General features: G+C 51.1%; 1 protein-coding gene across 2 annotated transcripts; it reads right to left on the reverse strand.

Annotated features, from left to right (window-relative positions):
* Positions 1 to 40,269: 40,269 nt before the first annotated feature.
* RBM19 (RNA binding motif protein 19) lies at positions 40,270 to 163,932 on the reverse strand. Of its 2 annotated transcripts, XM_029222045.1 has the most exons (25): positions 163,810 to 163,932; positions 161,440 to 161,622; positions 160,936 to 161,061; positions 160,715 to 160,753; positions 160,241 to 160,433; positions 158,831 to 159,039; positions 157,121 to 157,201; positions 152,703 to 152,781; positions 151,696 to 151,767; positions 150,473 to 150,676; positions 148,967 to 149,097; positions 148,034 to 148,155; positions 147,500 to 147,596; positions 145,826 to 145,936; positions 143,414 to 143,614; positions 142,064 to 142,193; positions 134,023 to 134,177; positions 131,302 to 131,362; positions 127,524 to 127,603; positions 124,777 to 124,832; positions 121,665 to 121,781; positions 76,035 to 76,140; positions 62,737 to 62,857; positions 43,542 to 43,652; positions 40,270 to 42,794 (listed from the first exon to the last, which is right to left on the reverse strand). In XM_029222045.1, the coding sequence occupies exons 1-24, from the start codon at positions 163,843 to 163,845 to the stop codon at positions 43,555 to 43,557; spliced, it is 2,808 nt and encodes a 935-aa protein (XP_029077878.1). In that variant the 5' UTR covers positions 163,846 to 163,932; the 3' UTR covers positions 40,270 to 42,794; positions 43,542 to 43,554. The 2 variants fall into 2 exon arrangements, 1 of the variants encoding a protein (XP_029077878.1); XR_003793353.1 differs by lacking the exons at positions 40,270 to 42,794; positions 43,542 to 43,652; positions 131,302 to 131,362 and having other exon boundaries at positions 62,839 to 62,857.
* Between the last annotated feature and the right edge of the window lie 123,559 nt (positions 163,933 to 287,491).

A 287,491-nucleotide genomic window follows, 5' to 3' on the forward strand; every position in this document is an offset into this window, starting at 1 on the left:
ACGTCTTCTAATGTTAAAGGCACCCACATTTTCTTAGGGGAGCCTCAGCTTGCTTGCTCTCAGGCCAGGTGGCCTTTATAGGGCTGACCCTACCCCCAGGTCCTGGGATAGGCAGGTGACCCCAGGCAGGCCAGTGAGAGTACCCCATCCCCTTTCCCCATAGTGATTGGTTCAGGCAGAGGCACATGACCCAAGATGAGCCAATCAGAGCTAAGGAACAGGGATACCTGATGTTTGCTGGCACTCTTGGGTAAAAGTCGCTCTCATTTTTGCTGTGCATGATGCCTGGAGCAGCTGGGGGCCATCTTTGCCAAGCTGTGAGGAGAGGCTGCCTGAGGATGAAGCCAACTCAGAGGAAAACACAACTTTCAAAATGAAAAAGAGACAAATTCTTGATGACATTGTTTCAGGACCTAGATCCAGCTGTACCTGAAGTCGTAGATATAACTATAAACTTTTCAGTCAATGAGAAAAACAAATTGTTTTTGCTTAAGCCACTTTAAACTGGGTGTCTATCTGGGACTTCCCTGGCGGTCCAGTGGTTAAGACTCCGTGCTTCCACCGCAGGGGGCACGGGTACGATCCCTGGTTGGGGGACTAAGATCCCGCATGCCATGTGGCACGGCTGAAAACCAGACAAACAGAAAATAATAGTAATAAACTGGGTGTCTATCACCCCCCAGCTCAATCAATGCAATAACTAACATTTATCGAGCACTGTCTGAGTTTGGGCTCCCCTGAAAGCAGCATGGGGATTTGATACAGCAGTCACAGGAAACGAATACAAACCATAACTTAAATGTCCAGGCTACACTGTGTATAGTTCAGCGGGTTCCCGTGGCATCAGACAAGACCTGGGACTGGAGGAAAGACACACAAAGATACTTTTTTTTTTTTTTTTTGCGGTGTGTGGGCCTCTCACTGTTGTGGCCTCTCCCGTTGCGGAGCACAGGCTCCGGACGCGCAGACTCAATGGCCATGGCTCACGGACCCAGCCGCTCTGCAGCATGTGGGATCTTCCTGGACCGGGGCACGAACCCGTGTCCCCTGCATTGGCAGGCGGACTCTCAACCACTGCGCCACCAGGGAAGCCCACACAAAGATACTCTTAAGATAGGATGCTATCAACAAAGATGTGAATCTCAGCTTGCTTGCACAGACCTGCACTTAATTAGAGGTGGGCCGAGGGGATGTGGCAGGAGGAACCAGAGGCAGATGCCACAAACAGTCCCCATGGGCCAGCCACTGTGCTAAGTGTGCCACATGCAATATCTTGATTATGCCTCTATTCAAGTCAAAAGGATATGCAAATCCCCTGGGCCCCCAAGGACCTCTCATCTAATGGGGGTTCCAGTTCAAGGATCCCCTCTTGGTGTGCAGCTCACTGGCACGGCAATGTTGAACGACCCACCTACTCTCAGAAATGATCAAATGACCTCTCCCTGCCTCACAGGTTGTCAGCTCTGCCTGCCTCTTGGCTTTTCCAGGAGTCACCCTTCAGGTGCCCACGTCTAATCACAGTCTAACCTCCCAGTAGTAAAAATATCCAGGAATAGTAAGATACGGAAACAGAAACAGAAGTGGATTATTCTTTCCTCTGGACCTGGAAATGAGTAAAATGCAGCTGGGTATAAGACAAAAAAGGGAGTGGTGAGGACTGTGGCAAACTGGAGACTGAAAATGGTGACTGCTACTCATCTCCAGTAAGTGGCTGCCATGCAGAAGTGCAGGCCCAGCTTGGATAGACTTTCCTGTTTTTTTTTAAGACCCCAGAAATCCAAATATTTATATGAGGTCTCCCAATTTTTAAATGTCGGCAACAAATGCAACTAAAAATCAGAACTGAATGAGGCGGACAAAACTCATTGTCTACATGCTGATCTGACTCACACATCTCATTTTATAGATGAGGAAACTGAGGGTCAGAGTGGAGAAGTGATTTGCCTAAGATTTCATGAGAAGGGTCACCCTGACCCATTTTCCTGAGACCAGAAAGCAGGCAGTGCCTCTTCTCTGGGTCACTAACCCCAGCCCAGGAATTCCAGGCCCAGGAAATTTCCCTGTGGGTGGGGGAAACCAGAGTGGGAGGTGGAGGCGGGGCTTTTTCTAAGTGCAGGGCTCATCTGGGGCTCCAACATTCCTGATGCATTTTATAGAGGCTGGAGAGTGATTCCCAGTGCATGGATCCAGCAATCCTCTTTTTCACTTTGGTCTCTTGTCTCTCTGCCTCTGTGTCTCAGTGTTTCTTTCCGTCTCTGTCTCTGTCTCTTTTAGCAACAAATGCTCTGGCTTTGACCCCTTCTGTCTCTCTCTGCATCTCTTTTTCTCTATTTCTTGGTCTTTCTGTCTCTCTTTGTTTCTCCCCAGTCTCTTTCATCTCCCTCTGTCCCTTCTTTCCATGTCTCTCAGCCTATTTCTTGGTCTGTATTCTTTCTGTCTCTCATAATCTCTGCCCCTTTACATGTCTGTGTGTCTGTCTGTCTCTCTCTGTCTCTTCCTGTTTCTCTCCCCATCCGTCTCCCTCTGCTCTTTCATGATCTCTGTCTCTCTCCATCTCTGCCACTCTCACTTACTCCCCTCCCACAGCCCCCCGTCCCCCCAGGCCTCTCCTCTCCTGCCCTCCAAGTCCCTCTGGCCACCATGGAAAGGTTACTGTAAACGGGAATGAAGCCGAGGGCAAAAGTAATCAACCCCCTGACTGACCTCCGATCCCGCTCTCCACACCCAGGCTGGCGGAGCCGAAGCCCCGCGGTCTTTGGCTGCGCCCCCTCCCCCGCCACCACTCCTGCCCCCCTCCCTCTCCACCCCCAGGTCCCCTTGCTGACAAAAGGCCTATCTTCTCTCTGCCTAAATGATTTAAATTCTAATCAAACATCATTTATAGTACATCTCGGAGCCGTCTCCTGGGAGCTGCTCCCACATGAGACGTTGCCATGGCAACCGGGGGGTCTTGTTTCAGAAATGTCAGATTGTATTATTGTCTTCACACTTCTCTGATAACCTAGTGTCTCTCTCTCCCAGCTCCCTCACTCACACCACCATCCCTGGGATTTTATTCCTCCTCTCTCTCTCCCTCTCCCTACCCTCTATTCAACCCCCCACCCCCAGGCTCTTCCCAGGACCCCAGCCTTCCTCTGGCCCCAGGAGAAAATGGCCTGATCGATTTCATCCCCAGCCTCTCACCAGGCCCGACACCCCCTCCCGTGTTTCTGGCGCCGGGGCCTCCCCCCTTTGGGAAAGGAAAGGTGTCTCCCCCACCCCTCATCTTTGGCAGACATGCTCCCCCCTCTAGGGGTTTGCTGGAGTGTTCTGGTGTCATTTTATTTTGCTAGATATGAAAATGAGACATAGATTTTTCCCGGCGATGTGTGTGTGAAGTTCTAATCTGGCTTTTCAGATTTTTTTTTTTTCTTTTGGGGGAGGGGGTAGCAGTGGAAGGAACCAAGCTCCTAACAGGATGCAAACAGAGCGGTAGAGTATGGGGCCAAAGGTGTGGTGTGTGGGTGCACGCGCTGTGTGCATGCGTGTCCGTGTGCATGCCTGCGTGTGTCTGTGATGTAGAAGGCGCCCTTCACAGCCCGGCTTTGGCACCTAACACCTGTGAGAGTCTGGGCACTGCTTGTTTTCACATGGTCCTTCTAGAACGTAAATGGGCTCATTTTACCAAGTTTCTCATATTCAGGTCAAGTTCATCATTACCCTGTCTGCTGTCAAGATGCAGTAACCCTGCAAACGGCCCAGAGAGATTTTCTACACCCAACAATCCCCATTGCACAGATGGGTACAATGAGGCCCCAGAAGGAGCAGTGGCGTGATTAAGGACTGAGGTCCCAGTAGGGCCAGAGGTGGCACTGCAGCCTGAGCCTTGCCCTGTTGGGACCCTGGGAGACGGGCAAAGTGTAGGTGGGAACTGGAGCCCCACTGTCCTTCGGAACCATGGCTCTCAGGAGGGGGCCAGGCCAGCAGCTTGGGCAGCAGCCCCACCAGGCCCTGCAGTGATGCTCCCTGGGTGCCAGGCTCTACCAAGCCCTCTACAAGAATCATGTCCTTTAATCCTTGTAACAACTAATAGGAGGTACTATTATTATTCCCCATTTTGCAGATGGGGAAGCTGAGGCTCAGAGAGGTGATGTGAGACAGCCCGAGTTGGCAGAGGTGGGATTCGAACCTAGGACTCTGTGGCCCCAAAGCGCACCTTTTCCATTCACCCTGCTGTTTCCTGTGGGGGGGGGGGGAAGAGAAAGCCCTGCCCCTTTGAGCACTGAATACATGATGATGGAGCACCCTGGCTTTGTCCCGAACATCCAGAAGGTCATGTCATGGGGCAGAACCAGAGCTGGAGGGACAGGCAGGGCTTAGAAGAGGTGGGGGGAAGGACAGTGATTTCTGGACACAGCTGAGTGTGTCTGCCGACTGCAGTGACCAGGAGCTGTAGCATGGAGAGTAGGACCCGGGCTACAGCAACCAAAAATCAGATGCAAAATGACCCCAAGAATCTTCCTCCTCCACTTCCCAGATGGGGAAACTGAGGCAGGAGTGGTCAGGAACTTGCGTGAGGTCCCCAGGGCTTATAAAGGGCAGTGGTGGCCCTCAGCCTGGCCTTAGTGACTCTGGTGATTTCTATCGTGTGGTTAGGAGTCAGAGGACAAGGGTCTAATCCCAGCTCTGCCCCTCACTGGCTCTGTGACACTGGGCTCCTTACCTAACCTTCCCAAGCCTCCGTTTCCCCATCTGTAAAGTGGGAATAACTTATAGGGTAGAAGTGAGAATTCCATGAGTCAGTCCTTGGACAGCACCGGGGTGGTGCCAGGCCCGTGGAAAGCCTGGTTAAGGTTTGCTGTGTGACGATGATTCTGCAGCCATGAGCACCCTCCTGGGATCCAGACACCTTCCTCACCCGATGTTTCGTTTCTTTTTAATGGCTGCGTTTGGCCAGGGACCGTCCCCCCCAGGAGTTCCAGAACCTGAGATCTCCTATCCCTGAGCTTTTGGGGATCGAACCCTTAAGAGATGCCAGTTTTCCCCTTCTCCTCTTCTTCTGGCCAATCTCCCAGTGAACTGGGGACTGGGAACAGCAGTGAGTGGGGTCGGCGTGGGCCTTTCCTACCCACCCCCCCGTGCCTGGCACCTCTGCCACCCTGGACCCAGCACACACTTCGATCCTGGCAGAGACCAGGGTGCGCCCCCGGTGCAGTCAGGCAGGGCCGTCTTGAAAGTCTTGATTTTTGACGTTTTCATTTTTCACTGGGCTCCACAAAGTATGTATTGACACGTGGTCCTGACTGACACACAGGTGGACACAGAGAAAAACAATGCATTGTCTCTCCGGGTCCTCACTGTGTCTGTGGGTCTCTATGTCTCACTGCTTCTCTGGGTCTCTCATTGTATCTCTGTCTCTGGGTCTCTCTCTGCCTCTCTGGATCTCTCACTGTCTCCCTGGGTCTCTCTCTGTTTCTCTGAGTCTCTCTGGGTCTCTCTCTGTCTCTCTGGATCTCTCACTGTCTCTTTCTGTCTCTCTGAGTCTCTGTGGATCACTGTCTCTTTGGGTCTCTCTCTGAGTCTCTCATTGTCTCTCTGGGTCTCTTACTGTCTCTCGGATTTCTCTGTCTCTGTGGGTCTCTCCCTGTCTCTCTGGGTCCCTCACTGTCTCTCACTGCCCCTGGTCTCTGTCTCCGGGCAGAGACAGCGTGTGGGAGTGCGGGAGACCGAGAGGAGCGGGGCAGCGGGCGGAGCGGGCAGGAGCGGGTGTTTGTCCAAGGAAGCGCATTGATCCCGTGGCCGCGCGGCCATCGGAGAAATCCCGGCCTCGGTAATGAACCTCGCCACACGCCGCTCGCAAAGCACACACCAGCCCTGGCCCCAGCGGTTAATATTTAACTGAATAAGGGCCATAAATATGGAAAATGGGACTTTTAATTAAATAAGCAGCTTTTAAAAGGGCCCTTGGGCGGGAGAGGCTTTTGTTTAAATATGATTGATTTGACATGTCCTTCCGCTCTCACACTCTCCCGGCTCCCTTCCGACGTTAACTCTTGGCCTCGGCCCGGGGAGCAAGTTGGCGACGCCGGACTCTGTCCTGCTGGAGGAGGGGGGTGCGATGGACAGGAGGTGCCCACGGAGGCTGGGATTAAACCTCTGGCCGTGTGGCCTCCCACATTTGGGTTAAACCTCATCTGAGGCTGCCAGCATTGCAGGGAATGTGTATTTCAGCTTCTAGAAGGAGTGAGCTAGTGGGAGTGAGATACCTCCAGATTCCACGGGTGCAGGTTCCCAAAGACCTGGGTTTAAGCCACCACCTAGCTGTGTGCCCTTTGGTGGCCTACCTGGTGGTCCTTCCCTGTGTGCCTCAGTTCCCTCATCTGTAACATGGGATAACAATATTACCTACTTCACAAGGCTGTGTTCAAATTAAGTGTGTTCCAGTCCATGCTGGGGCCTGTAGAATGTTCCTTTCCGAGTGTTTGCCGGGATTACGGCTGGAGGCTGGGTGACCGCTGAGAGGCCCAAAGAAGCAGCTTGGAGGGCACATTTCTCTGCCCAGCGTCCACATTATGGGTTTGTATCCTGTAATTGCACAGAGCCCGGCGCTTAGAAGGGCCCCAAGCTTGGTTTCATGCTCTGTTGTCCCCATTTTGAAATTCTTCATAATTTTTTAACAAGGGACCCCACGTTTTCATTTTGCACTGGGCCCTGCAAAATACCCGGTCCTGCCTATACCGATCAATAGGCCAACAATCTTGGTGGCTTGAGGGGTAGTAACTCATCTGAGGAGCTTGGGACTCTCAAATTCCAGGGCTGGAAGGAGTGCCTCCTCGCTGGTGGCCTTTCACTTTCAAAACTTTCCCCTCAATAGAAAACATATCCTATTTATTCTCAAATTAATGTTTATGAGGCACTTTCTACATGCCTGATTCTGTGCATGTCTGACCTCAGAATCCTATTGGTCTCCCCAATTCCTGGGTGAGGGACTCGGTGCTCAGAGAGGCCAAGTCATCATCCTGGGGTTGCCCAGCTAAGGAGCAAGCAGAGCCGGGATACGAACCCAGGCTTCTTTGCCTCCAGTGCCCATATCTTAAGTCCCATGTAGTTTTAGCCTGATGCAGGCCCATATCTTGAGACTCATGTCTGGTTTGGTCCTGACTCCTCTGAGCTGACAGAGAAGTCACTTCCCTGGATAATTCTGCCATCTTCCATTGCCTAAGGCGGGGGGCGGCAAGGGGAACGGGGTGATGGTCACTTGGTTTCCTGATTTATCAAGATGTCCCTCCCCCACTGCTTCTTCCTCTTCCTAAGTCAGATAAGTTCTTGCTTATTCCCACTCATGGTCCACCTCTTCCAGGAAGCCTTCCCAGATATGCTCTGCTTGTGATGGTGCATCCCCTTCCTAAATCTTCCAGTATTGGCGGCACACGGTATTTAACCATACTCCTTTGTATTGTTTTTGCAACCGTTCATTCATTCACATAGGCAGTTACCATTTATTGATGATCTGTTCCTTTATTTCTCCAATTTTAAGATCTTTTTCTTTTTAACATGTTGAAATTGAGCTATGTTACATATATAAAACCCACATCTATTTTTGGGAAACACTGTAATTAAATGAATGGTGCCTCTTACAATTGATGGAATTTTCAGACTCTGAAAATAAGAGTTTGTGCCCTGTGCTGGGTGTTGGGAGGATTGGAATAAATCAGAAAGACCTGCTTGCTACCTCCTGGAAGCTTACACTCTAGTGCAGATAATATTTTATTTTATTTTTTTCAGATAATATTTTAAAACCATCCTTCTTTTTAATTCTAAGTACATCCAGTTCTGACTTGTTCACGCTTTTACAATTTTATTTAACCCTCTGCATCTTCGTGGCTCTGTGGCCAGAAATGTGCTCCTCTCCTCCCGAGAATAAATGATTTCAGAGAAGGAAAGCGTGATGAGAATTGAACACACTTACTGTGCCAGGCACTGTCCAGTATCATCTCACTTAATCTTCACTGAAATCCAATAAAGTGAGTGCTGGAGTGATCACTCCCTGATTTTGCTGATGAGGCCCAGAGATGTGGAGTTACCGGCCCAAGGTCACACAGCTAGTGAGTAACAGAGCCAGAGTCAAACCCACGCAATCTGGCTCCAGAGGCCACACCCTTAATCTTAACTCTTTTGACCCTTCTTTCATCCTCTTCCACCCCCGTGTGCACCAGGCCCGTCACAGAGAGGAGTTTCAGCTGAAGGTCAGTCAATCCAGGGCTTGGGGCATCAGCTCCCATCAACACAGGAGGGGAGAGCTGCCAGGAGAAAATGGAAGCAGGCTGTCTTCCAGAAGGGACCATAATCAAAGGCATCATAGAAAGATCTGGAAGGACCCAGAGCCTTCTTTTGGGTTTTTTTTTTTGGGTTTTTTTTTTTTTTTTTTTTTTTTTTTTTGCCGCACCGTGCAGCACACAGGATCTTAGTTACTCAACCAGGGATCGAACCCACACCCCCTGCAGTGGAAGTGTGGAGTCTTAACCACTGGACCACCAGGGAAGCCCTGGAAGGACCCAGAGAGCTCCATCATCAGGCTGGCCCGGTGCTCTTCGTCTACTCACATCCATGGGCAAACCTCTCCTTTGATGGGACGTCCAGAGCCAAGTTCCCCAGTGCCAGCTCCAAGGAGAGTTGATGGTTCATGCCTTCTGACTACAGGGCAGCCAGTGGGCTGGGTATGGGTCAGTAAAATTCCCCATCTTGCCGTGCTGACACGCCTGTTGCCATGGCAACTCCTCCCGGGCATCACCAGGTTCTGGGTCTGTTTCATGGGCTCCGTGTTGGGGGTAGGCAGGGCTGAGGCTAGTGCTGGTTTTGGGTGGAGACAGCAGGGTAGAGACACAAGGCCATTTCTAATGCTCAGTAATTTCTAACTACCAAATTCTAGTCACTCATGGCAGGCACAAGGGCAGTGGGTGAGGTGCCTGGACTCCTTCCTTGTGACGAAAAAAACCTGTGTGGGGGACTTCCCTTGTGGTCCAGTGGGCAAGACGTTGTGCTTCCAACGCAGGGGGCCCAGGTTCGATCCCTGGTCAGGGAACTAGATCCCACATGCATGTCGCAACTAAGAAGTCCGCATGCCGCAACAAAGATCCTGTGTCCCAAAACAAAGACCTGGTGCAGCCAAAATAAATAAATAAATATTAAAAAGACCCCAAACCTGTGTGTGTACACTTGGGAAGGGACCTTCCTCCTAGACCATCCCTCCCAATACCCCTCAGTGAGCCCTGAGATTCCACCTTCCCAGTTTCTGTCCTATCCATGCTTTATTTCCCACTAGCACCCAAATTCAGCCATCAGCATCTCCCTCCTGGATGACGGCAAAGATCTCCTAACTGGCTCCTTGGCTGGCAATCTGCCCCCCCCCCCCCCCATATCCACGTTCTACCCAGAAGCCAGCTGAGCTTTCTTGAGTTGAAGGTTCTCCCTTCTTCTAGCAGGAAACGCTGACTCTTGCAGCCCTCCCTTCACTTGGTCCAGGCCACGTCTGTGCTATGGGCAGTGCGACTCCCGTCAGGCCCTGGGAACGCCAGGAATCCGGGAGCTGGGGAGCAAAGGTCACGGCGAGGCCAGCTCCTTTTGACGTCAAAGAAGATTACGAGTCCTGCTCTCAGAGCTGAGGGCTGGGGCCGAACTCAGCCTGTGATCCCAATGAGCTGAGTTCAGAGGTCACCAGCTGGCTCCTTTGTGTGTCAATATTAACACGAGAGTCACCTAATTGGGGTGGGTCAGCCAGTGGACACAGCCAGGATGCACATCTGGAGAAAAGAAAGGGACCGATGGTCCCCCAGGCACTGTGTAGGGTGCTTGACATTATATTAATATTCCTACTAATAATCCTAATACAGAGGTAGCAGAAAATAGCAGTGGCCACATACATTGGAGGCCTGTTAAATTCAGGCTTGGCTCCTGGCACTTAATTAAATTGTCTCATTTTTCCAACCTCCTTGTAAGTTAGGTTTTTTTGCTACAGCCAAGGAAACTGAGGCACAAAATGGATACGTCAGGGGTCCAGGGTCGCACAGCTTGAGTGGAGGACAGGGAGTTGGATCCAGTCAGTTTGCCTCCTCCCAATACTGGGAGGCAGGGATGACCATCTCCCTTTTATTGATGGGGAAAGTGAGGATCAGAGAGGGTTAACAGTTGTCCGAATCCGCACAGCTAGCTGGTCAGTGGCAGAGCTGAGTTACGAATCCTCCAGAAGTATGACTCCTCCGGAGTCTGCAATAGCATGGTGTCTCCTTATTATTATTATCATTATTTTATTTATTTATTTATTTATTTATTGCGGTACGCGGGCCTCTCACTGTTGTGGCCTCTTCCGTTGCAGAGCACAGGCTCCGGACGCGCAGGCTCAGTGGCCATGGCTCATGGGCCCAGCTGCTCCGCGGCATGTGGGATCTTCCCGGACCGAGGCACGAACCTGTGTCCCCTGCATCGGCAGGCGGACTCTCAACCACAGCGCCACCAGGGAAGCCCGGTGTCTCCTTATTTTTAAGCTCATCCCTTCCATAGATTTTTTGAAGGCCACTTTTGTGGCCACTGTTCCTGCCTTCCTGGTCCTAAAGGCGTAGTGAAATTTAATTGACTAATGGATGCAGATCTGCCATCTACATGGCTCAGACTGACCACGTATAGACCCCACCACCCATCTCCCTTGGTTTCAGGATAGACGTACCCACGTAGACACTTGCCGAAATCATGGCATCCTGGTACCTGTCCGACACTCACTTTACGTAGGCTGAGTGATCAGAAACACTCCTTGCCTCAAATGATTGGAAACTGGGATCAACAGCGGTTAATACAACTAACATTTCTCGAGGGTCGGCTGTGTGCTGGGCACTGGGCACTGGGCACATAGCGGTGACCAGAATCCAACACTTCCCTGCCTACCTACAACTTACATTCGAGTGGAGGAGCGGACATTAATCAAATAACCATGCCTGTAATGACACACTGAAACTGTGACAAGAGCTACCAAGCGTAGGACAATTTCATGGACCAACTGGCCTTGGCCAGCAGGATTAGGGGAGGTAAGCCTTGAGCTGAGAATCTGAAAGATGAGTAGAGGGTAAGTCCACAAGGAGGGAAAGGAAGGGCATTCTGGGTAGAAAGAATAGCTCATGTAAAAGTTTAACATACGTTTTCCCATCAAATCTATACTGTGATGGGAATATTAATAGCCCCATCTTATAGAGGAACAACTGAGGCTTAGGACGATGGGAGTCTTGCCTAAGTGCAGGGCTCTGATCTTAATCCAGGTGTGTCTGATGCCAAATTTGATGCTCTCTCTGCTGTTCCACACTGTTGCTTAGAAATGACATCATGTGATGGTGGGAGGAAAGCTTTCCCTGGGAAAAAATAATGCAAACAGCTTTTTGGGTTTCTATGGTTAAAACCCAACTCAAACTGACTTAAGACAAAAATTTTTGTCTTATGTAGCAAAAATCCAGGAATAGATGGCTTCAGGCTCAGCTGGATCCAGACGCTCAAACAATCATCAGGGCTTGATGTGTGTGTCTCTCTTCTTCCCTCTTTCTGCTTCCTGGGTGTTGGCTTCATTCTCAGGCTCCACATGATAGCTACTAGTAGTCCCCTGCTCAGTCTTCCTCACTGTTTGCAGTTCTGGAATAAGGAGAGACTCCTCTTTCTCAGCCACTCCAGAAAAACAGACATTCCTGGACTAGCTCCAATTGGACCAACTTGCTTATGTGCCCATCCCTGAACCAATCAGTGTAGCTAGGGGACTGAAATGTTCTGATTGGTCAAATCTGGGTCACATGCTCATCCCAGACCAATGAATGAGGCCAGGAGGGATGAAATATTTTGACCAGTCCTGAGTCATGTGATCACCCCTAGATCTGAAGGTGGGTCAGAAAGTGGTGATGCATTTACGGAAGAAGAGGGAATGCCTGAAGGGCAAAAAATCCATGGCTGGATCCCCAAAGGAAGCAAAACAGAAAAGACCTTCATCACCCCTTAAAATCAAGCTGGGTTTCACTTTACACAGGGAACACTCAAAAAGATGATTTAATATGCCCCTTCATGATGGCTCATCAGGTAGCATCACAGACCTTCACAGCATCCTATCATCTCCCAGGCTTTTGTGGTTTAGTCTCCCATTCTTTCCTGCACCCTGCTTCATGCCAGCTTCTGTTGGAATTTAAGATGCCCACCACCTTCGGAAGCTGCCAATCTCCCCCTGGATAGTTTATCCATCTCGTCTGGAAACTGGAGATCATTATAATACCACCGTTACAAACTTTAGAGGTCATGTAAATAAATTAATTTAGCCCAGTGCATGGGTCCATAGTTAACGCTCTGTCACTGTTAGCTAACAGTATGAGCTTTATGATGCCTGTTTTGCAGACACATAAACTGAGGCAGAGAAAGGAAACACAGCTTGCTTTAGGCCACACAGTGAGTAATGGAACCAGACACGGCCAGATATGGTTCTTCAAAGCCCATGCTTTGTCATCTTGCCTCTGGAGGGGTGCTTCTGTGTCATTTGCTGTGGTCTTCCTTTTAGCTGCTGGGGTCAATTCATGGAATGAGGTGCACTTATGCATACCTCATTTTATCATAATTATGATTGAAAGATTCCTTAGACATCGATCCAGCTGCCCATTGGTAAGCAGAGGGAATGTATGCAACATTAAAAATTAATAATTTAGCCTAAGATGCAGTACATGAGAATCAGAATTGAGAAGTCCAAGAGCAATCTGGGAGGGAACCACAGGGCAGATGTGGGAAGGAGACATCCCACCTCTGACACCTTCACAAAGTTGCTCTAAGTGCTCTCAAAGGCAGCCCGTGATCACACTCTCACTGTGATCAATGGCTACTCGTTCTTGAGCGCCCATTATGTGCAAAGTCCATTAACATAATCTCATCAAACCATCCAACAGCCCTGTGAAAGAGGTATTATCATGTACATTTTAGGGATGAAGAAAAAGAGGCTCAGAGAGGCCAGGTGACTTGCCCAAGGTCACAGTTACAATGTAGCACAACCAGGATTTGAACTCAGGTCTATCTACATCTGACTCAAGGATCAATTTCATAACCATGATCTTCTGCCCTCTTTCAGGATGTCCCGTGATTTACATAGCTGGTTCTTGATCCATCAATGCATAATTGGTTTCCAATTTTTTAGCAGCACTAGGCATTTGCATGACTCTAAGAGTGAGTGCTTGCTTAAATTTTACACCCTTGGCACCTCACTTGCCTCACCCTAATCCTGGTCCTGTGTTTTTAGAATAACAGACAATACTTTGATTCCACAAGTCTTTACTGAACACCTATGATCTTAAGTGACTCCCTTGCTAGGCAGAGCCTGGGACGGGGATTCACAGGAAGTGTTTTACTGAAGGAGCATTTGCAGGAGAAATCTGTGAGGGGTGAGGGAAGCAGGACGGAGCAGGGGAAGGAGCTGGGTGAAGATGTCGTTTTAGCTAGAGTCCCATGGGGAGCTCGGGAGGGTGAATGGTACCACAGCGTTGCCCCAGCTCCTGAAGCAAGTGGTGGACCTTTTGTATTCCTGTATCAACCAGGCATTGGCTGTGGGCTGCGCTGGGGGACGGGGTGAAAAAACCCGCTACTCAACGGCAGCTCCCATTGGCAGAGGGCGTGTCTCTGGAAATGGAAGGAGCCGCAAGCCTTTAGCAGCCACCTCAAGAGTTGGGGATGGGTGCTGGGGAAAGGTGATGTGGGTGGGCTACCAGCGGCATTTGCTACACCTACGATGTGTCGGGCACTATTTACCCTCACGGTACTTACCCACTTCTTGGAGAGCGGCTGTCATGTGACTAACATTCGGGACCCATGATTGAATCTAATTCTCCCTACAGCCCTAGGAGGCAGAAACAGCCCACTTAACAGATGAAGAAGATGAGGCTCTGTTGGTAACCCAGAGCTGAGCAGATTGCAGAGCCCACCTCGTGTCCCACACTCCAGTCCCCAGACCTGGCTACCCTCCTGCCGTGCTGTCCACAGCCTTCAAGAAGGTCACCGGCCAGGTGGAGACCCAGCCAGCGGCAGGCCGGAGCTCCAGCAGAGGCGACTTTAATGGCCCTGGCATTGTCTGACATTTGGGTTTCACTCTCTGTGTGAAGTGCACTAATTACTCCTGTTCATTCAGGAGTCCAACTTAACTACCACTTGGATTTTATGGAGTTCTTTGGGGCCGCCATTTCTGCGTGACTTCCGGAGACCACGGTGGTAGGAGGCAGATGTGCCTTTTCCCCCAATCTCCGGCCGGTGACTCCCGGGGACTCTGGCCAGATCGCAGCCACGTGCTGGGGGCGCCTCCCTGGCCCGCTCTCTCTGTGCCAGGCACACACACAAGCTCTGCCATCCCCCAAGCACCCCAGGAGGCAGGCACAGTGACTCATGCCCATTTTGCAGATGAGAAAACAGAGGTCCCGAGAGCGTTGGTAGCCTAGCTCCCCATGTACAAGCTGTGTGGCTCTGGCCACCTCTCTGAGCCTCAGTTTCCTCATCTGCAAGATGGGGGTAAAAACAGTACCTGCCTCATAGGTCAGTTGGAGGATGAAATCTAAATGCTTAGGACAGCATACGACGAATGGAAAGCCCTGGGGACAAGCTGGTGATTATCATAAAGGTGACTCCAGGGTCACTTTGGGACACTAGTGAAGGTCCTCACTGCCCCAGGCTCTGCTTTCTCCTCCCCACTTGCATCCCTGGAGCTTTTCTCCTCTCTCCCAAGTAGCAACTGCTCTTAATTGCTCCCACCTTGGCTGGCGTCCTGAGTCCTCATGACTGGGGACCAGCAAGACTTCTGCCTTTGGGGGGAATATTAGGCACTAGATTAGGGAATCACTTTCAGGGAAAAGGAGGGGTCCTGAGTCCCCCCAGACCATTGCATGTTAGAGCAAGAAGGAACTGTCTTGTCCAATGACCCTCCCTCCGTTCCCATGCTCCATTTTATAGACAGGGAAATGGCATCAACCAATATCTGTTGATGAATGAATGAATGAATGAATAAGTCACATGTGAAAAGCTGAGGCATCGCGAGTCAAGCCCTGGGCTAGGGGCTGGGGCTGGGTGATGAGCAGAGCTGCCTGGTAAGGTCACTTAGCCCGTGCTTTGCACACATCCAGGGGGTGCTGGTCACAAGCCATAAGGTGATAGGTGGCCTTGAAGGAGTAGGGCGGTGGCCGTATGTCTAAGACACAGTCTTTGCTCCTAAGGAGCCCATGGATAGGTAGGGGAGACAAAAGATAACCATTCGTCATGTTAAGTGTGATCCTAACAGTGGGAGGAAGCCTCTGCACAGCACTTTCTGAGCACCTACTACTTGCAAGGCACTGTTCTAGGTGTTTCGTTGAATCTTCTCACTAACCCTGGAAGATGGATATTGCCACACCCATTGTACAGATGAGAAAATGGAGGCTCAGAGAGGTTAAGCAATTTGCCTCAAGACCACACAGGAAACGGCTGACGCAGAATCCAAACCTAAGCTCATCTGGTCCAGAACTGTGTGTCCAGGACAGGGGAGTGTCCACTTCTTTAGGAGAGGAGGGGATGTGAGGCCGGAAGCTTCCCCTCTGGAATGTGGCGTCTGGGATAGGCAGTGGCCACAGCAAAGTCCACCCAAGTCAGAAGATTCTTAGCCAAATCCCTCCTCCTCCTCTGAGCCTCCTCCTGGGATGGGATTGAAAGTGAGCTTAGCCCCTTTGTGTGTGTCTGGAAAGCGGACGTTCTGCCCCGGTGGGGGCTCTGGCTTCCGCTCCACCCCCTGCCTGTCCCCAAATTCCAGTGGCTTTCAGCGTCCCACCAGGCCCTCCAGACAGCTGACATTTTACACCGCCCCTGTGGTCAGCTCTGGGCAGCGATAACAGGATTAGCCCCATGGAGGCAGATCACTTAATTAAACTTGGGGAGGAAGAACGCTGTCGCCTCTCCTCTTCGCAGTCCTGGGGAAGGGGAGCTGGGGCTCCTAATTGTGCAGGCTGAGGGATTTTACCACCATACCGCACCCCCATCGTTAATTCTGACCCAGCCAAAGGCCAAGAGCATCCATCCGTCATCCCTCCACCTGTCTGTCCATCCTACAAATATTGGCTGAGATCCTCACCTATGCCTGGCACTGTGCTTTTGCAGGGATAGAGAAATGGTGGACCAAACTGGCTTCCACGCTTGGTTTGACCAAGAGATTATTGCAGAAGTTACACTACACCAGCTCCAAGCCTAGACCTCAAGAGACCTTGCAGCTTCAGCTCTCTCTCGTAGCCCTGCCTCCACCTGGAGAGTGAGCCTAGGCTAACCTGCTCCTGGAGTGACTATATGGGGGAGAGCCAAGTCCTCCCAGCAGAAGCCATTCTAGCTCAGCTGAGCCTCAAACATGTATGAGAGGCCGGCCTCTGTCAGCACCCACCACAGACCACAGAGGCATGAGAGAGCCCAGAAAAAGCCAGAACGGTGACCCATAGACTCTTGAAGCAATACTTAATGCTTACTGTTTCAAGCCACTGAATGTTGGGGTGATTTGTTTGGCAGTATTATTATAGCAGTAGCTGACTGATACAACTTCTCCTTGCCTTTTGTATTAACTCCAACCTCCCCCTGCACCTCATCTCTTCCTGCTCTTTCCTTCCCTCCCTCTCTTCAATCCAGCCATGTTTGCCTTCTTGCACTTATTTCCTTGTGAGAATCTAGCTTTTTCCTGCTTCCTGGTCCTCCCAACCCTTTCAATCTGGCATATGGTAGGTTCTCAATCAATATCTACAGTATGAATGAATCAACAAATGAACATGGGGCTTACCACCCAGCGGAGGAGGTGATGATACTAAATCACAAACTCTACATGCTACGAGGGAGAGTATCAGGGCAGGAGACGCAGGCTGTCCAGAAAAGTTTTCTGACACCTGAGCTGAGGTCTGAAGGATGAGGAGGCATTGATTAGGGTGAAGAGGGCATGGAAGAGCATTTCAGGGAGGGGGGAGCAGCAGATGCCAAAACCCTGAGACAGGAGGAACATGATAACCTTGAAGATTTGAAGAGAAGTCAGAGTAGGGGGGCTTTGATTTTTTTAAAAGAGGAGGAGGGAGGTGAGGAAATGAAGTGAAATGATGGACAGCCAGCACTTTTGTAGACTTGTGGTCGGGATTATACTAGGCACATCCCACTGAGTATTTCTTTCTTTTTTTTTTTTTTTGCGGTACGCGGGCCTCTCACTGTTGTGGCCTCTCCCGTTGCGGAGCACAGGCTCCAGATGTGCAGGCTCAGTGGCCATGGCTCACGGGCCCAGCCGCTCCGTGGCATGTGGGATCTTCCCGGACCGGGGCACGAACCCGTGTCCCCTGCATCGGCAGGCGGACTCTCAACCACTGCGCCACCAGGGAAGCCCCCCACTGAGTATTTCTAATCTTCCCAGTGACCCTGAGAGGTATCACAACTTGCTCTTTGCAGATGGGGCAACTGAGGCCCATGGAAGTAAAGTGACTTGCCCAGGGCCACACGGTGGGTGGTAGAGCTAAAACTAAAAGCAGTCCGTCTGACTGTAGATTCTGTATTTCTCTTTAAAAGCTTCGGAGACATTTTTTTTTAAACGCATGAGAAATCGAGACCCATTACCCCTTGTTAATGTGGGCGACTGTTTGTGGTTCCCTTGTAATTTTCTATCGTTTCTGTTGTTATTATGATTGAGAGATTACAATATGCCAGACACATTATATATAAGTCTCACTTCATCCTCTCAATAACTGTATGAGATGGCTCGTGTTCTTATCCCCAGTTGACAGATGAGGCAACTGAGGCTCAGACAGGAGTGCGATTTGCCCAAGCCCTCCTTGGGACGGTGCTGGGATTTGAACCCCCTCCCTCGCACCCCCACCCTGCAAGCTTCATCTGTCTTTGGTGAACATCAATGTTGTTACCTCCCATATCTTGTGTCTTTATGGTCCAGATTCTCCAGAATGTTCCCATCTGTTATCTCCGGTGTGGGTGAGGGGTGCAGGTGGTGAGTGGAGGAGGGAGTTCTTATCCCTCTCTTCTCGATGGGGAAACTGAGGCCTGAGAAGGGGAAGGGGGGGCCCGTTCAGCTTGGACAGCAAGGCTACCCTCCCTCCCACCCTCTGCAGCCTTCCCCCTCTTCCCGACCCCTTGCTCAGAGCCCAAAGCCCCCGTCCCTCCCTTGCACCGCCCGCCCCGGCTCACCCCTGAGGGAGCCCTGAGGTAGACAGTGATAGATTTGGACCAGCCTTCATTTTCATCCTCCGGCCTCGCATCCCGGCTGGTTCCCCCACCCTCCACTTCTTCTCCTGCAGACGGATGACAAGTGAGAATGCCTGTGACCCAGAGAAATTATCTTCCCTTCTCTTTCACTGCATAATTTTCTGCCCTCTCGTCTGGACAAGCCTGGGTGATTTTTAGCTACAAAAAAAGGGGGGGAAATTATCATTCAGGAAAAAAAAAATAGAAGGAGGCTCCTAGCTAACCGACAGACAGGCTGTCTCCTGGGTGAACATGAGAATTTCCTGCCTTGTGAACTCTGGGGGACTTGGGGGGGCGTTCACACTTGCAGGGTGACTGGGGGCACCCCGGAGGGCGAGGCCCATGGCTCCAGCAAGTTCCCGTGGCTCGAGGCAGGTGCATGTTTTTCTGGGGGCACCCCAGTGCCCACCCCCCATGTGGGTGCCGACCTTGAGGAAGTCAGGGGGACATAGGATGGCCCTTGGTCACCTGTGAGCACCACGGCATCACCTAGCAATCCAGTGTCATGGTGCCGGGAACCCGGGCAGCTTTCCCCCCAGCTTGTGGCTTTCTGGAAGTTTCTCCCCCCGCCTCAACACACACACACATGCATAGGCACACACAAGGTCACATACTCAGGGCCTGCTCATGGGTCAGCAAGAAAAGTATTATTGACTTTGTTTTTCAAAATCTCTATTTGTTTTTTGATTGAAAATTTCAAGCACTACAAGTAAAGGTCCATCTGTTTTCTCAGTCCTGTAAGTAACCACTGCCTATGGTTTAGTGCCCATTTTTCCAGACTTTTCCATTCAAACATCACGATTATAAGAATGTACACAAACACAGACACACACAGACACACGGACACACAGATACATGCACACACACATGCAGAGAACTCCCTGAGTTCTTCACCTAGCGCTGCCACTTACTGTGTGGCCTTAAGTAAGTTACCTAACCTCTCTGAATTTGTTTGCTCATCTGTAAAATGGGCACAGTTATGGATCGCACGTGGCAGGGAAAATTTAATGAATCAATAAATGTCATGTGCTTAGAACAGTGCCATGCATTTAGGATGTGTTCCATAAACATTATTTATTATTTCAGTTTTCAAATTATGTACATGGAGCTCTGGGACTCTATGGGGGTATTACTATTACTCTTCTTATGGAGAGAATCTTACTCGATTTATGAAGCACAAATACACACACAGCACATAGAAACAGACCTACAGTGTATCTGTGGTATTACAGTCTTGTGGGGGAGGAGGGGAAGTGATTAGGGGGAAAAATGTCTAATAAGTCTCCTGAGAAGGATGATAAAAAACAAAGGCTGAGAAACCTTGCTGTAGCTGACAGACAGAAGTGTGGGTCAGGAGCTCTGGCCTCTGGCAGAGGGAGACAGTCATGGTGACCCCACAGCAGGGGGGCTGGCGAATCTGTACCCCAATCTCTTTCTCCTTCTGCCTCTCATCTTCTTCCAGGGCCTCCTGCTGGCCACACACACCTGGGAGCCTGAAAGGGGGTCCATTGATGCCAGCCTCCCACGCACACAGCAGGTGGAGAACAGAGGAGAGTAGATCTGGGCAAACGGATGGTGTCCGGCATCTGATCCTGAGTTAATTTCTACCACTTACAAGCTGAGCGATTTTGGGTCAGATCTATTTGACACCATTTTCAGCCTGACTTCCCAGCTCCCTGTTGGAAACTTTATCCCTCTCTCCCTGTCTGTCCAAGAAATTGGGTCAGAAAGTGTGTGGTTCAAAAGTGGATATGTCAGTCGTGGTATTTGGGGAGCTTATGGTTTAAGAAGGAGTTAGGCTTGCAAAATGGACAGTCACCCTGCAGGGAGGTGAGTCGAGGGAGGTACAGAGGTCATGTGAGGGGAGGAGAAGGCAGAGGAGAGTCTGGGGAGAGGATTCCCAGCTGGTTGAGGCCCTGAGAGTTGGGTAGTGCTCTTCACACTGAGGCTGGTCTGCCTCTGTGCCTCCGTTCATGCCATTCCACCCTGGAATGCTTATCCTTCCACTCTCCATCTGCTTTTTTTTTTTTTTTTTTTTGGCGGTACGCGGGCCTCTCACTGTTGTGGCCTGTCCCGTTGCGGAGCACAGGCTCCGGACGCGCAGGCTCAGTGGCCATGGCTCACAGGCCCAGCTGCTCCACGGCATGTGGGATCTTCCCGGACCGGGGCACGAACCCGTGTCCCCTGCATCGGCAGGTGGACTCTCAACCACTGCGCCACCAGGGAAGCCCTCCATCTGCTTTTGTTTGACTCATCTAACTTGAGACCCATCTTTTCCACAAAGCCTGTTCTTCCATGAGGTCTGTGCCAACCTCTTGCTTGAGAGTTTTTGGAACTAGAGACAATCCCAACTTTCAATCATTTCTGATACCTTAGCTCTTGGAACAGATGGAAAACATCTGGACGGAGGGAGGCTAGGGCTGTTCTTGAGACGGAAGTCCCAGGGCCAGGTTGGAAGCTCCATGTGTGGCTGTGGATTGGCTCACCAGAGCAGCAGTTCTCAACCCTGGTTTCTCATCAAAATTACCTGGGGAGCTTTGAAACATCACCAGTGCCCCAGATGAGTTATTTCAGAATCCCTGGGGGGTGGGGTCAAGGCATGTGCTTTTAAGAAACTCCCCAGGGAATCCTAATATGTAGGCAGGTGCAGGATGAATCACATAACGGGCTTTATAATTGGATGACACACACGTGAATCTATAGTCTTCCTTTTCTAAAAAAAATAAAAATGCACATTTCCATGAATTTTTACCTAGGCAAACACCCATGTGACCACCACCCAGATCAAGATATAGAACATCTCCAGCCCATGGCAGCCTCCCTCGAGTCCCTCCATCACTCGCCCGCTCCCCAGGGGAGCCACTGTTCTGATTTCTATCAGTAGCCGTTAGTCTGGTCGCTCCTTGAACTCTGGACCGATGGAGTAACAGCCGTTTCGTGTCTGGCCTGTTTCACTCAGTGAAACACTATCCATGCTGTTGGGTACCTCATTTGTTTCTTCTTCACTGCTGACAAGTATTCAGTTGTGTGAACAGGCCACAGTTTATTTACCCATTGTGCTGTTGATCGACATTTGGGTTGTTTCCAGCCTTTAGCTGCTGCAATCAAAGCAGCTCTGAGCATTCTTATACAGATGTTTTGGTGTCTATGCCCTCATTTAAATGGTATTTTATTCCTTTCTTCCTTCACCTTACACCCCCAAATCTAATTTTTGATGGTAAATGTTCGTAAACCAACAGTTCATGTGTGCTCAGAAAAGGAAGTTAGAATACTATGTGGCCACATCCCTGCAACAGGAGAAAGGACAGAGCTGCAGCAGTGCAGGGCAGAAAACAGAACTGAGTCCAAGGTACGTGGGGTTGCTGCACGTCTCCTAGCCTCTTCCCTGAAATCTTTGTATTTTCAACGACACCAAGGCCCTGGGATACTTCCTCCAAACTGCTGGATCTTAAAATGATTTTCAGCATTCATGCCACTTCAGGCGTAGATCACATCCTGGTTGAGAGGCAGCTAAAAGTACACTTCCTAGCAGAGAAGGTGGCCGTTACAGCGTTCTTGATTCTCAGTTCTGGCAGCTACCTTGACATCCACCTTTTATGTTCATAATCCTTTGCACCCAGATAATTTCAGCACCCAAGACAGTATGGACATAGTAGGTCTTCAATACATTGTTTGTTGATTGAATGTCAACCTGCCCCAAGCTTAGGCAGAGCTGTGAGTTCAGCATCTGAGCTGCAGCATTGGCTCCTCCCCCTGAGGCACGATGGCTCCTCCCCCTGAGGCACGATGGCTCCTCCCCCTGAGGCACGACGGCTTCTCTTGGTCCAGTTGGCCCTTGACCTCAGCTGGGACCTGATTAAGGGAGTAGAATCAGGATGGCCCTGATGCCAGATTCTAGGAACCAGGGCTCCACATTCATCCCACCTGTGTCATCTGTGTTTTCAACCATTGCATTTCTGAGGCCTCAACTCTAGGAAATCTGAAGTCTGTGGCTACTGTATGATTTCTATTTCAATGCATACCTTCGCTTAACAAGGATTTATGTGGGCCTCTTGAGAGAACACAAAACACTGAATAAATGTTGTTTTTGCTTCTTCTTCTAACATTGTGTAAAGAATCTGCACATTCTCATAATTTTTCTTTCTTGTTCCACACAACATTTATTGTCACAATGTACCTCAAACCCAGAAACCCAGGGAATAGCACGAGGGCCTCTTCAGGGCTTGTGCAGAAAAATCCTCTTCCTCTCGCTCTTTATCACCTTTGGCTCTTTCTCCATCAAAGTTCAAACATGGCTCTTCCACACCGGGTGCTCCATGTTAGAATCTCAAGGCTGCTGCTTTTGAACTCAGACTCACCCGTATTGTTATTCCCGTCTCTTCAGCCCCAATTCCTTACTCCATGTGCCAGCCCAGGGATGCTTTTGACAACACATAACAGAAAATCCAACTAACTATATCTTAAATGAATGGGGGCGATTCTTCTCATCTAATGAAAAAATCTAGAGGGAAGTGTGGATTAAACGGCTTGCCTGTCTTTGTGATTCTCTTGGCCTTTCCCTCAAGGTTGCAAAATGGCTGCTGCAGTGCCAAGCATCACATCCAAGTTAAAGGCAAAAAGACAGGTGCTGCAGTTTCACTCTTTATCCGGAAAACAAAAGCTTTCCTGCAAAGCTTCTAGCAGATTTCTGCTTAAGTCTGATTGCTTAGAACTGTCTCTTAGACGCCTCTAGCTGCCAGGGGGAGTTGGGAAAGCAAGTGGCGGGAAGCACAGGTGAAGGAGATTGGAAACAACCATTTATCCCACTGCATCTGCTGCATCCTGTTTCTACCCCACCTCCCACGCTTCACTGTTGGAACATTTATGTCTTTCCTGTTTGAATGAGTGGCGAGTCCTCGACGGTTGCCTCTAAATATCTCTCGAGTCCATTCTTGACATCATCCACTATGTTCCAGGAATGCTGGCCAACTTTCTGTCCTCAAAGAAAGGTGCCCCTGCTTCTTGGACTCACTTGTCTCTCTGCCCGACATACTGCTCATCCCACCTCCATTTCCGTCATGCATGGGTGGTTTCTTTTCAATCTCCAAGCCTTGGCTTAAATGTCACTTCCTTGGAGTGGCCTTCCCAGACCAAAGTCGGCTCTTACACTAGCCCTTATCCCTACGTGAAATTACACATGTATTTGTATAATTTGCCTTTATCATCTGTTTCCCCATGAGACTTAGAGACATCGGAACTTTCTGTCCTAGCAGTATGTCACTGTGCAAACCACAGTGCCAGGCTCCCAAGAAATATTTGTTGAATGAATAAGGGAAAAGGAGGGAAAAAAAGTCGATAGTCTCAGAACAGTTGGCAGATACCGTCAAGTGGAGACTATGGTTCAAATAAAACCAGACCTTTGAATAACAGCAATTCTGTTAGGAGTAAAATGTGTGTACGCAAACGCATCCACGTCCACACACAGACTCCAAAATCAAACAAAACAAGAAGAAAAAAGTAGAGGAATTTTGAGGCATAATAAAGACACCCTCAAACTTCCCATCAGCCTTTTTGCTTCATTCCCGTCTTGGGGACCACAAAGGGGGAGACGGGCCACATCAGTGGGCGATTAACAGAATTAATCTCTACAGTGCTCTCTTCTTTTATTATTATTATTTTCTTCTCTCTTATTTTTAAGCCCCAATGCATTTCTTTTTATGTGGTCCCAGTGTTGCTAGTTTGTGCTAATCGAACCACGGCATGGAGGCACCGGGCTGTGTTTCACACAAAATGCAAGTGGGCACCTTTGTTTGAAAAAGACTTGCCTGAAAATTGCCAAGCCCCCCTTAGAGGGGTCTCAAGGCACGTGTGGTTCCTCGCCCGTGAAGGCCACTGTAGCTGCCCTGCCTTCACCGTGGCGACCTCCCACCTTGATGCTCCCCTTCTAAGAGATAATCTGCATGCAAAGGTCTTTCCCACTAAACTTTAGCCCGTCGATGCCAAGACCACGTCTCTCATCTTTGCCACCCTGGTGCCTGGCGCCGAGTGGGTGCTTATTAAATGCTGGTCATGTTCTTATTGGAACCCCAGCTTCTTCCAATCTTTTGGAAGACTCTGCCCCTCCAGTAACCCCGCATCCTATTCGAAGCTCTTTTTTTGCACAGGATCTGTGGCTCTGCCCCTCGGCATCCAGCCTACAGGAGCTCTGTAGACACAGACCTGCGGGGGCAGCTTTCAGAACGCTGGGTGCAAAGTCCCCGCTCCCGTGTACGCAGAGCAAAGGGAGCTGATGCTTTTTGGAAAAGGAGGTTAGAAACAAGCTTGGGGATGTCTCCCTCAGCCCCGCTTTGGCCTTTGGAATGTTCTGGATTTGAGAACATGAGTTACAGGTGAAGGGAGATGTGAGAGAAGCCAGCGAGCGGAGAGAAGAGCAGGGGTCAGTGTCTTCAGTGCGGTGTCACATCCCATCCAGAGCCCTCTGGGGAGGATTCCCAGACCTCCTTTTTCATCTCCTTCCTTCCTGGACGACCTCCGCTGGCCGTGACATCCCCGTCCCCGTGCACAATGCCCAGCCCCTTCTCCGGTTGCTGGGTCCCCTCCGTCCAGCCAAGTTTGCTTCTTTGGAACCTGTTGCCACCCGGATTCTGCTCTGGCCCCAACTTTCGAGGGTGTTCAGGGAAGGGGAGCTGAAGCCCTGAGCAGCCACAGCCAGGGCAGGGCTGACCGCTCTGCGTATCTGGGTGGCCCCAGGGGATGTCCAGGGAAGGTGGCAGCAAACGGGTGGGACTTGGGCAATACCTCCCCTTTCAAGGACGGGAGGGTGACCGCCTGGGCCTTGTCCGGAGCCCATGGTGGAGGCTTAGGGCCTTTTTTCTCCAGCGACGGCCGTTCTCAGAACCAGAAGAGGGAATCTGAATAAAGAGGAGCTGCAGGGAGAGAGTTGCCTCCCCGCCCCAACTGCGGTTTCCAGGCGACACGCGGGCTGTCGCGGTCGCTGTCATACAAACCCTCTTCCCGTAAGACGGCAGGTCCCATGGGGAGAAGGGGTGAAGTGGAATATTTTATCAGCCGTGTACACATGTAACCAGAAATGGGGCTGAAAAGCGAAACCTCGTTTCCCTGAATAGGGGGAAGGAGAGCGGGTGGGTGGCTGGAGGGGACTTATCTCCACGAGGTCAACAGCCAGAACACAGATGCGACCGCGGTCTTCACCCTCCGTGTTGTCAACTCGGAAAACCTAACACCGAGGGCTGTTCTGGGGATGAAGTTTAAAAGGCCTCTTGTTTTTGTATTAAAAATAAGAATCTGATATGCAGAGAAAAGGTGAAGAAAAAACAAAGAATAAGAAATATTTAAAAACTGAGTAGGAACGGGAGGGCGACTCTCCGAGAGAGAATGGAGCTGGATTTCCCATTCATGGGCCATTTCTCACTCGTGGTTTGAGGACAGTTTTGCTCCTGTGGGGAGCAAGCCCTAAGTGCTGGCATCCTGGGGGTTGAAGTTCCAAGTTCATTCTGCAGCACGGGCAGGTCAGTGTGGTGCTTGGATGGAGAAAGTAGGGCTTCCCCTCGGGGTTGGGGGAGGCAGGAGGGTGTCCAGGTACCCAGAGTGAAAGGTACAATCTCTCCTCTGCTCCGAAAAGGCAGCATCTCTACCCTGCCTCAGTGAGTGCCATCCTCCGAGGATCTAAAGAACGAGGGGAAAAAATAAAATAATGTGCTGAAATACTTGCTTTGCCCAAGGATTTAGCATGAAAGTAACCAACCCTGCAAACAGTCACCAACCCTTTTGCCCGGGGAAAGTAACCACTCGCGCGGCGTGTCATAAAGGAGGCTGGTTTATTCGTGCAGCTTAGTCTTTTGTGCTAGTTGGGGAAATTGAGGGGGAGAAGGCAGAGACGCACAGGCTGGCCGGGAGGCAAGGATGAAATGTTCTGATGATCAGTCTTATGCCCATTTCCAAAGAACAGAGCACAGACATGATCAGATGGGGAGACAGCACATCCTCCAACAGCTCTGCCCAGACTCAGGCTGGGGGCTTGCTACAAGCTCATTCAGAAGTTTGTGAGATTATTAAAGTTAAGCAAAGAGGGATGGAGTGTGAGCACGAGAGAGAGAAGAGGAAAGACCAAGAGAGAGAGAGAAAGAGAGAGAGAGAGAGAGAGAGAGGTGAGAAACGCAAGAACCCATCTGGGCAATGCATCACATTGAAATTGCCCCGCATTAAAAATTCACCAGCCAGTGAATTTTCAAGGGATTTGTAGTAATTAGATGACAAAATGCCGGCAAATCTCAGGCTTGCCAAAGATGTTACTCAGGGGTCAAAGACTCGACACTTTCGGCTGGGTAATTTGTAAGTGTCAATCACCCGCTGCCATCAGAGAGGAGGGAGCGATCTAACGGCTGCATTCTAACTAAGTCGAGGCGCGAGCCTTCAGCCGCCGTCTGCCAGCAAACCCCCAGGCCCCGCGGCGCTCCGGCTTGGTGCGGACGGCAGCTGCAGCCCCGCCCGGGGCTCAGAGCCACATCGGCCGACCCAACTTTCCAACTTCTTGACTGGTTTGATTCCCCTTTGTCACTTTCAGAAAGCAGCGGCAGCTTGCCAAGAGTTGGACATCCCTCCTTCATGCAGGGGAAAGCATCCTGTGGCTGGCCACCCCTGAAGGTTGAAACGGCGACTCTCTGCACCTGGACAGGCCCCGGGGCCTAGTCTTCTCATCTGTGAAGTGGGGCTGAGACTCGCCTGGCAGGGCCGTCCTTACTGAAGGAGGAAGAACCCACTCTGTACCTGCCAAAGCGATTCCTTCGCTCGGTATCTGCCCGCCTTTGTCCCAGGAGCTGTGCTGGGCTCTGAGGACTGGACAGTGACCAAGAGGACACACCTGCCCTCAGGGAACATTCTAGTTGATGGGAAGGGCGGAACGGATAATAAACAAATCAACAGAAAGCACATCAGAGGCTGTTAAGTGCTAGGAAGAAAATGAAACAGGGTCAGGAGGATTAGAGCGTGTCGGGGGACCCTACTTTATACGGTGATGGAAGGAAAGGCCTCTTGGAGGAAACGAGGGCACGGAATGCTCACCAGAGGGCCTGCAAGGCCAAGCCCCGAGCCCCGAGCTGGACGATTCTGTTCTGAGAATTATCACGAGGCTGGAGACTGGGACGAAGGTAGGCAGGGATACGGCGGGGCTGGGCCCCCGAAGCCTTGGATGCTTTGAGGCCCCACGAAGTCGGGCTCAGTGCAGCCCAGCCTGGACAGTCCCTGCTCAAATCTGATTTGGGTTCTAAGGGGAGGGAAAGCACCTGGAGATGCCCATATGTGGTGTCCGGCCTGCCTGTGGGCCTGGGCCGACACTTGCCGGGGGATCTCATTTCAGCGGCTCACGCTGATTGAAAGCAAGCTACAAAGGGGAACAGTGAGCTGGAAGGTAAAATGATGCTATCAGGATGGCGGCTGGCCTGGAACTGCCTGGACCCCAGACCAGCCTGAAAAGGAGACCCTTTACGAGATGATGGGTGCAGAGCGACCCCTGTCTCCCTCACTGCCCCTGCCCAACAGGGTATTTTTTGGAAAAAGCGCTGGCTGTGGAACCAGACAGATCCTGGGCCCTGACTCTGCTGTTTCTGAGCTGTATAACCCTGGAGAAGGTACCCCATCTCTCTGGACCTCTGTTTCCGCATCTGGACAATGGGCACGTAAGCCCCACTCACACAGTACAGACAGGCGTTATTCGTAAGAATCTGGCTCAGGGGAGGTTCTCAACAGAAGCACTTCCAACTCCAACACAGCCCTGATAAATGAAAGATGGTCAGACTCTGGCTGGCCGCTTAAAGAGTATCTCAATTAGCAAAAGAATTCTGCGGCTGAACCACACTTTAGGGGTATAAGCCAGGGGGCAAACCTCTGCTTTAAAAGAGCTGAAACAGGGTGTCTTTGTATAGCCTGCAGCCTGGTTTGCAAAATAAATGTCCAAAGTGGAATCTATATGCTGGGGATATTTATGTATTTGGCTAATATTGGGTCCAGGGAGGGGCCCGGGCTGGGATCCGTAAATCACTTTCTCCCTTGAGCTCTTCCTGGTTATTTCTCATTTGTTGTTGGCAGGGGCAGGGCACCACGCAGGGTGTATTTATTCCCCTCACCCACCTCCTTTCCTGGGCCTGGGTCTCCATCCCAGCGAGCCTTTGCTGCAGGTTTAACTGGGCTGTGAAACTGCTCAAGGGGAAAATGAGAAACTACCCAGTGTTTCATGGGAGGCAGTGGGCTGGGCTTCCCGAGCTCCGATGGCCAACCCTCACCACTCCACGGAGCAGGGGTAACTGGGAGCCCCTGGACCAGGAGGCAGGTGCCTGCGGCACCCACCAAATCCACGCCAGGCTCCCCTGCAGCTCGGAGGCCCGGAGGCCCACTTGAGACGCAGATGAAAATTAGCTGCAGCAGCAAGTTGGCTCAACTATTCCCCACGGCCCCTCGTTAATATCATCCATCTTTGTAGTTTCTACTGGGGAGTTTGGAGCTGACCCGCCATCTGCTTAAGAATCAGTGGGACGGAGAATCGTAAGGCAAACAACGCTGATCACCCCCACGGAGCTGCCGTTTATTGAGCACTTACTGCATGCCAGGCGCTAAGCTGAGGCCCCTGGTGAGCTTCGGCTCAGCTGATCCTCACGAGGACCCAGGGATGGTAGATGACTGTCCCCTCATCAGTGGGACCGTCCCTGAGCCCATGTGAAGGTGTCCCCCCGCCCCCACTTCCAGTGCCATCTCCGTGCTCTGATCTCCAGCCCTTCTCTCTGCCTGACATTATATTACAGGCACTTCGAGGACGGACCCAGGCTTTGTTTGTGATGAAGGTGACCGACCTCTTTGCCTCCCTGGGTCACAGAGGCTGGCCCAGGGAAGGTGCCGGTCAACGTTCTGATGAATGAATAAACGCACGCACTCTCTCTCAAGGGCCTCGGCTGGCGGTCTGGGGCTTGGGGATGAACGGCAGGGAGACCCAGCAGGAACACCCCAGCCTCTCCGGAGCTGGGAGACTCTGGGGATGTCCCCGGAATAGCCTCGAGCCTCAGTTTCCCCAACTGAAAAATGGGGGGAAGAGCAGTGCCGGTGGGTTGCAGGGCTGTGGTAAGTATTCAGTCATGGATCATTGGACTTCATTTTATCATGGAATCCCCAGGGCCAGAACTTCGCTCTCAGAGAAAGATGGCTGAGTCATTAGGACTCAGACGCCAGCCCTGAGACTCTGTCTCAGGTGTGCCCGGAGGGCTCAGGGTCTTCTAATGTGGGCCCCCAATTACTCAAGTCCTCTGGGTTGACCTCCATCCCTGACAGAAGATGGAGACACAGCACGGGTCTTCGCTGGGCGTCTGAACACTGATGCCGCTCCCACACCCACGGGGAGGACGGGGTGGGAGGGTGGACGCCGCTTCTCGGAACGGGTTTCCTCCTAATAATTAGGGACTGTGGCACCAAGGTGGCACCACACCAGGAAAGTCAAGGATGCAGTAGGATGTAATCTCTGCAGACGCCCCACGAGCTCTGGTTAAGAGTCCAAATACTCTTCCAGGTGCGAGAGGAAAAGGGACAGGCTCTGCCTGCCAGCAGCCTGGCTGGAGGGAAGCTTCCAGCTCACAGGAACGGGCAGAAAGGGTGGTTCAGAGCCTTGCCAGCCTTTCTCAAATGGGTGGGGCTGTGTTTCCAGGCAGAGGCAGACACGGAGGGTCAGGACGGGGTGGGGAGTAGTGGGGACGCAGCCTGGAGGTGAAGAGCACAGCCCGGAGTTGGCCGCTTGCTTCCCACCCTGGCTGATCCTGGAGCTGTGTGGTCTTGGGCAAAGCACCTAACCTCTCTGGGTTTCTGCTTCCTCAGTGGAGATGAGGATGGTGATAATGGTGCCCATCTCGCGGGGAGGTGAAGGATTAAGTAAGTTAGTCCGTGTTTAGAGCAGTGGTGATTATGGTCACTTAGGATGGTGGATGAACCAAGCCCACAATGGGGGAGGCCAAGAGAAGGGAGGAAGGACCCTCCCCCAAGCCCACAGTGTGCCAGGGGCTTTATGTCTCTTTCAGCCTATGGATGGGGCCCTGGCTCCGAGAGGTGCAGTGTCTAGCCTGAGTCACACAGCAGGGTGATCACCCGCCCAGGCCCGCTCACTGAATCCTCCGAGGTGGGCGTTCCTGTCATCCCCATTTTACAGAAGAGGAGACCGAGGCACAGAAAGCCAGGCCACTTTGTTCTGAGGTCACAGAGCTTGTCGTAAGCAGCGGAGCCGGGATTTCGACCCAGCAGTCTGGCTTTTCCCACCCAGCCGTGCATGATTCAGATTCCCTGACCTCAGACTGCGGGGAGGGTTAGTGAGCTTGTCACCCACGGGAAGTGCTTGCAACTCCCAGGCCAGGAACAGCTCTTCCTCACTTGGTGACGAGGGGGTTGGTCCTCCTGGGATGGTCTGCCCCAGGCAACCGGTCTCTTCTGGGGTCTCTGGCTGGACCCTGTAACTGTGGTCAGGAGATCCCTGAGGGAGAGGTTAACCTCCTCTCCCTCAGAGGGGCCGGGCTTGGGGTCCCAAGCCCTCAATGCCAGCCAGACGCCAGGGTGGGTGCCAGCATCCCTGAGAGGCTGCGTCCCCTCTCCCAGCCCCTTCCATGTGCTCTGTGTCCCGGGCCCAGAGCCTGCCTCCAGCTCCCCCGAGGGCGCTGGCTGCTGTGAGGGGACCCCTGCTCCCCAAGCTGTCTGGCAGCCCCTTGTGGGAGCAAGTGGCCATGGGCCACCTTGCCATCTGTAGCCCTGCCTTCAGGTTTCCCAATTCCGGTCACATCATGCCCACACCTGCCTGCTGCCGCACGCCATTGCCACTCTCCTTCCCCGGCCCTGGTTTGGGGTGAAAGCCTTGCTTATTAGTCAATCTGGAGCCCACTTACTGTGAATTACCAGGCCTGATTGATATTCATGAGTGGATACATCTGAAACCTCAGTCAGCTGCCATGTGACTCTGCCTTGGGGAGGTGGCTGCTCTGAGGACGCGGGGACCTGAGTGGCCCCGGCACACAGCGGCGGTCCCCGGCTGACGGCCGTCCATGCCCAGCAGTGGCCAGGACCGGGAGGTGCCAGCTGGGTTTTCCAGTCTGGATGGTGGCAGGGAGGAGGGGCCGGGGGCTGGGGTGGAGGGAGGCCGGCAGCCAGCCGCCCCAGTTCTCACTGCTCCACCTTTGCACGGCCGTTCCTCCCACCCGGACCTCCTCTTCCTCTCTGCCTAGCTACCCGCTCCCCCCGCAGCTGGGACATCACTTCTGAGAGGTGCCTCCCCAGCACCCCCATCTGAGTCAGGGCCCCCAGCATTATTCTCCTGGTGCGCCGCACTATGCCCGCGCGCACACACACCGCAGGGGCATCCCGGTCTGTGATCTCGTTTCCGGTGTTTGGGGTTGAGTTCCATGGGGACCTAGTCTTGTACCCCTGGCTCACCATCTGGTGCCTGGCACAGGGTAGCGTTCAGTAAAACTTGGTGGGATGCATGGTAAAGTGCTTCCCCCGGACTAGGCCCTGGGCTGTGGCTCAGCTCACATCTCCCCTGGGCTTGAAACCCCCTGGGAGGGACAGTGTATTCTCTGTTCGCAGAGGGAGCAGAGGCAGAGATTCAGGAACCTGGGAAGCAGAACCTAGGCTGGTGTGATTCTCAAGCCTGTGCTTCAGGGTTAAAGGGAGGAACTTAACCTCTCACCCCCAAGGGCTTGGGTTTCTGGCAAGTACCGTGTCTTGGGGGTCTGGGGGCTTTTGCTGCAGGCAAGATGCTGTGAAAGTAAATATTGACGATCAGCTCAGAGAACATGCAAACCCCTCTCCATTCTGAAAAACTGCTTTGCTGAGTGGTGGCTGAAAGCATAGATCTGTCTATATGCTTCTTCGCAGATCAGATACCCAGCTGAACAGAAGAGAGATGCGGAAACTGGGACTGCTTTCCAGACGCTTGGAAGTTCAAGGCTGGCCTCTCCAAGCAGGAACAAGGAAGGGCTGCTTCACAAGCCCAGCCCTGCAAAACGAGATGGGCGGTGCGCCCAGCCCTGATTCCCAGCTTCGAAAGCCAGGGCAGGGAGGCCTAGGGATTGGAGAGGGGTCAGTATGCAGAGAAATGAGGCTAAATCCAAACTCTGATTTCAAAATTCAAACGTTTCCCAAAGAAAATAAGGTTGGAACGGACTGAGTCTTGGGAACCAGAAGGAACGGGTTTTGTTTTGTTTTTTGTTTTGAAACCCGAGGGCTTATTTAAAAAGGGGGGTGGGGCGGGGATGGGAACCATGTCCCACGTATTGGGCGCTCAGGGCACTGTGGGGAGGGGCCGGCTCCCCTTCCTCGAGGAGGATTGGGGTTGAGGCTGCCCGGCTGGAGGGAATCTGTCAGTGACCCCTGGGCAGCTCTGGGGCCCACGTGGCTGTGACGATCAGAGGGCAAAGAGCACAGAAACTTACAGCAGGAGGATATTAACTCGCTGGCCCAGTGACACCCAGGGGCTTGATGAGCACCATCTGGGTCCCTTGGCAGCGCGAACACTCCGGAAGAGAGAGGATTCATCTCGGAGGCTGGGCTCACCTGCCTGGCTAGGACTTTCCTGGGTTTGGCAGTAAAGAGTCTCTGGATGGCCTGCTTCTCCAGAGGTCGGACTAGGGGCGACCTGGGTTCCAGCAAACGCTTAGTGGGCGTCCCTCCCCCCGCACTTGTGGACAAGCCCTCGAAGGCTTCCTTTGGGGACAGAGCACACACACTCTGTACCATGAGGAAGCACCGTGGCAGTGACAACTCTGAGAAGCTCTGAGGGTTGGGTGGCCGGGGGGGGGGACAGCTCAGAACCAGTGGTGTCGAGACACGAAGGATGAGCAGGTGGGAAACCGTGGGGGAAAGTGGGAGACGAGGTGTCCCAGTCATCCGGGCCACAGATGGGCGCTGGCACTAAGATGGTCCCCAAGGGAAGGGATGGGTGCGGGGTATGCTAAGTCGTGTGTGGGATCCTGACTGCACTCACGGGCCGATTTTCACCCCCTCCACCACCACGTCCATGCATTTTGCTAGTCCCCTCCCTTGCTGACTTTGAGCTCCGCCATGTGACTTGCTTTGGCCAACGGGGCAGTAAGCAAACCTGTCTTCACGCGTAAGCTGTGTGTAAGTAACAAGAGCCTCACGCTTTTCTGGGGTTTTTCATTGACACCTAGCGCTTGGGCCCTAAACCCGTTATCCAAATTCTTGCGTTAAGAATCCATGGAAAGATGTGGTATGTGTGTGCAATGGAACATTACTGAGCCACAAAAGGGAATGAAATTGGGTCGTTTGTAGAGACGTGGATGGACCTAGAGACTGTCATACAGAGTGAAATAAGTCAGAAAAACAAACGTATATTAACGCATATATGTGGAATCTGAAAAAATTGGTGTAGACGATCTTATTTACAAAGCAGAAATAGAGACACAGACGTAGAGAACAAACGTATGGATACCAAGGGGGAAAGGGGGAGGGTGGGATGAATTGGGAGATTGGGATTGACATACATATACTATTGATACTATGTATAAAATAGATAACTAGGGCTTCCTCGGTGGCGCAGTGGTTAAGAATCCGCCTGCCAATGCAGGGGACACAAATTCGAGCCCTGGTCCGGGAAGATCCCACATGCCGCAGAGCAACTAAGCCTGTGTGCCACAACTACTGAGCCTGCGCTCTAGAGCCCGTAAGCCACAACTACTGAGCCCACATGCCACAACTACTGAAGCCAGTGTGCCTAGAGCCTGTGCTCCGCAACAAGAGAAGCCACCGCAATGAGAAGCCCGCGCACTGCAACAAAGAGTAGCCCCTGCTCGCCGCAACTAGAGAAAGCCTGCACGCAGCAGCGAAGACCCAACACAGCCAAAAACAAATAAATAAAATAAATTAAAAAAAAAAGATAACTAATGAGAACCTACTGTATAGCACAGGGAACTCTACTCAATGCTGTGACCTAAATGGGAGGGGAATCCAAAAAAGAATGCATATATGTATACGTATAGCTGATTCACTTTGCTGTATAGTAGAAACACACACAAGGTAAAGCAACTAGACCCCAATAAAAATTTAAAAAAGAATCCATGGAAGCATCATATTTTTGGATCTGTGAATGGCGCTCATGTGGGGTTGAGTTCTAAAGTCAGCTCAAAAGGTGAAAATCAGGGACAGTGAAATTGATCTTGACAATGACCCGTGAAGACGCCGGGCAGCACACTCCCTCTCCTGCTTCCTGCAGCACCAGGACCTCCATGTCTTAATGGGCCGACGGCCACCAGGAGAAAGACTGTTTCCCAGTGTTCCTTGAAGGCAGGTTTGACCATGTGACTCTGTCCTGGCCAAAGAGATGCAGGCAGAAGTGACATGAGGCGGCCCAGGCTGTGTCCTCCTGCTGGCCGGGTCCTGCACCGAGAGAGCCCTCCTGGCCGTGTGATTCGGAGGCAGCCAGGTCCCTGCCACTATGCAGTGCCCTGTCAGAGCGAGCGTGCTCACCTTCCCAAAGTCACGTGAGAGAAGTCCGCCTCCATCTTCTTGAAACCACTGAATTTTGGGCCTGTCACAGCAGGGGAAACACACTCTAATACACCGTCTGTCTGCAAGGCCACCACAGTTGGCTGCATCTCTAGCTGGCTGCTGTTCTTTGGTTGAGCACCAGGTGAAGCAGCTGGCTAGCATTTCAGAGTCTACAAAAGATCTCCCAGCTCAGAACTGTTGCGGTGAGATGCTTATTCTATGAGGGCTGGGCAACTGAACCCAAGACTAGAAATACTGGAGGGGGAGGGGCTTAAGGGCTCTGGACCCACATCCCAGCTCCTCTGGGAAATACAGTTTGAGAATCATTAAAGGAACCAGTGTTTTAGGCTATGTCTTATGTGGCCCACCACTCCTCAAGCGTCCTTCCTTCTCCCAAGCAGCCAAAACTTTGACTGTGGGTGGTGGCCAGTGAAGATGCCTGGAGGCAAGGGGGCCTGCCTTATTCCAGCATCTTCCTGGAGTATTAGCCGTGCGCGGCTCACTGCAGTCCTCAAGCCTCAGTTTCCTTACCTGGGCAATGAGAGCGACAGCCTCTACCTTGTTGCAGCCGAGATTCAAGCCTGTGAGAGCACCTTGTAAACCGCGGGGCGACACACAGACATGCAAGATGGCGGTGATATTATCTCCTGGAATGTTTTTTGGGGGTCCAGGAGAAGGGAGGGCTCCAGACAGTTCCTAGAGAAGGCAGAAGCAGCTGCCATCCAGAAATCTGCACGACTACAGAGAAATGTTTGCTGTTGGCCTGAGCCCAAGGATGGGGCACTGCAGCCCCAGTGGATCGTTTTCATGAGAGCTGCAATTAAGGGGAAGTGGGGTCTATTAAAGAAGCTGGAGGGGACGCAGCCCTGGCTTCTGGCGATGCTCTAATTAGATTGCAGGGCCCCTCTTATTTTGCTGCTGAGCCAGAAGGCCCTGGGCTCAGGGTTTGTGCTGCGTGGTGGGTGATGGCGAGAGCCTGCCGGGGCCCGGGGGGCACGCCTTATGCTGGGGAATGGGGTAACTACAGTGAACGCTTGTACAGTGCTTGCTGCATGGCAGGGACCATACTGTACTCCCTTGATCCTCACAACTCCAGGAGTCGTATGGCCGTTGTTCTCAGTTCACAGATGTGGACACCGAGGCAGAGAGAGGTCGAGGAGCAAGGTCAAGGTCACGCTGCAGGCAAGTGGCAGAGCTGGGATTCTGGCCCAGGGAGCCTGGCTGGGTCTGGGCAGAGGTGGCAGGATGGGAAGGGCACAGAATGGGGAGCAGTGCCATGGGTGACCTTGGGGAAGCCACCCGCCATCTCTGGCTCTGGCTTTCTGAGCTGCAAGATTAGAGGGGCTTGCTTTAGATCAGGGATTGGCAAACTTGATGTTAAGGGCCAGGCGGTAAATATTTTGGGCTCTGCAGGCCATACAGTCTCTGTTTTAACTACTCAGCTCTGCTGCGGCAGAAGGGCAACCTAGACCATCTGTAAACCAGTGGGCATGGCTGTGTGCCAATAAAACTTTATTTTTACAAACAGGCAGCAGCTGGACCTCGTCCACAGGCCCGCAGACTACCAACCCCCAGTTTAGATCACTCATGTCCCTTCTTTACCACTTTTTTTTTTTTGGCCAAGCTGTGTGGCTTGCAGGATCTTAGCTCCCTGACCAGGGATTGAACTCAGGCTCTTGGCAGTGAAAGCATGGGGTCCTAACCACTGGACAGCCAGGGAATTCCCTTTACCACTTCTCTCTCTCTCTTTTTTTTTCCGTACGCGGGCCTCTCACTGCTGTGGCCTCTCCCGCCGCGGAGCACAGGCTCCGGACGCACAGGCCCAGCGGCCATGGCTCACAGGCCCAGCCGCTCTGCAGCATGTGGGATCTTCCCGGACCGGGGCACGAACCCGCGTCCCCTGCATCGGCAGGCGGACTCTCAACCACTGCGCCACCAGGGAAGCCCCCTTTACCACTTCTTTTTATCACATTCATGTTCTTAATAATTTTCTTTATACAAATTCACTATTTTTTTACCTCCTCCTTAGGGCTTGGCAAAACCATTGGCTTGATGAGCTAGCTGTATATTTCCAATTGTAACATACATGTGAAAATAAACCCATAAGTTAAAAATTAAAAAAAAATAAAGTTTATGGGCTGCCTAAAATCACCTCGTGCACCACGGAAGCCTGCACTCCATGCTTCATGAGACATGTTTACATCAGTGGTTTTCCAACCAACTCCTGACAGGGAGGATGAACACATGGGGGCCCTTACACCCTGACTTTGAATAGAGCGGTTTTACTTTCTCTGTTTTCTACATTGGGGTTCTTGGTTTTTCTAAGACTTTTGCTTGGAAAAAGGGGTCCTGTGGTCAAGAGAGTTTGGAACCACCTAAAAGTGGCTTCAAAATGAACTGGGAACTGGTGAGCTTTGAGCGAGGACATCCCAGCTCTGCCTGCACGGGGCTGTGAGCCTCCACGCTGCTTCTTAGATTTCCTAAAGAAAAACAGATCATTTCCTGTTACACCTTTGGTCCAGCCCTCTCTCCTGAACTGGAGACACGCATCCTCCGGGAAGCTCTCCATCTCCACCCGACGGCTCTCTCCAACTGAACGCGTTAAGAACCCAACTCCTGGTTTCTCCTCTGGGCCAGCTCCTGCACGTGGCCTGTCTCAGCACATGCTGACTTCTGTCTTCCCGGGGCTAAGGGCCCAAGCCATGGCGCCGCACAGCCCACAGCCAGACCTCTAGTCTGTCCCCTGAGCACCACCTTCAAAACATCTGGGACCCGGCCGCCTGTCACCTCCTCCGCTGGTTGAAGCCGCCACGCCTCCCCTGGATTACTGCAGGGGCCCTGGGCTCGGCAGCCCAGCTGAGCCTGCGCAGTGGTCTTCCCAGTCCCACTGCCCCTCCGTCCCTTCCTTCCCGCTCTGCTCTCACGCCACCTCCTTGGGGAGTCCTCCCTCGGTCCCTCCGGACACCCCGTACAGAAAGCAGCCTCAGTAGCTCCAGAAGAGGAAACATCTGCTTGCTGTCTGTCTCCCCACATTCCACTGTCAGCTCCTGGGGACCCGGGAGTGTCTCTCCCAGCACCCAGGGCTGGGCCTGGTGCACAGCAGCCTGAGCAAACATCATGGGATGCACGCGCCCAGGTGTTTCAGGTTCAGACCTCTCCTTGGGCTCTGCAGCAACAGGAGCCCCCGGGGATGAGACCACGGGCTCTGCCTTAAGGAGGTGACCATCCTCCGGGGGTCTCGGGGGTACCCCATCACCCCCACGCTCTACCCTGGTGCTCTCCACAGCCCTCTGAGCCCTAACATGCGCCCGTGTACTGGGGATTGATGGCATTCGATGGTATTAAAAACAAAATCAAACAGCATGTTAGGAATTCATGGTGAGTACGTGCTGAGCAGGAAGAGACCCGTCAGGGGAAAAATGACTGGATGCCTTTCATTCAAGCCGCCCTGAGGTTAGATTTTTGAGTTCCGGCACATGCCAGCCTTCCTTCCTGAGCCTCAAGCACATCTGTAAAATGGGACAGCAGCGCAGCCCGCGGCGCAGGGGTGACGAGAGGAGGGTGTGCATTAAGGCCCCGAGTGGGGCCAGGCTCTCCTGCGAGCACGTGCCTCCCCGCCGCCCTGGGCAGGAGAGCTCGAGGCAGGTTGGAACTCGGGCTTCCCGCTACCTGGAGCTGGGCGTGAGTCCCGGGGCCAGCCCATTGTGCCGTGTCACCTGGGAATGTCGCCTCCCCCTTGAAGGCTCCACTTCTGTACAATCTCGTAAACTTACCTCCCACAGCTGCTGGGAGGACAACGTTGGCGTTCGTTCCTTCATCACATATTTACCAAACACTTCCTGCCCGAGAGGCACAGAAGATGCGGTGCACAGGGAACAGGCATGGACCCTGCCCTCCTGGGGCTGACAACCCCAGGAGGGAGGACAGACACGAAACCACGACACAGACAACCATTTACAGCTGTGACAGGGGCCAGGGAGGCGCTTAGGTGTTACGAGGGCATCCAACAGGGGGGGCCGGCTTGTCTGGCGTAGGGTTTGGAAAAGTCAGCTAGCGGAAGGTGCCTATTTCAGTGGCTGGGGCAAGATGGGAGAACAAATTTATTATTTAGCCAGGATTCTATTAATCTGTTATTATTAATACTGCTGAAAAAAATGATCACATGTTATTAGCGAAGCTCAGCAAAGAGAACCAGAGAGGCTTTTTCGTGGGAGGGGAGCGCGTTTCATTTCTGCAAGGCGTACCAAAGTGTTAAAGTCATTTTCATTAAAATGCAAACTTCAGCAGGCGCTCACTCTCCCTTCGCCGTCCTTTGAACGTTTGACTGGCAACCATTTCATATTTCAATCTCGGCAGAACAAATTGAATTAGATGTTGAAACCAAACTCGGCTCTGTTCACCAAAGCCTCCATGCTCGGCTTGCACTAATCCTTTCCTAGATGCTGCAGAGCACAGACAGGCGCTGGGAGGGACGGGCCCCGCCACAAAAGACAAAAGAGCCCAAGGAGGCGGTAAAAGGAAAGGAGGAAAAACACGGGGGCAAAGGCCGCTGGAAATTGTCTTCTGCCTGATTCTCGGGTCTTCAAGCCCAGGAGACAAACTCCCGTGTGGATCCAGCGTTTCTGTCCCTGTATTCCTGGCACCCAGCACAGTGCCAAGTGCAGAGGGATGCCTAGTGTTCGATGGACGAATGAATGAATGATTGGGGGTGAGGATTAGCCGTTGGCTTTGAGGACTTAACTCCGCCACCCTCTCTCTGCCTCTGGCCTGTGCTGTGCCCCCCCTTTCCTTTCTGAGACACTGCAAGATGCCTGGCACCCTCCCAGGGTCAAGGTGCTTCCGCTGGGACCTGGGCTCACTCCAGTCCTGTGATCTTCCACACCAGCCCCTGCAGAGCGTGCAAACCAGCTGGAGGATGCCAGCTCGCGTTTCCCGGGGAGGAAGGGGGCAGACCTCACACCCTGGGATCACCCCATGGCTGAGGGTCTGTGGAATGGCCTACAAGCGCTGACACAAGGGCCCGAGCCTGACTTCCAGTCTACTGTGGCAATGGCATTGGTGCCCACGGGTAACCCCAGGATGGAAAGGGTTAGGAATAAGCACAGCAACACCGGTCGTTTCTGGGGGAGGGGCTCACTTATTTCCCAACTGCACCACGGCAACCGTGGGCCCATCCTGAGTCTGGCTTTGGCTTCATATGAGGAGCAACTGGGTAAACCACGTCTCTGCTTGGCCTGCTCGGGGGCTGCTGGGCAGAGGTCACTCCCTCCAGGCTGCCTTCCTGGATACACGGGCTCCTTTCCACCACGACCCACCTCAGAATGCTCCTGCTTCCTCAGGTGCGACCTTCGTGCTTTATTTCTGGAGTTTCTCTCCTACGTCTTCTGGTGGTTTGGGACCTCTGACGTCCCATCATCATTTGAACTCACCTGAAGCCCCTCCCCGAAAGCTCCCCCCGTGCCCCACTGCTCTGGTGACAACAGTGACCGCCAATCTCCGCAGGGCCTTGGCTCCAAGGCCCGGAGTCTCCCCAGTTCACCCGGCACACACTGGGTGGAGGCTTTTCTTCTGAAATGCTTTCCCACAGTCCCTCTTCCTCAAAGGGGGAAAGGCGGGCCCTCCTCTGGGCCAGGCTAAAGACCTGGCTTTATTTTATTATTACCTAGCTATACTTCTTATTCCAGAATACCAATAATAATGACGATGGTGATTATCATAATAAAAATGACGAGAGCTTTAGTAGTTCCTATTTAAAGAGTTACTTTCAAAGGGGTGGGGGACAGGGCTCAGGGTTACTGAGACACTTGTTCAGCCTCCAGGCGCCAGGTGCTGTGACTGAAACGAACAGGGACAGGATCGGCTGAGGACGACATGGGGGCAGGGGCTGGGCATGGAGAGGAACAGAACGTGGCTACTTTCCATTAGGTGGTCGGGGCTGTCTCTCTGAGGAAGGGAGGGAAGCTTAAACGAAGATCTCAGAGTGGCTGGTGGAGGTGGGGGAAGGAAACAGGAAGAAAGCGGGGGAAGGGTTTCCCAGGCAGAGCAAAGAGCAAGTGCAAAGGCCCTGGGGTGGGACTGGGCTGTAAAGGCCGGAGAGCAGTAAGTGAGGGGCAGGGTCAGGGGAGGCAGGGCCTTCTTGCTCGTCGTGGTGAAGAGTGTGGTTGTACTCCAAGTGTGCACATGGGGGCAGGGCCGAAGGGTTTTAAACTACATTCCCCATGATCCAGCTCATGGCTGCATGTGGAGAATGCAGTGCTCCTGGGGCAGCGTGGAGTCTGCTATGGGCGTTGGTGAGGGCCAGGTGTGGCACGAAGGTGGGGTGACGGGGTACCCCCCCCCGGGATCTCTAGGGGAGTTGAAGTGACTGCTTCTATTTGCTTACCGGGGTGCCCTTCCCCCCCCAGACAGTAAGCCCCCAGGGTTGGGGGTACAGACACCAGGCTGGGACGGGCAGGCAGGAGGGAAGGGGCCACAGTCTCCCTGCGTGCAGCTGGCTGAGTGGCTGGTGGTTTTCCCGCCTGCTGCTCCCTCAGGCCATCGGCTTCACGACCCCCTCGCTCCTCTGCTGGTCCTGAGCTTTCTCTGGGCTTGGGCCGGGGCTTGCTTGCTTTTTCTTTTGGACACAGGGAAGACAGTAAAGCATGAAGGTCAAGAAAGACCCGAGGCCCTGGGGTCAGATTCACCTCCTGCAGGTGCCTGAAGCTCTCTGGGCCTCACAATACCCCCGGTATATGGAGGTGCTGTTAGCACCATCCCATTTTAAAGATGAGAAGACTGAGGAATCGAAGGTTAAGTCACTGGCCCACGCTCACAAGGCTGGCGAGTGGTGGATGTTACCAGGAACCCAGAATGGTCTGAATGCAGAGCCCGAGCTGGCATGGCAACACCAGTAGGTGGTGAATTCCAATCTGGGGACATTCTAGTACCTTCAGTGAAGTCGGTGCCAATGTCGCCTCTTCCCGTGCCAGGCCCACGGGTCTGCAATCTTCTTTAACCAGAAGAATCCACATGGCCCTTAACGGGACAAGCAGTGGGGAGGGAGGGGGTGGACCCCAGCCCTGTCATCCCTGGGATCCACGGAAACTTGGGAGCCTGGTCACCCGAGGGACCCCACAGAGGCTCTATGGTCTGATGTCGGAGAGACACCTCACTATAAAAGCTGGGAATGAGCCACTCCGGGTCTGTGTCTTTTGCTTCCATTATGTCCCAGGGATAACCTAGGACGGATTAGGAAGCACCTGCCCCCCAGGGAACTGGGGACACGCCCAGCCTTGCAGGACTGTCAGCGCTGTGTGGTCTTGCTTGGATTCCAGGCCACTCCGAAAACTGCTTGGTGTGGACTGAAACATCCTCCCAGAAAAATACACAGACCAAAGTTTACACAGCAAGTCAGAAGATCCCTGGGCTCTCACTCGGGGCCCCCAGCTGCCCAAATGAAGAAGGAAACAAAAACGCTGACGAGTGCTTGCTCTGGGCTTTACTTGGATTGGCTGATGTAGTCCGAGCACCGTCTCTGAGGTAGGTACAAGATCACCCCCATTTTATAGAAAGAGAAGCTGAGGGTCAGAGGGGACCTCGCCGGTCCAAAGTTACACAGCTGGGGTTCAGACCCAGGGCAGACGGGTTATAGCTCTTTCCTCTCTACCATCTGCCTCCTGGTGTGTGCTGGGTGTGAATCTCCAGGCGGGAGTAGATGTGGGCACCCCAGGTCTGGGATGAGCCTTGGGACACTGCTTGCCAGGGCTAGGGACCTGTTTGCATTTCACAGGGTCCCCAGCCTGTGAGTAGAGGGCGTCTGCCGTTAGCGACACAGCCGGGCTCAACCAATGAGCCAGTGTCTGGGTTTGGGGCTTGGTGCTTCGTGAGTGGCCCCGTGGTCAGCGCGGATGGAAGACGCTCTGGTGACTGAACCAGGGCCCATGGTCCCAAGTGGCGAGGAGGGGGCAGGACAGAGGCCACATCCCAGGCTGTGAGCAGTCCCTTGGAGAGATGGAGGCAGGAACTCCAGCTTAGCAGCCCTGGAGGGGGAGCGAGAACAGAAGCTTCTGGAGCCCGCCTTACACGCTCAGCACTGTTCCTGGCGTTCTTCACGATTATTACATTTCTTTCTCGCTAAAGCCCTCTGAGGTGGGAACCAGTTAGTGAGGAGGCTGGGCCCTGGGAGGTGAGCTGACTTGGCAGGGTCCCCAGTCTGTGCTGGGTGGAGTGGGGCTTCATGCCCAAAGCGCCCAACTCCAGAGAGCTGCCTTCAGCCTGGTGAGTGTTCCGGGCTCGTGGGCAGTGGGGCCCGAGGGTCCTTGCGCCCATGTAGCTGCGCACCCCGGTGCAAGCCCTGAAGTCCCTCTGCAACCCGGCCTTCGCGCCAGCATGGTGGGGCCCTGTCTGCATCTCAGGGTTGCTGGGAGGAGAAGCAAGAGGGGAACTTGTGCGGGGACCACCAATGGCTGGGCTGGACGCAGGGCTCGGTGGTTTCTGCCACTTCCAGATCCTCGTGCTGCCACGAGGGGCTGCCCGGCGCGGTGGCATCCTGCGCCTGTTCTCTGGCCCTGCAGTGCCGGGCAGAGAGCAGGCGCAGTCAGTGCCTGGGGCCTGGGATGCCCGGGCAGTGGGCTGAGGCCATCGTCCCCTCCGACCTTGGACCAGTGGAGGGCGGGGCTGCCTGCTGCTGCTGCCCCACCGGGTGGTGCGGCCCGCCTGGCCCCCGTGGTAGGGGGTGCAGAGCCGGAGCGGCTGTGCCCGGTCCCCAGGGCTCTGGAGCCACGTACCCTCGGCGCCAGCTCACGGCTGAAGGGTCTGCTCGTCACCGCCGTCCTCACTGTCTTCCAGCTGCTCCAGGATCTCGTCCAACACCACAGACCGCTTTTTCTTCGGGGGTTCTGCGGGAGCCCAGATGGCAAGAGAGGAGAAAAGAACAGCCGAGAGGGTTGGGAGTCAGGAAGAGAGAGGCGACAGAGAGGGAGAGGGAAGGGGAGAGCAAGCAGGGAGCGGGGGAAGGGGATTCAGGAAGGCACAGAGGGAAGGGGTGGGAGGTAGGAGAGCAGGTACAGACCCGGGGTGGGGGGGGGAGATGAGACAGAAGAAATAAGCAAAGACAAGAAAGGGGGGAAGGAGCATCAAAGGAGATATGAGAAAGGGGAAGAGAGCACAGAGCGGGAGACAGAGAAACACGGAGGCTTAGTCTCTACTTCACCAGGGGGCAGCCTCTCTCCCAGCCCTGTCGGCCACCCCTGCCCATCTTCCACCCACAGAGGAAAGAAGGGAGGAAGGCCTTTCCTGGCAGGTCAGAGGCTAGCGAATCTCTGCCTGATGTAGGGGGAGCCAGAACCTCCAGAGAGGCCAAGTCAAGCGAGGGCAGGGGCTGGGAAACAAGTCCCTGTTCTCTCAGAGTCGCAGACTCTTAACGGTATAGTAAGTGGCTGGCATACAGTAGGTGTTTAGTAAATGCTGGGTGACTAGATGCTCAAGGACTCCAGATGAGGCATGGAGGGAAAAACAATTAGAGATGGCTTTAGAGAAGAGGGGCTATTTGACCTGGGCTTTGAAGAATGCAGAGGAGTTCTCTGTGAGGAGACGGGGAAGGGGAGGTACATGCACAGTGTGAAAGGGCATGGTGGGCTCGGCAAAATATATGTCCCCAGGGTGCCAAACACTATTGATTATCTGCTCTGTGCTATGGCTCTTATCTTCTCAACAATACCATGGGGAGGTATTATTATTACCTCTCACAGCTGAGAGCACTGAAGCAAAGACAGGTAAGTCTAAGGTCACTCAGCTAGGAAGTGGTGAAACCAGGACCCAAGACACACCAAAGCCCACCGTCTTTCCTCTTTTCATAAAAGTCTCAGGTGCTGCCCAGAGACTGCCAGGGAGACAAAGGGTGGAGGGGGGAGGTGTGCTGGTCCTCTCAGCCCTCCAGGAAGGGCGTGGGGTGGGGGGGGGGGAGGGGAAGGCTCTGGGCTTAGATTGACTCTGTCAGTCCCTCTGCTGTCTAACCAGTCATTCATGGCCAGCCTCACCCCCACGTAACGCTGGGCTTGTTTTGAGGCAGCTGTTGGATGCTGTCCCAATAGCCTCTCCTTCCCTGGTTCAAACAACACCTCCTCTGTGAAGTCCTCCGGGTGGGACAAATTGTCACTGCGATCCTTAGCTGCCATCTCCCCACTGGGTCTGGGGCTCCTGCAGGCAGCGGGTCTCCCCAGAGCCCAGCCCAACGCTCGCCCTCGAGATGCAGCATCTTGGGTCTCTTCCAGGTGGTCTTGGACAAGTGACTTGACCTCTTTGAGGCTATTTCTTCATCTCATTCCTAAGAACCTGACCCGGACGCTGACCCTTCTCCTCTTCTCCGCGGCTAACTGCCTGACCTGAGCCCTCGCACCTTCTCAGCGGACTCTGCTTCCGCCCTCACCCTCAGGGCCACCTATTTCCCCCCCCCAACAGTAGCCCGAGGGATCCTTCCAGGACAGGCTCTCCTGCTCCGCTCCGGGAGCTCTCCGTGGTCATCTCGAGGCACTGCCTGGGCCGGGCCCTCCCAGGCCCGCGAAGTGCGCTCCCACCCGGAGACCCCTGCTCCCACGTCCCCTCCTCAGAGAGGACTCCCCTGGCCGCTGTCTACAGGTCCCCGCTCTCCAACCCCACCTCGCTCCATAGCACTTCTCACCACCCGGCGGGCGCTTCTTCGTTTGGGGACAGAGCTATCCTGTTCACGGCCGTGTCCCCTGCCTTAGTGCACTGCGTGGCACCTAGTGGGTGCCTGTGAGCAGCTGTTGAACGAGGGGATGAGCGAATGGGGCAGAAAGGGGGGACGCGGAGGGGATGGCCCCTCGGGGAGGGTGAGGAAGGGGTGGGAGGCCCGCCCGGCCGGAGCCTCAGGCCATCATCACCATGTTGTTAGTCATGAGGAGGGAGGGGGACAGGAGGGGCTGGGGCGGACAGCTGCTTCCTTCGCCCCCGCCGCCCCCTCTGGGTTTCCAAATAATTGCCGGAAGTGCGCAACGGTCTCTGGAACTTGGACCTTTGGGCAGGTAGTAGGAGCCAGGAAACAGAAGGGCGGCAAAATAGGACTTGCAGGCCTGTGACTGACGCCCCCCCCCCCCCCAGAGGCTAACGATGGGGATAGGTTTGAGCTCCTGGGACGGCTGGTCCCTGCTCTCCTGGGCTGGCCTGGGGCCCGAGGGGGCGGCCAGTGGAGCAGTAGCCACGATGGTGGCAGCTACCGCTTTCACTTTGGCAGAATTTTTGTTCTTTCCCACGGCTTGAGCATGACTCTGAGACTGGCAAGGGGGCAGGTGCCAGGCACACGGGTGGCTCTTACCCAGCTGGCCCAGGAGCACCGCGCAGGCGGTGACTGGGATGTGAACTCCAGGTGCCCCCAGTGGCCAGCACAGGGCACCCCTTGGGCACCAGCCCACCTCGGGGACCTTTCAGAGAAGCACGGCCCAGGGTCACCAGGGGCCTGGCCAGCTCCGAGGGCCTCTCTGTCACCGGAACATCCCGAGTGCTGCACTGGCCTGGCTCCACCACACTGTGAGCCAGACTGCGAGAGACCGTCCCAGGGCTCAGCACACAGTAGGTGCTCTGTCATCATTTGTTGAACATAAAAATGATGAATGAATGATTGAGTGAATGAATAAAAAGGGGCACCAATGTGGGTAACTTTTAAAAAGTAAAACTGCAGTTGTCGGGGCAGCAAACAAACAAATGGAGTGGCGGGAAGAGAGGCACCACGACTGGGGAAACTGAGGCCCAGAGGGAGGGGCGACATAGCTGGAAGAGGAAACACACAGGACAGGCACTTAACAAGTGGTGTCTCACCTTAGTTTCATAAACCCTCCGGAGGCTGGTGTCATCACCCCCATTTCATGGGTGGGAAAACGGAGGTGCAGAGAAGCATACACACCGGAGGCGCCCCCCCGCCCCCAGCTAACACGTGGCAGGCCCTGGATTCCACCTCAGACGGTCTAGTTTGCAACCCATGCATGCTCTGTGTTGTGCTCTGTGGCATCTCCCGAGGGGCCCTGCCTGGGGGCAGGGCCAAGATCATGCAGGACACTGTGGTGACAGGGCGTGTGGCCACTGCGTCTGGCTTTGACCATTCCCGAGCTGGGTGACCCTGGGCAGGGCATGTGCCCCGTCCGAGATTCAACCCCTCATGTATAACGTGGGGGGACGGGGCTGTTCCGCCACCCCTCCCTTCTCTGTGGCTGCCTTCTGCTGCCGTCCTGACTCCCCGGGAGGTGAGGGCTCCTTCTTCCTGCAAAAGCCCTTCAGAGCCCCCTGACTTGTCCCCAGCACCTACTGTAACTGTGCTCAGGAACAGTGGGCACTGACCCCACAGCCCAGGCATGGACTGGCTGTGAGGCTGTGAGCAGCAGACTTAGCCCTTCTGGGCCTCAGTTTCCTCATCTGTAATATGGGGCCACTAGGAATGCCTACCTCCTGGGGCTGTGGTGAGCACTGAGGAGAGAAAAGAGCAATGCCAGCCCCTGGTCAGGCTCCATGACGGTGCTGAGGCCACCATCTTTGTTACTACTGCTCATGTCAGAGGCGTTGATTTAATGTGTCCCTCTGCCATTAGGCTGGGGAGTGCCAGCAGGGCAGGGGCTGTCACAGGAAGGTTGGTACACAGTAGGTGAGCAATAAATAGTTGTCCAGTAAGTGAATGAAGTGATTTGGCTGGTCAAGGCCAAAGCTGGTACGGTTCCCCCTCCTTCAGCTGGAAACCAGAGGCACAGGGGTCTCCACTGACGGCTGTGGGGTGAGTGGCAGGCAAGTCGTTAGCGACCAGCGGACTCCATGACCCCCGGAAGTCAGACAGTCTGAGGTCCCAGCTCTGCCACTTAACGCTCGGTGACCTTGGGCAGGTCACTTGTACTCTTGGGGTCTCGGCTGCCTGTCTGTACATTGGGGGTGGGGACGCGGCCTCCCGGGGCGGCGGCAAGGATCAGTGAGTTCACTCACGGAGCCTGGCGCCCCAAGGGCTTGGTACCCTGGGGCCTGGTGTATCTGGCTCAGGCGGGGGCCCCCAGCACCGCCCCGCCCCACAGAGGACACGTCGGGCCCCGAGTCCCCACCAGACAACACCCAGCAACCACCACCCCCACAGGCCCCATCCTCACGCGGAGCGCCCTGCTTGCCGGGAACAGCTGCTGAAATCCCATCTCCCCGACATCAAAAGCCTCAGTGGGTTTTCACCGAACAAACATAATGCAGAACCGGAGAAAGGTGTAAAATAAATAAACGAAACAAGCTGTGCGTTCTCTTTCAGTATCACAGCTGCACCCGGAGATAAACAACAAGTGAATGTCACCAAACATCAACACCCAAGAAATTAACTTGACAAAAAGCTCAGCCGTCCCCCAGCAACCCCCCAGTCCTGCCCCCGTCCCCCTCCCCACTCTGCAGCCACCATTTTGCATTTCTGGAGTTCCCATCTAATGATTTTATTTTTCAATTAATTCCTTGACAGAACGCCAGCCCGCATCTCTCTCCCGTCCCTGGCTGGCGCTGGCGCCCTGTGCACAAGGCACGGGCAGGCAGGCGGGCGGGGGGCTGTCGGGAGGACAGGGCAAAGCTTCAGGGCTGGTCGGGGATCCTGAAAGGAACCCTGAGAGGAAGCAGCTGTGACCGGCCGGGGCGGCCGGGCTCGGAGTTGATGGCGTTGCCGGCTGTAGCCAGGCTGCCCGGACCGGAGGCAAGCCTGCCGCCCCCCGGCTGAGCCACCTGGGGCCGAGGCCTCCCCTCTCTGTGCTCAGTCTCGGCAGTTACTGAAGAGCACCCAGCTCCTGGGGTCCCAAAGGGCGTTAGAAGGGCACAGATGAAGGCCTTTACAACAGCCCGGCACGCAGGAGCCGCGGGGGAAAGGTGACGCCCTTACTGTCCTTAATGGGTACTGTTACTGAGAGCGCGTGGGCAGGTCACTTCCCTCCTCCATAAAATGGGGATGGCAGTACCGGCCCTTGACAGATGCGGCGGCCGCGGTGGGTGCCCCCCTCCTGACAGTCACGTACGGCGTTAGCGGGCAACTCTGGGGCGTATTCATAGCTCCCCGCCTGGAGGGCCAGGAGCTTTCTCTGGCCACAGTGGCACACGTGGCCCTGGCACAGGGTAGGCTGGAAGTGTTAGAGATTTAAGCCCCCTGGAGAAATGTCCCAACTCCCTCCACTCCAGGGGACAGTTCTGGGGCAGGTGCCACACGGCTCTCAGGGGTCCCTGTGGCCTGTATGGTGGGGCTGCTCACTGCATCCCCCAAACTGGCTCCCCTCCTAGCTGGTCAGGGGCTGCTTCCAGGGAACCCAAACTAAGACACCATTGTCTATAGGTGACCAATTGGAATGAAGCAGGGCCTCATCCGGCAGGCCCACTGAAGGGCATCTGGATTTGCTGACATCACGAACGTTAAAAAAAACCCTTAGTTACTAATATGTAAACACAAGAGAGGCTACACAAGAATCTCCATTTCTAGTTTCTCTTGAAACTGGCTGATCTGGCCACACTGGGCCCATGTCCCCACCTAAGGATAATCGATGGGGTGTGTGCCAGTTGCCCCTGGAGATGGGAGGTCTCGTTTATTTGGGTGTTTTCTGCCTGTTCCTGGAGGTCCCGAGCTTGCTACTCCCCGAGACAAAGGGCAGGCGAGGCCTTGGCAAACTGTAAAGTGCAGGCCCGTGTAGCAGGTTTCCCCTGTTAAAACCGTACCTGAGGCGACTCCAACAGGCTGGGGGGGACGGGGGAGGGGGAGCAGGTGTGCCCCTCTCTCCGGTCTGTCCCTCGAGGGGAGGAGAGGAAGGAGGTTAGGGTTGAGAGTGGAGGGCGGGATTCCAGGTTGGGACAAGGCACCACAGCCTTCGGACTCAGTGGCCTGCTGCCCCAGGCCATTGGGGGGCACAAGCAACCTGCAGTCCCCACCCTTGGGGACACTACGGTGCTGGAGACACAGGATGTGGGTCTTGCGAGGGGCCGGCACCCTGAGGGCTGGCCTGGCGTGTGAGGCTGCCTGCTCCTGGGTCCCCCTGCCTCCCAGGCTCCAGGCTGGCAGCCCCCACGGGCAAAACCCTCAGATACCCCGATGGGTCTGCCTCCCAGGGCTCTGTTTACAGCAGGCACACACTAGATGATCACAGAATAAAGGGCACTCTTTAGAGAGGATCAACCTGGCTCCTAAGACCAAACGAGTGGCCCTTTCTCGGTACCAGGAGGCTGTTTCATGGATGTGCCTTTGCAGAACATAGCTGGTCCCCCAAGAACCAGGCGTGATCCGAAAGCCCCTGCTCGGGGCTGGCAGACGGGAGACTGGGCCCCAGGCCCACCTCTGCCACCTCAAGGATTTAAGGGAGCCTCTTAACTCCATTCCTCGGTGTTCCTGTTTGTTAACTGGGGACAGTGCCTGCTCTCCTGATCTCAGGCCTTGAGGGTTCCAGCCCTCAGTCATTCACAGCAAACAGTCGTTGAATATATACTACGTGCCAGGCCTGGTGCCAGGGATACTGCCGCCAAAGGAGAAACTGAGCCAGCAGCCACGGAGGCCATGCTGGGGTCCCAGGGCGGGCAGAGCTGGGCTCTGAGCTCTGTCACTCACTGGTCCCAGGCCATCTGATCGAGTTGCTCTCTGTAGAAAGGGCGTGGCAGTAGTGCCCGCCACAAGAAGAGTCAACAGATAAGGCTTGGATGCACACAGAGGTGTTGAGTCATGTTAAAAGTAACAACGCAGGTGTCGTCCAAGGACACCCAGAGAGCGGGCGGTACTCAGGAAACTGGGAGCCTAGCAGGCTGAGCCGGGGCCGACCGTACATGAAGGCAGAGAACCCAGCATTCTCAGGCTTTGAGCCCAGCCTCTTTGGGCTCCAGGCATGGGCTGGGTGTGGACTCACAGGTCTCCCACAAGCCAGATGATATTACTGCCCCATCTTCCAGATGTATAAGCAGCTGTTCTAGGGCTTGGGGAAGACTCCGCTGAATGGGGCCTTGAGCAGAGATCAGGTGGTCCCAGGGTCTTCCCGTCACCCCACGGCGATGCCTGTGGTCCCGTGGCTCAGCTGCCCGCCCTGCAGGGGGGACGCCAGCCCAGACTCCTCAGAAGGAACTTCTCAACAGGGAAGGCCTGAAACAGACTCAGGCCGCGTGGCAGCGGCCCAGTGCCTGCATCAGCCATTTTTTCAAGAAGCTATTGGTTCCCAACCCACGGCCTGATAGAATCGTCTGGGAAACCTCAGATACCTGGACCCTACCCCCAGAGGTTCTGAGGCAAATGGCCTGGGGTGGACATTGGCTACTGAGACAGCTGTGACTACAGCCGTTATGAATCACAGTGCTAAGGACTCTGGCTCCTGGGAAGCAGGAAGCCCCGGTGCAGCCCGGCGGGTTCATCTTGCTCTGTGCTCTGGGCATCCAGGGCACATAGGAGTTCCAGGCGGCCGGGCTGGCGGCTCTCCATCCACCAGGGCTGCTGAAGGTGCCCGGCCTGGATTATTGTGGGTTCAGCCCCGGTAGGGCCGTGGGGCCACTAAGCCTGGGTGCTCTGGGGCTTGGTGCTGCATGCGCCTGCATTAGTTACAGATGCTGGAGCGGCCTGTGCGGGCCGGGGAGGCAGGAGAGTGTCCAGGAGAAGGTGACTCATTGCAGAGGACAAAAGAAAAAGAAACCAGGAGAGGCTGGAAGGCGCCTCCCACCGCTCCCCGCTCCACTCTCCTGTCTTGGGCCTGGAGGGATCTCCCCATTTCTAGGGGCTTGGTCGACATTAACTACCTGTCCCTTTCCTCTTGGCAAAGGCCCTGGGTTGGGAGTAGAGGCTAAGAAGAAAGAATCAGTAACATCGTCTCGAGGGGCCAAGGTGGGATGCTGTCTGCACTAAGATCTGTAAGTGCGAATGTGATGGAGTTAAATGGTCTGGGTGGGTGACTATAGGGAGGGCTGCGGACTGCGGCAAAAGAAGAAGAAGAAGAAAAAAAAGCCCATGTAACTCGACCCCAGCTACTCTATGTGAATGTAGGACCTAGGGTGGTCAGACCTGATTTTTCAAGAGAGGCCAGAATCTTGACTTTCAGGTCAAATCCTCTGATAGCAAAATAGGAACAATTAATTAAAACAAAAACAAAACACTTTTTCTCCCCCTTACGTTCTAGGCAAAATAAAGATCTGTGATCTCAGCCGACAACTCACCAGTGCGGCCTCTGGTTTACTTTCTCTCTACTCTCTGTCTATAGAACCCCACTAGTTTCACTTGTGGTCATGAAGCAGTAATAACAACCTCCTCGTCTGTGTGTTTTCCTTGGGTTTCTCAGGCCTGGGCCAGCCTACAGTTCAGAAACAAACCCGGCCACCCTCTGTCACCAGCCACAACCCTGGAGGCAAGTCCACCCTCCTCCTGACCCTATTTCCAGCACTCTGGTCCCCAGGTCCCCAAACCCTCATCCAATCCGGGCCCAGCCCCTTCCCCTCCCAAGTTGCTCTGAAATTCTCCTTCTGTCAGTTTAATTCCATGATCAATGAGGAAGAGCAGGAGAAATGGCCCGGCACGGCTGGTTTCCCCGTTAGCCCTAGCAGGGATTCCTGGCCTCACTGGCGACAGCCGAGTGAAATGTTTGCAGAACACAGAGAACACAAGTCAATAACAATTTAGCAGGATTGGGAGCAAGTACCTTCCCCGCACGGACAGCCGCTCCCGGGGGAAGGGGGAGAGAGTGTGCAGGATATTGCCGAAGCGCTTGGAAGTATTTCCAAAACACCACTCAAAGAGGCTCGGGGAGTGGGGGGTGGAAGGAGGGAGGAGTGGGAGGGGGTGACCTGGAGGACAAGGACACCTGCTCCACCTTGCTCCAGGCCCCCCCAGCCTCCCTAGCACCTCTGCAGGGAGAAGCATCTGGCTCTCTGAACCTGGCTCCCTGGCCACAGCTCAGCCATTTGCACCATTGCTAGCAGTTGCCACCGAGGAGCCACCTTGACTCCGGCTTCTTGATTTTTCTTCTCTCGATTCTGCCTGCATCAGCTGGGGTGGCCTGGGGCATGTGACAAAGAGTGGGTCTCCCGGCCAGTTTCAACCTCTCTCCTGCTGCTGCCCACCGACAGGGCTAGGAGCAGAAGGAAGAACAGATTCAGCACCCTGGACAGGGGCGGGCACCCGCTTCCAAGGGGGCAGGGGTGCAACACCTCCTGGGTGGCCCCGGGTGCCCACAGTGACCTTTCCTCTGTCAGGACCCTTTGTGGCAATCTGTGACAGCCCTCCCTCACCTGTCTTCTGCTGGAGCCTCTGACAGCTCTGGAGGAAGGGCTGCCACAGCAAAGCCTTACGGAGGGAATGTGAGGCACCCAAATGGAGGAATAAAAACGAGGCGAGGGGAGCCTATAGGAACCTTCTGTCTCCAGGTTGCTGGAAAGATCCATGGCAGAGGGATATTTTGAATAATAATCTCTGTGACTTCATATACTCGCTTGAACTTTCCTGAGTGTGATTTTTAAAGCCCGATGATTATGTTTTCAGGGCCATGATCAGTGAGGCATATTTGCAAGGGCTGGCATGGGGATCATGGGCTCTCCTGGTCCCCAGTCTTTTGAAAGTGTGCCGTCCTGTGAATGATTAAGTTATGGGCGGGGGTGGGGGTGGCTGGTGAACTGTTGCAGTTATCATCTGTATGCTGTATCTGTATGCTGGTGACTTCCAAATTTATATCTCAGCCCAGACTTCACTCCTGAGCTCCCAACTCAGATCTATCTGCTTGACATCCCATGGGGAGTCCTAATAGGTGTCTCAAACCCCATGCGGCTGGATCACTCCCACCCCCACCCACTCTTCCCAGCTTCCAGAGCCTCATCATCACGCAGCACCACCATCCTGTGAGTGGCTCGCTCTGAGCAAAAGTCTCTGTACTGGCCTTAATTTCCCTCCTGCCTCTCAGAAGTCTGGCCAGCTCTACTTTTACCACATATGCTCAATCCACTGGCTTCTTTCCACCCTTCCTGTCTCTGTCCCTGCTCAGACTACCGCCGTGGCTTGCTGGGACGACCATAGTGGGACTCCTATTCCATATTCTTACTCCTCTACAATGCATGCCCCATGCAGCAGCGAGGATGAGGGATGGAGTGTAAACCAGGCCATGGCACTCCTCTTTCTAAATCTTCGAGGGATTTCCCACTGTATCTTGAATAAACGCCAGGCTCCCTGCCCCACCCCACAAGACCCCACCAGGGAGCCCTTCTGGCCTCTGCAGCTTTGTTTCCAACCACTCTCCACCCTGGACTCATTCTCTAGTCACAATGGCCTGCGATGAGCATGCTTCTGCCCCAGGGCCTTTGCACCTGCGGCTCCCGCTGCTTGGAATGATTTCCTCCCAGATCCTGGGCTGGCTGGCTTCTTTGAATCACACAAAAACACTAACTCCTCGGAAAGGCTTTTTCCAACCACCACATTTGGAATCTCTCCTCCCTCTTCACACCCCTGAGTGTATGATATTATCTTTTTGCATTTCCTCCACAGGGCTTGCGATCATCATAACTTTCTCATTATTACCGTTTTTTTTTTTTTTTAAATCATTCATCTCTCCCGCTCAAATACTAGCTCCATGAAGGCAGGCACATTCTCTTTTGCTTGCTGCTTTGTCCTCAGTACTGAGTAAGGCTGGATAATTAGATGATCAATGGAGAATTGAGTGAGTGAATGAATGAAGTGGGAAGCAAGGCACTGCGGTTTCTGTTCCAGGAAGAGCTGGGGATTCTTTTTTTTAAATAAATGTATTTATTTATTTTTGGCTGCATTGGGTCTTCGTCGCTGCACATGGGTTTTCTCTAGTTGCGGCGAGCGGGGGCTACTCTTTGTTGCGGTGCATGGGCTTCTCGTTGTGGTGGCTTCTCTTGCTGTGGAGCACGGGCTCTAGGCGCGTGGGCTCCAGTAGTTGTGGCACGCGGGCTCAGTAGTTGTGGCTCGCGGGCTCTAGAGCGCAGGCTCAGTAGTTGTGGCACAAGGGCCTACTTGCTCCGCGGCATGTGGGATCGTCCCGGACCAGGGCTTGAACCCGTGTCCCCTGCATTGGCAGGCGGATTCTTAACCACTGCGCCACCAGGGAAGCCCGAGCTGGGGATTTTTAAGCAGAGGACTCTAGCTGGGAGGATGCGGGTGGGGTTATGATGCCTCTAGAATTGTACGTTCTCTGAGAAAGGGGGGTTATGTGGGAGGAATTAGTCACCCGTGGCTTTAGACAAAAGAAGGGCAGCCATCTCACAAGCCCTAGGGGCTGTAAACTTTTTCTGTAAAAGGGGAGATAGTAAATATTTTAGGGCTTTGCAGGCCACACTGTCTCTGTCACAACTACTCAACTCTGTCCTCACAGTGCGAAGACACAGCTAGAGACGCTACGTGAAAAACGGGCATGGCCGTGTTCCCCTCAAAAGCTTTATTTACAAAAGTAGGCTGCAGGCTGAATCTGGCTGTGGGGCTGTAGTTTGTAACCACGGCCCTACCTGGACTGTGGAGCCCAGATCCAATAAAAGGGGGGATAATTTGAAATTTAGGAACTGCTGGGGATCTAGGGAGTGGCTAAATACGGTGAGCTGTTCCATAGTGTGCAAAGCTGTGTGCCCTCAGGCAAGTTACTAGACCCCTCTGGGGCTCAGTTTGCACCTCAGAAAAATGGGAACAGCACCTCTTCTAAGGAGCTGCAAGGCTAAAATGAGAGTGCATGAAACCACCTGGCAATGTCCCCTGCACGCAGTATGTCCTCGACCGAGCTCTCTCCTGTTTTCTTTTTCTCCTGACTTCACCTTTAAAAAGGCGCCACACAACTGCCTCTTCCAGACTAGTGGTGTTTCGAGGGTCAAGGTTAGCGCCACCTGGCTGCACACCATGCAGGGCCCCTCTTGCAGTGCCCAGTACATATCTGACTCACTATTAGAACGGGCTCTTCTGACGATCAGGACTTTTATCTCTGTTCGTTTATTCACCCCACCGATTGTTACTGAGCACCTACTCTGTGCTAGATGCAGGGCCAAGGCAGTGGACATGGAGAGGGCCTTGTCCCCTGGAGGATAAAGCCTCTCGGGGAGTAGGGAGGTGAAACCCCCACACACGTGAACACAAAGTTCAAGGGAGACGAGGTACGCGGTGCCACAAGGGAACTTTCTGGGAAAAGTAGAATCTCTGACACTTTGGCTGAGATCTGAATCACGGGGGGCTGGGGGCCAGGCCGATGGGGCAAGGGCCCCAGGAGTCGGGCTCCCTCCTTCCTGGCTAGGAGGGCCACCGTGCTGGAGGCCAGTGACCGATGGGACAGGCGCCCATCATCTAGGCCTGAAGATGGCAGATCTCGCATCCCAGCCTGGCCTGGTTTGGCCGAGGGTGGGGGCGGGCGGGCAGGCGGGCGACGGCGGCGCTGCCAGCCACTTGCCATGCCGGTCATGTCTGCGCTCCCAGCTCCGGAGGTGAAAGGTGCAGCCGCTAACCACAGCCCATCAGTCCTCCCAGCTGGAATAAGACAATGCCGGGAAGCAGAGCCACGCTCCCGGCCCAATAAAAGCCTGTTTGCCCAGGCCTCCCTGGCTGTGCCCGCTGGAAAACAGAGGGCTGTGCAGGCGGATTGCTTCCGTACCATTATATTCTGTCAGCGGCGCTCGCAGGTACTGCGGCCTGCCGGGGCCCTGAAAGCTTCTCGATGCCGCGATGCCGCGACCCTGCTGGTTTGTAACACGCTCGGGAAGAAAAGGACACAGCCAGTGGCCGACTTTCCTCTTTCTTCCCTCTGCGCTCTCTCTTTTCACCCGCCCGCACCGAGGCACTGAAGTACAGCACTTCACCTGCCGGGGCTGCCGAGGTGCAGCTGAGACGGCTGATTCCGGGGGCTGGGAAGGAAGGCAGAGGGAGGACAGGGGAGAGGGGAGGGCGGTTCTGTGGAAGAGGGCCGTCTTGCCCTTCCCTCTGCCCAAGCACCGCTGTCTGGGGTCAAGGGCTTTGCCTATCCAGGGCAGCTTTTTGAACAACTTTCAAAGAGCTGCCCTCGGCTCTTTCATTTGATGGGTATTTCGTAAGCAGCAACTTGCAAGGGAATATCTAAGGACCGCCATGATACAGGGACAGTGGGTGAAATGAAGACCCTCCTGCTTGGGGAGTGGGTGCCGGGAGGGGGGCTTTGAAAAGTGTTTTGGCTGTGGATAGGGAGCCTAGATAAGTGGCGACCTCCAGACTGGGTGCTGAGTGTGTTTAGTTCCCACAACTGCATCGGAAAGCAAGACATCACGCACTTTTACCAGCGAGGAATCCCCTTCCTCCCCCTTGCTGTTACTGTGTACTAATTAAGAGCCTACCACGTGCCAGGCATGGGGACAGGTGGCATCTACAGATGCAAACGTACCGTCCTGAGCACTGCCCAGGTGACGGGCTATTCATTCTCATTCATTCTCCCTCCTTCCCTCTCTCTCTCACACGTTCCTTATTGTCCGGGCTTCTAAAAACTGCGGTTCTTCTTTATGTCTCATTCCTCCACCCAGAGAGCATCCTCCCTCGGCCTGGCTCCACCGGAATGCAAGGAAAACAGGGAGTGTTCTTGGTGGCCCAGAGAAGGAAGAAGCATTAGCGCCTTGCAGGGGAGGGGCGGATAAGTAATACTTGCTGCTTTCTCACTGTGCACCGAGAGCTTTAGAGACATCATCTCCTGTAAGCCCCCCAATTCCCCTATGAGGTAGGCACCCTAGTCCTGCTGTACAGATGACAAAGCTGAGGCCGAGTGACTTACCTGAGGTAACAGAACGGACATGAGGACACACACTAGGGTGGAATGTTAAGGGGTAGCGGTGCATAGCTGCTCATATGAAGCCAGCAGGATGGCTAAAAGCCCAGGTCTGACTCCTGACTCGGCCACTAGCAGCTGGGCGCCCCTGGGGAAATCATCTGCCCTCTCTGTGCCTCAATTTTCTCATCTGCATAATGACGGTATTTACCTCCCAGGATTCCGCAGGAGTAATACCTGTGAAAGCCCCACAGATGGGACCTGGCGTGGAGTGAGGCTTAACAGATGAAAGTTGTCATGGTAATAATAATAGTAATTAGTATTACGTGGCCTGAACTGCACATGGAGCTGTGTGGCTTGACCTAGGCTTGTCAGGAACCAATGCAGGAGAGAAGGGCTGGTCACAGGGCCTGGGCAGCTCTCGGCCCACCAGCACCCCATCCCCACAGCCTCCCCCAGGGGAGCTGGAGCTCAGAGGCAGAGGTGAACTCTGATTGTACCGGCCACAGTAGGGCCAAAGCTCTTCTCTATTTCTCTGGCCACCCCCCCTCTGTCCCCGAGGGCAGCTCAGAGGCCACCGTGTCCCCAGCAAGCTTCCTGCTGGGTCCCGCCCAATGGTTAAGACGCCTGCCGTAGGCCCACCTTCCCCAGGGAGCCCTTTGTCGTGGCCTCGGTGCTCAGGCTGGGCAAATGGGGCTCGGGGCCTCCACCTGAGTTCTGAGTGCCTTCCTGGCACAGATCAGGGCTGGGGGAGGGAACTGGGCATGGATCCCACCTGCCCTCGGAGTCTGCCAGGGCCCTGGATGCTCTGAACAATGAGGATTTCAACACAAACAAGCTGGGTATTTTTCACCACAGGGAAGGGGCAGAGCGGGGAAAAGGGTCCAGTCAGGAGGGCAGGAGGCCAGCAGCCCTATTCTGAGTATCGAGGGCTGCCGTGGGTACCCCGTTTCCAAAGACATCAAGCAGACAATGGGGTGGGTGGGTAAGAGCGCTGACATTTGCAGAGCACCTGTTCTCGGCCGACTCGTCTACCCTGTTTCCCCCCGCGGTGTCCTGCTTACTTGGGAAGGATGTAGGGCGCAGTCATCCCAAGGATGGAACGCTGTAGCCAGACTGTCCAAGTTCAATCCCTGCTTCTACCACTTACTGCCTGTGTGATCCTGGGTAAGCTACTTCATCTCTGCGTGCCTCAGTCCCTTCATCTGTAAAATGGGGTGATTAAGGGCATCTACCTCCTAGGGGTGTTGTGTGGGTAAAAAAAAAAAAAAAAGGCAGCTCGTGCTGCTCGTTATTGCCCTGACCATCTTCACCAGTACCCCATAAGGCAGTACCCTTGTATCCCCATTTGTAAAATGGGAAACGGAAGCCCCAGGGGCACAGTGACTTGTCCTGGGACACTCAGCTGGGAGGCTACAGAATCCAGGACTTGATGATTCCAAAGTTGATGCTCTTCTTCCTAAAACTAACTTTTTGGGGACCATGACCCGATAGAAAATCTGATGACAACAAAGATCCTCTTGCCAGAGAGGTAAACACACACGTACATACACGTACCAGATGATAACATTTCTGGGTGTTCACAGCCCCTCTGAGGCCAGCCCTAGACTAGGGCCCATGAAGACAAGGTTTCACGGATTCTGGGTTAAAAATCCCTGTCTCATATCTTGCTGTGCTCTGGATAGCGTCCTTTTGTTTTCTAAGGATTATATATTGGTTTGGGAAGACTGCTGTATAAGTATGATAGGTAATTGTTTCAGACTCTTCGGGCCCCGAACTTTCAGGCTACCTCTCTGCTGCCTTTTCAAGCCCCACACAGGTGAGGCCAGCTAGAGGTCTGACACTTGGCCACGTTTGCCAGTGACCCTTCTGGACGGAACACATCCCCGCCAAGCCAGGCACTGCTGGTCCCGTCCCCCAGAAAACACCCCCCGACCTCCGCCCTATGCCCTGACCTTCGTGGGTCACCACAGACGCTGGATATTCTGTTTGGAGCTGCCAATCCCTCCCCTGTCCTACTCCATCCCCTGGAAGGAGCCGTCACTGGGGAGCCTGGCCCTCTGGCTGACGGATGGGCCAACGCGAGACCTGGGAGGAGAGCAGAGCAGAGAGGGGGGCGAGGCGGATGCAGGCACATCTTGCCTGGCTCCCTCCCTGCTTTGGTTCAGGGCCCTGGCACTGGCTACATCCCTCCAAACCTGGGGACCAGCTGGCCATCCCCAAGGTCCCTGCTCTCCCTGGAGCCCAGGGGCATCACTTCCTCCTGCTGCCCCTTCACCTCTGTCCCCTGCCCCCACCTCTGCATGGCAGGCCTGGGGTAAGTTCTGTTCCCTGCTGGGACCCTGACATCCACCCGCGGTGCCGGGGAGGGTCTCTCAGGGCTCCCTTTCTGCGCACTTGGTTAGCTCAGAGCCGGGGGCCCCTTCCAGAACCTGGGGGAGGGGGGGAATGTCCCCTCAAGGGGACTCAAAAGAAGTGCAGGGGCTTCCCTGGTGGCACAGTGGTTGGGAGTCCGCCTGCCGATGCAGGGGACACGGGTTCGCGCCCCGGTCCGGGAAGATCCCACATGCCGCGGAGCGGCTGGGCCCGTGAGCCATGGCAGGCTCACCGTTGAGCCTGTGCGTCCGGAGTCTGTGCTCCGCAACGGGAGAGGCCACAACAGTGAGAAGCCTGCGTACCGCAAAAAAAAAAAAAAGTGCAAACACATGGCTGGGCTCTGACACCCAGCGCTGGCCTTGGTGGGGCCTTTTCTCACCTCTGCACCTCTGTTTTCTCATCTGTAAATGGGGACAAGGTAACACACACATCGCAGGGTGTCAATTCTAAAGCGCCACCTATGTTTCTCACTACGATTTGGTATTCATCTCCTCCATTTCTGGAAGGGACCCTGTACATTCTGGGCTCAGGGTCTGGATGATTCAGGAGGAAGGAAGCCGTGCGGTAAACACACACACCCTAGATCTAACGGAGGCCCAAGGCTTTTACAAGTGGCATCTGCTACTATAATGCCATGCGTGGGGTTGTGGCACGGCAGGGCGGAGGGCTCTAGAGCTGGCCTAGAGTTCAAATGTCAGCTGTGCACTTTCCAGGCTTTCTCATGTCTTGGGCACACGGCTGAACCTCTTTCTCTGTCTGTTAAATGTAGACAGCAGTGCCCATGGCTGGAAGGGTTGCCGTGAGGATGAAAGAGACAACGCGTGTCACATACAGAGGACGGCCCGGCACAGAGGAAGCCTTTAATAAACAGTAGCTTTCACGAGTCCCTTTAATGCTCGGCTGGTCTCAGTTCTGTCATCCGCAAAACGGGGCTAGTCAGGCCCACCTCACGGGGCTGTTGGGGCATTAATGGGAAGATGTATGCAAACAACCTGCTGCCTTTCCGGATATTATTATTGTATCGGCCCCTGTCTGGGCCTCGGCCTGCAGCTGATAGAGGGAGATAGCCAATCCCAGGCTTTCTGCTGGGGTAAGGCAGTAAATGCCGTCTCTGGAGCTCAGTTTATTGAAGGGGCTACTCTCCAATGCAGGGCAGGACTGCTGAGTCCCACTCCCCCGCGGGGTGGGTGGGTGGGGGGCAGGGGGACGGGAGAGTCCCTTACACAAACATTTGCCGATGGGTGCATTTAGGCCCGTCAATGGCTGTCGATAAGGATAGGCTCTCCTCCTGCACGGCAGGATTTGGGGACTTATTGAGTTGTGTGCTTGCGACTGTGTACTTAGCCCTGATGGCTCTGCTTTCTCGTTTGCCTTTGCTTATGTATTCCTCAGCCTCGGACTGGCCCAGGCTGGCATGGGGGCCTGGAGATGAACCAATCAGTGACAGAGGTGACGTGACGGCACACGACGGCACGCTCTCCACCCTGGGGGAGGCGCCAGTCCAGCAAGAAGAATCGTTAAGAAATACAGGACGGGGACTTCCCTGGTGGAGCAGTGGTTCAGACTCCACGCTCCCAATACAGGGGGCCCAGGTTCGATCTCTGGTCAGGGAACTAGATCCCACGTGCATGCCGCAACTAAGGAGCCCGGCTGCCACAACTAAGACCTGGTGCAACCAAATAAATAAATAAAATTAAAAAAAAAAAAAGAAATACATGATGATGTGGCAAGGAGGTTTAGGAACACAGGTGGGAGAGCAGAGGACGGAGCCATTACTGATACCTGGGGGTGGAGGGTGGGGAAAGGGAAGGCTTCTTGGAGGAGGTGTCATTTGAGCTGGGCCTTAAAGGCTGGATAGGCACTTGCCAGGTTGGAAAAAAAGAGAAAAACAAAACTGAGAGGCAAGGCATTCTGAGCACAGGGAACGGCATATGCAAAGACACAGAGTCCTGCCTGGCGTTTGGAGACAGTGAGCTCCACGGGAGGTGTGGTGGGGAAGGATTAGGCAGCAAAGGCCACTGCGGGGGGGGCACAGGGGTGTGTTCTGAAGGGTTTGGCAGGTGGAGCTAGAGTCAAAGGGCTTCCATGCTGTTTCTAGACAATGTGCTAGAGAAGGCGAGGCCCGTGTGAGGCCTCTGGCTGCCCTCTCCAGCCACAATGGCCACCCCGTTTCTCGATGTGTCACGCTCATGCCAACCCTGGGCAACCCTCCTGTGGGCACAAACGTCACCTCTGCGGGGAGGCCTTTCTGGACCTAGCCCCTTCCACCTGGACCCAAAGCCCCCCGAGGTCACTGCTGCACTCCTCACACTGGGACATGGCAGGGGCTAAGTATTTTCTGGGGATGGATTGCGTTACTGGCGAGGCTGTGTGATGCCACCAAGGTGTATAAGAGGTGGAGCTGGGTCCTGTGACCATTGGGGCCTGGGCAGGAAGCGGAAGGCACTCAAGCTGGATAACTGAGGAGGGTCCAGTAAACAGGTAGCAGGCACAGGGAAATCGGGGCAGGTGGTCCCTGGGTCAGCCACTGGACCCTGGATGGAGAGTGCTGGGTGCAGAGAGCCACTGGATGTGAGCTGTGGCCTCTGGGGGCAATGACAGCCAGCCGGCAGCAACCAAGCAGGAAGTGAGGGGGGCGGGGGGGGGTAACCACCCCTCACCCAGGCTGTTCCTCTCCCCGATATCCTGCCAGGCCTCCCAATGACCTGACTTGACTGGGAAACCAAAAGGGCGTGTAGGCCACCAATGCCACCCACTCGGGTTAGCACCTCCCACTGGCACAGAGAAGCGTATGGATGGCGAAGGGTAGATGTGAAAGAGACGGAGGGAGGTCCAGGAACCTGGCCCCCGCAGCCCAGCCGGCGGACGGCAGTTCTCTTACCGTGGAAGTGCTCGGCCGTCTTCCGCCGCAGGGTCTGCAGGCTCACCTCGGAGTCGGCCCACTCCAGCACCAGCCTCCGGCCGTACAAGTGGGTGCTGTGACACAGGGCGTTGAAGGCCCTCTGGAACGAAACACAGCGTGTGAGCAAAGACCCACCGGCAGACGCTACAGCCTGGTCTCCTACCCGCCAGCACCGCAAACCTAAAGGCCAGCTCTGGCCCCGCGACACCTGCTTCCTGGGGCGGGTGTAGGGAGCTAATGGGCACTTCTATTCCATTAGTGGGTTACGTGCCCAGGGACAGTGCTGCAAGTGGCCGTGCGCTCAATACATCCACTCTCTGGGCTGTGACTGGTGCCTGGGCCAGGCAGCCGGCTTCCCTCCCATGTTCCATCCCATCTGGGGACGGCGACCCCGTTAGGCGGCTGGCCTCCCACCTGGCTGCCAGAGGCAGTGCCTCTGAGGAAGCCGAGCCCATCCAGCCCCTCGATGACAACCACAGGGGCCCTTCACTGTCACTGGGCGGCACCGTCCTCCACGGGTCCTGGGGATTCTGGCCCCCATCTCTCTCTGCTGGCCTCCGCTGAGGCTCCCTTGGCCACCGCACTGCCGTGGTCCCCCAGCCACTGGCTTCCGCCCCGGGCTCAGCGGCCTGGGACCTGCGCATGCTCTTGCCTCCCGCTCTTCGCTCTGCCTGACCTCTCCCCGCACTCTGCCTACTTCCCTCTTTTTGACTTTTGTTTTCTAACAGCTTTATTGGGATATAACTCACCATACATACAAGTCACTATCATAGAAGTCACCCGTCTACAATTCAATGGCTTTTAGTCTATTCATAGAGTGGTGTGACCACCACCATACCTATTTTAGAACATTTTCATCGTCATCACTGCAAAAGAAACCCTCTACCCATTTGCAGCCACTCCCTATTCCCCCTGCCCCCCCCGCAGGCGCTAGTCTACTGTCTCTGTGGATTTGCCTATTCTGGACACTTCCTACAAATGGATTCATATGGCACCAGTGAGTTCCCTCTTAAACATCACCAGGTCTAGAGCTAAATTGGCTCTGTGCTGGGGCTCTTCCCAAAACACCCCTGAGGTACACAGAGGCCACTGCACTTGGTAGCCAGGAGCTTGGGCTCTGAGGCCACCCTGCCTGGGCAGGGCAGGTCCTGCACTTCCTAGCTTCAAGGCTTTGGGCAAGTTAAATGAATCTCCCTGGCCTCAGTTTCCTCATCTGTAAAATGGGAATATTAACGGCACTATCCTCTAGGGTTCTACAGAAGAAGGCAAAGAGTTAACATGCAAAGTGCCCAGAACACTCTGGGGGCGCACAGTAAGTGCTCAATAGATGCTACTTCTCGTGAAGATGGTGTTGCCACCACAGACATTTGCAATTTCTCTCGGCACAGAGGCCTTGGGTTAGTGCTAGGTTGAAGGCGCGGGCTCCCAGGCGCTGTCAGCACCAGGGAGCAGCAGTGGCCAGTGGTGGCGTCTTGGTCTCTGCTTCTGGGTTGCAGGCAGCGCCACCTGCTATGAAAAGAGGCGCAATGGGGTTTGTCCCTCTTGCTTCTTTGATGCTGTGAAGAGGCAGTGCATAACCAGGGGTCTGGATTGGAACCAGTCCCTCTCTGGCCTCATCTGCACTGTGACTCTTAGAGGTTGGACTGGGTCCCCCAAAAGAAGAGATGTGGAAATCCTAACCTGGCACCCCAGGTTGCGACCTTATCTGCAAACAGGGTCTTCGCAGATGCAGTTAAATTAAGACGAGGACATCCTGGAGTACGATGGGCCCCTGATCTAGTGTGACTGGTGTCCTTACAAGAGATGGCCATGTGAAGACACAGGGTGAATGCACGTGACAAAGGAGGCTGGGGTGATATCCACAGCAGGGAATGCAGGCTGTCACCGGAAGCTAGGGGAGAGGCATGGAATAGATTTTCCCTGAGAAGAACCAATACTGCTGACAAGCTGATCTTGGACTTTCGGCCTCTAGAACTGTGAGAGAAGACATTTCTGTTGTTTTAAGCCACCCAGTCTCTTACAGCAGCCTAGGAAGGCAACAGTGGCCTTGGGTAAGCCAACTGCCCCCAGATGAGCTTCAGTTTCCTCACCTGTAAAATGGGGCTAACTGTGAGACCATCAGCCCCGAGCGTGGCAGAGAGTAGGTATCTGATAGACGGCTGCATCTGAAAAGCACCGGTGCGAGGTGGGTGGGACATGCGTCTTTTAAAAATTAGACATGGGCCCAAATTAAAGAAATGCTTTTGTTCTCCTTCGTGCTTTTCTGAGAAGGGCCAGGTGCAGGAAACTTTTTCTTTTCTTTTTTTTTTAAACGTTAATTTAAAAAACTCTTTCTGACTGCCAGCAGAGCCTCTGCATTTTTTTTTTCCATGCGATATAAAAATGCATCTGGACTCCAAGCCAGAATGGCCCATTCAGAGCTTTAAAACGCACGCATTCTCAGCTGGTGAGGCAGAGAAACAGCCTGACTGGGGGAGCTGGGGTTTTAAGAGCGGGGAGTGAAACTGGTCGGGAGTCTGGCATGGCGGGTACTCCATCCTGGTGCCAGGGTCCCTGAGGAGCTGCGGTTCCGGGGACACGGTCCGATGGGGGCGGCCAAGAGGTGGCATCTGGTAGGAACTAAGTCAGAGTCAGAACAAGGGGGTACTGGAGCCTGGCAGGTGAGTCCAGGCGAGATGCCCCAACTCCAGCCGTCATATCTGTGTTTCTTTCTTACCCTTGGAAACCCTCTCTCCGTTCCTGTGGCACACAAAGCCTGGAGCGGTCTCTGTTCATTATAGGAGTTGCTAAAAATTCCCTCTCCCAGCCTCTCTCTGACATCACCCCTTGCAAATTCTCATCTCCTCTTTGGAAGGGCTTTTCACTCTAAGAGGTGAGGGGGCACGGCAACTAAGACTGGGGGCTCTGGACCTGGGCTACTATGGTTCAAATCCCTGCTTCATCCCTTACAAGCTGTGTGATCTCGGGCAAGCTGCTTAACCTCTCTGAGCTTGAGATTCCCCACGTGTAAAATGAGAGGCAGCAGCAAAGAATGGATGCGCAGATTCAATGAACTATTAAGTCTGACGCCACACTGCCTGGCACGTGGTAATTCTCACCTAAATGTTGGCTGTTATTATTATGATGTATGCCCTCCACTTCCCATTATCACGCTAAAGGGCAGGGAGAATGGTAAGTAGGGTACAAAAGCTCTTTTGTATTTGAGGTTAGAGCACAAAATAGCAGAATTACCCTTCCCGGTTCTAGTCCCCTCAGGTTAATAGGAAATCAGGTTGTGTTTCCAGCCCTAGTGGTTGGAATGTGGTGGCCCCAAACTATCGCAGGCAGGAAGCCAGTGATTCCTGGCTAAAATTGGCCTTGGATAATTCCGAGTAGTGGTGCTTCATGCAAAGCGCCTGTTATATGTGAGACCCGGGGAGGGTGACGGGGAGACACAGCCCCAGGGATTTGGGGCTTTTGGGCCAGTGCAGGGGAAGGTTCCAGGCACAGCCCCGGCCTCTCTGGCCTGCCCTCCTCTAGCAGCTTCCTCCCAGGTCTCTGTGTCTACACTAGACTCCACCGAAACCCACACCACCTTCTCCCCAGACAGAGACTTCCCGAACCTCAGCTCTAGGGCTGCGGTCGTCTCGGGGTGCCCGGGGTTCCGCGGAGTGCCAGGCGCTGCAATGGAGGAAGTGGAAATTTAGCTGTTCCCAGCCCTTTGCTTCTCTCCGAATCCTGCTTCTGTTGCCTGTGTTCCTCCCTTGCCATCCAAGGGCCTTCATACCACGGATTAGAGATGTCCTGGGTTCCAGAGAACTCTAAGCACTTGACCTCAACCTACTCATGAGAACAGACATCATTCTCCCATTTCAAGGATAGGAAAACTGAGGCCAAGGTTGGTACGCAGGTCAAGTTCCTCCTTACTTTTCCTTTCAGCCTCTATGTGTTCCATCCCTGGGCCTTCGTAACATCCCTCTCAGCCTCGGAAAGGTTCCCTTCGTACAGACTGCAGCCAGGTGCCCTCTGTGTGCCCTGTGCCCCCAGCCTCCTTAAGAACACCTGCCCCGTTAATGCCTGCTTGTGTGCCGGGCTCCCTGGCTCGACCTTGAACCTCGGAGGGAGGCCTCTATCCTGGCTACCCTTGGCACAGAGCTCAGGACACAGCGTGCCCGGTAAATTTCTGCAGGGCGAACCATGGAGCGAGACCTTCACCGAGGGTCGTGAAAGCACGTCTCCAGACTGGGAGGGACGCTGAGGTTGGTCCCGGCTGGAGATGGACGGCTGGTTTAGATGTACTGCCCTGGCTCCTCCAACCCCCGAGATTCAGCCCACGAGGGCAGCAGGGAAAGGAGCACGTCTCGCCCACGACTGTCCTGTCCTGTACAAGTGGGAGGCTCTGCCTTTGGTTAGGACAAGAGCTGACACATACACAGTCCTGGGTGAGGCACAGAGACGGACAGGAGGCCCCGCTCCCAACATGCGTGACTTTGGGACCTTGGGATGGGAAGAGTCACCTGTGCCACTAACACCCGATCGCCCAGCTGGGTCACTGCCGAAGCCTGAAGGTCTAGAACGGAACTCTAAGGGTGCACTGGTTTGGCAAAGAGGAGGATGCTGTAGAAGATGAGGTCCCCCCCGCCCCCCGGCCACTTCGGGGCCACTTCCTTCATCACCCGATGGGCCCGTGCTGGTTATTCCTGATCTTCCCCTGCACCCCCTCTCCGGGCTTTCAGAGCTGACTCCCCTGGAGGGCATAACCAGGGCTCGCTGGCCTTGGGTACCATTTAGGATGAGCAAATGGAAGGCGCCGGTGAGAGGCTGGAGGGAGGGGCAGAGAGGCCGGGGGACTTTCTCCCTGGACCCCTCCCTCCAGGACCACAGCTCCTGCCGGTGGCCCCTCCTTGACAGCTCAGGCTCTCACCTGTCCCTTCAAGGTCCCTTAGCCTAAGGTGGCGACAGCTCCCACTGCCACTGGCCCTGGTAGGGGTGGGTCACATCCCTGGCGAGCCCCACCGAGCCCTTCTTACCCCTCCATGAATCTCTCTTCACTTGAACCATCTGGGGTTAGGTTCTGTTTGCTGACACAGATGGTCGCCTGGAGTCCCTCTGCCTTGACCCGGGGCAGATGGACTGCCTCCTTCAGAGAGCAGGTCTTAGACAACGTGAGGCCCGACAAGGGCTGCTCTGAGCAGGTCTAGCCGGAGTTTGGAGCTGCCCCATCACCCGGTTCTCTGCCTCAGCTGTCTTGGAAACACACCTCTTTCATCTCCTCTGACCTAAGCCACCAACTGTGGGCACCAAGAGCCCTGGCCTCCAGTGCCGGCTAGACTGTGACCAGGCCTGGCAGCCACCTTTCCAGAACAGGGAAGGCACCGGAAGGCTGCCAGCTCAGTGCCGGGCCTGACCTTTCTGCGGCTCTCCCTGGAAGACGGGCTTCTGCCTCCTGACAACAAAAGCCCATTTGATGCCCTTGGCAGGACTCCCGTCCCAAGGGCCATGGCTCCCGGGCCGGGCTGAGGCCAGGCCTCCTGTCCTGAGACGTCCAGGTCATCTCTCAGCCCCTCTGCTGTCTCTCGCCGAGCGGGAGGGCTGCATCTCTCGGCAGATGCCAAATCCACCTGAACATGGACGACGCCAACCTGCCCTAAACCATCTGTGCCCCTGAATCCTGGAGGAAGCGTGGCCAAGAACGACCACGTGGCTCAGAGCACAGCAGCCAAGCCCAGGGAAAGGGAGCAGCGGCCCAGCTGGGCCTGCTGGGGGCTCAGCTCCTTCTCTGCCGAGGGGGTTGAAAAACAAGGGCCTATGATTTCTGGGAGGACAGTCTGCTGTCCTGGGACGCTCTGTATCGTCTCCTTGTGGACAGCATGCTGTGCTCTAAAGGGGAGATCACTTTTGTCCCTGTACCAATGCTCCCGGACTCCTGTAAGTGAGCTCCCAGCAAATCTTCCAGCTACCTCTGGCCTCCACTGGGGAAGAGCTGGCCCCCAGAAAAAGTGGGGCTCTTTGCACAATACTGGTAACTTCAACTGTGGGCCTCCACTCAGCACCCTGGGCCCCTCCGACTTACGATGCCGTGGAGCTGAGGGCAAGTTTCTAAGAGAAACACCCAGGGACTCGTTTTCCGGGCTGTGGTGTCTAAAATCTTTCAGATGAATAGATGTCTCTTCCTTGCACCCATCCATCCACTCAGCTCAGTTCAATTCAACTCAACATCCCTGGAGGACCTACTATGGGCCAAAATGAGGGAACTAAACTAGGGGACAGGAAGGTGACATACCACCTCTGACCTCGGGGAGAGAGAAAAGAGCTACTAGGAAAAGAGGGCCAACCCAGGAAGCCAAGGGCCAGAAGTGACAAGGCAATGAGGCCGTGGGGCCCGGTAATGGCCTTGGGCTCCACAGGGGGTCGCAAAGCATGGTCTTGTGCTTTCTGGCTTTGATCTGGCGAGAAACTTTTGAGTATTCACTTTCTCAACTACAAAGTGGAGGTGCTTCAACCTTCTTGGTGCTGAGAATACATCAGATAATGACTATTCATTTAACCCAGTGCCCGGCACGCAGGCAGGGCCTGATTCCCGGGACCTGTGATGTTGCCCCTGGTAGTTTAGTTTATGTATTTATTTTTTTGGCCGCACTGCACGTCTTGTGGGATCTTCGTTCCCTGACCAGGGATTGAACCCGGGCCCTTGGCAGTGAAAGCGTGGAGATCTAACCACTGGACCGCCAGGGAATTCCCAGTAGTTAAGTTTTAAAATGATGATTACTTAGTGCTGCTGGGAGGGAGGAAGTCTGTCCAGCTCAGCTGGGCTGGTTACCTTTCCTGGGGAACTGGTCCTGACCGCTGAATAAATCTGAAATGAGGACATCTGAACCTGAGGCCTTCTCAGAGCAGTGGAGCTCCGTGGCCTCCCACTCTGACCCCACAGGGGCTGGCAGGCCTCAGGGCACACGGAGGGACAGAGGGATGCGGCCAGCAGATGGGCACATGGCGGGGCTGCTCGTACCCCAGAGATGAGGGAGGCACATCTGCTAGCCGGAGGAGGGCGGCTTGTCCTGATCCCGGGTTCTCAGCCCACAAATGTGTTGGCTGAGTCCAAATCCATGCCTTGAAATGCAAGGCTCAGGATTCAAACACGTTTTCCTTTACCCCTGGGCCCTGATGATAGGAACTAGGGAAAACCTGCACTTAAAACACAAGCCTGGGCTTCCCTGGTGGCGCAGTGGTTGAGAGTCCGCCTGCCGATGCAGGGGACGTGGGTTCGTGCCCCGGTCCGGGAAGATCCCACGTGCCGCGGAGCGGCTGGGCCCGTGAGCCATGGCCGCTGAGCCTGCGCGTCCGGAGCCTGTGCTCCGCAACGGGAGAGGCCACAGCAGTGAGAGGCCCGCGTACCTCAAAGAAAAAACCAAAAAAAACCCACAAAAAAACACAAGCACGAGTGCACACACCTAACACAGACAAGTGGGGATAGCACCCCAATTCCTGGATTTGTGGCCAGTTAACATTTCAGGAGACAAAAAGCAACTGATACCTCGGCTTCAAAGCACAGCGCCTCTGCCCCACGGGGCCCGGGACACCCCGCTGCCTCTGCTCCTTTGGTGCCCTGCGCCGTGGCCCGTGGTGCGTGCTTGGCATGCAGCTTTCCACTTAATCTTCATGGCTGCCTCAAGGCGCAGATCATTTCCGGTTGTGGACATGAACAGCCTGGGGTGTGGGGACATGAAGCCCCTTGCCCACGTTCACGGAGATGGAAGGAGGCAGCTCTGACTCCACGGGCCACGCTGCTAACCACTGTGCCACCCTGCCTTTCTAGAACATGGGCTGTCTAGGGAGGACACAGCCCACGGAGTCTTCATTTCCATGGGGCCATGTCCCCTTCAGACCCTGGCTGCACACCCTCGGGGCCCTCGGGGAGGCTGTACTCTATGCGCTCCTTGCACTCAGATAAGCAAAGGTGTGTGTGTGTCTGTGTGTGGAGTGCACACCATCCACCGCTAGTCTGACGGCGATCGCCGTTTATGGCACCTGCACCGCGGCTGGGCACCCAGCGAGGAGGTGGCTGTCCCTGCCTTAAGAAGCTCTGTCTTGCTCACCGTCACCTCTTCCCACCACTGGTCTTGTTTCAGCGGAATCTGCAAGGCGAAGGCCATGGGTGCGGAGAGGCCTGATGGGACCCCCCTACGAAACTCAATCAGCATTACCCCAACTGGGGTGGGCCTGGGGCTGTGTCCACGCCCCCCTCTCCCCCGGCACCATACAAAAGTGAGAAGTGAGAACAGAGACGTTAACTGGCACGATTCCCCAATTAAAGCTGCGGTTGTTTACCAGTGAGAAGAGAAGAGCGCTGCCTGCCAACGCCAACCGCCATCCCATCTCCCTACTGCCGGCTCCCCCCAAGTGTTTATTTAAGCCAACACATTGCTCTGCTAATTGGATAACATTCCATGTGAAAACAGACCTTTTAAAACAACAGCAGCGGCGGCAAATAAAAACAGCTGCAACTGCAAAAGTACAAAGGCTCGGTGGGCTCCGGGAAGGGAGAAATTAAAGGCGCATGCATGGGGGAAAAAAAAGAATGTTCTGGTTTCCGGCCTGCAAGTCTGCTCTTTGCTTTCTTTCCCTTCTTCCTCCGTGACCAGCCAGTCCAAGTAAAGGCAGAGGAGGTGGTGGCTTCTAAACGGAATCCCAATGACTATTGGTGGCCTCTTGGCCAATGGGCACGGGCACAGCTGGTTGGGAATCCCAGGTCACCTGTCCAGGTAGAAAGCTGCTGCCTCCAAGGCTTGGGAGGGTTGGCAGGAGACAGTGTGTGGCTCTGGAGGCCCCTAAAGGAATGCCCACTCCTCCTCTGGGGGCCCCGGAGGAGCTGATTTCATCCTGGGCTTGTTCCCAAGAGATGTTTTAAGGGCCAACCTCTTGGCCTTCCTCCAAATGTCTAATTGGTGAGTTGCTGGGGATGGGTGAGAGGTGAGGGGTGTGGTGTAGAGAGGAGGGGGCTGGCGCACGGTTTGCCCGCAGCTGGCACTCAATTTAAGTGAATACGTGAATGAAGGGCGGAAGTGCTAATCCGTGGACTTTGGAATCAGATCGACACGCGGGGTTTCCCAGCTCTGGCAAGTGGCGCCATCCCTTCGAACCTCAGTTTACCCATCTGTCAAATGGCTTCCTACCACTGATGCGTAAAATGCCCACTGCCGTCCCTGCCAAAGACGGGCTTTTAGAAGTTGATGGTTTTTTACTGATGCCAAGAGGCTGCCCTTCCAGAAACATCATCAGGACCCAGAGAAACACGTGGCACCTGAGACACTACAAACATCCCTACACACAAGCGCAGACCCAGGCCATCGGGGAAGACCACCTTATTTGGGACTTCCTGTCTGCTCTCATCGACCTTTGTCCCTGCTTCCCTCCAGCACGTGGGAGAAGGTTCTTTGAGAAATGTGGGCTCATCACACTTGGAAGTTTAGATAATAATAACAGCAGCGCTTTCAGAGGGACTGACATTCATGCCTGGGACATCGGGGGCTGATGAAATGCCCTAGGTTGGGCGAACATGCCAGCTCACGGAGCCTGTGACAGGGGCTGACGGCCAGGTCCCACCCCTGGTTTAGCATCTCAGCAACAGAGTCAGGTCCTGGCTTCCCATTGGTTCCCAGGACCCTGCACACACGGAGCTTAACAAGCGCCTGGAGAAACCGGGGAGGGAGTTATGCAAATCTCCAGCTGAGTCCGGGGCTGCTGCAGGTTGGGACGAGACAATGCGTGTACGGTGTACATGTCACACACAAAGCCAGCTCGGCCGGTCGCGGGCGCCTCTGGCTATCGTCATCAGTTGCCTGGTTACCCTGAGCTCTTCATGGAGCCTTGCGCTAGGATTCTCTTTCCTGTTTGGGGCGTGTGCTTGACCCAGAGGGGCCTGACGGATGACGGAGTTCCCGAGGATGTGCGGGGTGGAACTCGGGGTCATGGAGCAAGGTTGGAAGACTCAGGGTCCCTGGGGGCGGGGAGGACTCAGATGACCCGTGCTTGGGGCCCCAAAAGAGATGGGGGTGCTGAGTGGATGCCTCCAGGGACCAACCAGGGTGCCTAATTCTCTCCTCAGCCAGCTGGCAAAGTGGACTGGTTGGTGCCCAGGAAAAGAGTACTGTGCTGTGAGTCACATCCCCGGGTTCACAGCCCAGCCTGGAAACTGCTAGTTTCTCCACTGCTTTCCAGACCCAAGGTTCTACAATCGGCCTCTACTCCCTCCCTGCCTCCTCCCCCTAACGTGTCCGCTCCCCTCATCTTTTCCTCCCTGTCTCCTCTTTTCCCCGCCTGGCGCCCCGGGACACAGGAGGCTTACACCTCCAGGTTCCAGTGCTGCTGACGTCACAAGAGTTACTGACCACTATCTTCCTGGGGGACGCCCCACAGCAGGAAACGAGGGTGAAGCCCTCGGTGAGGGAGCCGAGTGGTCAGGGTTCAGTCAAGCCCCGGGAAGGATTTCTAAAGCAGGTCTCCTTCCCTGAAGCGCTTCAAAGGGAGAACCACTAGGGGTGGTGGTGGGGTGGTGGGCGGCGCTTGTCCTGAGAAACTGGGGGTCCTGGAAGTTCCCCTACCAGCCCTGGGATTCCCACGAGTTCCTTCTTTCGAAATGAAAAAAGGGTCTCTGGGGGTTTCTAACTCAGTGTCTCCTTCCAGCATTGCTTTCCCTCTTCAAACTCACGCCTGCCCTCGAGCTAGCCAGATATTTACAATATTCAGAATTCTATTCACCAACATGCAGCGCGCATGGCTCTATGGCTCAGTGGAGAGCGCTAAATGTTCCACTCGGGGGACAATAAAGTTCTTCAGACAGTCAGGGAGAAGGAGAAGGAAAAGTCACAGCAGCTTCTCCGGGAAGCAAAAAGAGCAAAGGGATCTTTGCGGGAGAGGTGCGCTCCTGGTGGGCTCAGACTTCATGGGAGACCAGCTCGCTCAGCGGCGGCACAGAGGGCCCGGGCCCGTCCTGGTGCGGTGAGAGGTGGGAATGGCGGGGCCGGGACAGCTCCGGAGCCAGGCTGCCGCCTGTCGGAGGTAAGGGGCCGCAAGAGCCAGTCCTGGAGGGAGTGTGGGTTGAGCCCTTACCGTTCTCGGCTGCCCTTTCTCTTCCTGGAGCCCAGGATGGAAGGGACAGAGGGGGAGGAGCCACCTCCATAAGTCAGCAGAAGGCTGTGCTAGGCTCTGCAAAGAACATTTGCAGCCTGGCCTCCGGCGCCAGGCGCTAGCCAAGCGGGCACTGGCACTGCCCGGCTACCTGAGCATCTCCCCCCCACCCCCCGTCCCCATGACCCCAGGGAACAAAGCTATATCGACTGCATCCTGGCGATGGGAGCGTGGAAATTCAAGGCTGGCAGTCCATGCCTGGTCTAGCCCTCTGGGTGCCGAGAGCCACGTTAATTCTGACTTCAAGCTCTGGAGGGAGGCCGCCGCGTGGAAGAAGCTTCTAGTTGGAGGGCGTGGACAACTTTTCTCTCTGCTCCTTCCCTTCTTCTTAGATCACCACCATCACCATCCGCCTCATCCCAGCCTCGCAACGACTCGGTGAGGGAAATTCTATTACCGTTTTATAAGGGGGGAAACTGAGGCACGTAGAAAGTAAGTCACCTGCCCAAGGTCACACAGCAGGTGAGTGCTAGGATTCTGGCAGCAGGGTCTGTGCTCTAACAGCTAGCCCTCGCACTGGCCCTTAATAAGAGATTTTTCTTGGGGCAGGGAGTGAATCCCCCTTCATCTCTCCCGTAATCGCAGTCTCACACAGGAACCCTGACATAAAACAGATGACAATGGTCCTACACACTCACAGAAGCTCAGGGCTAGACGGACGCAGTGGAGAAAGCACTGCCTGCACCCCTCTCTTCCCTGTCCACAGATGGAGGGCTGGTGGCTCTGAAGGGACCTGGGCTGGTGGGAACGAGGAGGAAACAGCTCACTCATCTCGAGCACCGTGTGCCAGGACCCGTGTCACCATCTGCCTTCACCCTGTGGGCGTGGGACCTGTCATCATTCCCATTTTACAGATGAGGAGACTGAGGCACAGGGCAGGGCTGGGGAAGCCAAGCAGCCAGCAGTAAGTGCAGTGCTCTGGACGGCTGTTCCCTGGCTTCTCTCTGAGCCAGTGGCGGGGGGACCCCGCAGGTGCCTGCCTTGCTGGTGAGCGTCAAGGCCATGGACCGGCTGCACGCAGGGGTTGCGGTCCCTCCTGTCACGACAGGAGGCGAGAGGAAGACTGCCAGCCGAGAAGAAAGAGGCGCAGATGTCTGGACAAACATGGCCACGTGTCAACAAAGCGTGCACTTGAGTTCAAGACGCTGAGACAAAGGTGGCTGGCAGGCCTGCTGAAGTCCTGGGGCACCCTCTCTGCCTGTGCGTGTTCCCAGGGCCCACAAAGGCCGCAGCTGTGTCCCTGAGATGACACCTTCAGCTCCACCCACAGGGCCTCTGGCAGCGCCAATTTGCTGCTGGCCAAGAGTGTGAGTCCAACAAATACTCTGCTTTTCTGAAGATGCCTCCTCAGAGGCGGAGGGGATCCCAGCCATTAGTGACACGTGCCCCTTGCTTTACTGCACCCTCAAGGGAAGACAGGCCAGGGCGGGGGAAGGCTGCCTGTGGCACAGGCTCTCGGAGGGAGCCCACGAAGACAGCGCCATGGCCCCCTCCCCCCAGGATCCTGACCTGGGACTGTGAGAGCAGCAACCATGGTCGCAGCCAGAACCCTGGTCACACGGCCTCTGCCCCTGCTCTGCTGCCGCGGAGGACGAGGACCCAGGACCTACTGCACCAAGCCCACACCCAGAGAGGCTGCCTTGCTTCAAAAATAAAAGGTGGTTCTGTCTCCAAGGAATTCCGTACACGTGCTTACACACAGCAGCACTTGCCTGGCCTGAGTGCACCTGAAATCAGCACAAAACAGAAGCCCCAGGCACCAGCAGAAGAAGAGGGGAAAGAGCTGTCCCCGCAGGTTCCCACTGGGGTGCCTGGCGGCCTCTTCTCTGAGCGCTGTCCCCTGGTTCCTCTCCACACTCTGCACGGCATCTCCCACGCTTTCTGTCTGACTTGGAGCGGCCCGGGACACAGAACTGCCCCTTCCTCCAAACACAAGGCCCATGGTCTTTTCTTCCAAGGACATTGTGCAAATTAGCAGGGCTGGGGAGAGGAGGGGAGAGAAAATCCGAATGGGGAGTGGGGGCCGCGCCCACGTCTGTGAAGAGGCCTTGCTGCTTCTCCCACAAAGGACCCAGAAAGGAGAGGCCGGGAGGGAGGGGCCCTGGTCTCACCTTCGCGTCCTGCTTGGTGAGGAAGTCGACGAAGCCGAACCCTCTGTGCGAGCCCATCCCCGTCATCTTCTTTGGCAAGCGGACTGTCTTCAGCTCCCCGAAGGTGCTGGGAATAAAAACGCGGGAGTTTCAGAATCGAGGCCTGCAAAGGGGGCGGGGGGAGGCAGGACCAATTCTCACCCGCTAACCCTTTCCAGTTAGAAGAGAGGAGTGCCCGCAGATGCACGAGGGGGGTACGTGTGCACAGCCACGTGCACGAACACTCGTGTCAGTGTCAGCTCCCCACTGGCCAGCACGTGTCCTGGGGGCCTGGGTGGCCTTCTCCCTCCGGCCTGGCCATCACGCCAGCAGGGAGGGAACCATCAGACTGGGGATGCCGTTCCTCCCAGGGGTGAGGGGCTGGGGTGAATGAATATTCGGCAAGGGGGATGCAGCCCCGTGCACGCATGGCTGGGCTGGGGAGGCACTGGCCAGGCCAGGGCCCCGGACTCGGGGTTAGCACGGACTCCCCACGGACCCCCACGAATCTGACTGAGTAAACGGGGTGAGTCCCTTCTCCCAGATCTGGGACCTGGGATGGTTCTTCAACGCTTGGCACTTGAATGCCACACAGCCACGCCCTCTAAACCCCACTCCTGCCTCAGGGTTTTGATATCTGCGAAGCCAAAGTCAGGCAAAGCTGACTCTGGAGGAGAAAAGTCAGGTGTTCCCCCCCCCCCCCATCCAACAGGGATCAAACAGGTAAACACGGCCTCCAACCATCTCCCCAATGCCCCCTCTCCCCCTGGATAAACCTTTCAGAAATTCCCGGACAAAAGGATCGGGCCTCCCTTGCTTTCCTCTCTCACTCCCCCGCCCCCAGCCCTTCCTCAGGTCCATCTCTCAAACATACACGCACAAATTGCTGCTGATAAATATTTAATGTGCGCGGCATCTGCAAAGAGGTATTATTTTATCTGAAAATCTACACACACTTGTGGGCACCCGGGCACACGCACCTACACACGATGGTGCAGGGTGCCTCGGGGCCAGAGATCGACTGGGCAAAAGGCACAGTAAAGGCCGTAAGCTCTCGTGAAATGATCTAAGCTAAATCTGCGGAGTTAACCCGCAGCCCTGCCGGCATGACCAGGCATCTGCCAGCCCAATTTCTGGAGGCAGGACGGTGTGTAAATGCGGCATTATGAAGCCTCAAAATGAATCTGCACGTCTCCTCGGCACTCTCCCCGGCAGCTCCGCTCCCTCTCCTGGCACCTCTCCGAGCAGGCCACGGAAACTGGGCTGCCGGCTCCACGGCCAGCCTCCCGGGAGGGGAGGGGCTGCAGAGGATGGGCAGTGGAGGCCTGTCAGTCATCCCAGCCCCCGGCTGAGGCTCGTGGCCCACCTGGAGCGGCCCAGAGGCTGGGCAGGTGGGGACCAACACGAAGGTGAGGTGGGAGAAGCCAGCAGAGTCCTGCCCACAAACCCTGCTTTATTCTGCCACCTAAAGGCCGACACGCCCCACGACAGACACGCTGCCTCTTTTTCCAGCGAAGCCCCGCAGCCTCTGTCAAGGCTGGCCTTGGACACGGAGGGCAGGGGACGCACATATTTTCTGGCAGGCTCCTTTGGGTAAACATAAATGGCGCTTTGGCACCAAGTTCTTCAGAGAGTCACGGGGACTGCGGGGACAGTGTATCTGACGGATTCAGACCTGGTCTCAGGAGGCTGAAGGGCACAGGGAGGCCTTGCTGAGCACCCGCTGTGTGTCTGGGTCATGCTGGGCGCTGGACAGACACGGCCACAGACAACCTATGGGGTGGGCCGGTCTCTCTGCCTGACTCTCCACCCCTGGCCCAGCCTCCAGGCTCTCAGGCCTCGGCTTCCGTGAGCAGCCTTGGCTGACCCGCTCTGGGTGGGGGTGGATGTGCCCCCAGCGGTCAGGGCCCACTGTGCTTCAGGGCGCTGCGGTGTGGATGCCTGGGTAACGCTCTGCCTTCCCCTGGGGCTGGAATTCAGCTCTGTTGAGAGTGGAAACCACATCTATCTTGCCTATCACGCGATACGCAGCAAGGTGCCCCAGGCCTGGCTCAGAGTGGACGCCTGGAGGTAGTTTTGGACTGAAGAAACAGCAGCCCTGGAAGGCGGACACGACCATTGGGATGTCGCACCTACGCTCCGAGGGTGGTGATGAGGATTCCACGAACCAGGCCACGGGGTACATATGAAGAGCACAAATGTTAATTACTATTGGTCTCACCGACCCCATTTTCAGATGAGGAAACTGAGGCTCAGGGAGGTAGCGGTTCTTGCGAGTAGGTGGCAGGGCCAGAGTGTGAACCTGGGAGTGTCTGATGTGAAGCCGGAGGAGCTCTCTGTGCTACACGATGTTTCACCCGCTTCAGTTATCTGGAGGGGACCAGCCACTTTCCGGAGCGGGGCTTTCATTCTGAGGCTTGGCCCTGTCTGGCAATGAAGAAGGAAGGCCGTGTACGGGGATGGCTAGGATTGCGCTGTGCAGGCTCCGAGGGGTCCAGTGACTTGCCCGAGATCCCAGGGCAAGGGAGGCCGACTCAGACCCAGTCCCTCCTGCCTGCACTGGGTGCAAACCCCCTGCCTCTGCCCACAGGGGCTCTAACTTCCCGTCCCCTGATGCTGCCCAGTTCTTCTTAGCCGTGGCTCATTTCTGGGGACCTCACCCATATGTGTAGGCAAGAGAGACCGAGAGAGGGAGAGACTGGTGAGGTTAATTCCTCCCTCTCTGCAGCACACTGCAAGCTGTGGATGCTCTATGCATGGTAAGCAGCTGAGGGTCCGGAGAAAGGCGAGGAAAATAATTAAAAGGTGGAGAAAAAAAGCTGATGAGAGAAGCTAAAGGAGCCATGCTTACGTGGCCTGGAGAAGTGGCATTTGGGAGCTTGGCAGGGAAAAGCCAGGACAGAGGGGCATCCTCGATCCACGAGGGAGTGAGGGTGGGGACCAGGGAGCTGGGGGGCCGTGCGGGAGGTCACTGCCCGTCTGGGGTGTCCAGACAGACATCTGCATGGCCAAGGAAATGCTGTGTCCCAAGACCCTAGGAGCTTAAAAAATCCCACCATTCCTCACGACACGGGAGAGTGAGGGCTTCCAGAGCAGCTGGAAGATTAGGGTTAGATCTTAGAACGAACTTCCCGATTCCCGTGAAGCCCCGGAATGAATGGCTGGAGCTTCAAGACCGTCACTGCGGCTGTCACCCCAGTGGCCAATGACAGAGTGCCTGTGGTGTGCTAGGCCTTTTAAATATACCGTTTCTAGGTACAACAATTGTGGGGTAAGAGTCACTGCCTCCTATTTTTACAGGTGAGAAAACCAAGGGCTGAAGAGGCCAAGTGACCTGCCCAAGCCCCACGGCCCGGGACTCGAAACTCAGGCGAGCTTTCCCTCCCAGCTCAGGAAGGATGGCTTCAGTTGCTTGTGTAACTACTGTGTGGGAGAAAATAAAGCCGATACTAATGATCTCAGAGAGATATCAAAAGAGAATTAAAAAGAAAAAAAAAAGGTAAAAAAGGTTGGGGCGGGGGAATCGATGAAGTACCTTTAGCTCCTTGGAGGTAAGTGATATAAAAATACCAGCCATTATTAAAGTTCTCATCTGACAGCAAAGCCCACGGAGCCATTTTTAAGAGCGGCTTTTGCAGGAAGTTCTGCGCGTCTCCTGGGAGAAGAGGCCTGGGCATGGCTGGGCAGGGCCTCCAGGGACCGGAGAGGGAGGAAGATGACAGGGCACCCAGGAACCAACCCCCCCCCCCCCCGCAACCCCCGCCAGCCCAGACTCTACCACTTGGGAAGGAGACACGGATGCTCCCCACTGTGTAGATAATAGAAACCACAAAATAGCAATTACTGTATCAGAAGCTGTGAATAAAGAGGACATACGGGGCTTTTAAACATGGCCCTCCTTCCCTCCCCCACTATGCTCACACTTCAGTAACAAACTCACACCTCACTTTTCCAATTATTTCATTCACCTCGGGTTCACCAATTACTCCTCCACGCCGCAGCCCCACCCCGCTCCGCCGCGCCAGGAGCACGTGACTGGTGGGGATCCGTGGGTGTTTGACAACTGGAGTTTGTTGTCACATTTTTAATTTCTTTCGAGGTGCAGTGGGGGTGGGAGGGGGAAGAGAAGGAGGAGGTGGGGAGGGCGCACCAAGGTGTGGAGCGAGGCAAGCCAATTACGCCTGGGCCTCGTAAACAAGTCCAGGCACGCAAATCGCGTTGGCACACAGGCCTGATCGCAGACACAGTACGTGTGTGTGTGTGTGTGTGTGTGTGTGTGTGTGTGTGTGTGCGCGCGCGTGTGTGTGTCTTGCGTGCGTGAGGGGATCCCCTCCCCTGGCGCCCTCTGACTGGACCTGCCACAGCCCTGGATGGCAGCGGCTCGGTGGCGGGAGTGGGGGTTGGCTCTGCTACTGAAAGGGATGAACCATCCTCTCTCTCCTCCTCGACTGAAGTGATGGGATGGGGTGGGGTGCAGTGGGGACAAGGAAGTGTGGGGGACAGAGAGAGCCCTCCAGAGATGCCGAACCTGATGATTTTGCAGCTGTGCTGATGCCTGGGTTCGGGGGTTTAATGGGCAGGCTGGGAGGGCGGCCCAACCTTCTGGCCCGCACGCTGACACCAAGGAGGGGTCGGGCACACCCCCAGGAGCCTAGGCCCCCCTGCTCCCTGGACACAAGTCCTTATCACTCTCCTATTTGGATCCGCTGGAGGAAGCAGAGTCCCAGCAGAAGTGCTGAGTCACGTGGGGAAGTCTGTTGGCCTGACTTCTCTACACCTGCACTCAAGGCACTGCTGAGGGGAAAGAAAAAAAAAAAAAAAAAAAAGAGCTGCCGCAACAGTGTGGTGTGAACAACAACGAGATAAAGGGGTGGTTTCGTGATGAGAATAAACTGCAGGCTTCTTTCTGTTCCTTCTGGAGTAAGAAAAAAGGGCTAAATCTCTTGGCATCAAAAAGCCTTTCCAGTATACCACCACCAATTTTCTAACACACACACACACACACACACACACACACGTAATATCCATTATTCCCCCTGTCCTTCTCAGTGCCATGTGCCCCGCGGTGTGTTAAATATTGGTTATACATGATCTTACAACAGCCTTATGACCTAGGCACTGCTATTCCCATTTTATAGATGGAGAAAACTGAGGCTCAAAGAAGTTATGTCATTACCTACGACGGGGGTGAAGTGACTTGTCCAAGGCCCCACGGGTGGTAATGAGCCAAGCTGGACTCCAAGTGGGCAGTTTGTCCCTGAACTTGTGCTTTGCTCACTGGAAGTCTGTGTGGTCTGTCTTGTCTATTAATAATTGGCCAAAGGGATCTGTGTGCAAGGTGCTTGGGGGAGGCAACGGTGGGCCAGACATCAGCTTTGTCTTTAGGGACCCTTGGCTGGTAGTAGGGAAGAGCTACAGGCAGGCAGTGAGCCCCCTGCTGCCCCACAGACAAAAGAGGACTCTGGGGTCAACCCCCGCATCTCAGCTGCTTAGGGTCCACAGCTGGGGGCTTCTGATCCCCGCTCACTGCTCTCTCTTCCACGCCCACATCCACCATGAACTCACGGGGTAGTTCCCACGGGGTGAATGAACGTGGCAGGTTTGCAGCCGCTCTGCCTGGTATCCCGTCTCGTGTTCCCCTTTCCTTACTGAGTCGCCGTGTGGCTACGGGCCCCAGCTGAAGCAGGGTGGAGGGACAGACAGGCTGAATGGACACCTAGGGACAAACCCACCCCTCCGTCGACGACAGGTGGTTTCTGCAGTGGAGGGAGGCTGGGCCACAGGACCCATCATCCAAACCTTCCGCTCCTGGAATGTATACAGAGCGAAAGCTTTGGTCAAAGCTGCCTCGTCCAATCCTCCAGCCTCACAAACGGGGAAACGGAGGCCAATCCAACCACACTGGCTTTCCTCCTGTTCGCGAAGCCACCGAACTTAGGCCAGGACCTATGACCTTGCTCTTCCCATAACCCAGAACTCTCCACGCCTAGCCGTTCCCACCACAGACCCTCCTGTCATTCAATCTCAGCTCGAATGCCACCTTCTCAAGGAGGCCTTCCACTGCCACCTTATTTAACGTCGCTTCCCCGCGCCACCAGCCACGCTGTCACATCTGAGCACCGTCTGGGATGGCTTGTTTACTTATTTGTCTTTCCCTCCCCCTTCTAGAGACACAAAGAACACTCTAAGATGGCAGAGTCTAGTCTCTGTTGTGTCTGCAGAACCTAGGCCTGCGCCTAGCCCACAGAAAACACTCTATAAACATTCATGAAAACACGCACTTGACATTGACCGAGTCCTCCCTAAGCGCCAGGTCTCCGTCCTTCACCCGAATCATCTCACACAATGCATACGCTATTGCGATGGCACCGGCACGTCCGGGGCCGGAACACCCAGTCCTTCTGTCCTCAGGACACTCTCTCATGTTCTACAACCACACGCTATTACAAGGAGCGTTTGGCCCCCAGGGGCTCCTTCCAAAGTACCTGCATCGATTCCTTCAATTGCAGGCAGTGAGCCAGCAAAAAGGGGGCTGGCTGGATTACTCACCAAGGAACTAGCGCCGAGACAACGGGGTTCAGAATCCTGCCCTGCTGCGTAGGAGAGAAAAGACATCGTTCCCTCCAGACAGCCCTGGCTGAGCTGCAGACAGGAGTGGGGAGTCTCAGCGAGGCTCCACCTGTGGCAGCTGCTCCCCCAGAAGGTTACGCAAGTGAGCTGTGTATTGACCCCGGATCGCACCTCTACTCCAACCGGGGGGGCGTGGGGAGGGGGCAGTGGCTTTGGGAGCCGTTTCATGGAGGTATATTTAAGCTCAGAGTTTCTTCCTCTTTTGTTCTCTCTCACTTTTTAAAGAGTACCGATTAGATTGAACTTTTCCAATTACGCACTGCTCATCACGGTGAGAGCTGGATGTAGAAAGGTTACCTTATCACCACTGGTGCACTATTCCTTTCATTTTTGCCTCTTGGAGGCTGAAGAATGGCCTGGTTTCCACGAAAGGGAGAGAGGAGGTGTGGAGGACAGCGCTTAGCTTTTCTCAATAGCCTTTCATAGGATCCTCTGCAGGCAAGCGTAACCCTCTTGTTTTCTAGATGAGGAGTCCCGAGGATAAGCAGTTCAGTGTTATCTCTGAATCCAGAGTCTGGGCCCGAGTTCCAGGTAGAGCCCAGAATCGCCTGAGAGACTCTGGTGGAGGGGACCTGGCACTGGAAAATAGAGGCTCCCTGTAGTGGCTCTGCCCTCACCTGCCGTGTGACCCTGGATGAGTCATTTCCAGGCTGGACTGATAAGAGAGAGAGGGTAAGAGAGGAGGAAGCTGTATAAAGACATCTTGAGACGTGCCAGAGCCAGGATAATGCAGGGAACAGTCCCCAAGTAAAGACCTCTGGGGCCAGATAGATGATAGGAGGGAACCAAGAGAGCTGGGGCCAAATTGGCAGAAATGCCCCCAGCTCTGGGTGATTCTTGGACCTGTAGCATCAGTGTCATCCAGGAGCTTGTCAGAAATGCAAAGTCTCAGCCCACTCCCCTCTTTCTGAATCGGAAGCTCTGGGGGAGACCCAGCAGTCCAGGTGGTAACAAGCTCACCTGTAACAGGTGAGGGTGATCCTGCCCCAGGTTGAGGACCACTGTTCCACCAGAGCAGGCAGGGACCCCTCAGGCCCAGCCTGAACAGCCAGCTAGGCCCAGGACTGGCAGATCTTTCTTCTAAAGAAAGCCCTGCAATCCATTCTTTTAAGAAACGGGATTTTAAATATTGGTACCAAAGTCAAAACATTTTCAACACTGTATTGCCAAAGATACCAGATGCCCCGTCTTTAGCATCTACACGTGTAAGTTCCGTTCCGATTCAATTCTAAGAGATCAGAAGGGCTGGTCTACTTCCAAAGTGATGGAATTTCCTTCCCTCCTTATTACCCCAGATTGGGGCCCTGCCCTCTCCCTCCTGGCCCCCTGCAGCCTGTCGGCCCCCTTGGTGGTCTATGTTCACCTAATGTGGGATTCTAAGCTCCTTGAGGACAGAGAGGGTTTTCCCATCACATTTGCCCTGCAGCGTCTAACCAGGCGTGGACACCTTCGTGGCTGGCTACACGTGCACTGAATGAATTGCCCCTCACCATTCTCCAGGACCCAGCCCCAGACACGAAGCATGGTAGGAATTTTAATGTGCCTTGCCATTCGGGTATTATGGATCCTGCATTCACTTGGCGACTATTTCCTGACCATGTCCCAGGTGTGGGCACCGCGCTCTGTGCTGGGAAAGAATGGCAGGCCAGACGCGCCCGGGCCTCCATGGGGCACAGCCTCTTTCTTGTTGATTATAAGCCAGTGGTTTCCGTTTTTCAATCCCCTAGGGTTGGTGCACATCCTCAGTAAAACAGTTTTGAGCATTCATCTCCAATATATGTACACTTTTAATTTATAAGTGACGTGCATATGTACTGCTGTTTCGCTGTATATGTTCATCCTTATTTAAAACATTTAAAAAGAATGAGGTAAAACAGAAATAGAAACAGAAATTGTAATGATTTCCTACTGCTTCCCCAACTGACAGTCGGAGGCACTTTTTAGAGTCCCACCACACACAACGGATCAGGCATTGTCCTAAGTATATTTCATGTGTAACCTCATGCCATCCTCAGCAGTCCTGTGAGGCATGGATCACGCACCCATTTACATATGGGGAAACTGAGGCTCCAGCTGCTTAAGGGATTGGCCAAAACTCAAACCTAGGCCTGAAGAAATTCTAAAGCCTCTGCACTAGAAGGGGGCCATCTGTGCACGGTTACAGGGCTTCAGAAGAACTGAAGGCTGAACACTGCCTGCTGAATCTGAGTATACTCCTCCGGCAGATCATGTCAGAAAAAAAATTTTTGAAATCAGAGGTAACTTTTAAAAAACAACATTTCTCAAACTTGTCCTGAAAGATGCTATTTGGTATTCTGTGTAAAGAGCATTCTGAAATTAAATGAATTTGGGAGAGACCTGCCTAAACAGACTTCAGTAAGCTTCTCCGCTGCAGACCTTGTCAGTCCCTTTAAGATATTTGATGCAGGGAGGATTTATCTGGAACAGCGAGAGAGAAGACACAGCGTTTCTCAAACTCATCCAGCCATTGAACCCCTTCTCCCCTCAAACAAGAAAACCTATCAGCACCTCCTAAGACACTGTTATTCCATGGAACACAGTTGGAAAATACAATCTGGAAGAGAAAAAGAAGACAGTCACACACCTCAAGGGGAAAGGCCTTTGCCTTGAACACTCAGGTGAAACCTCGAATTCGCCAGGGACCACACAAAGTGGGGAAATGCTGCAGGAGTCTAGTTTTGACAGTGAGGGGTCAAGTCACACATTACTGAAAGAACCTAAGTTTGGAGTCAGATGTGAGTTCAGATCCCAGCCCTGCACCTGACGTCACCTTTCTGAGGCTCAGTTCTGTCACCTGTAAAATGGGGATAATCAGCCCACCGTACAAGGCTGCTGATGCCATGGTTCCTGGCATGTACTGGGAAAGAAGAAAGGGAAGTTGTTATCAGGAATGCCCTTGTCCTTTACACGGATCTGTACTGGCGCCAAGCGAGTGACACCTTCCGAGCCCCTACAATGTGTCAAGTCGAAGCTGACAAGGAGCGGGTTGGGCTGGGCTGCCTCTCCTGGGGGCACCCCAGGGGTTTCCAGCAAAGAGATCTGGTAAGAGGGCCAGATGTGATTTTGTGATTCTTGGAGCCCTAAGAAGCAGTTCTCCATCTTACCCATGTGTCCTACTAGTGTTGCAAGATAATTAGAAGAAATCGTCCCCAAGGAGGCCTCGTGTTCCCTCTTCCTTTCGGAAGACGCAACCTCTGGCCTGGGGCGTGCATTCCGGTTGGCTCCACGCCTCTGCCAGGGTAAGTTAATAGAATACACAGTGGATGCTCTCCGCCACCTTTTCCCTCTCTGGTCTCAAGTACAGCTAATCCCGTTACAAGAAAATAAAGTGGATAATTCAGGCTAATGAAATCGTTACAAGAATGTGGCCAGCCAGAGGTGGACCTTCAGAACGAATTTAACACCCTTTGGTGTTATTCTCATTACAGGAAATGTTTGAGAGGAAGGAAAAAAAATTAGAAAGAAAGAAAGAAAAAAAAAACCTCTCCCAAACCAGCCTCTTTCTGGTGGGCTTAAATCTGATTAAAGAATTAATCTGCCACATATCTTGCTTCTTGCAATTATCTCCGCGGTACCCAATATCGCCATAGTAACTCCAGAAAATATGAGAGGAGGTGGAGAGAATCCAGGAAGTCCGCAGGCAGGGTTAAACTTGTCTATAACTTGATACCTTTTGCTCTGCCCAATGCTGCTGCCACTCAGAGAAGGGCCACTCCTGGGCCTCCACTTAAGCACCACACTCGGGGCCCTCTGATACTGGATTAGATTGTACATCCCTGAGGTCTCTATGAGGCAGGAGAGGGTGGGGTTAGCTCCCATGCAAAACGGGGCAGGTAGCTAGACCCTCTCTCCAGGGTGGGCACGGGGTGCTGGGCAGGGAGATACCCCTCGCCACTGGTCCACACCCCTCATGCCGCCCGCTGCCAGGTCACGGCCAGGCCTCCTGAGAAGGCTGAATGAAGGGTGGCCCTACTTCTCAGCCCTCACCACCTCCACTCAGTGGCTGCCCCCTCCTCTGCCACATCTACGCATACACAGAAAGGGCCCCTTCAATGTCTTTTTTTTTTTTTTTTGCCATGCCGCATGGCATGTGGGATCTTAGTTTCCCAACCAGGGATCGAACCCGCGTCCCCTGCATTGGAAGCGCCGAGTCTTAACCACTGGATCGCCAGGGAAGTCCCTCAGTGTCATTTCTTTTGGATCCATTTTACCGCTCAGAACTCTAAGGAGGACTGCATGTCATGAACCCAGAGTATCTCCGGTTGATTCTCATCAGGCCCACACCATTCTCCCAAACTAACGTGGCCTGTTCTAACATCTCAAGCTAAGGGCACAAGTCTTTCAGTGATCTAAGTGGCCCTAACTGGAAACTGTGGAGGGCAGGTGGACGGGCATAAGGAGGACGTGAAGGCAAAAGGAGAAGCCAGGTCTTTCAAATATGGGGAGAACTTCCGTTGAGCTTGTAAGGTTCTGAAGGGATCTTAAGGGGCACATGTGGATAGGCAGAAAGTTCTGGTCGCCAGGGGTTTAGAAACTCTCCACTGATGGTCCCCCTATTATAAGTGCCAAGCAGCAGCCCACAGCCACCAACACTGCCTTCCACTTCTGATTCATCAAGAGGAAGCCATCCCAGGGAGATTGGAGATGGACCACAGAGCAGCTCGGGGCTGTCAGAGTGCAGCAACGCGCATGCCTGCATCACGGCCGCAGGGTCCCGTCTCTTCCCATCTCTCTGGAGAAGCACAAGGAGGCAACTCAACATCCAGACAAGTCTCTGGTGTCCCGGCAGCATCTCTAGGAAAAGGGGCGGGATGGTGGCAGCAGCCCCCTGTATGGGTTCAGGAACCAAAGCACGAATGGGATGCGAGCCAATGCCACCACTTAGGGGCCAAGGACAGAGACTCGGGGAGCAGGGGGCTCGGAGCACAGCAAGTCACATGTCAGCAACGCCATGCAGCTCCTGCGGCCTGAACAAGGAGATGCTGTGCGCATTCATTCTACAGAGAACCCAGAAGGAAGAAAAGAACCCCCCGGGCAAAACAGAATGACACCAGGAAGCCCATGCACTAAGCTTCTGCCTGTCACCCATGGGAAAGCCCTTGACCCTGCCTCCTCCCACTGAAAGCCTATTTAACTTTTACTTTACAAACTTGTTTAATTTCTTGTCCCAGAGCAGCTGAGAAGGGCAAAGGGGTTAATAGGGGCAGGTTCCTAAAAGGCCTCAAGAAGGGAGGGCTGACGGTCACACATTAGACCAGGGCCACGTGCACTTCCTCTGTAAAGGGTCAGATAGTAAATATTTTTGGCTTTGCAGCTACTCAGCTTTGCCACTGCAGCGTGCAAGCAGCCACAGACAACACGCAAACCAGCAGGCATGGCTGCATGCCAATGAAACTTCATTTACAAAGACGGGGCTGGCGTGTGAGCCTTAGTTTGCTGACCCCTACACTAGTCCAAAAAACCAAAACGTGCTATTAAAGTAACTGGATAAGCACAGCAGCCTGGGGCTACCAGGTGCAGGGCAAACAGCAGACGCACCTACGCAGCCCCGATCTGCCCCGTGTGGTGCGGCCTGGGCTCAGCATCACTGAGGCAAACATACAGACCCATAAGCCTGGTCGCTGCCCCGCAAAGGGGCAGAGGGACAGACTGCCGGGCTGGAGGATGCCGAAGGCTTCCCACCTGGTCTGCCGACCTGCACCGGCCTTGCATTTGCCATCACCTGACTCACTCCACCCCCTGGGTGTCATCGACGTTAAGTCCTGCTGTGCATTTTGTTCTCTGCGTGTGGTCCTTCTTCCTTGCTGGGCTGCTGAGTGGCCAGCGCCCAGGATGGGGCTAACAGTGCCTGGCACGCAGTAGGTGCTCAGCACAAACCGCATGTGGTCCCTCTTATGACCCAGGTCCTCAATTTCAGAAACAGGAAACAGAGAGTGGGGAGGGGACCAGGTACCTGACGCCTTGTCGGAGGCTCTAACTCACTGCTCAGAGCAAGGCCCAGGGCGGCCGCGCTCCCAGGGTGCATGTGACACCGAGGGGGTGTCTGTCTGAGCTCAAAGGGCTGTGTCCAGGGCTGTCTGACCATGGACGTGGAGTTCCCCGACTTCCTCCTTTGCTGTGCTATGTCCCCATGCCACACGGAGTAACTTCTGCCTGCCAGCCTACTCCTCAGGTTCTCGCTGGAGCCCGCCAGCCACTGGGAAGCCGTCAGGCAAACGATGGAGGAAACAGAAAAAGAGGCCAAGGAGATGTTGACAGATATGGAAGGCAGCTTCCAAAGAGCTCAGCATTCTAGAAGCTTCTGACACCTGCCGTTAGGAAGAACACTCCAGACCCCCACAGCATTAGAAAGCTCTCCACCCCCTTGGCAAGAGTCCCGAGCATCCATCTAGCCCTACTCATGGCTGCAAAGAGGCAGGGAGTGCAGTCACCGTGTCTCCCCAGGAGGCCCCAGACCGACAAGTCACAGTTGGGAGGGGACCACTTTTCTGGTCCAGCGGGGCTCAGACTGGAGTGTGCCTCAGATAACCAGCCTCAGCATCGGAGCTCGCGAAGAAAGCCAGCCTGTCGTCACCAGGGGATGACAGCTGACACACCCTTGCAGAAGATGCGAGAGGTAAACCCACAGCGTGGGCCTTCGATGGAAAGCCCTGGAGGCTCTTCCAGCGGCCTGTGGGAGACGGAGTGGAGGACGGTGATTCACGCTGGTGAGCCTGCCAGCGCCAAGGGGAGGGGAGGCGCTCACTCCGGCTGGGAAAGATATGATTTTTAAAAGCCTGGGAAAGAAAACAACAATAAAACAACCTGAGCTCAGGCTGGCTGGCGAGTTTTCAGAGACAGGGAGAGATGGAAAATGGATTTGTGAGGGAGAACCATTTGTTAGGGGCCAAATAAACCAATATGGAGCTCGATTCAATTACAGGAGGGAAGAGGAATTTAGTTGAGAAGAGGAAGATGGGCCAGATAGCTCGGTGCTTTGTGACCACCTGGAGGGGTGGGATAGGGAGGGTGGGAGGGAGACGCAAGAGGGAGGGGATACGGGGATATATGCACATGTATAGCTGATTGACTTTGTTATAAAGCAGAAACTAACATGCCATTGTAAAGCCACTGTACTCCAATAAAGATGTTTAAAGAAAAAAAGGAATCTGATGGGACATCAGGGGCCAAGAGCCAAAGGGGCCTGACTTGGGCTCTGCATGGTCTGGAGTCTGGGACAGAGAGAAATGGGCTCCGGAAGGCTGGTTTCAGCGGCCCCGGGAGGAGAGGGAATGAGTCTGAGGTGTGTGGACGTGACAGCCATGATGGGTCCCACCGTGGGGCATATCTTGGTGTGCGCAGGTGTGTGTGTGGGGGCTCTTTCCATGATAAGAAACCCAATCAGGGCCAGACAGGATTTGGGGTGTAAGAAAACCAAGGAGGCCCAGGCAGAGGTGAGGAGAAAGGGGAAAAGTCAGCAGTCAGTAGGGAAAGGTCCCCTCTGCAACAAGCACTGTTTATCTCACCAGCGAGTTAAAGGGCATCATTTGCAAAGTTCAAGAGGAGGGAAGGGTGAGTTATCCTGTCTCTGGCTTTGTGCGTTTGCCACAGGCCTGCTGCCTCAGAAGAAGCTGCAGCCACATTTCCCCGTCTTCCGGGGGAGCAGAGGAGGTGAGGGAGGCACAGCCGAGATTCACACCCCCAGCCCCTCTCCTGCGCACCTAGAGGCAGCCGGGAGATAAAGCACCCCATATTTGGGACGGCCCCCACTCAAACCGGGAGAGGTCAGAGGTCAGAAGGCATAGATGGTGCTACAAGGGATACACAGGGGTTACGAGCACAAGCCTGGGGGTCAAGCTGCCTCCCCCACTCTCTACCTTGGGTTGCTCATCTGTAAAATGGGGATAACCCCCCCCCGCCCCCCACCCAACAGAGCTGTGGTAGGGCTTAGAGGAGACATTTCATCTGAAGCGTTTCCCACAGAGCCGGGCCCCTAGTGCGCGCTAAGAAGCAGAAGGAACAAATGCAGGGGTGGATGACAGAGTCAATAACGGGGATCAAGTGAGGTCGGTAAGGATAGTCCTCCCTGGGAAGTGTTCTGGTATTTGTGTTCTCTCCTGTCCTGAGCCAGTGGCGAGGGGTCCTGGGCCAGAACTGGACTCCCACTTCACGGATGAGGAAAGGGGAAGGCCCCTGGCCCTGCCTCCCTTTAAAAGGCCAAGTGGCAGAGATGGGACTGGAACCCACAGACTGATGCCCGATTCACCCAATGGGCTGCCCTGGGACCATGGAGATGCTCCGTCTCATCCTCTCCAACTCGAAACTGGGAAGCTCCGTGAAGGTATGGTTTGCACTTCACGATTCTGCGGGAGCGATTTCCTTGTGGGGAGAACCCCCTCCTCTCTACCAGCACCACTGCTGTGTTCCAGGGTCACTGGCTGAAGGTGGATGGGCGGGGGGGAGGTCAGTTACTGTGGCAGAGACGTCACTTGCTCTCCGGTATCCACGGCTATTCCGATTTTCAATGACAATGAGGAAAAAGTCACTGGTTCTTTTAAACCAGGGGTTGGCAATCTATGGCTCAGGAGCCACATCTGCCCTGTTACCTGTTTGGGTCAATAGGTTGTGCTGGAGCACAGCTATGCCCGTTTGCTTACGTCTTATCTAGGGGTGCTTCCGAGCTGCACAGAGCTGAGTACCTGTGATGGAGACCACACAGCCCACAAAGCTGAAAATATTTGCTTTCTGGCTCTGTATCAGGGTTCTCCAGAGAAACAGAACCAATAGGTTATATATAGATATACAGAAAGAGATTTCCTAAGAGGGACTGGCTCACACGATTATGGAAGCTGAGAAGCCCCACAGTCTGCAACCTGCAAGCTGGGGGCCCAGGAAAGCGAGTTCCGGTCCAAGTCCAAGGGTCTGAGAACTCGGGGAGCCGATATTGTTTTCCCTGATCAGGTATTTACAGGCAGACCTCGTTTTCCCACGCTTTGCAGGTACTGCATTTTTTTTTTAGCAAATTGACGGTTTGTGGCAACCGTGCGTTGACCAAGTCTATCGGCACCGTTTTCCCAACAGTATTTGCTCACTTTGTGTCTCTGTGTCACATTTTGGTAATTCTCGCCATATCTCAAACTTCTGCATCATTGTTATATTCGTCATGGTGGCCTGTGATCAGTGTGATCTTTGATGTGATGATTGTAACCATTTTGGCATTTTTAAGCAATACGGCACTTTTCATTTATTGCTTTATTTATTTAGGTCGCACCGCGGGGCTCGTGGGATCTTAGTTCCCCAACCAGGGGTTAAACCCGGGCCCTCGGCAGTGAACATGCCGAGCCCTAACCACTGGACCACCAGGGTAGTCCCAATAAGGTACTTTTAAATTAAGGTAGGTACACTGTTGTTTTAGACACAGTGCCATTGCACACTTAACAGACTACAACAGAGTGAAAGCATAACTTTTACATGCGCTGGGAAACCAAAAAATGTGTGTGACTCGCTTTATTGTGATACTGTTTATTGAGGTGGTCTGGAACCCAACCCGCAATATCTCCGAGGCCTGCCTGTATGCTCATGGGGCACTATTAGAGGCAGTGAGGAAATCCAAGGCGGCTGGTAATTAGCGAGGTTTGCAGAAAGCATCCCTAGGCCTCTCCACTGGGCCCTCCCAAGGCATCATTTGCCCAAGGGGGCCTAATGAGGGACGGTTTCCCAGGAGCCTGCCATCGCAGATGGCTACGCCTGGTGTCACCCCAGCAGCCCTGCACCCAGCTTTTCTCCACAGGACCAGGAGAAGGGAAGACCCGGCCGGTCACTCTGCCCCGGGAGCGACGAGATGCAGGGCTCGGAAGAACAGGGTGCTTCCCCCACCTCCCCACCACGCAAACACCCTCAGCCTGACCTTCACCCAGCCAGCGCACCACGGACAGTGACCTCCCAGGCGGCAGGAAGGCAGTCTGGGGTCATCTATTTCTAACGTTGGAAAACTGCTCCCCAAACTAGGTCCTCGCCAAGATAGGTGATCAAGCGGAAAACAAAACAAAACAAGACAAAACAAAAAAACAGGTGCCAGAGAGTTAAAACGAAAAGCAGCGGGAAGAAGGCAGTACACAGGTGTGTGCATGTGCGCACAGTATTATTTCTGGAGCGAAACGTAAGACGTCAGCTGCAGTGGCTGCAGCTATGGTGGCCGGTCCTCATGAGCGCTCAGATTCCCCCTACCTGCCAGTGTCCCACCTCCAGCGGCCCCCAATCTGCCCCAGGTGCTTGCTCAATCCCAAGTGCAGGGCAGCCCCAGCCCCGGGGGCCAGTGCTCAGCTAGCAGGACACAGGCTCTCAGGCGGACTGTTCTGGAAAGGCCTTCTGTACTGTTCTCAGGAGTCTCCGTGGGATCAGGTCCTGGTACTCAGTGCAGTGGCCTCGGTCACACCCCTGTGTATGGCTGCTTCTTCCCCGACCTCCCCTCACTGCTCCCCGGGTCACCTGCCAATACACTCTCTGTACCTAAATCCTTCTCCAAGCTTCTGGCGTGGGGAGAACCAAATGAAGATATATACTTGCCATTTATTCTATCCCTTTTTATAGCTGTTATACTATGTGCATGTTCTATAAAAATAATCATACATATGTATAAATATAATATGTATTTATATATACTATATGTACATGTAATACATCCAATATATACAATTATATATACATGTATACAATTTATGTGTATATATACACATGTATATATACATACGCTCATACATATGTGTATATATACACATGTATATATAGTTTGGGCCACGTCACATGGCTTGTGAATCTTAGTTCCCTGACCAGGGGTTGAACCTGCGCCCCTTGCAGTGGAAGCGCGGAGTCCTAACCACTGGACTGCCAGGGAATTCCCTGTATATATTTTTCTAAAGGGGAGAAAGGAGACCCACTGACACCTCAAATACTGATCCCTTCAACCATACTTGGATTGCTACTTCATTTCTTCCTCTTGAGAGTTTAGTGCTAAGAAAATAATGTTCTCCCTTTGATCAACGTACTCAAGAAGCCCAGCGGGACCACTTGTTTCCCTTATTCCCTAGGCTGCCAGGGAGCTCAGGCTACATCCAATATTCCACTGCACGAACCCTCCAGAGGCCAAGGTTTTCTGGCCCCAATACTGCCCTCAGTTGCACAGACTCCTCCATTTGCCCCTCTCAGATGCGCTATGGAGGGCATCACCTAACTCCCCTGTGGGCAGGTTGGAGGGAGGGGTTACAGTATTTCTTCCCAGCGTCCTTGTGCTTTGCAGGCCCTTCTCTGGCAGCAGTTCTGCTACAACGACAGTGCCCCCAGGCAGCCCCTCCTCCACGCTGGACCACAGACTGGCTCCCCATGCTGTCACTCTGGCCCCAGGGGTAGCGATGACAGTTTGCCCAGATAAAACACTGGACACTCGGTTAAACAAGAATTTCAGATAAAGAACAAATAACTATCCGGGATAAGTATGTCCCCAATACTGCATGCAACATACTTACACTTAAAAGATCCACCTTATTAAAAAAATTTTTTAAATCTGAAACTCAAATGACACTGGGCATCCTGTACTTTCACTTGCTACCTCTGACACCCCTGTGCGACAGATTACTGCTGTTGATCTTTGGGTGCCTCCTCCCTCACCCCCCACCGGTTCCTTGTGGGTTCCAGAATCCTGCCCACACCTGCAAGGAATGCATTCACTGGAGTATTTAAAGCAGAGGCGTGAGTTCCGTTCCCGGTTGGCACCCTGGCAGATAAGAAGCCTCTTGTTCTGTTAGCCTTGTCCGAACGAGGGTCCTCTTTCAAGTGGCTTCAAATTCTTTGGGCGCAGGATGATGTAGCTGCCACGCCTGGTTAGACTCTGAGTTAGAGCTGCACTGACTCAGGCTTGGAGCTCTCCTGCCTCCGTCTCTGTAAGGTTAGGTTTTTCTCATCCTTCGAGTCTCAGGTCACAGTCACCTCTTCAAGGAAGCCTTCCTCGACCACATGAGCTATGCTCCCAGGCACGACCAACCCCATCACCGCAAAACGAGTCAGCCTTGCGTGTATCACTGTCCGCTGTCCCGTTTGTTGTCCATTTCCCCACGTGTCCATCAGCTCTGCCAGGGCGGGGATCTCACTGGTATTGGCCACCTACGTACCCCCCCCATGGCCCTACCATGCACTCCATATTTCGAGAAACCAATGAATGAGAGTAAAAATCAGAACTGCAAAAGGAAAGGGACCCTCTCTGCCTCCCCCTCTTCCTGAAAACACTGCTGTCATCAAATTTCACTTAGCCTGCAAATGCAAACGCCCTTTAGTTTTTGGCCTGTCAACTTAGACACCTACGAGTCACCCCTCAAATGCCCCATGCCCCCAATTTGCTTTGTTACACAGGCAACCTAATGGGTGTGTGGACATGGGAGGGAGCTTTCAAACACTTATTGTCTTGGATTCTCTGCCTGGCCCTGATAATGACTTTTCTCGACCAAGTTTCTCGGTGAAAGACAGTGATAGAACCAGAGGCAGGTACAGTTGCCATAATACAGTCGTTTAGCCTCATTTAGCCTGAGCTCTGGCTCCCTTGGAATAATTTAACGATCTGTCATGGGAAGGGAGGAAGGAGGATGAGTGTCGTGTGGCCTGGCGTCCCCACCTCCAAAAAATAATCGAAGTTCCCACAGCCAGAGAAGGTCCCCGGGTGGAAAGATGGGAGGGTGAGAACATTTCTTACAAGGACCCAGGTGGGCATGCCTTACCTATCTATCTTTGCAGGAGAGAAACTAGTGAATTAGAAAAATTGTAGGGACATCTATTCCTAACTGTGCCTTCCTCTGGCCGCCAGTTACGTTCCTTTTATATCCAGAGCCTGGAGGGCCTTTCTTTAAAGCCACTGCTTGTCAAAGCCTCTGAGTGGCTTCCTCCCTCCTTCAGGGGCCTGTGGCGTGGAGGAAGAGGAAGCTGGGAACGGGAGAGGACAGGATGGCAAGATGCTATGCTAAGTAGCAGTTTGGACGGTGGGTGTGGACAAGAAATGGAGCCACGTTTGTGGCCCTGTGACCTCCTGTGTCCCTGACTTGAGAGGAGGTGGCTTCTAGGAGCTGGAGAAAACCCCTCATTCTACAAGCCACTGTTGCTTCCTTACACCACTGACTCTTGAGATAACAGGGGACGGGGAATGGCTCTGCAGGTGGCCAATTACCCCTCTGGATGGAAGCCAACCCCACCCCAACACACAGGTGATGCACACACCCTGCACCCCCCGGGGGTGTGTCCAGGACTGCACCTTACTGACTGTGCACCTGGCCGGCACCCGGGGTCGCTGACCCTCTCATACTCAAAAATCCGCCATGAAACCTCCAGGCCCCATTAGCAGGCAGGGTCCTGGCGGCCTCTGTTCTCTGCGAGGTCCAGCTTGGACCTGTCTGCGGATGTGTCTTCCCCTCTCAGGTGAAGAAATGCTGGAAGTCGGGGTGCCAGACACTGAATGGCAGTAGTACAGGAGGAGAGGCACTGCTGGGTCCCCTGGCTCGAGGTGAAAAGAAAACCTCACTCACCTTGGAATGGACAGATTAACAGGCTTCCTGGTTCTCTGCGTTTTAACCAGTCGTTTAGAGACATCGGCAACCTGGCCCATGGGGCTCTGGGACCTGGAACAAGTCACTGACCCCATGTGAGAACTGGCCTCAAAGGCTGGGTCACCTCCACAGGGGTTCACGGAAGGGCTCTGCAAACTGTAAAGCTTTATCCCAGTCCGCCCGTAATTCTGTGTTCTAGCAATACTCTCCCCGCTCCGGGGTAAAAGACCAGCATATTTACTTTAAAAGCGCTCTAAGGTCCTACTAAAAAGAGTCGCAAGACAAAGCCTACTTTGTACCAGGAGGAATGAGAGAAGGCTCTGGAGCTGGGGTGAATTTTAAATGAGAGCTCTAGCCAGAGGGGGAGGGAGGGCTCAGAGAGTTATGGGGAGGGGAGCGGGACCAAGACAAGGGACGGCTCCAAGGAGTGGCCTGGGGGTACCATAGTCTTCAGGACTTCCACTGGTCAACCACCCATTCTCTAAGTAAGACGTGTGCTCCGTTACCATGTGAATGCAGCTCCCACCCTACCTCCCCCACTGAAGAAATTCTGGAGCCCCCACTGCTTCCAGAGACTAAGATTCTGACATCTAGCAGGTAAAGGGCAGGGATGCTGCTAAAGTCCCCACAATGTGCGGGACAGCCTCTATCACAAAAAAATTGTCCAGCCCCCAATGTGCTAAAACCCTGGCCCAGCGGCCGTGAGACCCCTGAGCACACCTGGCACCCAGATCTTGGTATCTAAATACCACCACCCCCTGAGAAGAAACAGGGCTCCTTGGAGAAATGGCTGATTCCAGGGCTGGAGCTGAGAAGTACAAGATGAGTCTGCAATATCTTGCTATAGGCCAGAAAATAAGGAAGTACTCAAGAAAAAAAAAAGAAAGAAAGAGAGGGACATGTCAGAGGGATACAACCATGCCTGAAGGGGTTCCCACTGGTCTAACTGGGGACAATTTCAATAACGCAAGAAATAATGATAATCATGGGTTATGACTCATTGAATAACCCGAGTCCACACTGATAAAAATTAAATAAATAAATATAGGGCGGGGGGAACGGGTAGAAAAGCCCTTCCCAGGAGGAGAATATCAACTAATAAACGTGAGGAATGAATGAATTACAAAATCACCATTTGGTAGCCAGCTTGGTAATGAATAGTTCAGGCACACACACCATCAGTGGATGCTAAAAGCAGTACAGTGAGCCCAGACACAGGACATTGGTAGAGCCCCAAAGCATCCCCCAAGGTATTTATTAATTGCAAAGGGAACAGAAACAGGTTAACAGTGGAGAAAGCTGGCAGAAACTACTTTATCCAAGTGATCAAAGATAACATCGCCAGCAGTGGGACGTCGGATGTGCCTCCTGACACTAGGCACTGTGGAGGACGCCATTTCTGCGGTGTCACCACCAAAGAGCCGCAATCCAATCTAATCTAATCCAATCTAATCCCACAAACCCAACTGGGGGACCCAACCCAAAACAACTGGCCAGTAGACTTCGATATTGTCAGGGGCATGAAGGACAAAAGAAATGCCAGGTGATGCTTCCAAAATTAGAGGAAACTAAAGACACGTGAAAACGAAATGCAACACGTGATCCGGGGTTGGATCTTGAATCAGACTTTTTTTTCTACGAAGGACATTATTAGGACAGTTGAAAAAATCTGAATAAGGTCCGCAGATTAGATAAGACGGCTGTATCTAAGTTAATTTCCTGATTTTGAGAACTGCACCATAATGATAAAAAGAATCTTGTTTTTGAAGAAATACACTATTAAATATTTAGGTGTTTAAAAAAAAAAATGCCAGTACCCAGAGGTTCCGCTTTAATTGGTCTGGGGGGGGGCTCAGGCTTTCTACCAGCTTCCAAGGTGAACTGGATGTGCAGCCAGACCTGCGGTTGGTCCCCCCGACTTGCAGCGCCCCCCCGCCCCCGTCCCGCCCCCGTCATCCATCCAAGCTGGGGAGAGAGAGACAGCACAGAATGTTGCTCTATTGAGATTCTGAGCTGGGGGACTTTACTACTAGGCCTGTGATGCTTTTTGTAAAAACTCAATGCTTTAAAAACATTCCCTTTGAAATGCCATTATATAACCAATCTGTTCAATGACATAGCATGTAGACAACCCTCAAGAAACCAACAGCACATCACCCAAAGGGTATTTGCTTTGCAGCCACTTTGCGCATTTTGGCCCCAACCTAGTCTGGCTTTAAACCTGACCTTCTAAGTCCACATTCCAACGGTCAGTGACTCAGCTGACGACACGGGTTCATGAAGAACGCTTTTCACTATTCACGTGGTTTTAGATTCTTGGCAGGTACAACAATCACTGAAATTTCCTTACACTTGTATTCTGTACTTTTTCAAAGGTCCTTTACGTGCATTCTCTCTTAAGAGTCCCAAGAAAAACATCTGAGGTGGGAGAACAGTTATCATTTCCCCCCATTTAACAGATGAGGAAACTGAGGCTCTAAGAGGATCAGTGAGCAGAGTGGTTGAGTGGTTTGGCCTCTGACAGGTCTGGGTCTTAACTCTTGTCTTCCCTGGTTCTTAGCTGCAAGTAAGGGATGTCACCTCTCTAAGCTTCAGTTCTCTTCCTTATCTTTAAAACGGAGGTAAAAACATTGACCTCCTGGGACTGCTGTGAAGATTAAATATGAAAAGGGATGTGTGAGAACTTACGTTGGCACTGGGCACGTGGTCATCACTAAAAACAAAATTAAAGGCAGGGGTTTTTAAGGGAAGAGGCACCTTCCCCCCCGAGGGATCTGTGGGGGCTGCTTTTGGTTGTCACAGTGAAGGGGGATTTCACTGGCATTGACCAAGTGGCAGCTATACAGGTGAAATACTCTTTAGGCATGAGACAGCCACCCCTCTTCGCATGCCAACAGCACCCCTATTTAGAAACACTGGGACACTCACAGCTCCTCTGCTGTTTCCTCTGCAAAAGGTCCCTTTCCCTACAGTCCAGGGTTTCTCCACCTCTGCACCACTGACATCTTGGGTGGGATAATTTGCTGCTGTGCCCTGTAGGATGTGTGGCAGCATCCCTGGTGCCTACCCACTAGAGGCCACTAGCACCCTCCACGTTGTGACAACCAAACGTGACTCCAGACACATTGCCGAGTGTCCCCTGATGGGCACAGATGCCCCTGGCTGAACACCCCTGCTATAGATAAATAGATGCATCATGAGGATGTAGCTCTTTTCAGCTCTCTGGTACCAACGGGCAAGGGAAATCAGGAGGGATGAGGTGGGTGCACGTCTGTAACACCCGAACCATCTTAGCCCCAAGTCTGACTGCAGCAGCCGAAACCCAAAGTGAGAGACCCCCACTGTGGAAGTCTGAGTTGATTTGGGAATTTTATGGGTAGGAAACAAGAATGACACATGGTCTCCCTTGTCGGGTACACAAAGATTACATTCTCTTGCAGTCACTGTGCCTTTGAGATTAGCCCCACAGGCCTTCAATTTAAGGCAGAAGTGTGCTCGCTTCCTGATCACAAAACATCTGCTTTCCGGTGTCACTGACATTTCCCCCCCATACTTAAAAAAAAAAAAAAAAGGAAGAGAAAAGAATGAATTTTAAACGGCTTAGGTAAAAGGCAGTGAATACAAAGTATTATTTATTCCTCTGCCTGGATGCACAGCACTTAGAAAGAAACACGTGGAGTGACTGATACTATGAAGAGAGGAGACTCTTCAAGGGAGAAGGGAAAACACATGCATTCCTCTGCACTTCAGTCAAGCAGAGGGAGAAAAAAAGTAACCATAATTGATCAGAGCTTAGAGCGCCTGGTTCTCTGCTTGGCAACCCCCCCCCCCACCTCCGCCCCGGCTCAGGGGCTGCATCCACCCCCGCTTTGCTGGCTGGCAGCTGGGACCCCAGGAGTGGTAACCTCGCTAACTCAATAAATGAACTCTGACACACCTAAATAGTTGTTTAGGGGGATGCATCCTCTCTCGTTCCCCCTCCCTCGCTGCCCAAAACCTCAAATAAAATAAATTAAACAAAACACGAGACACAATCTGAGTCTTTTACGGCCGCCTTCTCTAGCGGGTGTCGGAAAAATGCTAAGGATTCCGGAGGCGGCGGGGCTGAGCCGGGGTTGCCTTGGGGCCTGGAGTAGCTGGGGTGGTCTGCCTTCTCCGCTCTTCTGTTTGCTTTTTCTCCCTTGGTGCCCTGGTCCCCCCTGCTCCTGGCCAGGGAGGGGGCGGGGCAGGATGGGATGTTACTCCACACGCTGCCATAGGTGTCTTCAGCCAATCGGAGGCGATGGCAGCTGCCTGCACCTTGCTGACAGCTGCTGTCAAAACACCCTCACGACCGGCGGCTCGATAATAACTCGAAAATGAGAGACAAATGAGTGACTTCGTGAGCGGGGAGGAGCCACCGTCCTCCCCCACCCCACCGGCTTCCGAGCACTGGCCACGGTGGAGGAGAGACGGGTTAGGAACAAAACCCCAAGCCAGCTAGACATGGAAGACTGTCCCCATTCCATTCCCCTTAAAGGGGATCCCACAGGCCTTTAAAACGGGTCCGACAGACATCCTTCCCTGAAGGGATGCTACACACTCCGAGATGCGGCTGGATGTGCTGATGGAATCTTTTGAGTGGAAACAACCCGCGGGGGTCTTTTCTGTCCACCCATCCAGGGAGGCTGTATCAGGAGCCCCAGGGAGAGAACCGCGGGCTCCTTCCCAGGAGACCTCACTCCCCGCCCTACCCCCTTTCCCCCACCGTCCACAGCCAGGCCTCTGGGCCGTGTTTTTATTATCAAGCCAACTTTTTCCTTCAAACTTGGGCTGTTACTCCCCTGGGGAGGCCAACATTAGCACAACTTGTTTAGAAAAGCACAAATAAGCCCCAGGGAATACAAAGCGTGTGGTCAGCACTTCTCCGTGTTTCCTAGGATGGAGGGGGCTTAGGGCAGCAGAGGGGCAGGCGGATCTGAAACTTCCTTCTCGTTTTGCCAGGGCCAGCCCTTGCCTGGGATCTAAGGCAGGCTAGGATCATCCAGGTGGGAGAGGAGGCAGGGGCTGTAACATTCACTTACTTGAGGATACAGAATGCCTCTGAAAATTCCAGAGTACATGCCATACTCAGGAGGCCCTGAGTAGAGATCCACTGTTTTGTGTGTTTTTTTTTTAAAACCCTTCTGGGTTGAGCTCGGCTATATTCAGAGAAGCCGAGGTGATGGCTTAGGCTCCGGTGAAAAAGAACGCTTTTGCGGAACAAGCCATTAAAGGGACTTTATTTAAATTCAAGGTAGGCAGAGGATAACTGTCCCAGGGAAGTGCAATCATGCTGCCTGGATTAAAACCTCCTCCACATGACTCTTTCTTCCCACTCATTTCCCTGCAGAAAGCCTTTATTCCTCCGTCCATGTGTCGGGTAAACATTTAGCTTACTCCGTTTTGTGTGCGACAATGCACATCTTGAATAACCCCGCCTGTGTCACCCGTGCCTACTTTAAAGAGTAAACTCCCATAAAGAAAGGATCAGCCCAGTGTAACTTACTCTGTGAGCTGAGCCATTACAGAAGGCTTGTAAGTGCTACACTCGGAAGGACAAGAGGCTCTCAGCATCCCATGAATGGGTGAGAGGCTATTTGGGGGTTACGTCAAACCTCACCTGTAGAGCTGGGGAAAGAACGCAGACTAGAACTCAGGCTCGGGCCTCGGTTCTGCCACTTAACCAGCCACGAGACCTCAGGCGAGGCACTTAACCTCTCTGACCCGCTGTCTCCTCATCTGTGAAATGGTGATATTAATACCTGCCCTGCTTGCAGAGGCATATGAAAGAGGATGAGGGAAGGCACCCACAAAGGGGATTGCGTGTCCCGTGGCGGGGAGATGGGCGGTTTTCTCTGACTTATGCTCAATTTCCCAAAGACTCTGGAATGAGGTGACTTTTCTAATCGGAAGAGAGAATTTGAAAAAGAGTAAAACTCTGCCTTGCTAGTAACAAAGAAAGATTCAAGAGAGCTCTGTATGTGACAGAGTTTTGAAATTCTATAAAGTGCTGAGCAAAAGAACCCCACTAAAGTGGTATATTGTCCTGTCTCCGTTCAATGCAAGTAGATTTTTTAACGGGTTGGCTTTGGAGTTCAAGGGCAGTTCAAGGGCAATGTGGAACAGAGATGGGGAAGAGAGAAAGCCAAGAACCACTCAGAGGGTTTCTTACAAGTGAACTGGGTCTGGAGTTTGACCAGAATATTTCAGGAAACACCCTCCACACACCACTACCCCCTGGCCCCTGAAACTGTGATAGAGCAACAGACAGCTGTCTTATTTTGAAGAAGTACTTTTCCTTCTGAATCTAAAGCAATCTTCACGCTCACGTAGGCGATCTGCCAAATGCACAGTAATACAGAGAAGGAAGTAAGACGTGCCATTAAATTTACCAACAGCGACTGTTATTTTGGCGCATTTCCTTCCAGTCTTTTTTCTACGCGTGTTTACTCGGAGATCACATGGTACCCTATTTGGACTTCCCGCTTCCTTCACCTAATTGCCGGACAAAAGCATTTCCCCTCTCAGCAACGCTCTTTATGAACGCTGTTGATGTCTTCTTTCTGGCACTCCATTCATAATTCACTTAACCCATCCTCTCTCACTGCTGAATAGGAACATTTCCAATTTTTCCCCGCCATAAACAACCCTTCACGGAAGATCCCCGCACAGCAAGCCTGTTGATACGTCCAGTCATTTCTTTAGGGTAAAACTCTAGAGACAGAATCACTAGATCAAAAGGTATGAACGTTGTCATACAGTGCTGTCCAATATGGCAGCTACCACTATGCGTGACTGTTTCAAATTAAAAGGAAAAACACTGCATTTGCTATTTAAGGTTCAATTAAACAGCCCTGAAATTCAGTTCCTCAGCTGCACAAGCCGTGCTGCAAGTGCTCAACGGCCACACAGGTTACTGGCTGCCACACTGGACACGTTTCCACTGTCGCAGAGAGTCCTACAGGACCGTGTGCCCTTGGCATGCGCTACACGCTCACAGCGGGGGCTAGCGCCGTAACACAAGCTTGGCACTCGTGACCGGCACTGGGCCTTCCAGCTTTTCCTGACCTGGCACCATCTTCCTTCTTTCATTCCCTCTTTCTATTCTCTTCTCTCCACTTATGACTTAAGACTTCTCAAAACTTCTCAGAGATGCACCTTATCCCAAAAGGGCAGATGAGAACAAATGCCCACTTCTAAAGACTCAGTGAGTGTAAGGCAAACTTATCTTGTACTCATTTTAACATTTCGTGTAAACTTTGCATTCTATTCCACAACAGGGCTGTAAATTTGTGCAAAAACATTAAAAAAAAAAATTCATCCTGTCAGTCCCCTTGGAGCCCTCCATGGGAGCAGAATCTCTTTAGAGGGCTGGGTGGTAGCTTAACAATTAGCAGGTGCTGGTGTTTTTTTCCCCTTCTTGCTTTGGTTGCTAGGGAGCTCAGACTTAAGTACTGCTTTACTGAAGGACTCCTCAGCCTGGGAGTTGTAACATAATTTTCTTCCAGCTGACATTTTTCTTAAACTTCTATACTGACTGAACTGAGGTCTTGTTCCTTCCGAAAGTAGGTGAAGAATCTACTTGCAAGTAGAGGTAAAAAGACAAGGTTCCTATACAGACTCCTAGGCAAGTTGCCGGCACCTTGAAGTTCCTTCAGCTCTCAGAGGTTCCTTTTCCTGAAACGGGAAGAAACTGTACACCTATTCCTTCAAACAAGGGAAGGTCCGGGCTATGACTCAGGCCACTGCTGCCTGACTGCAGAGTCCAAACTCTGGCCAAAGGTGTTTTGCAGAAGCTCAAGTGGGATGCACCTAGTGGGACGATGTTAAAGTCACGCGATACACCCCCAGATGTCCCTGAGCTTTCCGATACTGGATAAGGGCTGCCCCTTTCTCTAAGCCTGCTTTTCTGGCCAGAGGACAAGGCCCGTCGCAGGGGACGCCATACGCAGTGAGAGTTGCTCAGGCCAGCAGCCAGGACGCCCCATTAACCAAGGCTTCTGCCCGGCTTGCGCAGTGGTAACTGATATTTGTAATGATGACCCGGGGCCCTGCAGGCCCTGATCGTCAAACATTCAATTACACTCCACTGAGTTCCAACGTTAAGTAGATTCTACTCTATTCTAATTCCTTGGAAATTAGATTGGCCATCCATGGTATCGATGGTAACTCTCCATTAACCTGAATGGTGGGTCTGCCAGGAAGCCCCATCCCTCAACTTGGTTTGGGTTGGAGGGAGTTATAATACGTCAGCCTGTAAGGGATGATGGAGCAGGCTGCTGGAGGCTCGGGAAAAGGGGAAGGCTGCTGGGGGGGGAAAATTCAGCCTGGGCTGGGACTCAGAAGTGGCTTTGCCACCTCCCAGCTCTGTGACTTTCCCCACTCTGAACTCCACTTTCCTCATCTGTAAAATGGGCTGCATGATTCCCTCAGAGCAAAGAGATAACGCAGGACATTAAGCACCAGGTAGAGCTACAGGGACTAAATTGGAAAGATCACCAAGACACATTTCAGAGGAGGGAGAAACGCTTAACGATGCATGAAACGTGGCACCATTTTGGTCTAAATGGACCCAACGCAATTGTGTATGGTGTCTTCACGTTCACATATATATGGAATGCACAAGGAAGGATCTAGAAGGAGGGTTGCCAAGCGGATAATGTAAGTTTCTCTGGGGAGGAGGGTGGCACCGACCAGGGGTAGCAGTTGATGAACAAAGGTTTTGGCCTTCAATCTTTCTTTCAACAAGAAAAACATATTCCTGTTTTAGTTGTGCAACTAAATTTTATTTTTTTTTAAAGAAAAAGATTAATAAAAAGAGAGAGTGCGCACACGAGGAACTGATGGCTGCGTGGAAGGGATCCAATTAAGGGTGAAGAATTGCCATTAGGCTGAACTAAATGAAAGTGTTTTGCAGGTCAAAGCTGACCACACACTGGCATGTTCATACAGTTTAACCTAACATCTGCAGGCTAAGGCGCACCTCCCAATCCCGCCAGGCGGCCAGAGGCGGTAGAAGGAGGAAGGGAATTAAAACCAACCACACCAAACCACACACATAAAACCCTGGGCCCTGGGCTCACATATCTTCCCTGCAATGTGCTTTGTTCGCCAGTGCAGGGAAAGCCGGGCAAATCCTCCAGGGCCCGCAGCCCATCACATATGACCTTGCGAGAGCTCAGAGGGATTTCTCAGCTGGGGGCCGTGTACACTTCAAAGGCTTAGGGCGGTCAAGGCCGCCCCCCTCCGCCACGCCGGGGTCCAGACTGCGGGTGCTGGCCCTTGCCAGGAACTCTGTGAGGCATGGATACTCAAGTGAATTAATTTCCTTCTAAGACTTTTATGTTTTGGATGCTTCACGACACCCCTCTGAGATGACTGCGGGCAGCCTGGGGTTGTTTCAAAATCTGAGCTGGGAAATCAATGTTGTGAAATGCATTCTACCAGCGAACAGGAGTGAAACGAGGGGAGGCAGGAGGCGCAGCCTAGTCATCTTGGGTACCAATCCCACAAGTGCAACGTCTCAAGAGCTGAAACGGAATCTTGCGGCCACCACAGCCTTTCTGGTTATATTATTATAAAACAACCTCTACTCTTTATCGAGCTGTGATTTGTACCAAACACTAGGCCACAGGTTCCCAAACTTTCTTGGTTCATGCACCGTGCCCTGATGCCTCAGTAATTTTCTCACGGCATTTCTAGGCCAAAAGAAACACCTAACAGTTTGGTTATAACAGCTTGACAGTCTAAACCATTAATAGGTCCAAACAACTAAACAACAGTGGTTGGCACTATGGCTGATGATGTTGCTGTGTTTTTCTTGAAAATCTAAAATAGCCCGCAGTGCACCTGTGTGTTCACTGAGGCACCCCAAGGTGCCTTGGTGCACAGTTTGGGAACCGCTTCACTGGGCTAACTGCTTTACTTTCATCCCCTCATTGAATTCTCCCGATAACCCTGACAGGTATGTACTATGGTCCCCATTTTACAGATGCAAATACTGAGACGCGGGGTATTTAAATGACTTGTCCAAGTCTGATAGCGGGTGACGGAGGAGCCAACATTGAAACACCGATCTGATGGACTCCCAGGGCCACCACATTCAGCTGTACAGGTTGAATACTGCACAATTTTGGAGGGTGTCACAGACTACAGTGCTGGTGCTCTGAATCCTGAAGCTAACGGGTGGTGCTGGATTTAGCACAAAGCCCCCGCACTGAGCAGCCTTTTGCTTTGCCTTCTATGATCACCTCGGCCCCCATCCTTTCCCCAGCAAATTCAGATGGGGAGGGCAAGCTAAAGAGCTCCAAAATCTTCATTTAACTTTGGGTGCCCAAGGAGCCAAATGAGTGACTCCTATAAGCATGAACTGCATAAAAACCAGTGGCATTTGAGCCGTAAGTAGGCTTGGCAGGGAAAAAGATCTACAGGTCTAAGTGGACCCCACAAGTACCCCAGACTCAAAACTTGTACTATGGTAAGAGCCTACTTAATAGAACAGAGTTCCTCATCCTAAGGTCTGCTGCCTCTCAGATCGATGTGGGTACGTATATGAGGGTAGGAGCAGGGATGTGGAGAGGATTAGCTACTTTTGTAAGATAATCTTAAAATTTTCTGTTTGTATTTAGATAATGTAATTTTTAATATATGTGCATATATATATGTGTATTGTAACAGGGCTGTGAAGAGTCTTGGTACAAGCACGCTGACCTCAAAAGACCTGTAACTGGAGTAGACAGCACTCAGGGTAAGAGCAGACGCTGTATCGTGCGGAACTTATCTTTACATGTACTGACCCGCAACAAGAGATCGATTAGCCAGAATGAACAATGAAACACTTTTCTGTCCTCAAGTCTAAAAGGAATTGGTTATCCATTCACTGATATTCTCAATGACACTGTAATGCTAACTTTTATATTTAAGTGATCAAGATGGCTTTACAGAACCACCCAGCGGCACTGCCTGAAAAGGGGTGTCTGACGACTGGCTGAGATTTAGACGAGGGAGAGGTCTGATGATGCTGAACTGGCAAATAAAGCCTTCAAACCGGTGTTCCCGTCCTGCACGTACTGACTCATGCAAACAAGCATCCTCTGCATTAGTACGACTGACGTAAAAGTAGCGAAACCGACTACAGATCTGGACCTGAGGCTACGGCTCTCTAATATTAAAACCCACATTCTGAATTTGGTTTCCGCAAAACAACATCATCCATCACACTAAAATAATGTTGTTAATTTGAATTTTATTGATTTTAAATTTTGTTTGTATTTAACTTGAAAATGTGTTTTGGTTTTATGGTCCTAATGGAACCATAAGCATAAGTTGTTGGTTTATTCTGGGTTTTACATTTGTACATAGTTAAGTAACATAATAATAAAAATATTTACATCATCGCTGTGCGGGGAAGGACCACGAGATTTTTCTTTTTCTTTAAATGGAGGGCTCTTTATACATTTCTCAAGTTTGAGAAATACGGTCATGGCCCATGATTTTATGAAATGCTCCTTGAAAATAAAACCCTTGCAGAGACCTTCCTGTTGTGAAGCTCCATCACTTCAGAGTGTCCTTGGGGAGGACCAGAAAGATAAGGTAAGCTTCCTAAGAGCGTTCGGCTAGGTAGTAGCAGGGCTGGGAGTAAGCGGTGCCCTCCTAGTGTATTCTAGGAGTTCTGGGTACCAGATACAACATCCTCTGGACTGGAGAAGGGCCAAACACTTTACCAGTATCATTGACCTTGTCATTACGGCAAACTGGATACAGTTGCTAATCTTGCCATTCTACAAAGACCAACACTGAGTCCTGGAGAAGTTGTCACCAGACCAGCGACGTGTATGACCTGGCCTCTGCTGTGATGGTTTTAATGGAGTGAACCTTGTATCCACTTCTCCTTAAACCAAGACAGTCCCTTCCCTTCTGGGAGTTCACATTTGTTTCTGTAACCCAGCACCTGGCAAAGCCCCTGCCTCATTAGAGATGCTTCGTAAATATTTGCTAAACCCACGGGTTATTTCTTAACTAAAAAGCAGTGTGGCAAGACCCCTTTTCCATGGAAAGCTCTGAGACAGGAGAGGATTCAGAATCTGTTCTCACTCAGAAGGCTCCCAAGATTTCCTGGGGCTCCCTCCCCGCTGCCTTTCAACACCAGGGTGCTAGTGACACACAGCACAATTATGGGTGGCTACAATGAGCTGACTGCCGCCCTCCCAACAAGCCCAGACAAAGCGCGGAGACCTTGTAACTGAAAAGGCACTGAGCGCAGAGAGAGGAAGTGAGAGCAGGCGGCTGTGGTGGGAATCAGGCACAAGGCGCCCTTCCTGTTCACCCACCCACCCTCCCCTGAGAACCGCACGTTCTCCCCAGGGTGCCCCTTTCCACCGTCTGGGCTTTGTCAACTACTCTGCAATCAGTCTAGGCGTGGGGCGAAAGGAAATGTCAGCTGTGATGGAAGACCATATCTATGGAATTGCAAAGGAAGGAAGAAAACAACAAAAAGAATTATCCTCTCGACTTTCAGTGTATTTTTATTTTTTTTAAAGAGGAAAGCTAAGTCCACTTCCACGTGGGCTGTGGTTTGGGACTGCTCTACCAGTCAGTCTGGCAGACAGAAACGTAAAAGCTCTAGCGACATGCGATAAATACCAGAATCTTCGGCGAATACCTGCAGCTGCTTGCCTATCACAGACGCTGCGCCCGTGTCCCTGGCAGACATCACTAATCAATTACAGTGCCATTTCCTGCGGAGCCCAGGCAGCCTCACAATTCTCCAAGACAGAACTCTAGCAGCCATGACCAATGGGTTTGCACCGGCTTGTGAGGGGGAAGCTATCTGCTCTGGCTGGCCTCGCCCAACCCCGTCACTGATTCACTCAACAAACAGAGGCTCTGAGAAGTCACCAAGTGCCCAAGGTTATGTAGCGGGTGCCAGGCAGAGCTGGGCCAGAATTCAGGTCTCCTGACTCCCTGGCCAGGTGGTCGCACTTGGAAAATCACACTGGCTGCTTTCCAAGCTGACAGCCGACTTCTGATGACCGGGGGACAAGAGAGCATGGAAAAGGAGAACCCAGGTAACCCAAGTACCTCACCTGGGCAAGCGCTGCTTTGTCCTGCAGTCACTTTTACATCCTCTGGCCAGCCCTGGGTGGACATCCTGGTAGGCAGGGAGCAGGACCATTCAAAGAGGGAAGCAAAGAGTTTGGCGTGGGGTTTTCTGCAAAGCAGGCTTCCGAAACGAAGGAAGTATCACCCAGAACACATCTTTACCAGATTCCTCGGGGCTACGTTCCCAGGATCTTAAATGGGGGGAGGGCTGCTCTGAGAGACAGGGCTCTGTGCCCAGCCTGCAGGACAGAGAACCTGGAGGCGCCCAGACGGACAAGAGCCTGGGGGGTTACCTGGGTTCCCTTGGCTCTCTGAAAAGGGTGCAGAAACACTTCAGCCCCACACGGCAAACAACTGAAGCTTAGTATTTTTCTATAGCCAGGTTCGTGCCAAAACCTACGAAATGAGAATAGATCCTAGGAGGTGAAATATACTGACTAGACCAGTCTTTTCATTTCCTGGAGTTCAATTAGCCTAGATTTAAGTCATAAGGAGGATATAATCTTTATACAAGTTGGGATAATTTCTCTTCCCCCATTTCCCTTCCACCCTGGCTGTTAACTGTGAGGCCGCTGAGTGTTCATTTCCTTCTGACCACAGAATCAGACCACCTTCCGCAGACACCACAGCCCAGAGGATTTTCCTTTCTCTGGCAGAACGGACTCTACTGCTGACATACTTAAGGGTGGAAGTGTCTCAAAGGGAGTGAGCCTGGCCTCCCATTCCATCAGAAATCCCTTTCATAGCATCCTTAACAGTCACCTTAGCCTTCACTTGCTTACGCCTTGTAACGGGCAATTCACTAATTCAAGAAGTGGCCTTTTTTCATCCGTTTTGGATTGGGATATTCGTTTTCAGAAAACTTTTTATTTTAAGATAATTACAGACTCACATGCAGTTGTAAGAAATAACCAGAGAGATCCTATATACGCTTCACCCAGTTTCCCCTAATGGTAACATCTTGTAAAACCATAGCACAGATCACAACCAGAAAACTGACAGTAATACTATCACTGACCTTACTCAGATGTCACCAGTTTTGCATGTATTCATGTGTGTGCGTATTTAGTTTATGCAATTTCATCACATGTACACTCGTGTGACCATGACAGTCAAGACACAGAATGGTTTCATCGCAGGATCCCTTGTGCTACCCTTTTATGGCCACACCTCCCTCCCTTCTTGCCTACCTAATCCCAGGCAGCCACTAATCTGCTCTCCATCTCTGTAATTCTGTCATTTGAAGAATGCTGTATAAATGGAATCATGCAGTATGCAACCTCTGGGGATTAGCTCTGTCCACTCAGCATAATTCTCTAGAGGTTTATCCACGTTGCGTTGCTGCACGTATCGGCGGTTTGTTCCTCTTTATTGCTGAGTCACATTCCATTGTATGGATGCTTCACAGTTTAACGACATGCCCACGGAAGGGGCATGAATAAAGCTGCTATGAACATTTGTGTGCCGCTTCCTTCCAACAGCTTTACTGAGATGCAATTCATATACCATACCATTCGCCCGAAGTGTACAATCCCACAGCTTTTAGTGTATTCACAGAGTTGTACCGTCATCACCATAGCCATTTTAGAAAATTTCATCAGCCTTCGTATCCTTTAGCCGTCACCCCCCCCTTCCCCATCCCTAAACAACCACTAATTTACTTTCTTTCTCTTTATATTTGTCAATTCCGGATGTTGCACATAAATAAAATCATATAATATGTGGTCTTTTGTACCTGGCTTCTTTCACTTAACGTTCTCGAGGTTCATCCACGGTGCAGCAGCTATCAGTACTTCATTCCTATTTATGGCAGAATAACACTGCAGTGTATGGACAGACCACATCTGGTTTACCCACTCATCAGTGGTTGGACATGTGTATAGGGTTTTTTTTTTGGCCACGCTGCACGGCTTTTGGGATTTTAGTTCCCCAACCAGGGATTGAACTCGGGCCCTTGGGCAGCGAAAGCGTGGAATCCTCACCACTGGACTGCCAGGGAATTCCCGTGTATCGGTTTCTGTATGAACACAAATTTCCATTTCTCTGGAATAGATGCCCAAAAGGGCAACCGCTGGGTCACGTGCTAAGTGCCTGTCTTGTTTGTCCGAAACTGCCCACACTCTTTTCCAGGGTAGCTGTACCACTTTACATTCCCACCAGCAATGCGCGAGGGAACCAGTTTCTCTGCATCCTCGCCGGCATTTTGTGTTACTCTTGTTTTTTTTCTTTTAGCTATTCTGACAGGAGTGTGTATCTGCCATGTTTTTCCTCTGAGCAGAAATCTGATTCCCAGTAACATCTGCTGTGCGTCTCCGCCCTGCAGGATCCTCTAATCTGCTATAGCCTGGTTAGTTCACACCTCTCCCCTCTAAACCAAGGGACCCCCACATTAAAAGCTGGATCCAAGATGTGGTCACACCACAGGGTGGGGATGGGACCCCTGGGATTTGGGCCATGTAAGTCCTTTGAGCTGCATTCTACAGCTGGCTCGTGGGAACCCTGGAGTCCATTCGGAACCCCAGATCTTTTTCCCAAATAAAAAGAGGTTAGGCAAGGACCCCTGCCGTCTGTCTTTGGGACAGTCCCTTAATGGAAGAACTGACTCCTCCGCATTGCTTTGTTTCCGCCTTGTAACTATAATCACCTTCCCAGGCGGGCCCCTCATCTTCTTAGAAGGTAGTGATCCCAGAGGCAGAAGCGGGCACTTTGAAATGGGCACAGTACTTAGCTCACAGCGAGCGCACGTTACGTATTTAAAGATCGGTCTTGAGAAGCATCATAGACATGGAAAATGACAGGCATATTCCAAGGACTTAATAGATATGAGCTACATGGATACGTGAGAAAAGGCACGTCTCTATCCCTTGAATCTGCCACGGGAACAGCAGCAGAGAAAGGGAGTGACTGGGAGCATGACTCCGACTCTGCCACTTGCTCGGGGTTTTATGGCTGTGCAGCCATCTGCCTCGTCAGCGGCTGTTCCCCAGGCTTGTGGGGGAAGAAACAAATGAAATCGTGAGCACCAAGGCACTTCAGGCCCCGGCAGGGCCCGCTGGTAAGGGCTGTGCAAACATCCGGAGTATTGTCAACAGTCCTCCCTCTAACGGCAGAGAGCACGCCCACGAGGGATACTGACGGAGCGATGCCGCTGCTACGGCTGACGTCTACGCAGCTGACGGGCGGCCCTGAACAGGACCCCCAAACACATGCACACACGTGGGCAGATCAACTGAGAAGTGCAACTCTGGCAACACGCTGTGGCCCCTGTTACGTGTGATGCATCGAGGGTGAGGAAAGGGTGGGCGTGCAGAGTGGAGCTGACGCCTCCCTCGGACTGCCCTGACCCCAGATCATCCAGCTCGTTGCTTAGGACCTAAATATAGGGGTCATTCTTGACTCCTGTTTGCATCACGGTCCTCATTAGAGCCATCAGCAGGATTCTGAAAACGCACCCCCCGGCACCGATATGGCACCCCACTTCCACGGCTGACACCTGGTCCAAGCCACGATCACCTCTGGCCCAGGGGGCTGCAAAAACCTCCCTTCGGGTCTCCTCACGAGATATTTCACAGATGGAAGTCAGATCCCACCACTCCCTCTGCTCAGAGCCTCCAGCCGCTGAGGAATAAAACCCGAAGACCTGATGAGCACAGGGCCGAGAACAGCTGAGGCAGTCTTGAAGAACAAAGACGCCACAGAGCAAGCTATTACAAAGCCACAGTAATTAAGACAGTGCGCATTAGCACAAGGGTAGACAAACAGACCCGTGGAACAGATTAGAGAGTCCAGAAACAGACCCTCGCATACACAGTCACCTGATTTAGGACAAAATCAATACTGCAGAGCAGAGGGGAAAGAATGGTCTTTGCAATAAATGATGTTGGACCAACTGAATCTCCATGTGCGGAAAAAAAATGTCCCTTGATCTCTACCTCACGCCGTACACAGAAATCAATTCCAGATGGATTACATACCTACCTGTGAAAGGTCAAAGATTTTAGAGGAAAACATAGGAGACTGTCTTCATGAGCTTGGAGGAGGCAAAGATTTCTCAAATAGCACACAAAAGGTTCTAACCAGGAAGAAAAAAAATGACAACTTGACAATATTTAAAATTAAGAGACTCGGTTCATCTAAGGACACCACTAAGCTACCCACAGAATGGGAGAGGGAGGGGATGCAATCATATATCCACCAAAGGACTTGAACCCAGAATATATAAAATTATATAAGAAGTAATTAAGAAAATTAATAAGAAAAAAGACAATCCAATTTTAAAAAATGCGCAAAAGACTTGAATAGGCATTCTACAAGAGTATAGCCAAATCATGATAAATGTATGCAAAAGCATTTGATTTCCTTAGCCATCAGGGAAGCACAAATTAATATTACATGATGATGCCATTGTATACTCACCAGACACGCCTAGAAAGAGAAAGACACATACTACCAAGTGCTGGCGAGGACAGGGGGCAACCAGAACACTCACGGAGGAAGGGCAAACTGATACAACTACTTTGGAAACCTGCTTGGCAATATTTACTGAAGCTGAAATACGCACACCCCATGACCCAGCAATTCCACTCCTACAGGTACACCCTATAGAAAAGCATGCACATGGCCACCAACATACATAAGAATGTTCCCAGGAGCATATGTTATTCAAAAAAGACAAAATGCTGCAAACTACACATTCACTGAGTCCAAATGTGCCACTCTGGTGGGGATGCTGATTGATAGTCAGGGAGGCTACGTACACACGGGGGCAAGGAGGCACGTAGGCAACCTCTATACCTTCCTCTCAATTTTGCTGTAAACCTAAAACTGCTTGTAAAAAAAACCAGTCCTACAACGAAACAAAACAAAAACAACCCCAGCAAAGTCAGAGGAGCAGGGATACCTCTGATGAGAAAAACGAGTCAGAGTGGGGACGCGGTTTGCAGAAATGAACACAGCAATTCTCTGAGCTGAGACCTTATCTTCAGCAGGGTCAGTAGGGCTATAGCTTTACCTGTAATGTTTGTATGTTTCATAAAAAGGGGAAGAAAAAAATACCTTATGTGTGTAATTAAAACTAGAAGACAGAACCGAAACCCCTAGGGCATGCCCCATCTCCCTGCAGGCGCTGCCTGGGTTTAATTGAGTCCAGGGGTCAGCAAACTTTCCCCCATAAAAGGCCAGATAGTATTTTATAACCTTGTGGGTCCTCTGGTCTTTGTCACAACTACCCAGCTCTGCTGCTGCGGCCTAAAAGCAGCCAGGGACAACCGGACAATGAGTGAGCACGGCTGGGTCTGATCAGTGGATGTAGGACAATGAGTGAGCACGGCTGGGTCTGATCAGTGGATGCAGTGCCTTCTTCTTAGGGTCGCTCTGCAGGGGTACACCTGGCGGGAGATGAGCGGGGGTGGGGAGGCACCTGGGGACAGCTGCGCCCTCCTTACCCCAGCCCCCTTTCAGAACCTGGCTGAGGGTTTTCTCCGCCACCCCCCACCCCAACCCCCCCTTCTGGAACGGTCCAGGCCGGCCCTTGTGAACTGCCCGAGCCTGTTTTTTGCAGAGCTTCTCCCTAATGAACGGGAAGTGGCCCCATGCAGGTTACAGGGCTGCGGAGAGCAGGTTACAGGGCTTTGCAGCTTTTGGAAAAGTGCTGCTGACAACCAGGAGTTAAACAGGCAGTGACCCTGCCACTGGGCGGGGGACAAGGGGGGAGCGCGTGAGAGGAACTCGGCAGGCAAGCTGTCTTCAGCCCTTCCTCCACGGTCACGGTCACTGCGAGAGGAAATGAGGAGGAAAGGAGGCCTGGGACGAACGGACGCTGCCCACAAAGTGGGCACAACAGGTGCACCGGGGACAGGAGATGCAAACCCAGTAATTAAGGCCTCCAGACACCTGTTGTGAGCTCACCCATTCACACCCCTGGCAGGTGGTTCACACCTCTGAGGAAGGGGGAAGAAAAAGGCTCAGATGAAAAGCTCTCCATCTGTAGCCTGCAGCCGAAGGCCTAGCCTGCCAGAGATGGCGGCGTGACCTCCAGGGACAGTACCCCAGGGGTGGGGGTGAGGGGGCTCCAGAGTGAGAAAGAGCTGGCTGTGCCGCTTCAGAGCTGTGTGACCCTGGGCAAACTCCTTAACCTCTCTGTGTCTCACACGCCCTATCTTTATCAGATTCCACAGGGCAAGGCTTTGCACAGTTAAATCTATGTGATCAGCAAACATTTACTGAGAACCATCTACGTACCAGGGGCCTGTGGCCACCGCAGCAAACCAGGCAGCGTGTCTGGGGGTGGGGGGTGAAGGACATGAAACAGCCACATGGACAGCACTCCAAGGGGAGCTGTGAGGCGGGCTGGGTGGAATGGGGATGGGGGCCGCGGGAGAAGAGGACAGGCCAAGCTACCCTGGCTGGGGGGTCGGGAGTGAGCCAGTGGAAGGGTGAGCTGAAGGCCTCATTTTCAACAGCAAGAATTCTAGCTAACTCTGCTTGCTCTGTGCCAGGAACTGTTCCCAAAACCAATCTTTATAACTGCCTGCTGAGGTTATATGTCATTTGGAGGTCTATGCCCATTTTCCAGATGACAAAACAGAGACACACAGAGGGTAAGTGACTTGCCCAAGGTCACACAGCTAGGAAGTGGTGGAGGTGGGACATGAACCCAGGCGGGCTGGACCCAAGCTGCATGTCCTTATCTGACTGCACTGTAGACTTAAGCTATACCATCATCATCACCTAAGAAGGATGCCTCTGTGCTGTGGACATTTTTCAAATCGAGGCCAGCCTTTAAGTGGCAGGATCGCTGAATGCGATACATTACTCGGGGCACTTGTAAGTGAAGTCGGAGGAGGGGGAGGGGCCAGAGAGGGGCTGTCTAGTCCCCATATCCGCTGTGACGCTCAGCCAGGAATCATAAACTCTGTGTCTACCAGGCTGGTGGGTAAGAAAGAGTGAAGTGGGCCGGGTGGGAAGTTCAAGAGCAGGTGTGAGCAGCCACTACATAGAGCAACAGTCAAGGCCACAGAGGAACCCGGGCCTGATGGACTCAGACCTTTCCGTGTTTCTTCCCAGGTCAGAAACCAGGCTTGGATGTGAAACCCCATGCTTTGCAAATATGGGACACCAACTCGTCCCCACCACCCTGTCCCCAACACTGTGTGGGCCCAAGTAAGCCACACCAGGGGCCGCATCTACCCTGCTAATTTGCAACCTTTGCTATAAGGAGAGAGGCAGTGAGGAGAGAGGCACTGAATCAACGGCAGCACCTGCTTCTCAGGTGAGCCTTTCATTGCCTGGGGAGGGGGGATAAGTGGGCGTGACTGTCAATCCCCTCCTGCAGATGAGAAAACTGAGGCTGGCTGACTGCCAAACTATACTCTGGCTCCGAATCTGATCTTTCCATTGGTTTGCAGGCAGGATTGGCTACATAGTTTGCTGGGCCCAGTGTAAAATGAGAATTGAGGGCCCCTTGTTGGAAAATTAAGAGTTGCAGGATGGCGACAGGAGAGCATGAAACCAAGTGTGAGGCCTTGCGGGACTATGCAGGTCAGATGTTCACGAGGCTGGCCCTGTCTGGGGAACCTCTTTCTTGGAAGATCACTGCCTTTCAGAAACCAGGTGCCTCAAATCAAGGCTGCCCCTGGAGTACAAAAGAAATGGGCAAGCTGAGGGTCCTTCTAGCAATAGCCCCTTGACCTCTCTGTGCCTCAGTTTCCTCATCTAGGAAATGGACACAACAATAGTTCCACCAGGCTGGGCTGTTCTGAAGATGCACTGATACCACGAGTGCCCAGGATGTGGCCAGCTCAGTGTCCGAGGCCTCCTAAGTGCTCGCGGGCACTAGCCACCTGGTTCCCAAGGGGTCTTTGCTATCTCAGGGCCATCACTTGAAATGTGGGTGGGAATGAGACCCTTCCATCAAATGCTTTGGCTCTGCACACACGCGCTTGTGCGTCAGGACGGGAGGCCCTGAATGTAGAGGCTTCCACTGAGCGAACGGACTGAGGCTCCATGGAAGCATCCGAGGGTCTGTTCTCTGAACCACATTTCTGCCCTGGGGTCTTTCAAACCCAGCCTTTCGGATGGAGGCGGGAAAAGAATAAAAAAACAGCTTAGGGAGGGTGGGAGGGAGGCTCAAGAGGGAGGGAATATGGGGATATGCGTATACATATAGCTGATTCACTTTGTTATACAGCAGAAACTAACACAACGTTGTACAGCAATTACACTCCAATAAAGATGTGAAACATAGGGCTTCCCTGGTGGCACAGTGGTTGAGAGTCCACCTGCCGATGTAGGGGACACGGGTTCGTGCCCAGGTCCGGGAAGATCCCACATGCCGCGGAGCGGCTGGGCCCGTGAGCCATGGCCGCTGAGCCTGCACGTCCGAAGCCTGTGCTCCGCAACGGGAGAGGCCACAACAGTGAGAGGCCCGCGTACCGCAAAAAAAAAAAAAAAAAAAAGATGTGAAACAAAAAACAACCGAGCAAAACAACTTAGCACAGGCATGCACATGCGCACACCTAACCCACAGTCACCCCAGAGAGCAGGGGGATGCCCACTTTACATCTTCTTCTGGAATCGATACTGACTTAAGGCTGTGGGCACCTGCTGGGTGAGCCGAGGACCATCCCATCCTTGCTCTGGTTGTGGGTTGAGGAGTTGGCTCCCTGCATCCGTGTGTGCCCTGCGCAGTCTGGGGAACCCCGGTTTGTCCTCCACATGTCCTTTCAGGGCTTGAGGAGGAGCAGCTCGGCCTCGCCCTGGGTCTCACATTCCTTACTGACCCTCTCTGCCCCAGAACCTAGCTGCAGGGGGACAGCACTACAGTGGAGGGCGCGGGGAGCTGGGAGGGAGGGAGATAATTAGGGAAAAGAGGAAAAAAAAAAAAAAAAAAAGGATATGCTGCAGAGAACTTCCAAGGAGTCAGCACTACTGCGACACGGGTTCTGTCGAGTCAGACCTGCCCTGGGTTCAAAGCCTGGAGCCGCTGGCTTTGTGCTGTTTAATAACCACAGCTAATGCTAGGTAACTACCCACTCCATACCAGGTGCTGTATTAAGTGCCCCACATGCATAATCTCACTTAATCCTTTTAACAGCCCTTGAGGCAGCCACATGGTGAGGGAGCTGGGTGCCAGCCCGAGCCATCTGACAACCCAGTGGGTAGGAATTTGGGCTTTGGAGCTGGTTTCTTCACTGGGAAACGGAGCCGACGACAACCGCTCCACGGGGCTAATCAGGCAAAGCGCTTCAGCCCACAGTGCCTGGCACAGAGATCGCGCTCAAAAAATCTACTGCACTGATCATGACAAACAGTAGCCTCATTATCGAAATTCGTAGCACACATCGTCACCAGTATTATGACTACTATCTTATGCCAGGGGAAACTGAGGCCCAGAAAGGGGGCAGCAGAGAGAACTGCTGTCTCCTAATTCACTGCTGTGTCTACTCTCTGACTCTTCTAAAGGGCGAGCCTCGAACTGTCCCAGAGGACGATCCCACAGAGGCATGGATCTGCAGGGCCTCTTGGCACCCATCGGGCTGGGTTTAAGGGGTTGGGGTGTGGTGCAGTGAGGCCCGGGTGGAAGGCTGGTGGCCCCCAGGAAAGGCCCAGGCAAACACTGCCTCGGCTGAGAAACTGCTGACCCCAGTGCTCGGGCAGGGCCCCCAGCGGCTGGGGAGGGCGGGTGAGCTGCTGTCCCCCAGCGGGCTGTCTCAAGAACCAGACCGTGCCCTCCCACGGCGCTGCACTCATGCCCTCACACCCCGGGTGTGTCACTGTGCGACTGTCACTGTCGCTTTCCTTCCTGGTCCTTCACAAACAGTGAATTCCTTGAGAGAGGAGCCTGTCTCTCCTGAAATGGCTACGTGCCGGGCGCCTAGCACAGTGCCTGGTACAAACGACACACGTGCGGGATGGTGGTTCCACTGAGGGGTAACAGCATCCCTCCTCTGCAGCGCTGCTCTGCTGCTTAACAAAAGATACAGCATAGGAGGCATGCGGCTGAGCCCAACACACAGTGAGCTGGTGATTTTGATTACGCCTGGTAGGATAACTCCATGAAAACTGCCTGGCAAAATGGACCGGACTGGTTCCCCTAAACCCTGACATCTTCCCCTGGCTCTGACCTTTGCTGGCCACTGGCTTTGTCTGAAACTGGGTCTGTGTGCTTTCCTGGCAGAGCTCGTCTCCCAGAGAAGGTTCACAGCGACCCCTGCTGCCCGCGCTCGGAAGGGCCTCAAACCCCCGGCCAGAACACACAACAAAGCCAGGCTCCAAGCAGGCTCTGGATTTCCAGGGGTTGATGAAAGCTACCACCAGAACAATGGCAGGAAGAGACACCACATGTAATGATGTTCGGGAAACACTAATTCCCTGTCTTCTCAAAATAAACATAAAACGTGAGATCAGACAAAGCGCGTTTCCCTTCCCCTTGCGGTCTTTTGTTTCCCTGGATAAGCGTCATCCTCAACAGGCTGCGGAACCAAGCGAAACTGTCATTTCGGCAGGATGCTGTTCCCTGATCAACACGTGCTGCTCAGAGCCATCCCGTTTTGATCTGGCAGTTCTTAAATTGGACTCTTTAAAAAGCAGAAGCATGGTTGAAACCAGCGGCCGTGCGAGGCTCGGGATACATACCTTCTTGTGACGGCGACCCACTCCTCTTGACTCGTCCCCCCAGATGCTGGGAGATGGAAAACAGCCTCCTGCAGATGGTGACCCCACCTTACCAGGCTGTTACTACCACGCAGGGGACCCTGGGATCATAGATAAGACCCTTCTACTAAGAAATCGACAGGGTCCCCGTCTTTGCATCAGAACTGGGCTAATTTAAATGTCTGTTAATGAATTGTGTGCCAGTGTATGATTTAGAATGGGGGGGAAGACGACAGGGATTTTTAAAGCAGACCCTTCAAGGGGTTCCCCATTCTTTACACCACGGAGTAGGAGCAAAGAGGGTAGATTTCACACAAAGATAATACATACTTTCCAGTCTCCAAAATCTAGGACTTACATTTTGCAACCACAGCTGACCTGGCAAGATGCTAATTGGTAAAATCCTAATCGGGATTTAGCTTTCCTGATCTTCACGCCAGAACTGGACAAATGCAGGTTAAACAAACAAAGTCTAGTACACAGAATCCTGAATGTTCACCTCTATGCAGGCCACAGAGCTGTAGGTCCCCAGAATACTCTTAGATTGCAGCCGAGCTTCCGTGATCTGCTTGGTTGGGGCTGATGTCATCTGCCTTAGGTTCTGACAGCTAGAAGGGTCTGTTCTCTGTGCCACACAGCACACGCCTGGACAGTGCCCTGGCTTTATAAACGTTTCCCCCTTATGCCCGCTCTCTAAAGACGTTTCATCCAAGGCTTGGTGCTGGGTGATACCTAACTTATCTGAAAAACCCAACAGTGTAATGTACTGGCACAGGGGTTGCAAACTCGTGGCCCTGGGTTATAGCCGGCCCTCAGGTAGACGTTGTCCCACACAGTGTTTTTAGAAAGTGAATTAGTTGCCAACTCAAGAATCCAGATTGCCAGTTTCTCTTTCAAACGCGGGAAGAACTGGTCCTATGGCATCTGCGTCCCTGCCCAGCATCACCGCTGGCCCTCCAGTCCGTCAGTTCCCACCCAGTCTGCTCTGCCAGGCTGTTTGCTGCCTGGCCCCCAAGAGATCTGGGTTTTGACTCCTGTGCTGTAGCATCTGCTGGTGGACTGCATTACTTAGGCAGGTGGCCCCCCCTCATTTCAAAGCGGGCTTTCCACAGACAGCAGTGCAGACCAGTGTGCTGCCCAGCCCTGGCTGGACACCAGTCCCCTGGGGCGCTCTGATCCGAATACCAACATCTGGGCTCCACCCCTCATCAACTGCATGCAACTTTCTGGGGGCGGAGCCTGAGCAAAGGTGTATTTATAAAAGTCACCAGGTGATGATTCAAAGGTGCAGAGAAGGTAGTGGGCCACTGGCTTAAAGCAAAGGATGACTTGGGCGGCAGGATTTCAGGCAGATCATGGGCAGAGCTGGGCGTCAGCCGCCTGGCTCCCTGCCCCTCCTGCAGGTCGCTGGTGGGGATGAAGAAGACTGACTGCCCTGTTTGGACATGTTTCTGCCCAGCGGTCTGGAGAGCAATGTCTGAGATTAAGGGAGATACATCAAAGGCAGCCAGAAGATGACCTCTGAGAGGCCACTGCGCTGGCCTTCGGCAGACCATCGAGGACCCGAAGGCTCAGCAGCTCCCCCCGACACGACGGCCCCGCGGACCAGACCAGCGCCTCTCACCTGAAGAGCTCGCGGATCTCACGGCTGTCAGCCTGGAAGGGGATGTTCCGCACCAGGATCTTGGAGGTTGTCTGCTTTCTGGGCACCTGTTTCTTCCGAGCGGATGTCAGGGCTGGCCTGGAGGGTCGGCGGAAAGGCTTCAGGTTATTCGGGGCCTCGGCAGCTGCTGCCCTCTGCTGACTCCACCGGCCCCCTCCCCCCACCAGCACCGATGCTCCTGTCCTCTGTTCAGGTGAGGGACTCGGGGACTCTGCGTGGACGCGGCTGAGAGGAAAGGGAAGGAGGCGGGCTCCCCTGGGTGGCACGCAGCCTAATTATCTTCTCCCCCCAGCAGCTGTGGATGTCCAGTCGGCACATCCTACCCTGGGGTGTCTGCTGCCCTTCATCTAAGACACTCAGGGACTAGCAGGGACTTGAGGAAAGAACTCCGATGGGGGGGTGGGGGCAGTCTCTCCCTAAGCCCAGTCTCCTCTGTCTCTTTCTTTGCAGGTGCCCAGAAAGACGCCGGCTGGTCCCAAGGTCTTGTTGGAGACATTTCCTAACGAACCCGAAGCGCAGAATCCAGGGGCCTGGAGCAGTTTCTAACCATGGAGGTGGGTCAGGGCTGTGAGACGGAACTCTCTCCACCTGAGGTTCAAGGCCATCCCGAACCTGTCCCCCTGCTCTTCCAGGGAAACCCTCCACTCCATGGACGCAGGGGAGGGTCACGAGCACAGCCATGAGTTGACAATCTGGGTGTGAATGCCCTGTTGGCCACTAAGGATCTGTGTGATCTTGGACAAGTTACTACTTGGCCTCTCAACTGTAAAACAGGCCTAATAATAGTGCCAACCTCATCGGATTGTTTGACGATTTAATGAAGGACACGTCAAAACACTCTGCACTGTGCCTAGCACAGGGTAAGCATTCCATAAACGGTAGCTGTGATTATGAGGACGGTTATGACTCACTTCCTTTAAGTGTGCTCCAGGTCACCTCCTCCCTAACTGTCTCCACTAAAATAGCAGCCCACTCCCACTCCCACCCCGGCTCGATGTTCCTGGCACTCATCACCATCCAAGAGCACATTACGTATTCAGTCATGTTTCTCTTCACGGTCTGTCCTCTAGGGCTATGCTGTCCAACACGGCAGCCACCAGCTGCACGTGGCTAACAGTTAAATCGATATTAAAGTGACACAACATTAAAAATTCAGCTCCTCGGTTGCTGGGCTAGCCAGCCTCCAAGATGGTCCCCAATGGTCTGTGCCTCTTGGTATTCATGCCCCTTGTGTACCCCTCTCCTGCTCTGAGCCCAGGTCATAAAAGACACTGCCGCCTCCTCCCTATTCTCTCTCGCTCTGGGGGAACCAGCTGCCAGGCTGTAAGGACACTTGTGCAAGCCTAGGGAGAGGCCAACACGGTGAGGAACTGTGGCCTCCTGCCAACAGCCATGTGAATGTGCCATTTTGCAAGTGAAGCCGTCAACCCCAGCTGAACCTTCAGATGAGACAGCAGCCCTGGCCAACGTCTTGACTGCAACCTCATAAGAGATGCCAAGATGGAACTTCCCAGCTAAGCTGCTCCTGAATTCCTGACCCTCAGGAACTGTGAGATAATAAACGTCTGCTGCTTTAAGCTGTTAAGTTTTGGGATACTTGGTTATGTAGCGATAGATAATTAACACAGTGGTAGTTGCCACGTTTCAAGAGCTCAAATGCCATGTGTGGCAAGTGACTACCACGCTGGGCAGTGCAGATGTAGAACATTATAGGATGTTTTCATCATCGCAGAAACTTCTATCAAATAGCGCTGCCCTAGAATGTAAACCCCATGAGGAATCTCCCTCCCCAGCTCCTGGGAAGAGTGTCTGGTGCCCAGGAGGCTTTCTGTAATTTTTTGTTGAATAAAAGAAAGACTAAATGAACACTGCCTAGGAATTGAGAGCCTGCAAGGAGACTTCAGCCTGACTCCCTGGAGTCAGGGGACTGAGAAGAGAGACCGGCGTCACTGGCTGAGTGATCACGTGCTGGCCATGTGCTAGATGCTTCATGCACAACCGCCAGTTTTCACATTTTACTTTACGGGCAAAATCACCCGCCCAAGGTCACACAGCCTCTGGATTAGAGCCCAAAGCTGCAGGGCACAAAGCTTGGACCCCCCTCCCACTCTTAATTCATGGCTCAAGAACCCCTGTTAGCTTCTGGGGGCTCCCACACCAAGCCTTCTTCTGGCTAAGGATGCTCAGCATGGGATGGACTGGGATGGGTGGACACCACCAGAGGTGGCCGAGGCTGGCTTCACAGGTAGCATTAAAAAACAGAGAGAGAAGGAAGAGATAGTGGCAGCTTCAGGTCAGCTCACTGGCAGCTAATCTGCTCAACGACCACAACAAATGACCGACTTTCTGAAAACCATCTAATAAATATCTTAAACCAGCCCAAGGATTGTTAGGGGCAGTCACTTCATCACCCGAGGCGGACAGATGGGATTGACAATGACAACAATGATAACGGCTGACCCCAGGTACGCGTTACGTGCCGGGCACTGTTCAAAGCACCTCCAGTGTATTAGTTCAATCAGGACTTGCAAGGGTGAGGATGCAGGGGCAAAACTAAAACTCCCAAGAGACCTCCACTACCTTAGGAAACTGGTCATTGGGTCCAGTGGTCTGTCTCCATCTCTACCATCTACTGAATCTCTTTCAAATTAAGCGGAGGCCGTCTCTGGGCGCCGCTGTCCAGCTCCAAGAAAGAGAGCCCCATAATGCGAGACGTCTAGGTTTTCTCACTGCCTCTGGTTTGTCCAAGGCTCCAGCAACTTGCAAGTCTCCCTGGGTTTATTTATAGGGCCAAGATAAGTGGGTTTTGCTTGCTTCTCCTGCCTGTGTTCCTTTTGTTATAATAGATGTGTACTAACACATTTACTCCGGGGACTGGCATGGTCCCAGTTTATCAGGGAAATGGGTATCGGAGCTGGCATGCGGGACACCTCCTTAATTAGGAAGGGGTCCCAGGGTGAGGGGGGTTGGGTCGGGGAGGATGTTCAAAGACCATGAGACACCCTCCAGGGCACCGGCATCAACACAAAAGGGACGGACTCAATCCAAGGAAGAGGGGGCAGGGGAGACTCACTTGGTGGCTCGTTCTGAGATCCTGACTTCCAGCTTGTGGCCGTCCACGACGTGACCCTGAGAGATGAGACAACACAGCCTGTCCCTCTGTCCTCTTAGAAGCACTCACCCGTAGCCCTGTCCTTCACCGGAGTGGGCTTCGGCTGAGTGAGGGGAGAGAGAACTTCGAGGGGGCACTGACTGTTCCCAGGAGACAAGCCCGCTGGAGTCAAGGACAGAGAAGGGCTTTTCCTGGAAGTGGTTCCCGCTGAGCCCAGGCAGCAGCTGGTGGTGACGGAGACCCAGCCCTCCAAGTCCTCTGGAGCCACGAGTGGGCCTTGACCTTTAAGCCATTCAAGGGGCACAGAATTTTCCATTGTTTATAAGCATTTTCAGGCAAAGTAAGCCCCTTTGGTCTGGCTTGCAGAGAGAGAGAGTTTGGTTTGGATTGTAGGCCGTTAAAAAAAAAAATTCTAAATCACAGCAGAGATGCATCTAAAGCTAGGCTCTTAACATGGGTCCCTTAAGGCAAAACTGGTGTATTAGCAAAATTACCCTTGAAAATCCTTTAAAGTCTCCCATAAAATACAGCACACGTAGCTTCGTATAAACAGTTCTTTGCGGCAATATGCCCGTATGTAGCACACAGCGAGGCACAGAACATAACTCTAATGTGTGCAAGGTAGACTCTGACAGGCTCCTGAATTACATGGAAGAGAAAGACAGACCACTGGGTGTGCAGAGCTGAAATCCAGTTAAATGAGTACACAGCATCTAATGACAAAGTTGGATTTCTAGTGTCTCTTGAAAAAACAACAAACAGAACAAAAAACCAGAGAAGATCTGGTATGGCTGGGGCCCACCTGCCCGTCAGGCAGTACCTGGCTGAGGCCAAGAAGTGGCTGCCCCGTTAGAAGGGGCGCAGGTGCCCAGGTTCTGTTCTGGGTGGTGCCGGCCCCGTCGCTAGTTTACGGCTAGCCTGGCCCCATGGGCACGTGAGGTGGAGAGCAGAGAGACTTTCCAAGTGAGAGCAGAGGCCCCAGAGGCCATCCCTCCCCACCACCCCACCCAAACCCAATTCAGCCCTCCCTGGAGTTGCTTTGGGCCAAGGGGAGGGTCATCAAAATTCTACAAAAACGATCATATTGGCTAAGTGCCCAGTTACATTTCCTATAATCCCCAAGGCCTTTCGCTTGACTAGCAAGCTCTACTGGGACAGACTCCATCACCTGGAGGGTCCCTATAAAGCCAGGCTTCACAGGGAGGTGGGCCGGTATGGGTGCCCTTTTCACCCAGTATCCAGCCCAGCTGTGCAGGCCCAAGCACACGTCTAAGAGAGAATGGGAGCTGGGAGGGCGTGCGGCTTGCTACGCGCTCGCTTGTCAACTTGGCCCTGGTCAACTCCATCTTACGTTGCCGCTGCCTGGATGGCCTATACAGACACGTGACATTCTGAATAGGGTTTAAAAGGGATCCTGGACCCCCTGGAGCAAGTGGGCCTCCAGAAAGAAAGAGGCTCGTGAGAAAGCACTGCTCCTTGTCCCCTTCCTGCCACCGAAGGGCCTGGGGACGTGGGGTGTCAGGGAAGGTGCTGAGGACACTGTCTTTTTTTTTGGCGGTAAGCGGGCCCCTCACTGTTGTGGCCTCTCCCGTTGCGGAGCACAGGCTCCGGACGCGCAGGCCCAGCGGCCATGGCTCACGGGCCCAGCCGCTCCGCCGCATGTGGGATCTTCCCGGACCGGGGCACGGACCCGTGTCCCCTGCATCGGCAGGCAGGCTCTCAACCACTGCGCCACCAGGGAAGCCCTGAGGACACTGTCTTAAGCTGAGGCCTGGCCCACTTTGGGGCTCTGTTCTGCTCCCTGTAACCTCAGCTCCCTTCCTGCCATCCAGGGCCCTGATCTGTCCCTGCACTTCGACCCAGCAGGAGGGCATCGCTCCTTTCTCAGCAGGACATAAGTCTGTGTCCCAAACACCTCTGCGTTCAGCCCCCTTCTCCCCACTGTCACTGCGTCCACCCTGACCTGTGCCTGGAGGACTCAGCGGTCTCCAACCTGCCCTCCTATGATGCACCCCCCACACAGCAGCTGGAGAGATTGTTCTGCAGCAGAAATCAGATCCTTCCCCAAAGTGTTCCAAGCCCTCTAATGGGATCGCACTGCCTCTATGTTGAATTCCACAGTCCATAAAAGGTCTGCAAGGTCCAACTCCACATACCTCCCACCCTGTACCCTGTGCCTGCCACACTGGCCTCTTTCTGCTCCTCAGACATAGTAAGCTCACTCCTGCCTCAGAGTCCCTGCCCCAGGCCCTTTGCACGTGCTGTTCCGAGATCTCTGTGTAGCTGACTCCTTCTTGTCAATTAGGTGTCAGCTCAACTGTCACGTCCTCAGAGAGGGCCTCTCCTGACCACGCGATCTAAAGTAGCCTTCCCCTCACCACAGTGTCTGCTTTATCTGCACCTGAGCACTTCTCACGACCTGGTCTTGGCGTATTTCTTCAGAGGTCTGCTTCACCCATCTCCCTGAGGTCTGGCACAAACCAGGCTCTTGATCAAGAGTTGCAGACTGAAGGAATGCCTTGTAGTGACTGTGGGGGGCTGAGGAAGTTCCAAGGCCGTGGGCCACAGACCCCTAGGGAACTGGAGAAAGCAACGGGCCTGGGAAGATGTGGGCTGCTCTGCATTCCCACTCAGTTTCCGAAGACTGACGGGATACCACGCCACCTGCCTCGTGCCCCCGTGGACCTCGGCTGAGAACGCCCACTTACCTGGAGCTGTCTGAGAGCTTTCTGGGCCTGCTCCGGTTTCCTGTATTCCACGAATCCAAACCCCATGGACAGCAGCGCGCCTGAGAGAGAGAGAGGTGGGAATCGTACGGGGGCGCCAGGCAGGGAGGAAAACAAAGAAGGTGCACCAGACCAAGTTCAAGGGCTCCAAGGGGCCCCTGGACGGCCCCTCGACATTCTCATTTCTTCATGCCCCTCTTTGTTCCCCAAAAGATCCCAGCTCCCGGCTCGCCATTTATTACCAGTCGTCTTGAAGAATCAGCCAACGAGGTTATACAGCCGCCACCTGAGGCCCAGCTGACTATTAATTAACAGATGATCGACGTGATAATTAACTTCATAATAGAATTCCGCCTTTGGGAGGGAGGGGTGACCATCGCCACGACAAGCGGCAAAAGCTCTACCCGGGCAGTCCCCTGCTTCCATACTAAATGCATAATACGAACACATGAATCAAAGTCAAGCACGCCAAAGGCTTACTCTTTACAAAGTATTTCTGACCACCTGGTTACACCTGGTTCCTGGGTTTCAGACTTAAGGCTGGGACAGGGAGGCTGTGACCACCTCGTTAGAACTCCTCTGGTTCCCTATTGCTGGGTCGTGAGTAGCAAGAGTTCAGATAGCCAGGGGTATCTCCAAAATTTATAGAGAACTTTGCTTCCTGAATGTAAATATGCATAACTGGGGGCACACAAGAATAAGGTCTCTAATTACACCTTGCTCTTTGACACAAAATGTGATACATGCCTCCGCCCCCACGGTTCATGCTGATTTACTAATTTTACTCTCTATTTTTTCACAGTTGAACTCAAAGAGGGTCGGCTCAAGGCTGATGGGCCCAAACGAGGCTCAGAGTTCTCCACTGTTGACCCAGCAGTCCTCATCTTTGTCTGTATTGTTTGTGAGGCTGTGCCCCTGCTTGTTTGCATTTCTACTCACAACTACGTGTTATAAAACGAGGGCCCAAAGCAGGAAGAAATTCCACAAACAGCCCAGACATGGTTCTGCGGGCGACAGGAAGGAGGTTCAGAAAGAACTGATGGCTGATGGGTAGCGCCACCCCGTGGTGACTTTCAGTATTTGTTTTCCAGTGGATACGTGAAAACACTGTTCTGAGGGCCAAGGCTGGAAGGTCTGTGCCCGTAGGATATTTAAAAAGCTCATTAAGATGGTGTTAAAGGCAACTCTAGAGAGTCAAGTTCATTGCCGATTCACTGACGCTGTGCAGATCCATTCTGTCCTTCTCCTGCCCTGGAACGCTGATGTCCATAGAGAGCACGACTTGGGCTCCCCGGCCTTCTGGTTTCCTGTTCGGTTTACCCAATGGAAAGCTCCGATTTGACATAGGCGGGTGCAGGAGGTAGAGTTGGGGCCCCCGTTCTTTCCACGCACCCCATCGCCTCCCCGCTTTGGCGTGGTTCTGGCAGCGCCAGTGTCCAACCCACACCCTTGGCTCTGCTGGTGGCCCTTCTTTTGTGGCTCTGGTCACACCACTCCCTCCCCACGGCCTCTGGGCTCTGCAGGGGAGGGGCGTTCTCCCACATGATCCACTGCCTCGACATTCCCGTGGGTCCCCTCAGCCCAGCCCAGACCTGGGCACTCGGCCCCTTCACTACAAACATCTCCTTGACAACCCCAGCTGAGCATGCTTTCTGGTTCCTGCTGAGACCCTCGCTGATAACAGACACCATCTAGATTCCCCCCAAGCTGTGATGGATGAGCCCCAGAGAGTAGGGCTCTCAAATACAGGCTCTTAAAAAAGACAGTGTAGCTTTCAAGAGCTGCTCATGGCACTGAAAGATCAGATAACTGTTCTAAAGCACGCTGAAGAGCGCGCCCGAGGGCCGACTCCACAGAGCGTCTGATTGCAGAGAGGGGCACGGTGACACTACAACCTGCAGGGACAGCCCTGGATGGAGCTGGCGACCCCTCTGCCAGCCTGTCTCACCCCCCAGACTTCAGGGGTCACCTCTTTTCCTGAACTCCATCCCCAGACCCCCCCAAACTGAGCCTTCATGTCGTTCACTCGGTGCTTAGCTGCCTTTCCTTGTAGCCCAAACTACATCTGCGGTTCCTGGTGAACAGGGATGTTATGGTTTGAACTGTGCCCAGCTCCCCAGTGTGTGTTAAAGTCCTAACCCTCACATCTCAGAATGTGACCGTATTTGGAGACAGATCCTTTACAGAGGTAATCACGGCAAAAATGAGGTCATGAGGCTAAGTGCTAATCCAATATGATCGGTATCCTTATAAAAAAGAAAAGGGGTGGGCTTCCCTGGTGGCGCAGTGGTTGAGAGTCCGCCTGCCGATGCAGGGGACACAGGTTCGTGCCCCGGTCCGGGAAGATCCCACGTGCCGCGGAGCAGCTGGGCCCGTGAGCCATGGCCACTGAGCCTGCGCGTCCGGAGCCTGTGCTCCGCAGCGGGAGAGGCCCACGTACCGCAAAAAGAAAAAAAAAGGGGTGGTGGTGAACTCTGAACACAGGACAGGTGCACACAGGAGAACGCCATGTGAACATGAAGACAATCACTTACAAGCCAAGGAGAGAGGCTGGAACAGATCCTTCCCTCACAAGCACTCAGAACGAGCCAACCCTGCCCACACCTTGATCCTGGACTTCTGGCTCCCAGAACTGTGGGGTAATAAACTTCTGTGGTGGAAGCCACCTAGTTTGTGGTGCTTTATTATGGCACCCCTAGCAAACGAATACAAGGAACTCCCCAAATTCTATGCCCCCCGTCTGCTTCAGACCCTCCAAGGCTCCTCTGGCAAAAAGCCCAGACCCCTCTGCCTGGCAGCAAGCCATCCTGTGATCTGGAATCAGCCCACCTTTCTAGGTGCGTCTTCTGCCTCTTCAATACATTCCCGACCTGCTACTACGCCCTCTCCCGCCTCCGCCACCCACACCTCGCCCCCACCAGCTGACTGCTCTGCCTCCCTACCCTCCAGGTCGCGGTCTGACGTGGAGACCCCTGGCCTGGGCTCCTGTCCAGCTAGGGCCCCCTCTACCAGACCCCTTGTTGCTGTGTGCTGTAACCACTAGCTCCTTAGTCTCTCAGGACACAGCCATGGGACAGCCCACGTGGCATTCCTACAAATCCCGGCAAATTGAAGGGATGGGGAGCGCACAGCTGTGAGAAAGCCAGGAGCAATGGCCCGTCTATCACCTGCAGGAAGCCAGGGCCGGAGGAGAAACAGAGAGACGCCAAGGGACTCGTGGCAACGCCTGAGGCTGACAGGAGAGATGAGGGTGGGGTCTGCGTAGCCCAGGCACCCAGGGGCCAGTGAGGTGCGCGGCTGGTGACTCAGTGGAGTGTTCCGGATGTTCTACATCTGGGTCATTTCTCTTGGAAGGGAAGAGGGAAAGCCCAAGACGGGTCTGTTCTCGCTCTCCCCTGGAGATTTCCAGAGCACAGAGATGCTGGGAGCAGGGAGAGGCTTCTGCCACCGAACAGTGTCAACCCTGCCAGCCCTCTAATCGCACTGCTCTGAAAACACCCGACAGTCCGGGGTGGCAAAGGTTCTAGATTCAGAAGAATCTGACATGCATGGCTGCTCCCACCGGAAACCAGGAGTCTCCAGGGACCCAGAAAGGAGGACCATTTTAGACGAGCCAAGCGAGAGAGCGTGGGGCTGCCAATGCTTCAGAATGAAAGAAGACCCTCAGAATAAGCAAGAGAGAGGTACCCTTACCCCTACCCAGAGCGACACTGTTTCTTTCAGAATCGTTCCTTTCTAACTGAGATCTCCTGTGAAATACCTGCTTTGTTCTTCTTCTTGGAAATGGAGCAGCTCTTCACCACACCCACTTTGGAAAACACCTGGAAGAGAATGTCTACAGGTATTATCAGAATTTCTGTGCTAATCCCGCAACCTGGTGTAGGCGTGTCTCGAAAGACAGAGGGGACCAGGCAACTGCAGGCATGGAGAGGGCGAGAGTAAGAGAAGAGCTAACCCCTGGATGCGCTTCCGTGGCCGGGCCCTGGCCCGAGCCCTCTGCCTGCATGAACTCAACCAGCCCTTGCAGTGATTCTACCAGGTAGGTGTTACTACCCACGTTTTGCAGATGACAAAACTGAGGCTCCAAGGGGTTAGAGACGCACCCAGCGTCACAGAGCTGCGAAGCCCCAGAGCTGACAGTTGGATCCAGGCGCCAGAGCCCAGGTTCTAAACGCCGTGCAGGTGGGGGTCCTGGTCAGACACTAGGCTCCCCAAATTTGCCCTAATATCATCTCGGAGGTCCCAAAAATATCTGGAGGCACTGGATCATGGCCTACTTTAAGTAGCTTGGACGCTCCCTTAGGGTTCCCCGTAAGGGCTGCTGGGCTGGGTCCTGGCTCCCAGTGTCCAAGAAGGACCTGGGACACTGAACAGTCCAAGGAATCACCGAGGGCCATGCAGTGGGGAAGCTGGGCCTACATTTAGAAGCTTGGAGTCCACTGACCCCAGTCCTGACCCTCTCACTGCCCCTGCGCCTAATGCCAACTAATGTTTAAAACTTTCAAAAATCACATTCTGCTCTATTTTTCCCTTTACTTTTTTTGTCTCTCTTGCTAGAATTTGAGAACTGACCAGTGCGAATTCCTGTCCTTCTGGTTCACTGCGGTGTCTTCCACAGCACACACAGGGCCCAGGGAGAGGCAGGTGCGGGTCACTGTTCACCGACTGAGTGAAGGGGAAACAGAGGGGAGGGGGGATCCCGACCAGCAAACAAGAACCGCACGCAGCTGAGATTCACTGACTCTCTTATTCCGACTGTCAAACACTTTACTTGAATTATCTCATTCATTCCAATCAGATCTTCCAAACAGCTCCGCAGAAGATTCTATTAACACCCCCTCTTTACAAATGGGGAAACTGAGGCACAGAAAGGCCAAAGGACCAGCCCAGGGTCACACTGTTAGTAAGGAGTGAGGCTGGGACCCAAGTCCAGGCAGACTGACCCTTAAGCACAACTCTCCACTCAGGATGCTGTTAACAGGAGCCCCGTGAGCTGGACGCTGCTCCCCACAGTGCCTCGAATGGGCTGTGTGACCCTAGGTCAGTGAACTGACCTCTCTGAACCTCAGTCTCCACATCTGTAATATGAAGAACCTGGACTAGATCATTTTGGCTGTACCTTCCAGCTCCAGAGTCCTTTAATTCCAAGGATGCTCTTAGACTGAAGCTCGGGCACATCTTCCAGGAAAAAAGTGGTTCCCGTTGACGACATCCCCATACCAGATACGGGGGGGCCAGCACAGCAGAAATAAAAAACAAACCCTCCACAAGCTCGTTTGACCTCTTCAAAGCTATCTAGCCTTTGGACACTACTAGTGTGTGCCTGTTTGTAAAAGCAAACTCAAACCAGACCAAAACGGATTCGGGAAGTAGCCCAAGAAGAGTCCAAGGGTGGGTTTCCCATTGCCCCAGAGGGCGAACCTCTGCGCTTAAAATGCTGCTGCTTTTGCCAGGCACCCTCGCTGCTGTGGTGGCTCTTCTAACTGGAAGTGACAGTCACATTGGAGATTTAGCCAGAGGGTCCCAGCGTGCACGCTCTGCTCTCCTGCTTCACCTTGACACCCTGGGCTTTCCCGCCCAATGCAGGCTGGCCTCCTTTCCACCCATCCACCACCTTCCTGCCTCTAGGACTCAGTGGACCCCGTCTCCCCTCTTGAATCCAGCTCTAGGACTTCAGAGCTCAAAAGAATTTACAGAAACCAATCAGCTCAATCCTCACGGCCTTCTTCCTTTCCAGAACCAGTTCATGGCTGTCAGGCTGCTAATCACTAATTCATGCATTAAAAAAAAAAAAAAAAAAAAGGCATCGAGCATTTATTCTGTGCCAAACCCAGTTTACAGAAATGGAGACTCTCCCCATGCACAGTTCTCAGTCCAGTGGGGGAGCTCGCAGACCCCAGTCCTCTGGCACTAGAATCCCCATTTCCAGATCTCTGGCCCAATTCCTTCTAGAAGCCCCCCAGCGCCTATCATTTGGCATTTCCCCAATGCGAACGTGGAGTTCCCCATCCTTTTCCCTCCACCCCCTTCCTATGAATGCAAAACTCTCAGCCCATCAGGGCCTCCAGGCAGGACTGCCCTTCCTCCAGATCCACCCAGTGCTGTGTCTTCTGCGTGTTCCCACCAGGCCAGGAGGGTGTGTTGGCGTTTACTTTTGGGTGGTTACCCTCGCAGACACCATCTGGGGAGGGGCTTTGTTTTCTGACTACAGCTCTCAGACCGCATCCCAAGAGGTCCCCTTCAAGTGCATGCAGGCGCCCCTGCCAGCCCCCAGACTGGTCTGGCCAGGACCCCAATCTCCGGGTGAGATGTCTACTGGACAGCTTGGTGGAGGTGTCAATGCAGTGGCTGTTGGCTGTTAAGCTACACGCTGCCACGAGTCACTCGTCCAGGCAGGACAAACACAGTGACCACATCAGCAGACCGGGTCTCCCGCCCCGCCCACCCCCGCCCGCTCCCTCCGGGCCGAGCGGTCACTCACCCCCTTCAGCGTCTCCTCGGTCGTGTCGAAGTGGAGATTTTTGATAAACAGCGTGCACCCGGGAAGGCTCTCCTCATCCTCTTCCTCCTCCACCTTTGCTGAAGTGTCGTGTGCTGCTCCCTCTGTCAGCTTTTCACCTTCTGGGGTCTCGCCGTCTGCACGGGCCCCCCCCGCCCCGCCACCAAAACAAATCTGTTAAATGATGCCTTATCTGCCTAAGCCCCGGGACCTAAAGCACAGAACCTGCCAGACCCAGGGGGTTCTGTCTCTGAGTGGGCAGCGTCAGGAAGGGACAGCTTGTGCTGGGTTTTAGCAACTGTTGCGGGGGTGGGCTGAGGGAGGGGAGAGACCGCCGTGCTTCCTGCCTCTGTTTTAAAGAGAAAAGAGTATGAAGCACAGACCAAAACCCAGAAGCCTTAACTTAGACTGACCCACATTATATAACCCATATAATTTGAACCTCAAAATAAATTACTGTGAGCTGCAAATGTAAGCGACGTGGTCTTTTTCCTCAAAAACCAGCACTTGGCGAACTTTCAAAATAAAATGCAACTTAAAACTGCAAAAATTACAGAATGGGAGCAAAACTCAGAATGTCCTAAATACCCCTTGAACCTAAGGGATGTTACGTTCATTTAAAATCCCCAATATACATAACTTCAGAAAGCATATACATAAGAGTATGTTTTCATCTACACAAAATATATTCAATTCAGAGCTACACATAACAGCAAAACACTGAAAAAAAGACAAAAACCCACTATATTCATAAAGAAGAGATCTGGAGAGTTATACTGCCACCAAAGGCTACACTAATATGTAGCTAAAGATGACGTTTCCGAAGAATGTTTAAAGACGTGGAACGATGCGCGTGACAGAAAAATTAAGAGAAAAATGAAGGTGCAAAACAACATACGACGTGACCCCAATCACGTTCTGTATCCTGAGCTTACGAGACACATACGCAAGATGAGAAAGTAACGCGCTCCTGGTTATTTCTGGAGACTGTGATTACAAAGAGCTCCATCCTGTCACTCCCACCCCTGTGACACGCCTACTCTGAAGGAACAGCATTGCAGGAGGAGGGAAGGGCAAGCGTGAGGCTGTGAGTTAGCAGGGCGGCCGTGTGGCTGCAGCTCAGGATGGAGCCCTGGTGGAGAACGTGGATGTCACCCGAGGGTGCCGGAAGCCTCACGAGGTTGGAGGTGGCGTCGTGACCTCTTGAGAAGTTCCGCTGCTGGAAAAATGTGTTCCGTTTGGGTCAACCTCCCCAGTTTTTCACATGATCGGGGCCTGGGGACAATCATCTTTTCCCCCACGTTCAAGCTCCGGAAGCTCCTCCCGTAGCCCCCGGGGAAATCAAACCCCATCTCAGCCATTCTCGAAGATGTCCGCCCGCTCCCACCCTCATGGTTCTGAGCATGTGGCCCTGACCCTCCCCTCAGGTCTGAGCCCTGCACGTGCCAACCTGCAGCAGACGGGGACACTCCATTCTCTTGTGCCCACTTGCATGCAAGTAGTTCAAGGCCAAGGGAGCTTCCGGGCCTTCAAACCCGTCCCCCACGCTCTCACGCCGAGTACGAGAGCCCTCTCCATCGCCCCCGGCCCTTTCTGATGCAAGCCTACCGCTGGCCAGTCCTAACTGAACTTCAACCGCTTTGTCATAAAACAACCCTTTCAAGCCCTAATGGAAAGAGCGACAGTGAGGATGTTGTCCGTTTCACATCAGTTGAACAGGCAGCCTTCACCCTTCACACTCCCTCGGAGGTGAACCCAGAATCCAGACTCTCTCTCCAGGACAAAAAAGAAGAAATCTACATAAAGGCTCCTTCCCCCACCCAAGAAACTAACGCAATTTACCCAACAGGGGACTCCGTGGTGTGGCCATTTGTCCTCAAAACCCAACTTTCAAAGCAAAGCAGGGTAGAAAAAGTATTATTAATGATGGGGAAGCAAAGCTAAGCAGACAGGCTAAGATTCCAGGTTGTGAAAGAGAACTTCAATGGAAAGGAAGACCACGCCCCTCAGCTGCGAAGGACACCCACCCCACTGGCTCGCCCCACGTCTGATGTCTCAGAGATAAAAGGAGAGAGGAAGGGGTGCCAAGCAGATGCCCCACTGCGTGCGGGGACTGGGCTAGGCCTGCGAGGATGCTATCTCACCCCTGCCCAGCAAGTGGGATGTTTGGATTTCGTGACAGAGCTGCGATGAGCTTGCAGTCAGGGCTGGCACCCCAGGAACAGACAGATCCCTTCCCCGGAGCCCTCAGTCCCAGCCCAGGGGGAACAAGAGGGGACTGCGAGGACGGCCAGGACCTATCACCTACCCGGGTGTGCAGCTGGCCTGGCTCCTCCCACTTCTACTAAGTCAGCCAACGCCCCTGACCCCCAACATCCGGGAGAACATCCAGCTTGAAATAAAAGACACGGTTAAATGCAGCCTGGCTTTGCTCCAACAGCACAGCGATGTCCGTTGTTTCTCCAAACCTTTGTGTACCCAGCCACCACCTCCCCCAATCTGCGACTCCCCCTGGGATGCTGGAAGAGCTAACAAGACAAGGGCATCCTGGTCTCGAGATCTGTTGAAAAAAGGGGGCCTGAAGAAAACGAGAAGGGGGCCCAGACTGCAGTCAGGAGGCAGCGCAGAGCTGTGAAAGCGCACGGCCTTCGAAGTGAGAGTGGTCTGGGTCAGGGTCCCCGTGAGGCCACTCACTAGCTGTGTGCCCTGGGTGACCGGCTTACCCGTGCTGCCTTAGTACCGTCACCTGGAAAATGGAGCTACACACACACACACACACACACACTCTCTCTCTCTCTCTCTCTCTCTCTCCCCCCTTTTCTCCGCTGGCTTCTTTGGAAATTCGAATGTCTGCTACTCCATCCGCACGCTGGGTCCCCGGTCCAGGGCACCGTTGCCTCTTGTGTGGATGACCGCGTGTTCTCCTCACTGGTCTCCCGTCGGCACCTGTCCCTGGCCTGCCAGCTTCTCCCATTCTGTCTCCTCGCCTTCTCCATTCCAGCTGCACCAGCCTCTATTCTGATCTCTGAGCCTGCCAAGACCCATCCCTGCCACAGGGCCTTTGCACTTGCCATCTGTCTCCTCTGCCTGTTCTGCTCATCCCATTTTCCCAGGCCTGGCTTCTTGTCAGGTCTCAGCTCAAACATCCTCCCCTCAGAGCTCCTCCTGTGCAGTTGTCCCCAGCACAGGCCTGGCCACTTGCCATCAGAGTCCCCTGGGTACCTTTCCTTCAGAGGCCTTACCCCTTTCTGAAATCACCTCATCGGTTCACTTCTCTGTGTCCCCCAGCTACAAGGGGAGCTCTCTGAGGTGGGACCACATCTGACTCAGTAACCTCTGCATCCCCAGCACTGGGCCCAGAGCAGATGCTCCAAAAATACCGGTGGATGATGATTTGCTACACAATGGCACTTAGTGTGACCGACAGGAGCTGTGGGGTCACAGCTAAGAGCACAGACCTGGGAGCTGGTGGCTCTGGGCACAGCCCAGCTCTTTCCAGATGTGTGACTCTGCATAAGTCACTCAACCTCCCTATGCTTCCTTCTTTCCATTCAAAAAAGGAGAAAGACAATCACAGGGTCCACTTGCGAGACAATTATGAGAATTAACGCACAGAAACCCAGATCAAACAGTGTCTGGGCCAGGGGAAAATGTCAGGAATCCCTACCTCCGCAGGCCCATTGCCGGAAGAGGCAGGCCAGCCAGCTGCAGGCTTTTGAGAAGAACAGCCAGCACCGCAGGTCTGAGTGCAGGGGACTGTGTCTCTGTCGGCCACATCCCTGGGAAGAGCTTCTGCCCCGCTCAAGTGGCCAGGCCCTGCTACGACCCACGCCCAGAGAGGTGTGGAAACGGCCAAGGGCCAAGGACGAAGCCAAAGGTCACTGTTGAAAGTGCTTTTCTGCCAGGCTTCCCTGGTGGCACAGTGGTTAAGAATCCACCGGCCAATGCAGGGGACATGGGTTCGAGCCCTGGTCCGGGAAGTTCCCACGTGCTGTGGAGCAACTAAGCTCGTGAGCCAGAACTACTGAGGCTGCGCTCTAGAGCCCGCGAGCCACAACTACTGAGCCCACGTGCCACAACTACTGAAGCCCGCGCGCCTAGAGCCCGTGCTCCGCAACAAGAGAAGCCACCGCAATGAGAAGCCCGTGCACTGCAACGAAGAGTAGGCCCCGCTCGCTGCAACTAGAGAAAGCCCGCACGCAGCAACGAAAACCCAACGCAGCCAAAAATAAAATAAAGAAAATAAATAAATTTTTAAAAAAAAGAGAAAGAAAAGCACTTCTGCCCCTGGCCTCAAGTGGGGTGACAACAGGAAGACTAGCAAGGAAAAAGGAGGTATCACAAAACGAACAGATGTTTGCCAACGACCTCACCAGGAACCAGGAAAAGTGGGAAGAAGCGCAGGATGGGGGCGGGGGCGGGGTGAGGGTGCGAGGAAGGCTCGGAAAGCAAGGTGGGCTGGAGGGGGCTGGGAGAGGCAGGGGGGAACACCGTCCATCTGTAGTTGGCACATAAAATCCAGTCACGCATCACCACATGGGGCTTTATTATAATCAGGCCGCAGGATTTACGGTCGCTCCCTCCCCCTTCCGGATCTCTGCGCGGAAGGCTGACAGCAGAGACTGTTAGCAGTTGCAAGCAGCTTTTCAGGACCTCCCCCGACTTGGAGCCCTTTATCTGGAGGTGAGGGTCTTGGTTGTGGGGAGATAAAACACACTGTCCCCCTCCCTCGAGAACGGTACAGGGAACGGAGGGCTTCGCCGAAAAGAAAGGTTGGGGGGGGGGCGCTGGTGAACAGAACAACCCTCTCTGTCCACACCCCTCCTGCTGCCTTCCTGCGGAGCCTGAGAAAATCCAGGGCTTGGGGGGCCGGCTGGTCCCCGGCAGTGGGGATGGGGAAATTGGGAAGCTTCAGGAACCATGTGCAGAGGGGCGGGCGTGGGGGAGCAGCAGGTGAAAAGGAACAGCTCGGGGACCGGGGAGGGGACCGTGTATGTGATACAGGTAAGAAAAGGAACAAAAAAGGGCAAAAGGAGGCTCAGGAGATGAGTTCTGCGGGGATCCGCCTGACGACACAGGACTCAGCGGGGCGTGAAATCAGCTCAGGCGTGCACAGCTTCTTGGTCCCCATCCGATCTATTTGCTGCAACTACTGGCTCCCTCCTCCTAGCTCCGAGGCCTCCTTTGTGTGAGGGGCGGCAGGACCCTGGACAGCAGCCCCCTAAGAGGCAGGGCCTGTTGGGGACAGTCTGTCTGGGATGCTCTCAACACCAGAACCTAGGCCCGGGCACCCAGGGGACGCTGGGGGCAGGCAGGGGCAGCCCTCTACCTTGCGACCAGGGCATGCTATCTCTGCAAAGCCTCCCCTCGCTGTGCTCCAGAACATTCTGCACCCAGGGCCCACTTCTATTACTGTGACATCTCAGCTACCCCCGAACAGCCTCACCCGTCCTCCTAGCAGCCCGGGAGCTTCTGGGGAAGCGGTATGTGTTGGGCCCATCTTGGTCGCCCCAGCTCAGTGGCTGGAATCCAGCTGGTGCTCAGGGCTGAGTCAGAGACCATCCACTTCACCTTATGCTGCTGAATTAGGACGAGGGTCAGAGAAACGGTGACTCGGGCGGCTTCTCACTGAACTCACACAAAGGCCTTCTGCCTATGTTACAGACGCAGGAACAGCCTCGGAGAAGGCTGGTGGCTTTGCCCAGTCACTGGGCTAGGCGGGGACAAGGCAGACAGTGACTTCCCCAGGTTCCCGGGAGCTGTAAGCCTCACGTACGGAGGACCCAAAGTGCTTAGTGCAGGGCCGGGCATGGAGGAAATGCTGCTTTTGCCTGTGGATTCGCTCAGCACCTACTGACTGCTCTCCCACCAGACGCCGGGCACCTTCCTGGGTGCCGGGGCACAGCAGTGCACAAGCAGATGAGGTACCCGCCCTGCGGGATGGACGTCTAGTGAGGGAGTCAGACAGACAGACACTGAGGAAGGGAACCCATAATGACACACTTCTGGGAAGCAATAAGCCTTTAAAACAAAGTTTAAGGGTGAGGGGAGGGGGTGGGTGTAAATCAGCACCCATGGAGGCAGCCACGGTTACGCGATGGATGGCGCCACATTCTGATGCTTAAACAACGATGGAGAACAAACGTGCCGATGTCACCAAGCTCTACTATGTGCCGGGGCTTGGGACACAAGGACAAGGATGGCCCAGCCCTACTCTTCACAGGTAAAGAGAGACAGAGAGGCACAGAAACCCTTCTTCCTGCATTCCTTCACTCCTTCAACTCATATTCCTGAGCTACCCCACGCCCGGGGCCCTACGGGATGCTTGCGCCCAGCAGTGAGCGAGACAGCCACTCCCCGGCCACTCCCTGCCCTCGCGTGGTTCACTGTCTGGCAGCGTCGGATGTTAAACAAGTAAAACAAACGAATAAACAGGATAAACACAAACTGTGACGAGTGTCACAGAAGAAAACAACAGAGAGAAGGGAGGGAAGCACTGGGACACCTGCAAAAGAGTGTGGCCACAGGGCAGCGGCCCCCCGGGGAGGCGCCATACTTAGTGGTCCCGCCAAAGCTAGGAGAGGCCTCTGCTGGATCTGTTTCCAGGGCCGTCGCTCCTGGCAAGTCTGTGCTTTAAAGGAGGACTTGCTTTTGGCCGAAAAACATTAGTCATGTCCAAGTTTAGTGACTGAAGTTGAAACCAAGGTCGCTGATAATTTGGGGGTGATGGCTACTTAAGAAGAAACCGTGACTATATAAAGACAATTCTTCTTGATGGAAGCATAAGCACGGTGGAAGAGAACGCTAATCCAATCTGTGGACAAAAATAACTCAACAGGGGCTAGTGAGGGGCTTTTGAAAGATTTATATCAGTGGTCAGTAGGTAACCCCAATGGCTAAGGGATGCTTTCGGGGGCCTCAGAAAGCAGAGACTGAAGAATTTTCCTTCCTGACTGAAACAAGGCTTCTAGACCAGGGGTTCCCAAATGCCTTGTAGTGACTTGGGCCAGTCCTGAGGAGGTTTTACCGATCCAAGATGAACTGGGAAATGCAGACAGCCTAGGGAGGTTTATGGACAGGGAGGTCTATTCAGTTAAAGGACTGTTCTTTAATCTGAGAATTCCGCATCCCCACCCCCATTCTTTTATGAGGACAATGGAGAGGGTATACAGGAGATGTATTTCTTTTAATCCTTATTTTAATCAACCGGCAACCCTACGTTAAGATGGAGGTACGGAGGAGGGATATTACCGATGGGCAAGATCTTAATATCTGGGTAAGGGTGTTCTTCAAAGCTTTTCTAAAGGTCTTTGCTTCTAGGATGGAGTCGTGGTCCCCTAAGTGGTTCTCAGTTGACGGCTGCACTGCCCCCTAGAGGGCATCTGGCATACAGGGAAGGGGTATCTTAGATCGTCACAATTACAGGGGCACTCCTGACATTCAGTGGGCAGGGTCAGCAAAATGTCTTACAATTTGCAGAACAGTCCCGACAGGGAAGAACTGCGCTGCCCTGAGTGCCAGGAGCGCCCCCTCCTCACCCCAGTGTGAAGCATCAGCTGAGGGTTGGGTCCCCGCCTCCCTTCCCTTTCCTGCCTTTGCAGCCACTGGGCACCAGAGGGCGCCATACCATCCCAGGGACCCCGGAGAATAAACCTCTCCAACAGCCCTGCTCATCCGTCCCGGCGGATGTATCGATACGACCCAGAAGGCTATTTTCTCTTGCTCTGTTCCGAATCCCTGTTAACAGATTCTAGTGGGTTTTTAAATTTTTCCTTTCACAACCTATACTTGATAAGCCAAGACAGTTGGCTACCTTATGTTGTATCCAGAATTTTTATGCTCTATTTTTTTTAAGGACATTTTACGTGCCTATAAAATTCAAGAGATGGGGACCCACCAGTCTCAGGATGAATACAGAACTTTAAAAGAAATACCTGATAGACAATTTAGTGCTGCCCCCTAGCCCTCTGTCCTTCCCCTGCCTGCTGCCCCAGGACATCCTGATCTCAGGCCCAGCTCTTACCTGTTTCTGGCTCCATCCTGTCCTTTCCGGCCGGCTCTGCTGGTGCATCTTGGAGCTCTTTCTTGTGTGGGGCTGGGCTGGAAAAGATGCCCACCGGAGCCCACTCCAGATACAGGGGGACGTGGTGGAACTGCAGAGACGGGGCGGGGGAGGGACTCAGTCCACGACACAGACAAAGAGCCCGAGGCTCCGAGTGCAGAACTCCATGTGCTGCATGATCCCCTTGCTGCAGCATCTGCTGTCATTGAACACATCTGCATCCCCCGGTGCTTTCTCTAGTCAAGGGTGTGAACAGGGAGCGGGACGGGGGAGCAGAATCACTGATACAGGGCAGCCCTCCTGGAGGAAGTGCAACAGGGCCGCCGGACACCAACCATGCTTTCTCTCCCTCCACTCACAGGCAGTGAGGATACACATACGTACATGCAGAGAGGTTTTTTTTTAAAGAAGGATAAACAAGACACTGACAAACAGTCAGCAAAGCATTAAAGTCCTTGATAAAGAGAAGCTACTTGCAGTGGGCTGAATGGTGGCCCTTCAAATGATATGTCCACATTCCAACTCCCAGAAGCTATGACTGTGGACTTATTTGGAAAAAAGGCCTCTGCAAATGTCATTAAATAAAAGATCCTGAGATGAGATCATTCTGGATTATCTGGGTGGGCCCTAAATCCAGTCACAAGCGTCCATGTAAGAGAAGAGCAGAGGGAAGATTTGAGATGGAGAAAAGGCCATGTGGACAGAGGCAGAGACTGGAGTGATGCGGCCACAAGCCAAGGGACACGTGGAGCTACCAGGCACCGGAAGAGGCAAGGAAAGATCCCTCCCCCCACCCACAAGAGCCTTTGAAGGGAGAATGGCCCTTGGACACCTTGATTTTAGACTTCAGACCCCCAGAACTGTGAGAGAATACATTTCTCTTTTTTTAAGCCACTAAACTGGTAGTAACTTGTTATGGCAGCCACAGAAAGGAATACACTGACACATGTAACTTTTTCTTCCTTATGACCAAAAATCAGGAGGTAGCCCACCTACAGAATTGACTTTCAACTAATTGTAGGTATAAGATATCCAAAGCGCCGAGGATGATGGTTCAAAGTCATGGGGGAATAGAAAGCTGAGGAAAGCCAGAATCGGCAGGGAACCGAGGCAGGCTTTCCGGAGGATGTTTTGAGCCTGCCCCTCACACTGCCCCGTCCAGAGGTGCTCCCAGGGGCGGGATGACATTCACAATCCCGACAGACATGGCTGGTTTCCAGCAAGTGCTCGCACGTGCCAGGTCTATGCCAAGACTGTCTGCCCGTCAGCTCCCTCTGTCCTCTCCCTGAAGCGGGGCTCGGGCGACCCTACCTTGGAGTAGGCCAGGTGTCGGAAGGCCTTGCGGGCCTCCAGCGGCTCCAGGAACTCCACGATGGCCGTGATGCCGCCCTCTGGCAGCAGCACGCGACCCAGGCTGCCGAAGCGGCCAAAGGTCTCCTGCAGCTCGGCCGCCAGGGTGCCGGCCGGGAGGTTCTTCACCAGGATCACGGTCTTGCTTCGCTCAGCAGCGGCCTGCAGGGAGGGGACAGCTCACGTGGGACGATGGAAAGGAGGGTCACTGACCCCCGACGCCAGTACTGATCGGTGGGTGACTCTGGACCAGGCGGCCATGTGGGGCCTCGGGTACCAGGCCCTCAGGAAGCAGGTCTAGGAGACCCCACCCTCTTGGGCACGCCACCCTGTGGATGAGAGGCGGCTCCGAGGAGTGGATGAGGGAGAGGGCTCTGGAACTGGACCCCCCAGGTCAAATCCCGGCCCCTCCACTACTGAGCCGAGGCAAATTCTGACAGCACCCGACCACAGCCCTCGCTGGACCTTCCAGGACACTCCAGCCCAGGGCCGGGATCTGCATCTCTGTGCTAGGAGTCTTTTCACGGATCTGCAGAACGCCTGACGCCACAAGTCAGAAGTTAACACCCCGTGGGAGCTGCCCGTAGCTCTCAGGAGTTGGCGTGTCACCTGTCCTTTGGGTGGGACAACTCCGAGTCGGGCGGTGTCCCCCGGGGAAGGTGCCAGCCCACTGTTCTACCAGTGGCACTGGGACGAGCATGCCCTTTGCTGGTCTCCCCCCTCCCCTCGTCCCTTCTCGCCAGTGTTTTCCGTCCAGTGAACTACTTGCGCTTGAATCTTTGTCTCAGTCGGCTTTTGGAAGAACCCAGACCAAGACACCAGATATACGGCCTTGAGAAATGCACCTGAAATGTATTCAGCCCCTCACCTGACACGAGGACACGGCACCTACTTCATGGGTCGTCCCAGGAAAGGGGTCAATCAAAGGGGTTGACGTAAGCACGCTGCTTAGCAATTGCTAACGTTAGCAATTATTTTATTATTAAAGCATGCTGGATGGAGAATAAAAGAGCCAAAAAAAATTAATGGGAGGATTCCAGGCATAGGGCACATCTGGGTATGAGTCTCCACCTGGCCACCAATCTAATTTGAAACCTTGGGTCAAGTGCTTTTCTTCCCTCTGGGCCTCAGTTTTCTTTCTTTTTCTTTTAAATTTTATTTTACGTTGCAGTATAGTTAATTTACAGTGTTGTGTTAGTTTCAGATGTTCAGCAGTGATTCATTTATACATATACATATATCCATTCTTTTTCACATTCTTTTCCCACATAGGTTATTACAGAATATTGAGTGGGGTTCCCTGTGCTATACAGTAGATCCTTGCTGATTATCTATTTTATATATAGTGATGTGTATTTGTTAATCCCAAACTCCTAATTTATCCCTCTCCCTCACATTTAACCTTTGGTAACCGTAAGTTTGTTTTCTGTGTCTGTGAGTCTGTTTCTGTTTTGTAAATAAGTTTTTTCTTTTTTAGATTCCACATATAAGTGATATATTTGTCTTTCTCTGTCTGACTTACTTCACTTAGCATGACAATCTCTAGGTCCATCCATGATGCTGCAAATGGCACTATTTCATTCTTTTTACGGCTGAGTAGTATCCCATTGTGTGTGTGTGTGTGTGTGTGTGTGTGTATCACGTCTTCTTTATCCACTCCTCTGTGGATGGACACCTGGGTTGCTTCCGTGTCTTGGCTACTGTGAACAGAGCTGCACTGAACACTGGGGTGCGTGCATCCTAACTGTCCTTTTAAGGTGAAACTCTTAAGGTTTGGTGAGGCTGAGGAAACAGCAGTTTGGGGGTCAGAAGCCCTGAGATTGAGTCCAGGCCCCTGCCACAGACTCACTGTCTGATCTTTAAGTCCCCACCCCACTCTCTGGGCCTCAGGTTCCCAGTCTGTAAGACGAAGGGGAGGGTGTCAGATGCTCTCAGCGGGACCTCCAAGGCTTTCATCATCCAGACACCTAAGAACTTCTACCTGCTAAGAAATAAGCACGTGGAGGAACCTTCCCCTATGTGATTCAAGAAAGGTCTCGATCCCGAAACAGATAAGAGGTGCTCTTAGTAAGGTGCTAGGTCGGGGAACAGGATGCTTAGGGGCCCCCCGACCTGTGTGGAGAAACTCTTGCTTATGGCCCCCGAGGGACACCGTCCAGGTCCGATGGGCCAATGGGCCACGAGTCTGAGCTGATGACCTTTCTTTCTCTCTTAAGGACAGCTGCAAAGTTAATGCTAATCATCTTTGAAAGGCCTGACCCTCCCACCCGTCCACACATCCGCTGATGTGAGACTCCACCCCCAGCTCTCCAGGGGCGGGGGTGGGGGGGTAGGGCTGAGCTCTGAGCGGCTCACTGCCCAGCGGGCACTCACCTGGCTGAAGGAGTCCAGACTGACCCCATTGTCGAGGAGGAAGCGCCGCACCTCTTGGACGAGCTGGGTCTCTCCCAGGGCCACGCGCACGGCCACGCTGCCCTTGGTCTCCTGTGGGAGGGAAAGGGAAGATGCCCTGTTGGCTGTCGGGCAGGTGACAGGTCGGCTGTCCCATCTCCCAACAGCCCGAGGAGGAGGCTTGCACGGAGCTGGACCCCGCGGATGGCCCCCGCGGATGCTCCCCCCGTGGATACCCACTCTGGCTTGATGGCTCTGGCTTCCGCATCTGTCAGGGTGAATCAAGAACCCCACGCCTCCCCTCCAGCTTCCCCTCCCCCATCTCCCGCCTGCTCCCTCCCCTCCAGTCATATGTACGGGACTCATGCCAAGTTCATTCCCACCTGAGGGCTTCTGTGTGCTCACCTCTGCCCTCCATTCAATTTCTGCTAGAATGTCGCACCCCTGAGCAGCCTGCCTCCTGCCTCACTCTCACACCCTCTCCCCTTACTCAGCTTAAGCCTTCTTCAAGCCATCACGCCAACATGTGGCACCTTTGTTAATGAGCTGTGTCTTCCTCTGCTGGAAGGCTCTAGAAGAGCAGGACTGTTTCCCTTTAGGGCCCCGCTCTCTTCCCAGTGCTCAGAGCACTGGTGGGATCTGAACCAGCTGCAGCCCCTCCTGACTGGCTGAGGTCCAGAGCTGTGTGGCCAACACAGTGCCCACGAGCTCAGCCACTGGGCACCTGAAACGCGGCGCGTCCGAACCCAGCGTAAGACACGCACTGAATTTTAAACACTCAGTGAGGGGAAAGAAAGCAGTGCAAGACAGCCTGTCACTTTTTTATATTGTGGATGATGAACTAATAATATCTTGGCCGTATCGAATTAATAGAATAGATTCTATTCTGAAAAATTAACTTTGAAAATTAACTTTGCCTGTTCCTTTTTGCTTTTTAAAAATGTGGCCCCTTGGACATTTACAATTCTGTGTGGAGCTCGTATTCTATTTCTGGGGGACAGCGCTGACCTTCAGCATGGGGCAGGGGCAGTAAATGACGATGGCCAGCGAGTTTATGGACCAAATCTATGGATATCCTTTGCCTGCTGGCTGAAAAACACACTCCCAGGTTTTGCCAAAGATGAACTTGGCCACGGCCTAACTGGAGACACAGCATTTAAAGGAAGGTATGTGATCTGGAGAAGCCAAATGGACGGAGGGGAAGGTTGGGAGGAACAAGGTCAGACTTGGAAGAAGGGGACGGTCAGAGACCTACGACCTACCCCGTGCTCATCTCAAAGACCTGGGCTGGCTGGGCCCAGAAGTGGGTGGGACCACCTCTGGGGAGTGGTTCAGAGCAAGGGCAGTGGATTCGGGTTGACCTGGGTCACCCCACCTCTGCCTGTTTCCAGGCGTGTGACCCTGGGCAAGTGCCTTTGTGCCCCTGGGCCTCTAGTTCTTCATCTGGGAAGTGGGGCGAGAGGAGCACCGCACGCTAAGTGCTCATCGTCAGTTCCTTTCTGCAACGTGGCTCCACACTCGCCCACGAGAAGCCAGGGCAGGGTGGATGCTGCCATGGGGGAGGCCCCAGAGAACAAGCTGGTGGACAACCCCAGCCCGATCCCACCCCCTCCCCTGCCCAGAGCTGGGGGCACATCAGACAGGGCGCCCACTCACATGGTCAAATACTTGACTCTTGGTGGCACTGTACTTCTGGGCGATGGCGTCGGCCACTGCATTCGGGCCCATGAACAGCGTGTTCCAGTTGTGAGAGCTGAGTCAGAGGCAGAACAGAGAGGTCAGACCGTGGCTGAATGGGGGCAATTGTTTTCAGATGCAAAGCCTGTAAGAAACACGCTTGTGGGCCTGCCTTCCTAAGTCCCCGAGGCCTCCTCTCCCCCATCTTACTTGGCATGGGCCAAATACCAGGGCCTGAAGACAACAAAAGCCACGATGATATTAATAAGCCCTAACGTCTGTCAAGCGCTTACTCAGCACCAGGGACCAAGCACTTTGCTTACATTGACTCAATCCTTATGACACCACAAAAGTGAGGCACCACTGATTCTTCCCATTTTGCAGATGAGGGAACTGAGGCTCAGCAAAGTTATGGATGAGGCGCTAAAGCCACCACGAGGAGTCAGGGTACCCTGGCAGCTAGGCAAAGAGGGGCGAGGGCAGCCAAAGCCTGGGTCAGAGGCAGGTATGGACCTGGAGCTGTTGGCTTTATCTTTTGACTCTTTCTTCTTCTTGTAAGACGATGATCCTGGGGCGTCTGCGTCCTCGCTGGCCTCCTTCTTGATGGTGGATGGTAACACGTGGAGCATCCTGCCCTGAAGGAGGACGAGGGGAAGGGGGTAAAGACAGGAAGGGGGCAGGCGTTTCTACATCCTGCCCCGGGTATGTCGGCCTCTCCACGAGGGGGCTGGACCCAGCACTGAGACCCTTGTCGCAAGACCGGGGCCTCGGGCAGGATGCCCACAAGGCCGCCCTGAACCCAGAACAGGGGCCTGGCCATGTGGCACAGGGGCCTGACTTTGTGACGGGAGACACCTGACAAAGCTTCACAGAGGATGCTGATCGGTTTGTAAGTGACACCTGCAGGGCTCCCCACCCGACTCTGTCCCTGTGAGGGTGTGAGCTCCACGCGGGCAGGAGCCAGGTTCAGCCTGCAGTCACAGGGGATCAATAAATCATGAATGAATGAACGAACGAACGAACAGGAAAGGGAGGCGAGGCAGCCTGGGGCTTCGGCTTGTGTGCTAAGCACGATATTTGGAAGAAAGAAGCGTTTCTTATATTCTACTGTGGCCATTTCAATGACTGGGTCAAAACTCTTTCTTTCCTTACTCCTTCCGCTTCCAAGTGGTATTCTGAGAGAGCATGTTCATTTAATCCACAGACACTTTTTAAGGGCCCACTATGGGCCAGGTGCTCCTCTAGGAGCTAACGACAGATCCGTGAACAGGACAGAGCGGACCCTGCCCCTGGAGGCAGCTCGGATCAGGAGGCGGCTTCACGTGCATCAGGTGTGCTTCCCTAGAAGCGTGGGTGTGGTTTCGTGCCTGCGCACACGCGCACACGCCCACAGCCTCTCCCCATCACCTGGGCCCGGCAGCCGCCCGCCACCCCACGGGCCATCACCTGGAACACCTGCCCATCCACCTCCGCGTAGGCCTTCACGGCGTGCTCCGGGAACATGAAGGTGACAAAGGCAAAGCCCTTGGGCTTCTTGGTCAGGCTGTCGATGGGGTAATGCAGCTCAGACAGGGGACCTGAGGGTAGGAAGGGCGTCAGTGTCCTGCAGGCCAGAGCTGGGTGAGAAAACTCTGGGCACTAGTCAAGCTATGGGTTTTAACCAGGGAGAGCGTGGAGCTGCTGCCGCCGCTTGGCCCAGGACAGAAGGTGGCAAGGGGCTGCCGTGAGACCCCCTCATGGGTCAGGGTGTCCTTCCACAACCCGTCGTGTGTCTATTCTGAGAGCAGAGGTGTCTGGCCTGGACCCTCCTGCATCACATACTATACGTGTGGCCTCGGGCAAGCCACAGGGTTTTACGGGCCTCAGGCTTCTCATCTGTAAAATGGTATCGTTAAGAATACCCAGCTCGGAGGACGGCGGGGAGGGTTAAACGCACTAATACGTGTCATGTACTAAACAGTGCCTGCTGGTGACGTAGGGCCACAGAAGTGTCTGCTGGGATATTATTATGATGCTCACATTAAAGTATACACCTTCCACTCTGAACACCAGGGTGTGACCAAGTCCTCCTTCCCGGGCTTTATCTTCCCGGATGGATACTTCGAGTCTATTGATGACTCCCTCTCCAGTGCCCGGCCCTGCCACGTAAACCAGGGCACCAGCCTGTGCGGGAAGATCTGGCGACAGGACAGCAGGACACAGGCCAGGAGGTGACACCAATTTGCCTGATCGCAGAATCCTACTCAGGGCCTCCTTGTCCAGAAGACAAGCACTCGACCGAGCTCGGATCCCCTGCAACCCACAACTGGTCTCCGAAGAGAAGCGGGGAGACGCTCCAGGGGATCTTAAAAGCATGTAGACCTCACCCTGCCATTCTGAGCCCTAACTTCCTTCCCTTCAACAACCACGACCTTACAAACAAGCACAGCTCCATGTGCCAAGGTGAACTACAGGCCTTCAAGTCTGTGTCCTGCAAAATAATGCTAGCAACCACGACAACAATGAAAATGGCCCTCACTAGCAAACGCATCCGGATGCTCGGTCTGGAGAGCAAGACTATTTAGACAAGAGAGTTCAGACTGGGGAGCACTTCATATCAACACACACAGTGAGTGGGCTTCCAAGAGCAGAGCAAGGGTTCAGATACCAGGGACATCTCAGAAAACTGTACCCAAACTCCGTCAGTTCTGAGTTTAGTGAGTGAAAGCTAAGGGAGTCTGGGTTCAGACCACGAAAGGTGCCTGTGATGCCATCTAGGACTTCGAGTTCTGCTGTCTACATACTGTTTGAATCTTCACAGCAGCTCAGAGATGGTGAGGCCCATTTTATGGATGAGAAAACTGAGGCCAGAGGGGGCCGTCATTAGCCCAAGGTCAAGAGCTGCAGGAGGCACATGGGGACTCTGACCACCCGCTGCAGGTGCCTGTGGTGAGCCGGAGGCCATGCCCCTACCGTATCTGGAGAAGAGCTTCTCCAGGTCTTCCTCAGAGCTGGTGTAGGGCAGGTTTCGCACAAAGAGCCTCCCAGAGTCGGCCAGGTCCTCTTCCTCTTCATGCTCCCCGAGTGTCCGGCCTTGCCAGGGTTTGGTGCTATTCTCTGGGGGCACCTTGGCTGCGGGGACGTTCTTTTCCCTAAACACCTCGATGTAGCGTCCACCTGCACAAGGAGAGGCAGTCAGGGCCCCGGGGGAGGCCCGGAACCTGCCAGCTTCCAGACTCTGTTGCTGCCTTCCGGAAGCCATGGTGAAGGTGGCTGGTGACAGCACCAGACACCAGGCTCTGTTAACCAGGGTGGCGGCCCCAGCCAAAGCCAGGCCTCAATCTCACTTATCCTGCGAGCTCGGCTTTAGCTCGGGGGCAGCCTGCCTGGGCCGCCTGGCCCATGGGGCTGCATCCTCCCAATTCCAGGGCACGGCCCCTGGCACTGCCCTGGGAATCATCTCATGTGACAGCCCAACCCTGAAGAGCCACCTTGTGCTGCTGCTGAACTGCGTCCATGCATTGCCCCGGGCACCTGATTAGACCATGACCACCACCATCACCTCCACATGCACACAGTAGGTGCTCAATAAATACCTACCACCTGACTTGCTAGCAAGACTGCTTAGGTTTCTCCTCTTCCCTAACAGAACTTGTGTCTTCACAAGGGGTCAGTGGCTGGACCTGAATCACCTGTCCATACCAGGGACAGGCCAAAGAGCACGTCCTCGGATATCTTGTTCAGGTGACCTCCCAGCTCCAGACCCTGTACTTGCTGTTCCCTGTACTTGCTGTTCCCTGTACCGGAACGGCCCCGCCCCACAAAGCCAGAGCTGGCTCCCTTTACCCCTCTGGCTTTTGTGCCAGTGTCGCCGGCTTAGTGTGGCCCAAGCTGACATGATCCTGTTTAAAATGCGCCTCCTCCAATCCTGGCCCTCTCCTGCATCTGTCCACAGCACGGCCCCTCTGGTTACCGCCTGTCTCTCCCCTCTTGATGTCAGTTTCCTCTACAGGAAACTTAGCCTAATCTCTGCCCCAGGAGGGCGGGGACTTTGGTCTGTTCTGCTCACGGCTGTATCCTCCGTGCCCAGGGCAGTGCCCGGCAGGCACGCAGCAGGCCCTCAATATAACCTTACAGAGCAACTGAATGAACGAACCCCTGCCACCACGTGGCGTGGGGCCGCCCAGCATCCTTACCCATGTATTCCCTGTTGCATTTCAGAGCTTTCCTCACTTCCTCTTCACTGCTGAAATCCACAAAGACGTACCCTGAGAAAGGACCACGACAAAGGTAAGGTCTGCAGGCCCTGCAGACAATCGTGGGAGTCACGGAGGAACACCCACACTGTGCTAGGTGTTTGGGGGAATCTGAGCAGAAAGGGGGGGGGGAACCTGTACTTTTCACCCAATCTCCAAAATACAGACACTCCCTGATGCCCCCCAGGTAAATTTCCCTTTGTAGGCAGCGTTCAGAAATGGGAGGGCCTTGGCCTGCCTCCCAGCCTCACCCTGTCCTGACCAGTGCCTGCTCTTTGACCTTCTCTGGACAAATGCCTGTGGTTGCGGTGCTGCAACCCAGCTTGGCACCAAGGGGCCACCTCCACAGTGACTGCCCGTCAGTGCCCGCGGCCCTGACTTGCACAGACAAGCATGTGGAGTCTTCCCTAAACACGAGAGACCTCGCCTCCCCACTTTTCTAGGAGTTAAGGGACGTGCGCACGGACACACAGCTAACGCGTGGCAGTGCCGTAACCTGCGCCAAAGCCTGTGGGTTTTGGTCTCTATCACAAGACCCTCCCCTGGGGGACTGCAAAAGCCCCCACACAGCCCACCTGTCCTTGGGCCCTGCCCCTGGACCCTTCCCTCACCAGCCAGGGGACCATCCTGAATCTGATCACGGCCTCCCCTTGCTTTGAGCCCCCGGTGGGCCCCTGCATCTGGGCTGAAGGCCGCAGTCATTACTGAGCCCCCAGGCCTGGGGGCTGGGCCCTGCCTGCACAGGTGAAAACCTCATACTAGGCTGCCAGCGGCAGGGAACAAGAGGCAGACCCCTGTCCTGAGCACTTTCACCACATCCACAGAAGCGGGGACCACAAATAGGAAAAAAAGTAGCTGCCCTCCAAACATCTCCACGGTTCAACTGCCCCAACCTTCCAGCTCTAGCATCTGCCTCTCCAGCCCCCTCGAAACAGCCCAGACCTTACCTGTTTTGTTTCCATGGGCATTTCTCACTATTCGAATGGCCACCGGTTTCAGGGGTGCCAGGAATTCCATGACATTTTTCTGTGAGGAGAAGAAAAGTTTTTTCCCAAAAGTGCAAACCGAATAAAGAAACATGGGTCAAATTTCTGAATTCAGAAAGGACACCAAAGTGTTTCATCTTCTGTAGTCTCTTTCCTCTAAATTATACACGTTTTCTCCATCGTAAATTAAAACCGCCTTGGAAAAGAAAATTTTTTTTAAGTTGGAGAAGAGACAAGGAGTATAAATATAGAATAGTAATGGCACCATTAGTATTTTAAGGTATTGCTTCTGATCTTTTTTTTCCCAACTACGTTTTTACTTAATTGGGGTTAAATCCAGCCTTCTTCACGTCTCATCAAAGCATGATTATTTGCCCATGTTACTTCACGGGGATGATACACATAGAGTACTGTTGTAGATGGTTCCCAATTTTCTTAACTACTTCTCTATTTTTTGGACATGAGGGTGATTTAAACTCGTTTTTAAAAATGCACAAACACACAGAGTACAAAATTTAGCAAATGCTGAAAAGCCCCAAGAAGAAAACAAAAATGGTCCTAACTGCAAGGCCCAGATCACCTTGATGGCCCTCCAGACAGGGCCAAGTGTTCCCTGATGGGGGGGGGGGGGGGACTTTCCCCAGCTGAGACCCACTAATTTAACCACTTCTCTAGTGATATAGCGTAGAGATTGTTTCCAGTTTTTTGTTTTTATAAATAAAATGACACAAATTAATACATTAATTTATAAATAAAATAAGAATTAGAAAATGCGGCAATGAACATTCTTGCACTGACCTCTTGGTGTACCTGGATGATTCGCCTGTAGTGCAAATTCCCAGCAAGGTAACTGCTAGGTCAAAGGTACGTACGTATATTTTAAATTCTGACTGATGCTTCCAGATTGCCTTCCAAAAGGCTTCACCGCAAACTTCCCCCAACAGTGCGTGAAACAATTTATTACTGAACTTTTTCTGCAAAAATGTAACCTTCCTGTTTTGATCTGTATTTCTTTAATTGTGAGTGAACTCAGGCATTATTTCCCAGCCATCTGAATTCTTTCTCTTAGAAGACCTCCTATCTTTTGTCCACTTTTCTATTGGGTCATACGTAAGTCCCAATATCTACTTACCTATTTGTAAATGAAAGAAGCAGGTTTTGTCCGTCTGCTGTTTCTCTTTTGACTTTATGACAAAAAGTTGCCTTAGAGAAGTTTTAAATGTTATCTAGTCAATTAATCCATCTTTTTCTTATGACTACCAAGTTCTGCAAACTGCTTAGAAAGGCATTCTTTTGTTTTTTTTAATTGAAGTATAGTTGATTTACAATGTTGTGTTAGTTTCTGGTGTACAGAAAAGTAATTCACTTATATATATGTATGTGTATATGCATATATGTGTGTACATACACGTATATATGTGTATGTATACATATGCTTTTTCACATTCTTTTCCATTACGGTTTATTACAGGATACGGAATACAGAAAGGCATTCTTCATTCCAAGATTACAAGTAAATTCAATGCTTTCTCCTAGAACTTTTATTGTCTCAGTTTTTTATCTTAAATCCTCGATGCATCTGAAATTTAGCTTGCTATGAGGAGTAAGGCGGGGCTCCACCTTTTTTTTTTTTCTTCACAAAAGTTAACTGGTTGTCCCATTACTATTTATAGAAAAATCTCTCTTCTCTTCATTGATATGAGACACCCTATCCTAAATTAGATGCTTATACATAAGTGAGTCTATTTCTGAATTCGATTCTATTCCATTAACCTGTCAACAGCTTCACCTGAACCAAACTGTTTTAATTACTGTAGCTTTAAAACATGTTTCAACATCTTGCAGGGGAAGGGTCTATTCCCACAGGATGTTCCCAGCTGTTCTCCGGGATCCCACCCCCACCCCCCCAATCCTGACGAAACTCTGTGATCCCACTGAATTTACTCATTTATTCACTAATTAGGGAGGAACTGGCATTTTTACTTTCTAAGAATGTATGGCTTTACATTTATGTAAGCATTCTTTTAAATCCCTCAGCGGAATTGAACATTTTCTTTATATAGAACCTATAAAACTTTTATTAGAATACCTATAAAGCCCCCAATACATAATTTTCATTAGAATATCTAGAAATAGACTGTCTTTTCGTTTCTTCCTTCCCTTCCTTCCTTCCTTTTTTTCTTTCTCTTTCATACAAGTAATCTTTTTTTCCATTACATTTTGTTACCGTTTGTGGAAAGAAGTGACCATTTTTTGTGTATTTATTTGCAAAAGTCCATCTAATGTCCCCCGTCCCCACTGAAGCACATGATTTTCTGCATGGTTGGTAGTGACAGAACTCTGACTCTAAATTAGCAGACAATTCAGATAGTCCAGTAGAACCCAAATGCTTGTTACTCCGAAATCCGATTAAGTTTTATTTAAAAAAATAATTAGCAAATATACAGACTCAAAAGAAGTGAGTACTTTGAGAAAAAAAGAGCATAAAATATAATCAGGCACTTTGCAAAAGAGGATACACACATGATATACAAACGTGAATGATTGACCTCACTAATAATTGAAAATATAAATCAAAATGAGATACCATTTTGACCTGTCACGTTGATAAAGATTAATACCCAGGGTTCACAAAACTGTGCACTCTCATTCTCTGCTAAGGGAGTATAAACCGGCCAGGCTTCCAGAGGGCAACTGGCGCTCTGTATCAAAGCCTTAAAAATGTACTGAATACATGGATGTGCTTAATGCAGTACTCATCTGCAGCAGGGGATGGCAAACGATAGCCCACAGGCCAAATATTGCCCACAGCCTGCAAGCTAATAGTTTTTACATTTTCCAAGGATTATCAAAAAAAAAAAAAAAGTGCAATAGCCCATATAGCTCACAAAGCCTAAAATATGCACTAAATGATGTTGATAGAAAAACATCTGTTGACCTCTGATCTCAAGAAATGCGCTGACTGCATTATTATTCAAATCAGCAGAAGACTGGAAACAATCCCCATGTCTCAATTTAGGAGGTTGGGTGAGCGTAACACAGTGTGTCCAGAGTAAAGAATAGCACGCAACGTGAAAAATGATGCTGTAGCAAAATATTCAATATTCAAAGATATTTATGACATAATGTGATGAGGGAGGAAAAGAGTTTCAAAATAGTTCCTACTGTAGGATTGCTTTTTAAAAAGAAAAGACACAGGACTTCCCTGGTGGTGCAGTGATTAAGAATCTGCCTGCCAACGTAGGGGACACAGGTCAAGCCCTGGTCCGGGAAGATCCCACATGCCGCGGAGCAACTAAGCCCGTGCGCTACAACTACTGAGCCTGCACTCTAGAGCCCGCGAGTCACGACTACTGAGCCCGCGTGCCACAACTACTGAAGTCCACGTGCCTAGAGCCCATGCTCCACAACAAGAGAAGCCACCGCAATTAGAAGCCCGTGCACCGCCATGAAGAGTAGCCCCCGCTCGCCGCAACTAGAGAAAGCCCAGGCGCAGTAATGAAGACCCAGCGCAACCAAAGATAATTTAATTAATTAATTTTAAAAAAAAAAGAAAAACACAGGTGAACGTTTCTATACAAAGAAAAAGATGTCTAAGAAGATATACTCAGAATTTATTACTGGTTGTCAGTGTATGGGATATAGACGTGGGGGATTGAGGGGAGCTTGCTCCAGTTTGCCTGGGACAGTCTTTACTCCTATAGTAATCAGACCTGTAGGTAATTAGCTCTGCATCCTGGTACCCCATCTGGTTAGCACTTCTCTCTCAACACAGTTTGGTTGGCAATTTATAGTGATAGGTAATTTTTACTTCTTGTTATTTAGCTACATTAAAAAACATTTCCTATGCTGAACTTCTACTACTTTCATGAGGAGGGAAATTGACAAAGTGTTCTCTCCTGTGTAGACCCAGAGTCAGCAAACTACAGTACGCAGGCCAAACGTGGCCCACTGCCTGCTTCTGTAAATAAAGTTTTACTGGCACACAGCCAGGCCTATTTGGCCACCTCTCACCTCGGGCTGCCTCCGTGCTACGACAGCAGGGTTAAGTAGTCGTAACACAGACCATACTGATCACAAAGCCTTGAGTATTTACTAGCTGGTCCTTTTTAAATTTTTTAGCAGAAGAAGTATGCCCACCCCTAGCATAGATGACTGGTGACTGAGACCAGTCCTTCTTGGTCTCAATATAGGCGGCCCTGTTTCCCGACAGTGACGATGCCCAAGATCCTATGTATCAGTCTTTCTGGCCCCCAGTTCCCTCCAGCTGAAGTCCTCATCTGATCCTGAAGCTCCCGTGCAGCAGAGGCTCCTGGGACCCTCACCCTTGTCTCCTGCTCCCCGGGGGCTCCTCACCCCGTCCCATTACTGGCGCGTACCTCTGTGACGTTGAACGGGGCTCCCCGCAGCTTCACGGTGTGGGTGGTGGAGCGTTCCTTCTGGTTGGCTGGTGTCTCGGTCTGAGTGACGGCAAAGAACAGAAACGGCCACAGTGAGCTCCCTGGTGCAGCCGCAGGAGGTGCCGACCTGGGCATCGCAGTGAACGCTGCAAGGCCCCTGGCGCCAGGGCCAGCTGGCAATGCCGGAAGCGTGGTGCCTGCCAAGGACGCGGAGTCTGGCCAGAGCCTGCGGTAGGCGGTGCCAACCCTCCATGTGCCCCTGAGATGACGGGGGAAACCACAGGCCGGCTCGCTGGGGGTCTGCTCACAGGGGTGCCAGGCCACATGGAGGGGCAGAGCCTGGGAAGGAGCCCTGAGGTACGGTGACATTTGCTACCATTTATTTAGGGCGTATTCTGTGCCAGATGTTGTGCAAAGCACTTAGCAGACACAGCTGTCCTCTTGAATCTTTAAAACAATCTTACAGGGTTTGGGATGTCTTCTGTAGTTTTAGAATCGAAACAGCTCTGAGAAACCTAATCTTTTGGTTAATTCGTTTGGTAACAAAACCTGCCCTGACTTAGACTCATTTGCCGGCAAAGCCCACTCTGAGCTGTTACGTCACAATTTAGGGTTTACGTCTATCCCAAGTAGATGAGCAATCATTTCTAGCTTCACTGCAGAAATAGTCCTGTGCTTTTATGGACCCGTATAAGTTATGGGGTACCTCCCTGAAACCTGGAGCTTCTGATTTCCAGTGCACACCCAGGTGCAGGGGTTTTGGAAACTGGACACAGAGACCAGTGCTCTGCTGAGCATCACCTGAGATGATGAAGATCAGAGGCCCAAAGAGAAGCGCCTCACCCCATCCCATGGCTACTCCACATCAGGGCTGGGATTTGAACCCATGGCTCCCTGACTTAGCCACACTCGACTACCTCTTTAGAATCTCTAGGAGAAAAGGACAGGAGGTGGCAATTAGAAGGGAAAGAGAATGAACGGAGGGAGAGGGGGAAGGAGAAAGAGGAGGAGGGAGATGAAGGAATGAAGACCCAAAGGATGTGTGAAGCTGCCCTAAGCAGAGTGGACCCCCGGGTGGAAGACAGGGCGGCCATCCCCAGAGGAAGCACCCACGTTTATGACCTAGACTCCAGAGCCCAGCAGACCTGGGTCTGGGTGCTGACCCCACCGCTTCCCAGCCGAAACCTTGAGCGAGTCACTTCCTTTCTCTGGGCCTCAGTTTCCTCACCTGTAAAAGAGGACAAGAATCCCCATCCCCCAAGATTCCCATGAGGTTCAACGACAAATGACATGCCAGGTACTGAACCTCACATGTAGTAAGTGTTCAATTAATTTCATCCATTATTGTTGATTACGGACTCACACCTGTCTACCTTGCTAGTAACTACGAAGTACAATATGCTTGGGATACTTTTTCCGCTCATTTACGCCCCCCTCCCCCCCAAGTCAAGAGGGGCAGGCAGCCTCTGCGTTAGCGACAGGAAATAAATTCAGAGAGGGAAGATGCTTGCCCAGGGTCACACAGCAAGCAAGCAGCAGTACCGAGACCTGAAGACAGGTCTCTGGGCCGCTGAGCTGTCTTTCCCTGACGTTACAGGCCCCGACAAAGGGGCTGCAGGGAACGTGGGCGAGGGCCAAGCAGACCTCCTCCCTCCCCAGGCTCCCAAGCTCACCCCGATGCACACGCACCTCGGCTCGGGCCGCCTCCCTGTCCTGCCGGGCGGCAGGGGTGCAGGAACCCTCTTCCTCGGCCTCGCTCCCTTCCTCGCAGTTCACGGCTTCATCTTCACTCTCCTCTGAGGATGGCGACTCGGCCTCCACCACCTTGGATTTCAGGTAATCCATGTCCGACAGCTCCTTCCGTGTGGCTGCCTTGGGTTCGAGGCTGCTGTCTTCCTCTGGAAAAACGGAGAGGTTGGGAGCCGGTGATGGTTGTGAGCAAACAAGAGGGCTGGAGAGCAGACAGCATGGGGGTGTGACTGGTGGGTGGCATGTAAGGTGCCAAGCCTGAGGTGACCACGGGCCCCGTGCCAAGCAGCCAGTCCCCAGTAGGTCCTTGAATAAATACCGTCAAGTGGGGAGAAACTGATGGAGTTTTGACAGTTTCTGTGCTACACACTGAGAACTTCGGGGTTCCCTCACCAGCCTCGCCAACTGCGAGGCTGCGTGACTTTTTTGAGCCTACAGAGAGGACTCTCACTCCTTGATCAAAACACACCAGGGGCTCCCAGATGCTCTCAGGGTGAAACCCAAACTCCTCGTCGGGCCCGGTGAGCTCACTGGCTTCTCACCGGCTCCCACTGTTGCAGCCACCCTGAGCCATGTGGAACCCCCCTCCAAGTTCCTGTTTTTCCTTCCCTCTGCGCCTTTGCCATGCTGTTCCCTCTGCCTGGAACCCCTTCTCTCACCCCATCCCTTCTGAGTCGCACCAACTCCCAGTGAGTCCTTCGGATCCCAGCTTTGCAGAGACTTTACCAGCCATAAAACTCAGGTTAAATTCATTCCCTCACCTTTTAACCAAAGTCGATTCCCACCCCACGACCACGGCACTCACCATGCTGAGCCACAATCGCTCACAGGTCCATACGGCCCCCCCATGACACCGTGACCCTCTTCTGAGGACAGAGATTCACTCCCTCAGTCCTGTGCTCAAGGGCCACCTCCTCGGAGGCCTTACCCGGTGACTCTCCCGTCCCCCTTTCCTACATTCCTCCCTTTCCTGCTTTCTCCCTGCAGCACCAGTATTCACATCATATACTAAATAGGAGACCAATGTCTTTATTGTTTCTCTCCCCAACCAGGGCGACAGCTCCACGGGGGCAGGATTCCCTGTCTTTTGCTCACTCCTATATCCCCAATGCCTGAAGCAGCGCATGGCATACAGCTGGTGCTCAATCAATATCTGAGTGAGTAATCAACTGACTGAATAAGGAACCAGGATCGGTCAAAGCCGAAGTACCCGCAGGCGGGATAATCACTGCTTCACGGGGCAGCGTCTGACTCGCTGTCTCCTGGGCCCAGGGCGGAGGGGCCCCAGGTCACGTGCGCACAGGCCCGGGCGCTGCAGGGCGCACACTCAGGTAGGGGCCACACCCTTACCTTCTGGGGCCTCTCCGGCTCCCTCCTCCTCACTCTCCTGCCCTGAGTCGGAGTCGAAGTTCAGGTAGTCTGTGGCCAAGTTGTTCTTCCCTTTCGAGGGCTCAACGTCCAGGGCATCATTCGCCCAGGTGGCCACCTGCGTCCGCTTCTGGTGAACCGACAGGAACTCCTGGAACTCGTTATCTTCCCTCAGCTGCAGGTGCCGGGCGGCAGGGAGGCAGGAAGGAGGGAGAACGGGCAGAGAAGGCTCAGGCAGGGCTCACCCTTGCTAACTCTTCAGAGGGTAAGCACATCTTCCGAGGCCATTTCCCCCAGTCTCTAGAGGACCTCTGGGGCCAGCTGGGTCAGTCCCAGGGAGGGCGGCGTGGACTCTTCATCAGACAGAAAGACCAAGGAGCCACAGCCATGGCAAGGCACTGCCCGCCGGGCCCGCCCTCACTGCCCACCCTCCGCTTGTCACCAGGACAGACTCACCTTCTCCAGTGCACCTGCTACCTTTTTCTTCTTGTCATCCTAAAAACAGAAGGCACAGGTGGTGAGGGTCACGATGAAAGGAGATGGAAACGCACTGCCCTGGGAGGGCTGCTTTCAGGAACCATCCGAGAGGGATTCTCAGGTCCCTCCCCCTCCCTTGCCTTCCTGGGGTGACCACCCTGCTGACACCCGGATGCGGCCAGGAGTGACCATCCACGCACCTTCTTAGTTTCTGGGGAGATGGAGTCTTTGTCTTTCGGAGGGGGCTTGGACTGGCTTGTTTTCTGGGCATGTTTGCTCCAGGCTCGGGGCTTTGTTGGGTCCCCAAACGACTTGCAGAACTCTACCTGCGAGGGACAGAGAGGGGGATGATGACGCCTGCCACCACGCCCGGCACAGACAATTCAGCCACTGACTGGGCGAGTGGACGAATAATGTAGACCAGCGCTTCTCATCCTGGGCCCAGCGGCATCACCATCACCTGTAAGCCCGTGAGACGTGCAAATTCTTGGATCCCCTCCCCCAGCACACAGAATCAGAAACTCTGGGGAAACTGTTTCCGCAAACGCTGCAGGGGATTCACAAGCATGGGAGCTTGAGAACAGTGAGGAAGACCAAAGATGTCACGGTCTGGAAGGGGACAGGCTTTGGACTTGAGCGTGGAGAGAAAGAGCCAGTGGGTCGCTGTTGACAGGCAGGAGAGGGTGAGATTCACACCCACTCACCGTGATCCGGGACATGTCGATAAAACTCTTGTTGAAATGGTTCAGTGCTGTTTGGGCCTCTTCCTCGGACTTGAAGCCGATGAAGCCGAACTTGCGGAACTTGCCGCCTTTGGTGAACTTGAGGCTGCAGTCCGTCAGCGTGCCGAAGGCGGTGAACAGCTGCCGGAAACGCTCCTCCTTCATCTAGGATGGAAGGGGGACGATGCGGGGGGGGGAGCCGGGGAGCCCTCAGAGCCAAGGGGACAAAAAGGGCTGGAAACCTGAGGCCCTGGGATTCCCCGGAGGTGACCTTAGAAGGGGCGGTTGCAGAGCATGCGTTGCAGCTGGACCCGGTTCCAGCTCTGGCTCCAACACTTACTCGCTGTGTGACCTTGAGCAAGGCCCTTCCCCACTTCATTGATAAGGAAATCAAGACTCAGAATGACTGCACTGAAACCTTTCTATCCTGTGGGCTGCTAGGAGGCTAAGGAGACCTATCGTACAAGCAGCCCAGCATCATGGCTGCTGCAAAGCAGACACCTAACAAATGCCTGTCACAATGACCTGTGAACTGAGGAAATGGTAAACTACACAGTGCCTGCTAATTGTGGTAGAAAGGAGTATCCTTTCTACCACAAGGAGTACACAAGATCTCTCAAGCTATCTTTATAGCTTGCTTTTAGGACTCCTCATAAGCATGGCTCTATGTCCCTATACTGAGCTCTCACTTTCATTTCTTGGCTTATTTACCCAATGACTATCTACTGACTCCCACTAAGAAAAATAAGAAACCTACGTCATCTATTCCTCCCTTCCAGTCTCTGTTATTTATTGGCTTTTTTAAACTTTTTATTTTATGGTGGAGTATAGCCGATTCACAATGCTGTGATAGTTTCAGGTGCACAGCAAAGCGACTCAGCCATACATTTGCATGTATCCATTCTCCCCCAGACGCCCCTTCCCTCCAGCCTGCCACGTAACATTGAGCAGATTTCCCTGTGCTATATGGTAGGTCCTTGCTGGTTATCCGTTTTAAATACAGCAGCGTGTACATGTCAACCCTAAACTCCCTAACTATCCCTTCCCTCCACCCTGTTATTTATTGTTTTTAATTCTTCCATCATTTATTCTAAATAGTACACTTAAAAAATATCTATTATTGATCCATCCGTCAACTTTAGAGAGCGTCTCTTGATGCCTCACTCTGATGGATGAGGATTTTAGCACGGCTACCCTTCCTTCCCCTCTCAACTACCATCTCATTTTGCTTCTCAGTACGGCTGTGTCTCTTACCATTGCACGTCTTGTTTGATGAATGAGTTAATAACAGTAGTAGCAGTAGCTAACGCTTTGAGAGCTTACTATGTAATTACATTAAGGGTTTTGAGATGAGGAACTTGTCAAGAGATGCAAGCCGTAAAGATGGTTACTCCTGGAGCGAGATGGAGAATAGGATGGAAAAAAAGACTGTGCTTCTCGTTTTATACTGAATTTTAAAAATCGTATGATAGGTGCCCCCCCATCCGCCAGGGGGCGGAAAAAGTAAAGTTAAAAAACCACAACAATGAAACAGAACTGGCTTTATGTTCTCACTCTTTCTAAGGAGTACACAAGATCTCTCATGCCATCCAAACGGCACATTTTGTATTCTGGGAATGAGTATACCGGCCACACCAGTCGTGTAGGGGCTCTCTGTCCAAGAAAAGTCATAGTGAAATAGGTACGGATGATTCACTTGGGCACAACGCACTAACCGTCTGACACCACACATTCAACTATTTCTTCACTCATTTATTCAGCATGTATTTACTGGATACCTACCACGTGCCACGTTCCGTGCGGACTCTAGGCGGAGACAGGTATGACTGGGGCACCCCTCCCCACTTACTGGATAAGTTGTTTAAAGCCCTGCACACTCACTCAGTTTTCTTCGACTATTTATTCCTACCTTCTCTAGAGGCGGGAGTGGGAACTGGAACGCAGGTCCTCAGTCTATTGCTCCCCACTTTCCTCCCAGGCAGTGTCCCGAGTGGGAGAGGGATACAGGCGCAGTGTCTGACCCAGTCACGAGTCAACCCAAAAAAGCGACTGACAAGAGGGCTGTGGGAGCAAGGCATTCGACACAGCGTGGGGGCTGGCATGTCCCGGGGAAGGAGGTGTCTGGCTGGGATCACGTACCATCGGGCCGGCTGTGAAACCCTGAGCAGGCACTGTCCCTCTCTCCCAAATGTCAACGGGGAATCTGCCGAGAATCCCTTTTCGGGCTCTGAATCCTCCGGGAATCCTTCCCGAGATCGAAAGCCCCTCAGTTCTCCCCAGGCACCTCCCTCCCAACCTCCAACTCCTAGCTGGTCCCAATTTCAGATTCTCAAGTCCAGGCTCTGCACTCACCCCATCTGGGAGGTTCTTCACGATCAGTCGCGACATGGCGCACGGTCCCACTGTTGTGATTCCAGCACGAACGGCCTGCGACTACCACCACCAAATTTCACGCTACGGCTCTGGGCGCCGCCATCTTCCGCAAGCCGGAACCAAGTCACGTGCTCCAGGCGTAGCCCGCCCCGGAAGTGGGCGTGGCCAAAGAGAGCAACCCAAGGAAGTTACACCCTCCAAGGGGTGGGCCTGAGCGCTTGCATTCTGCGCCGGCACAGGCTGTTTGGCGGCGCCTGGAGAGACCAACGTAGTGGCCAGGCCGCCAGGGGGCGCTGGTCCCTAACATTGGCGGGGGATTGCCCGTAGGCAGAACAGCGTTTTAGCTCTGCTCAGGCTCAGAAATCGTTTTAGCCACTTCCTGTATTTAAACAGGATCCTGGCCCAAGATAGTTAAGATGCAATCAAAGGAATAATTTCAATGAGCCTCGGCTCTTGCATCTTCCCACACTAAAAGTGCTAAAATCATTAACTCGAGATGTCTGTTTCTGTGATTAGCAGTAATTTTTTTTTTTTTTTTTTTTTTTGTTTTGCGGTACGCCTCTCACTGCCGCGGCCTCTCCGGGGCCTCTCCAGTTGCGGAGCACAGGCTCCGGACGCGCAGGCTCAGCGGCCACGACTTACGGGCCCAGCCGCTCCGCGGCATGTGGGATCTTCCCGGACCGGGGCACGAACCCGTGTCCCCTGCATCGGCAGGCGGACTCTCAACCACTGCGCCACCAGGGAAGCCCAAGCAGTAATCTTTTGATATTCAACTACATTTTTTTTTCCCCCCAGCGGAAAAAGTCATATATCCTGTCATCTCCTTTACCTCTTTGGAACAGTCCCTCAGAGCTATCTGAGAAGCTGTATCCTCCTGGGCTTAAGTCCTCAGTAAGTCTGCTGAACAAAACACAATTCTCAGTTTTTAGATTGTGCATTTTTGTTTTCAGTCGACATACGATTATGGGGTGTATTGGTTCCCTACCACCTACTGCAAGTTTCCAGAGACTTAGTGGCTTAAAACAACAGAAATGTGTTCTCTCACAGTTCTGGAGGCCAGAAATCCAAAATCAAAGTGTCATCAGGGCTGAGCTGTGCCTGGAGTCTCTGAGGGAGGACCCTTCCTCCTAGCTTCTGGGGGCTCCAGGGGAGCCTTGGCTCTGTGGCTGCATCACGCCAACCTCTGCTTCTGTCTTCATGTGGTCTTCTCTCCTCTGGTGTCTGAATCAATCTATCTCCCCCTCTGTTCTCTCTGTTAGGACACCTGCTATTGGGTGTAGGGCCCATCTTAAATCCAGGATGGTCTCATCTCAAGATCCTTAACTTGATGTCTCTAAAGACCCTTTTCCAAGTAAGGTCGTGTTCACAGGTTCCAGGAGAAGGATGTGGGCGTGTCTCTTCAACCTATTACTTGAGGATTTACTTGCTTGGTAGTAGGTTACTCTGAAGGTCAGACTTTGCCCTGTCCACCTCTTACAGTAGACTGTCTATTCAAAGAAAACACACACACCCATGTAAAAATGTACCCTCAAGCCCAGAGTAGGTGACAAGAGGTCACTGTGTTTCCAAGTCATTTTTTATTCAACAGCTATTTATTGATATGTATGAAACTGCTCTTTAATTAAATGACAATTAGGGGGTTGTTTTCTGCACACCGCAACCCTGGTCAGAACAGGCTGGAGCAAGCTTTACGAGGCAGTGCTGAGATCTTAGCCCTTTATGAGAGGGCAAGTGTGGGTTGCCCAGCCAGGCCTGGTTTCACGTACTTTTCTTTTATTATTTTCAGGAACTGCCTTTATTAAAATGTGCAACTAAACGTAGCCTTCCCTAAAGAAATTCACAAATCAGAAGGCCTTTCAAAGGTATTAAAAGAAAATGGAATGCTCTCGGCTAATCGCACAACCCAACTCTGGGCCAAGAAAATATGGTCCCCACATGTCGGAGAAAGGAAGAACCGTTCCTGGGCTGTATATCCCTGGGCTTTTAATAAACAGCTAGGTTGTAACATTATTATTAGCCTTCCTGCTTTCCTGCCTTCCCGTTTTGTCTCCGGCCTCCTTTTCTCTCCCACCAAATATTATCCAGGGGCACCTGGCCCCCACCAGGCTGGGCTCTCTGATTAGACACGGGGATTTAAAAAAAAAAAAAAAGCAGGTAAATATAAAATCTAAACTAGCTCCAATCAATCACGGCTGCCTTCACAAATGTACTCAGGCAATGAGAAGTCTGTCTAGGCTCTGCAGTAATTAATGTCCCACCAGGGAAAGGCCAGCTGTGGGGAGAGATCTTGGAAGGGTTGGAGGATGGAGAGAGGAGAGAGAGTTAGACCCTTGATTTCCTCCACATGAGGCGTCTAATTACGAAAAAATGTCAGACAAACTCCAATAGGGTGGGAGGGGAGACATCCTACAAAAATCCCTGACCGGAACTCTTCAAAATTGTGGAGGTCTTCCAAAACCAGCGACGTCTGGGAAATTGACACAACCAGGAACAGCCTCAGGACGCAGGATGACCCAATGGAATGTGGGGTCCCAGATGAGATTCTGGAAAAGAAAAAGGACATCAGGGGAAAGCTGAGGAGATCCAAACACAGCGCGGACTTCCATTAGTAATAACACATCAATGTGGGTTCGTTCCTTGTGACAAACGTACCACAGCAATGTTCACAGTAGGAGAAACTGGCTGCAGGGTGCGTGGGAACTCGAGTGTCCTCACAACTTTTCCGTACATTGAAAGCAATTCTAAAATAAAGAGCTTATTAACTATCTCTTTAAAAAGACATTTTGAAGATTATAAGAGAAGGATGAAGGAGGTCAGTGTTTATAGAGGTGGAATAATTGGCAAGGCATATTATAAAAGGGCAAAAAGCACGGTGCACAAGGATATTCCCGTTGGTGCAGAAAAGAAAGGCGCGGGGGTCTCTCTGCACGCCTGCTTCTGTACGCCGGGCAGCAAACCGTGTCCTGGGCCGGATGTGGCCTATTGCCGTTTTTTGTCTTGGCCTCACAGCTAAGAAGGGTTTGCACATTTTTAAGTGGTTGAAAAAAATATCAAAAGAAGAATCACGTTGCATGACTCATGAAAATGATATGAAATTCTCATTTCCCTGTCCATCAATAAAATTTTATGGGAACCAAGTCACACATGTTCACTTATGTCTTGTCTGTGGCTGCTTTTGGAGACAGCAGAGGTGAGTCGTTGCGACCAAGGCCATATGCCTGCAAAACCGAATCTATTGACTGCCTGTCTCTTTATAGAAAATGTTTACTGATCCCGTGCTTGGCTATCTCTGGGGGAATAGACGAGAAACTGGTAACAGTGATTTCCTCTGGGAAGGCAAACAGGATGGCTGGGGGAAGGGGTGAGTGTTTGATCTATGTTTTAAAAAATCTAGTTCATTTACCAAATTCAGAAGCTGGGCTCTTTGGGGCACATGGGTTGGGGGCTTGAGACATTTTAAGTAGAAAAGGTAACGCCCCAAAGCATTTTAGGCATCACTTATTTGTTTAGAAAGGCTTTCCAAAGGTAGCGCTCTGGTCATGGTGGGTCGGCGTGCTATCAGGGAAGGCTTCCTGGAGGCGGTGAGCCTTGAAAGCTGGCAATTGACTTGTTTGGAGGGTTATGCGGAGAAGGGGCTTAAGGCAATGATGTGATTAAGTTGGGGAGGAAGAGCTGGGACTCCACATTTTGTTGGACGTGGTCCCTGATCCACGTGGCAACAGTGTTGTAAACTAGCTATTACCCACGTTTGTTTGTTGAGAGGAGTAAAGGGAAATGTAAATGTCACAACTCAGAAGTCATACAGCCACGATTCCAATCCAGCTCTGATGGAGCGAGTGCTAGGATGACCTCCGTTGTTCCCTCCCTTTCTCCACATCCTCGGCATGGAGCCTCAGAGTTCTACCCATTGTGAGAGAGCCCATTTCCTCTTCTTGCATCAGGACCCGCTGGGAGAGTGGTACTAAGCAACAGAATGAGGCAGAAGCAGCGGTACCACATCTGAGCCTTGAAGACGCGGGGCCCGTGTGCTGCCACGCTCTCTGGGAGCCCCACACACCCAGAGAGACACATGGCCTCGTCACTCCACTGCCCCCGGTGACAGCTACCCGATTACCAAAGAGGATCTGGTTTGAAAAGACAGTTCATTTTTTGACTTCAGCCTCAAGGTCCTACGAGGTCCATTTGCTGACCTCTGCTCCCCTTCCACTCAGCTCTGGCCATACCAGCCACTTTCTGCTTCTCAGATGTGCAAACCTTGTTCTCACCTGCCATGGGTTGAATTGTGTCCCACCACCCCCAAAGTCCTTGGAACCTGTAAATGTGACCTTATTTGGAAATGGGGTCTTTGTAGATGTCATTAAGTGAAGGATCTGGAGATGAGGTCATTTGAGGTCATTTTAGATTTAGGGTGGGCCCTCATTCCAATGGCCGGTGTCCTTACGAGGAGGCCACGTGGAAACACACACAGGGAGAGTTCTGCATGGTGACAGAGGCAGAACCTGGGTCATACAGCCACAAGATGAGATTTGCCAGCAACCATCAGAGTAGAAGAGGCCAGGCATAGATTCTCCCTCAGAGCCTTCAGCAGGAGCATGGCCCTGCCCACACCTTGATTTCAGACTTGTAGTCTCCAGAACTGTGAGAGGATACATTTCTGTTGTTCTAAGCCACCCAGATTGTGGTGATGTGTTACAGCAGCCCTCGGAGACAGACACCTCACCCCAGGGCCTTTGCATATCCTGGGCTCCCCCTTCAACTCTTCAGCTGCCCAAGTCCAGCTCATCCCTGGGGCCTCAGCTTAGATGCCCCATCCTCAGAGAGGACACCACAATCTACGTTAGGGCCACGCTGATTTGGCCTCTGAAAGCACCCTCCACCTCCCTCAGCCATTTGTCATCCCATAGATATTCGCTTGTCCACATTTTTGATGCCTGTTGCCCCCAGACGGAAGCCTCGCTGGGCAGAGGCTGCATCTGCCTCTGCTCGCTCGGGTGGGTGATGTGAAGGGCCCCCCAGCTCCCCTTCCATGAATTCAGGATGGTTTGCAGGACTCCTCCTCCGCGGCAGGAGGCTGCCTCACCCCGTCCTGCGTGGCCCTGGTCCAGTGACTGAGTGATGTGTGTGGGGGAGCGGTTATAGAAGCCCAGCTTCCTTGTCCAACTAGGGGCAACCCTGAAGTCTCAGCCCATCTTCAGAATTCTCTGGAAGGTCAGCTGAAGCCTCCTGTGACACCGCAGCACAGCCTGACTTCCCCTTCTGCGCACTCCTGCTTCCTTCCCTTTCCAGGTGCTACCTGTTCCCAAGATCAGTGCTCTTGTTAATGTCCATCATGTCCCACCCCCACCCCGCCCATCCTTTTCCTGCTTTTCCTTATTGGGTAAGAGGCTTCTTTACTCATCGGGTCTTCGGGCTGCCCATTTAGAAAGCCTGTCTGCAGTTCTAGAGATTGGCCAGCAGATAGCGCCAGAGGATCATGTATAAACACGTTCAGAGCAGCGGAAACAAGGAGAAAAATCCTCGTGAACCTGAATCCACAGAGAGGAAGGTTTCAAGGACACTGTCCACTGGGCCCCCAGACATACGGGCCTAACCTGGTCCCAATGGGTGGGGCTTATTCCTGATTTCACCCCGTTAGGGAGACAGAACCCTGCATCCTTGCCAGCAGAACCCTGCTCAACGGAGCGCCTGGCTAGTTTGTCAGTAAATATTTCTGGATAAACAAGTGGATTTGAACCCAGAGGAAGTGCAAGAAAGCTGTCTAACTGCAGAAAGCAAGAGGGAGAGTTCTGTCTGGGGTGGAAGGCAAGGACACTGCTGGTCAGGGTAGCAAGCAGGGAAAAGACCATGGAGGTCTTGAAGATAGTTTGAGGTAGGGACCATCTACAGAGTCATGGGCAGGGTTAGGAGATGCCAAGGATCAAAGGCAACGGATATGCATGCGACAGGCTGAGAAATGGCCCCCCACGAGATAGCCACGTCCTAATCCCTGCAAACTGAGAATACTACCTTATGTGGCAAAAAGAAAAGAAAAGACAGAAAGAAAAAGAACAGGAAAAAAAAGTGTCTTTGCAGATGTGATTATTTTGAGATTTCTGTGTGTACCTAGAAGAGGGAGGCAGACGGAGATCTGAGTCCCACAGAGAAGACGAACGATGCGAGATGGGGAAGAGGGAGATTTCAAGGCGCAGCCTTGAAGGTGGGAGCGATGCAGCCACAAGCCAGAGAACGTTGGCAGACACGCGAGGCTGGAGGAGGGAAGGGACGGAGCCTCCCCAGAGCCTCCAGAGGCAGCTTGGCCGCACTGACACCTCGGTGTCCGCCCAGTGAACCGGATTTCGGACTTTCGGCCTCCAGAACTGAGAGAATAAGTGCATACTGTTTTAAACTCTCAAGTTTGTGGTGATCTGTTACAGCAGTCACAAGACACTAATACAGAGACATTGCTACTCCAGGACTGAAGAGGTAGAGGGAGGGAGGGGGGCGACCGGGGGCTACGTAGAGTATGGGCACAGTGAGACTCAGCCACTGTCTCATGACACGGTCCAAGCTGGGTGTGGGTGGGATCGAACTGCCTTTTCTCCCGCCTCCGATTGCCTGATGGTGCCTCCCATTGGCTGAGCCCAACAGGCGGGTGAAGGATGGATAAGGGTAGGGTCTGGGGGTCAATGGACCCTAACCAGCGCGCCAGCTCTGTGCTCTCAGCAAAGACCTCCCATTCCCAGGACAGCCCCATATTTTGATGGATTTTCCTTTCTTTCACAGGACAACATATATACCTCACAGTGCGATGCTTCTGGAACACTTTCTTGAAGTTATCTTTAATGATTAACTTATTTCTGATTTGGTAAAAATTAAAAATATATAATAATCAGTATCGGTGATGGTGTTGGGAAACGGACATTCTGTAATATTCTGAAAAAAGTGCGAAATTGTTACATTTTCAGGGGAACATGATTTGAAAACCACATAGGAGACTTTTTCACAACAGTTGTATTTCTTGGAGCTTATTTTAGGAAGTTTTTTTTGTTTTGGGGTTTTTTTTTTTTTTTGCGGTACGCGGGCCTCTCACTGTCGTGGCCTCTCCCGTTGCAGAGCACAAGCTCCAGACGCGCAGGCTCAGCGGCCATGGCTCATGAGCCCAGCCGCTCCGCGGCATGTGGGATCTTCCCGCACCGGGGCACGAACCCATGTCCCCTGCATCGGCAGGTGGACTCTCAACCACTGCGCCACCAGGGAAGCCCAGATCCTGTGCTTTTAATTACAATGTTGTACTGCCTTTCTCACAAGCAGAGGCAAAGTACTTGCCCATTCAAATACTTGTTAAGTTCCTAGCTCATCCCAAGGGCTTTCCATGTGCGATCTTACTTATTGCTGTGCGAACTACTGGCTTCAAGAACTATTCTTATGCCCGGAGAGGTAGAGCGACTTTCCCACAATCATGCAGCTGGAAAGTGGTAGAATGTGAACCGGAGACCCTCTGACTTTGGAGCTCGGGCTTTTGCTTTTGATTCTGTCTACAAGGACAGCACACTGGGGCAGGGCTTGGGGAATTAAGTGCCAAGCCCAGAGGGCATGAGAGAGGCAAGTCCAGCCTGCCTCCTTTCCAGACTCTGTCTGCCCCTGGGACCCAGCCTCACTCACACAGCTGCCAGGGATCAAAGTCCTCTCTGAGATGTATTTGCTGCGAGTTCTAAACAAACGGGTGTTAGCATGTAGCTAAGAGAAACACTGGGAGGACACAGTGTATGAAAGCCGACTGGCCTTTCAAGTCCTGGTGATTGATCAGCTCCCTCTTTGGGCTCTGCTCTCAGGGGCCAGGATGGAGGGGTGGGCAGACTCCCGCTCTGGAGCATCGAGGCAGAGCAGTGGGCTACCAAGCTGGTACCGTCACACTTTCTCCAGCCTCTAGAAAACTCCCCTTTCAGCCGACAAGCCCATAAAACCAACACTCACAAAATAATAATGAAAAGCTACCATTTACTGATGGATTATGCTAATCACGCTAAGCACTTTAAATGCATTTAAGCCAAATCACAAGGCGTGTATCTTTATTGGCCCATTTTACAGACGAGGCTAAGAGCACAGAGCTATTAACCAGTGAGGCTGGATTCCACTTAGCACTCAGCAAATATTGATTGAGCAAGATTGCGGGACACAGTTCCTGTCCTCCAGTTGTTCACATTCCTCAGGGGGCGACAGAAAGAAAAAGAGACCCTGTGATCCAGCGTGATGAGTATTAAGACAGGGCTAGGCGGAGAGGATGCTCAGTGTGGGTAGACCAGTTGTTTATACTAGAAATCCTCCCTTCTGATTGAGTCAAAGTCAGTTTTGATGGGTTTTTATCCCAGGCTTACTGGCTAGATTTTCTTTTTAATTTTAATTTTTTATGAAGTATTGTTGATTTAAAATGTTTCAGGTGTACAGCAAAGTGATTCAGTTATACATATATATATATATATTCTTTTTCAGACTCTTTTCCATTACAGATTATCACAAGATATGGAATATAGTTCCCTGTGCTACACAGTAGGTCCTAGTTGTTTATCTATTTTATAGTGTATATCTGTTAATCCCAAATTCCAAATTTATCTCTCCCGTCCCCTTTCCCCTTTGGTAACCATAAGTTTGTTTTCTATGTTCGTGAGTCTATTTCAGTTTGGTAAAGAAGTTCATTTGTATCATTTTTTTAGATTACACATATAAGTAATATGATATCTGTCTTTATCTGACTTACTTCACTTCATATGATAATCTCTAGGTCCATCCGTGTTGCTGCAAATGGCATTATTTCATTCTTTTTTATGGCTGAGTAGTATCCCATTGTGTGTGTGTGTGTGTGTGTGTGTGTGTGTGTGTGTATCACATCTTCTTTATCCATTCATCTGTTGATGGACACTTAGGTTGCTTCCATGTCTTGGCTATTGTAAATAGTGCTGCTATGAACATTGGGGTGCATGCAGAGTTTTCTCCAGATATATGCCCAGGAGTGGGGCTGCAGGATCATATGGTAGTTCTATTTTTAGTTTTTTTGAGGAACCTCCATACCGTTTTCCATAGTGGTTGGACCAATTTACATTCCTACCAACAGTGGAGGAGGGTTCCCTCTTCTCCATACTCTCTCCAGCATTTGTTATTTGTAGACTGGTGATGGCCATTCTGACCAGTTGGTTAGATATTTCGAATACCACTCATTCTTGGTGGTTTCTATGAATGCTTGGAGGGCACAGAGGAAGCCCTTACCTCTCCAAGCTGCTCAGTGAAGATAAACCTCGAGGGAGGGTGAACAACCCGTGTGTGCAGAGCAGAGGTGTGGATGAAGGAGGCATTCGAGGGCCTGAGATGCTTGGTGTCCTTGAAAGATCACACTGGACACATAGATGCAGGTCCAGAGTGGACCTTGACCTTGCTAGGGCGTTTGGACATTCACCAAAGAGCTCTGGGTTACCCCATCAAAATTTGAGGCAGGGGAGGAATTTCAACCCCCTTGACCGTGTACAGTTCCCAGGACCATGTGAAGTCAGATCCTTGCGCCAGGACGCGGTTCTCGGGTTCCAAACTATACAGCGGTGACTTCTCTACCGCTACTCTTGCGTCTTAGGAAATATTTGGGGACTGTAGGCAGATACAGGACCTAGTGAGGAATCACAATTAGGGTGTGTGCTTCAGCTCTCGCCCTTCTATTGCCAAGGCTCGGGATTCATGTGATGTTTGGACCTTGATCAGGGGAAAGAAAAATGAAGCGGCTGGGCTTTCCTAAACATATTTGAATGGAAAAACGTGCGTCCTGGAGAATCTATGAGATAATTCCCTTAAAGGGCTCTGCACACACCCTGGCACACAGTCAGCGCTCTGTAAAGCGAGCCATGATTCTCATCAACATTGGGTAGTTCTCAGCCGTCTGCCCAGTGAGGTCACCATCCATCCCCCCCCGTCAGGACTGGCGTCGGGGCTGAGACCTTCGTTTAAAGCTTGTAGCATCAATAGAACAGGATTCAAATCATGTACTTTTTATTCCCCATAGAATGATTTCTCTCTGCTTGCATGAAACTTGCATTTTATTTCTTTAGGTACCTGGAAGACGAGGCATCCTGGTGGCTCTGAGGCCAGGCTTAGAGGATGGTGTGGAACTCTGATCGGGGCTGGGGTGACTGCAATACACTGCAGGCATTAAGAGCACAGGTTCTGTGCTTATATACTGATATTTCAAATCCTGACTCTACCACTGCCTATAGTATGTGCTGGTAAATGTTCCATAATGGTTCTCTGGAAAAAACAAAATCCTGACATGTAGCATTTGTCAGTTACCATGGTGTAACTTCAATTGTGGCTGATTTCTACCCATGTCACTGAATGTGGAGTTGGGAAGAGATACACAGTAACGCCCCACTGTATAAAATTTCTACCAGCCAGAAGTAACCACAAGAACAAAGATAATGGCAAAACGTCATAAGACAATTAGGAAGGGATGAGTTTGGAGTAATTGCCTTTGTTTGTAACATAGTTTATTTAATTGTAACTTTCTATAATTTAATTTTGAATGATGGCCGTGTTTAACAACTCACCAAAGTTCCTGAAAATTGAACAATCGGCTCTCAAGAGTGGGTGTGGCCAGCTCCAGCACACCTCTGTCACTGGCCCTTCTGTGCGTTAGTTTCCGCAGCTGGTAAAACCAGGATGATAACCAATGACGACAGTAGTTGTGAGGGTTAGAGAAAATGTATGCACAGGGCGAGGCACAGAACAGACACTCAAAAACGGGAGCTGTCATTATCTGAGGTTCTGTTAGAGTCTGTGGCCTTGGGGTTTCTGAGGATGGGGACACAGCTTTTCTAGCACACCATACGTTTCCATTTCTCCCGTGGGAAACAGACTGGAGTAAAGCAGGGAGATGGGTTTGCTACTGCCAGTCAGATGACGGGTGCTGGGGGCTCCCTGTGTACTTCAGCTCAATTTTTCCACCCTTATATCTTGTCTATCTATCTATGTATCTCTATCTATCTATCTATCTATACATATATCTATCTATGTATCTATATCTATCTATCTATACATATATCTATCTATGTATCTATGTATCTATATATATATATCTATCTATACATGTATCTATCTATGTATCTATCTATGTATCTATATATATATATCTATACATGTATCTATCTATGTATCTATCTATCTATCTATACATATATCTATGTATCTATCTATATCTATCTATCTATACATGTATCTATCTATGTATCTATCTATGTATCTATGTATCTATACATGTATCTATCTATGTATCTATCTATGTATCTATATCTATCTATCTATCTATACATGTATCTATACATGTATCTATCTATGTATCTATCTATGTATCTATACATGTATCTATCTATGTATCTATCTATGTATCTGTACATGTATCTATCTATGTATCTATCTATGTATCTATCTATGTATCTATATCTATCTATGTATCTATACATGTATCTATCTATGTATCTATATATCTATCTATCTATACATGTATGTATGTATCTATGTATCTATATCTATCTATGTATCTATACATGTATCTATCTATATATCTATCTATGTATCTATACATGTATCTATCTATGTATCTATCTATGTATCTATATCTATCTATGTATCTATACATGTATCTATCTATGTATCTATCTATGTATCTATCATCTATCTACCTGACGATGATAGTTATATCATCTTCTAGAAAATTGGTATCCAAGTAGCTACACCATTTTATATTTTGCCTAAATTTCAAAATTCTTATTACAAAAATAGCATATACTAAGTCTGCAAAGTAGAGATAAGCCAGTTCTGGAATCCAGCAAACATTTACTAAACTTAGGTACTGTTATTGGAGAACATGCCCATACATTTTGTCGCATTGATGAAAGAAGATGAAAAGTAAATGTTTTCTCTCAGCCCAGATACGACTAATGTAGGTTTTCTGGTGTACACGCCTCTACTCTGTTCCCATAACTGTATTAAAAACAAACAAACACACACACAAAAATACCCAAAACCAAAACTCCCACGATTATCTTGTATATGCCGTTTCATGCTCTGCTTTTTATTTAATTAATTGTAAACATAAAATTCAGCTCTTGACGACCTGCAAGAAAAGATGGAGTCAATGGGGCGAATCATGTTAACTGCAGGGAATTATTGTCATTATAAAAGCTACTGGCAACCTCTACATTAATCTCTGAGATTTTGCCTCTGATCTCCTTTTGAGGTTTGGGCCCCTGAAGCTTCTGCGTTTACAAAGTTAAGCTCATTGCATATCTGCCCCCGCATCAGCTTCTCTGCGCAGCGCCGGTGGACCCCGGTCCTTCTGAGACCTGCACTGACAGGACCAGCACCCCGGCCGGGGGGCGGGGGGCCGGAGTGCCCCATCGCCCCGCCGAGCCCCGCCCCCAGGGCTGCCCTGCTCCATCGGTCACGTGTGCGTCCCTCCCACCCTCCCGCCTCTACCCTACGTGCGTCTATAATCTTGTGCTCTGGGGAGGGTCCGGGTAGCAGCTGCCTTTGATCAGCCCAACATCTGGGAGACTCGGCACTTCAAGAACGCTGACTGGTGATCAAAGATGGGAACGCTGTGACAGCGGAGACTTGGCAAGGACCCAGCCCGGCTAAATGCACTGGTGGGGGAGGGGAAGGAAGGACAGAGGGAGTTGGGGGACGGGAGCGAGAAGCAACCCACCCAACCGCAGGGGCTTGGCAGCGGCGGCGGGGGAGGGGGTGCAGTTAGGAGCATGGGCTTTGCTTCTTGACCTTGACTCGCGGTGCCTCAGTTTCCTCCTCTGCAAAATGGGGATAATAACGTGAGGACAAAATGAGTTCAAAAAAAGAAAGAGTACTTAGAACAGAAGCCTGGATCCCAGTTTGAGCTCATAAATGCCAGCTGTTGTGGCCGTGTTATTAGGGCCCTTCTTATTCCTAGAGCCGGGTCTGGGAGGGAATGATAAGAGTCTGCGTAGTCCCCAAAGCTGCAGTGCCTACTCATTTGTAATGATCTATTTTGAGCCTCAGTTTCCCCAACAGTAAAATGGAGAACCACACAAGATGTTGGAATTCAGTAAGGATTACTGCTTTCCATTTGACTCATGGAGAAACCGAGGTCTCGAGATGGGAAGTCATGCAACCAGGAGCCAGCGCAGTGTTTCACCACCTGGGAGCTGGCCCTAACTGGAGGGTTGGGTTGCTGCTTGGTGGGCCCAATGCTGAGTCACTGGTTTTTTTGCTCCGGCCAAGAATTCTCCCATTATCTCCTACAGGCTGGGTTCAATAACATTACTACCAACAGCAGCAGGTTATAATTTTATTTTATTTTATTTTAGGCTTTTGATTTCCTATTAAAGTATAACATACACACAGGGGAATGCACATATCACCACACTGAATTGTCCCAAACCAAACACACCCATGGAACCAGCGGCCAGATGGAGAAGCAGAACATTCCCAGCTGCCCCCTTCCCCAACTCCCGAAACTCCCTCGTGAGCCCTTCCGGTCACTACCCTCTCCATGGAAACTTCTCAAGTTGTTTTTATGTATTGCATGCTCACCAGGAACTAGGAGGGACAGGAAATGGCCTGGCAGGCACTGCCCTCACCTAAACCTTGCAACAACACTCTGAGGCCAGCCCTGTTAAAGATCCCTATTTTACAGATGAGAAGACAGAGGCACAAAGAGTCTAACAAAATTGCCCAAGGTCACACAGCGGTCAGTGAGGCTTCAAAACTTTAAGCCCTGGCTGCAGGACTGTGAGCTCTTGCTGTTATAGGGATGATGCCTCTTGGAAGTGGGTCAGTAGGGAGAGCGTTTTTAATTTTTGGAGGAGAGGGGGTGTTAGGGAAGAAGCAAGCTTACATACAATAGTTGTGGGATGCATCAGGGCTTTTAGGAAATAGAGCTGTTCAGTGGCCCTGTGGGCTTTTAGGGTTGCTCCTGAGTTCCCAGTAAGCCGTGGCCAGTGGCCTGCTCTGAGGGACTGGACGCAGCCCCTGGACCTCTCTCCTCTCACCAATTTTTTCCTCCAAGAGCTTCGTCAGTTCATAGAGGGGACATGCAGGTGCACCAGGGAGAAGCCCACTCCCCTTTTCCTGTAGTTTTAGCCTACAGAATACCTTAGCCTGGGTCTGAAAGCAGAGCTTGAGGCAAGGGTTCATGTGCAGGCATTTGACTTGGGAATTGATCCCAAGGAGCAGGAATGAGGGACAGGGAAGGAAGGAGAGCCAGTGTGGGCATGTGTTACTGATTTGGCCATGGCTACAGGCAACTGGCGTGGATTCTGCAGGACCTAGGAAGCCTCATGAAATGCATCTCAGAAGCATCCGCCCATGGCATAAAGAAGGGAAGCGTTTCTCCATTGGCTCCTATCCCCCATGGGTCAAAGTGACCTCATGACTGTTAACTGCCACCCACTTCTAGGTTGTACATTGGTGAACCGGTCCCCACATCAGTGGCAGGGGCAAGAGGGGGGATTGAGTAGATATAAGAGGTGCACAGAAGGTCTGGAACCCTGGATGCCACTCTTCTCAGAGTCCATGGGCTGGGGCTGGCTCATGCCCTCCATAGCCAACTGGTCAACCCCACCCGTATCAGTCCTTCCTCCTCCCATCCTCTACTCTAGTGAACATACCGCCTCTGACAGCACAAGATGGCACCTGCCTGACTTTAGGACATCCTTAAATTGTGTATCCCAAATATCCTCATGTTGAAGTTCTAACCCCTAGTGCCTCAGAATGTGACCTTATTTGGAAACAGGGTCATTGCACATATAATTCGTTAAGATGAGGTCATGCTGGGGTAGCGTGGGCCCCCAATCCAACATGACTGTTTTCCTTCTACAAAGGGTAACTTTGGACACAGGCATGCACGCAGGGCGAACACCACATGAAGATGAAGGTAGCGATCCAGCTGAAACATGTACAAGCCAGGGAATGTTGAAGATTGCCAATCAACCCACCAGAAGCTAGGGGAGAGGCAAAGAACAAACGGATCCTCCCTCAGAGCCTCAGAAGGGACCACCCTTGCCGACAGCTTGATCTTGGACTTCCAGCCTCCAGAACCATGAGAATAAATTTCTATTATGTCAGCCACCTCGTTTGTGGTACTTGGTTACAACAGCCTTAGCAAACTAGTAAACATCCTAAAATAGAAAAATTCAGCGCTGCCAAGGAGAGGAGCTTCTCTTCAGGTGTGTTTTGGGTCATGGACCAGCCGCGTCATTAAACAAAACAACAGATCCTCTCTACAAAGATCTCATGTGCACGTAGGATTTTGGAAACAACTTTGGGCAGTCCTCAAATATCCTCAAACCCATCCATGTCTTAAAAGACATTCTGGAGACATGTAACTGCTCAGAGCAGTTTCAGGCAGACATGAGGAAGCATCTCTGAGCTGATTAAGTCAAGTGGATTTGATATATAGATGTTCTTTGTATGAACAACCTTTGTTGAAACATAAATCATGAGAAGGGAGAGAAGCCCAAAACCTTTCATGATGGAAGGCATGTGAACGGCAAGAACTGTGGGTAAGGGGTTGGCACAAATAATGCCCCTTGAGTCATGTCACAGCTTCCGGCTCCCAGGAGGGGCCCACCAATGCTGGTCCCTTTCTGCTGGCCCCCAGGAAAGGGAGACGTATAAGCAGGATCTGGAACTTGCAGACCAGAAAAAGTTACATGGAGCTGTTCATTTTAACCAGATTACCCAGATTTTCAGCAGATATGCACCATCACTGTTCCATCCAGATTCCCTCCCCCCGCACCCCCACTATTTTATTTTTTGGCATACCTGTGCGAACATCCTCTAGCTTCCGTGACCTTTCGCTCCTGGCATCTGCACCTGGAACTGTCTTTGGAGGTCTGCTCCCAGGCTACCGGCTGCCCTGCCTGCAAACCCAGAAGGCTGAGGTGCCAGGAGATAGACTACACCCCGGGCACCACCCTTAGCTGATGACAGACTGGTCCAGGAGCATGAAAGCTCGGCTTCTTTGCCTCGATGAGTTGAGAGGAGCTCTGAGGTATAATTTACGCTCCCAAGCTCCCCACAGGATCAGGCTAATCTGAGGCTTCGTGGAAACCTCACCCCGGCTTGGTTTCTTCCCTGTCCCCCTTCTGCTTCCCCCATCACCTATTGCTTCCTCCTGGAGCATTTCCTTAATAAATCACATGCATAAGACTCCTAGTGTCCGTTCCTGCTTCTGCGAGTCTGACGTAAGCGGGACGGTTTAGTCTGTTCAGAGGATCCCAAATATCTTCTCAAATATCCTGGACCGTCTCCTGTGGGCCTGACCCAGATTGTGCTTAAGTGATAAGAGGAGAAAGAATAGCAGGAGATATTATTAAGAGAAAACTTTTAGTATTAGGGAAAACTCCCTTCCATTCTAAGGTGATCAAAGCAAGAGGTCTGACAATAAGCCAGAGTTTCTCCATCTTGGCATTATTACCATTTGGGCTTGGGTGATCCTTTGTGGCAGGGGCTGTCCCGGGCATTGGAGGATATTGACCAGTCGTGACCACCAAACATTGGCAGATGCCCTCCAGCTGAGAACCACTGCATTAAACCAAGACCTGAGCGCTGAGTAAGACTTAGGTCAATGAAAGCAGCGTCCTACGCAGAGGAAACAGCCTGTGCAAAGTCCCTGAGGTGGGAAGAACTCGGATCATTGGAAGAAGAGAAGGGAGGTTAGTGTGGCTAAAACTAATGTGGGTGAACGGGGAAATGGTCCAAGAGGAAGCTGGGAAGGGGGTCAGGGGCCAGATCGCGCAGGGGCTTGAGCAGCAAAGACTTCAGATTTTAACTTAAAAGCAATGGAAAGCCGCAGAAGTGTTTCCCCCCTAACTCGACCTGTAATTATTGAATGTCTACTCCATGCCAGACACCATGTAAGTGAAAGTCTGAGGAGGGCTTTCAGAGGAAGAATCACAATGAGTGGTGAGGTCACCTCTGTATATGAAATGGTCATTCCCAGCTCCAGACTCAGGAATGTCATGCTGATGTTTTGAAATCAGCCACAGAAATCAGTAAATATTGCAAATCAGGACTTCCCCCACCAGGTGGCCCATGGGATCATGTTATCTGCAACCAGAAACAGTTTTACATCTTCCTTTCTAATCTGGTTGCCTTTTCTTTTCTTTTCTTTTCTTTTTCCCTCCCTCCCTCCCTCCCTTCCTTCCTTCTTTCTTTTTTGCCTAATTCCCTGGCTGCAACCTCCAGTACAGTGTTGAATAAACACAGCAGGAGTGACCATCCTTGTCTTTCTCCTGATCTTAGGGAGAGTGCGGAATGCTTTTAATTAGTCTTTCATCGTTAAGCCTGTTGCTTGCTGAGGGCTTCTTGTAATCAGGTTGAGGAAGTTTGCTTTTTTCTTTTTCCTCACAAAAGTGTTCGATTCCAGAAGGCTTTGCAGAGGAGTGCCTTGAGCTGACCTTTACTTTGAAAAGTCTCCACTGGCCGTTTAGAGGAGAGTGGCCTGCAGGAGGCCGGAGTGGAGGCAGGGAGGCCAGGGAGCGGGCCGTGAGGGGTGCTGGTGGCCTCAATGCTGCTGATGGCCATAGAAAGAAGGGTAGAGCTTCAAGAGCTTCAAGAGCTGCGGGAAAGGTGACACCGAAGGGAGTGCACCCGGCTGTATGCATTGTCCTAGGTCAGGATTTCTAGAAGCAGAGTCTGAGGAAGGGATTCAGGAGAACTTGATTGATTGCTGGAGACCGCTGGGTCAGGAGAGGGAGTGAGGCAAGCAGGAAGGGACAGGGATGGGGGCCCAGTCAGGGTGTGGCCTCAGGTGAAGTCTGGCCCCGACCTCACCCTTGGGGGACTCTGGAGCATAACTTGCATTACAGAGTTGCCCCCCAGGTCAGTCAATTGTCAGCTGCTCCCAGTAGGTGGGGCACAGCCTCCCAGGGGCGTCCATCTCCGGGGGGAAGTGGCTTGATTCAGTCCAGGTCAATTTCCCAGGGAAGGTTGCATGGTTGTGAGCCTCCTGAAGCACTCGGAGAAGCTCAGGGGCGGGTGCATCAGGGATAAAGGGGATGTGGGCGGGGCTTCAGCTCCATCTATCACGTTTATGGAATGTACATAGGGCTCCATGTGGTGCCTAACAGGTCCAACGGGGTGTGGGACTAGTTTTTGCAAGTGCACCGCCAAAATCCTTGAAAAGATCAGGGGTGGCCTAGGAGTGTGTGTGTTTGGGTTGCCTAACCAACCCAAGTGCTTTTCCCAAGACTGAGGGGTTTCCCAGGATGTAGGACTTTCAGTGCTAACCAGGAGAGTCCCAGGCAGTAGTCACCCTATTAGTGAAAAGTGACAAGGCACCTAATACATAGGATTATAATAAAATATGCTTTACCTACAGACTGCATGCAGGCGGCACGCCTTTACAAAGTCTGTTTCTAGTATTCATGTGGTGATAAACCCACCAGCGGGAAGCATTTTCCAGACATGACCTAAATTTCCTCCTAAAGGCATCAGAAGATGGTAGTTTGGTGGTGGTTAATTCAAGCCCCTGTTTTCAAGGTGGGGAGATATTTACGAAGTCCTAAGGCCTCCAGTGCCCAAGTCACATGGCCCACGAGTGAAAGACCCCTCCTCATGCATCTGCGCTCTAACTGCAGTCTGGAAGTTAGAGGGATCCTGGAATTCAGATTTCCCACATATCCCTTTTTTTTTTTTTTTTTTACCCCAGAATCTCTCTCTCTCTCTCTCCTCTCTCTCTCTCTCTCTCTCTCTCTCTCTCCCTCTCTCTCTCTCTAAAAAGAGAGACTGACCGACTTAGATCCTGAAGGTTTCAAATTTCTGCTCCACCAGTGGCTCCAGCCTTGAATCAGCTCCTTCTACATAGACAGGAGATGCAAATGCCCGTCTTGTGAACTATCTCCCAGACCCTCTTCCCTGCTTTGCCAAGATACACAGTCACCACCTCTCCTCCCGAGCCTGGTGCCCAGCTGTCTCGGAGAGAATGAGCCACTTGTGAGTCCTACAGGGCAGCCCTGCCTGGAGTGGTCCATTGGCACGTCCAAGAGCATGACCTCCTCTGTCCTGGGCTCAGCTAGCTCCGGCCAAAGCTGGCCTGACTCTCCCAGGCTCCTGGGTGGCTCCTGCCCAGGAGAGGCCACACTACCTCCCACTCTGGTCAGAGTTCTGAGTTTTCTTGGAAGCACCTGTAACAATTTTCAAAAACCTTATTTGACTTTTTTTCCAAAAAGAGCCCACTAAAACACTCTCACAGCCAGAGGAAATGCATCTCGGTTGGGGACCGCCCATGTTTGGGCAAGCTGATGAGAGATTTTGTTCTCCCTTTTTTTTTTTTGTTCTAATTGAAGTGTAGTTGATTTACAATGTTGTGTCAATCTCTGCTGTACAGAAAAGTGACTCCGTTTTACACATATATACATTCTTTTTTAAAAATATTATTTTCCATTATGGTTTATCCCGGGAGATTAGATATAGTTCCCTGTGCTATGCAGTAAGACCTTGCTGTTTATCCATTCTAAATGTTATAGTCCCCTCTGCCTAGTGTTTTGAGAAAGATGACAGCAACTTGGTTTTCCGTTCTCAACTTTTAGGGAAGTTTTTATTTCTCCTTTCTTTCTTTCTTTCATTAAAGTATAGTCGATTTACAATGTTGTGTTAGTTTCAGGTTTACAGCAAAGTGATTCAGTTTTACGTACATATATATAAATCTATTTGTTTTCAGATTTTTTTCTGTTATGGATTATTACAAGATAATTGAATATAGTTCCCTGTGCTATACAGTAGGTCCTTGTTGGTTATCTACTTTATATATAGGAGTATCTGTTTATCCCAGACTCTTAATTTATCCCTCCCTTTCCCCTTCCCCTTTAGTAACCGTAAGTTTGTCTTCTATGTCTTTGAGTCTGTTTCTGTTTTGTAAATGAGTTCACTTGTATCATTTTTTTTAAGATTCCACGTATAAGCGATATATGATATTTGTCTTTCTCCGTCACTTTAGTGATCTCCAGGTCTGTAGATCCTGGGACTATCCCAGTTTATCCCCTCTCCTCCGTAAGACTCTGTCGGCTTATGGTCCCTCCCTGTTGAATGGAATTTGAGTAGGAACCTGTCACAGCAAATGTAGCATGTTGAGGATGGGTGAGGTGTGAAGGCTGAGAGCCTACGCCTGAGTCTGTGATGTCCAGAACTGCAGGCGCTTTGCCTGTGTGAGATGAGACAGGAGCAGGGGAGGCTGCCTTCTGCTGCAGAGGGAAGTGGTGAAATTGAGCAGCTCCGAATGCCACCTGGGAAACCATCCTCTCCTAATATTAGCTGTGTGGCTGAGGCAACCTGGCCAAGTGCATCACACACACAAAAGTGACCTCAGCCCCCGGTCAGGACAGATCAAAGACTCAAATTCCTGGGCTAGGAGGTGTCTTGGGCTGGATGCCCCCAGAAGCAGACCCTGAGCCAAGGAATCAAGTGCAAGTATGTTTGGGAGGTGATGCCAAGAAGCCCTGGGCAGAGGGGAAGGCATTGAGATGCAACTGGTCAGAGATGGAATCGGGCCTGAGGATCCAGAACCCCTGTCTTTCACTCTCCTTTCCCAGTGGGAAAAGCCTCGGTTTGGTGACTGGGCAGCCCTGTGCTTAAAAACAAAACTAAGTTGTCTGAAATGCAGCGCTGTTTGAATACGTGTATGACATTGTTAGTTTGCTCCAGCTGCCATAACAAAGTCCTTAAACAGAAATGAATTTTCTCACAGTTCTGGAAGTCTAAGATCAAGGTCTCGACAGGTTGGATTCTTCTGAGGCCTCCCTCCTTGGCTTGCAGACGGCCGTCTTCTCTTTGTGTCTTCATATCAGCTGCCCTCTGTGTATGTCTGTCTAAATTTCCTTTTCTTATGAGGACACCAGTCATGTTGGATTAGAGCCCACCCTAATGACCTCCTTTTACTTAATTACCTCTTTAAAGACCCTGTCTCCAAATGCCAGAGCATTCTGAGGTCCTGGGGGTTGGGAGCTTAACATATACATTTCGAGGGGACACAATTCCACCCATAAGAGATGTTGACACTAGCAATTGGAATGCAAACCGTAGGAACCCTTTTACCCAATATTAGGATGGTTGAGTTTCCAGTTCATCCCTGGGGGTGTATTTATCCTCTACAATGCAGCCATTTACTGTATTTCATTAAGAGACTTGACCTACTGTATAGCACAGGGAACTCTTCTCAATACTCTGTAATGACCTATATGGGAAAAGAATTGAAAAAAGAGTGGATATATATATAACCGATTCACTTTGCTGTACAGCAAAAGGTAACACAACATTGTAAATCAACTATACTCCAATAAAAAAATTTTAAAAAAGAGACTTCTGGCCTGTGACATCCAGCATATGCCATGCTGAGGCCATCATTCTGTGAATAGTTACTGAATCCCTGTTGGAATTAGGGGTTTAGGTGAAGGAGGAGGAACAAATGTCACGTGGCTTCCACGAGCATTGTCTGCAGGGACTGAGATTGTCATAAATCCATAGCTCTCAGACTCAGATGCACATAAGCGTCACGGGGGGAGCTCTGAATAATCCCGTTGCCCAGGCTCCACCCCTGACCAATTACATCAGATTCCCTGCAGGTGGGACCCGGGCATCAGAATTTTTCAAAGTTTCCCAGGTGATTCCAGTGTACTGCCAAAGCTTGAGAAACACCTTTTTTAGGCTAATGTGTCCCCCAATAATACTTTGTGGTTCAAAGTCAAAGATTTGAGAAGGCTCCCGTCATGAAGAGACTCTGTGATCATTCATATATAATGCAAATGACTCTTCCTTAAGGGATTTTGGGGGTTTTATTCCCAGGGTGGGGAGGGATTCTTTGCCCTCTACTCAGGCACCAGCAGTAATGTGGTTTACATGTAAGTTGGTCCCATTGCCCCCTCCCTCTGCTTCTCTATATGATCTCTCTGTTGCCCCTACTCTCTACCTCTCCACACCGTCTTGCCATCCTTCTCCATTCTGTTCTGTGTCCTGCAAGGCTGACCTATATGAACCATCAAGGGGTCCCCCTACACTTGGCTTCTGGCTGATTCTGGCCATAATGGAGCCTTGCCAGGAGAAAAGAAAAGGGAGAATGAAATCGGGGTATTGACTTGTGTGGCTCCCTCCCTGGGAGGTTGTCTTGGGATGACTGGAGTTTCCTCCTTCATGAAAGCCATGAAAATAATGTGATATGCTTTTAACCGTATGCTCTTCAGCCAAAGTCTTGAAGCTTATTTGTGTGTTTAACCAGAGACGAACAGGTGATCAAGAGGTGTTCGTGGCACACCAGCACCAAGCTGAGACTCTCTCGTCCAGGTAATCCAAAAGATGGAATGGGAATAAACGAATGAGTTAGCGAACGTGGAATCGACTTTCCCAATGTTATTTGATGCTGTGCCCATGCAATAGATCCCTTCCTGAGTCCCCCGTGGGAGACGATGCACATATAGTTTTAAATGTACCTGGGTTTTGGTTTAATCAGGTCTCATAAGACACGCAGACACAGCCATTGACTACCATGAAGGAAAGCATTTATACTCAGAACTTCCGAGAAGCAGGAGGCATGGCATGGCACTGCGGGGCCATGGGTATGCACCAGGGTCTGTCAGGAGGCAGAGTCAGTGAGCGGAAAACATGGGCAAGAGCTTTTCCTGTGATTTCTTCGGGAAAGGCAAAGGCAAGACAAAGCACAGTAAGCAGTCTCAAGATTGGCTAGTTTGAGTAATTTCAGCAGGTTCTGGGGCATAGGGACTGTCCCTAGTTGCCTGGTACCTGGCCCTGGGGGTGATTAGGGCAGGGGGATAGTCACCTGGAGTGTGAGAGCACAGTAAAGGAGAAGGTTGGCGTGTGGGCTCTGGACTTGTTGGTTTGCACAGATACACTTGCAGGCAAGTCCTTTAATGTCTCTAGGAATCAGCTAGCCCTGGGCGGGACGGTCTCTCCAGAATAAGTATGGCTTCCCAACATCAAAACATCAGAAAATATAGCAAATGAAAAAATGTGATTAATACGCCTGCCTCGCAGCAACCTTGCAGAGAGGGACAGGGAAGGCAGGGTGACCTCCCCCCACCCCCAGGCCAGGTGGAGGTCTGATTAAATTCCACTGATCGTAAAAGTGGTCATGGAGTTGCTAATGTCCCCAGGTGGCACTTGTTCCCCAGAGACCAGAACCAGCCAAGCGCTGGGGAAAGGGAAAGGAAGGAAATGAAGAGCAGGGAGACACAGATGACCAAGGAGCACCACGTCCTATCAGACAGACAGATGGAGAAGACGAGGTGGCCAGCTGACAATCACAGAACGGGCAAACCCTGCCAGGGACCTGATAATCCAGAGGTTCCCGGTGTCCAAGACCACCCAGGATCAGGCTAGCATCCACGGAAGGAGAGATGGACGGCAGGGAAGAGAGAGAAGAAAACAGATCCTGAAGTGTCTGGTTGGAGAATCCTGGGCTGTTCTGCAGTCTCACTGTTCGGATGGGAATGCTGAACCAGAGAGGGGAAGGGACTCGCCCAAGGTCACACGACGAGGGCAGGGAAGAGCGGGGACTGGGACTCTGGTCTTTCAGTGACAGAGGCATCCCTGTGGGTCCCCCATATTTCCTTTCTATACACAGCTGAACCCTACTGTAGGTACTGCCTGGGTTTCCAGCTTCCCCTAGAGATGTGAGATGAGAGGGCATCAGCTCTGCGCTGGTCCCTTCCAACATGTCCCCGTCACCTCAGAGTCCGGGGCAGAACCTTTCTCTGCTTTTGGCTTATTTTGGGTTCACACACAAAACCCAGCCCCAGTAACTTAGCTCCCTGAAGCTGCTCCTTGGTGTAATTAACTAGTGCCAAGGCTTGGCACTTGTTATGTGCTGGGTACCCATTTGAATGTGTCCGTGCTTTCTCTCACTTGCACCTCACTATAACCCTAGAGGCTAAGTTTTATTATTATTTCCATTTTACAGAGAAGGAGACTCAGATCCATTCTGCAGATATTTCCAGAAAGAAGAGCAAGTGAAGGTCCTCTTCCAGAAACTGGGTTCAACGTGCGTATTCGAGTTGCTTCCATATCATGAACTTCCTTCCATTAAACGCATGCTGCTAGGCACTTAATATACACGATGCCATCTCATCTTTGCAACAACGTCATGAAATTGGCACCATCAACATCCCCATTTAACAGATGAGGCAGAAAGAGGTGATGTGTCTTACTCAAGGTGACATGGCCACCCAGAGGCGAAGCTGCGGTTTGAACCTAGGGCTTCCTATGGCACGGTGACTTACTAACCTATGCAGTGCAGAATGCAACGTCTTAGCCCCATCTCTTTTCCTTTCCATCTCCCTTTCTGCTCCAGCATCCCATTGCCATGGAAACCAGCTGCATGCAGCCATAGCCAGACAGAACTTCACCTCATCTGTCTTTCTCATCTTTTGCTTTCTTCTCTGGGCTTCTCTGCCCACAGCAAGAAATCCTTCTACCATGTGGACACCTACACATACTTGGAAAACCCAGGAATTAACATTCTCCGGGAAAACCCTTGACTCACGGGGTCAAAAGCTGGTGGATTAATACTCCCCATACCCTCCTCCTGTGACTTGGGTGGAGATATTTGAGGTGTGTTCTACGTGGTTCCTCAGAGGGGGCCTGGGTGGGACTGAGCCCAGGTGTCTTTAGGGCACCCAGCTCAATAATGCACCTTTGAGTTGGCTTTTCCTCATCCCTATTTCACCCATCCGGTCCCTCCCCAGACCACCCACTGCTCCAACTACCTGGGATCACTTCCCAAAATAACCTTCATCTTGGGCTCTGACTTGAGGGCACCTCCAGTAAGAAAGTTAACACTGTTTATCTATTTCACCGTCTTCCTCTGCATCTGACCGATGAGGCTTTCTGTTCTCAGGCACTGTGGGAGCCTTTCGTTTTCTCCATGATCCTAAGGTAATTCTTATTTTCCCCTCGGTACAGATGAAGAAGTGACGGTTCAGAAGGGTTAAGTCACTTGCTCATCTGGTGTCAATGACTTCACGGGGGTCTTGGGAAGTTTCCACGATTTGAGACTCACTATTTGCTGGACACATGCTTTTCTCCCTCGGACTCTGCAATTCTTATGAGCTCACTAAAAAAGAGCATGAGGACTCTCAGAAGCAGGGCTTCTCAAACTCTGATGTTTGAGAGTCTTTGGAATCAGTGGTTCTCAACTTGGGGTGATCCACCACCGGCCCTGCCCCTGGTGACCTGGGGACATCTGACAACGTCTGGAGCCGTATTTGGTTGTCACAACTAGGGGTGGGGTAGCTACAAGGGTGGTAGGCAGAATAATGCCCCTCCGCCCTGCCCCAAAGATGTCCGTCTATTAATCCCTAGAAACCTGTGAATATGTTACATGGCAAAGGGGAATGAAGGGTTCCACATGCCATTAAGGTTGCCTGTTGGCTGACCTTAAAATAGAGAGATAATTTTGGATTATCTGGGTGGGCAAATGGAATCACAAGGGTCCTTAAACGGGGAAGAGAGGCAGCAGAAGAGAGGCAGAGGAAATGTGACCATGGGCCAGAAATCAGAGACACGCGCTGTCGCTGGTTTGAAGACAGAGCCAGGGAATGTGGGTGGCCTCTCAGAGCAGGAAGAGGCAAGACAATGGACGCTCCGCTTGAGCTTCCAGAAAGGAATGCAGCCCCGCTGACACCTTGACCTTCACCCAGTCAGACCCTTGTCGGACATGTGATCTAAACAACTGTGAGATAATAAATGTGTGTGGTTTAAGCTGCTGTGTGGATGGTGATTTGTTACAGCAGCAATAGAAAATGAATATGACTGGCATCCAGAGAGGCCGGGGATGCTGCCACACATCCTCCCATGCCTGGGACAGCCCCCATCGCCAAGACTTATCCAGGCCCTGTTGTATGAACACGTGATCATGGGTTTTAGTTTACATGGTACTCTTCAGATCTTTACTTAACTTTTTTTTCCCCAGAAACTTTCTTTAATTATCATAGCTGGAAGTAATCTCTCCCTCCTTTGAAGACCTAGATCCTGCATCTCAATTATGGTGTGTACCACATTCTCTTTACTATGAGATTGATACTTGTTGTTTTTGTATCTCTTTAACCAGATGGTGAAGCTCTCTGTGGTCCCAAACTCTGTTGTACCCTTTCCTGGGACTGCTGTCCCCTTCCCCAGTGCCTGGATCAACCCCCCACCCCACACGTTACAGTCCTGCTGCTGGAGTCGTTCAGTCCTGGACTCAAAGCCCATCTCAGCCACTGGCTCAGCTATTAGTTTCTGGACAGTGCACACATTATTCATGCCCACTAAACCACGGTTTTCTCCATTGAAAATGGGAATAATGTATTCCACAGAGGGCTATAGGGTGAGTATTGAATGTGGTGATGTTTCCCAAATGACCTAGTCAATTATTTGACACGTGGTAAATATTCAGTGATGGTTAGTTTTCTTTCAATACACAGTGTGCGATAAATAAATGCTTGCAGAACAAGTGAATAAATGAATTAATGAATGATCACCTGGCAAAAAAAAAAGAGAGAACTATTCCAGCCCCAAATGTCCATAGTTTCAAAGCTGAGAAGTTTAGGGATTATAAACATTGGTTGGGGCTGGAGGGAGTCAGAGGTCCCACTGGGAACTGAATGAAAGTCAGAAGCTTCCGCCCAGATTAGCATCTCACAGGCATGTGTACACATGTACACTTTGCATTCAGTTTCAGGGGGTTCAGGGAAGCCCCTTGGGGTCCACAGGCTCAGGTTAAGAACTTCTGTTCTAGAAGAAGAACATGTGCAAACTCTTCCCAGGTGCCTGGTGGGAGGGATAACCTGGAGCAACGGGGAATCCTATGCAATGTTGTGGAAGCTGAGGGGAGGGGCACCTGGACTTTGATCCCAGCTCGGGAGAGAGACTCGATATATACATGGGCAGGACAGTGATTAAAAGCCAACACTTTTTGCAAACACTTTTTTCTTTTTGTGTTTTGCACAATCAAATCAGAGATAATCTGGTTACTAATGAATAAAAGTCTAAGTATCATCGCATACCTTTCTAGTGATGGTTAATAATAATGGTTGTGTGCATATAATAAGATGAAATAGGAAAAAGACAGTGATGGAGTTTGGATGGGATAAACCTCACCGTGTTTTTGTGATGTTCAGATGAGTTCATTGATGGAAAGCATTCTGACATTGAGTCTCTACAGGAGATTGTTCTTACACCTGATTATGTTCAAGTGTGCTGTTGGGATTTACACGAGACTCACACACCTGTATAGTCTATGTAACGTGTGCATATGTAGCATGGGGCCATCCGCCATGGAAGCTTGTAGTTACATGATGCCCAGTGGCTCCCATCCCCACCAACCACCTCTGTGTCAAGATTCCACCCGTTGGGGCAAATGGACCCCATTTTGTGCACCGTTCAATTAGGAAAAAAATCCTTTTCCCCTAAACTCTCTGGTGGGCTACACATCAGGGAATGTTTATTCGCTTGTGAACAAAAGAATCAAGGAGTCAGAGCTGTTTTTGTAGACAGAGCAGCAGTTGAATGAATTAGTGCACAAGGAATAGATTCTGAGTTGGATTAGACACAGTTCCATGTGGAGACACATCTCCTGGACCAGGGTGCTGAAATGTCATTGTATGACAGGGGTCTAAGTGTAAAGAAGAAATTGGTACAACATAGTATGGGGGCTTGGAGACAGAAGCCATTGCCAGGTATTTGGAAAGGGGAACCCTGGAAGGCTTCACAGAGGTGGTGACACTGAAGATAAATCTTGGAGGACAAATGCAAAATACTCAGGGACAAAGAAGAGAAGGGACAGTGCAGACACAGGGAGTATCACATGTGTAATTATGATTTTCAGATCTCCCAGACAGCCCAAGGGAGAGATGAGAATACATAGTTTTTCCCAATGTGTGGTATACTTACCACTGGAGGCATAATAAAAATACAACAAAGGAATAAGGTTTCATTTTTACCTTCTGTTTGTGACTAATAATTCTGGTTTTCCATTTTATTGTACTGATAAAAAATTAAGTATTTATTATTTATTTATTTGGCTGCACAGCATGGCTTGCGGGATCTTGGCTCCCTGACCAGGGATTGAACCTGTGCCCTCGGCAGTGAAAGCACAGAGTCCTAACCACTGGACTGCCAGGGAATTCCCAAAATTAAGTATTTAAAAAATAAAGTAGGGACTTCCCTGGCGGTCCAGTTGTTAAGGCTCTGTGCTTCCAATGCAAGGGGCGTGGGTTCAATCCCTTGTCGGGAAAATAAGATCCCACATGCCACGCGGCATGGCAAAAAAAAATTTAAAAATAAAGTAAAAAGGTCAGTCCATTTAAAGGAGGAAAATCATACGTAAATAATTTGGTGTGACAAAATTCTTAAAATGGTAGACAAATGACAGTTTGTTTTATCTACAGCTGTATAACAATCTACTCCCAAATTTGGTGGGTTAGAACACCATTTTATTTTGCTCACGGTTTTGTGGGTCAGAGATTCAGGAAGGGATGAGCTGGGCATTTTCTCTTTGATTCACTTGGGTCTGCTGGGGTGGCTGGGACATCAGGATGGCTCTTTGTTCATATCTGGAGCCTCAGAGCTCTGTGGCCTGCCCCACTCTCCATGTGCTGTCTTGTTCCCCAGGGCCTCCCCGTGTAGCTTGGGCTTCCTCACAGCATGGAGGCAGCGACTTGTAGCAAGTGTTCTGGAGACTCAGGGGGCAGGTGCAAGGCCTCTTATGACCTCTTAGGATAGCTTTGACTATCCTGATCAAATTAGTCCCTAAGGCCAGCCCAGATTCAAGGCGAGGAATATAAGACTCCATCTCTCCATGGTGCAGCCATCCTTAAACCATCACACAGGTGTCATGTTCTCTAAGTCCGTTCTGAGCTCACACTCTGTATTCCACTTCTCTGTGTTCCATGAATCTCGTAGCATTTAAATTCAGCCTTGCACATGGGTGTCCTCGGTGTAGCCCCAATTTAGGTAGCAAACCCCTGGTGGGTGGAGTTATGGTTTAAACCTCTGGCCGCCTAGGCAGAGAGCAGTCTGAGCTCTCCTCCCTCCCCCATTTTTCCCGATGATGAGAATCCTTCTTAGGAGTCTTTGGGGAACAGAGTGGGAGCTGGGCATCGTGTCCTATTGGAAGCCTCCTCCTTTTCCTCTTGCCCTTGCTGTCACTTCTGAGTTATTCTCAGAAGTAAAAGCTCTCTATGCCCACCTGGTCCTCTCTCAGGCAGCCAGGAGTGCAAGCATAGAGAGCTGGGCTGCTCAGGCAGAAACAGAACCCCGGAATCAGGGAAGCAGAAACCTTCAGCAGCCGGGAAAGGACGGAGATGAGTACACGGAAGCCGGAGGGTGCTGAGGGCAGGGGGCTGTGGTCATCTCCCCGAGGGGCTTCAGAGGCCTCTGGAAAGCTCTTTTCATCCCCCTCCCAAATCTCTCCAGCATGCTAGCCCACCTCTGTGCTGATGCCCCTCCATCAGAAACGAAGTCATAAAGAATCAGGGAATCCAGTGACAGGAGGGGCATTATACGTGGGATCAGAGGGTTTGGGTGTGAGGACTGGCTCTGGCTTAGTCTGCCAGCATCATTGCTGAGTGCTTAAGGATAATAATGATGGTGATGAGGGGCTTTAAGTGTTTATGATGATGGATGAATGCCTTCTAAGTGCTTTACTTGTATCAACTCCTTTAATCCTCATAACACACCTATGAGGTATGGAGTTTTAGTACCTCCACTGTACAGTTGAAGAATTGAAGGCTAAGATTTATGTGTATGTGGGGAGCATGGAGAGAGAGAGAGATGGATGGATGGGGGAGGGAGGAAAGGAGGGAGAGAGAGAGAAAGGGAAAGATAGGGAGAGGGAGAGAAGACATAGCCATCTATCCATCTATCCACCTGCCCATCCGTCCATCCATCGTCTACCTATCTAAGAGACAGAGACAGATAGACGCTGATTGGGAAGAACTTGTTGCTTTTTGGCTAAGTGTGGGCAAAAGCGGTTCAATTTATCTTTCTTCCTTGGAAGGGGCATCTAGGGCCCTGGGGGCATGCGGGCTCAGGGGCCCAAGTGTTCACAGAAGGCGCACAACAGCCCCAGAGGAATAGACTCTAGAAAAAGTGTGGGAGTTTGAGTCCCGGCTTTGCCGATTACGGTGTGGATTTGGGGAGAGCTGTTCAGCTAACTGTGCCTCTCTTCCGTTATCAGGCTGGAGAGTTTGATGTGGCGCCTCAAGCACAGTGCCTCGTACTATGTAGTAAGTGCTTGATAAATAAGGTGAGTGCTTGGCTCAAAAAGTAACGCCTGGTTTAACTTTAGGATGCCTCATGGCACCCCCTCCCTCCTCCATGGAGAAGTCAAGGGGCTTATAACAAACATCAGTGGGGTGCGGGGGTAAAAATAATTACACCTGCATTTCACGGGGTGTCTAGGGCACCACGCAAGATCCCCTGGTATCTTGTTCTCATCAGGATTTGGATTCAGGAGGGCTGGACTGAGACCAGGGACTCTGCTCTGTGGTCCACACACCAGCCTTTGCGACCAAGGGCTGGGGCAGCATCTCAAATTCAGGACTAGCTTCCAGTGGGTGATTGTTGGCAGAGAGACTGGGGAGGTGGCAGGACCAGAACACCCCTGTATTTCTCAAATTATTATGCCAGGGTCCTGCCGCCCAGATGGCCTACTCTAACCTGGAATGCCCTCTTTTTCCATTGAAGGTGTGGTCCTGTGTTAGGATGCAGGGCAGAGGTGGCAGAACGGGAGGAGAGCAGGCTTTGAATCCAGACAGACTTGGCTTCAAACCCTCAGTCCTCCGCTTAGCAGCTGTGTGAACTTTGGTGGAATTACTGCCTCTCTCTGAACCTCAGTGTCTTCCCAGGTAAGAGAGGGGAAAGGAAGTGCCCAAGGTCTCACAAATAGCAAGGGCAGAGCCAGGGTGAGGGCCAGCCTTCTAACACCCATGCACAACTTTTACCAGATCTGTCCTATGAAATATCAGTCAGTTGATTGTTGGATGGGTTTAAAAATGCTCCTGCAGGAAGAGGTGGCAGGCTAGATTAGTAGAAAGCCTACCTAATGGTCTGGAAGGAAGAAGATGACACAGTGGGTGGGGCTTGCTGGCTAGAGCAAGTGGCTAGCCTCTTGCCTGAGGATGGGGCTGCTGACTGAATGTGAGGCAGGGCTGGATTTCTTGAAACACCTGCAGGGCACCTACCAAGTGTCAGGCAGTGGGTGTGACAGCATCCCATGTGGGGGACATTCTAAAATGCATATGGGTGTTTCCCCTAGGGGCTTTCAAACTTCCCACCCCTTCTCCAGATTTTACCCTTACCACATTCCACACAGATGCTGAGGACAGGCTTAGAGGAAGGACAGGTCCCTGGATGAGCCACATACAGTGTGATTTTTGCCTGTTCCCTTCACCTCCAGTGGGCAGGATTCAAGAGGCAAGTTGTTGTCCCATTTAACAGAAAGCAACATCGAGGCGTGTTGTGTCTACAAGATTGAAATCCTTGTCACGTTGGCAGCCACTGGCCCAGATCAGAGAACTGACCCAACCCCCGGAAAGGTGTCCCCAGACGATCTTGCCCTTCCACTTGCAGCGGGGGCTGCAAAGTCCCCACTGGAAGGATTTTTAGCTGCAGGTCATGAATGGACTTTGAGGAACCAGAGTGCAGTGACTCGCCTTCTGTCGGACACAACTGAGTCCTTTGAAGCTCATCTAGTCCAACCTCATTTTATAGGTTGGGTAGACTGAGGCCCCCCAGGGGAGGCTTTCTTCTGTAATAGTATGATAAAAAGAATTTTTAATCTTCTTGTAGGACAGTGTTTTTCTCCAGAGGAAAAATAAAGCATTTAGGCTTATCAAATGTGGAAAATGCAAATAAGAAGGATATTAAAAATTGCCTATAATTAATCTTACCATTCAGGTATAACCACGCAACATTGATTTAATATATGACTCAAAGGACGTAACATGTAGATTGTGTCTATTAAAGATGGATCAGCCGTACATGATTGTTTCCCGCCCAATTTTTCAAGAACCTTTTCAACGGACTCTTTCCAAATCCTTCAAAGAGCTGTGACATCAGGTTGAATGGCCTCTTTTTTTTTTTTTTTTTTTTGCGGTACGCGGGTCTGCCACTGGTGTGGCCTCTCCCGCTGCGGAGCACAGGCTCCGGAGGCGCAGGCTCAGCGGCCATGGCTCACGGGCTCAGCCGCTCCGCGGCATGTGGGTTCTTCCCGGACCGGGGCACGAACCCGTGTCCCCTGCATCGGCAGGTGGACTCTCAACCACTGCACCACCAGGGAAGCCCTGAATGGCCTCTTGAATTGCATCAGACAAATGAATCAATTGAACCAATCTCTTGTTGTGGCACATTTGTGTTGTTTTAATTTTTCACCTTCTTATAGATGCTGGGATGGAATAGCTGAGTCGCATTCATGGGAGCCTCTCTCTTCTCTCCGCACAGGGGGAGAAACAATCCCTCCTACCCCTCTCTCCTCTTCCCCATCAATCGTGCCCTTTTCTGTTGGAGTTGTTTTCAAGTGAGGCAGAATTTTGCCACAAGGGGTCCTTCATACTCTTTAGGCGGAAGCAACCCTTTGTTCGGAGTAGAAAGGGATTTGGTGCCTGAGAAACTCTGGTTTGCAGCTCAGCTCTGACACTCGCTCTCTCCGAGGCTTTGGACAAGGAATTCGACCTCTATGCACCTCAATTTTCCTGTCTGAGGACTGGGGAGAGCACTCCCTTGAACCACATTATCTAAGCATCATAGCCACCTTGAAAGGAAAGCGTTGGGCATGGTGCCTGGTGCACGGCAGGTACTGGGTAAGTGACAGCTCCGTATAATGTGCTCAGTTCTGCTGCCCAATTCCTGGAAAATGGGAATTAGAAGAGTCCCCAGATCATGGGGGTCGTGGGCAGGATTAAATGAGATAGTACACGTAATGTGCCAAGCCAGGAGTTTCAGTTGATTGAATTGTTAACTTTTTAACAGTTAATAAATAATTTTGTGGTTTTTATTACTGTAAGGTCCTTGTCTACTGTTGTCCCCATTTACAGAAGAAGAAAGGAGCCTTTGACAGGAGGTCAGAAGGGGCAGTGAGCTCTCTGGGGACCTAGGAGTTGATCCCCCTTCCCCTCCTCATCCTCTGTTCACTGCCCAGTGGCATCTACTAAAAATGTCCTGATAGTACTGCCGTGTTGGCTGCCCCAAGAGCAGCAGCTGCCCCAAGGTCACGGAGAGGACCCCCAGCGTGAAGTATAAGTGGCACCCTCCCCCGCAGCTGTGTAGCAAAATGACCCAGCTCCTTGCCCGTCTCCCCAGAAGACCAAGAATCCGCCCTGCAGCACAGAAGCCCCTTCAACAGTCCTGCCCACACCGTCTTCTCTCGTTTGGGAAATTCATCCAAGTGGTCCCTCATTTTGCAGGGACACTTCCCACCTGACACCAACTCTCCAAGGGGTAGCAATAGGGGGATGCTTTCCCAGCCTCTCCCTGGTAATCATCTGGGGAGACTTAGGTATCTATGGAGCCGGGGTTTGAAACCAGGTCCAGTCTGAGTTCGACACCAGAGCTCTTAAATACTATTTGAAAGGGAAGTTATTGGAAAGAGTAAGCACTTAATAAATATTGGCTCTGTTCTTATCTATAGTAAGAACAGAGCCAATATTATATGTTATAATATATAAAATGTATAAAACATATATATGTACATAAATATAGATAAGAGAATATATATAAATATATATGTATATCTATATCTATGAGGATATAGCTAAGAGGTTAGATGAAAGAATATATGAATACGTACATGTACACATATAATCTTACACCCACAATCTTTTGATCCACACATATAATCTTACACCCACACACACAATCTTTTGATCCTCTCAACAACCCGCTACGGAAGGTACTATTATCCTCATCCCCATTTCACAGATGAGCAAACAAAGTCCCAGAGATATCAGGTGTCTGTCTTCAGAGTCCATGCTCTTAACTGTGCCCTCTGCTGAGGAGGCTGACACGGTAAAGCATTAAAGGGGTCCGTGCAGTGCCTGGCACTGAGCATTAAAGGGCTCAGTGCCTGGTGGCTGTTTTCCTAGGAGGCTCTGAAGAGCCCAGAGAGGCAGCCGAGGGGGTTCCTCCAGGCTGATGCTTTTTAACTGACCTTCTGCGGGGTGGGGGCGTGGAGCTGGGTTATCTCACTGTGGCCTTTCAACCTCTGGGAGGGCTGGGGTCAGGGCCGGGGCAGCAGGCCTGCTGAGGGCTGGAGGGCTGGGCAGCATGGAGCCTGTCAACATGAGACATCCCAGGAGGACCGCTGGGGAGGGCCCAGGGGGCGGCAGAGAGGTGGGGGGACCATGCCCTGCAATCCACCCTCCAGCCTGGGACAGCAGACTGAGGACAGAGGGGCAGGCGGAAGGCCAATGCTGCCTCCTCCCCAATGCTCCCTCTTCGACCAGCCACTCTTCAAGGTTTTAGTCCTTCATTTTGTAACTGTGAATAGCGCTCATGATCTCTCTTTAAGGAAAAATGCGAAATGCAGAGGGGTGTATCATCCTATCACCCTGAGCTAAACAACAAGAATTGCTGGACGTGTGACCTTCCCAAACATCTTCCTCCTCCAGATAAGAAACATATAGACACATAGGATTTCCCCCCCTTTTGCAAAAAGTAGATCACATCAAACTGTTATTCTGTGGCATGCCTGTTTCACTGATAGGTCCCGGACACTTTTCAAGTTAAAATTCATGGGTCTGCCTTGTTCTCTTTTAGGCGTTGCGTGATATTCCACACTATGGCTGGGTCATCACTCAGCCATTTCCCTGCTGATGGACAGGAAGGTCACGCCAGCTTTTTTTCACGTTATAAAACGTGCTATGATCAAAACCCTTGCCCGTGTTCCTTCAGCCCTTACTGCTACTTCTAGAGTTCCAGAAGTGCGTCAGAGGCCACAGAATTTTTGAATTGTAGTCGATTTTTATCGGGCTGCTTGCCAAAAGGGCTCTGACAATTTACACTTTGTCCGCTGAAGTGTTTGTTTCTATACAGCCTGAGTGTTATCTCTGTGTGTGTGTGTGTGTGTGTGTGTGTGTGTGTGAGAGAGAGAGAGAGAGAGAGAGAGGATCAATGAATCTGGTAGATGAAAACTGAAAACAAAATTATATTTAAGACTTTTATGTCATATGCCTTTGAAAGCAAATGTTCTTCTGCCATTTTTAAAGGGAGAAGAAAATAAAAATCATAGTATTCTAGTCACATTACAGCCTTGTTTCACAAAGGAGATTGCGATCTGAAAGGGAATGGCTTGGCCCTGCGACTAGGACAGTGGTGTCCAGAAGAAGGGACGCAGTCTGGGATGGGGGTGGAGGTGGGGACTCAGGTGCACGTTGCCGTCAACTTGACGATCCAAAGGGCGGGATGAAGTGCCCAGGCTGGAAGGAGTGAGAATCTTCAGGTGGAGAAGACTCCACTGGCTTGCCCCCCAGGTCCCTGGGGTGCCATTTACTCTGCCTGAGTCCCCATCACCACCAGCGTCTGTGCCCTTGTGCTTCTATTGGCCCGAATCTAGACCTCACTCAGGGAGATGGCCCCCGGGGCACTGGAGTTGCTCTGCCCTCGTTGCCAGGCAGATTGAAGAATCTAGGACTCCATGTTTTCCCGGGGCGGCCCTTAGGCTGTGATGGATTGGTGGGTGGTAGAGAAGCCCAGGTCCCTCGCCTGAGTTGGGACAAACTCAAAGGTACAGTTCACACTCCAGAGTGCCCTGTGGGATCAGGTTGAGACTTTGCCTGAAATCGCATCCTTGCTGGACCCTCTCTCCTGCCTCTCCCTCTGCCTTACAAGTTTCTCCTGGGGACAACCCATTAATAAATACCTTATATACAAGTGTTGTCTTGGGCTGTGCGGACCTGAGGCACCGGAACACTGGCAATACCGCGAAGCCCTCTGTTGGGAGCACTGTCTTCATTCAGCTGTCATCCAAACTCCAGACGTCGAACTCCCACACGCTGCCGCAGAACAGGTAAAAGTCAGCCTCCCAAAGCGAGTCTGGCCGTGCGAACCAGGAAGCCTCAAGACTGTATCCTTCTTGCACTCGTCATTCTACATCCAAGAATGCAGCCTGAAAAAAGAGCTGTCACTCAGTCCACCATGTGCCAACTGGGTAGCCTTGTACAATTTGCTCATTCTCTATAACTCTCAGTTTCCTCATCAGTGAAATGGAATAGCAATAGTGCCTATATCATGAGCCGGTGAGAATTAAATAAGATAATGCATTTCATCGCTTACATCCCAGGGCCTGAGTAACGAGTAAATGCTCAATAAACGCTGTTGTAGCTCCAGCTCACAGCATGGTGGGCATTTATGTTTCTCAAGCTCAGGGATTAATAAACTGTCATGGCAATTTTTATTAAATGCCATCATAATAATATGAGGGCATATTATTAAGTAGAATTTTTTTTTTCCTGGAAGAATATAAAGGACTCTTAGCATTGGTTATTTTGGGGAAACAGGAGAGGTGGGTGGTGGTGGTTAGATAAGGAGGACTTTTCATTTGGATTTCCTTCCCTTTTGTACTGACAGTCTTAAAAATAAAAAGACCATCAGAAAGTGTAAAAACACAGTGTCAGCAGGGGTTACCCAGGTGATGACACAGGGCCCGGCCCATGGTAAATGTTCTAAGTTCTTTAGAAGTATTCAATCATTTCATCTTTGCAACAACTCTGTGAGGTAACTACTGTCATCATTCTCATTTCAAAGAGGCGAAGAGGAGGCACAGAGAGGTTCAGCAACTTGCTCCAGGTCCGCCAGCTGGCAAGAGGCAGATCTGGGATTTGAACCCTGGAAGACTGGCTCTAGAGTCCATACTCTTAATCATTAATGACACTGATAGCTTTAAAACATTTATTTTGGGAGCACATACTATAGAAGGCACTGGTCCTCTAATTCATAAAACCTTACTCATCCACGTGCTGGACTAATGACCGTGGGGATGAAAATACCAGGGCTTGGGACCAAGTCTCTGATTCTGAAGTTGATGAACTATGTGATCTGAATCTTGGGGAAGTGATGACCTAGCCCAGGACACTGGAAAGGCCTTCGGCTCCAGATCTGAGGCTCCAAGCTTGCCGCTAGGAGTCCCTGAATGGAACCCACAAGGGCTTTGGGGCTCAGGGTCTGGAACACATCTGGTCAAGTTGCAGCGCTTCACGGTCAGCTCGGCTGACACAGGAGACAGCCCTGGTGGGCCCTGGGGGAGAAGTTATTAGACTCAGACCCTCTCTCCTAAGCCTGGATCATTCTAGAGCTGGAACTAGATTTTCACCTGCGATCTTGTTGGCTGGCTTAAAACCAAGCCCTCCTAGGCTGCCACTTCTAGTGATGCTTGAAGTGGGTCCTGGAGCAGGTTATGTCATCCCTAGAGCCCTGGTCAGGACCTCTGCTCAGCAGTATACTAGAACTCGGCAGCCCCCTTGCCCGGCCCTGAGCAACTATAATGTCAGAGGCTGAGTGCTGATTGAGACCGCTGTCTGGGTTCCAGGAGACGTTTTACTGCATTTCTAACGAATCTACAAGACGCTGGAGTCATAACTGGTCAGACGGGGTCTATGTCGGAAGAGTCTGGGTGGGGGATATGACTGGGGTAACCTTGGAATGACCTTGGGGCTTTCCCAGTTTTGCGCTCAGCTGTAGTCTGGGCTGGGGGTTCACGCTTGTCTCTACAGTGCTTGTTTCAGCAGAAAGAAAACGTGGGGTCAGATGGTTACCCCACCACTCACTCTCCATGTGATAACATCTGAGTCTCAGTTTTCCCCTCTATGACTAGAAACAACTACTTCTTCTCTCATTAGGACTGTCATGACCATTAAGTGGAAGGTCATGACCATGGCCTTGCATGGAGTTAAGTTCCCAGCTCTCTCATAACTCATACTTATGATCACCTGGGCACAGGAGGCCCACCTAGTGACATACCAGACGTAGGACCAGGAGAGAAAAACAGACAATCTATGAAAAAACTCAGCAGAGTTTTAATGAAAGAGAAAAGAAAGCCAAACAAATAAATATAGGAAAACAAAAGCCTCTGTTGACCCTCCCCAGACGTTACCACTGTAACTAGTTTGGGGAGCTCTCCAGTTTTTCTTTCAATGCATTTTTTTATATTTCAAATATAAATGTACATCTAGAGAGTCTGGGAAGTTTGTTTTTTGAAAAAGAGGATCGTATTCCACCTGTTTTGCAAGTTAGTGATTTTTATGTAATGCATCTCAGAATGGGGTAGAACATTTCAGCATCAATATCTATGTGGCTCCATTAGCATGTTGTCCTATGAAATACCACTCGGTAGTTAGCATTCATTTAACGTTCCCCCTTTGATGAACACCTAGGTGACTACCTACTTTCTCCTTTGGAAGTCATTCTGCACACGGACATCTTGTGCTTGTTCACCTTTGTGCACCTGTGGTAGTATTTCTATATGATACATCTGTTGACTCCCCCTAAAGACCCCACAGAGAAAACCGTAGGTCAAGAAGGTTACGTTTTTTTTTTAATTTTTATTTTACATTGGCGTACAGTTGATTAACAATGTTGTGTTAGTTTCAGGTGTACAGCAAAGTGATTCAGTTATCCATATACATGTATCTATTCTTTTTCAAATTCTTTTCCCACTTAGGTTATTACGGAATATTGAGCAGAGTTCCCTGTGCTATACAGTAGGCCCTTGTTGGTTATCTATTTTAAATATAGTGGTGTGTACATGTCAATCCCAAACTCCCAATCTATCCCCGCCCCCCTTTCCTCCTGGTAACCATGAGTCTGTTCTCTAGGTCTGTGTTTTTGTTTTGTGCTATACAGTAGGTCCTTGTTGGTTTAAAATAGATAACCAAGAAGGCTAAGATTACTAGACTGACTGTAGTAAGGGACAGTATTAGCCGTGTCTCAAAAGGCAAGTAGGGCAGAGTATTGACAGGGTTTTAAAAGTTGGGCTGGATGATTTTAAAGTGGGTCTTGCAGGGCAGGGAATGGTTTCGAAGTTGGCAGAGCTTATGACATGATGGCTCTGGATAGGTGGACACAGTGAGGCTAGGCTTTAGGGTGAATCTTGATGAGCAAATGGTCTTGATAAGTTGTCTAGTCTTGTCTTCAAGGGGCAAGAATGTCCTAAAACCAGCAGCTGGTTTCTGCTTGGCCTCAGCGTTGTTTCACACAGGAACAGAAATTGATGTTGGTTTCAATTTTTCAATGCCTGCAAGGTGAATTTTTGGGTCAAAAGTACGACTGCTTAGAACCGCCAGCATATAGCAAGCAATAATAAAAAGCAGACCAACTGTTAGTCCATTTTATTGTTGTTTTTCTTTACAGATGAATGTGTCTTCTTATTGCCCGGGGCAGCCACTTCACTGTGCCCCTCCCTTAAGCTCCCCACAGTGTTCCAGTGATTGGCACAGAAGTATTTTGGAGAATTGGCAGGAGACAGTAAAATTTAAAACAATACCAACGATAAAAATAATTCCTTTCTGCTGTTGCACATACCACCCCTCCCAGTATGAGACTGGTTCCAAGTTATATTTCTGCCTACAATGTTAGAAGTTAATTACTTTCTTTAAAAACAACTTCTAAAGTGTTGGAATAATTTTAGATCGATGTCACAACTGCACAGATAATACAGAAAATTCCCGTATCCCCTCGCCCCTTGTGCTGGCATCTTCCAACATCATGGAACATTCATCGAAATTTAGAAACCTGGGACTTCCCTGGCGGGCCAGTGGTTTACACTCCGCACTTCCACTGCAGGGGGTGCGGGTTCGATCCCTGGTCAGGGAAGTAAGATCCCACAGGCCATGCGGCTGAAAAAAAATTAAAATTATTTTTTTTTAAAAAGTGAGAAACCAACTTCAGTACATAACAATTATCTAAATGTTATTCAGACTTTATTCAGATTTCACCACCTTTTACACAGTCATATTTCTTTTTCTTTGTTCCAACGTCTCATCTAGAATCCCACATTGTAATTACTCATCTTGTTTCCTCCGATCTCTGGCAATTCCTCAGTCTTTTCTCGTTGTTTGTGACGTTGACTGATTTGAGGAATACTACTGGCCAGGCGTTTTGTAGAATGTTCCTGAACTGGGGTTTCACTGACGTTGTTCTCATGATGAGACTGGGTTGATGGGTTACTGGAAAGAAGACCACAGACGTGCGAACACCATTGCTCACCTGCCCTCACAGGTGGTGGTAACATTGACCACGTGGTCAAGGTGATGTCTGCCGGTTTCTTCACTGTAAAGCTAGCATTTTCCTCCTTTCCACATTCTCTTATTTGTGGGGGGTGGGGGGACGAGGGGAAGGGGTTAAGCCCCGCCTCTTGGACAGGGAGGCGTTTACTTATTACTCTTTGATTTCTCCTGTAACGAGGGTTTGTCCTGCTTCCCTCATCAATCACTTTTGTAAAAAGAGAATTTCTCAAATTCCACTGAAATACCTATCGTTCTCCAAGATGGATAACAGCATGCTTGATGAATTGAAGATCTCCACCCCGCACTCCAATTTCATTCAATTTGATTGATTGGAGTTTCCCCAAAAGTTCTCAAGCAAGATCCCCAATATCCCCTGAGCTCCTTCTCAGAGATCTCTGAAATCCTCCCGGGGTCAAGCATCAGCAGGGGAATTGGGTAGCATCTTAGATGCGGCTTCTCCTACTGTGGCCCCTGGCCCAGCATCGCCAGCAGCGCCTGGGAGCTGGTCAGACATGCAGAGACTCAGGCCCCACCAACACTGCCTGATTCAGACTCTGCATTTTAACAAGTCACCCCCAAGGTGGCTGGGGCACAGGTCCATCATTTGAGAAGTGCTGTCTTAGGATCCCAGGGTCTCCGGAAACGGGGCAGGGAGATCAACTCCAAGCAGGGGGTGGTCCCATCTCTATCAATGCCACACCTGGCTGTAGTTCGGGCTGCATCTTGCTCAGTGGGAGGACGATTAGGAAGGGCAGAAGTGAGGGTCACGGAGGTAAGGCGGGAGAGCCAGGTGGAGCAGGGACAAGCCTGAGGTTGGAGGAGGGCTGGCGGGCTGGGGAAGGTGGGCGAGAGGTGGATGGTATCAGCATCACTGATAGATGAGTGTGTGGTGTCTGGGATGGCCTTGAGGAGACAGATGAGAGCAGGGACCCAGTGATGGATGAGCTGGGGTGGGGAAGGCTGCTTGACAGCTGCAAGGAGCAAAGGGCTCAGGGTTCAAGAGTCCACTGTGGGTGGCAGCAAAGCCCAACAGCCACGAGAGAGTAGGCGCTACTCTCTTCCTGCAGCAGTGTTCACAAAAGCTTAACTACGCCATTATCTCTCTTAAAAAAATTTTTTTAAGTGTGCGGTTGGGTGGCATTCAATACCTTCACACTGTAGTGCAACCATCACCACCATCCACCTCCAGAACTTTTTCATCTTGCAAAGCTGGAACTCTGTACCCAGTAAACAATGACTCCCCATTCTCCCCTCTCCCCAGCCCCCGGCAACCATCATTCTACTTTTTGTCCCTGAGTTTGACCCTCTAGGAAACTCATATGAGTGGAATCACACAGCATCTGTCTTCCAGGATCTCTTTCCATCTTCACGACTGCCTTCTGAACCAGATAGAGCAGGAAATGGTAGTCCCATTGTAGAGATGAGGAAACTGAGGCTTGGGGTGAATCACTGAGCCTGGATCTCACACCTAGTAAGTCAATGCCACACTCAGTAGAGTCAGGGAGACCAGGAGACCATCGTGACTCTGCTGTGGAACATTCTGACCCACCAGCCACGAAGGTGGGCTGGAAAAGAAAGGAACAGGACTGAGGGGACATGTGGAGGTGGGGGGGATCATCTCTGAGATCAAGGTCTCCGAGAGGAGTGAATGACTGTAGCTTCCAAATCTCTCCAGCACCTGTCTTTGTACCTGCCATATAAAAGATGCTGAGATATTTGTTGAGTAAGTAAACTGTGGACTATTTTCTTTCCCATTTTAATGATCGATAAGAATGAGTTTGCTAAGACAAGATGGGGAATCTATTCAAGGAAGCTTGGGTAATAGAAACGTGGTGGCTTTAGTAAAATCAAGTTCACGGCGAATTCAGAAGGCTTTCTTGGATTTTGCTGGGTCTCCCATGTTTGTCGCTGATCACGCAGGGCTATATGTACACATGTGCAACCTACATGCCAGGATTCAGTGTGCCTTGAATGAAGCCATTTCATGTTTACCTTTTAAAATAGAAATCGCAGAATTCCCTGGCGGTCCAGCGGTTAGGACTCTGCGCTTTCACTGCCGGGGCCCGGGTGCAATCCCTGGTCAGGGAACTAGGATCCTGGAAGCTGCGACGCACGGCCATAAAAGAAAAAGAAAAAGAAAATAGAAACCTCTGCAATGCATGTGAACTCTTTCCCGTAAAAGGCAGTGCCACTTGGAGGCTTTCATGATGTGTCACAGCTAATTCAGAAACCAGACGCTATTAATCGCCAACCACATACCTACCTTTAAAAACAGGGATTATGTTTAACTTCTTCCTACCCGGTCCTCTAAACAGCTTAAACTTATTTTACTAACCATAATATGTTTTTTTTCCACTAGACCAGAGGTTGGCAATTTTTCTTCTGTGAAGGGCGAGACGGTAAATATTTTAGACTTTGCGGGCCGTACATTCTCTATTACAACTACTCAGTGCTGCCATTGTACATTAGTGAATGAGCACAGCTGGGTTCCAATAAAACTTTATTTACAGAAACACACGGTGGGCCAGATTTGGACCACAAGGTGTAGTATGCTGACCTTGCACTAGATCATGAACTATGCTGTACTGGTCTTTGGATCTCTGTGATCCTCACACCAAGCAGATGTTCCAATCTTTGGAAACAGGAAACACGCATTCTCCTTCCGTTCGCTAGTTGCCTAGGAAATGGGCTGGTGTGAACGACTGCAAGGGATGTTCTGTTGATCCCCAGATCCTCCCTGCACCTCTATGGAGAGGCTGACCAGGGGGCACTGATCACCTGGGCTCACTTGCCCTCTGACTTCCGGTGGGGCTCTGCTTTGGAAAGTGAAGCAGGGTATCAGGGAGAGGAGGAGACAGTGCAGCGTATTTCCCCCTGGCTCCCTCCCTGCCGGGCCACTGGAGTGCAGGGCCACTCCCTCCCATCCACTGCTACCTCACCAAGGGCTACAGCCCTCATCAGGCAGCCTTCTCCGTACGGCTCTTTTCTTCCAGTTCCAGGAACTGCACCCTCCTTCCTAGACAGTTCTGGCTGCTATAACAAAAATACCACAGACTGGGGGCTTAGACAACAGACATTTGTTTCTCACTGTTCTGGAAGCTGGAAGTCCAAGGTCAAGGTTCTGGCAGTTTCAGTGTCAGGAACCAGCCCCTTCCTGGTTCACGGCTACCATCTGCTCACTGTGTCCTCACATGACAGAGGGGGTGAGGGAGATCTCTGGGGTCCCTTTTATAAGGGCACTAATCCCATTCATGAGGGCTCCACTTCATGGCCTAATCACTTCCCAAAGGGCCCACTTCCTAATATGATCACCTTGGGGGTTAGGTTTCAACACATGAGTTTTGGGGGGATATAAATATTCAGTCTACAAGTATATACTCTTCAGGTATAGGGGCATTAACAGTGTCTGCTGTTACTAGCCCCAGGGTACTTCACATCCCCCCCTTTTTTTTTCTATGCTCCCTTGGCATCCCTTTGGGGGAAAGTTGAATCATTTGAATGTGCCATCCATGTCCTGCTGGGACCCTGAATGCTAGGAGAATTTATTAAAAAGACAATCCAGGCCCTACACTAAGTTCTTCACATACATCAGCTCTTTCACTCCCCCACTGTGAGTGAGGTAAGCCTGGCAGACACGTTCTAAGGTGGTCCCCAATGATCCCTACCTCATGGTATTTGTGCCCTTGTAAAACTACCATCCCGAGCCCCTTGAGTGTAAATAAGACCTGGGACTTGTTTCTAAGCAACAGCACATGGCAAAGGGGATGAGATGCCACATCTGTGATATGTTACATGGATTGTAATTTCCATCTTGCTAGCAGACTTTCTCCCTTGCTGGCTCTGATGAAGCAAATGGCCACGCTAGGAAGGCCCACGTGGCAAAGAACCAAGGGCAGCCTCCCGCCAGTAACCAGCAAGGGACAGAGGCCATCAATCCTACAACCTACAAGAAACAGGGTCCTGCTAAGAACATAGGAGCTTGGGCGCCAATCCTTCCCCAGTTGAGCCTTCAGCTGAGACCCCAGCCTTGGCTGACACTTTGTTTTGCGGTCTCACTAGAGACCCTGCCTCAGAAGACTCGGCCAAGCAGTGTACGAATTCCCCACAGAAACTGAGAGAATAAACATGTGCTATTTGAAGCTGGGTTTGATATAATCTGGTAAGCAGCAATAGATAACTACACAGCAAGATAACTGCCTCTGTCTTACAGGTGAGGACAGTAAGGTTCAGACACGTGAGCTAATTTGCCCAAGGGACACATCTAGGAAACTGGCAGCCTGAGGACTGTCAGGCATCAGAGCTAACTGCCCCTCCTCTGCGTGCACATATTTCCACCAAGTGGATGTCCTTTCAAGTGTCACTGCCCTTGGTGAATGACTTGCCTCTGAGCTCCTTCCTGTTCTACCCGGCACCACCCGGGGAGCAGCAGGGGTCCAGGGTATGTAAAACACAGTCCAGCTGTCAGCACTGGCATTTGTCAAAGGAAGTGACTGCTCTTGGGCACCAGCACGGTTCCCAAAGTGGATGCTGCTTTTGAAATGTGCTAACGTACAAGCTTGTCAGACTCAGCTTGGGGAGCTGAAGCAGTGATCTGATGCTGGGGGACAGATAAGGGAGAGGCAGCTGCCACAGTAAAGCTGGGCATCTCTTTCCCTTGCTCACCTCTTGTCCACAGCCTTCCTCCTGGGCTGGAAGATGAGGGGCAGGGTGAGCAGAAACCACCTCTCTTCAGATCTTCTGAGAAGGAGGGCACGCCTCCTCAGCACGGATTGGAAGCAGAAGGGTCCCTTTCTGTTATAAGGTAGAGGAAGAAAGGGGGTGCAGTCCACCAGCTAAAAGAATTGGGATCAGATGTTAGGGAGAAGTATACCCTTTGGAAAGGGGACATGTGAGGCACTGGCAGCCTGGGTTAAATGTGAAGATACTCCCAGATTGTCCTGCCTCATGAGTCTGCCTTATACCACTATGGTCTGTCTGCCCTTACTAAACAGGAATAGGTAACTCCAGATAAAGAATGTACACAAGTCATCTCTAATCAATAAGAGGGCAGGAACCTTTTTTGCCCAGGAACTGGAAATACAGTGGTGAACAAGACACTGCACCTACTTGAAGGGCTTTAACCACCTATTAAAACACTTGAGTAATTATCCAGTACCAAGTACCACGCTAGACTCGGGGATACAGTAGAAACAAGAAAAAATCCTAGTATTTGGGCTCACATCTTGGTGAGGGGAATCATGATTGCTGAGTAACAAACATCCCCAAACTTAGTAGCTTCAAAAAACACTGATTGCTCATTATTTTGTGAGTCTGGCATTTGGGCAGGGCTCAGTTGGGTGATTCTTCTGCCCTAGGTGATGTCAGCTGGAGTCATCTGTGTGTTTGCATTTACCTGGTGGTTCGGATGGGAAGCCAAGGTGACCTCTCATCCTCCAAGGTCTCTCTGCGTGGGGCCTCTCATCACTGAGTGGTCCAGCTTGTACTTCCTCACAACATGGAAGCTGGGCTTCAAGAAGGGAAAGTAGCAGCTTAAGTCCTCTTAAAATCTCAGAAGTCCCAGAACATCACTTCCACCACTCTCTACTGATTAAAGCAAGCCCCAAGGCCAGTCCACACTCAAGAAGAGGAGAAAAGAACTCCACCTCTTACTATGAGGAGTGGCAGGTGCATACATCGGTGCGGGGGGGGAGATGGAGTTGTTGGTGACCAATTTTGGAGACTATCTTTCCCCACACATAACTTCAGACAGTGATACACTCAGCAATGAATATTAAACACAGTAAAGCGAGAAAACAGTCTGGAGGATGAGTGAAATGCTGCTCACAGCTGAGGTATGGGTATACTTTTAGGTGGTGGTAGGAAGGATATTTTATGATGATACATATCTAAGTTTATATGATTGTTTAGCTTCAAGTATTAAATGATGTAAGTGTTATAACCATGATACACATGAGGAAACTGAGGCTGAGGGAGGTGAAATGACTTAGGTTACAGAGCTAGTTAGTTGTGGGGCTAGGGTTTGGTAACCGGGCATGACTTCACAGCCCTTTTTGTGTTAATATTCCAGATGCAGATCTATGACTTAATTGTTGAAGTCTTCCTTTTCCACCAATTGACCCAAGTAGCTAGAGGGACAGAATTTTGTCCCCACCTTAACATGATCCCTTTGCCACCATTGTGCAGGCATAAGTTTGATTCTTGGCAGATGACAGATAATTGGAAGCATGTAGGTTCAAAACATCCTTTGAGACAGAGGAAATCCACAAGGGGTGGATGAATTAAACTTCACCTGCCCATCTCTATGGATGAAAATTATCCCAGCTTGGCCTGATCTGCAATGGGAAGCAAATAATAGTTATCATAGTGGCCATTTTCAAGCTATACTTCGAACACTCACTGTCAAGAGGTCATGAGACTCCTGGGCCACAGCGCTGCAAGCAACACTATCATGGCGTCCCCGTTGTCCCTCAAGGAGTGACCCAGGTGAACACTACACCCTCAGTGAGTTTGCATCCCAGTTGAGAAGCCCCAAGCTTAGGGAGCCTGACTCTTTTATAACAGGCTGCAAGCAAACCTGCCTGAAATTGCCCCTGATGAAACATTACCTTTATTGCATTGGACGCCAAACAAAACTATTCCCTGCTCTGGAGCGAGACACGAATTCTCTCTTCTAAGGCAGTGTGCTCTATAAACGTCCTTGAAAAGTTAGCCCAGAAAGAAAGGGCAGTGAGTGCCTCACACGCAAGACAGGTAGAACCAGGAGATGCCTATGAACTGCCTGCCAACACTTGTTATGTACCAGGCACTGTTCTGTGGTGCAACTAATTGAAACCTCGCAGCCATTCCGTGAAGTAGACCCTGTCATCCATCTTTACCGTTGATGACACTGACCTTGGGAAGGTCCCTTCACCTCTCTGTCCTCCACAGCTAGCAAGTGACAGAACTGAGTTGGTGCCCTGCCCACCCAGCTCTTACGGTCCCCGTCTCACCACCACGCCACACGGCAGACAGTATAAAACTGACAGCCCGCCTGCTAAGCACCTTGTCTCAAAACTTCAGGACAACCTGTGACATGGCCATTATCCTCAGGATCCTTTTAGAGACGCTGAGGGAAGTGAAGTGATTTATCCAAGGTCACACCATGGCCAAGTTGGGATTCTAACCCTGGGATGACCCAGGCCCTTCCCCCAGTGATGTCCTGTTCTCCTTGGCCCCGTGAGCCCCCCGTGATAGAAACAGCAGGTGATACACAGTATCATTTATTTGCCATCTTTCCTATTAAATACAAACAGGAAAATAAGATGGTGGGCCACAAAGTTGTATAAAACACTTGTATAATTTTATCTCCCCAGCTCCACCGAGTATTTCCTGATGGCAAAACCACATATTGTGTCTTTACCTTGTACAAGGTACTATTACACTGATCCAGGAACCACTGGAAGATAGAAAACTTCATGGCATCCCATGTGATGAACACAATCCATATCACTCATTCATCCATTCATATATATATACATATATGTATGAATACATGTGGTCATATGTACAATCTACACATAAGTGAATAGATACATGTGTTCATATATACATATGCATCTATATGAATGTATGTGTATCGATATACATTCACATATATTTTATATTGTATCGTGTAAAGTATTATATGCGTACATGACTATAACATATATAATACATACACATAACATACACATGTATATGATACACATACCTTGTTTTACTGCACTTCACAGATGAGTGCGTTTTTTACAAATTGAAGGTTTGTGGCAACTCTATATCAAGAAAGCCCACCAGCACCATTTTTCCAACGGCTTCTACTCATTTTCCTGTCTCTGTGTCACATTTTGGTAATCCTCACAATATTTGAATCTTTTATATTATTATTCTATTTGTTATGGTGATCTGGGATCAGTGGTCTTTGATGTTCCTACTGTACTTGTTTTGGGGCGCCACGATCCGCGCCCATATAAGACAGGGAACTTAATCGACAAACGTTGTGTGTGTTCTGACTGCTCTACCGACCGGCCATTCCCAGTCTCTCCCCCTCCTTGGACCTCCCTATTCCCTGAGACACAACAATATCGAAATTAGGCCAATTAATACAGTGACCTCTATGTGTTCAAGTGAAAGGAAGAGTTGCACATCTCTCGCTTTAAATCGAAAGCAAGGAACGATTAACTTAGTGAGGAAGGGCATGTCCAAAGCCGAGACGGGTACAAGATGCCTAGCTTTTGGCCTGACAGTTGGCCAAGCTGTGACTACACAGGAAAAGTTCTTGAAGGAAATGTGTGGTTCTAGCCACCTCCTTATGGCTATGGGAGGTTTTCAATACTTTGTAGCCAAGAGCTGGGCTCCCTCCTCTGCCCGTGTGGTGCCCGTCCTCCATTCTCACCCCCTGAGCACAGCATGTCCCTCAGAGCCGACCCTCTATCCTGTGCCCAGGGGCAAGGCTGCCGGGAAACGTAGCACATCCCCACTGCCACGTCCAATGCCAGGGAAGCAATGGGCATCGTGAGTCTCATGAAGGTTCCTGGGAAAAGGGGCAGCCACAGCAGGCTCAGTGGAAGCCCCCGCACCATCCTCTGTGTTGCTGTTGAGAGATCCGAAGCCCACCTCTGGACGCGGCACTCTTGTCTGCCATCGGGCATTGGAAAAGCACTGACTTTCTACCAGAAAGTGAGTCCTTCCAGGAGGGGGGCGCGGTGCGGATGGAGTCATTCCTTCACTCTCGGTGCCTGGATGTAGGTGCTCCACATGCGCTGGCAAACGTCCAGCTTCGTGGAAGGTCCCTCCATCCTCTGGGTGGCTCACCTATGGAGAGTGACATCCTGGGACCTCCTCTCTCTGTGGCCGCCCCAGACTTTGGTTTCATCTGCTCCCGAGGCCCCCTGCTTCCGGCTGGCCGGCCCTGCAGTCTGTCACCGACAGGATGGTCAACCTCAGAGCCGGGTGACCTTTCAAAGACACCAGGATTTGTTTAATTTTCAGAATTCACCTCTCTCCATCCTTATCAGAGGCGAGCCAGTCCCCAGCTGGGAAGGCTGCTTGGCATCTTTCCCTGAGTTTTGAAACAGATGGGCTGGGAGCTTCTCAGACGGTGTCCTTTTATTCTCAACGGAAAGGAATGGAGAGAAAGGAAAGACAATGATAGGATAGGATGGGGCGGCGGAGAGCTCCCTAGAGAAGAGAGGAAAAAGCCAAACACACATTGAACGATTATAATGCTGGACACATCATCATGGAAACCTTCATTACTGCAGTCTCAGAAAAACGTCCTCCCGGCACTTAACTGTAGCTTATGTTTCCAGAGCTTTTCTCATGCACCAAGTGCCGTCTCCGCTAATCCTTACTGCCGCACGTTGGGGTCCTGTTATCCCCATTTTACAGGTGAGGAAACAGAGGCAGGGTCATTGCCCAAAGCTACAGGTAGTGTGGAGGGTCCAGGGTCCAAACACAGTGCCACAGACTCCGAGGTCTGTGCATGAGGCAGGTCTGAGTAAACTTCACCTCATCCTCACAGTAGCCTCAGGGAAGGAATGGACCCGCCCCCATTTTATATGATTTTCAGGATGTGACTTTCATTTTTCAAGTCACACAGTCAGCAAATGTCAAGCACAGGAGGAATAATAATATAACAGCACTAAACAGTGTCTGGCACAGGGCGGTTCAAAACCCTTTACCACCTATGGATTTATTTAACTCCAACAGCCACAGGAAATACTATTTCATGGACTTCCCTGGTGGCTCAGTGGTTAAGAACCTGCCTGCCAATGCAGGGGACACAGGTTCAAGCCCTGGTCTGGGAAGATCCCACGTGCCGCAGAGCAACTAAGCCCGTGCACCACGACTACTGAGCCTGCGCTCTAGAGCCCCTGAGTCACAACTACTGAGCCCGCGTGCGGCAACTACTGAAGCCCGCGCGCCTGGAGCCCGTGCTCCACAACAAGAGAAGCCACCGCAATGAGAAGCCCGCGCACCGCAACGAAGAGTAGCCCCCGCTCGCCGCAACTAGAGAAAGCCCAGGCGCAGCGACGAAGACCCAACGCAGCCAAAAATAAATATAAATAAAATAAATAATTTTTTAAAAAAAGAAATACTATTTCATGGTACTATTATTGTTATTTATAACAATAAATAACAATAATATTGTATTTAGGAGAGAAAAAGAAGACTCAGGGATATAAAGTATGTCCAACAGCAAACTGCTGGTGGGTGGTAAAAACAGGTTGAAATCAGAGCCACCTGACACGGTAAGCGTACGTCATCCGTGACTGTTACACTCTTCTCCTTCCTATGCAGACCCTGGTCAGCAGGACCCCAACATCAAGGTCTTTCTCCAGTGGGGTCACCTGGTGCTCATGGATGAACAATTCTGGATGTCCAGCTGCAGCAGACCCTATGGAATCACACGCCAACTTACCTTCCTTTTCCTTTCTGCTCTGACCCGTCCAGACACCCCTACACATGCCCCTAGAAACCACAGGGACATTTTGAGGCTGGTGCAAACTGGTTTGAGTGGGAAAACATCCCTTAAAGAGGGAATAACTGTGGCAGGCTTACACCATCTAAGTCAGGAAGGGAGGACAAGAGATTTTCTAGAAGGGAAGCTGCAGGAAGGAAGCCATGCTTGGGAATTACGGGCACACACTTGTTTTTCTTCATTTTTTTGATGGAGGGAGATTTGCCAGGAGAAGCCAAGCCTGAGAGTTTGACACCCAGCCTCACGCCGGGGCACGAGGTGAGAGTGGCGTAGGGTCCTGCTCAGCCGGAACTTAGGAGACAGCGCTTCCATGGCCTCTTGCTGACAAGTCCAACCCTGGGAACACAGTTGAGTAAAAGTATCTCCCTTCTGGAGTCGAGCTACCTCGGTCTGAAGACATCCAGGCATCTGAACCTAGAGGGTCCCCTGAGAGCTTAAACACACAAAGGAAAAAGCTCAGGACTGACACCACGCTTCCTTTTAGCCGATGAAGTTCTTGGCTTCTTAACTGGACTTTAGAATTGTTTCACCTATTTTCTCATTTCAGACCATGATTACATCATTTATCATCTTAGCTTACACCTTATGTCGGTTTCTAAGCTTTATCTTATCCTTTCATTGGAGATTTTTGGGTCCAGGGGAGCTCACTGAATAAAACTGCAGGCAGGAAAAAGGGGAAAATGCCTAGTGAGAATCTACGTGTGTGGGATACAACGTTGAAGGCGGCAGCCACTGTCCCTACGTTTCCCCTCTCCCGGGCATTCTTCCGGGTGTGGGTAGTCAGCAAAGATATGTCCTTTATGACTGTGAGACGTTCTAGCCAGGGGAGTGGGCGTGCTTTGAGGACCGACAGCTAGGGGTCTTAACCTACTCAAGGGAGTTATTTTGCACTAATTCTGTTATTCTAACCTCTTCTACTTTTATCCACCTCTTTAATTGGGTTGATTTTATCCTTTGTTTGGAATGTTATCCATTTAGAATTGTATTCTTAGTTGACGGAGCAGCAGGCAGGAAGTGTGTATATAAGGCGACCGCTGCAAGGAGGGTCCACACTCTAATCAAGGTGGCCCTTCCGCTGCCCCTTCCAGCAGCTCTTAGTAACTCAGCAAACATACACACACACTTCAAAATGCTGTGGGATCTGCGTTATCAAGAAGACAACTTCCTCAGCATTTGTACTTTCACTGCTGGAACTAGGTTACTTTCTCAAACATATGCTTTTTTTCCTCTTTTCTTTAAAGTGGTGGTCGCGTATACTGCGTGTTCCCAAGGTCCCAAGTGAAATGTCTGACATCTGCAAATGTACCAAGGTTGTATCTAATCTGCACCGTGGCTCTAGCAGCAAGGTGCTCTATCCATTTTCAGATGGAGATGGGAGGCTCAGCAAAGCTGAGGAACTGGCCCAAGGTCACGCGGCTCTCACTAATGGAGGACAGCACTTACCCACCCAGTCTCATTCTAAAGGGTAAGTAAGGTTCTCACAGCCTCTGGGTGCCCGCCCAATAGCCCGAAGTGTGGGACTAGCCTTGTGATGGTCTGGAATCACCGAAGCCACAACACCATGCCACCACAAGCTTTTAGAATGGAGTTAAGCTCCTACCGTGCAAGTTATTGCCTATCTGGGGAAGGGACCGTTGAGCTATATACTCCAGGGGGTACAGAGGATGCCCTTATACGGTTGAGGGACTGTGATTTCTTGAAGGTCATGATTGTTACTAAGTGTGAGGTGGAAATGAGATCTGGATCTGCCTCCTTCCCATCAGTGTGACCTGGATTCCCCCTCAGTTTGCTTGTTCTTGACACAGGGATTCTACTAAGTCCTCCGTTAGAGGGTGGGTTTGGGGATAAAGCGAAGTCCATGAAAGGAAGGTAGGTACAGGGGTATGCGGAAGGGGTATCAAACGTGTAGGACCCGCTGAGATAGAGGAACGGGTCGCTTCCAAGCAGGTGAGCATTGGCAGAGGTGTGGGTCAGCGGTTCTCTTGAACGGTGAGTAGGAGTGTCCAGACTGCTTTGGAAACCAGGTTGGCATCATTCGCTTCTTCTGCTGCTTCCCCCACGAAGAGGGCGTAGAAGTGTGCTCGGCACCCAGTGGCTGCTGTTCAGGGGCTTCAGTATTAACTCGCTTAATCCTACGATGTGGACCCTATGACTAAGTTTACATGTGAGGAAACTGGGGCCCAGAGAGGTGGAGTAGTTTTCTTAATGTCACTCAGCTAGTGAATTGCAGAGCGAGAACTTGAACCTGGGCAGTCTGACTCCAGAGCCTGAGATCTGGGCACCGTCTTGCCCTGCTTGAGCCCTCGGTTCCTAGGACTTGGCATGCAGTAAGCACTTAATGGTTTCTGAATGAATAGCCCTCAAGTGAGGAAGGGAAGGCAGGAAAGCACCCTTCTCCCCACCCCTAGGTTGGCTCAAACCCAGTAGACAAGGGGGAGCAGAGACTGCCTCAGCTCGAGGTACCCGGCTGTGCCATGGAACATGGGTCTACACGCGTGTCCACGTGTGTCTACACAGCAACCCCCTCCCTGGAGCCGGGTCTTTCCGTGTTTGAAACGAACCCTCCCACTCTTCCCCTGCCCCCTCCCAGCCTCCTGCTAGGGGTCTCGGAACAGAACAACCCCATCGATTCATCAGGGGACGTCAGCCTCTCGGAGCTGTTTGGGGCATAAATCAAACCACGAGGAGGAAAGGTTTTTTTTTTTTTTAAAAAAAAAAAAAGGTAGTGGGGAGAGAAAAATCAGGGGAGGGGGTGGGGAGAAAGAGAGATGGAAGGAGGTGAGGGGGGTGTGAGATCAAAGGCAAAAATTCATCAGAGATAACGAAATTATTTATTTTTCCTGCTCTCAGGCTCCGGGCCTTTGAGGCCTCCACGCTGATGTATTTGGACATCTTGGGGCCGTCTGTTACTGGAGGCCACCCCAGCCCCCCAAAGGCACGTCGGTTCCATCAGCCGCGGCTGCCCACGGAGCCTTTTGAAGTGGATCCTGGTGGTGTTTACTCGCCTTCGTGTAGGAAACGTGTGCACAGTGCTGGCGGCGGCAGCTGCCCTGGCGGGGGAGGGGTGGGGGGAGGGGGGGTTAGGGGTGGGGAGGGGGTCCCCTCATCATTCATGAGGCTGTTTATTTGGGAACCAGAGTGGCCCTTTCTCTGGTTATTACTCAACGTCCTCTACAGACCAAATGGCCTCGTTCCACAACGTGGGGCAGGAATAACACACACGCCGCCCACGGCCAGGCACGCCCATCTCGCCCGGGCCCCGTGGTGCACTTGGCTTTCAGAGAAGCCTTGGGCCCAGCTGAGCATCCTCTTGGCCCCCTCACTTTCAAGAGGGCTGGTTACGAACACAGACCAGGACCAGAACCACGGGCTTCCAATGCTAGTTCTCTTACTAGCTTTTGCAACCATCACGGGCAAGTGAACTCACCTAATCCTCAAAGCAACTCTCCTTCCCCACATTACAGATGGAGAAACTGCGCTTCAAAGAAGTTAACATATGCAGAGAGCTTAGATGAATGCTCAGTGCCTAGTAAGGCCAATATAAACGTTATTTGCAAACCAGCAGTTGGCTAAGGGCTACACGGGGTTACTGTGGCCCCCCTTAAACATCAGCTCTCTCCATGCCGACGCCCCCCATGTTTTAGTCAACTGGTAGACAGCTGAAGACATGATTTCATAATCTGCTTTAATAGGACAATAGTCTGAGAAGTTGCGGGCCTAAAAAGTCAGAAGTTTGAAAGGCTAGTGTTGAGGCGGATGGACGTTGAGGCTACAGAATGCGACATGCCCACGTTCAAGGAGAAAAACCATCTGGCGTCAAGTCACCAGATCAGTTAACTGCAATGTGAAGCTGGGGGTTGAGGCAAAGACTAGAGTCAGAACGCCGAGCTTCAAAATTTGGAGGCTGCCGTGGGCCGGTTGTGGGACCTGGGAGGCACAGAGACCCCAGCTAACGGTTTCCTCATTGGTAAGAGGGAGGCCCTCGTCCCTTCCCCCGTGAGGTTTCTGTGAAGACTCGGGGGTTTTCTTTATTAATTAACATTTATATAACATGATGTGCCAGGCACTGTCCTTGCTGCTTGGTAAAATATGTGCTTTTTTAATCCTTAGAAAAAGCCTCTGGTCTAGATGAGCTTTGTCAGAAATAGAGACACAGACGTAGAGAACAAATGTATGGACACCAAGGGGGAAACGGCGGGTGGGAGGAATTGGGAGATTGGGGCTGACACATATACAGTATGGATACTATGTATAAAATAGATAACTAATGAGAACCTACCGTATAGCACGGGCGACTCTACTTAATGCACTGCGGTGACCTAAATGGGAAGGAAATCCCCAAAAGGGGGATATATGTACATGCACAGCTGATTCATTTCGCTGTGTACAGTAGACACTAACACAACATTGTAAAGCAACTATACTCCAATAAAAATTAATTAAAAAAAAAAAGAACGAGCCTCTGAGATGGGCGCTATTATCCTCATTTTACAAATGAGGAAATTGAGGCTCAGAAACGAATAAGGTTACACAGAATAACACTGCCAAGGACACACAAGAGGGGCGCACACAGAGGTTGGACACTTAAGATTTCTCACGTTCGTGTCTTCAAGAATGGTTCAGAGTTGCAATACGCGGGCTGCTTCATGCTATAACCCCTTGGGCAGGGCACTTTGGCACACAAACAGGCAGAGAGACGACTCTTCTGAAAGAGGTGTAGGAGGATGCCAAGGCCCTCGGCCGGAGACTGCAGACAGGGAGGTGAGGGTTGGAAATTCTCAAGTCTCAGCGAAGAGGTGACCCAGGCTGTCCACTTTACCTCTCCTGCAGCGGCAGGGACCAAAGTCCCGCTGCAAGGGCTGTGGACCAGCTAGATTCTAGCTGTTGGACCTCAGGGGCCCACGAGAGCCAGGAGAAAGTGGGGCTCCCCTGGGAACACACAGGCGAGGCCAGGCTGCTCCTTCGGGGGAGAAGCAAGTCTAGTGCTGGGCTCTTGGCTCTCGCGGGCAGCAGGGAAAGTGGTCCAGCAGTTCCCAGAGACTCTACAGGACCTCCTGGGAGTGGGGCAAGGGGTTTCCCAGAGCTAGAGGGGTTGCTGGAATTTCTGGTTTGAGTGGCCTAGAGTTGGGACCTGCTTCACACCATCCCGGCTGCCCCTACAAGCCCTGCCACCAATAACAGGACAACAGGGCCCACTGGCATCAGATTTTAGCATCATGCAGTCAATGATATTATTTTTGAACAGAAGGGTATGCCTTCGATCCCCTCTGCCATTAAGGGTATTCCACGAGGCGTGGGCGCAAATGCATCTCAAACGTCCTTGCTCACATCCTGTATCATCCAACCCAGCCTTGGGATCATCCTTGCAGAAGAAGCAGGGCCAGAGGTGGCCAGTAGCTCACTCCGTGAAACAGGGACGGGCAGATGACCCTCAAGAACTTGCCTCCCTGGTCTTGCCCTCAGCCTGGCTGGCTTGTGCTAAGAGGAAAGGAGAGAGAAGCAACTCCCTGAAGGACACAGACCCTCGGCACAAAAGCTCACAGGCGGAGGGGGAAGGCTGGTGCCGGTGAGGTGCTCGCCGGGTGAGAGGCAGGGTCTGGCTTTGATTAAACAATCATCATTTACTCACGTCAGGAACAATGCTGGGGAAGGCAGATGTCACGTGACCCACAGGCTGGGTTGGGAGCCGGCAGCCCTGCCAACCCAGAAAGTCACGATGCCCTTATGTTGCCTCCACTTTGTGCGATGATCCCGACATGGCTGGAAGGCCTCATGAAATCCCTGCGACGCCCCTACTGAAACAGACGCTTATCTCAAGATGTCGTTATTCCTCTCAGGAAAATACTGATCTCTAGCCTTTCAGACTGGAGAGCCCACTCAGAATGCTTATGGACCTTTTTACCAAAGACAAAACTAAAACAGATTCCAGACTTTTCCATCTTTGGGTTTATTGTTGCTACGTTATTGAGGATCGAGCCAGAAATTAAGTCATCAAGAGTTACAGCCTTTTCCCTCCCCTATTCCCAGCTCAACCAGGGAACTTTCCAGAAGAGTATGTGGTTCAAGACTCCTTCCACTTAGGGGAATATGGTGGATGTCGGAAATGGTAGCTGTCATGATGTATCAGGTCTTTAAAATTGATGCTTTAATTTCAAGCACAGTAAATTCTTATCCCAGTGGCCGTGAGCGTCGTCAATCATATTATACGAGAAAACGGAGGCTCCCAGAAGCTCGTGAGGCAGGTTCACCCCAAATATTTCCATCCCTGCGGAGGGTGCATCCTGGGATCCAACGATTCTTGATTCTGTAACTCCATGAGGGCAGGGACCTTGCCTGTCTTCCGCACTGTAGAACAGTGTCGGGCCCAGGAGAGCTCAGGCCTGGGATCTGGAAGCTCAGAGAGGTGATGGGAGTTCAGTTGAATTTCTTCATTAAAATGGAAACAGTGAAACTGCTTTGCATCTACCAGTAGGTGGCTCTGTCAACAGCACAGGTGATGAATGTGGAGTGCTATGTCCAAGGCTTTTTCATAATTTGAGGTACATTCAGAATGAGCCGAAAGGGACCTCAAAGTAGCACCAGCATTGGTGACACCTTTTCATGGAGGTGTGGCCATCAGGACAGATGTGTCTTGGGTTCTCACCCTCATCTCTGGGTAGCCACTGTTGGGGCGTAAGACCAGCCACCAGGCAGAGGCAGGTATCACACTTCCCATCGTGCTCCTGAGCAGCTGAACAGCTTACCCCCTATCAGTCGAGGGTTCCAAAGCGTCCTGAGCCCAGAACCAACAAGGGTTCAAGTGTGTGTTCTTTTCCTTGATCAGAGAAGTTGCAAGTGTCTGATTTTTTAACATCTAGGAAAGACTGAGCACCAAACTTATCAGTATTATTTAAAATAAGCTCTAGTTTGGGATAGTTTTAGGATTACAGAAATGTTACAAAGGTAGTCCAGAGAATCGTACCCCATACACGCTTCCCCTAGCTTCCCCTAACGTTACATCACAATGGAACATTCGTCAGAACTAAAAAAAGAGTCCGTTAATAGGAACTCACTCCAGGCTTTATTCAAAATTTCAGTGTTTCCACTGCTGTCCTTTTTTTGTCCCAGGATCCAATCCGGGGCACCACACTACATGTAGAAGAATGTTCATTTATGTAATATAGTGCTGTAGTGTATTTCCTAAATAAGCCAAATAAAAAGAGGGAAAGCCCTGTGACTCCTATTCTCCTGCCCCAATGCCATTATTAAGTTTGCTCTCTACCTTCTAGACCTCTGCCATCCAGTATGGTACCCAGTAGCCAATGAGGAAATTTCCATTTCAATGTTAATTCTACTTAATTCCTCAGCCACACGGGCCACATTTCAAGGGCTCAACAGTGTGTGTTACTAGTGGCTGTGGCACCAGGCAGCAGAGGTATAGATAGATTTCTATTATCACCTAAAGTTCTGTCATATAGCACTGTCCTGGATCTTTTTCTATGTGTTTTCCTACATATATATGCTTAAATACGTGCCTTTAATTTTTGACATAAAGATTGTAGGCTGCATAGCACATCACATTTTTACCTAATGTGTTTTAGCCGTCACTCCACATCAGTGCATTTTTAAATTTATTTTATTGAAATATAGTTGATCTGCGGTGCTGTGTTAGTTTCAGGTGTACAGCAAAGTGATTCAGTTATACATATATATATCTATTCTTTTTTAGATTCCTTTCCATTATCGTTTATTACAAGATATTGATAGAGTTCCCTGTGCTGTACAGTAGGTCCTTGTTGGTTATGTGTATACATTTAATCTGCCTCATCTTGGTGGCAGCAAATGGGGGCCCATAGTGAGGGCTACCATCATATAAGTCATCTCCTCTTCGTGGGCACTTAGGAGGAAATTGGGAACAACCTATTGCAACAAAGGCTACAAGGAACAGCCCTTATTCTTTCTAAGAGCGCTCTAAATTGACTTAATTTGGAGTAGAGTGACCTTAGCTAATAAGAGATACTCCCCCAGAAGAGTTCTGTACCATCAGAACTGTGTTTCAGGCCAATGACCCTTCAGTGAGATGGACACAGGAGAGAAACTCAGTCATGCCTCAGTGTGGGCAGGATGCCAGGGGCTGCCCAGAGGTCAGATGTGTCTCAGGCCACTGTTGAGAGGCGTGAGCCAGAGACACCATCTGGCCACTCACAGGTAAAGCACTGTGATACCCAGACTAGAAAACGGCGTCCGACCAGTATCTGAGGGTCTGAATTACATGGTTTGATTGGCAAATACCAATTACATGGTAAGAAATAGCAGTAGTTGGTTCTAAACCAGCAGTTGTGTGGCAGCAGTGTGCAAACCCTTTACGTAATGCCATTTAATCCAAAGCGATTCCACTAGGTAGGTTCTATCATCACCATTTTACAGATGGAGAAACTGAGGTGAAGGGTTAGGGAACCTCCTCATTCTGTTTCTGCAAAAAAAAAAAAAAAGAAAATCCCAGCTGTCAGTGGCAGAGCTGGGACATGAACCCCACATGGAACCCGTGGTCCTAACCCATGCCAGCCACCTGTGCCTCCCCTGTGATCGGGCATGCAAAAATAGCACAGAAATACATATACCCGTCACCCAGCCTCCCCTAGTGTTAATGTCTTACGTCCCCAGGGCACTTATAAAAGCTAGACGTTAGCGCTGGTCTATTACCACTAACTGAAACCCCAACTATTTGGATTTCGGCAGCGTTTCCCCCCTTGTCCTTGTCACTGCCTACCACGGATCAGACTCCTGTCTGTAGGTATTTGCTCCATTTTACAAAGGATGTGTAAGAGGGAGGCTCAGGGGACTCTGGTCACCAACCCAGGCCTGTCCAAAGCCAGACGGTGCTCTGACCTTGCTGAGTGATCTTGCATCTGTATTCTCAACGGCTGATGTAACGATGTGCTCGTAATGTGTTCATCATTAATTCTAATGATGAGATTGGAATTGGGCCTTAAGGAATGGGCAGGATGGTGGGGGGCAGGGCATGGGATCCATCACTGGCTTTGAGCGGAGACCTCCTGTGTCTCCATCCGTCACAGCCCTCCCTCCCAGGGAGCGCAATTTTAGGCCCAGAGAGACTTAGTACTCAATAACTGAGAAACCCTGGGCCTGGAAGCTGTGGACCTCTAGATCTCTGATCAAATTCAGCAGGCAATTCGTCCACACGGCTCAGACTCGGGGTCTGCAAACCCTCCAGAAGCACGTTCGCTGTTGCCGACTGCACAGCACGCGTGGGTCGGCCCCTCAACCTAGATCCATCTTCCGAGATGGCCAAAGGCCATGGGGCCCACCTGTAAAACTTCCAGCCCGGGCATCCTCAACGTGGCTTGTCATAGTGGAAGAATATTTTATTGTGGTTTCAATTCCACCCCTCATTTATCACAGAGGGCCTCTAACCACGGGCTTGGGCAGAAAATGGTCCACAAGAAATCAGGTATGGTTACATTAGAATCCCCCGGGATGCTTTGAAAGCGTCCAGAGGCCTGGGCCCCGCTCCAGACCCAGTGAAATCATCGTCCCCGGGAGTGGGGCTCAGGCCTCTGGACTTTTACAGTCTCTCAAATGGTGGATCAAAGCCAGTTTGAGGCATGATCCTGGATATATTTCCCGAGATTACAGGAATCTTTTCAAGGAGTGGTTTGGGAAGAGAGGCCTCCTTAAAGATACCTTGGGTGTGCTGTGTGGACTGGGCCTCTGCCTGGTGTTATTCCTGTACCACTCCTCGCACTCAGGGGTCCTGCTGGTGACACAGCAAACACGTCACTTTCTTCACTGTATTGATGGGAAACGGCATCCCACCTCCGGAACAAACAATGACGATGAAATGATGGTACTTTGTAGAGAGTATGTAAAAGATTCAACTTTGCAAAAGCTCGTCCACCCAAATTAAGCTTTTGTCAAGTGCACAGTATGACTAACGAAGGCATGTGCACACTCACTTTGCCTCACGTTCAGAACACTTATGCCCTAAGGAAAAACTTCACGGGCCCTATCTATGCACAGGGCTCAGTATGTAAATCGTGTTCCCAAATCAAGGTAATATATACACTTGGGTACTAACAGTGTCAGCAAGAACCTTTAAGTACACGGGCTTTCTGAATTTTAAATACCTGGCCTTTAGTTTTTAAATTATATTTATTAAATTGGGTATGTAAACTTTGTCTCAGCATCTCCCCCCTCCCCAAACCAAAGGAAGACAACTTTAAAAAGTCAATTAGTAAAATAGCCTCCTCCTCCAATTCCGCTACCGGGAAGAATTCACTATTGACATCTTGGTATGTATCTTTGTCTCCAGGGCAAAAATCACCCCCCCCCCCCCCGCCCCCGCTGAGAACCACTATTCTAGCCTACATTCAGCAACGCCTGGAGATACACCTGAAGGTTGCTACTGACGTCAGCGGATAGTGGTCAGGGATGCTGTGAAATATCCTCCCGTGTACATAGAGGACAGCACCCCAAAAAGACTCACCCGGCCCCCAATACCTCTACTGTTGAGACTGAGAAACTTTGTTTTAGATCTATTCTGTGCACATATACGTGGGCGTACATGTTGTTACTCTTCTGCAATTTTGCGCTTAATATTGAGGACATCTGTCTATTGTTCTGACGAATGCACGTCCCATAGAGCATTTTAGAAAACTGGAAATAATCTAGTGCTTATTACCTACATCTTTGCACATTTATCCACTGAATCCCCGAGTCGTCTGAGCTGTTGCAGATGTGTCTCTCGTAGCCAAGAGAGGTGGCTCTGAAACACCACTAACAGAAAAGCAGCTCAGGTCGGCAGAAATGTACGCTGTGTGGTTGTGTGTCTACACGCGTGTGGACTCAAAGAGTCTTCTGAATCATTTAGCCACCCGGGGCCTTGGAGAAAACCTCTCAAGAAGGGAAACCTGTGTGGAGAGCTCATTGTGGAGGTCGCTCTCCAGTCCTAAGCCTGGAAGCGCACGTGAGTCATGGCTTTGAAATCCACCTCAGATGCCGGCTGAAGACAGAGGCTTTGCATAATCAAGTTGACAGATGAAGCCTGGCCTGCCCTGCTAGGGACAGGCTCATCCATATCTTGGGTTAAAAGAAATATTGCGTTTTTAAAAAGGAAAGCGACATATTTAAGAGATAAAGGAGGGGGAAAAGAGAGAAGAGTTTTCTGGTCATTAATTATAATAAAACACAGGGGGAAAAATTCACTTTAAAGGCAGGCTAAAGCCCCATAATCTTCAAAGAGACAGAAGAGGCTCAGCTGCCCGGGAAGAGAGAAACTTCCCCGGGACAGCACCATTTCTAACCAACTGCAAACAGCTAAAGTGAGGGCTGTAGTTGGTGGACCGCCTTGGGCTGGGAACGAGTTATATTCCTGCCTAGCTCAGGTCAGCTATTGCCCCTCGGGTGTCGCGCTCAGATCCAGCCACGTGCCGTGGAAAGGCGCTGGTTTCCAATCTACCCCAGGGCCGTACTGCCCAAATGTTCACCCCTGTTCTTTTGGGGTCTCAAACTCTTGCCCCCTCTTGGGACCCTGGTTTTCAGGGCAGAGAGTTCCAGTTTAAGGCCATTAGGTCGTGACCAGGCAAGAGCACAGACCCAGTCTTGCCAGACTTTGCTCACAGGAAGCCCATCTCCAGGTTTGTGTCCAATTTCTCCAGTTTGCACAAGCCAATTGACACGCCTCCAGCTGAACTGAGCCCTGCTATAGCCAGCTGGCCAGTTGTTGGAGGCACCGAAAGCCTTACACCATCTTGAGGGAGGTGACTTCAATCAACGCCAGGGTATTCATGGAGGAATATGGCTTTATTTATCCAACAGACTCCTGGCTTGATGGCCTAACCCGTGGTGTTGGAAGAACCCAAGGGTTCTCTGAAGCTGGGGGAGGGGGAGGTACTGGATGAGAGAGAGTCTTGAGTACTTTCTGGGAAATAAATCTGCATTTCAGTCCCATAAAGCCCTGAGAAGTGTGTTTGCAAGTGGGGAGGACTAGGTTGTCCCATGGGAACCAGTTCTGTAGGGGGGCTTATACCAAGAAAATTAAGGACGCTTTGCAAGCGTTTCAATGTTTGAAAACAAAACAAAACAAACCAACTCTCCACTCATCCTACCCTCCCCACCTCCTGAATTAAGAACTCTCGGATCACCCTGGAGGGGCAGGAAGATTCCCGTCCCCAGACACTCCCCTCCTCCAGCCTTTAGCTGCTCCTTGCTCTGCCAAGCAGGACACACTCCTAACGCACGCATTTCAGACCACGGTCGGGACCCATTAGAGGCCTTAAATCCGTGACCTGAGACGCACTTTATTTTATTTTATTTTTTTAACATCTTTATTGGGGTATAATTGCTTTACAATGGTGTGTTAGTTTCTGCTTTATAACAAAGTGAATCAGTTACACATATACATATGTTCCCATATCTCTTCCCTCTTGCGTCTCCCTCCCTCCCACCCTCCCTATCCCACCCCTCCAGGCGGTCACAAAGCGCCGAGCTGATTATCCCTGTGCCATGCGGCTGCTTCCCACTAGCTATCTATTTTACGTTTAGTAGTGTGTATATGTGAGACGCACTTTAAAATAAAAAGTGAAAGGATAGAAAAATCATCATCACTCCGTATAGCAAGGGCAGGTACTGCCCCAAGATACTTGTTTAATTACATACGCACATGTGTGCGGGGATGCAGCGCCCTGGGGCTGACTCCCTACGGACCTATAAGCCCATCTCACCCCTCTCGTCCCAATTCCACATTTGGTGACTTCACAAGGATAATTTGAAGGTGGGCATGGTGGGAGTATTTACACCCTGGAAATCGGAAATTGGCAAATCAGAACTTTTCCCCCTGGAGAGGTGGTTGTTAACACGTAACCAGTGGCAGTCTGGTCAGTGTTAAGGACGGGTGTCAAACTCTTCGACCTGTTAGTAAGAAGGTCACGTGCTGTAGGTTGAGTTTCCTGGGATTTGCATGCAGGTGGCTTTCCTGGGGAGGACCCTTAGCAGTAGCACCTGTGGAAGCCAGGGAAGAAGGGTTGGGCTTCTTCTGGGAGAGACGGAACTGACATGCTGCTGCAGTGGCCTCCGTGGGCCCCGTGGGGAGCCTTGGGACAAGTCTGAAAGGCCGTTCCAGTTTCAAAGCGGAGAAGAGATGAGCTCTGTGCCCTTCACAGACTAGGCATTGAATGTAGGTTGCCCCTGAGAAGGTAGAAGCGGCTCTCTGGGGCCAGAAGCCAGTTCCCAGAGGACAATTGACCTGTGAGCCATTAGCAGCCCAAACTCACAGCACCTGGGGGGATCGTTTCAGTCCTGAGGGAGGTGATCTGAGTCGCACACTATGGCATCTACTACTTCAGCTGGAGTCTAAGGAGTAGACACGCTACCCCCATGTGAATGAACATAAAGCTAGAGAGTGACCATGAGGGCCAGCTGTCCCAGCCAAGGTCAACCTAGAGCCAGCTGACCCTCAAATACATGAGAGAGCCCAGCTGACACCAAAATGCACACCTAGACGAATCCCAGTAGCAATCATACACGCTTACCTTAGCCCACTGAGTTGAACCTCTACAGGCCATGTTGGAGGCCTTTCAGAGAAAAGAATGGACTTGATGCTGAAGGTAGTGGTGAGCCATAGAAGGTTATTGAGCAGGGGGTATCCCTTCCCAAGCGCTGCCTTTCTGGAATCAGAAACTGTTCCAATCAAGACTTTTTTGGGCACTAGAAACATTCACTCAAGCCAGCTCACAGTTTTTAAAAGTAGAGGGGAGAGAGGTGGTTTTTTTGTTTGTTTTTGTTGTTGTTTGTTTTTTTTTAAAGGGTGTGGATCTCAAAATCTAGGGACAAGAAATGAGATGTCTGGGCTTGCTAGGAGTCAGAAGACTGTCAGTAACAGAGGCTACTTTCCATCTCCCTGTGCCCTCATGGCCTCTCCCCTCCATGCCTAGAGGTCTGCTCCATTCTGTTCCACCTTGAGAGGATAGAAAGTGCCAGTCTTCAAATACCTGAATACCTACTGTGTGTGAGGCCAGCACTGCTTTGCTGGTCATTACCTGTTTGCCTTTCCATCAATTTCTCATCCTTCCCTCTGCTCAGCTTGTAAAGACAGCTGCAGACTTCCCTAGGCTCCTTGGCAGCTGGCTTCGGTTTGGGTCCATCCAACAGGAGCAGAGAGCAGGAGAACCAGGCTACTTCTACCCCTTCCTCTCTTCCTCAGGTGCTGCCTTGTTCTTATTTCCAGGTCCTGACGCCACCTCCTTCCCTCCCTGGTCACCGGCCACCGCTGGGGAAATCCAGTGCCTTTCCAGACTCAGCCCAATGGCTCCAACCAAAGCAAGAGGTTAAGGCCACCTCTTCTGCCCTCCATCCTCCACAACAGGGGCCCCCAGCTATTGCTCATCCCTGGGTTGTCTCACCTTACCCTGTGTGCTCCAGCAACAATTTAGGGGCTTTGAAAGGGATTCTCTGTATTAAATTCCCTGGCATTTCCCCCCTGCCTGGGACCTTGCTGATGGGGCCACATTATTGGGCCATTCAGGTATACAAGGCACACATCCAGGGCACCTCTCACATAGTGCCTACTTTGACCTGTTCAGTGCCAGAGCTCTGCGTCAGGTATCGCTCTGGGTGCTGGGGACGCAGCAGCGAATACAATGAAATCTCATCCTTTCGGTGCTCAACTTCCAAGCTCGTACTCCCCATACTGGGGGAGACAAGTAAGCCAAACATATGCAACTTCAGTTGGTGATAAGAGCTATGAAGAAAAATAAAGCAGGAACATGGGTGGAGGCGGCGCAGGGGCATGCAGGTAGGGTGGCAATTTAAAGTACGCTAGGAAAGTTCTCACGCGTAAAGACTTGAAGTAAGCATAAACCACGCTAATATCTGGGGCAAACACCTCCACAGAGGGAACAGCAGGTTCTGCTGTTGGAATCCGTCAGTGACCCCACCTCTGTCACATTCTGATCTGCTCCTGCGTCCACTGGCTGGACTCCATAGGATGCAAAAGAACAGAGCGTAACTGGCACAGGAAGGAAATGAAATAGGTCCGGTCCAGATAGGACGTGGAGATACGGAAGTGGGAATTGATACCCATTTGTCTAATGGCAGGACCTAGTGAGTAGGTCTGTGTACGTGTGCGTCTCACTTGACAAAAAACGATTCCCCCTCCCACATATGCAGAGCAGACCTGCCATGGAGATGTACCTCCCAGATCTCTTTAAAAAAAAGAGAGATTTTTGTTCAGCTGCAGAAACGTGGTTTAGCTGACAGATTTGAGATCAGCCTCAGCTTTCAAGCTGAGATCGTGCTCTTCCTGGGCCGCTCATTGGCAGTGTCGGAGCAAAGGCAGGGGGACTGGGGTCTCGCGCTTTCTGCCTACTAGAAGGGTCTCACAATCTTTGCTCGAGCTCCCTATTGGGTTACCTAATACTTCGTCAGCTCTGCTTCGGAGGCTGAGGCCCTCCCTGCCAGTTCTTCTTCCCACCCTCGTCTTTCGGAGGCGTATCAGTGGTGTTGTGGAAAGTGGTTAACAACTGGCCCTGATTGACGGCGTGTGCCAAATTCTCTGGTGTAAATACTTCCACCCCCCAACCAGTTTCAGCCTATCCACTGGGTATCACTGAACGTAGAGTTGAGAAGTGATGCCAGCCCCAGCTTAGCACTGGGAATTGCCCTAAATAAGATGCTTTCCCTTCTAACTCCGTCTCTCCCTTGCTTTCTGAAAGACCAAACTAACAGATTTGAGAATTCTAGCTTACAAAGGTCTCTTCCCATATCCCATCCATCTGCAAGTCACAGACTCTCAAATATACCCTGAATCTGCCCACTTCCTTCCTGCTGACTTCTAGAGAGAATGGAGGAAGACCAGGTGGCTTCATCTATGGTGATAACATTTTAAAATCTCATCTTAATGCTTCTACTAGTTTCCCACTGGCCTAAAAATAAAAGCCAAACTCCCTTCTCTAACTAACCTACAAAGTCCTGCACAATCCAACTCCCTTTGTCCTTTCCAAAGGCATCTCCTACCCACCCTCCGCCAGCCAGATTTGGCTCTCCTGCAGTTTGATTCCAAACCCAGTCGCATCTTACCCTCCCCTCCTCTTTGGTCCCTTGACCTGGAATGTTCTTCACTCCTGCTGTTGGCTTATCTGGCTTCCTCTTCTTCAGATCTCAGCCTAAACTGCTGCAGGCCACCTTTGATATTTCCTTGTTTGTCTGAGTATCCGTGGAGGCCAAGGAGGGCGATATGATGAAGCGTGACTATATACTATTGGGTGAGGAAAATTAGGGCTATTTCTCGGAGATAGGAGATAGCACCTATATTCTTTAGGTCCAGAATCTCAGTACCTTGAACAGTGCTGGAACATAGCAGTTGCTTCAATATTTGTTGGCTGAATAAATGAAGGCTGCTAAACTCCAAGCCCAAGCTGGAGTTCATGGAGCTGGAACCCTACGCAAGACCTCATCAACCCAAGTTTCCGAATGTAGAACACGTTCCCTACACCCTCTTGGCCCACCCTGAAATTTACCTACAGCATCAGTGGACCGCTCTCGTCCTGTGGCCTTCATGCTGCCTGCCCCCCAACTTCTAAAGCTCCAGCACCTCTGCCTGAGGGCTTTCTCTGGCCACAATAATCATGAACGATCCAGAAGTGCTGATCAGTTAACGCCCAGAGAGATCCTCCCAGCCGGTGAAAGACCACCGGGGTTAGTGGTTAAATACCCCCGGCTTCCTTCTTAGAGGACAATCCTGAGGTTCGGTCTAAGCAGTTTCTTGAGAGGCTCCCAATAGGATAAACCTTAATGTCAAAGGTGGTCACATTATTAACAGGCCCCTTTAATGGGCGGTCACCCCAGAAAGCATGACGGAGTGCGGAAATGTGACAGAGAAGGGAGGAAAATTAGCAAACGCGATTGTACCCGAATTCTTCTCTCAGTCTGGGATCCCTCAGACAGACCCTGAGTCAGCAAGTCAGCTAAGCTGGTCCCAGCACGAGCTGGATGTGTGGGACCCAATACGAAGCGTCGCCGATTCAAGTCTCCAACGACACTTGGTTCTAGAGCTGGTCATTGCTGGGCAGACCAGCAGTTGGCTGCGTGGACCAACCATTTCCCATACAGCCGAAGCAGGTGCGCGCAGGAGCCCTGGAAGGTGGAGGACCACCTTGATCCACTTAGCCCTGGCACCCTGGGCCCGAGACTGCAGGAGCTGCCCCGCCCCACACGTGGAAGCCTTCAGAGGCAAGTCTGTGCCCACAGATTTATAGGTTGCAATCTCCTGCCTTGACCCTGGGCCATTCACTTCCCGCACCCTCCCTGCTCTGCATTCTCTACCTGCTCTGAAGTTATTGGGGCCTGGTGTGAATTTAGGGACAATAAAACCATCAAAGGGCTTGGTCCTAAGAACAATCAGTTGGGGAGTTTGCAATAAAGGAACATCCTGCCCAGGAAGGTGTGAGACTTCAAGGCAAGCTGATGAGAGACCTCTGAAAGGGCTTTCTCTGGGGAGTCTGGCACGGTCCACACCTGGGATGGCTTAAGGTGCCATCTGGCCCCGAGACAGGCACATGGACCTCGTCAGCTGCAGCGCAAGTCCCTGTCTCTCCAGGACTCCGGGAGGAAGGCAGCTCCGTCCTCCCCAGGACATCCATTCCAGTTGTCAACACACCCGGCAATGCATCATATTGAACTGTGTTTTCTAAACAAGCTCCTCCACACCCGGTTCCGCGCACATGCTTCATCTCGTCTTGCCACCTGGCCCTTGCTTTTCTCCAGTCTCTTCCCTCACTCGGGCAAAGCCCTTGACTGCGGCCAAGTGTGCACTGGGGATGCTGAAAACACAAAGTGGGCGCCCAAGGCAGTGTCCCCGGGCAGTTTCCTATTCTGGGGGAGAAAGGAGCACCACAGAAGACAGAAGCACCTCCCTAACAGGGAACAATGAGAGCTGGGAAGTCCAGCAGGGTAAGGCTTGGAGTGCAGGAGGGGCCGTTTTAGGGAGCCGTCAGCCTCCTTAGGAAGCCGTCAGCCTCCTTAGGAAGCCTTCCTGTATGTGGACAGGAAGTGAGCCACGCAGGTGTCTAGGAGAAGTGTGTTCCCAGGGCAGAGGCCTGCAATAGGAACACGCTTTGTATGTCAAAGGACATCAGTGGGACTGGTATCTGCTTTCTTCCCCCACCTTCCCTCTACTCTTCAGTTGTGATGTCTTTGTCCAGACTCTCCCTCCAAGACTTTTCACCTGGCCAACTCCTATTCACAGAACCTTTAAGAGCTCAGCTCAGATGCCACCTCCTCCAGGAAGCCTTCCCTGCTCCACCACCACCTCCAGATATCTGGGAGGTACCACGCAGCTCCCCTTTCATAGATCACACCAGCTGCAGAGAGCTGCTTAACCCAAGGTCATGCTCTTCCCTGTGTGGCCCACAAACAGTGACATGCCTGTGCAGGGGTATAAAGGCCTGGCCAGACCATCCCAGGATACCTCAGAAGGGTCATTCCAGGGCTCCCATGGGATTGGCCAACACTGTCGTTGGGTTCACACTGGAGATCAATTCTCCCCCCTTCCATAGGGGTTGATCCCAAGGTCACCCTCTACACTTCACTTCAGTCCATTTCCTAGGAAACTCAGCCTGTGACCTTCCAGTGGCCCTTGTCACAGTCCATTGTAGTAGCAGCCATGAACAAGCAGACAGTTGCTGTCTCATTAAGAGAGTTTATTCAGCATTCAGCATGCTAGGCACTAATAAGGACTGGGTGTGATTACATAGATTGTCATCAAGGGCTCAGAGTTGGGTAACCTTATCCCCATTTTATAGATTGGGGGAAAAGGACTCAAGTAGCTCACCCAAGGTTTCCTAGCAGGTAAGAGGCAAGCTAGGGTCTGACACCAAACCCGTGGCCTCAGGCACTAATCAACACAGCTCCCTATTTCTTGGCTGGCCTATCTCTGTCTCATTCCTGATCCCAGGATGGGTCACTGACCTGGCCTCCCACTTACATGGCCCGCAAGAGTTGGGTCTGCTTCTCTCCAAGGTACCTGTGAGCCTGGGATTGACACTACCAGCATGTCATCAGCCATTACCTAGTTTCCTTGGTACCACCCCATGTCCCATCCTTACGAGTTTTCCTGGCTTGTAGATTATGTTTCCTTTCCGTGCTTCTCAGTGCAGAGCCCATAACCACCGTCTGTTACCAGCAAAGGTCCTGCCCCTTGATGAATGAACACACCTTCATCTGTAAAGACTACAGGATCCCAGAGAAGGAGTGTGTCTTGTTCACCATCACACAGCATTCGTGTGGGCTAGCTTCCATCTCAACGATACCAAGGTGCCTGTGCTTGTAGGGACTTGAATGTATGACAGGAGGGGACCAGCTCTGGGGTCTGAGCCAGCAACAAGGGTCCACAGCGTTTGCTAGCAAGCTATAGGCTGAGATCTTTTGGCGCTCAGGGTAGAAATAAGTTTCAGATTGTTGGCATATCCTTTCCACTTGGCGTTGGGGGAAGCTCGGATGTAGTAGGGAGAGCAATGGATTAGGGGGTCAGGATTTGAACCACTAGTCCTTCCAGGATGCGTGGACTTGGGCAAGTTCCTCATCCCCATTTTACAGCCAAGAAAACGGAGGCTCAGCTAGGAGATGGGCAGGCATTGCTTATCTTGTCATGAAGAGTAAGTGCCCCTGATTTACAGTTCTACGAAGCACACACGCTTTTCTCAGCAACCCCGTGTCTAACTCTGAGACTCAGCAACTAGAGATGGTGGTGCCCCCTCTCCGTAACGTGAAGTCTGCAGAGAGGGAGAGTGTCTTTCGTATCTTGTATGTCCTAAGAATCCTTGATTTCGAGAGGCCAAAAAGGACTTTGTGTGCTGAATGTGGGGTTGACTGACCTCTGTATGGAAAGCTCGTGAGGACAGTCAATGATCAGATTAGTTAGTAGCATAGGGAAGTGCAGGGTTTAGGGTCAGGCAGATCTGGGCTTGAATATTTGTTCTCTTACCAGCCCTGTGTCTTCAGGCATATGACTTCACCTCTCTGAACCTCTATTCATCTGTAAAATTAGGTATTCTTTTCCCAGACCTCACGATCGGTGTTTCAGAGCTGGGATGCTCTTTGTATCTTTTGCCCAGACTGAATGCCATAACCAAACAGAAGGCATTGATTTTGTCCATGGATCTGCTTGGACATGGGATGGGGGTGGGGGCCACATTTCCCCACGTCATCAGTTGGGACAACTTGACTGAGCACTCTTGGAAGTGGATTCTTTCCCCCTACCCCAAATGGCTGATGAGCTGGCGCTGGTTATTGGTTCCTTACCAGATGGGCCTCTCCTCAGGGATGCTTGGGCTTCCTCACAGCATGGTTGCAGTTTCCAAGAACAAGCATCCTAAAAGAGTGCCTGATGGAAGCTATGTCCTCTTTTGTGATGTAGTCTTGGAAGACACATGGTCACTTCTGCCATATTTGATCAGTCGAGGCAGCCGCAAAGCCTGGTTTAGGCTCCAGGGGTGAGGATGTAGATCCCAGCTATTGAGTGGGCTCGGCAAAGTGGACGGGAAATATTGTGATCATTTTTGGAAAAGGCAACCTGTCCCCCTGTCTTGGGTTCAGTTCAGCTGGCCACAATGAGCATTGGAGTCTCTGCCTCTTTGCCTGTTACCTTTCTCCACCTTGCTGGGCTTTGGGCTAAGCCAGCACTCAGCACCAGCCTGAAAGCACTGGGGATTTGACACCTCTGAGGCCAACCTCAACCAACACGTAACCTCACTGGCTCTTTCCCATTCCCCCTCTTATGCTTTTCGGGTCGACAAAGTGGGCACTTGGAGACGCTAAGGTTTACTAAATACATAACTTCAGCTCCTTTGACTTTTGGCTTTTCAAAGAGTTATAAGGGGGCTGCCGCCGTTCGAGGTGATTAAGGTGCCTCTCAAATTACACCTGCCATTAGGCTTGCAGATACAGTTGTAAAAGAGCTACAGCTACCACGTGTTCTACAAGGGTCACATTAAAATGGGCACTTTTTCTACATGCATCAGCCAGACTCTCCAAAGAACTTGAATTCTTGGAAGGGGAAGTGCGAGTAAGGAGATCTCCGTGTGGCAGCCACGGATATCCATCCCCCCTCAAGAAAGAACTTGCTGTTCAGTCGTAGGAGAGCACATAGCAGTAGTGCTTCTGCAACCCATCACGGCACCCATGCTGTCTCCATGGTCTTCCCAGGTCACCCCAGCTGATGGTTGAGTAGAGTTGGGCGGGGGGTGGTCCAAGGGCCTGGCCATTGCTATCCCCGTGGAGCTTCCCGAATGGGCAGTTTTTTCTCGGGAGGCCCCATGGAGTTGAGCCCTTATCAGATCTGCGCTGGGATCTGAGGCTCTCCCTGCCTGTTTCTGCTTCTTCTCCCTTTATTTCACACAGGCATCCCCCACCCTCCCTACAAGCACCTTCGCCCAGTCACCGCTCCAGTCCCCGGTCCAGCCCCCCTCCCTCCATCCGCGTCTCGTCTCGTCCTCCTCCCACATCAGGGCAGCCCTGCTCAGGTGGCCATGATTTCCCAGGGAGCTTCCGCCCCGGCTCCTCCCAAGGGATCTTTAAAAGATAAATTGCTGACCCGCGATGTGTTGGGGCTGAGTTTATCATGAAGCTAAACGTTGGCATTTTCCCCTCAACTCGAGAGCCCAAACTAATATAAACACCCCACTCCCCATTCGTTACCCTAATGCCATCAGCAATCTGACCAGGCCTGACCCCAACTGAGGCCTCCTGATTTATGGCCTCATGAACAGATGCCCGGCTAGTTCTCAGCCACTGCGTCTGGTTACCAGGGAGGAGGGTGCTTCAAGAGAAAGAAGTGGCAGCCTCCCCCAGTGCCCGGGGGACCACAGGCTTTGTCATCAAGGAGGAGATTTCGAAGCTGAAGTCTTTGCTGGTGTCTAGGAAAGGGCAGGGGCCAAGCTCTCTATTTAAGGCAGAAACAAGTCTTTTCTGCATCCCCCTTATTTCTACCCTAAGTCGGTTGACCTTGGAAAAGGGGGACAGAGAGGGAAGGTCATGGCAAAGCATGTGCCAGTGGCATGAGAAGGAGGCATGTGAGGTCCTACCCCCTTCTCCATGATTGAATCCTGGACCCTATTTTTTTCATTTTAGCAGCAATAGGATCGTGGGCAGAATTCCCAAGTCAGTATTTTTTTTTTTTTTTTTTTTGCGGTACACGGTCCTCTCACTGCTGCGGCCTCTCCCGTTGCGGAGCACAGGCTCCGGACGCGCAGGCTCAGCGGCCATGGCTCACGGGCCCAGCCGCTCCGCGGCATGTGGGATCCTCCCGGGCCGGGGCACAAACCCGCGTCCCCTGTATCGGCAGGTGGACTCTCAACCACTACGCCACCAGGGAAGCCCTTTAGTGTTCTTTTTAAAGACCTGCTTTCCTGGAGAATTTACCGTAGGTTTCCTTCCTACACGCAGAAAATCTCGCCTGGTTTATTCCACTTACTTTACAGGCTTTTTAGCTACCTGGTGGGGGGATGAGTCAGTCACAGCCGGGGGTCCCTTGCAATTAGGATTATTTGGTATTCTAGTCAGCAATTTTGCCATCTCCTCTTGCTGTCTTCACTTCCGTTTTCCTCTCAACCCCGTCACACTTGTTGTTTGATGCCAGGATCTGGGGAATTCCAAGTTTAAAGCCCATCTCTGCCCCTGTCTTAAAGGCGCTAGGCCCATATTAAAATTCAGGAAACTGAGTTTAATAGTTACATCCACTCCTGACAATTTCCAAAGTGCTACACTCCAAGCAAAAAGAAAAAAACACGTGAGAAACCTAGGTAGCCTACCGCCTTAGCTTTGGCCGGAATCTCAGAGGGGACCTTATTAGGAAGTGGCCTCCAGACCCATCAGTCAGGGAGCAAGGAAATGGGACCAGGAAGGCAAGAAAGCATCGAGGCCTTAGTCTCAAGCCTGGTTCCACAGAGGGTAACGCGTTCAGTTCTACGGGCGAGCTCGGGAGACCATATAAATCATCCCCAGTTGGCCTCACGGCGGTGAGGGAGCTGGAGTATTTATACCCCTGCAGCCACCAGTCATTGGATAAGGTGTTTATACTTCACGTCTGTACTGACCACACCTTGAGTTCCGGCCTCTAACAGTGTTGCCAGTGTTGGCTGTTAGAAGTGCTTCAGGAGCCACTGGGCACGAAAATGGCAAAGAGACGCCAGGAGAGAGACTGCATGGGGCATCTACCTCCCCCCCAACACTAGGACATGCCACAGAGACTGTAGACATTTCCGAGATGCTACATAATTCCTGTTACAGTTCATGAAGAGACCATTTCGGGGCTGAGGGTCCAGATCCCTGTACCCTTGCCAGCCTTTCGAGCCATGGATTAGTCTCACCCTCTTACACGTGGCTCTCATTGTGCTGAGAACCACAGCCAAAGAACGATGTTCTGGTGAAAACTAAGAACCAGGGATAATTTTGCTGCAAAACGTACCAGGCACTTGATTTCTAATCTGCATTGCTGTCAGGGACAGCAGGTGTGGAGCCGATGGCATAGCAGCGAGATCTGTGTCAGTGGGAACCTGAGGGAAGCACGAGTGGAAGCAGGAATGGTAGCTGTGATGGCGACAGTGGTCGATAGAGCAGAGAGGGCAGTGTATCGGGAGCAGCCTGGAGAGAATCTCCTTATGACCGGGTCAGGCAGGAGAACTGTAATAAAAAGGTGAAAAGGCTCCAGATCTACAGGAGCCAGTTCAGTGCAAAGGACCCCAGTGGCAGAGAACCATACATTGCTCTATATACCAGAAACTGTCAATCCTCACAGTTGAGTATAAACCAAGAAATAGCCCACCCACTCATATCCTGCTGTCAGCCTGATTTCGTTTGCCTCCAAAGATCCACTCTTTCTGGCATTCTGCCCCTGGTTCTGTGCTCTGAGAGGGAGGGTCATTTGTTTATATTCATCTGGAAGACAGAGGGCAAAAGAACCAGTGGATGGACCCAGTGAGAGCTGCCAGCAGATGATACACAAGAGGAGAGAGGTTGGGGTATTTAGTCCCCTTCCTGCAACCAGTGGCCGCATTTCTTTCGGACTTTAGCTTCCATGGCTCCAGCTCACAATCGGGCCCCGTGAGCCCTGGATATTTCCCCTGCCTTTTCAGTTCTGGGAGGGGAAGTGGTGTGATGAAGCCTTGAGGCGCTAGCAGAGGGATGCCATCTCTCATTGGTTCCCTCAACCCAGCCCATGCCTATGAGAAGTCCTCTGACACGGATTCTATCTCCGGTTGGGACCCTCATGGAGAAGAAGGGCATTTAGTTTTCAGGATTCAAGGCATGTAGTGTGCAGGCTGAGAAGAGACACGCACAACGCGAGCTGATTCCTACGACTGGGTCAGCTCGTAGACCAGCAGACTTTTTGATGAAGAGCAGGGGCATAACTTCATGAAGAAACTGGAACTCAAAGGGTCCTTCTTCCAGGTTAATCAGGATGAAGGCTTTGGTACACAGAAGCATTGTTCAGAAATCTGAGGTTCCCCAAAGAGAAAGAATTCCATCCAGTGAAGAAGTGCAGGAATCCCCTTAAGAAGGGACTTATCCTCTTTAGGAGGAGGTGACTCTCTGGTGAGGAGTTCCAGTTCAGGTCCCTTTCCAAGGGCAAGTTGATTCTCCCGATGCACGCTGGGAAGGCCCCCAGGAAGAGAGCCAGACGAGTACTTTACGTAGCGCAGAGTCCATTTCCAGGCCCATTTAGGACCATCCTGGACCCCACGGGATAGGACAGGAGATTCCCTAGGTTCTGCCGAGGAGCCTGACCTCACTTCTGAAGTCAAGGGCATCCCGAGCAAGGCCCCACTGCTGGGAACTTGGGTCTGTGGTCTCGGAATATTCCAGCAGAACTTGCTCTACTGCGTTCACGCGGGATCAGCTGGAACCTGAAGTCCTTGTACCTTCTGAGTTTATCTCACTTCGGTTCCTCCATCTCCTCCATTAAAACAAGACATCAAAGCTTATCATTCTTTAAGTGCGGTCTGTCCCTCTGCTTCTGGCAAATCCCGCCATCCCTACAAGAACTCCCAAGACTGCAGAATTCCAAGTGGTGCCGACTGTTCAACATTTAACGCAATCTAGTCACCTCAGCGACAGCCAAGAAATCGCCAACGAGGAACTCACTCAACTCGACACTCATTATTAAAGAGGCCAGATACTCGAGGCCAAGTCTTTAAAAACTGCCAAGTGATTGCAGGTTGAATGTCACGTCTCTGCTCTTGTCATCGTCACTCACTTGCAAGGGCACGTGGGGTCTCTTAACTTTTCAACTGCAAGCAAAGAGAGGACAAAATGGGCATCCTCTGAATTTTTCATCCTATGGCTACATCTATGGCTTCAGAGGGTGGGTCACATTCACCTGCTTCTGGGCCACAGGACTGTCCCTTTGTTCCTTGGCTTCAGGCACGGTTGACTCTTGGTCATGGACTATTCATTTGTTCTTCGCCTACCTGCACAGAAATCCTGATGATAGACTCCATTCTACTTCCTATTAAGCCAAGGCTTCACTTTGAAATGTGTATTATTTGCACTCACATTGTTTATCTGCAGTATTTTTACTGCAGTGCAGAAGGAAGTCACAATTCATAACGGACTCAGTCCCTCGCACAGCTGTGTGCTGCCCACATATACACATTAAGTAGCTCATTAAATGTTAAATAGGGGAAGTGGTGTTTGACATTTTGTTTGATTAATAGAATCAAATAGAGACATTATGTGGAGACTGTACACTCATCTCTCCCCCAGAGTGATTCCCACATAAGTAGTGAACAAGAAAGTCACATTCAGGGAGAGCCTTAATGGTGAGCAGTTTGGCGATGCCTCTGGAAAGGCGACAAAAGCTCTTACTAGAGCCCTTCTTCCCACCAGGCTTCTAGAGTTGAGGTGAACCCTTTAATCCAAAGTCGTTGAAGACATTGCCTTTAAGAAGAGAAAGATTGAAACACCCTAACAGCAGTGGCCTCAGTGAGTTTTATTACCCCTTCTGAGTTTTTAAGAATTTGGACCAAGATGGTATGTGTTAGGAGACCTTTGCAGAAGACATCAATGGCTGAGTTCACCTAAAACTTGATTATCAGGCAACTACACCAATCCAGCATCAAGGGAAATAGATTGTTCTAGAAGAGGTTACCCACATACAATCCCCCACCCTCAGACTAAGAGGACAGAATAGCATGTTCTTTGTGTTCAGAAACCAGATTTAATGATACAACTATGATATAAAGGAGAGAACCAGGTACAAATAGCCGGAAGGGCACACAGATCCTCACCGGTTCAGGGTTGGTCCCTTATCCTACCGCTAAGTCTTCGGCGCTACAGACATGAGAGAATCACCAACTTTATCTTCTCTGGTTTCCAGCTTGAGATGCCCCCCATCCTGATTCCCACTAACATAAGGGAAGGCTTTACTTTACTCGGCCTGAAAAAGCTAATCCTTGGGTTTTCTCATGAGGTCTCTCCAGGCTTCTCCATGAAGCCAGATGAGCTGGAGAAAGAGGGAGATGCCAGTAAAGGACAAAGTAGCAACAGCAAAAACAAGAAGCTCTTCCAAGACAAAGCCTAGAATGTACAACAGAGCATCGCAGCCTCTGATATGTGGGTCCCTCTTTATAAGGATTGTGGCTGAACCCTGTGTGCAAGGAAGAGCCAATGACTTTTTGAAGTGTCTATATTGGTTATCCTGCAGATTATCCCCTGTGATATTGTAATATAAATATGCATTTGGTCTTAGGCCTCATCCTGACACATAGCTCCTGAAACCCTTCTATAGGAAATTACAAGAGCCATCAGAGCATCTTGTTACAGTATTTAGTTTTGTTCCCAGTTTCTGAAATAGTTCTAGAGCTCTAGAGGTAAAATGGGTGTCTTGTTATTCATAAGAAGCCCCTTTCAACCACACTGTTATGTTAACGGTGTTACTTTCCGGAGAGCCCTTAAGATGGGGGCTGGTTGCCAGGGGAGCCAACCTTAGGATTAAGGAGTTGGAAGTCTCCAAACCCCAACCTTTTGGGTTTTTATAGAGGCTTCGTTATGTAGGCATGATTGACCTGATCACTAATACCCGATGATATAATCAATCTCTAGCCCCTTTCCCCTCCCTGGAGGTGGAGGTGATGGGTAGGGCTGGCTGAAATTTCCGTGTCAGTAAACACATGCATGTTCTGGAAGGATGGTGATCCTGGAGATGGCATGGAAACTCTCTGCCCCTTCCCCACACACCTTGCCCTATAACTCTCTTCCATCTGGAGATTTGAGTTATATCCTTTTATAATAAATTACTCAGCTAGTAAGTGTTTTTCTAGGTTCTGTGAGCTGCTCTAGCAAGTTTACTGACCCCAAGGAGGAGGTCATGGGAACCACCGATTAATAGCCAGTCGATCAGAAGCACAGGTAACAACCTGGAACTGTGATTGGTGCCTGAAGTGGGAGGTGAACAGTCCTGTGGGACTGAGATCTGAACCCAGGGGGGATCTGATACTCATCTCCAGGTAGATGGTGTCAGAATTGAATTAAATGATAGAACACCCAGACGGTGTCACAGAATTGCTTTATGTGTGGAAAGACCACACATCTGGGTGAAGTAGAACAATTGACCCTTGAACAACTCAGGGGTTAGGGGCACTGACCCTACATGCAGCTGAAAAAATAAATCCACGTGTAACTTATAGTTGGCTCTCCATCTACTTGGCCCCTCCATATTAATGGTTTGGTATCTGCAGATACAACCAACCATTGATCAGGTAGTATCAATTTACTTACCATTAAAAAAAGCATAAGTGGACCTGCATAGTTCAAATCCGTATTATTCAAGGGTCACCTTATTGTAGTAGAGTACTGAGTAGAAGGGTCAAGTTTTTCCCTTTACATTCTGGATTAGAATGTCATAACCGTGACAAAACCAGGGTAAGAAAGGCTGGGCGTAGACCTAAGTCCTACCTTCTACGTCCTACCCTCCAGACACATGGAGTGCTTGGAGGTGACCAAGGTAAAGACCACCTCCATGTGGAGGTGACGGTGAGAACATATAGAGAGAGGCAAACCCACAGGCGGTGTGTGGTCTTTAGTGGTGATGTTTTGACGCAGGAGCTCCGTCAGGTGGCCAGAAGCAAAGCTCTGCCATGCAGACTCTCCAAGCTAGTGACCATAATGTGAAAAATTAGACCCTTCCTACTGGTAAATACAAAACAAAAACGACAAAAAACTCAATTAGAATTGGGAGGCCAGAAGAGGAATCTCATGCCCTACAGCGATACTCGAACCCAACAGGAAGAACGTTTTTTTGTATGGCAAGAGCTCAGCCAATGAGAGACTGTCATAACTCAGCCAATGAAAAGACACTCAATTCCTCCAATGGACTGTTTACTATAGCCCTCCCAACTTCCTTTTCCCCTCAACAAAAGAGTTCTGTCCTTGTTGCACGGGACTTACATGTGGCTTGCCAGGGATGCAGACCCCGAATGGCACTTCTATGCCAATCCCGAGTAGACCCAATTTTTCTGGAGAGATACTTGGCAGTGTATTTAAGGCTAACATTTTGATGGCCCATATAGGGATCCAGAGAAGACCCTTGATGGCGCTGAGGCAGGTGAGCAAACAGGTGCAGTTCCCATAATAACCCAATCGATGCTCGCTGCTTTTCTCGCTGACCCTGGGGTTTGAGGGTAGGTCTTTCTCCTGGATCCACAATTCCACCCTCTTTGCATTTTGAAGCTCTCCAGGTTTTATTCAGGATCTATTTTAAGGCTTCATCCTTTCTGGTTAAGGCTTTCTGTATCTCCAAGTACTCATTTAGCACTTCGACCTGACTCTTGAAATCACGGTGTTCCAACTGGAACTGCATTAGCCTTCAGCCTGCCTGATTCTTTTTGGAACAGGGGCGGTTTCACTGGAATTGCAGTTTTCCATTTAGGGCACCTGATATCAGAACAAGAGCTGCACTTACGATGCCATGAAGTCTGTCTGCATCTAAGTTCTCCCAAACCCAAAACTAAGCGTTAACTGCAAGTTTTTCTCGGGTTAGTTGGTGATTGCTGAAAGCGTATTCCAAACTTCTCTTATGGGCAAACCTCTATGTTTTACTAAAGAATCACCACCCCTACAGAATTTTATGGGAAAGAGCTGGATGACATAGTTTTGATGAACCCACAGACTCTTGGGTATCCCAATGGTCAAGATTCTTTTTTCCTTTTTGTATATGAAAAGGGAATGTCCTTGGGGTACTCATCCAAAAAGACAGGGACCACCGTCAACCCACAGGATATTATAGGCAGCAAGGGGACCCTGTGACCCAGATGATCCCCTTTGCCTTAGAGCCATTACTTCCACTGCCCATTTGGTTAAGGCTGAGAAAGCACCTTTACCTACGGCTATGTCTGTCCAATAGACTGAATTACACTCTCTTGCATGGGCTTGTACTTTGGCCAAGGGCACTGATAGTAGACATGCTTTCTGAATAGCTCATGATTTTGGAATGTCGTGGAAGCAATGTGACTTCCTTACTTCCAGTGGAAATAATTTAAAATGGTCCCTACGTTTAGGAATTATTGGATGCAGTACTTTTACCTGCTGCTTTAGCGAGTAAGATTCTGGAGCATTCTAAACTTGACTCTCTGGAAGCTAAGGGAAATCACCTTGCTCACATTTCCGCAAGGAATGCTACCCTTAAAAGGAACCAACAGCAGTCAAACCTCTGTCACAGTCCAAAAGGGAGATTTCGCCAAGTGATAAGTTAGAAAAACTGGCTAGAGAAGCCCAACCATCAACCTCAGAAAGGAAAAGAGATCAGAAATGCAACCATTCCACTGGTGCATTTGGCAAAAGGGATAAAACTGAGTTGTTTAGTCCAAACCCAAGCTGCCAGACACTCAAATTCCCACCCCTCACCACTGTGCCTCTATTAAACCACTGGCTACTGACAACATGCGTGAATACAGATGGGGAAACGTTAACAAGACTGAAAAAGAGTGCTTACCTCACTTGTGCAAAATACAACCCGGGGAAGTCCTTTCGTGCTGCTCCCAGACATTTTAAACTGCCTAATGGACCGTTTGAGATCGGCGAATGCATTTCATACGACTTCGTCGATTCCACGGATATAAATATATTTTAGTCATGGTCTATGTTTCCACACTGCACCAAAGCCTTCCCTTGCAGACAGGCTACCGCCTCTTCCATGGCTAAAGTTCTTTTGGGAAAAGACCGTACGTACCTGGGGAACTCCTCTCGAATTTCAATGATTGAGCAGCCCATTTTACTGGTCAAGTACTTCAAGTCTGCACTACTTAGCTGGTGTGACAACACTTTCACTGCCGTTACTACTCTCAATCCTCTGGTTTAGTCGAACACACTAAGGACATGAAGACTCAGTTGGCAAAATTTGTACAGGCCCTCCAAATACCCTGGCCAAAAGCATTACTGTTGGTCTTTCTAAACCTCAGACCCACCCCTTTTGGAACTCATGAACTGTCACCCATTGAGATAGTCACAGGAGGCCCGATGCACTTGGCTTCTGCCTGTTTTGACCCAGAACTGATAAAAGGAGAGATACTCCAGTATTGCGAAGATCTAACAGCTTCCATTAAAAATTAGCTTCCATTAAAAATAACCACATTTTGGTAGAACAATCTCTTCACAATGTCCCCTAGAGAGACAAACACGTTAATCTCAGCTTGCAACCTAGATACCTCATCTATTGTTAAAGACACCTCCAGAAGACAACTTTTTTGAATAAGACAAATTAGATCTTTAAAGAACATGAGTAATTCTGTTAAAAAATGGCAAACGGACTCATTTATTCTACCCCATTCTGAGTTCTTGACTTGAGAAATCTCTAAATCAAGGTGTCTGTTACATGGTGCATGTCTCCTTGGAGGTTCAACTGGTTGGGCTTATCTGAAGCTTGATCAGGTACCCCAATCCATCCAACCTCAAAGGAGGTCATTCCCTCTCTTCCGGATGCCCACGGGCAGCATTTAAGATTTGTCTTGCCCCCAGAAGAGCCCCTCCCAGCTGAGGTGCTCCTCCCCTCATTTACTGGTAAACTAGCCAGCCTGTAGTTTAGCCTGTATCTCCCATGACGCTATCAACGTCCCAATTGCTTTTTACCCTAACTTCTACCATGTTTAAGAGTGCCCTCTGGCCTGGAGGTCTCCATATTCTTGTGTTTGAAGTCAGTTCCATGCCGAGAGATTTGGAGCTCTGTTCTACAGCTTTCAATCCAGAGAGCAGAATATGAGACACAGCTCCAGTGCTAGTGGTGGGGGAAATTGTGAGCGTCTCCTATACCCTCACTTTAGGAGGGGAGCCCCTGGTGGATGGGGCCAGCAACTCCAGGTCTCCTCGGCTTGCTTCTCACCATGAAACCCCTGCTCCATGAGTCCCAGTATTTTCAGCAGCACAGAACCCAAGGTAGAACCTCGGTCCCAAGGGTGGTGGTCCGGTGGAAGGAGGGGGTTCCTTGCATCTCAGCCGTACGCATACAGGGCTTAGTCTCAGCAACAAGTCGCTGGAACAGGATGAGGAATGCTGACGTCCTGCACCTCCCTGAAAAGAAAGCTGGGAGCTGAGGGGAAAGGGGCCCCTGGGTCCTTGGCTGCTCTATGCTGGAGTGAAGTTTAACCTATCACTGAGCTAGATGGGAGAAGGGAGTCTGCAGGTCTTGGTTCAAAAACCAAAGACTCTGCGGTCCTAAATTGTAGATTTTCTTGATTAAATGTATATTCATTTGCTGTAGGACCTTTGGGCCATTTCCAGAGACTTGAAATGGTTAATAGTTTCCCCAGGGAACAGGTCTACCCCAGAACTCCTTATGCTGTCATGCTGGAAGGGCACCTCTGCATGTCTTTTCTTTTTTTTTCTTTAAGAAATGCATACAAACATGATGTTTCCTTCCAAATACAGAACAGGAAGTGGATGGATTATAGATAAGACTTACCATGAGGTAATTTTTGAATAACGACATGAGGGTAGAGCTGCTGTCTTTGCATAAGCCCCTCCAAAATATTTTTATCTTTTCCATAACCCCTGAACTTGGTCTTTCTATTGGTTAGTTCAAAGAACTAGAGTGGCAGCTATAAGTTTTTTCTATATGAGATATTCCCTTGGGCAGAACTCTGGACGTGCTTTTTGCATTGTTGTGTTTTGCTTTTTGATAATAATTGCTCGTGAATAGGTGTAGACTGAATGATAGGGTTAGAAGATTGCGAGCTTACAAGCACCATCATTCGATAGGGCAGGAATTGAGTAAAATAAATGCAAAACCATTTAGGGATCTCACATTTTTCACACATGAATCAAAGCGGGGAGAGGAACCTTTACAATGAAAAGATGTTTGAGTGAGAAATCTCAGCATCCCTAAAGGTGGGCCGTCCTGGCACACGCCTCCCAGACATGAGGCCGTAAGAAATACCCACCACCTCCAGAAGGAACCAACAGCAAGAATCCCATGATCAGGGTTAAAGTGAATTATTTCTTGTCATTTAAGAGACCAAGTTATTTGTCTTGCAGATTATCTGACATTCTGGATGAGCCCATCCTGAGACTTTGAAAGCTCACAGTGAGTGGGGCCTGGTGTAGACCTTCTCTATGGTCTGACCTTCTGGACGTGTGGTAGAAATACTCAGAGGTGACCAGAGTGACAATTCCAGTTGAAGTCAGACATTGTCCATTCCACAGGGGTCTGAACCTTAGAATGTATGGCAGGAAACCCTTGAATGACAGTTTTGGATTTGAGGGCTCCGTGGGGCAGATGGGACACCCTTGCCATGGCTCCGTCATCCACTGACTCAGGATTGGTGACCCAGAGGTGACAAAACTAGACCCCGCCAGCCAGTTGGGTAGAACCTGGCACTACCCGCAAGCCTCGCTAGATTGACTGTCTGCTCTGAGCTCAGGAATAAGCCCAAGTGGACCTTGATTTCAAACACAAAGGTACTCCTTTGAATGGAAGCGGCAATGAGATAGCATCCCTTCGGCCATCACCATGCTTTACCTATCTTGCTGCAATCTCTAGTTTTACAAGCTTCACTTGCTTAAAAAAAAAAAAAGTAGAAAAAATGGCTGATCCCATCACTCACAACATGGGAGACTGGGATAAAGCAAACTGAGTAAGAGATGCCGTCGCTGGGAAACTTATGCTTGTCGAGCAGTATGCTGTGACGTGCCACTCAGCTCCCCTGACACCCTTCATTTTGATGACTTCACTTGCTAGCAGACAGCCCTTAGCAGTCAGCTCCCTGGGGGGATTATTTCAGCCAAAGAACTGCCTTCGCCTAGGTTACATGCCCATTTCCTGACATTGCCCCTGCCAGTGACTAATCAATACAGGATGGAGAGGTCCGATGCTCTTGCCGCCACTCGGGACAGCTTTAAAGGATCTTCCTCTTTAAAACCGCTTGCTGGACCAAAAGAGAGGTGGACAGTTCCACTCCTCTACCTACCCAATCCTGTTTCCTTCTTGGCTTCCACAGGTATGAATCCCAAGAACATTCTCGACAGCAAGACAGGCGAGACAGATAAGAGGGAAGAAAGCATGAGGGTCTCCACTTGAGAAAGCCTCTTCAAGACAAAGCCAGCATCTAAGAGGCTGGGCAAGAGAACCAAGGATCTTGGCACCTTCTACCGTGAAAGACTTCTCCGAGCAAGTACCAGGCAGCAGCCTCAGGACACCTCGGAAAGCCAGAGCTGCAGTGCATCCAGGTGGTGTCTGTTACATTCAAAGCACATCAGATCTACACACAACCGTAAGCAGGGAAGCAAGCGGGTCAGCCTCACGATGCCATACATCCCCCATGGATTTTCTTGAGTTGTTTTCCCAGTTCAGTAAGCAGGGCTACTTCTAGAAGCTTGTGTCCTGCTGTCTCAAAGGCAGCTACCCAAGCTTCTCAGCAGCCTGCTGGGATACTGGTGCTAATAGCATTCTACAGGTGTGCCACCGTTGACATGGCTGTCACCTACTTGTCCCAGAGCATTTGAGCCACACTCTCCCCCCACCCCCCACGCAAAGGAATTGGGAAGGAATGGTAACAACCTTGCCGCATAGCTCCTGGAACATTAAGTTCTGCTTGGTGAGGTGCCAGCCACCATGAAGCAAACCAGGCTGGAGCTATATCTAGAGCGTCTTGGATACCCGTCACCACCTCATTCAGTCCCTTCCTTTCCAGCTTCCTCATTCCAGCTCTAACCCTGTTTTACCCAGAAGTTCAAGTAGCTGGTTTCTCACGGTTCTTCAGATCTCAGCTCAAGTTACTACATATAGTCGTGGAGATCAGGAGCAGAGGGCTTGACTCAAGACCATGGGAAGAAGGTGTCCCTGCTTCTTCCCGAGCAGTAGATGCTGAGGGGGTGAGCAGAGCTCGCTCTCCAGTGCTGGAACTCAGGGCTGCAGGGCTTGTTCCCAGAGGAGCTAAGAAAAGTCGCAGGATCTCACATAGCCATGTTTTGACTCGCATACTGATCTGGAGATGTGCCTAGAAAACCAATCAAAGACACTTCTCCCTCAGCCTTCATGTTCTACCTCAACCTCTGGGATAAACATCATTGCTGGCCATGTTTTAGAAGATGAATCAAGATGCTCTAACATGACCTTGCCAGGAGCATCCGGAGTCATCCAAGGCATTCTTCTAGAGAAGCACCCACTGACCATCTCTCGACAGAATAAGCTTGGAGTCACTGAAGGATTTCCCCCGTCCACAGGTAGGGTTATCTAGCACACATGCCGCAGCAAACAGCCTCCTGTTTTTAAGCAGACATTATTCAACCCCTTCTAAACCACAGTAAGAGGGAAATGTCATCTCTATGTCCAAGTTCTGGACCTGAAAATAACCGTGTCCTCCAGTTGCATATCCATATTTTTGTATTTAATTTACCACAATCTGCAGCGTGGTCTGTACTCACCCAAATTACATAGTTCAGAAGGCCCACCTCCACATAAGCTTCGTTGCTAATATAGACCCCCGCTGATACTGGGACACGGAGACTGGCTAAATAAACGGCGTCCATGAACATAGTACTCTATCAGATTGAATTGGTCCAGGAGACGCTGGAAAGAGGGGGTCACATCAATCGTCTCAACATGGGTTATCAAACTCTATTGGGAGATCACATTCGTTAAGGAAACAGTCACATCTCTGCTACCATATTATAGCACAAAGGATCGGCTTTAATGTTCTAAATACCACTTGATCAACACTTTTACCAGAACCAAAGCAATGTTGGAAGTACCATCCATTCCCGACCAGTGAGTACAAACTGCCTAATCAACTTCCTGGAATGATGAATCCTGCTTTCTGAGTGACCGCTGGGGGAAGAAACAGGTAGACCTTGAAGCCATCACGCAAGCGTTTACCGTTCTGTCTGGAGTGTTAGCTATACAGGTGCTTTCATAAGCACATGAGCAGACAGATCCTGTCTGTAAAGATACCCAGGGCAGCGGGCTGACTGCGGATTGCCTCAGGAGTTTTCATCCAGAAAGAGATCTTTGATTAATGCGGTTAGCAGCTCTCTCTCGTGATAGGATCCCCTCCCCCCAAATAAATTAAGGAAGCTCAGCCATCTAGAGGCCACATGGGGGAAAGTCAAGTGGTCCAAGTCTGAGTACTTTGGAGTTTCGGCATTCATGATAGTCGATTTCTGAGCCTCTCTGGGAAGGGAACCCTACTCCCAGGAATTTCCATGGAATTAAACATATGCACCCATCAAGAGAAAGATCATTAGACCAGGTACAGTTTAGCTACAAGGAAAGCTCCAGAGGGAGGGGTGGGCCAAACATGTCTTTGGCCTTCACATTCTGTTTTCCCTGAGAGTAAAATGCAGAAAAGCAGGGGAGGCCCCCAGTGCAGAGGCCCTTTGCACCTGGAACACGGGGACTCTTTCCCGTGCATTATCACTTGCTATTTGCCGAGTGTCCCTTGCTTTAGAGCCACCATAGGACCCGCCCTGAGGACCCTGTGTGCACACGACCTGCTCCTCTCTCCTGGCCTCAGCAACGTTAAGGTCCTCATTCACGTTCATCGCCCCATTGGCACCAGGATTGGCCAAGGACACTCTGTTGATACCACATCCCTCCACGAGCGAGCAGCTCAGGGCATCGGCTGTCTAGCAGGAGAGTCTTTGGAGAAGGGTGTGAGAGCAGGTGAAGCCCAGCTTGCTTCGTAGACTTCCCACCCCAAATGGAGCTACATGCCCCAAATTGTCCCTTTCAACAATGAAGCCCTCCAGCAATAGTTTTCTATTTTTCTTCCCAGTGCTGTGTATTGATAATTGCTCTGCTGAACAGATAGTACTGAAGGGAATCCTTACCAACTTCTGTCACCAGCCTGACCCTAGACCTGGGGGCTATTCCACTGATACTTTATATGGTCTGAAACCACAAACGTTAGTGAAGACCTCAAAGTCCCTGGCATACAGAACTGGCTCCATATTTGTTCGTGGCATAGATCTGGGGGAAAATAAGATTCCAGGGGGAAAAGGAGGTGCTGCTACCTTCAGCCAAGATCAGCGTAAGTAAGTTGTTTGTGTGAAGTTATGAAAAGCCTTTAAGGAAACTTTGTCAGCATGGGATGGGTAGCTTTTTTTTTTTTTTGCAGTACGCGGGCCTCTCACTGTTGTGGCCTCTCCCGTTGTGGAGCACAGGCTCCGGACACGCAGGCTCAGCGGCCATGGCTCACGGGCCCAGCCGCTCCGCGGCATGTGGGATCTTCCCGGACCGGGGCACGAACCCGTGTCCCCTGCATCGGCAGGCGGACTCTCAACCACTGCGCCACCAGGGAAGGCCCGGGATGGGTAGCTTTTAATCTAGTTGGGTCCTCAAACCAGTAGGGGCCAGTGGCTCTGGGACTACACTTATCTTGGAGGAGACTTAGAGGTCATGGCTACTAGCACCCAGCGGGCACACTGGCCGCAGCCCCTTCTCTCCGTAGGAGAAAGCATCTCCCCCGTTCCTCACCGGCTGGATGGTAGCCGGCAGTGGCCAGACACTCCACCAGTAACCAGAACAGCCTAGAAGTTACTGAGCAAGAAAGCAGAGAGTCACCCTCTTGGCGACGCGGCCCGGCCTGGGGAAGGAGGGATGGGGAATGAATCGGGGCAGGGGACACAAATGGAGATTTTTTAGCACATTCCGAAGCTTTGGATTCTTCAGCTCCACAGTTGATCAGAGAATCATTTTGGCCTCAAAGACTTAGTCCTAGACTGAGGTGAGGTGGGGGAACATGAACGCTGTTCATGGGTCTACTATGCCACTGGGTACATTTCTCTTAAAGATACTTCATCCTCTAAATGGGACGTGAGCTCTGCCTCAAAGTCAAGGGTGCTCTAGGCAGTAAGAAGTTTCAGCTGCCAGTTGGCACTTACAGCTCATGAGAAAGAAGCAGCACCCTGGTCCCACCCTTCTGTTCCTCCAGCAGAGGACCCCAAGGTTCTAGGAGATGGAGCCACAAAATGAACCCAGTGGGTCTCTGAGTGAAGAGGTCCATACATGCCTCCTGCTGACCTTGGATGGGTACGCAGAGCGGCAGGGGAACGAGAAGATGCAGAAGAGCTTGTAACTTACGTATCTGGGAGAAAAAGAAGTCCATAGATGGACCTGGCGTCAAGCTTCAGAAACAGATAGAAATCTAGAGGTAAGTATGAATAGGAACTAAAGCTCGTTCTCTAAAAGCAAAAGATTCCAGAGAGGAGGTTCACAGTGAATCAAATTCACCAGCCCCACCAGCTGGGCAGAAAGAACCAAGTCAAAACCAAGCAAGTCGAAAGAAGCTCAGGCTAAACCTTAACTTTTCCAGTATCTAAGAAGATAAAGCACCAGAAAGCAAGGAAAGAGACAGCCTGAGTGCCCTTCTCTCTCTCAGAGTACATGTTTGCGGGGAAGAGTACGAAGCGACTGGCAGGCCACGTGCTGCTCGCTGGGGGTGTCCTTTTCCACTGTGGGTATCCAGGGCTACTGAGATGCCTGACGTGAAATGGGAAAAGGTGAGAAAAGGTGCCAGGCAAGGGTGCTATGACTCCCACCAGCACCTGTTCCTCAGGTAGCTAGTCCCCCGAGAGCGGGGAGCAGGCTTGGAATCTTCCAGGCAACCTGTCTTCTCAGATCAGCCTCAGGGAGGATGCTGCCCTGATCTCTGCACCTCCTCTGGGTCTGATTGCTTTGGCATTTGAGTTTAATCCCTCCTTTGCTAAGCTGATGCAAAACAAAAACCATGCTTGCTTTCTTCTTTAGAGATAGAGAGCCCACCCGTGCCCCCCGAGCAGCAGGGAAACAGACTTCTGCTCTCCCGGGTCAGGGAGGAGACGCTTAAGGGATGGCGTGCTCCTGAGCCCCTGGCCTCCCCCTCATTCCCGAAGCCAGAGGCTGGAGCCACTGTCAGCTCTCATTAGAGGAGCCGATCGTCCTTGCTTCCATTCTTAAAATGGCAACGATGGGGTAATCACCTCCACAGGGGGTCAGAGTGGGGAGGGGGCGCTCTGGCCCAAGTATTCAGGCTCATTAAGACCAGATCCAGGGGATACTACTTGTCCCCCTGCACTGAGCAATTATAACCAGCTTTGTTCAAATCCCTTGTCATGGCCCAGAAACTAATTGATCCCGAGTCTGGAGGCTCCATCTTGGTGAATGCAGAGCCACTACAAGAATAAAAATAGGAAGTGGCATGGAAAACTAAGTTTGAGTTTCCCCAAAGTGGTTTCTCTTGACATACATCATTTTGGGCGTGAACGCGTTCAAGGCAGATGGCCTGGTCAACGCAGGTGCAACTAGCTTGGAAAAGTCTGAGCATCTAGTTAGCCTGGTCATTTAGATAAGCCGGTTATTCAAGACCAAATATTAACATATTTTGTTAGCTGAAAGTAAACTGGTGTTTAAGGGGTGCGGCCCCAGGACTTCCCTCCTGGCGCAGTGGTTAAGAATCCACCTGCCAATGCAGGGGACACGGGTTCGAGTCCTGGTCCGGGAAGATCCCACATGCTGCGGAGCAACAAAGCCCGTGCGCCACAACTACCGAGCCTGTGCTCTAGAGCCCGCGAGCCACAACTGCTGAGCCAGCATGCCACGACTACTGAAGCCCGCGTGTCTAGAGCCCATGCTCTGCAACAAGAGAAGCCACCGCGATGGGAAGCCCGGGCACCGCAACGAAGAGTAGCCCCTGCTGGCTGCAACTAGAGAAAGCCCGCGTGCAGCAATGAAGACCCAAACACAGCCAAAAATAAATAAATAATTTATTTTAAAAAATAAAAGAAAGGGTGCGGTCCCAGTAGCACAGTGGCCAGGAAAGGGGACCCGAGAAGGTAGGTAAGGAAACCAATAAACTCTAGAGATGCGTCCCGATCACCTTGGACCAGTCAGAGGAGTCACATCCCCTTAGCCAGTGACGGGTTCACGTAATATGGGCCCAAGGTAATCAGCAATCAGCTCTTGGCATTCCCCAACCAGAGCGAAATTCAGGACTGTCGCTGGGAATTCTGTCCATGCCCTCTTCTTTGAGGGCAGAGCTGAGGGAGAGATGGGGGAGCCACCACCTTAGGTATCATCTTTGGCTAAAGACAAAAGATGTTGGGGGTAGGGGGAGCCAGTTATGGGAGGTGACCAGGAAAAGCGCAGTAAATAAGAGTAAAGTCGTTATGCAGATTTAAGTTGTGTCCTTCTGCCTTGGTAAGAATTTCTAGAAATAAGGTCATCCTTTTCTTCCTGGTACAGGAGGGAGACGCCCTACAGAGGGAAATTCCAAATCTCAGTGTAATCTAAGATTACAAATAAGTATCTTTTACAAAGGGTAATTTCTACTCGGTTTTCCATTTCTTCCATGTCTGCTGTTTAACTACCAGCCTAAAATAATCCTTATACCAAAGAGACATTTTGGGGTCACAAGTTGCACCTCTACAACTCCCTGTTCATACCATCTGTGCAGGTAGGCTTCAAAATTAACTCCTCATAGCAATGCCTTATGGGGCAGACCGGGTAGTTTGGTTTTTTGGGGATTTTTTGGCCACGTGGCATGTGGGATCTTAGTGCCCCATCCAGGGACCGAACCCGTGCCCCCTGCATTGGAAGTGCAGAGTCTTAACCACTGGACCGCCAGGGAAGTCCCAGCCCCAGCTTTCATAAACAAGTTTGTATAAAAAAATTATATAAAAAAAATACTCAGCTTACTGCATGTTGGGCATGGCTCTAAGCACTTTTACTTCAAGGTGTTGTTTTTTTTTTAACATCTTTACTGGAGTATAATTGCTTTACAATGGTGTGTTACTTTCTGCTTTATAACAAAGTGAATCAGTTATACATATACACATGTTCCCATATCTCTTCCCTCCTGCATGCCCCTCCCTCCCACCCTCCCTATCCCACCCCTCTAGGTGGTCACAAAGCACGGAGCTGATCTCCCTGTGCTACGCGGCTGCTTCCCACTAGCTGTCCACTTTACGCTTGGTAGTGTGTATATGTCCATGCCACTCTCTCACCTCGTCATAGCCTACCCCTCCCCCTCCCCATATCCTCAAGTCCATGCTCTAGTAGGTCTGTGTCTTTATTCCCATCTTACCCCTAGGTTCTTCATGACCTTTTTTTTCCCCCTTAGATTCCATATATATGTACTTCAAGGTGTTTTGAGGACTAAGGGAATTATGCTTTTTGTTTTTTTTAATCTCATCTACACCTAAGGTGGCTGAGGCACAGAGGTGTTAAGTAACTTATCCAAAGTCACACAGCAGGTCAATGGTCCGGCAGGATGCTCACTCAGTCTGGACCCAGCCTAATTGCAACACTTGATCCTACCACCTCTATCATGGATGTTCAAGTAGGTCATAAATGCCAAGATGTGTCAAAATGCAGAAGTCTTCATTGCTTAACAATTGGAAAATCATTTCAACACTATGGATTTATTCCTTTCATGTTAAGTGCGTTTCTTAAAGCTAAGGTTCCGATTTACCCTTGTAAGGACAACCATTCAAGTTCTCGATAAAGGAGGATGCGTCCTCGCTTGCAGGGGGGAGCTTCTATGCAGCTTTGAAAGAGAAAGGTGAGCTCACTTTCTAAGTAGAGATCGCTGTGGTAGGCGTGGCTGCCCCGGGGGGGGGGGGGGGGGTGGTGCTGAAAGCAGCTCCCAGAAGCCCTCAATTCAACCTTGAAGCAACCCAGCATCTCTGTCACCTGAGACCTTAAGAAGCACTTTCTATTATTGGAGTCATAAATAGGACAAGAACAGATACCAAAATGGGATCCTCCACAAGATGGATGGACATTTGTCAAACTTCTAAAAGCATCTTCCTGCCCAGACAGAGCAACAGATCAGGTGGGTTTATAGATTCTCCCGGCTCTAACGTTTCACGATAGCAACCTTGGTTGTATCAAAGTTCTTTGGGGCGAGGGAGGGGTTGCTTTCCAATTCACTGGGCAGCCTTCACGCAGTGCCGCCCTATTTTACAAACCAAGAAAATTCTGGAGAAAAACAGCCCCAGGTGTCACGTTACTCAGCTAAGAAACGGAGTCTGAAGGCAGAACAGCCTCTCGGGGCCTCCTCGCTATCTGGAATCGTCATTTGCACCTTGCAACCTCAGCAGTGCCCCCGATGAACTGAGCCCTGCTGGACCCAAGTTCATTATCAGCAGGATCTACTGTAACAGTTGTTGAAAATGGATCCTGCAGATGTGGGACAGCTGTTTGTACTTAGCCGTTAAGTGTCCTTGCAATGCTGGCGGCCTCTGACAAAAGGGATGCCTCGTAGAGAACAGTGCATCTCTCAAAGACTTCCTAAATCAGGCCCAGATGTCTACATGCAACTCACATTTCTCCGTGAAGACTTTCTGGAGAACTAGGTTTTTCACTAAGGTATATGCAGTAGAATGTGCAAGCCAGGATGCACAACTCCTAGGGGAAAGATCCTGGTAGCAGCTGGGTGCTGGGAACGAGAGAAACACTCCTATCGTGGAAGTCAATCCTCAAAGCTATGAAGTTGATAGCTACCTTCGCATCTGTAAAATGGGCATGCTTGTTTGCCTGAGGGCACATGGCCGATGCCAGTACTGGTTGGTCAAGGGCTTTGGCATTCTAAACAGACTTCTATTTAGCCCCAAACATCAGTTCCTGTCTTTTCCTAGTAAGAGACTTTCCCATTGTTAGTTGTGTAGACATGATTACCCCAAACAGGGCAAGATCTTCTTGCAGCCAGGTGTGGCGACGTCACTAAAGTTCTAGCAAATGGGATATAGGTGGAATTGGTGAGCTCAGGTTCTAGGCTATGTTCTTAAAGGAGGCACCTTCACCTTCCTACTGGCTGGAATCCCGATAGTGCCTGGCGCCCCAGCAGCCACCTTGTAATGTGAGGTGACTCTAGGAACATATGCCTTGAACAGAGTAATAAGACTGAAGGAGGGTGGGTCCCTACATCATGCCAGCCCTTAGATGGGCTGCCTCTAGATTTTAATAGAGGAAAAACCAATTTGGTTAAGCCACTGTTCTTTTAGGTTTAGCAATCATTACTGGACGAACCAAGTACAAAGTAACATACCCCCTCCCTCTCACACGCACCGGCAAAAAGCAAAGGGTACCTGGTGGGTAGGTTTCCTTTGTGCCCCTGGCCAGCCACCTTCCATGATGCTTGGTGGAGAGGCTTCCAGCAGGAGGTCACGAATGGATCTTGGCAACAGTTCTGAGCACGTGGAAAGGAGTTGAAAGGAAACAGTGTAGCCATCAAGTTTAGGTTATGGCTTAATCTCTCTCTAGCCAAGTTAAAAAAGGTCAGACTCAACTCCTGAGTTTTTATATCTTTTAGAAACTGGTTGGGGTCTTGACAGCTCTTAACATGCTCAAAAACAGACAGCTTTGGTGTCAAGCACTTCCATCTCGTCTAGATTTACAGAAGTCCTGTGAGGCAGGTGTTCCTTCCAGGTGAACCCGAGGCTCAGGGAAAGCTGTCACCTTGCCTAAGGTCATCCAGCTCATGGTAGAGCCAGGCTTTCAACAACTACACTTGACCCCTAAGGTACAGCCTGTGGCTAAAGGCGTAGCTAAGAGCAACCCCAGGCTCACCCACCCTGTCACCGACAACATTCTCTTGTCTCCAGTGGGTAAGTCCATTCCTTCTACGTGTCCGAGTCCTACATGGGAACAACACTTTGGGGTGTGCTTTTTCGGAAGTCCTTTTGTCAAGGGAGGCAAGGTTTTGGGAAAGAGGGTGTGAAACTGAGGCTCAGAAGTTTTCTTGGCTGTAAGCTTTCACTTAGGGGGACAACACAGGGCAGAGCGCTGCTTTACAAAGAACACAGCCAAGGGAATTCCCTGGAGGTCCAGTGGTTAGGACTCCGAGGTTCCACCGCAGGGGGCATGGTTTCGATCCCTGGTCGAGGAACTAACATCCCGCCAGCCGCGCGATGTAGCTAAAACAAACACACACACAGAGCCAAGTCAGAAGTCAAGCTCCTGGAGTTTCTGGTTCCACGTCTCCATGGTCTGAATCTAATGACAAAACTAAAGAGGTCACGTAGCTCAGAAGGTCAAGGGTGTATCAGATACCATGCCAAGTGCTCTCAAATAGGTTATGTCATGAAGTCAGCATTTCCCTGGAGCCACTTGTGGGCCTGTCAGCCCTGTCAGAACTTAGACCAACTTCTAATTCTAGCGGCTAACCCCCAACCTCTGTCCCCAAACACAGGCACACACACCCCTGGCTGTGTCAGGCCTTTGAGCAACCAGCTCGGATGGATGCTACCTCCCCATCTCCAGGGCATCCCGGGAAGAGGAAGGTACACTGCAAACCCCAAGTGACAGAGGCAGGAACAGGTACACAAGCTATCGGGGGACGTACGCCAGGTCTGGCCCGTGTCCTGCATATACATTCTCGTTTTATCTTTGCAACAGTTCTATGGGAGACTGACGTTTAAAGCAGTTAAGACCTTGCCCGAGGTCACGTGGCAAGTCAAACCCAGATTCAAGCTTTGACTTTTCAGAAAAAAAATGAAGAACTCTATCGAAGAGGGGGTTCAGCCCCCAGAAGGTATTCAAGACTTTAGCGTCCTCAGAAATAGGGCTATGGGAGTGCTGGCATGAGGGATGGGCTGGAACATGGCCACTGGAAAAAGTCTCGGCTTCCAGGGCCTGCCCTTTCAGCCCAAGTGCCTACTTAGATTAGGCCCCGACGTGCCTCGGGGGGAAATTACAAGTAAGTGTTCAATTTCTCCTTCCACAGCAGCTCGGGGCTGGGAAATTATTTCTCCCCAGCAGCCTTTCCACACCCACAGCTGTGGCTCCTCTGACTGTCAGTGCGTTGCCAACAGGTTGGAAATGAATGTATTTCCTGCGTGCGGCTGTCAGGGAGGATGCACGTGTGCTCTCCCCGCACTCCGGCGCTGGTTCTTTCGCGGGGACCCCACCAGCAAACCTGGGAGAATGTGAACAGCCAGCTGATACGCTAAGCATTGTCTAGGGTTTCTGAGGATGATGAAAGGGGGAGTGAGGGGGCCCGAAAGTGGAGGGGAAGTCTGGTTGACCTCCACTGCGCCCCTCTGCTTTATAAAGCAGGGCGGGAAGGGCTGGGAGCTGGATGCGTGCACTGGAGGAGGGATAGCTCCACCCAATTTTTAGCCGTCCCTCTGCCCCGAGGGTGTGCGGAGAGCTGGATAATTGCACACCTCTTGGCTAGGACTTCCTACACCATCCAAGTTTGTTTCCTTTATCACTTCCGCTCCTGCATAAGTTGGATCTCACAGGGTGTTAGGGGCAGGGGGTGAGGGGGACGGGATGGGGGGGGCAATTCATCCCAAAGTTTACTCTTCTGTCCGGTGATGCTTCCAACGGCTTAAGCCATTTGAAGTGATCCAGTCAGCTGCCACTGGGCCCAGACAATAGGTCTCCTTTCAAAATCGCCTTTCCTTCTCCAGTCCAAGTCCTACACGCTGCAAGCTTTGTTTAGTTATTGCTTTGCCCCAGGAAACTCTTGCTGTCATCCTGCCGTTGAGTTTCAGGGACCAGGAAGCTCTTCCGGGTTCCCATGTCATTCTGTTCTTGACCCTCAAGGCATTTGATTATTTACATTGATCCGTCTCCCTGGGGATTGCAGTTGGTGGTGGCAACGGCACGGTGGTTGCTCAAATGCTGACGTGAGTACTGGTTACCAGGAACTGTAAAGGCCCGCATTTCAGCCTGGCCAACACTGAGGTAGGTCGTTTTCCTGTTTACAGGTGAACCAGACCCAGAAGTTAACTCACTCAGAGCATACAGATACTAGAAGGCAGAGCGGAATTAGAGGTGGTCCTAGATCATAAGATCCATCCATTAGCCGTGTTCCTTTATGGGGAACTCCGCTCCGTGAAGAATCAGGCGATCGTGGAGCATCTAACAGCTAAACGATGGTCCCAAGACCACTTCCCGTCAATGATATTAGCGTTCTCGTTGGAAGGTTTCCCGCAGCATTTCTAACTCCAAGAATCACTCCTAGAATAGTCATTTTTGTACTCATCCCTAGAAGCATCATCCTCAAAACATGAGTTTTCATAAGGACATTGGCAAGTCGACTTACAAAAATAAGGTCTGTAATTCACGTTTCCAGGTCTGCATTCACATCTGAATCCGAGTGCACTCATGTATCTGTTTCAGTAATGTTACCCGCCCCCCTTGTTTATCCAGCGGCATATTGAACATTAAATCTTAAGGCTTAGGGAAAACTGGTCTGAAAAATTCAGTTACGTCAATTGATTTAAGACAGCTTTAACGTTTTAGCTAGCAAAGGAGTATTTTAGACGCAAACCTCTAGCTAATAAACGAGTTTTCTCCTCCCTCAACGGGCAGATCTGAATCCTCAGGGCTCCACTGACGGTGCTCGTGGGGAGGTATAGATTTGGCATTCTATTTACGGGCGACTTAGTTTGGGGTTAGGCCGCTGGGCCCTAAAGACTCAGATTTCTTTAAATAAGTGACCATCAGTAGAAGCTGTCATGTTGACCCACCTCATGGTTTTGCTTCTTCAGATGGAGTCTCCACCCTTCCAAGAGTGACACCATGTCCCAGGAGGGCAGTTTTCGCGGCCGCCTCTCCCAAGCTCCTAGCCCTCTGCTTGTCTTAGCAACAAATCCAAGGCATCTGAAGGAGATGGGCAGAAGAGAGAGCAAAATCTGGAACTCATTTGTCCAATTCCTCTTTCTAGGCCTCAGTTTTAGGAGAAGCCAACTCTGAGCCCCCAGCTCTTGTTGGGTGGCTAATACGTTACTGACCAGGGTTGTCGGCCTTCCCCAGTCAATAGAAATTGATCAGAGGCCAGACAAGAAATTCAGGCAAGGCTTTATCGGGGCCCCTGCGGTAGCAGGGGGGGGAGCGAGAACAAAGAGGTTCCCTGGCTTGCTCGCTCCCCGAGGCAGGGGCAAGCTTGTTTCTTATATGGGGTGAGGGTAGGGGTGTGTCCAGGGGTCTGGCCGGAGGGATGGCTTAGGCGGTTTGCCCACCCGTTAAGTGGTCTTGTGTGCAGGGGGCATGCTCAGCACCTTCTTTTGCTCCTGACACCCTGTTTTTGCTCCAGGCTCTTCAAAAGTGGCAGCTGGGTTTTTTGGTCTCTTTGTAACTCTTGGGTCAAGAATTTGCCCCAACTGCACATGCACGCAGTTATTTTTAGTCCCATACAGTTTCTTTGTATTTTGTTGCTCAGGGAGAGGTGTGTCCAGGTGCAAGAATTGCAGCACTGCAGCAAAGGGTCCCAGGTCCCGGGCTGTCTCACTTCTGCAGTTACAGCCGCGGCTGGAGAGGACTCCCAGGGGCAGCAGCAGCTCGCGCTGTTAGTCTGAGTGCTCTACCTTTCCTTGTTAGCGTCCTTAACTCCCCTCACACCCCTCCACGTGATCTTTTCACTAAGTTGTCTTCAATGAAACCCTTTGGATGTACCAGCTGCTTCTCGCCAGGATCCGAAGTGACACACCTACTCAGGACCGGCTACATCATTTGCCCGGCCTGGTGCAAAGCAAACACGTGGGCCTCTTGTGCCAACATTAAGAATTTCAGGGGACTTCCCTGGTGGCGCAGTGGTTAAGAATCCGCCTGCCAGTGCAGGGGACACGGGTTCGAGCCCTGGTCCGGGAAGATCCCACGTGCCGCTGAGCAACTAAGCCCGTGCGCCACAGCTACTGAGCCTGTGCTCTAGAGCCCACGAGCCACAACTACAGAAGCCCGTGCTCCACAACAAGAGAAGCCACCACAATGAGAAGCCTGTGCACCACAACAAAGAGTAGCCCTGCTAGACGCAACTAGAGAAAGCCCGCGCGCAGCAACGAAGACCCAATGCAGCCAAAAATAAATCATTTATATAAAAAGAATTTCAAGTCTTCCTACATCAAGTGTTAATATAAGGACAGGGCTCTAAGCATTGGGTGCTTTGGAGCTCCCAAGGTGTGTGCACTCGTCAGCTTACGCAGGAGGGATTTTCCCTGCCACGCCAAGGCTACACAAGCTGCGGGGAGGGACGGTTAAAGGCCCCACCATGGCTTTTCGGCAGATTTCCCTACTTGACATGCAGCTGTGCCTCCTTGACTAAGAGGATGCCACTTGCCCAGGTAGGACAGCAAGCATGGGGAACACCAGCAGCGGGCTCCTAATTCAAGGGGGGTTGGAGACGCAGACCCTGCTGTGCTCCAGTCACAAGAGGACGATCTTCCAAAGTCACTGGCCGTGAAGACGCTGGTAGCAACAGCGGATGAGAATCCAAGATGCGAGCTCTCGCTCAGCATCCGCCCTGTGCTATGCTGAACACTTAAATGCCTTCCAAGTGTGTCTAAACTAAATGGGTAGCTGCATTCCAGAGATGGGAGAACCAAGGCACATCACTTCCCATCTGTGTACCTAAGTTCACACAGGCAGTGGAAGTGAGCCGTGACCTTTGAACGGATCCCCAATAAGAGTGTTTATTTAAAACTTACGGTTACCAGGGTGTGAGGGGGGGAGGGATAAATTGGAAGATTGGGACTGACATATACACACTAGTATCTACAAGATAGATAACTAATGAGGACCTACTGTATAGCACAGGGAACTCTACTCAATACATTAATGTCCTACATTACGTTCTTTTCCTATGGGAAAAGAATCTAAAAACGAGTGGATATATGTATAACTGATTCACTTTACTGTACACCTGAAACTAATACAACATTGTAAATCAACTATATTCCAATAAAAGTTAAAAAATAAAATAAATAGCAAATTATCTTTTAAAAAAGAGTGTTTAACTGCAATTATGTGCCCCTTTGAGCCAGGATTTCATGCACTTCTAATCTTCACATCTCAGATGACAGTATTGTGGCAGCTTTGAAACCATGACTTTCAAATCTGTATCTACTGGAAACTTAGCTGGCGGATGGCCACACCCGCTGAAGTCAAAGAGCCATTACTGCATTTGAACCAAGACCAGGCTCCCTGTGAGCTGGCCTGCAGCTCCCGCCCGTGACTGCACTGCAGGGACACTCAGGTGAGCCTTTTCTGGAGAGTCACTGGTGACTATGGCTCAAGGACTCCCCCCTGGCCTTGCTGAACTCTTAGGTTGCCCAGCAGTTGATTTCCACTCCCTTTTATCACTGGGGTGGGACGGGCCTGAGGGTCAGACTCTTATCGACATCTGAGGTCCCCCCAGCTCTCCCCTCACCCTCACAGGTGCCTCTACTAAAAAAAAAAATCCCTTGCAAGTCTAATCCTGCACTAGCATCTCTTTCTCAGAGGACCTAGATTAACACAAGAACTTATGTCCATTTTAGAAGACTTATAAAAGGCTCAGAGAGGTTAGGCATTTGCCCAAGGTCACACAGCAGAACGATAGTTGAACCTAGAGTTTCAGACTCTAGAGCCTGTGGATTTTAGTTGTTCTAGTCAAAGCAATTCTGATTTTGTCCAAAACCATCCAGGCAGAAGTCTTTGCTATTGGGTTGGCCAAAAAGTTCGTTCAGTTAGTGAATTCGTTGTTCAATAAAGTTCTTTGCGAAAATGAAAAATGTCTTTTAGTTTTACTTAAAACCGAACACTATAACAATACAACTGACAAGATTTCTCAGTCTCCTGGGCATTGGGAAACTAGCAAGTCAACTTCTAGAACTTAGGGCACTTTTGTTTACCAAGAGTGATAACTCAAGGGAATTACCTACAAAGGTCACCCTTCACTTTTTTTTTTTTTTTTTTTTTTTTTTTTTTTTTGCGGTACGCGGGCCTCTCACTGTTGTGGCCTCTCCCGTTGCGGAGCATAGGCTCCAGACGCACAGGCTCAGCGGTCATGGCTCACGGGCCCAGCCTCTCCGCGGCATGTGGGATCTTCTCGGACCAGGGCACGAACCCTGTGTCCCCTGCATCGGCAGGAGGACTCTCAACCACTGTGCCACCAGGGAAGCCCCACCCTTCACTTTTTGACTGGATTCTCAGGTGTGTTCTGAAACCAGCCTGCCCAGTGAGGCAAATGCTTCTTTAAGAATCTGTTTGGTGGCCATCAGCCTATATTCACCCGCCTATTATGAAACTAGGGAACAGTGCATAGAGAAAATAATGCACAGCCCAGATTTCTGCCTCCATGTTTTTTTTTTTTAATTGGAGTATAGTTGCTTTACAATGTTGTTAGTTTCTGCTGTACAATGAAGTGAATCAGCTGTATGTATACATATATCCTCTCCCTCTTGGACCTCCCTCCCACTCCCCCCTCCATCCCACCCCTCTAGGTCATCACAGAGCACCGAGCTGAGCTCCCTGTGCTATACAGCAGCTTCCCACCAGCTATCTATTTTACACATGGTAGTGTATATATGTTTATCCTAATCTCCCAATTTGTCCCATCCTCCCCTTCCCCCCATGTCCACATGTCCGTTCTCTACGTCCTCATTTCTATTCCTGCCCTGCAAATAGGTTAATATGTACCATTTTCCTAGATTCCACGTATATGCGTTAATGTACAATATTTGTTATTCTCTTTGACCCACTTCACTCTGTGCAATTCAAAAGGACACATGCACCCCAATGTCCACTGCAGCACTATTTACAATAGCCAGGATATGGAAACAACCTAAATGTCCATTGACAGATGAATAAAGATGTGGTAAATATATATGATGGAATATTACTCAGCCATCAAAAGGAACGAAATTGGGTCATCTGTAGAGATGCGGATGGATCTCCATAGATTTTTCATGGCCACAGATGCAACTGTGTATTTTTTTAGCTTGTACAGAAGGTCCAAGTTTCAGGGTCAGAGACAAGGGGTTTGAACTAGAAAGATCTAAAGTTTAGTGGTTTTTCCCAGCTCTTGTGTTCCAGAAGGGTAGTTAAACATTGCATCTCATTGCATGTTAAAAAAAAATCATAGCCTGAATGACTTTCTTTCCTCCACCCCCGCTACTGAAAGTCCAAACAAGATGCCACTTAGAAGGAAGCAAGATACCTCTATGCAGCAATGTAGGATGACCACCAGAAATAAATAAGTGAAGAGACCAACGTACAGTTGGAATTTGTAGCTTGCTCCTACTTATATGTAGGAAGGGATCTTCCTGTACAAGGAAGATTTCAGGATATTTCTACCTCAGCAGTGCAGGCTAGGAGAAGAATTTCATTATGCAACACTGCTTTGGGAAGTTTACCATGCATGTCTATTACCTTGACAGGGTTTAAGGAATTAAACTTTTTCCTAATAAATACTAGGATGCATTTGGGCAATTCAACCTTCAAGTATTTCCAAGTATGTAATTGCCGAGTGTCTAATACTGGCCGGAGTCGACCAAAACCCATCACCCGCCTGACCCTGAAAGAGCCCTCCGTTCTCATGCTTTGGGACGCACACATTTACCTGGGCTTGAGTGGGGTTTCCAACCGGCTATTGGCCCTGCTCTGGGTCTAAACATCCTGTGTTCATTTGCCATCTCACAGTTGCAGCCGTTTCCAAGGGATTAGGACTCTCACCTTTGGACCTTCTCACACCCTGCTAGGTGTGTTATAATCATCACAGCAGGCCCCGGCTGTCATGCCTCATTACTTAAATATATTATCATGACCTGGCCTTGGCCAGTATGGTGGGATTAAAGCAATAAAACTATATGGACAAGTGGCCAGCATTAGGCCTGTTCTTACCCAGAAGTGCCGTGGGTAATGGCACACAGCTGCCGCTCCAGGCACCAGGACTCCCACCCCCCACTTCCTCTCTGCACAGCCCCTGCCCAGTTGCAAGGCAGCTGCTTCTGCCCTCTATCAGAGGGACATTGGATTGGTCCAGCTCCGAGAGCCCTTGGCAACTAAGATCCTCAAGATGGAGGCGTGTTACTTAGCAACGCACAAGCTTGGGCTTCTCCAACTCCCAAAGGTCCTAGGGAGAGCGCATCTATTCTTATTACTATAGCTACCACTTGTATAAGCTACTATAGTAGCTTCCTTGCATACCTACTTATTTCTAACAGCTCTGCGAAGCATAGATTCATCCTTTTCCTAACAGCTCTGTGAAGGATAGATCAGTCCTACTTTTTAAAAGGGGGTGAGGGAGGAGTATGGCATTGCTCAAAAGGTCGCGATATTCATATTGCATCATATAGCTAGTCAAGGCAGAGCTAAGACTTAAACACGGGTTCACCTAAAGTCCCTGCTGTCAGCAATTACTCCATCCACTCCCTGCTCTTAGCTGGTCCCTCAGTGCACTGATGTAACATTAGTTTCATGTGTTCTTGCATCAGATGACTTCTCGTTTGGGCTTTATGGCGTCTGCAGATCTATAGCATTCATGCCTAAAGAGGCAGGACAGAAGTGTTTCGAGTTTACTTTTAATATAACTCATTGCCGTGCTAGGAATAGCAATGTTGGCTCCCACTTTTGTGGGATGTTAGCACTCTAGAAGAATTTAGGAAAGGCATGATGGCGTTTGGCTAAAGCGGCCATCAATTATAGTCAGGTATGAGCAGTGTGTAGGGTGACCAATCATTTCCGCTTGCCTGAGATGTGGACTGTCAAAACTGGGTGAGTCACAACAGGGATGATCGCTCACGCTGCATGGGATCTGGACACTTGAGAGAAGGGGAAAGCGGGGTCAGGATAAAGATGGAAGAATGAATATTTCAAGGGCAGGCATCCTGGTCCATTACATCCTGGTACGTGTGGACATGCACCACATAGGTAAGAAGAATGGTAACTTATAAGGAAAAGCTAGAATAGAATCTGTAGCATCCCTACCTGTTCTAGCTCTTCACCTCAGTCTCCTTTAGTCACCATCAGAAGCCCAGGACCTCGGATGAACACCGTACATGGCTATGAACCAAACCCAAGATGAGGGGCTGTTGAGTGAGTGAAGTATACTTGGTACTTGGATACAAAGTCAGAATATTCCTAAATGTCCCTCAGTTATGGTACATCCATGGCTATAGCATTTAACAGATTAGACCTCTGACAAGATTAGTTAACTTGATATACAGTTTAGGAAATTTATTAGAGATTGTAGATTAAATTTCCTCATTTTGATCATTGTATTGTGGCAGAAGAGATCATACTTATTTTTAGGAATTGCACACAAGGATATTTTAGAGTAAATGGACATACAGGGCTCCAGTTTCCTCTGATGGCTCCGAGAAAAAAACTTCCGAGAATATAAAGCAAGTGGGACAAAATATAGACAGTTTGTGAATCAGGGTAAAGGGTACCTGTGAATTCTGTTATGTTCTTACAGCCTTTCTGTAAGCTTGACATGTATCAAAATTGCAAAGAAGAAGCTGCATGTTAGTTACAGCAGAATCCCATTTTTTGCTTCATGCTAACAGGAGCTCTAAGAAAACCGCTATGGATTTTTAGCTTTTAGCCGTGGTTGTCTCAAAAATGAAGATTCTCTGAGACAAACTTTCCATGTTATGAATTGAACTGTCTAGAACACATGAGTTGTACAAATAAGGTGTTTTTTTGTTTTGTTTTGTTTTTTTTAAAGGAAGCACAATGAAACCCCACCCTTTAAGATCCCAGTCACAAACTCAGGTCTCAGACTTGGGATCACAACCTTAAATTCTACCTTGTGATCCAAGGCCTGTGCTCGAGAAACTCAAGGGCTGCCTGGAGGAGTTTCATCCACTTTCCTAAAGTTTGGGACTTGGCCAGTTGCTCACTCTAGACCAGTGGGCTACATCCTCGGACTCAGTTGCCAGGAGGACTCTTTCCAGAAGTTCTTGGTCTTGTGTTGAGAAAACCACATACTGTCACTTACAAGAACCCAACTCATAGCAAACACAAGGCAGGCAGCATCAAATAAGAGCACGGGCTTGGAATCCAGTGGCCCTGGAACTCCGTGCTGCTTCTGCCATTTCCTCCCTGAGCTCAAGAGCACAAGCTGGTTTTCTCCACTGTAAAACGGAGATATTAAAACCCACCTTGGGCTTCCCTGGTGGCGCCGTGGTTGAGAGTCCGCCTGCCGATGCAGGGGACGCGGGTTCGTGCCCCGGTCCGGGAAGATCCCACATGCCGCGGAGCGGCTGGGCCCGTGAGCCATGGCCGCTGAGCCTGCGCGTCCGGAGCCCGTGCTCCGCAACGGGAGAGGCCACAGCAGTGAGAGGCCTGCATACCGCAAAAAAAACAAACAAACAAACAAAAAACCCCACCTCATGTCTTCTGGATTACAGAGACAAGACACCAGCTCAACGCATACCATGTAATAGTAGTCGATATTACCAATATCGGGGTACCTGTGGGTCTCAGCTGCTGGCATCAGGATGGCCTTTCTCCTTCTGAGTGGGCTTGAGTTTAACTTATAACTACTATCTGTCTCTGTAGACGATGCTTTGCTTTTGGCCAACGGGAAGCTTGGGACCAAGTTTGTAGCCCTTGCTGAAGGTGTCTACAGGAGCATTTATGCGTGCGTCACTTACCCCAGATTTAGTGTTTTACCTTTACTCCACACACTTATTTTGAATGTTTTTCCAGCAGAGCAACAGTGCATCGATGTATTGGAAGCGCTTGCCAAAGTCTGAAGCAATAGCTGGCCATCTCCCACACTTCACCATTTCCGATCTCCTACAGGTTTGGTCACTGGTTACAGCCTGGCGTGTGTGTTTTCATAGCTTTCGCTAGTTTCACAAGCCATAAAAATATATCTGAGTTTGGATTTATAAGAAAGGAAACATACTGAATGTTTGGAAACCGAATGCTCAACAGACAGAAGGTCTGGTAGAACCGTTGATTACTAGAAAAGTAGATCCAGCCCATCCCGAGCTGACACTATCAAACTGGTTACGTTCCGGAGCCTGTAGGTAGGTAGAGAATCCAACCAGAAGTCCACAGACACGAGATGAACTCCCATCATGCATGTCTCCGGTTGAGCGGCTTAGCTTCTGAGCATGTTTACATCTATAAAACTATCACTGAACACTCCAGCCTAAGGTTATCGTGAATCTCAAAGGAGGTAACGTTTTAAGAGCTAAGACTGTCCGGTCTGTACCAAGAACCGTACCAGCAGGCCCTTGGGTAGGGGTTCCCAGTAAGGAACACAAATGGAAAAGGTTGGTCTACCCAACTTGACTGGAGAGGTTTAACACAAGAACACGAGCTGGAGAAACATCTCAGACACAGATGCGAAAGACTGTAGAAAATGTTCTATTAGGAGAGAAACAGAAACCACATTGTCGGAGTTGTTTTAAAACGAGCAGCCTAGAGAACATCGTGGAAGCTCACACAGGGCCCTGGGAGCAGGGGGTGTGGGGCGGTGGGCAGGGCCCCCGGTAACCTGATCAGCCTCTCCCAACCCTTATGCTGCTTTCAGAAACTCACAGTGGTGCTTAGAATTAAGTCGGGTGGTGTGTTCAAACCATTAGCCTTATTCATGAAGAGGTGAAGTATTAACTAAGACATCCCTACCTGTCATGGGGGTTCATAGCCATCCGTCGGGGAATTAAGAACAGTTCAAAGCGCAGACCAAACTCTTGAGCCGGGTTGACTTGGAACTTGAGTCGGGGTGGGGTGAAGTGGGAGGGTGGCCAATGCTCCAGTCCTTAGCCTAAGATCTGGACATCACTCAAGAAGTTCTCATTGGCCAGACCTTCCTATTTGAGGAGCTGTCGATTTCCGAGAACTTCACTGCCCCCGAGTGGGTTCCGTGACTCACCCCCAGAGGCTGTTTGCTTTCTACACCACACTGCTGCTATCACCACCGCTGTCATCTGTTTTTCTGGCCTCTTCGTGTGGGCTCCCCCACCCACTCTCCACTTCAGATGGGCCTCCCTCCAGCTCTGCCTGCTCTGTCCAAAGTCCTCCCTCCCCACCATCTGCTGGTTAAGCCCTCCGCATCCTTCCGTGGCAGCTCAAGGGTACCTCCCATAGTTCTGAGAATCCTCATAGGTCAGACCCCCTGCTCATAGGCCCCTTAGCACTACAGGCCTATCCTTCACAGACTTACCATAGTTATAGCTTGGGATCTGTCCGTTTCCCACTGATAGGTAGGTGCTGAGAAGGCAAATACCCATGACCCAGTGAGCGTACAGTATGCTCAAACTGAACAAATGATCACGATGCAAATGTCAGAAGATTCAACTTCTAGTCTCAAGGCTGCCATTAACTTTTTTTTTTAAACCAGGAGAGTCCCTGTAGGGTGATAGAAATGAGTGTCTTTCTATATAACTTTGGGTTCCAGGTGGGTTTCTGATGCCTAGGCTTTAATTTCCTAACTCTGAAGACTCTGAGATGGCGGCATGCAAAATCTCGTGCCGTTAGACCAGGGACGTAGGAATAGTTACTGCCATCTACCCTACCCGCTCCTCCCACAAGGGCTCAAAGGAAGCTAGGTGCCCCGAACAGGTGATATAAGGCAAAGCAATACAAGAAGGGCCAGGACTCAAAAGCTTCAGTACACAAATCCAACGCTGAGGTGGAACACTGAATGGTATTCTCCTTAAACTCACTTTAGACCACAGTGGCTACTGTTCTTATTCAGTCTGTGATCTGATCCCTAGTTTGAGAGCAAAGAATGAGCGAATGCCAATGGCTTGCACAGGGAAAGATGGAATCCAAGATCTTCTTTCCAGGGAGATTTAATAGCCCACGAAGCTTCGCTCGCCAAGGAGGGACGGCTGGGAATGAGACGAATGTCTGCGAAGGAGCTTGAGAGCTGAGTAAAGGCGAGCCAAGGGCAAGACTGCCCTTAGGACTCCTGTCTCGAAAGAAGGCAGAGCTTCATACAGCGGGATGACTAGGGAGACCAAAGGGTACTGACCGGAGGAAGAAAGTCAGGCGTGTGGAAGGGAGAATCCAAGTGGCGGTGCTTCTGACCTGGGCTTTTGCCCTTGGAGCCTGGTTCTTCCGGCTGCAGAATTCAGAGTATTCAACAAGAAGGTTGCTTGGGGCCATCCTAGCTCGGCCTCTATGAGCTGCTTCCTGTCACACTGGAAACATCTTCATCCTTTTCCTCATTAAAGGAAAGCCCTTCATGTTCCAGCACGAGCACCTCTTGTCTACCGTCCTCAGAGCTAACTAGCTGGCTCGTGATGCACGGTCATGATGCTTCACTAATGTTCTTTTACGGTTCCAGGATCCAATCCAGGGTACCATGTTGCATCTCACTGTCACGTCTCCATCCCCTCCAACCTTTTGGTTGTTTCTCTTTTCCTTCCCCAAATCCCCAAAGAATTTAAGAGGTATTACTAGGCTCATAAGGATGAACAAGTCAGTGGAGAATGGGAAATTTCCAGAAAAGGAGATGAAGGAACGGCATACCCACCTTGAAGAGTGGGGAAAGCCAAAACTAGTGTCTGCAAAGAGACATACGAGATGGACCATTCCACTCAGTAGGGCCTGCAGCCCCCGCTCCTGGGAAGGTGGGACAGAATAACTGCTCTATAGTCACAGACTCAGCCATATACTCAGTCCTCTACCTCCACCACAGAGACCTGTACCCAATGAAGATGTAGTCTATTCTCTAGATGGAGTTTCAGCCAGATGCTAGAACTCAAGACACGGCGAAGAGCTCGATGCAGAAGCAAGAAGCTACAAACTTAAGCTGAGGGACTCTCTCCGTGCTCCCAGAACCCTCTCCCAGGTCACGCTTTAATCTCCACCGCCTGGTTAGCCTGCTTCCTCGATCTAATTGTCAGCTCTTCACTCCATTTGGACTCCATAGATGCCGCCTACGAGAGCTGGAGGTATCTTGTACGTAGAAGCACAGCCTTCAAAAACCTGAACTTGAATTTCACTTTCTTACTTGCGGGTTGACCTTGCGAAGTTCATTTGTACCATGAGGATTTCCACCACCTACCTGGAGACTGAGGCAGACGAGCTCATAGTGTAAAGCACCTGGAGATCGTCATGGACATTCAGTGGATCATTGCAGAAAATTACTTAAGTGCACAGGGTGAGAGAGTTGCCACCTTGAGCGACTAACATGCTTTTTGCGTTTCACCCTCACGTGTGTCTAGCCTAGATCTGACACTGACTATAGACTCATTGACAGATGCTCTAACACAAGACTTCAGGACACTCGCTGAATTTCAATGCATAACCGCAGTTCTAGAGGGCCAAAGGCAACAATGTTGAGTTTGCTTAAGGTACCAAGTGGTGTGGCACTTCGCAACGGTGGTGGTGCACCCCAGCGATACTGAGGTCTGCACGTGAAGCCAGGAGATCTGCCTGGGATTAAAATTGTGGTTCATCCGTAGTCAGATAATTGCATGCTGTCTATTGTAGCACAAAATGCCTTTGACATTGAGTATCCAGAAGTTGGTAGGTGAATATCTATAACAGGTGGGTAGGTGTTACCCTCTGAAAGGTACAAAGTGTCTAGTTTTCAGTGAGGGTGCAGTAAGTGTGGACTTGCAGAAAGGGGCCCCCTTTGTTTCTTTCACTGGAGCCCCTCAAGTATCTTTGCCTTTATGTTTCTTGTTTTAATGCTTTTATCCCGTTCTTCCCATAGGTGTCTGGTAAAGCTCAGATATATCATAAGTCTGGGTCAATCACAATTCCTTGTGATGGTAGGGTCAAGCTGCTCTCCAGCCCTTCACAACAGATCCGAAATACACACAGTATTCAGAAGACATCCCCTGTCAAATGGGGTCAGGGATGGCCAAGAAAGGAAGTTGTCCAAAGTCATACAGAGACAGGAATAGTAGTACTCAGGCTTAAATCTTAGCTCAACATTTATGAACAGGTGGAGAAAAAGCAGCATCTTATCACCATAGAAACACGGCCTGGTACGTGGTTGGTGCTCTTGTGTTGAACAGAGCAGTGCTAGATGCCAAGTGTCTGTCTGGGACTAGAGATATGTCACCCCCTGAAAAGAATTTCCAGACCGAACTGCTACCCCACAGCAGGGACCCTAGGGGAGGTCTTTCAGATTAGATTGACATCTTGTTTTTTGGTTTCACCGGCTCTCCTGAAGCTGTCCATCCCCTGCCCCCCTCCTGTTCTGTTATCAGCCTTGAGTTGGGGGCTGATATTAAAAGGGCTCTGATAAAGCTCCCTAAGTGGCAGCAAGCTGTAAACATTCCCACTGATGCCATTTGATTAACCTGCTGAGAAAATGCCTGAAGAAGGTCCTGGCTTGTCACTGAGAGACAGGCAACGGTGCCACACAGAGAGCTGTTGAAAAGCAAGTTGGTTGGGGCCACCACAGTGGAGTTATATAAAGCACTTGGCTCCAAGACAGAGGCCTCTGCAGCACTGCGTGTGCAGTCTGCCAGGTTGGCTGTGGGTTTATGGTTTGATAGACATATGCGATGGGGATGCATTCATAGCGCAGATAAGTTAATGACCTATTAGTGGTGAGCAGGGATAGAGATAAAGCCATTGTGCAAACCCTGCCCCACATTCCAAAGCCACAGGCAATTTGGTTTAACGCCCTGGTTATATCCCATCCAAAGAGCTTCCCTATTAGGTTGCAGTTTCTAGATGCCCATCTATTTAGAGGGTATAGGTTGAGCTAGAGGGAACGAGGATTAACCATTTGTGGAACTCACAGAATCTTTAACCATCACCTGAACTAACTTACTCAGGTAAAAGGAGTCTAAATATTAACCCAAATTCAACTTTTTCTCCTAACGTAAAATACGCCTCATCCAAACATTATCTTGCAAGGAATTCTGCTTAGAAATAGACTTGGCATATTCGCATATATGGGATTTAGGGAGAATCTAGTCATTGGCTTAGGGTACATCAACGGGCAGGGCAGAAGGGACTGTGCTGGAACAATTAACTGAAATTTTAAGAGCTTGCCATAAGATGACAGTATTGGTTTGAATGTTCCAGATACCTTATTATCAAAAGGATTCCAACTTCCTGGACAACTGCCCGGTTGGTCTGCCCTTGGCTCCAATGAAGAGAGTATATTTGCAGCGGGGTGTATATTATCCTTTTTGGAAGGCAATTTGGCAAAAGCTAGTAAGACTTACTTATGTACAACACATTCTAGCAGTCCCACTTTTGGGATTCCATCCCGTCGTAATAAGTGAAGCACCAGTTCACAAAGACAGACGTGCGACAACGTTTATTCAGCATTATTTAGGGACCCCCAGAGCAGGAAAGGAGCTCCCTAGTCTGGTGAATGGGTGAGTTAGTTATGGCCTATTATGCACTGCTGAAGGGACTGAGCCACAGTCCATGGACTTAGATTTTTCAAACATGTATTAGGAAAGCCACTCTTGTCTACAAGAAACTCACTTTTCAGATTAAGATGAAAAGTAATGGGATGAAGCTATACCATGTGCTGACACTAAGAAAGGTGGAGCAGCTCTTTCAAAGAGAAAGATTCTCAGCAAGTTAAAGGATAAAGAAGAACGCAACAAAATTAAGGGGTCAACTCTAACGACCTGTGTATTCATCTAACGTCAAAACGTGAAGCACAGCAACTTAGCCATTTTCTCTTTGCAGTTCTTTCTAGTTGGTGACTTCAACGGCCCTCTATCAGCGATTGACAGGCCCAGCAGGGCAGGAAAGTCAGTAAACATAGTTGAACTAACCAGCACCAGTCCACCACATCTAAAGGAAAAAGTACTCGATAAACGTTCGACAGTACTAATACTTTCCTCCAAGTTCACATGAACAATTCACCAAAATAGACCACATTCTAGGCTATGGGAAAGCCAGGCCCAGAGAAGCGACAGATCCCACCCCCCCCATCGATGGTAGGGCATGTGCTCTTTTGGTTGTATGTATAATGAACATGAAAATAAGTGGGTGCCTACCTTCTAGTATAAGCCATCAGAGAGGACACACTGGCCCAGGATTGCACGTCCATGCAGAGCATCTGTAAGTGTTCCACTTTTGGGTTCTCCATATGTAAAGGCCTAAGTCAGGGGTCAGAGATGAGAAGGTCAAGCCATCGCCTCCTGAGTTTGAGGAGTGGGGCAGGCAGATTTTCCCCGTTAGGAGGCTGGAGATCCGCTCTGGAGTCACTCACTCTTTCGTTAGGTACTAGAAAGACAGTAGCTTTTTCCAGACCCTCCCCCCAACACTGTCCTTTTACGGCATACCAGGTATTAGTCACCCTGCCTACCCACAGTCCCTGAGAACTTAAACTGCTCAGATCCCAGCCCCACCAACCAGGAGGCCATGTTTTTGTACCATGTGACTTTGCTTTCCGGGGGGCTCAGCTGACTGGCCTGAGGCAGCCACCTGACCCTGGAGCAGCTTGCCTATTGGCTGGCTACTGACTCCTGGGACCGAGGTACAAAGGGAGGGGCTGGGTTAAACCGTAGGCATATTCGAAACGAAGATGAAATAAGCCAGTCGGCAAGAGGGACAGATGCCAAAAGGTTGTTTAGGTACAGAATTAAGGTGAGACTTGAGGCCTAGACGGCTCCAAGAAGCCAGGTCTTCAAGCCGCTTTATTTTGTAATCCAAATGCCCACCTGTGCCTTTTCAACGCATGGTCCCTTCTGCCTGGGATTCTTTGAGGGAGGCCCACAGAAGGGGAGGGAACACTACACACTCCTGGGTTCATACATCCAGGTTGACAGCTGGATTCAATCCCCCTGTAACCATTTTGAAGTCAGTAGGCATTTATTTCCCTTACGTGTAAGCCACCGAGGACCAGGCTCTGGTGGCTTCTGGAATGCCACCATGTTGGAAGCACAGAATATATAGCTGCCTTCTACCCTGTGGACCAAGACATAGTAAAGCGTGTTGTACATTGTAAGGGCAAAGAGGATGGAGAGGGAATCTCACGTGTGATTAATGGGCAAACAAGTTGGGTTTCTGCAGTGATTTGGAAGTCCACACTGGGACAGAACTTAAGTACCTCCCCAGACTAAGTACCTCCCTCGTGCTGACACTGCCATTTACTGGCTTTAAGACAAGCATGGGGTAATTTGTGACTCCACTTACATAACTTCTGAGCCTTAGTTCTTCACCTTTAAAATGGGCATGTCGTTAAGACCTTAGGGCTACGGAGACAGGGAATTCATATGAAGTACCTAACAGCGCAAGACATCTGAGTGTTTATGATGTGAACTTCCATAAAACCTTGGGCCGTTTATAGGCTATCTTCTTCTGCTCCCCTACAGGCCATAGCAGCTCCTTATGTATAAGCAGCATCCTGTCTCAGTGTGCCCCACCAATGACCACTAAGGCGCTCTGCATGTAAGGGCTCAAATGTATACTAACCGAGTGTCTGCTTCTACAGGCCATGGATGGGTCTTCAACCCACTTCAATCTAGAGATTACCCATTTAAGGATGTATTGGCAGAAAGTCAAGCCAATGAACCAATGAAGTTGTAAAGTAAATGGGGCAGAACACAATGAATTAAGACAAACTGACCTTTAAGATTGTCCCTCAAATCCTAGGCCCAAAGGAAGTATGTACTTTTAGTTGCCCCACTGCGTGTCCATCCTATGGGCCATTCACACACATAATTATATTTAAGTTGTACAACTCGTCCTGTTTCTCCCGCTTGTGGAGAAATGAAGGACACCACCCAATAGTCCTGCGAGTGCTGGTAGCTAAGCCACGTTGAGAGGTTGCCCCAATGGAACACATCCAACCTGCAGAAGACGTATCTGTAAGGTTTCAGAGACCAGAATTAACTTGACATTTAAAGTTGGAGTGCACAAAATCGATTTCTAGCTCCCTTTGAAAATGAGGGATGAACTGGCCTCACTGGGTCTGCATTCTCACATGACCTCAGAGTTATCTAGAGAGCCCAGCTCTGGTCTAAGGCAGATTTACTCCTGGCCAAGCCCCAGCTCTCCCAGTTTCATGTCCCTTACCTGTCTGGTCCCTATGAGTGCACTTGGGTTTGAGAAATCTGTAATAAATGTTGGTATTTATAGCATGCGTTACGTTCCAGGAAGCTATAGGGTATCAGGAATGTGACCTGATAAACTATGCAGCTCCCTTTTTAAAGTGGGACTTTGATGGGCAAAAGCCTCAAAGAATGACCTTTGTAATGGGCAGCAGGATATTCTGCTGAGTCAGTGTTATTTGGAGATTTGACCCTTCGGAGACAATCAGATAACTACAGACTCCATCTCATTGGGGTAAAACAGGATGATCAAGATTTGAGGTACGACTACCAAATGTAACATAGCTAGTGGGAAGCAGCTGCACAGCACAGGGAGATCAGCTCTGTGTTTTGCGACCACCTAGAGGGCGGGGATAGGGAGGGTGGGAGGGAGACGCAAGAGGGAGGGGATATGGGGATATACTTATGCATATAGCTGATTCACTTTGTTATACAGCAGAAACTAACACACCATTGTAAAGCAATTATACTCCAATAAAGATGTTAAGATTTGAGGTATATATTGATAGAATACCCACCTATAACGTTAAGCCATATGTGAAGTTTTTTTTTTTTTTTTTGGGCCGCGCTGCATGGCATGCAGGATCCTAGTGCCCCCTGACCAGGGATCGAACCCACCCCCTGCGAGCAGAAGCGCAGAGTCTTAACCACTGGACCGCCAGGGAAGTCCCCCACACTTGAAGTCTTAGTATGTTTAGGAAACCCTCTTCCTCTATACACTAGGTTAGAGAACTTTTATAAATCTTTCTTCAAAAGGTGGTTATTGTAACTAGAGCCTCTCAGTCACTTGGTTATCCAGGGTCCATCTTTACTTCCATCTAAAGAGCAAGATGTCTTTTTTTTTTTTTTTTTTAAGCAATGTGTAGCTAGAGATTGTATCCCAAGCCACCGATACACTTTGACAGTGACCTCCAACACTTGTGAATGCGAGCCCCATGCTCCAGGAGTAATTATGAGGTCTGAGTTAGGTTTGTTTCCTCTATGAGCATTAATCGAGGTCGTTTCAGCTGAGGGTTCCCCAGAACAGAGCTTTCAAGATTGAGAAGACCTCGCACAACTTTAAGGCTCAAACCTAAGATTTCCCCCTTGGAGGGAGAACTGGGGAGGAATGCACCATCTAGTCACTTCAAACGATGTCTAACACCTGCTCTGTGCCAACCACTGGTCCAGGGGAGCAGCCGGGAGTCCCTACCCTTGCAGAACTCAGTCTAGTTAGAGGCAGTCATGCATACAGATTCAACTGTTAAGTCACTGGGATACACGAGGCTTTCCTACGTAAGGAACTAGCATCACCTACGTAGTGGCCCTGTAACACCAAGCTCAGTCTTCACGTCTGGCTGCAATGATTACAGTTTGTAGCATCCACGTTCACGGAGGAGCGTTTTCATGGTGCGTAACATCCCTTAGTGCCTTTGCAACGGAAAGGTAAGTTTCAAATGAGGTTCAGAGCATCACAAATGGACCTTGGTTCCTCCCCCACTCCCCTCTCCAGTCTCCTCTATCTCAGTGATTGGCAGCATTTGGTCTCTATACCTCACGCCCGTAAGATAAGCACAGCTTTTTCTTCTTTTTTCTTTAGACAAAGGGTGTTACGGAAGCGCAAGTACCCCCCAGGTCAAAGTTCACGTGCTATTGAACCTGAATCCATCAACCTAGCCTACTTGAAAGTGAGAGTTGTACTCCATGAAGCCTTCAGCCCTGCGTGGAGGATGCCCCACCCGACTCCAGGAGCCCTTTGAATCCTATCTCAAAGGGGGACTGAGACTTGGGATTACGGTGGGCTTGTTTGCTGGCCTCTGTTTCCCCACGGGAAGGAAGGAGAGGTTGAGAAGTGATTCCACGCAGAGCACCAAGGCCCTAACTGGAAGGAAAAGACTCTTTGCTCCGGGGATGGGTGGAGAGAATTTTCTGAAAGAAACACCTGCTTCACAGTGCCACGTGGTCCAAGGGCCAGAGGCAAGAGGTGCCAGGATCTCCCAGGTGTGAGAACCACGTTACAGCTGAAAGGCTACTTATTGTTCCTTATCCAGGTTAACAGTCTAAACAGCTCTGCTACCAGGTGCTCCAAAGGAAGGGCACACCGAGGCTGAAGCGTGGCAATTCCCCTCTTCTTTCTGCTTCTCCAAAAGCAAACAACTTGCTAGCAAAATCCAGTGCTTCCACCTAAAGCCAATTCCACCAGCAAATCAGGGTGTGCTTTCAGGAGCCACCTATTTTGACCTGTGAAGCAGCAAGTTTAGCTTTTGTAAAGCAAGAGTGACTCACAGCAAAGCTATTTTGGTAATTTGCTAATTCCCTTTTTTCCAAGATGCTCCTGTGCACCTTATCCCTCCACCCCGGGGCTGGGCCGCCAAGGTGAGCTTCTTTGTCAGTTTGAGAACTGTTCCATTTCCTCTCCAGCCCATCTCAGAGGTGAAAAGAACGGGGAGGGGGCGGGGAGAGCAGCCAGGAGACTCAGGTTAGCCCGGAGTCCCAGGCAGTTCAGGGAAGGACCGGACTTATTCTCCTATCCACTGTGCCGACCATCTGTCCTCGTTAACTTGCACAGGTTTATGTTTTTTTAAGCTTTTCCACGTAGACGCTCTATGAGCACTCCACATTGCTTTTATTTTTATTTTTTAAATAGTCTGCGTACTCTCATGTTCTGATTGTTCGTCTCCGAGTTATGACCCAGGATCCATACTGCAGGACTTGCTTGAGGACTGGAAATTCCATGAACAAGCAGACATGAGTTATTGCCCCCAAACACCAAGTGGCGTCAGGAGCTAAATCAAGCATTAACCCAACAAGCACTGCTGAGGCCAGATGCAATCTCTGCTTCCAGATCTGTGAACCTGTGTCTAGAAACATTTCCGCAAAACCAGAGCAAAGGTACGGTCAGCCCCCTCAAGATGGCCGTTCTCTCGCTCTCTCTGTGTCCCCTGCTCGACCAGTCCCTGCCTCACCCACACCCAACTCACATGACCGAGCTTTCCTCTTCATTGGTAGCTGCCTATGTTCTTTGCTCCCTGCCCCAGCCAGTAACTGTTCCGATCCTTAGACCCGGATGGCCCCTCCTGCTAGTTTATCAAAGGGAAACATCTGCCCTTGTGATGGTCCTTAACCCCAGAGACTATATAGGATGTGTTCCTGCTGGTTTCCTTAGTAACCGATGAGCCAACCCAAAGTCAATCCCTCCTTCTAACTGGTAACCTCTTCCAAGTACAAAGGAGCGCTACTGTGTCCTGCCTGTTGTCTGCTGTACACGATGGTTTGCTGCTCCAGGACTTGGTTTCGGACGTCTAAGATTCCCTATCCAATAAGTCACTGATGTCTGGTGCTGTCTCCAGGCTCTTTCTTTGGTCTGGCGGCTGGGCAGCTCCAAGGTTTGCAGGCCTAGTGAGGTGCAGCCTGACAGACAACCATCCTTATTTCAGACTAGAAGCCCGGTAGGACAGCCTCCTTCAACCCAAAGCAAAAAATCCTCCAAAGCGTCAGTTAAACTCCACGTTTCGTCCTCCTACTGAGGCAGCTCCCCCAAACTTTTTTTGGGGGGGGGAAACCAGCACTAGAGATCCCACTTGCCCTAAATCGTTATGCACCATCTTCATTTGATACGTTTAATATTTCTCCATTCTCTTAATGAGAATTGCTAGGAAGCCTACTCAAGTGAGGAAACACATTTTGCCAAGATCTGAGGATGACCTTCTAGTTCAGTCTTGCAAGAACTTCCTATTAAGTTGGCCTTTCATATACCATGATTCTTCCATGTAGGATTAGTTGGCCAGTTCTACCACCTGAGTTTCTTTTAAAGGGAATTGTGCTTTCTTGTTCGGAAGTGGTCAGCTGAAACAGTTTAGGAAGCCCCTGGGATAAAAAGGTCACTGGAACACACGACGATCCTTCATCTTCACATGTGGTCCTGAGTCGGGCACATCTTTAAACGTAGTCATTTGATTGGAAGAAGGCTGCTGTTGGCAAGGGACCCAAACAGAACCTGAGTTAACTTTGCATTCCTCCCTCATCCCGGGTGCTTAACCTTTTCTCCTTTCATAGGTTAGGTGAGCATCTCCCAAGTTAGTCCACAGGACCCTGGGTCCACCATTACCCCAGAAGTTTGTGGTTCCTAAGTCAGAGACGCGGGTTTATGCAGCATTAAACGTTCCTTTGCAGAACTTATCAGAGCTTTGAATATGCCCACATGGATGTGAACCTCTGAGAAGCTTGAGGTGCAGCATTCCCTCAAACTCATTTGGGGTCTGAACCCTTTATCACGCTGCAGGAAGAGGTCAGTTCTAGGATTCTACTCTGAAAGACAAAACTGGGGATTGTTTTGCAGATCAAGAAGTTGAGAACAGGCATGAGTAAGTTGTTTACCCAAGATCCTGGTGGCCTCAGACCCAGGACAGACCTACGTTCCTTATCCTTTTTCCTGCTTCAGTTTTTCTTCGTAGGCCCTATCACTACTCAATTTATTCTGCACATCCATCTAGAATATTCTAGAATATACCATGCAGGCAGGCACTCTCTTCTCCACTGAATATTCAGCACCTATGGTAGTGTCCAGAGTATAACGGGCATCCCGTTTTTTACTTGGATGACTCCACTGTAACACGCCCAAACTTCCATTCAAGGAGATCTGGGACCACATTTTTGTAGTCTGCTCTGTAACAACGTTGTCTTTATCAAAATAGCATTTCACATCTCAAAGGCTTAGAGAAAAGTGAGGCTTCAGTAAATCTGATGTTGATTTGATGCCAACCTTGGTTTGGTAATTTTCCACTTCAGGGACTATGTAATCCCAGATTGAGATGCAAACTTAGATCTGAGAGCAAGGCCCAGAGCATCCTGAACAGACACTTTGGAAGCAAAGACCTGAGCACGCAGTGCCCAAAGGACGGGGCTGAGTCATCATTCTGGGCAGCAGCTTTCACGATCTCTGGAGGCCTTGAAAGAACATGGGATCACGTGCCTCGACGCCCTCACCTCATAAGCATCTACACGGTCACCCAGAGTCACCACCCCCCAGTGGGACGTGGTGGCCTTCAGGGCATCGGAAGAGCAGTGCCTCCAAAAGGTTGGAGGACCCATACACAAAGGCAACACTGCAAGGGAGAAGACTGAGCCCCCATGGGAGAAATTAAGGCTCTCTTCGGCCTTAAGGGGAGAAAGTTAGGTCAGCCCATTTACCTGGCAGAGAACCACTGCCACCCACAATGATCTCCAGAGGCCTGCAGGTAGACACTCCTTTTTATTGGAAAGCAAGCCCTAGGAGGTTAAGTGACTCAGGCCAAGACACACAACTGTTACAACTCAGACTGGAACTCGTGTCTGAGGGTCAGGCTAGGCCTCCTCCCAAAAGCACAATTGCTCTGGAGGACTAGGAAGACCTCAACCTCAGGCCAGATGCACAGCTTAGACTTTCCCAAAACCTGGACCCATGAACTTGAGACAACCTTGCCTTTGTCCCGAGACCACTCTCCAGGCTCTTATGCACGTTGAACTTGGGTAAGAGGATAGGAAGTTACAACCTGGCCCCCTTTTACTCCCACCGGAGGTTTCAAGAGGGAGATTGCACACGAGGCCCCCAGGCCGACCCAGCAGAGCCGTGATGCCTGGACAGGGAATTGAGGACTGACGCTTATCACAGGCCATACTCTTGCCTACTTCGGGAATACCAGATACTAGCCTGCAGCACTGCCGTAGGATGCTGTGTCGAGAAGGATTTCACATCCATACAGTCGCTCGCTGTGGACCAAGCACTGTCACGGATTAGCAGCGACCCAGGGGGGAAGGGCGGCAGGTCTGTTGTTGTGCATTACTTGGCAACTCTTTTACACAGGGAGAGTAGGGTTCAGGACTAAAGTTAGAGCCCATTCCCCTGCCTTTCATGCAGCGCTGCCCTGGGCCTTCAGACTAATCCCCTAAGAACATAAACGGGAAAGTAGGTAGCGCCTTGCAAATTTTTTTTTTTTTTTTTTTTTTTTTAAGGCAGCAACAATCTTCCAGTGACTCCCCTGAGGAGGGAGGAATGAAGGGAGAGATGTATTGGCACTTGGCTTTCCTGACACTTTACACGGATGCGAACACAAGGCCGGCAAAAGAACTACTCCCCGTGACCCAAAGGGGGCAGCACTCACCCAACTTAGGGAAAGAAAGTAGTAAGGCGGTTGCGAGAGGAAAACCCTTGGCTCGTTCCCTTACAAGGGACATTTAAGTCGAGTTATTCTCAATATTCTGGATGAGCCCTACCTAATCACATGAGCCATTTAAATGTGTGTCTAGAAGTCAGACCTGGAAAGCCAGCAAATTAAAGCACAAGAAAGAATCATAATACGTGGGTGGCAGCTTGCAGATGGAGGCGGGCACACGGCAAGGAAGGGAGGAGGGCCTATAGGAGCTGAATGGCCTTCAGCTGCCGGCCAGCAAGTGACCGCAGCCTTACGCCAAGGCTGAATTAGACCAACAAGAATGAGCTTGAAGCCAATTTAACTCCTAGTCTCCAGATGAGGCTTCAACCCAGCTGACACCATGATTTTAGCCTTGGGACACCTGAGCAGAGAACCCAGCCACCCTGAGTGGAGCACAGGCTCTGGACGCGTAGGCCCAGCGGCCATGGCTCACGGGCCCAGCCACTCCGCGGCATGTGGGATCCTCCCGGACCGGGGCACGAACCCGTGTCCCCTGCATCGGCAGGCGGACTCTCAACCACTGCGCCACCAGGGAAGCTCCTGGACTTATTTTTAAAGCTGCCGAGTTTTTGCTCTGCAGCAATAGGAGGTAACACAGACTCCCTGTGTGGCCACGACTGTCATGTGCGCTCTGAAGAAAAAGCATAGATACACGCACATTATAGGGGAACAAAAGCTTAGCTGTGGGGATTTGGGGGCATCCCCTTTCAAGTAACACTCCAGAGATGATATACAGACTCCGTCTCTGCAGTTCTCTATTAAGATGGTCAGGCCATCACCAGAGGCTTAAAATGCTTAACGAGGCTCACGAGACCAGGGTTGAGTTGAGTCCATTCAACTGACGTCAGAAATGGTCAGACCTCTGTTAAGAAGGCCTCCGTCAACCAGCCTCCAACTAGAATACCCACTTTGTTCTGCAGTTATCTGTTAATGAAGACCTAAGCCACTCAGACCGTGTAGAGGGCTTCTTCGGAGACATTAATTGTTGATATCTCCCAGGTCTGAGCCATGCTCTCCCCAGCGATGCCAGTTGCTCCCATTAAATGTGAACTCGAGCCTCAATCTTTAAAACTGGTCCCCCCGGGCTTCCCTGGTGGCGCAGTGGTTGAGAGTCCACCTGCCGATGCAGGGGACGCGGGTTCGTGCCCCGGTCCGGGAAGACCCCACATGCCGCGGAGCGGCTGGGCCCGTGAGCCATGGCCGCTGAGCCTGCGCGTCCGGAGCCTGCGCTCCGCAGCAGGAGAGGCCACAACAGTGAGAGACCCGCGTACCAAAAAAAAAAAAAAAAAAAAAAAACAGCTGGTCCCCCCAAAAGGGACTGTCTCATAGGGTAACATGGGAAGAGAATCTAGTCCCTGAGGATCTGCATTTGAGTGCCTACTCTAGGCCAGGAGCTTCGAGTACGTCTACTTCTTGGAAAGGGTATGATCTTTCCGAAGATGGGGAAAGATTCCAAGGAAGGAATTTGGTCTGTTAAGCTTCACATTGCATCTCATCTTTGGTCCCTTAAATCTTGGAAGGGCCTCTTGTCGGGGGTGGGACACAAGCAGATAGACCTCACAAGCTGAGCACTGAGGCAGGAAGTACCTCTGGGAAAGAAAGCAACACCATCTGCATGGAACAGGTCATCGGCAAGTCGGTATCGAACCTGGTTTGATGTTTCTAGGGCTATCCTGAGCCTAAACTAAGACCAGCTGAGCCTGCTATATGGGAGCGAAGTTTGCCATGAGGATTAATTCATGCTGATTTTTAGGAAACAGAAGACACAGGAAGCTTTGTTACCTCTCCCTTAACTGCCTGAAAGAACTTAGAGGGGCTGTTCCCTGAAAAAAAGCAACCAGAGGTATCTACAGAGAAGATGGGCTAGGTGTAGCTGCAGGGACTCAGCAGGGTCTAGAGACCCGAGTCCGCTCTCTGACCCCACTGTCTCTGCGTGGCCCAGTGACCAGGCATTTGAATGTCCATTTCCATGTGAATCGCCTCCCTCCTCTTTGACGTCCCAAACTGTCCAACATCTTCTTTCGTCTACCTGGAGGCGATCTGTGAAAAAGGTGAGGGCTTTGACCATTTTGGTGAGCTACCCCTAGTTTTCTTGGGCTGCTCCCATGTATACATCTTAACCTTTTGTTTTTCTCCTGGTCATCTGTCCCGTGTCAATTTAGTTCTTAGACCAGCCAGAAGAGCCTGGAGGGGCAGAGGAAAATTTCTCCCCCTGACACTGCTGAGACTGGATTTGGACTAATACAAAAGTGACTCCAAAACTAATACCATGGATGCATGTCACCTTAAGGGTCCAAGCCAGCCGAGAGCATTCCTTCCATTTCTATAGGGAAGCTGAGGTATGGTCTCGGCTTGCCTGAAGGCTCAGTACTTCTGAGCATCTCCTTTCTATTCTAGAAACGCTTCAGGATCTGGTGCTTGCTTCCAATCCACGTGTTCCTTCTCCGTGCTCAATTCTGAGAACTCAAGACCAGCTTTCAGCGTTCAGTCCACGTGCACAAAGCCAGTGTGTGATCTACCTCAACGTCTAGTCCATGGTGAGGCAGGCAGGGGAGATGTCATCCTACGTAAGCTACAGCATCCTAAACCCTTTTGCGAGACCCTGTGGAATCCGCTCCCTGCTGTCTTCTCCAGTTCACGTCATCTGCTTTTCCTCACCTCAGGCTCTGCTCCATCTGGCCCCCAGGTCTGTGCAAAGGCCCTTCCCTCAACTCAGGCTTCCAAACTCACCTGACTCTTAGGGATTGGGCTAGTGCAACGCGGGAGCCCGCAGGAGACTACCTAGGAGGTCACACACCCACCAGAGGGATCCACCGAGGCCTGAAAGGTAACAGTCTGTTTGTCCCTCTAACCACCCCCTACCCCCAATTAGATCAGGCTGGACTCTACCCCAGAAGCTGGCGTGTGGCATGTTCTTGGGAAGTTCTGAGGGATATGAGAACACGTGCTGCGTTACGGAAGTCCACAGTGATTCTAGAGCAAGGCTCAGATGAAGGGCCGGGAGTGGAGGCTCCCAAAGTCGGGTTGGACCCTGCTGCTGCTGCTGCTGACTGCCTTTGCCGAAACCCAGGTGCACGTGCTTTTAGTCTTGTCTATTGAAGAATCATCTCAATTCCTAGACTTCACTTCACATTGTACTGACAGCTGCCCCCATCCTCCCCCAGTTCTCAATCAATGCCAAGCCAGAACTCCGCGTCGGGGCGTGCATTATTTATCTCCAATGGGAGTAGAGTTACTCAAGGCATCAATGAATCCATGGATGCAGATGTGTCACCAGGACCTTCCTCAATCAATAGGTAGGGGGCAGATTCAACGGGGGAGGGAGGATGAGAAGGGAAGGGCCTGAAGATTCAGGGCAACCAGTGTTAACCCCAAGCTGCCGCCTTAGCTCAGACCCTAAACAAGTCCTTCTCCAGATGGGCCTCAGTTTCCCTCATCTGTATAAAGGGGCAGTGAGGCTAAATCATCTTAGGACACTTCCAGCACTCATCTTTTTAATGAAGAGACTTGAAGTTTCCCGGGACTGTTCCCAGGCCCAGCTAGAAATGTTCAAAGCAGTTGAAACTAGTTTAACTAGCCCAGGCGCCTTCAGAAGTTGAGTTTTGGAAAAGCCATTATTTTTACAACATAAATGATGACTCACATACCCAGGGGCAGCTGAGTGTGGCTCATGCTTTCCATGATGGGCATGGCCTCTTAGATGTTTCTGCCTAGGGTAAGGGTTGATCGCATTTTTAGTATGTTATAACTAATCCTGGCTCATAAAGACAGTTTGGAAAGTAGAGAATGGGGAGGATTTAGCAATACATTTCCCCCAAGTTTTAAGGGCTTGGTTTTGTACCTTCTTAGAACTGTTTAATGGGTCTGGTGATTTGCTTCCATGAGTTGGACTCTAGCCATGACTATACGCCTAATAGACATTTGGGTTTAGTTTTGCCGTTACAAGTCTTTGTGCCTGAAATGTCTGTACTCAAGGGATGAGGCTCTGGTTGTCGGCCATCGCTTTTTTTCCAGCTCTTCCCTGGTGAGGCCCTTGCTTATTCCCAGGGACCACTGTGCTATTGAAACCTCATGCTACCTAGGGAGACACTGGGTGCGTAGGGTCCCCCTGCAGGAGTGTATTTCTTGAGGTCCCCAACTTGTATCAGAACTAGTTGGAGTACAGTGAGGGGCTCAGGCCTCATAGCATCTTGGACGTCCCATAGCTTGCCCTTCACATCGCTTATGTCTCACCCTGGGCTTCCCTGTCTCAGGGAATGCTGCTACTATCTACTCAGCCCACACAACTGGGAGTTCTAGCCTTGATGGTTCTCTCCCCTTCATACCCAAAAGCCAGTTTTGTTTTGTGTTTTTTTAAGTCAAGTCCTATTACCACTTCAATCCCCAATCCATTTTCATCTTGCCACTCTCATTGCCACAGCTTGGGTCCCAGTCCCATACCTCACGTGGATAACTGGAGTATCTCCCTATTTCTTGCTGCCTATAATTAGATAGCTGCCAGCGATCGACAAAGCACACGCTCCAGTTTTGATTGATGTCTTCACATCATCTCTGGAATAAAG

Source organism: Monodon monoceros, unplaced genomic scaffold (assembly GCF_005190385.1).
Source record: "Monodon monoceros isolate NGI ecotype Baffin Bay Population unplaced genomic scaffold, NGI_Narwhal_1 Super_Scaffold_1, whole genome shotgun sequence".
Classification (NCBI taxonomy): domain Eukaryota; kingdom Metazoa; phylum Chordata; class Mammalia; order Artiodactyla; family Monodontidae; genus Monodon; species Monodon monoceros.

What these genes read in the sequence shown, in the direction of transcription:
- RBM19 (XM_029222045.1), bottom strand. Translation starts at nt 163,845, where the DNA reads ATGTCGCGACTGATCGTGAAGAACCTCCCAGATGGG. An exon ending in TGCCCATGGAAACAAAACAG is followed by an intron (nt 151,768 to 152,702) that starts GTAAGGTCTGGG and finishes GTCCTTTCTCAG; the next exon opens with GGTACGTCTTTGTGGATTTC. An exon ending in GTCTGGACTCCTTCAGCCAG is followed by an intron (nt 143,615 to 145,825) that starts GTGAGTGCCCGC and finishes CCCTCCCTGCAG; the next exon opens with GCCGCTGCTGAGCGAAGCAA.